The sequence below is a fragment of the Amblyomma americanum genome, chromosome 2, assembly GCF_052857255.1.
Source record: "Amblyomma americanum isolate KBUSLIRL-KWMA chromosome 2, ASM5285725v1, whole genome shotgun sequence".
Lineage (NCBI taxonomy): Eukaryota > Metazoa > Arthropoda > Arachnida > Ixodida > Ixodidae > Amblyomma > Amblyomma americanum.
The window spans coordinates 56,455,657-56,744,014 of record NC_135498.1 but is presented as its reverse complement, the minus strand read 5'-3'; the positions used below and the strand labels follow the sequence as shown (position 1 = coordinate 56,744,014).

Below are 288,358 nucleotides of genomic sequence, written 5' to 3'. Positions count from 1 at the left end.
TAAAAGATCCCCAGGTGGTCGAAATTATTCCGGAGCCCTCCACTACGGCACCTCATTCTTCCTTTCTTCTTTCACTCCCTCCTTTATCCCCTCCCTTCCGGCGCGGTTCAGGTGTCCAACGATATATCAGAAAGATACTGCACCATTTTACTTTAATAATAATAATAATAATTGGTTTTTGGGGAAAGGAAATGGCGCAGTATCTGTCTCATATATCGTTGGACACCTGAACCACGCCGTAAGGGAAGGGATAAAGGAGGGAGTGAAAGAAGAAAGGAAGAAGAGGTGCCGTAGTGGATGGCTCCGGAATAATTTCGACTTTCCCCCAAACCAATTATTATTATTATTATTATTATTATTATTATTATTATTATTATTATTATTATTATTATTATTATTATTATTATTATTATTATTATTATTATTATTATTATTATTATTACTGCGGTAAAGGCCGGCCTGCTGTCGGCCCATGGAGCAGCCCCAGCGGAAAAAGCGGCAAGTGTTCGCAGCTGGCATACTTGCGAGCGGTCCTTGATGCATTGCGGCACCCGTCATGACACATCTGCAACATGCGGTTGAGGACGAAGCACAAGCCCTGCCGAATGCCGGCGTTGCTCAACTTTCCATCTCACCGCATGTCCACCCCGTGTTGCACGCATTCATGGTGAATGGATCCTACAGGCTTTGCTTCCGCTACAGTCTTGTTAGCCGTGGTTGGAATGAAGCTGCTGCTCATAGCTTTCCACTTGCTCAAGCTTTGCGTCCTTTTTCTCGCCTTGTTATTTTTTTTACCTTCTCGCGTTTCATCATCTAAATGCCCACAGTGTCGCATTGATGGATTCTGACCTCCGGCGAATCGTAGCTGAAGTTAGCCGTTACCATTACGGCGCTGATGATCCCGTGGTGCCGATAAACAATGGGTGCTGATTTTTTCTAATGATGTGACCATTTGTAGGAACTTTACCTTTCCATCGTACAAGTAACATGCATGCTGCTGCTGTCGTTGTGTAGGCGATATGCGTTGCGCTGTTTATTATCGATAACAGACGCCTCCTGGCGTCCATTTGAGCTTCGACCGGTTTCGTAGTCGGCTTGTCTGTGCAATCAAATCGGTAGTGCATTTTTATATTTCTTCTGTCAGTGTAATTTACAACACACAGAGAGTGAGTGAGTGAGTGAGTGAGTGTGTGTGTGTGTGTGTGTGTGTGTGTGTGTGTGTGTGTGTGTGTGTGTGTGTGTGCGTGCGTGCGTGCGTGCGTGCGTGCGTGCGTGTGTGTGTGTGTGTGTGCGTGCGTGCGTGCGTGCGTGCGTGCGTGCGTGTGTGTGTGTGTGTGTGTGTGTGTGTGTGTGTGTGTGTGTGTGTGTGTGTGTGTGTGTGTGTGTGTGTGTGTGTGTGTGTGTGTGTGTGTGTGTGTGTGTGTGTGTGTGTGTGTGTGTGTGTGTGTGTGTGTGTGTGTGTGTGTGTGTGTGTGTGCGTGCGTGCGTGCGTGCGTGCGTGCGTGCGTGCGTGCGCGCCACGGCTGTGAGCACTGAAAGCATTCTATCCCAGCTTTCGAAACAACTGCTGGGCAATGCGAACATGTAATTATTTTTTTTTGTTCTTGCCGCTTATCAGAGGTCTCATCCCAAATCCACGAGCTGTATGCATACATCGCGCCACCTGTATGATATGCGCCGCAAATATACGTCTGCGTCCTTTCATGAGCATGTCCTTCCTGAGAGCGCCAGGCGGCCCCCTCGGCAACTGCGCTTCAACGTCGACATGCATATCAGGCTCCACAGCTTCTGCCACTGGTTTCCTGACTGTTACAGAATTCAAGACACGCAAAGTTCTTGACTTTGTTGGACCATCAATCTGCCCTTGCTGTGGCTGGAGTTATCTGGAAAAAAAGATGTAGGGGTCCTTTTGGCGGCACGATGCGTCACGTTACCATGGTATGTGATGACGTAATGACGTCATCACATCTCGGGTAGGGGAAGAGGAAAGGAACTCACCTGACAGGTATTTCTCGATACAGATGCCCAGATGCCCGTATTCGCAGCTTCTATTGTTTGTTTCTTTTCACATTTTTTTTTATCACACAAATTTTTCTGCGACCGAGCAAGCCTTTTTTAGGAGAAGACCGGGAAGAGGTCGCGCCATGTGGTGTGGCGTTCCCGAAGCAGCTTCAACTCGAATTTGGCACCTCGAGGGCACGAATTTCTCCGCTGAAGTATTATCGGCAAAAAAACCCGACCAGCAGTTTACGGCCACACTGTCGGATGCGTCAAAATACTCTGAAGTCATAGCCTAGTGATTGAACACACGTTGCTTAATTTCTGCCTGCTGTTTGTCGTTTCAGCTTTTGTTTGGTGTGAATGCAAAATAAATGTGCCGTGAGCATACCGCAAATTCAGTTGCGTTGCTTCGTCTACTAAAACAAAATGAGTCTTGGAGAAGAAGTAATTCATAACAATAGAAACAATGAAAGTAGAAAAGTTCCACCCACTGATATACAGATCCCTGTTACCGTTGCCGCTAGGTAAAATAAAAAGATTAGAATGAATATGTGCGGCACCGCTGCACATCCTTCGAACGATGCATTCCACGTTGTAAATGAAGAAATAATGATGGCACTACGAACTGTAATCTTCAATTCGTCCAGTTTCTGGTTTCAATTTTTTTTTCATACAGTACCCAGCAGTGTGAAAGAACAATGCAGTATAATCAGAAATATCTTCCCAACTTCGTTCTGCACGAACAAAAACGTTGTAATTTAGAACAATGCCATGTCTGCATACAGGACATTCAATGGTGTGAATGTGCTCTTTGTTACAAGAGCGCTTCCCGACGAAGACTGCGCCACTGCTTAGGAGACGCCGGCAAGCAGTGACCTACATAAAGGCAGACTTGCGTAACAGCTCGCTGTGAATAGAGGGTCAGCCGCGGTGTTTAACATCGGCGTCGGTGGTTCAGTGGTAGAATACTCGCCTGCCACGCGGGTGGCCCGGGTTCGATTCCCGGCCGACGCACACGTTTTTTTTTTAGGCGTTGACTTTCAGCTGTCGTAAATTCGCTGGTCGCGGTCGCAGCATCGCGCGCTAGGTAGATGTAGAACAATAGCGTAGCTCCCTCGGAGCCCCATGGGTTCAAAGCATGGCGGCTTGTGGTGCAGACTCAGCGCCACCTTCGATGTGAATGAACTACTATGCAATTACATCATAGTTTTTTTTAATTGGTTTTGGGGGAAAAGGAAATGGCGCAGTATCTGTCTCATATATCTTTGGACACCTGAACCGCGCCGTAAGGGAAGGGTAAAGGAGGGAGTGAAAGAAGAAAGGAGGAGAGAGGTGCCGTAGTGGAGGGCTCCGGGATAATTTCGACCACCTGGGGATCTTTAACGTGCACTGACATCGCACAGCACACGGGCGCCTTAGCGTTTTTCCTTCATAAATACGCAGCCGCCGCGGTTAACAACATAGTTAAAAACAACATAGTTAACATCATAGTTAAAAACAAAAACCACGACGCCAAAGTATACGTGTCGTTTGGCTGAAGAAAGGAAACGCTCGAACGCCTCGACATTCAGCGCGACACATGAGACGACGAGTGCTGACTGCCAACACAACATTTGGAAAGTGAGCACTCATTCGTTCTGTTTACTTCCTGTGGGCTCGACTCGTGCCTCACACTGAATTTGTGTGCGTTGAAGCCTAGCTGTTTGTAATAATTCCAGAGAGGTACCGTTATGGGAGATTCAAATAATAATATACTAAGAATTTATGCAGTACATGAGGCATGTGCTCATAAAAATGAGTGTACAGGGGATGATCCTAGAGAGACTTTAACGACACCTTTGGTAACTTAACACTAAGCTGCATTAGAAATAAAAAAGCAGTAATACAGACAGGTACTTAGACAATAGTAATAAAACAAAATGTTACATACGATGGAAGCACATAAATTACCAAGACGAAAATCCAAAATGCATAACTAAAATAAACCATCGTCGCCAAGGCGCCCGTGTGCTGTGCGATGTCAGTGCACGTTAAAGATCCCCAGGTGGTCGAAATTATTCCGGAACCCTCCACTACGGCATCGCTTTCTTCCTTTATTCTTTCACTCCCTCCTTTATCCTTTCCCTTACGGCGCGGTTCAGGTGTCCAACGATATATGAGACAGATACTGCGTCATTTCCTTTCCCCCCAAAAAAGATTATTATTATAAGTAACAATCGTTACATATGATATTGCACGAAGCGAAAAAACACAGCGCGGTGCAAACAACTCAAATATCCAATAATGAATGGCGCATACGGAAAGCGCTTAAGTCTTCTATTGTAGTGAAATAAAAATTTTCAAAGTTGAATTGAGCATATACAAGGCCTTCGGTAATTTTAAACTCAGGACCAGGTTATTTCAATGAAATGCAGCCCAAATGAAATTTTCATGACTATTAAAACTTGGGGTAGCAAAAAGACTTTTGTGAGCTGCAAACCTAGTGAGGTTACTATTCTGCAAAAAAAAAAAAAAACTGCTGTCAATAAAGTAAAAAGAAAGTTCGCAAGTCAGGTACAGTATTTCATAATCGCTTCACAGTTTTCATATCGTTCGTGTTTTGAATAAGCAGCATCGTTTTCACTCCTATAGTAAAGTATACGATGGAGAGAACTGTTGCTGAATTCCGGCCCCAAGCGCGTCCAGCTTGGTTCAAGTCATGCATCGTTTTCCGGGCGCCTCGCGAAACGACAAATATACGAACGTCCTGACGACCCTCTCCGCAGGAGCGAAATCTGTCGCGACTAAACAAAAACAGCGCCCGAAAAGAACGCCGCGTGACCCCGCGCCATCCAAGGAGCCGTGCGGGTCACGGAGGCCACTGGGGGTCGACGTGCAGCCCCGCCGCCTTTTATTACAATTTTATCCTTTTCATCCTTTTCTGCTCCCTTCATGCTCGGGTCACGCTTTCTCCGAAATGTTTTTTTTTATTATTTTTCTCTTCCTTGACTCTTACGCTCCTCTTTTTCTGTGAGGATGCTTTCACTGCGCCCATCTTTCTTTCATTTTTCTTTTCTCTTTTCTAATGCATCCCCCCCCCCCCCCACATTCCCTCCCTTCTTCCCCCTGACATGGCGGACGTAGGTTCAGGGCGTCCGCTCGATTGTGGGTCACTCCTCCCGCATCCTCCTTTCTCGATATAGTTAAACCGGCCACGCGCGATCTCTTGTAGTTATTCTCCTCTTGCTTTTTATATTAATTCATTTATTATACTTTTATTCTGTGTTTTATCCCCCGTTAACGCGAACCATGCAAATTGCACACAGCTGAACATCGTCATACAAGACGGGGTGTGGGTTGGCATGAGCGCCCCTTGGTTCCCTGCAAGGAACCATTTTATGGCAGCTATAGGGGAGCGCGAAACTGGGTCGGTTGTGCTTTATTGTCTCGGTGCCCTCGGCTGGCTGTCATGGAGAATCCCAACCAACGCGGCTGCCCCTCGTTGTTCCCATTATTCGCGCCAGTATACGTTATGTGCCTTGCGCGGCCTGACTTAAGGGATTAGGCTTCGTCTCATACGATAAAAGACGCTCAGCAAGGAGCTATTGTTCGGTGCGAAGCGGTGGCGCATCGAATAATGATGATGACTGCTTGTCCCCCAACCCTTGAATAACGTTGGACTACGGTCTACGAGACAGATCACATTGCGGACCTCCGGATTAACCTCAGCACCCATGTTGCGCAACAATCGAAACGCATCTGCCGAGGCCGGAGTCGAACCTGAAACCTTCTATGGGCTCAGCACCCAAACGCCATATTTCCACTTAGCCACCTCAGCGGGTAGAGTACGGTGGGGACGTAAAATGTTTGTGTAAAGGGGTTCTAAGTCTTGGTGTCGCGTATGTATCTCAGAAAGCATGCCGGGAGACGAAGCAGGAAGCGGATGCTTTTCATTTAGAAAACCTAATTTTTATGCACTGTTCTTGCAGGCTATTGCAAACAGAGTAGCCGTGATACTAAATGCAGAGCTAAGTGAAGAGGGCTCTAATAATTGAGGGACAAAGCTGAGCTGGCCCCACCACCCCGTTCGTCCTTTAAATAAACCTTCATGTCCTTCTTACCCAAAGTCATGTCCTTCTTACCCTGCCATCACACCGTCTGCGCTGATTAAGCGTCAGAAGCTGCCAGTCCCCCAAATATGAAAAGAGGTCCGGGCTCCTGGCGGTCGGCGGCAACTAGCACGAACCTTAGCGTAAGAGCCAGAAGTCGGACAGCAGCACTCCGGGCATCACGATACAAATGGCGCTGATACGGCACTCAGCCGCACATTGTTCGATGTCACTGTAGGTGAGCACCTGCGGAAGTCCGTTGCCTGAAATCGGCAGAGCCAATTGCAGAGAAGTTTCTCCGCGGTGACAGCGAGCCGGAGCCTATCAGGAGCGCTTAAACTAGTTTTTTTTAGCCGCTGCCTGCCCGACCCACATAAAGATTCGAATTCATAACTGTCCTCCTTGGAATGCTCTGCTTTAAGTACTTTCATTTTTTTTTTGAGGTTCTGGGCCGACCATAACAGCTGTCGGGGAAAAACGCCACCTCCACCAAGTTGATGCTCTCGTTGATAAAAGCACTTGTTCTTTATTAAAAAGAAAACATGCAAAGAAGGAATGCAGGAACACAAAGTCCATGTTCTGTCAGACCTCATGGTTGCGCCTTTGGCGAACGCATTCACATAGGCCAGCTCATTTATTTTTCCTGACCAGTTGCACTGCAGATCAGACATGCGCTTGCCTTGTTTCCGTAAAGACACCACACGTACTCGTTCAGCGACAAGGAAAACAGACACGAGGACTTCGCAGCCGTGTTTTCTGTTCTTTGTCTGGTGCTTGACAGGGGCGCCGACAATTTTTTTTTCTCGCAAAGACGAGCAAAAACGGATAACGGCTGGCAGCATAGTACAGAAGAGGTATACCTACGGTACGTAGCATACTATAGAATTTACAACACAAAACCTCAGCAAAATGCTGCTGCGAGTCATGTGGACAATTGCTGCACGACCTGGCTGCGTAGCGACGATGTGGAGTGGTATACAAGGGTGGACCGCCATTATATCGACGGCGCTTTTCACAAGAGTACTGCTTGAGCGTCAAATGCAGACCCACGTATACCTCCAGTCTGGCCACTGGTTCTACTGTCGGAAGGAGCCGCCGTGGATGCAAATATTAACACGACAGTGATAAAGCGTCGCACCACGGCTTTACCATGTTAAACCTCTCTGACACCGTCGGTGCTCTTTGGAAAAGGCTAAATTGGGCGTTGATGCTTCATCACATCGGCGAAAGCCTGGCAGAAAACCATCATGGGGGCTCTCTATGGCGAAACTCTTTATCCCAGATCTAATAAATGACAGAGTGTAGAACTTACGCCGTAGTTCTTGGCAGCCCTTTGCGAGAGCTGTGATCCAGTACTCTCCGCAAATGACGGCTAATCCATTCGTCCATGAGCTCGGCCAAATCCGAGGTTTCTTCACTGTAAATGAAAAAAAAATGGTTCCACGCATCGACCAGTAAAATTTGCTTCTAACGACAAAAAAGCTTTGCGAGAATCGAGTCGGCTCCCATCGCTTATGGCTTCGGCCATGCCTAATGACCTTTTTGATGGAGGAAACGAAGTCTTGCTGCGATATTCTCGTCGACGTGGTTTTAAAATAACGGCGTAACTGTTCTGAGCGCCTCCTCAGCATTTCTGTGCTTTGAAAAGGAAAGGCGTATGAAAGCTTCTCCGCGAAACCTGCCGTCGGCTCGCCTCAACATGCTCGAAAACCGGTGGTTCTCGGTCTTAAAACCGATTTCATACTTTTTTTTTCTTTTTAACTGGCGGATGTTTATTGGTGTTTTTCGGCTAGAAACCGAAAATACACTCTAAACAGAAAGAAGTAAAAATAGAGTAAGCTGTACTCTGGCGCACTCCTTTTTATAAAAGGGGGTGCTCTAGAGGACAGCTTACTCCGTTTTTTACTCCAATACAGGCGTATTTGTGTTTAGAGCTTACGCGGCCTTGCTGTGCCTTCACCAGTATACTTCTACTTACGGGGCAGGAACTTGGAGGATAGCGAAAAATAATAATAATAATTGTTTTTTTTGGTGGAAAGGAAATGGCGCAGTATCTGTCTCATATATCGTTAGACACCTGAACCGCGCCGTAAGGGAATGGATAAAGGAGGGAGTGAAAGAAGAGAGGAACAAATAGGTCCGTAGTGGAGGGCTCCGGAATAATTTCGACCACCTGGGGATATTTAACGTGCAATGACATCGCACAGCACACGGGCGCCTTAGCGTTTTTCCTCCATAAAAAGGCAGCCGCCGCGGTCGGGTTCGAACCCGGGAACTCCGGATCAGTAGTCGAGCGCCCTAACCACTGAGCCACCGCGGCGGGGCTGCGAAAAAGGCTTGACTGCAAATTGAGTACAGCGCAGCGAGATATAGAAATGAAAATGATAGGGATAACTTTAAGATGATATATGTAGTTTAACTTCCTGAAGCGACAATTGAGCTGCGAGGGACAGCGTATTGAAGGGCTCTGGATTAATTTTGGCCGCCATGCTGGGAGGGGGGGGGGGGGGTCTTAACGTGCGCAGACATCGCACGTTAAGACATGCGGCCGCAGCGGCCGTGTCTTAACAACGCGAAAACGCCGACTTTCTGAAACTTTACTCATTTGGAGACCAGACCACGAGCCTCCAAGCGATAATCAGTGCGCGCACGCCGTAAACCCGAGGAAAGAAGACTCAGGGCGCCGAAGCCGGCTCTACTACAGTAAAGTGAGATTCTTACCCACCACAAGCTAAGTTGACGAATCTAGAAGGGTTGAAATGCGGGCCATTTGGTTCATAGTAACTTGAAAAAGTCGCCAGTCGTGGCGTGAGCACTCCTTCTCTGGTCCCTTGTCTTTTGTGACTGTTTTTTTTTTCAAGTTGACGAATCTACCCCCACCACACAAGAAACTGACGCGGAAAGAAGCCTTAGTGTGGAGGCAGCTACAGACGAACGCATACCCGCATCTCAGCCTCTTAAACTGTACATCCCACATTAAACCCGAACATCTACATTATATCCGAACACATGCCGGCTATGCGGGGAACGCCCCACATTGTATCACACTACATGGTCTTCCCAAATCATGCAGGCTGTCCAGAAAATTCCAAACCCACAACCTGTGCAGTAGGCGACTGTGCTGCCCAGCTTAAGCCTACAGGACCAAAGACAGCTGCAGCGGACGCAGCAAACAGTGAAGGCCCTAGGGGCCCTGGACTAAGGGCCCCTTCCTGTTCGGAGGGCTTAAAGCTCTTTATTGAATAAAATGTTTATCACTACAACCATCACCGCGGACGTATTAAGGTCTGCGACATTGGGATCAGCATCCGAACGCCAAAGCCACTCAACTGCCGCGGCGGGTGGTGTAACGTTAAGGAAGAGAGCACAGTAGATTAGGCTAACAAACACCAGTTAATGATATCTATAGTTTAAATCAATAAGAAATGAGCGTGAGCAGGGAACGCCATGCAGAGAGCAGATGAGCGGGGGTCACTTACAGCAATGTCGTGGATTTCACGTGAAGGCGAACACAGCAGGTGGCGCCAGAGTCATGCGGGCAGACGAGTAGGAGGTTTCCGCGGATAGGTTCCATGGCTGCAGGGCTGCATATGGAGCAGGACAGGGTTTATTGGAGGGACATCGGAGAGGCTTTCGCCGTATGCAGTTGACGTATAGCTCGGCTTGTGATAATGATGACGAGGACGAACTGGCTCAATTTTGCACATTATTTGAGGACAGATGGAAGAAGGACAGAGAAGAGGAGGAGAGAGTAAGCGCGCCGGCAGCGCCTCCTAAGTGGTTGTTCCAAGAAACACTGGGAGAGCACAGCTTGTCCCGTTTTGCACTACGCTCGCATACCATGGATCACAGGTTTACTGCTGATTGCACAGGAGAACTTAAACAAAAACACAAGCGCTGAAATCTGTATCCAGGAAGGAGGAGCAAGGTGTCTAAAGACAGGTCACTCTAGAGTCGCACAGTTTGTACTAACAGCGCAAGTGAGCTCTACCAAAAATAGGAATGTTCTCTGAGCTTTACCCGCCGCGGTGGCTCAGGGGTTAAGGCGCTCGTCTACTGAGCTGGAGTACTCGGGCTCGAACCTGGCCGCGGCGGCCGCGTTTCGATGGAGGCGAAAGCGCCATTACTTCTCCCCCTATCCTCTCTTCCTGTCCCCTCACCTCTTTCATTTCATTTCTTCATTCTGCCTGCTATCCCTTATTTCCGCTGCCCCAGCTCAGGTGCTTCAGTATCGATGGCAGATGCCGGGGCTAGCAAAATTATTTTCCTTCCTTTGTACTATTATTTTAATAAAAAAAACCACTACCACCACCACCAGATGGGAGGAGAAAGGAAGGGAAAGAAAGACAACCGGCATCAATTCGCTTTTACCACCTGTGAAAAAAATCGCCGCTCATGTATGAGCTCGGTGCGGCGCGAGCAGAAGTGTGCACGCGCACGGCGTATAATGTCAGAGAACAAAGGAGAAGAATCTTTTTTTATTATTATTATTCGAGAAATGTACCATGATGCATACGTTGAGAAAGGGGGAATGGAATGCAGGAGATAGAAAGTTAAAAGGAGGAGTGAATACCAAGTTCGCTGAGGTAGTCGCAGAGGTTACCGGTGAAGTGGTTGTTCATAGTCCACTTCACATAATCACATTCGCGGTTCCACCGCAGGGCCACCTCCCTGAGGAACCGTTTTCTAATAGGAGCCGTCGCTGGGCACGTCCACAAGGAGTGCCGCACATCACAAATGTCCGGTGCAGCGCTACAGTGAGGGCACCTGTCACTTGCTGGCAGATCTTTTGCACGCCATCGATGACGGACAGATGGTGTCAGAGCCGCCCTTCCCCAATCCGGCGCACGGATACCTCCTCCTGCCGAGTAAGACTACGGGGGAGAGGGTGCGAACACGGAGGAATTAGAGCGCGTGTTCGCTGGCGCAGAACTTGAGAATCGGAAACATGGGACAGGAACGGATACGGGGGAAGAGGAGAAGGTGGCGGGTCGTCTGATGTGTGAAAGTGAGTCATAGCGTCCACTTGAATGTTACGTGGATCCTGAGCATGGCCGCGAATCCAGTGTATGCGCACAGGAGATGGGTACTTTGCGCAGAGCAGGTGAATTGATTGTGTAATGCGTCGAACAGCCGGCGAGGGAGTTGGTGTAAAGATGAACCGTATTGATTGTGGGAACGAGCGGAAGCAAAGCAATGGCACTGTAAATGGCTTGTAAATGCCCCCCCCCCCCCCCCCCCCCCCCCCCGCACGGCACTGGAACGTAGTAGAATCGTACATTATCAACGGAGAGCGCGCAACTTTGCGCGTTGTTGAGTGATGCCCTCTCGACTTAGCTCGAAAGCGGCGGCGGCGTCCGATCGGAGCAGGAACGATTGGCACCTTCATTTGGAAGACGCCTTTTCGGCCGACCTAACGGCGACGCGTGCCCCGGCGGCAGGATGACAGAGCGTTCGTAATGTGGAGGCTCGGGTTTGTGCGCGCCTGCCTTGACGCGAAGTAGCAAACCGAGGAGGGAGCATCTATAAATAGAGGACGTTTAGCGCCCGAAGCTAGCCCGCGGCGTAGCCTCGGTTGCTTGGAAGAAAGCGCTACCGCACGGCTCCCGGGGTCAACATCTCTGTCGGCCAGCCCAAGGACCAGCGAGGGAGCGTGAGCCAGTCTTCGGGACGGCCACTTACATTATACTCTGGTCGTCGGACTGTCGCAGTGCCCGGTGAACAATCTGTGTGTTTCTTTTAAGGCGGAAGCCTTTAATGGCTCATACTGCAGTAAAACTGCAGTAAAAAAAAAGAACAGAACCTCGATCAGGGGCTGCCAAAAAACTGCGAACTGTTAGGTAGCAGGTTCCATTCCACGAGTAACGCGGCAACTAATAAAGATAGCAGAAAACGAATGGTAGCATCAAATAGAGGGGGCTAAATGCAACCCCCACTCCGAGTTTGATGACTGTAGAATGATTAGTTAATTAATTATAGCCAATTATAGTGAAAAACGCAACTAAAACAACCAAATGCGTCGATATAGCGCGGACGTCGAATATAGCGACGGGAGAGGGTGACGTCACACCCGAGGTCGTCATGGTAACGGCGCGCGAGCTGGTGGCGCCACCAGCGCGCCATCACCAGAGAAGAAGAAGAAGAAGAAGAAGAAGAAGAAGAAGAAGAAGAAGAAGAAGAAGAAGAAGAAGAAGAAGAAGAAGAAGAAGAAGAAGAAGAAGAAGAAGAAGAAGAAGAAGAAGAAGAAGAAGAAGAAGAAGCTAGAATCGCAGTCTGCAAGGCCAAAGGCTTTCGCCTTGCCGCACTTTAGATTGCCAAAGTGCTCCCGTAATTTTTGTGTGCCTCTTTTCCGCATTGGTGAATTGTTTTAAGATCTCTCTGGAGTTCATATCTCTGCATGTGTTTTCATGAGTATAATTTGTAATTCTTCTGAATCCTCTATATGTCGTATAAACGTTGGCGTACCGAGAACCTTTCAGTACAACACACTGCCTGCCATGCGACCGACGAAAGCTTGGCACAACCCTCCCCCCCCCCTTCCACCCCTCGCTCTCCTTGTCAGTTGGTATATTTGCATTCCGAACGAGCTTGTCACGCTGTCTAGGGCATCTCCTGATATACTGGAGCAGGTATTATACCCCCCACACGCTCTAAGGGTGCCGTGCACAAACCATCAGTGTGTATGGTGACGCCACCTCGACTTAAATAGTTCGTAAAAGTACACATAATCCAAGTGCAAATAAAGGCCTATGAATTGCGCATTAGATATTTATTTTTGTTAGTGATATACTGCGGACACCGAATGCACAAGCAGGATAGGGAATCAACATAAGGAATCAACATAAGGAATACCAGTGAACATGCGGCCACAAAACACAAAGAAATTGATATATACAATAATAAAATCGATACAATATAATAATAGCACGCAATGCAGTATGTAATAAAAGAATAACGCATAATAATACAATCGATAAACGCGATGCAACTGCAGTAAAAAAAGAGAACAGAACCTCCATCACTGGCTGCCAAAAAACTGCGAACTGTTAGGTAGCAGGTTCCATTTTGAAATGGTCCCCGGGAAGAATGAAAACTTGTGCGAATTAGTGCGCGCAAAAATAGTGTTAATACCGCAGCAATATATGAACTTAAGGGAGAGTCTTGGGTGCATTATTTTGTTACTTACGAGTGTTCGATGAGCGGACTATTATAGAAATTTTTGGTTCTAAAACTGAGGTCATGAAACCTTGAGGATGCAGTCCCTAACTGCCTGCATTGAAGGAACACTGATGCGTACTGAAGTTGGCACGTATCGATAGATGACCGCCTTCTTAAAAAAATACGCGACTTTTACTAAAAAAAAAGCAAACGATCATTTATTTGCTAGAACAGTTCATAAAGTGAAATACAGATGCCGCCACCACTCACCATCTAAGCAAACTGCTGCGATGTCAAGAAAGATCCTTGAGTCCTGAGTACAGGCTCTAAACGGTGATCACGGAGTCATTATAGTTCGGTCATGACGTCACCAGTTTGAAAGGAGTGATGAAAAAAAAAACGTTCGATTCCTAAATCGGATTTTCTCATTGATACATCCGCCTTTTCGTGCCCAGCAACCACCAACGATGCCAGAGGTAGCCTATAGAACTGGTTTTCAGTAAGAACAAGAATTGATCACAGTTATGCACAGTATGCATTCAAAATCGACGCTGCGGAAAAACTTCCTTCTGCGCATCTGAAAAGAAACATTGGTAAATTTTAAAGAATGCCCTGTCTGCCTCATATCACCAGTTCGTGCACTATGCTTCGCGCAATTCATTCTTACCCGAAGCTGACAGCCAGCAGCGATAGCCCAGCAACAAGTTTTGCTATTTAAATAAGGGCTTAGCGACTTAATCATTTTCTAGCTCGAAAGGTTGTCGCAGACGAAAGGGCAGCGTCTTTTCTTGTGCCGACGAACCTTCTGGAGAATGCAAACGGAGAAACGAAAGTGTACTAAACTTATCAATCTTTACGAGTGTTGTATGTCTCCGCTGCGGAAGACAGTGAAGCGTTGGTCCTTTTTACATTCGCGGCACTCAGTAAGCTCAAGGGTAACGCTCTTTCCCGTGTCTATGGTGTACCTCATCATGCACTTCACCGCTTTTTTTGAGCAGCACAGGAGACATATCGTCGGTATGTGAACAAATGTACAGTTGCATTCAAGTTTGTATTCCTCAAAAAGTCTTTTCGCGTTTCCTCGTTTAAGGAGCAGCTGCCGGAGCGCCTCTCCCACCCCGAGCCCGTTGTCACAAGTTGGATAACTACACTAGCCACCTACACTCTAAAACCGAATACGCCTATATAAGAGTAAAAAGGGGGTAATCTGTCCCCTATAGTGCTCTCCCTTTTATAAAAGGGGGTGCGCTAGGGAACCGCTTACTCCCTTTTCACTACTCTCTCTTTAGAGTGTGCATCTGCAGCACTTGTACGCCAACTGCGCTTTACTGAGATGAAACATTGCGTTTTTATGGAGGAAAAACGCTAAGGCGCCCGTGTGCTGTGCGATGCCAGTGCACGTTAAAGATCCCCAGGTGGTCGAAATTATTCCGGAGCCCTCCACTACGGCACCTATTCTTCCTTTCTCCTTTCACTCGCTCCTTTATCCCTCCCCTTACGGCGCGGTTCAGGTGTCCAACGATATATGAGACAGATACTGCGCCATTTCCTTTCCCCCAAAACCAATTATTATTATTATTATTATTATTATTATTATTATTATTATTATTATTATTATTATTATTATTATTATTATTATTATTATTATTATTATTATTATTATTATTAAATTTCGGCGAAGCTTTACCTGAGAACACTGGATGCACTTCTATGCGCAGGAAAATTAAGAATCGCCTAAAAGATCAGCCGCTAAACAAAATGCGGTCTGCTTTGAGTAAGAAACAAGCGTTTACAACCAAGAACCACAGGTCGCTCAAATTAGGCTTTGCGAAATATTTAATCCACCTGGCTTAGCAAACCTGCGCCGTATATATATTCAACCTTTCATTTGCAGGGATCGGCCATTTTGCCGCGGGCGGAGCGCGCAAAACAATCACCGACGCTGACTTGAACACCGCTTGTAGGCCGTGCTTGGAAGGAGAAGTTTCGAGGTATAACTTTCGACGCAGAGTTGGAATGAAGTCTGCTGGCTCGAAGCCAGCATTGGTCTGAAAGCGGCTTGCACGGAAATTATGACGTAACCTTTGGAACGAAGACTGCGGAACCGAGAGCTAAAAGCGTTCGAACGCTTCAAAGGACTCAAACGTGAGGCCAGAAGCGAAGAGCTTCGTTGTTATGAGTGATCGCGGCCTCAAAAAGGGTGGCGCAAGCAGACGGCGTCTCGGCGTCTTTACTTCTGCGTCCTTCATTTCGCTGCGTACAGTGAAGCCACTACTTGCATCTCGTCAAGTTACGCAGCCGCGACTGTCACTCCCGAAACCTGTGCGCCAGCTAAGGCAATGTCGAAATGCCGCGCACTGTGACGTCATCCACAAGGGTGTCCCGCCAGCCGCCTTGCCAGACTGGAGCCGGCACGCGAAATGAGAAGCACCGGGGGGAGGCTTCCCGTATCGATTCACTCCGGTAAAGCGGCAGCGGCCGCTATCGTTTCGCTTTCATCGATCGGCTTGGGCGCATTTGGAAACTAATAGGAGCGGTACCTGTTGCCAGCTAGTTAATGCGAGGCAAGGTGGGAACAAAGCGAACGCGAGAATATTGGAATGACGCAATTCCTTGAAATACGAGGTTCAGGTTACATCTGTTTCCTTATTGGGAGCGCCAACTTTCATCGGTTTGCTTAGTCAGCTTGGTGCGTCCTGTAGCAAAAAAAAAAAAAACGCGGAAGAGCTCTCAGTTCTGAATATTGTGTTTAGTGGGATTATGCTCACGTGACGTCAATTAAATTCTGATCTCTGGATGCCAACACGTGTGGAGCGAGCTAAATGAAGCACAGAAAGAACAGAACAGGTGCTGTACACGCCCAACGCTCCAATTGAGACAGACTGATCGAAGAAAAAATTAAAAATATACAATGCAAGCCAGACACACGTATGAAAAAAGACTGTAAACTTCGTTCGCATTCCAGTAAAGGCCTTCTGCAAGGATAGCGCCTGTATCGTGCCTTCTGTGATTAGCCTCTTTCGCCCCTACTTCTTTCAATATCAATACGCAATACAAATAGTGCGCCTATCAGCCGCTCGTATCTGCAGAACAGTGTCTGCACATTTGAGGATTATTATCCGAAAGAATTGACTGGCGTCAGCAATATCACTTTTAATCGGGTTCCACGTATGTTCCAGCTATCAACCGGAACTTGAGTGGAATTTTCTTTGCCTTCGAACTAAACAAAGTACAGTTAACTTCCAGATAAACTTCATTCATATATGTTTAACAACGTTTAAGATAAAATCAAGAGCTTCTTCGTGAAACAATGTTCTATTTGCGCGTACCTGGGACACACACCGCTTAAAACCTGAAGATTATTTATGGAACCGCGTTCCATTTAACGTGCACAGCCGTCGAAAAACGCTAACGACATTTCGAACTGCGTCAGAAAAGTAAACCACTGAGCGATAAAAGAGATTATGGTTCCATTAACCGGTCCATTTGAGGGCAAAAATATTAGGACTCGCCTACTTCGTCCGTTCTGCTTCCTTTATTGGCGTGCAGGTCGATGAGTAAACTCGTTTGGACGAAAGCCAACTTGTTGTCGGAAAGGAAAGCACTAGAGAGAATTTAGGATCCTAACAGGGCATTTTTAAGGAACTCATCTGCTATTTGATGCAGTCGTGAAACCTAGGTTGCCGTAAACCGCTAAAAAGTGTTCGCGCTGCGGAAACGCTTAATTAAAGAAACTGCGTCGACCGTTATGACTCCTCTACTGTGAGCATGCCGACTACCGCAGAGAGGAAGTACGCATGATCATGATGGATATAGTAGAGACCTTCTAATATGAGCTTTCCTACAAACTATGCCTACTCACGTTGGATGGTATGCTGATCCCCTCTTACCAGCTTTTCGACGCCTGCAAAATTGAACTAAATTTACTTTATTTCTGTAACTGTACAATCCATAGCAGATTTAAGGAAAAACTTGCTCACAGGACCTTCACTGGCTTTAAACCTAGTAGTACGGCACACGCGCAGATTGGAGGTTTTATAATTCAGTAAAAAACATTAAGGACTACGATGGACCTTCTATCAGAGCGCCCGTCCTGTTAAGTTCTTTGTGTGTCCTGCTCTTAAAATGTAGAGCCGGATTACTTTTCCAAGAACAGTGCACAACCAACTAGCCCCACAACGTGTTTTGCTAAGGTGTTAGACGTGCGGATTTTGACGTGCAAACCTTCTGGTATCCACGCACACACAGGAACTCTACAGGGAGAAAACTGCGAATCATCACGCGTTTAATTCGTTTTTTTGTGAGAATTTTTCAGTTCGCCCAACGTACTAGAAACGTCCTCGGCTTTGGCAGGCCTGCCATCTGTATTACGGTTTTCTTTATGCACAATAAACATTGTAGAAGAACTGAGGATTGGGCGAGTTGGTTGTGATCCATCGCATTAAGAACCAGCGCTAAAAACACACACACACACGAAGGCGCTGAATGCAATAAACATTGTATTGTGTTGTATTTTACTGCATTGTATTGTATTGTATTCAGTATTTGACAGAGACCACTAGCGTAGCTCCATGTACCGAATTCTGACCGTTTAGAGGCCATTTTCTTCTGCGCTGTCGCCGGCGTGCGGCTCCTTGTCGCAGCTCTGTTCTCGCGCCTCCAGACGAGCCATTGTTTCTGAGGCCAATCACTAAATGGGTGGCCGACGTGCAAGCTCCCGTCGCTTGCCGCATTCGCCGGGCTTTCCTACGCAAGAACGGGGCGCTTTCCGTCACTCCTTCGAAGAAAGAGGGAGAGACGGAGAGAGACAGAGGGAGAGAGAGAGAGAAAAGCGCCGTTATGAGGCGGCGTGAGCGCAGTCGCTAACGCAGCGCCGCGCCTCGGCGGCGCGGGAGGCGAGAGACGAAAGAGGTAAGGAGGCCACGAAGGGGTCATTGATTTCGAGTGTTGCTGCAATTCTCGAAGACATTGGGTCACCTTCACGACGATCGCGCTTTATAGCGCTTCGCCGCCCAACCAACGTGAACACGGCAGTGTGGAAAAGGACCCGCATGTTGTCTGTAGTGCTCAATGCGCGTGGAATCACATATGCGACTCGACGGAGCACGCTAACGACCGCCGCGACGCTTCGCGGAACTCTGAGCTAGCTACGCGAGGCTACGCTACACTACACGACGGTGTTCTTCAGACGGTGGCCGGCGTGCGAACGGTGGTTTCCTTAACTCGCGTGACATGGCGCGTAGCGTGTGTGATCTGCCGCGTGAGCAGCAAACAATGGATGTAGGAGCTTGCGCGCGCGCGCGGCGCGCTAGCGTAAACACAGAGCCGGTGGCGCGGCGGCCGGCTGCGGCTCGGGCTCGACCTTTTATTGTGACACACCCGCACACACCCCTCGAGCGGCCGCGGGGGAGCGTTCGCGCGGTCCGTGACGTCAGCCGTGACGTCAACGCCTGCGCAGGGGCTTGGCCCGGCTGGGCGCATGCGTGGCACGACTGGAGCTGCCGCTAGCGCTCCGCGACCCGAGGCTCTCGTTGGGAAAGGCGCCTAGACACAGGGCCCGAAGCTCGCGCTCGGGGGATACGTGCGAGCAGCCGACTGCCGCCATGGAGACCGACCAGCTAAGGCTCAGCGAGATGGCGTACCTGCACGTTCCGGATAAGGAGCGCTCCAAGAGTCCGTCGCCAGCCGACTCGCTCGCCTCGTCGGCCACCGACATCTCCACGCTTCCCATCCACGACAGGACTCCGCACCACGACGAACACGTGAGTTGGTTCGCCCAGCCCCGTCGTCTGCGCGGGGGTCACGCCAGAGGTCAGCCTCCCGGGGAGAGGGAGCCAATGGGGGCTGGGGGCTCGGCCCGAGCCGGGCCAGACATCGCGGCTGCCGCGGTCCGCGCTGATCGTGCAGCAGCAGTACACGCCGGCCGGCTTCCCCGGCACGAATTTTTTCGCCGGCCTCCATCGATCCTGCCCAGCCGGCCACGTAGCTGCCACGAGTCACTCTGCGGCAGTGAGAGCCACGTCACTCGGCGATCACTAAACACTCGCCGTGCTTCGGGGTGTTCTCGGCGACTGAGTCTCTGCCGCACGGCGATGTTGGCCGGCGGTGAAGCCAGCTTGGCAGGACGGGGAGCTCGTCCGATTTCGACGTTGCGTCCCGGGACGCGGCCGGGGCTTGCGCGAAGACGCCGCGCGCTCGCCCGCGCGGGCTAAATATATAACGGACCTCGGAAAATACCGGACGGCGCAGCGCTCCAGCCGGCGGGGATGACAGGCCCGCCTCCGGTGGCCCAGAGCCCCTGCAGTCGCGGCGTCACCGGTTCCAAACCGCTAGAGGCTGGGGGCAGGTGCTAGAGGCGATGTTCTACGGACGCGATGCCCTCGTCCTAATGTAGTACTGAGAATTGTCGCTACGTTTTCCACTTCTTCGATTCATATTGGGAACAGGCGCAGTGACGGGTACGATTCCTATCGATGTTAAAATTAAGCAAAGGTGCTCCCTTAGCATTCTCTCTACTTTTGTGCCGTTGTCCGAGGCTATGACGTCCCGGGGAAGTCCTCTACGAAAAGTATTTCAGTTATTTGCTCTTATTAAAGCATCCACTGCTGCAGCACGAAAGTGAAACTTAGTTGACAGCCCGCAGCTGTCTTGTTGCCAGGACCATGCCAGCCGACTGACATATTTTTTGTCGGGCCCTGGCAACGGACTTTTCTGTGGTGCGGTAGGTAGTGGTCGCGGTCTGCTGGTTGTAGACTGCCCACGATCGACTCCGCCTAGCGACCGAAGTAATAAAATTTAATGAAGAATTTGCATCTGAAAATAGCGTCTACGTTAGTAGGCCGCGAGAGTAAAGCAATGAATGAAGTAAAATTTTATTTCTAACTTCTGAATGCCTGTTGGGGTTAATTGATTAGCTGGTTTCGTGCAGCGTTGACGGCTGTACATTGAACAGCGAGGCATGAGATTAAAGGAGAGCCTAAAATCATTGAAAATGGTCTCGCCGCCAAAGCTGCCTGGGTCTTCAAGGTGTGCTTACAAAACTGTACGGTTCTATGTGACGTTGCTATAAGCGTTTAGTTTTGACTAGTTACGCACTGATAAAAAAGCCGCTTTTTGTTTAAAAAAGAAAGAAGAAAAAACTAATCTAGGAGCGCTCTGGTGAGCAAATCGAAAGGGGACAGTTTGCCTTGTTTTATTATGAGCTCTCCGGCCTATTATTGAGTTAATGCCTGATACCTTGCCCCTTCAACAACATTCTCCTCTGCTTATTCTCTAACTATGCTTCTAGATTCAGGTTTAATGCCAACGTTATCACTTCAACACAGCGACCGTTTATCGAACTGCTTACGCTAGAAGGTTATCTGTAAAATAACGGAAAGAACTTGGAACAATAAAGGCGCTTTCAAAACTAAATCTATTGGAATGGGTGCACACTTCTACCATGCACCAGAAGCCACCTCGGAGCAGGATGGCTTCAAAAGTGTTCTAGACACAGTGTATCTAAATTGGCAACCCTTCTGGTAACGCAGGCACCCGGCTCCGTTCTTGGCCCGACGTGTTTACATCACGCGAGACAGTTTCAATGGCGGGGTGCGCTTGCGAAAGCGATGGTTTCATGGTCTGCCCCTTTTTTTTCTTCATATATGATTTTGCCGGCCGGGGCTAAACGCAGCATCGCACTGTGCGCTTAAATATTTTACTCCAAATAGCGACAGGAGAGGCAATTTCGATCCAGCTACATCTGCCAGGAGATCGCGAAACTGCACGTTTTAGTGGCGAGTTGAGCAACCTTTCAGGCGTTTTAGTGATTCACGTACGAAGTCTGTTAGGCTAATGCCTAAAACCGTGCCAGGCACGCGATTTAGTCTCAAAACTAAAGCGACGAATAAGGCAATGCTCTAGGGTAACTACGATAGTTATTCAGTAATGGGGCAACATGCACTTATTGCTCTCAGTCGCCTTGACGTTGAACTGGCGGGTCTCAGACTAATGTAAGGGAGTTAGGTTTTCTTCCATCTTTCACATAACTAATTCCCTTTCAGCCATATAACCCCAAACACAGGTCAGACAGATCAAAGCTACTGGCGAAAGTCGTAAATTGATTTAGACTATGCGCTTTCTCGTATTTGAATGTTTAATGCATTCTGGTATAGTGAATCTTAGAAAACACTTTTTTATTTGTGCGTTTGCAGCCGCTGAAAGGTCATTGAGAGCGCGCTCCCAAGAACGGAGGCTTTGGATCTGATGTCAGTTTGAAAGCTAGTTACGTGGCGTTTAGAAAACTACTTGCTGTTCCTTGTGAAACAGTCCAGTTTTTTTCCTCGAGCAATCAAGGCATCTGATGTCTTGAAGCATTGCCTAAATCTCAACTTACAATCGCAGTAGTATAAAACAGTGGACTGCTCGCCACCCTGATCTTCACTGCGAAATGCATAAATGCATTCATGTAACACAGCAAATTCACAGCTACTAGCCAACACTGGACACATGAGCTACGGTGGCTACATGGGCAACGATACAGCGGCGTATTGTGTCTGGTTGTGTCATCCGCTACAAAAAAAATTAGACAGTCTATAGACTGTCCACAGACGTTTGTCTATAAAATATATGGACTTTTTACAGACAAATTCTATAGACTAGTCTATAGACAACACAAATCTCACAGACAATCTATAGGTTTATGACCATACACTTTTGGCGGACTTTTGTCTAGAGAAAGTCTATAGACTATGAATAGACAAAAGTGAATACATTTATGAAGGCAATAGAGTCTATAAGAAGTCTAGAGAAAGTCTTTAGACCTTTTTTATAAGGGTTCGTGGCTTGCTTACAGTGATGCAGGCATCAGGTTAGAAACTTCGCTCTTTTTTACTCAAATGATGGAAACGTCAAGGCTAAAGATGGAATTTCGAAATTTTCATTCTTTAGAGAAGTTTCGATTTTTCAAAGACACGCGCCTACAGTGTTGCTGCGCGCAGCATGGCGCTGATAAAGCCGTCTTACAGAACAGACGAGTCGCACTGAGCGCTTTTCTCCACTCTCTGAGCCACATTCGGTTCATTTCTGCGTCCCATCTCGTCACGGTAAGTTACTTTGCGCGCCTCACTGGAGTTCTTCTGCACGTGACCTTCGACGTCACGCTGCTGTCGATCGCACTAGGTTCGACAGGTTAAGAAACCGAGACCGTACTGCGAGATATACCCCGACATGAAATGACCGTTTTGCTTCGGAACACAATATCACGAGATGTATAATAAGTGACTGTGTAGGCAGCGCATTAAATAAGAGAGTGATATATAAATTTTGACTGCCTTCGCGTCTCGACACGTCAGACGAGGTGGAGAGGGTATAGTGCGTAAAGAAGGCGCGGCCTCACCTGGTTCGCACCTGTGCGCTAGGGCTCGGTTGTGGGGGAGGGGGCGGGAGTAACGGTGAATGAAGCAGGTAGCGCGTGGGTCGGGTCCATCACGCGTTCGCGCATGGTAGAAGACAAACAGATGAAGTGACGCACGCGCTTCGCTCGACTGGACCGCAGACACGCCACGCGGTGCGGTCGAGACCGTTGTGCCTTGTCATCAGCGCCCGTGTCAAGGTTTCTTGCTTCTTTGTGTTATGCAGGGACAGCTCGCTAGGTCCTTCTGCCGAAGACTCTGACCTCGTTGAAAGATATTTTGAACTGTTTCAAAGCGATCGGAGTCCGTTCGCGTAGCCGTCTTTCAGAAGCAATATGCAACCTGTGCCGGTTTCTGCGATGCAATCAGTAAAGATATATCGCGTAATTTTTATTGAGGAAAGTGAAAAAATTTACTACTACTACTACTACGACTACTACTACTACTACTACTACTACTACTACTACTAATAATAATAATAATAATAATAATAATAATAATAATAATAATAATAATAATAATAATAATAATAATAATAATAATAATAGTAAGAAACATCTGCAGCAGCATTCGACTAGAGATTACTGCAGGCCAAACACTCCTTCCAAAGACTTTCAATTACTTCTATTCGGTACCGGACGTGAAAACGTTACGCCACTAGATCTCTTAATCTTGTCTCTTCACCTGAAAGTCGCGTACCGTCTGTTGCGTTTTTCTGCTCCTTGTTACCGAATTTTTGAATAGAAATATGCGCGAAATTGAGAACTTTAAAGAAAAACAATTCACTTTTCAAAAAAAAATTGAGTAAAACCAGAAAGCTTGCGAGAAAGTGAGAGATGCGGATGGTCCCTGAACACGCTCTCGGTGTTATCGCGAGCAGCCGGACCTCGGAGAATGAATGGGTTAGAGTGTTCGCTTTCCCTTTCTCCGCGTCACCCCAGTTTAAAAGCCGTTTAAAATAACAACTTCAAACACCGAGCATACTGTATTCGTCGATAAATTCATGTCTTAGGCGATTTATGCAAAAAGGGTTTTCCACTTAGGCATGTTCATTGTGACGACATGTACCGGAGTATACTGTCGGTTTCCTTTTCAGTTTAGTTGATCTGGCATCTTTCATAAAGACAGAAATATGCCAGCACAGAAAAAAAAAATGTTTTTTGGGTGAAAAAAAAGTATCAATAAATGAACGACCTGAAAGCAAAAAACCACTGCTTTCACCGACTTGTCGGAAGAGTTGGCGACAAGTGAGATTGGCTGGTATCTTTAAACCAGTATAAGACGGCGCAGAGCAATTAAATTTAGATACATTAAGAGCGCGTGACAGCAATAAGTCTAGTGATAGTACACGCTAGCCTCGTTAATAACATTCCGCACAGGAGCAGCGTAGAGTGCACCTGACCTATGCGTGCACTAACTCTTGGTTACTAAACATACTCTAAGCAGAAAGGAGTAAAAAAAGGAGTAAGCTGTCCCCTAGCCCATCCCTTTTATAAAAGAATAGTGAACTAGAGGACAGTTTACTCCCTTTTTACTCCCATATAGGCGTATTGGTCTTTAGTGTGGTATAAGAACAAAAAAGGTAGACCAGTGCACGAGCGCTTGTTGGCTTGTGTTAAAGAAAGTGCCAGGTTCGACGCGTACTTGACCTGCGTGCTAACTTTTTTTTGCATTTCTGGGGGCCCGCCGTAGATCTATATATGAGCGACTCTCAACAGATATGCTCATTTTGACTTCGCCGATGTCACTGGACGTGTGCAGAAGTCCTGTTGCCGGTGATATTTACGAGGTTGGGCTGACATTAAACGCAACCGCAGTCAAACAAGCCGTGACAGAACAAAGTAACGGCACTGCCAAGCTTGACGAACGCCGTCCGAACTTTGCAGGCCTGTCAGCAGTAATGATATTGTCTGAGGAGAGCTTTGCAGTATGAGCTGCGTAGGCCAATCGGAGAGGAATGGCGACTGCTTCGAAAAGCAGTTTTAGCCACGTCGTTCAGAACGCAGTCACCTTTCGAGACAGAAGAAATGTGGGCGTTTCTTACGTTGCCCCTTTATTATTCTTTCTTCTTTATTTTCTTCCTTTTAAGCCTAATAGCCACCCCAGCCAATAAACATGTTTTCAGTCACTGATCTGGAATTCCCGGGTTCGAACCCGACCGCGGCGGCTGCGTTTTTATGGAGGAAAAACGCTAAGGCGCCCGTGTCCTGTGCGATGTCAGTGCACGTTAAAGATCCCCAGGTGGTCGAAATTAATCCGGAGCCCTCCATTACGGCACCTCTATCTTCCTTTCTTCTTTCACTCCCTCCTTAATCCCTTCCCTTACGGTGCGGTTCAGGTGTCCAACGATATGTGAGACAAGATACTGCGCCATTTTCTTCCCCCAAAACCAATTATTATTATTATTATTATTATTATTATTATTATTATTATTATTATTATTATTATTATTATTATTATTATTATTATTATTATTATTATTATTATTATTGAGCTTCTTGATGAGCGCCGTTATGGCCTTATGCAGCGACATTTTAGTGATTAGTTGTTTTCACAAGTTTTAGACTGCATCGCCTTTTAAGTCAACGCGTGCAAATTGGACAGCGCTTTAAAAAGAAATTAAACTAAATTCGTACCCATAAGCGGCACATGATGATCTGACTGCTTCAAAGGACGGACGTTGAAGAGGCGCATGACAGGTGAACGTTGTTTTATGCGTGACAAACTCACAATACGCCGGAATGGGAGGCAGCAATTCTTTCAAAAAATGGCAGCGATCTAAGCTCAGTTCCGGAGCGGCTGCACTCCGCTTGACACACTTGACGCACAAGGGGATGATCAAAACGCCGTCTCTACTGAGTTTTTAGTCATCGGTAATCGGCTTAACAACTACGGCGATGTGCATTCCTCTCACCTCATCATTGGTCCCGTGTTTTTGTATGACTAACGGGAGACACGATTTCACTTAGTGTGTCTGGAAAAACTGTCACATCTTCACAACCGGAAAACTTCTCCAGTGGCAACTCTACAAGCAGGCACGTCTCTATAGGCCGAGAGCTGCGCTAACAGAACTGTGTTAATTACTGCCTAAAAGCAAAGGAATTAGCTTCCACTATTCATTGACGGGTTTAAACATTGCGTTGTCTCGTTTTCATGGGCACATTTCAGCACATTTCAGTACACGTACAGTCGGAGACAAAAGTCTCAAGGACACGCGAGCCGCAAACCAAGTCGATAGCTCTGTTATTAACCGCCGGATCGAGACCACACTACTGGAAGTGAAAATCAAGCTCACGCTCTTTAATCAATGGTTGTGAAATGATGGGATCGCTGATAAACATTGCTCCTATAGGCCTGATTCGCTCTCTAAGCGTCCTCGAAACTTTTGTCCCCGATAGCACATTCAGGATCATTGTGAAAGTGATCGGTTTCCCGTCAGCCGATCAAAACCGATAAATCTTTCCTGGCGTGACAGTAACTTACTATTCAACAAAAGCGGCGCTAAAGGGTAGAGGAACCAATGAGGTTGTTTTTTTTTTTTTGAGGAAATGAAATGGCGCAGGAACTGTCTCACACCTAAGTGGACTCTTCAACCGTGCCGTAAGGGAAAGCGGGAAGGTGGGAATTAAAACAGAAAGAGAGAAAGCAGAGCCGCAGTTGAGGGGTCCGGATTAATTTCAACCCCTTGGGGATATCTAGCGTGCACTGATATCTGTGGCGCCTTTTTCGTTTCGCCTCCATCGAAACACGGCCGCCGAGGTCGGACTCGAACCCTCGTACTCCGGCTCATTAGCCAAAAGCCCTAACCACTGAGCCACCGCGGCGGGTGATAGGGGGAACCAGGGAGCCAGGTAAACTCGCCTGTTTCATTCTGCCTTCTTCAAAAGAAAAATCAAGTTAAAGCACTTTAATAGGAGTACAGTAAGTTTAAAGTGATCGTTTTCACATTAATTGTGACTGCACTGAAGCATGATCCGCTAATATTTTTTTCATGGCTGCCTAAAAAGGGTACAGAAAGAGGAAGCAACAATTTTCGCATGCGGAGCACGCATGCGTTTTAGTCGGTTTTTTTTCAGGCCCTTCCACGTGCCAGCGAGATGCCGTATAGCTTGCAGCGCCCATGTAGTGCGAGTCTTATCGCGTAAGCCGCTGAACCATCCCGGCAGCTGTGGCTGCTATAGCAGAACTTCGTGCCCGACATATTTTGCAGCCGCGTTGTTTTCGTCACTTCTGCGCGTCGTCGTGCGACCGCGACCATTGGAGCAGTGGAGAGAGTGTAAGGGGAGCTCAGCTTCACTTCGGCAAGCACACAGCAGAGGGTGCCGGAATAGGGGCTCCACCTAGTATTGTGAAGGGAGAGGGGCCAATAGGGCCCCAACCCAATCACCTCTCTCTAGCCATTAAATTTTTGATAAATGTCTTTCCCCACCACCACCACCGGGAAATATGCTTTAAGAATTTGATGGCGTTGGCATCAAATAGATTCGAACTCTAAGCGTTTTCTTGTTCAACACGGTTACGCGCACTCCCGTTCGTACTTTTGGCGTAGATGACGAGCACGTTCCGGGTTTAACTTTTCTAAATTCAGTGCTCTGCGACTTACGCTTGCAGCAGCCGCGGTGGCTCAGTGGTTACGGCGCTCGGCTGCTGACCCTGAAAGGCGTCGGTTCGATCCCGGCCGCGGCGGTCGCATGGATTTTGGATGGAGGCGAAATGCTAGAGGCCCGTGTACTGCGCGATGTCAGTACATCTTAAAGAACCCCAGGTGGTCGAAATTTCCGGAGCCCTCCACTACGGCGCCCCTCATTGCCTGAGTCGCTTTGCGACGTTAAACCCCCCAAAACCAAACCAAACTGACGTTTCCAAAAGTGAAAGAGAGAGAGAGAAGGAAAGGGGAGGCAAGTAAGCAGAAGTCGGCAACCACAACAAGAAGATTGTTCGGGTTGTACTGTTTTCTCGTTGTTTGCTTGTTCGTCGCTACCTAGTTTCCAATATCCTTGTGAAGAAAGCTGACATTGCACAACTCAGTTCTATGTGTAGGGCAAAAATTTGGCCCTGAATTTTTCACTGCTTAAGTTTCTTTTCACGTTTTGCTTGCTTTCCCATCAGGCGAGTTCCGTTCTCCGTGCACCGTGCGCGTAGCCGGTGGTTTCCGCGTAAACGATGAGACGTGCCACACGGGTACACCTGCTTCCGGCCTCAACGTCAGCGACGGGATTTTTGTTTACGCGTTGCAGCCGTGTAGGCGACGCCGGCGTCTGGGTCCATTTATCAGTCTCTTCCGGGACAGTCGAATAGGATCGCCCGCAAACACGGAGAAAAGAGGGAAAAAAATCTCATTTGAAATGTTTCGAAAATGTTTCACATAGTTTCAGCGTCCCCGAAAGCTCTATAGCTCTTCAGAGCTCGCAGCCGCGTGGGGGAATTTTAAATGGCATTGTCGTTCACTTGCAATCTGACTTGCCTTTTTTGTTCTTCTTTTATAACTATGTGCTCCTCAGCAGGTTATACCTCTCTTTTTCAGTTCTCTCCCACCCCCCTCCCCGCCCTTAAACGTGTTTTTTTTTTCGACAGGTGCGCAGTTTATGCTCAGAACAATGACGATATTTTCCCCATTATACCACATCCTCCATAACAGGCGCCATTCCATTCATTCAAGCTACCCGCCCGGTTGTATGATAAAGTATGAGAGTGCGGCTTTGAAATGAAATAAAGGTATGGAGGCACACGTGATTATAAACGTAAAAAGCGGGGCATACGCTTGAAAGGCCACTGCAGCCTGTAGAGAACTCGGACTGCTGCAGGAGCGCAAGTCGTTAAGTTTTTATTATTTCCTCCTGAAAGAAGATAAAACTACATCTCAACCTGTGTCCAGAGGCACGATTAGACATGAAATGATTATGTAGGTTATTCGGGAGATCGGCATCCGCTGAGCTGCTCGTCGACGTCTTCATTGCCTGTAGTGTAGCTGTGTCCCAACTTAGTTGTTTTTTTTTTTGCCATCGACGTGCACAACAGCATCTGAGTGCTCCCGCTTATGGGCTCAGAGCTCAATTGGTTGGTACCAAGCTTTTCTTGTAATCGCCGGATAGGCGGGTCGACAGCCTTTGCAGCGCTTTCTTCTCGCGTAAAGTAAAAGATGGCCGGACGATGGCCGGCTGCAGATCGTGTTTGGACGAGATTCTCGCAGAGACTTGGCTTTAAGCCTGATTTTCCGCGCCTCCATAAGAACCTCATTATCAAAGAGTGACCTCGTCGGAGCGCCGCACAATGGCCCAGTAGTTCCCGGTGTTCCGACGTTGGCCTGGCATTGTTCTCAATGAAACCGTCAAATTGACATCTTCTCCACGTTTCCACAATCTCCATTCTTTTCTGTCTCTCTCTCTCCCACACCCTCTTTTTAAATAGTGAATTGTGTGCCACAGGACGACTCGATGCTTCGCCCGCAAGGCTGCGATTCTCTGTACCTTGGCTAATTTCTTTTGTGCCCCAGGTTTAATCAGGAACGCTCCTCCCTGCTTGGGTTGTGTAGCTGGCTGGAATATATATTAGGCGCTCTATTTTTTTAATTAGGCGCTAGTTTCCGCTACAACACGAAACTCTCGTGGAAGGTCCGCTTCGCCACACTGGGCTGTGCTTTTTTTTTCTCCGCAATTCTTTGCCACGGCTACCAGCCACAGGAAGGTCGATAGCGCGCCATTCATGACTTCCTTTCACGAGGGGACGAGGCTGTCCTGACCTAATCTCATTATTTCCGTTCCTTCTTTCCCTCATAATTTTTTTGCACGTTTCTTTTTTCTCATTTTCACATCGAGCATCTCTTCGTTATCCGTTTTCTGTCCTATCTGCTTCGTCTCCCCCCCCCCCCCCCCCCACCTCTTTCTCGGCCTTGAGGACTTGGCGTGCGTCACTGTACACCAGGACAACAGCATCTGTGGCAGCAACAACAACGACAATGAGCAGGAATTATGTAATAACAAGTGTGCAGACCCCTGGGCTTGCGTGAGTTCCGAGGATTCTGTGGTCGCCTCGGCCGTCCCATATTTAACGCTCTCCCGCGAAAAAGCACTGTGCTGCACAGTCTCGTAAGAGCGTTCCAACTGCGAGCTCCCAATTCGGCTCCACCCCTCAGCACAGCTGGGCTCGCCGCGGAGCGGCGGCAAAGCGGCTGCGGCGGAGGCCTGAGGCAAAAAAATGCTTTTGGACGACGACATATTCGAGTCCTGGCGCCGACCCGCACCCAGTTGGCTTTTCGCCTCTCTCGACAGCTGTGCGGAGAAGCTGGGTCGACAGACCGCAGCTGCACACGCCCCCCACCCCCCTCTTCCCTTCCCCTCTTTCCCCTCGCCCTAACTAACCCGTCCTCAGGGAAGAAGAGTTGGGCGCCAGCTCAGGCTACGGCACTCAGCTGTCGTCGCCGCCGCGTTTAGTTCACTGCCATTAACCTGGAAAAATTCCTACGATCAGTACGCGAGCAGCGACGGGTTGCTTGACTCGGCGTCCTCTCTGACTCCTTCATGTACAGGTACGAGGAATATTAACCGGACCACTAAATTCGCACCCAAGAACAAAGTCTGTTGTTACTTTGATCCTTCGGCATCATACTAAAAAAGAAAGCTTTAAGTAATCATATTTTAGCTGCCAGAACACGATTTAGAAGAAAAAAACTGCAAAAAGGCGTTCTTCTGACCGTGTACAGCAGGGTAGCCAAGCGATCCGTTTTACACTGTTTCTGTCTGTAATACGTTTCCCATGCCTCTCAGTCGATGTCCTAGGCTCGATGGCAACGCCGCGGTAACGCGCTAACCACCCAGTCGTCAAATGAGGCCGGTCGCAAAATTTTTTTTAAAGGCCATGCAAATTTGAGCACGATGGATACAAAGGAAACATCAGACAGCCGCGCGACTCGCGATCTCTCGTGGTCGTTTCTGAAAGCTCGGATTCAAATGCACGAGATGGGAGTAGAGAGCTTCGCTTGAAAGCCGCGGGTGACGCTACAGTCTGCGAACTTTCGTGGCAACATCGAATACTGCGTCGTTCCTCAAAGTACAGGCATGAATAATTGGCATGCATAAACCGTCCATGTTTTTTGTCGGAGATCTTCAGATGTCCGAGAATTTTCTTCTCCGATTCCTCTAATATATGACTGTCCGCAGATTGTGACGCCACCTGCGGAGGAGAAACAAAACTGCACTGGACTGCTGAAAAGCCGCAGTGCGTCGCTGATATTCGTGTTAGCGGTGAAAAACCTTTATTTTCAGAAAGGGTGACTGGAGATAACTCCTGACCTTTAGCAACAGGTAGCATCACGACATCCTATACGGCACTTTCCACCGCGGATCGATGAGAAGGCGGCTTACCAACCGCTGAGAGAAATCGGATCTCCAGCGCTGTTATTCCGTCGTCTCCTTGCGACGCGTGTTGACCTTCCGATCAGCAGAAGGTCGTTTTCTCGCCAGCCTTTTTCCAGGAATCAGAGCTCAGCCGGCCACGCAGTACCGCGCTGCACTTTCGCCGGCAAAGTAGGCAAGCGCTGTTGCCTCGCCCCGCGCAGAGATGGCAGCACGAGTCAGTTCCTGACTCGAGCTGTCGCCAAGGCGGGCTTTTTGCAATGCAAGTTTCACGCACGAGGCGCTCGCGTAGTGGCCCTCGGGGCAGGCGATTGGACGATTCGAGTGGTGACGAAAGATGACGTCACGGGAACCTAATTGCGTACCTGGGCCGACATTTATTTTCAGTGTCTGTTAAAAGTCGGCGCAGGGTTGAGATGAGCCGAGTGTTTCGAGCGTTTCGAGCCAGTTTCTTTTCCTGCATTCTCCTCGTCCAGCACGTGGCGTCGCGCCTACGCACAGCCGAGGGCGCGCTCCTAACCGCCTCCAAATCGTGCATTTTTAGCACGCGCACCGTATGGCGTCACGCATGCTCTCAGAGTTCGTCTGGAAGCAGTCTGCATTTCGAGGGCTCCCTTTTCGAGGGACAAAGAGCGTCTTCGGCTTGAGAGAAGCGGGAACGTTCTTCTGGCGCCCCAAAATGAATCTATATGTATACCTACTACTTACGTAACCGTTAGTACTGCGCGTACGCGACACCATTACGTTCCATTCCACCCGTGCTATCTCCGTACCAGCTCGGAATCATTGCGGTGAGCGCTAGTTTAACCCGTGGAAATAAGCAGTAGATAGGTAGCCATAGAAAGTCAGCACAAACTCGAGCTGTCTAACCGGCTCCAGCGGATGCACCATGCAGCGGATGCACCATGTACCTTATGCCGTGTGCATGAATTACTTATGGCCAGTCCTGTGTATTTCGTTGCCTGCTGGACGAACATCGCTGACTCGTTAACAGCCTCCGCTCTATTTCTTCCCTCCTCCTTACCTTGAATGCAGAGGTAAAGGCAACGCACCGAGCCCGGCCGTAACGGGACTTTTATTGAAGCAGTCAATTATATCCTTGCGTTTTTATGGAGGCAAAACGCTAAGGCGCCCGTGTGCTGTGTGATGTCAGTGCACGTTAAATATCTCCAGGTGGTCGAAATTATTCCGGAGCCCTCCACTACGGCACCTCTTCCCTCCCTTCCTTCACTCCCTCCTTTATCCCTTCCCTTACGGCGCGGTTCAGGTGTCCGCCGATATGTGAGACAGATACTGCGCCATGTCCTTTCCCCCAAAACCAATTATTATTATTATTATTATCCTTGCTCCTGCAGCAGAGAGAGAGAGAGGGAAAGGGGGTGCGCGCTAGGGAAATAGTAAATCTGGAATGCGTGAAAGGACATGCAATAAAAATTGCATCACAACAGTTTACTTTTGAAAAACTTCGCACAGATGAAGCAAGTCAAGAGCCACCGTAACAAAGGTTAACATAGGAGGAATGTTTTCATCTTTGTTTATTTATTTATTTGTGGCGTTAATGAATGGGTAATTAATAGCGTAATGATTTTATGGCTGAAATATAATTGATCCCACTGGCGGCATGTGGTTGTTTTTTCTTCCACTTTCTTTCCCTTCCTCATACCCTCCTCCTCCTCCTTTTCCATTTTGTATCACATGTTGAGATCAAGATCCCCAGATGGCCGAAATTTTTCCGGAGCCCTCCACTACGGCACCTCTCTCTCTCTTCCTTCGTTCACTCCCGCCTTCCTCCCTTCCCTCACAGCGCTGTCGAGGTGTGCAACAAGAAGTGAGACAGTTACTGGGCCAATTCCTTTCCTTATAAACCGATTTTCATTTAATAATAATAATAATAATAATAATAATAATAATAATAATAATAATAATAATAATAATAATAATAATAATAATAATAATAATAATAATTGGTTTCTGGGGGCAGGAAATGGCGCAGTGTCTGTCTCACATATCGTTGGACACCTGAACCGCGCCGTAAGGGAAGGGATAAAGGAGGGAGTGAAAGAAGAAAGAAAGAGAGAGGTGTCGTAGTGGAGGGCTCCGGATTAATTTCGACCACCTGGGGATCTTTAAAGTGCACTTACATCGCACAGCACACGGGTGCCTTTCAGTCTCGAATTTCAACCATCGGTCATTTTGATTAATAAAACGAACAAGGGAGTGCTTCGCCGGATAATGCATTGTGCGCTAGCTTTAACGTCCCGAAGCTTCAAGCGGGCAATGAAAGGCACCGTAGTGGAGGGCTTAGGATTAATTTCGATCGCCTGGATATCTTCAACATGCACTCACACCGCGCAGCACACTGGTGTTTTGTCACTTCGTCGTGGCCAGTGTGCGATCCTGCGACCATTGGCTTTAACCGTCAAGCACAGCAGCCATTGAGAGTAATTTCATTTCGCTTACTGTCTACACTAATTATGCGTAACTGGCTGCCTGATTTGGCGCCGTTTTCTTTAATTGGAATACTCTGAACTCATCTTCGTAGGCAACTGAGCTCTACGACTCGAGACCAGTATCAAAGCAGTGTCTACTCGACAGGGTGTTTCATCTAATATTTTACACAATTTTTAAGAAAAAGCTTTTTGAGCGCTTTTTTTCGGCATAGCATTGTCAGCGGTGTATTACATCAGAATACAGCTACGACGAGGTAATTAGCAGGTCGGTTAACTAGTATTGTATAGTTAACTTTTTAGCTATTACTCTTAGGCATCTGTAGCCCAGCGTAAATAATATCCATATTAGTTTTTATAATTTTGAAAACACGGTTAACCTCGGTCCTGTAGCCCAACGAAATTTGGCTATTTCGAAGAGTTACGTGTCCTGGAGAAGTTGCTTTGCCTGCAAGCTTCTCGAAAGCGCATGTATTTTGGCGCGATGTAGCCAAAATTTGTTGGGCCACAGCGCCGATGATAACCGCGCTTTGGAAAATATAAAAACTGATACTGATATTACTTACGGTGGGCTACACGCGTCAGTAATAGTTAAAAAGTTAAGAAGTATTGAATAGTTAAAAACTCCACCCCAGAATAGTTAAAAACTATTCAATATTGTTTAACCAGCCTGCTGGTGAGCACAACTTAGCTGTACTCTGGCGTTCTACGCCGCTGGCAGTGCTATGCCAAAACTGTGGTCTTCTAACACAAAAAGCTATTTTTTAAAAAACTGCCCGCCGCGGTGGCTCAGTGGTTAGGGCGCTCGACTACTGATCCGGAGTTCCCGGGCTCGAACCCGACCGCGGCGGCTGCGTTTTTATGGAGGAAAAACGCTAAGGCGCCAGTGTGCTGTGCGATGTCTGCACGTTAAAGATCCCCAAGTGGTCGGAATTATTCCGGAGCCCTCCACTACGGCACCTCTTCTTTTCTTCTTTCACTCCCTCCTTTATCCCTTCCCTTACGGCGCGGTTCAGGTGTCCAACAATATAGGAGACAGATACTGCGCCATTTCCTTTCCCCCAAAACCAATTATTATTGTTATTAAAAACTGTGTAAAATCTAAGGTGAAACACCCTGTATATGTCATGCTTTATTCACAACACGGTTTTCAGCCTATTTCACAGCACCAGAGCTCATATCTTTAAGCCAGCTGGTGGGACGTAAGTGATCCGGCCACACGCCGGCAAACTCAAATTCACTATATATTCGAATGCAACTAAATCACGAAGAGGCAGATGTCGCTCAAAGGAGGCCCTCCAGCCAATGGGGTCGATAGATTTTCATGACGTCGCGGTTAATCCGATCAAGACATATTAATCCACTGTCATCTGCCAACACCTGCAATGTCACGCTATCAGGTCAAAGTGTAGTAACCACGAAGTCTCGAGAATTATCGCCATTTGCTGGGGGGCCTATTTTGTGGTGCACTTCCCGCTTCTTCCTTGAGTTGTATTCCACTCTAAGCTAACTCAACTGAACAAAGAGGAAGAGACAGCAGGCTTAGAAGAGCATCTGCAGACAAAAAAATAAAGAAGACGCATAACTTTGACACATGCATGGCTGGCCGAGGACAAAGCAATGCTTTGCGTTGTTGGAGCGCCGTTCTTGTTATTCACATTTTTTTTTTGCGTCGGCACTTCGGCTTGCATAGTGCTCTCGTTGTTCATTTGGCGCGTTCATATTAGTTTTGTCCTACTTCGTGTTTCTTCGGAGTCCCCTTTCCCGACCTCCTTGCCTCATTTCCTGTTTGGGGCATACGCGGGTTGTGCCCCTTCATGTGGTAGTTGGTAGTCTGCGTCTTTTCCTCTTTGTTTCGTAACATCTGCAATTCAGAAAAACTGCCACAAGCCGAGCACTGATTTTTTATAATGCAAACATACAATTAGTGGGAGAGTAATGCAGCCACCTAAACCATGCCGCCGCGGTGGCTGAGTGGTTAAGGCGCTCGGCTGCTGGCCCGAAAGACGCGGGTTCGATCCCGGCCGCGGCGGTCGAATTTCGATGGAGGCGAAATTCTAGAGACCCGTGTACTGTGCGATGTCAGTGCGCCTTAAAGAACCCCAGGTGGTCGAAATTTCCGGAGCCCTCCACTCGGCGTCTTTCATAGCCTGAGTCGCTTTGGGACGTTAAGCCCCCTTAAACCAAACCCTTAAACCTTAAACCAAACCACCTAAACCATCGCAGAGAAATAGCGGGCGTGGATCGGAGGCATAGCATAGCCGAGCCTGATGATAGCAGGATTAAAAAACAAGCAACTAGAAAAAGATAACGAAGTAAAAGGGCCTAAGAATCGAATCACGGAGGGTCTGGCACAGGCGAGAAGTTGTCGTATCTGTGGTAATCGGCTCACTCCGCTGGTGCTATCCCCAAAGACGTAGAAAAGCGCTTGACACAAATAGACGTTGACGAAACTAAGGTCTGTTAACTTCATGTGACGCTGCTGGGACCTACGCATATAATTCGCATATATTAGGGTATATTAGGTTTTGGAGAAGAACCTGATAAGTTACGATTATCAAGTCACACATACGATCTAATTATAGTGTTTATATCAGAAATTACATAATAATACGCCTCTCCCCCCTTGCGGCTTCCCGGAATGGAGCGCGCAAAAATAACGCGCACCGCCAGCGAACGGATTTCAGGATCAAGTATCAGAAGGAACAGCGATGCCGCGCGTACGCTGGGAACCACAGCGCTTCGCGGGCTCTCACGCACGAGCGCCCATCGCTGCGGCTGCGCCCGAAGCCAGTGCGAAATGTGCGAAAAGCGTGACGTCACCAGGAGGTGCACGCCACACCCCATGTTTATAGCGCGCTCTTTCTCACAGATGGCGAGCACTTGTGCAGACACGGCCACTCCCTCTTATGCTAGGTCAGCGAGGTTGCCCAAAGCGATTTATGTTAGGCTCGCTTTTGTGTGTGTGTCTATGTGGCTTATCTTCTTCAGCGGCCGCTTTCGGGTGCTTGAATGGCGGCTCGCTCAGTTATTTACACGCCACTCCAGCTTGATTGCTCGCCCTTTTGCCTCAAGCTGCTATGGGATCAGGGCTTGGGTTTGTCACGTAGCCCAATACGACGCTTGCTGATGCCTGCCTCTTGAAGAAGCGTCCTGGCGACAAAAATTCTATTATTTATAGCGTTTCAAACCAGACTAGTTTGTTACTTGCACGTCTTGCACCTTTGCGGTATTCAAGAGACGTCGACAGGACTAAAGGAAGAACAATGCATCAGTGTCTACTGCTCATCACTGTCCTGTTCATCACTGTCCTGCACATCACTGTCCTGCACATCAATGTCCTGTACGCTTCTTCAAGGTCGCAAAGATATATTAAATAGCACTTGAACATAAATGTATATATCTGGCCCGCACCATTTTACTCTAATTTTGTGAAATATTATGCGGTATAAAATATTGGCAGGTAATGATGCCAGAAATTGCAACTCTAGTTGTTTTTTTTTTGTGATACACTGTTGATAGCACTGAGAGTGATGCATGCCCCGTTTTTCTGTTAATCAGCTTCTAGCGCCATCTGTTGGTCACGAGTAGTGAAAACCGCGTAACTCGATAGTGATAATCCTAACCCGTATTTCTGAGAGAACTAGAGAGTGCGGCGAGATTCTGTACGAACACGGTGATTATTACTACCGACTCTTACGTCTCGCTGCGAAATCTGACCTATAAAATGGTTCCTTCGCTCACGCCGACTTGTTTCGACGTCCACAAAAAATCAATAGGACGTGAAGAACATTCAAAATTCCCGCGGTTATTTTGAGTATTCAGCGCCACGCGGCACGTAGTGGCAGCTGTAGGAGCTCAAAGCACTTGTACGGATTTCCTGTGCTTGTTAGCACTGAAATATTAATTTTTTTACAGTTACGTAATTCAACTGCTGACACATAAAACAGAGTGCGAGGGTCTGACGAAGCGAAACTACCAGTACCAATACGCTGAAGCGTGACTTTTCGTCTTTTTCGATTCCCGAATACGAGGGCTAGCGGGCGAGAGGAGACGGTAATTAAAAACGGCGCAGGTTGTTGTCTGGGCGGCATAAGAAACCCCTCGGAGCAATGCAGTTCACGTCAAGGACATGCCGTCACTCCACGCTTCTTGGATAGAACAATGGCAGGGCGTATACGACCGCTCACAAGGTGTTCCGGGCATGTTATTGTGGTTGCAGCTGTGCGACTCTTCGCAGCATCTACTGCTTTCATTCTTACCGCTGGTACCGCGTACGTTCTGTTTCTTGTATAGGCAAACGTCGATGAATTCACATTTGTCCCAGCTGCCGCAATGCAGCAAGTCTACACGGCGTACCAGATAACTTAGACCAAGCTTCAAAAAAAGAAGAAAGAGCATTGTGTGGGTATCGGCATAAAGAAGATTTCGTTCAAGGCGCCCGGAAGAAAGGTGTTTTTATGACCATATAATGCCCTTTGTATATCGTACAATACACATTGATGGAATTTCGGAACTTTGTTTTCTGTTCGTCACAGAATATGAATCCTCGCAAATAGAAAAAATCGCATTTCCGAACCCTTTATTTTTTACCTTTTCAATTTTACCTTTTCAAACAAAGACGAACAGTTCAATTCCAGAGTTACCGAATGCTAGCTATTAGACCATTCACTGCAAATACCCGCCCACCGAAACGACTGAAAATTTCCGCAACGTTATGATTTATGATCCTGAATTTTACCAGTTATTAATTGTATGTGCTCTTGTACGCATGCGCAGTTTCACCGTTTATATCCGGTCAGAAGTGATTCAATTTGATAACTTTATTTATGCGCTAATCCATAATTCTTAATAAATCTTATTTTTGCGAATACAACAGGCAGTAAAGAAGAAATGCAGGAAGCTGCCTTTCAGACATTTTCATTGCCTGCGCATTAGAGGTTGAAATGACTCTGGGAAAAAGGAAAAACTTAAAAATTTAAAAAGTGAAAAGTCTGCTGAACGTCACGTAAAAAAGACAGAGTATGTTAAGGTTAATGACTCAGTTTTTCAAAACGGGAACTTTAACTGTAGGAATGTCAAAGGCACTGTGATATGAAATATATCCTGGCACGAGTGGCGTTTAGTACACGTAAATGTGCGCCCCAATTAGGCTCAGCCGCAGTCTTAACAACGCGCTTTTAAACGTTAAGTACAAAACGTAGATTATGCTCGTGGTTTCTACAGCAACGTACACTGCGATGTAGCGAGAAAACTCTGCTGCATCTGGCAGATGATTACGATCACCGTATTTGGGTCAAATTTTATTTTTATTTTTTGCTTAGCTGTTTCTCCGAGCAAATGTCCAGGCTTGATGTACCGTAAGACGCGGCAACTACCAAAATGCCGATAAAACCGAGAGCAGTGCTCTTTTTAGTAGAAGCCACATGTATCCGTTACACTGCACAAGTGGCGTGGTCGCTCGACCTGTAGGGATGATAATAATAATAATTGGTTTTGGGGGAAAGGAAATGGAGCAGTATCTGTCTCATATATCGTTGGACACCTGAACCGCGCCGTAAGGGAAGGAATAAAGGAGGGAGTGAAAGAAAGGAAGATCCTGTAGGGATGGAGATTATCTTTTCGCTGCTTCGGTATTTAGTTCAACCGCTACGCGACAGGGCTGTGCTGTTCACTGCTTTCCTGTCGAAGATTGGAAATTAAACACATGATCGCGTATGGCTTCGTTCTCCAATAGCCAAGTTCGCTTCTCCATGTTACGCAGGTGCTGACCGTTTGTTTTTACACGGGACTGAGAAAGGGGGCAGGGGGGGGGGATGGAATACTGCTCTTTATGTAAATAGTTTACTGATTCCACCGTCTGTGTGGGACGAGAGCTACGCAGTGAAGTCCTCTTTACAATCCTGTGAAGATCACCGTTGCAATCGTGTAGCTTTTGGTTACTTTGTAATTTTTGAATAACACCATTCGTGAGGCTCACAATCGGTCGTATGTCAAGTCGCTGGCACCTTCACATTTCCGTACATGTCTTCGCCGATGCAGGAGTTTTGCAGCGCATCTCTTACGAAATCGTGGCCTTCAAATTGGCTCACATTGAGCCTTTATCAGTGGCCTTGTGAGTGGTTCTACCTTATATCTGGATAGCATCTTCTTCGCCTAGCGTGAAAGGGGAGAGTCTTCAGTTGTATGGCGTATTTTAACTGCGTTTAACCCACATAAAGTTCCCGATATAGCTGTCACTGCAAAACATCCGCGTCCCCGGGGTGATCGAAGCTCTGATGCGCGTCCCCAGCGGTAGTGAGTACGTGCGCCTTCGTGAGTGACGCATCGGTGTTTTTAGGAGGAGGAGGAGGAGGAGGAGGGCGGAGACCCGACGTACATGCCAACCGAGGAAGGGGCACCGGAGCAACAGTCACACACGTCGGTATATAAACCGCGGCTGGTGCAGAATTTGGCGCTCCTCCTATCAGAGGCCATCGTGCCACTCTTATTTCGGTCCAAGGTCGGGGCCCGAGCTTCTCCGAGTCGCGGTTTATTTAGACCAACAATCGGGCACCGGCGCGCCGTGGCCGGCGACAGGCCGTGGCGCCGCTCGGAATGACCCTCCTTCCCGCCGTCATCGCCCACCTCTTTCGAGGCGCGACGGTGTGCCCTACGGGACGGCACTCACGTCTTCCCCCGGCCAGCACGGGAGTCACGGGCGTCTCTTGGGAACGGCAGGGCACAGTTTACGTGTCCCAATTCGAAAAAAGGAGGAAGGAACAGCTCTTTAGAAAGGCAGGACACTTCGTCGCCTATTAGCCAGCCCCTCAGTGTCGCGTGAAGCACTTTTTTTTTTGTTGAAGTTGCTTCCCTTACGTGAGTCAACTGGGTATACGCAGCAACGACGACTTTTGCCACTGTTGTGCTAAGGTAACGAAAATAGCGTTAAAATTTCTGAGCTTCGATATTTATTTGCTGCTGGTCACTATATGCTGCAGTAGATTAAAAAAAAACAATGGATGATTACCCAGAAAAATATTAAGCATAACATACTCTTATAAGCAAGCAATTATCAAATTAGGTTGATTCCACAATGTGCACAAACGATCAAACTGCGTACACATACTGACACATACATGGAATCGATTGGGCAATTAAAAAAAAATCATTCCATCCCGTGTTGATGTGACAGTACGCCCGCTGATATTACACGATGTTTTGCTTGATATGTTGGCTTCTGTAGTGAGTGGTCTTACAACAGCCTTCCTGCATCTCCAATGACAGCTGACACATCGACCTTGCTCAAAATATGCTGAAATATGGTGTTCATAATAATATATGAATATGATATTCTTCTGAGAGCATAAGCGAGCACTTCTGACTTTCTTACAGCCTGGGTCGTACGAGCAGGGCATTAGGAGGTTGAGTGTAGTATTTTTTGTATAATTCCGTAATTAGTAACGTCTGCATGCACGTCGACTCTGTTTACAAAAACAGACGACGTTCGCAAGGTTAACTGGGCTCATCAGCGGAATGCTTGGAACCACATCCTCGTTGTCCAATTTATTGTGTAGGCAACAACGCCTGGCAAAGCAGTTACAAGATTGAGCGCCACTCGTCAGTGCGCAGTTATGGGACCATTTATCGGTAATAACCACACTGCGTGAACAAGTTGAGTCTGCGACGCTTACACGTGCGCTTTGCATCAAAAGTAGCCAATTAAGGCTAAATAAATCAGCGTTGGTGTCGTGAAATTGTTGAATGAATAGGTGATGAACAAGTTCAGATGTCTGCAAAAGTTCTGGCGTTTCAGATTTTATTCTGGCATAACCAGTTGCAGGAAACAATGTGGTTCGTTAATGTAAACCGGTGAAGGGCTCGGTGCGGACGCGAAGTACGCGTGCTGTCATCGCAACTGTAAAGCAACAGATGCAGCAGTCTCAAATGAAATGCATGTGGTGTCATATGAACATACCGTCTCAAGGATGTCATGGATATTGTTTCTCATAGAGTACACGATATGCACGTCTTAACCCTTTAAGGCGCAGCTGTGCACATTCAAAGCATAGAGCGCATCCTCAGTCTCTGCGCTACCTAGCGCATACTTCTTTGCGTCAGGTGAATTTGATCATGCGTTATCTTAGCAATAGGATGAATTTTTTACACCAACTAGCGAACGTAGGAAGTAATATTTCACCAAAAGCGATCTTTGTAGTAAATCGTCCACAATTTTCTTGCAGATTTTCCTGTGAGCACTAATGTCAATATTTTTTTTCTGAGCTTATTTAGTCATGTGCATCCCTATGGTGCTAATTGCATAAGCCCTAGTGTTTTAAACAGTTTCTGGCACTTTTGACAGTTTTAAAATAGTTCTGTACGGGAGTGTTAAAAAAAATTAACTATTGCTGTCTTCCGTTGGGGAACGAATTGGCTTTCTTGAGACCTGGGCAGAAAAATAGTCGTTTTTGAATCAAAATGAAAAGTATGACCTGGGAGATTTCAGACAAAACGAAATAAGCGAAGACGCGATAAGTAAAAAAAAATCCATCAATCAGGTAATTGGTTGCATCGGTAATTATTATAATTTGCCAGAATTTTACTTGTGAAGAATGTCTGAAAATCTTCAATCTAAGAAGCATTCGTAGTAAAGACCGATGACGCTAAAAATCGTTTTTCATTTGCAGCAGCCATTAAGCACTAAACAAAAGAGGGACGACTTTAAAACTCGACTTGTGGCATGAATGTCTGGCGCGAATGCACCATGCTTTGTGGCACCCGTCACTTGCCGTTACTGGAGTTGCGAACCATCTAAACCGTCGCCATGGTGTGCAAGTTTGCTCAGCCACAGCGCACATGCGTGTTGCGGGTGGCCCCACTTCCCCATCTGCGCACGACGGTCCACGTGACGACCTATAGTTTTTTGAAATTCATAGTTTAACATAACTTGGCAGCGTTAGAAGTGTAGGATATTATTATTAGTTGCTTTTCGGGTAGATAAAAAAAACTTAATGCTCCGCTCCCAATAGCTGCAGGCACAAATCTTCGACAAAACCTTATTGTTCCTAATCCCACACTCTTTTTCGAACTGACATTTTCCTGCTATTCCTGTTGGGGTTTCACACTTTGTATTCGCTGAAGTTCAGAAGAAAACTGAAATGCGAATAGCGAAGTTGAAACCTTTGACATATTTTTAGGCATTTCGTGATGCTGGAAAAACTTTTCTACCAGCAATTTCCTAAACCACTACCTGCGGGTCCCAGAGCTGCATGCAGAACGTGGGCATCTGTTTTTGGTAACACGTGTCGCCACCTACCGACAACTGTCCCAGTCACTTCCTCGCTACGGAGCGTGATGAAAAAACGAGGACCTTTTCTTAGGTCTCCTGGAGTAACAAAAAGCTTCAAAAGCTGCAAGATCCCTTGTAAAAGTATAAAAACCATACGAAAGAAAAGGGGGAAGTTTGGGACCAACGAGAATGTTCGCTGAGAGAGAACAGTAGAGGACTTCATTTCAAGCAGCCGGTGGAGAGTTTTGGCTGCCTGCCGAGAGGGGGCAGGCGTGTCCCAACAACGTGAAAGGCGAGACAGATGGAGAACGGAGCAGAGACCTCGGCGAGCGCGTAACGGTGCATTACCCCGCCCAGACACGTGCCGGCTTTTTGGCTGATGTTTCCGGCGCTAACGCCTTGGACACGAGGTTTGTGCGGGGGAGTCGCGCCGCGGCTGGGAAGACACTTGAGACTCCAGGCGGTCTCTAAGGGAAGAACATTACGGAGCACCTTTGGCGAATACCCTGTCCCACGAATGAGCTTGTAACCGTTTCTCTAGCCCTTATTATTGTATTTAGCACAAAAGCCTGCAGTGTGCTTAAAAAAAAAAAGGACAGTCGTTAAACCGGCACAAAACCACGGAAGTTTCCCCTGGTGGCAACTCTTGGAAGTGGCTTGGATAATAAACCCTCAGCGGACAGTGCTTTGATGGAACCGGTGTAGTCATCACCGCAACAGTGGCATAAAGAGCGCTTAGTATATTTTACGGTGTTTTAAGATGATCTTAACAAATCTTGTGTACTCTACATTAGTCATCCAGCAATGAGAGTATACCGTCTGTGGTAAAATTATTCAAACCGGCCTAGTTTATGTCAACTAGTGTGTGACACAAGAAAAGTTATCGCTTCTAATCCCTCGAGGATGGAGGAAAGTTTATTATCTTGTTTTATTTTGTATCCCACACTTGAAGCACAACGCGCTGGGCCAGTTTCAGCTTTGATGTCAGCGCCACTATATACTGGTATCGGTGTAGCGGGTTTCATGAATACACTCTAAACAGAAAGGAGTAAAAAGAAAGTAAACTGTCTTCTAGCGCACTCTCTTTTATAAAGGGGAGTACGCTAGAGCACAGCTTACTCCCTATTTACTCCCACGTAGGCGTATTCATGTTTACAGTGTAGCGCTGGGCTATACACACTCACACTAGTGCTCACTATCCTGGAGTGGAGGCGTGTGTCGTGAACCTTTTTGGCCGGAGTGATTTCATCAACATAAACCGCCTTGTGAGCATGAATTTGTTTCCTCAAGCATGGCTGGTGCGCCTTTTGAGCCCAGAAAGAGATAGTCGATATGGTTTCAGCTGAAAATTTAAAGTGTGCAATTTGCACAAATGACGATGAGCTGCGTAGTGTGGCGCGTGTGGTTGAATGCCAGTTGCTTGGTTCTTGAAGAGCGGAACTCAAAAGCACCAGTCGCAGCAGACACCGTCTCGGAAACTTGAGTTATAGCTGCGTATGCAGTGAAGCCCCTGCCGACGTGGCCATCTTTCTCACTTTTAACTCCGATAGGTGTCGTTGAATTCGCTGAATTTATAAACTGTTACGCACTGGTTGAAGCAGTTGCGAGCGCAACTGTCCAGCGTGACACGTGTGAGCGAATCCAAGCACCCGCCTCTGTATTAAACACGCATTACGTAAGTGACACGGGGACGAAGCGGTCGCGTCGGGTTCTGCCGTGCTGTTCGCGCATTCCTTTAATGTAAGGGCTATCCTGGTTCCGGCTTTCATTCAAAGCCCTGGCGCGCTAATCGCTCTGTCAAGCTTCTCAAGGTCCAGAAGGGGCGTGCCAAGGTGCGCGCTGGTCATCGTTTCGGACGGTGACGTTGTTTATGTCCCGTTAACGGCATTCGCCACGCATCGGCATCTCTTTCACTGTTGGGCGAATGGCGCTTTGATGCCTCTGCTATAGCTGGCTTATGCGTCAACCGCTCCTTCGAGCACTGCCCGTCGCAGTTGTCACGGGACTCTGCGCTTTCAGCCTATCCCTCTCACGCTTGGAACAGCGATAAAGCACTTAGTGGAATGCGTTACAGCTGGAGGGATTCATTCCTTCGCGAAAAGAAATGGATAGTGAAGCGTTTGCTTCCCACGTTGCATACAGCACAGTTACCGGTTGGTCCCTATAAACACTGCGAAAGAGTCCTACGTACTATTATTATGATACAAGTGGCTCGTCGTAAACATGCTCTACGAAGCTGACTTGCGAGCCGGAATTGGTCGCACTTTATGCGAGGGGTAGCACCAGTATGATTCGATTAAATGTTTTGTAAAATAAATGTAAATGACGCGCAGTCGATCTCGGCCGCGGCGGTCGCATTTCGATTGAAGCGAGATGCAAGAGGTCCGTGTAGTTTGCGATGTCCGTGCATGTTAAGGAACCCCAGATGGCTTAAATTATACGGAGCCCTTAACTAAGTTCTCCCTCATACCCTTGTCGCTTTGGGACATTAAACCCCATAAACCAAACCTAAATGTCTTCACTCTCTCATCTATGTCAAATTGCTATGCACTGCTCTGTTATGATCTTCACAAGTGAGGTGGATGCTTTGGCAAATAAGTGTACTAATTGAATAATTATGTTTCTAAGGGTAGACAGCTGGGCTAGTTGGTTTGCATTATTATGGAACATGGTACCAGCGCAAGAAACAAGGACGAAGGCGTTGTTGTCTTTCTGCTCCCTTCGTTCTTGTTTCTTGCGCTGGTACCATGTTCCAGAATTGTATATTTCCTATGGAAAAAAGCAAGGTTTGTATCACGGGCGGCGCCGAAGGCTTATTTTAGCTTGGAAGTTCCTGGTGAACTCGGCACATCTAAAGATATAAGAAACAACAAAGCGAAACAGCTGACGCACAATCTGCTCGCATAACATAACCAGCGAGATTACAGAGTCTGCGACAGCTTGTTGGGGCGAGGAGGAGGATGTTGCCGATTTCGGAGGCAAGCGATCTGTGATGTCGTGTCTTGCGCTCTGCGCGCTATGGCACGCCGAGGAGTGGCTCACGCGGGACGAGGCGCCGGAAAGGAGTCAGCAAGCAGCACGGCGCATGTAGCGCGCTGTTTTGGCTTCCACTGTTTACAATACACGACGAGGGAACGGGAGGGCGAGCTTCGCAGATGCGAGGAGGATGAGAAAAAGGAGGAGGCGCACGTGCGCGAGCGAAGAAAGCCAACGACCGCGTGCCCTTCGCGCCAATTCGGGCCAGTCGCGCATTGCCGGCCGGGGGCCCCGATATTGTTCACTACGCTTCCGTCACTTCACCCAGTTTCCCAGAATGGGGCGTAACGACGTTTGTATCGCGCGGGTGAAAGGGCGAAAACGGAGCCTGAGCGAATCAGGACAGCGTACGCTCTGGATCAATGTATACTCCCCCGATGGACGCGACGCGGTGTTCCCGGTAATTGGAAATCCTTCTGAAATGAAGCGTCGCTGTTAACGCGACTATTTAGTGTATGTATAATCAATAAAAGATACAAAGCAGTGGGCAGGGTTAAAGGGGCTATATCAAGGATATTATCTCACAGGGTGCCTCTTTTAGCCGGTTGGTTGAAACTCTAACAAACTGGCTATTTGTGCACACAGGGCCTGGCCTAAAGCTGAATTTCTTTTGGTTTGTGAAGCGTACTGCGCGGTTCAGACAAATGCAGGGCACCGATTTAACAGCGGCTGACAATACCTGGGTGGCTAGGGAGATGTAGCATGTTTATCGCAATTTTTTTTTCGAGACGTATAAAGTGCTGAGTATAGATAAAGTATAAAGTCTTAGCAGTCACGTGAAATACGTGTTTGGTTAGGGCCTTTAACTCTGACTTAATGGCCAATTAAACAGCTGAAAGCTTTTGACAAGCGTGTCCCTACGAGAAATAATTTTCGCAACCAGGCATACACACACGCGCGCGCGCGCCAAGACAGGAAAAGATCGTATACAGCCTTTTCTATTCTTGCTCCTTCCCTATCATATATAGTTTTCGCTCAGATACTTTGAAATTCGAGCATGTACTTCAATTGTGGGGAGATACACCTCGGCACCATTGAGAGGTGGCTTCGCCACGCTCTCTCGGTAATACTTTTTCCTCTCGCTCATTGACAAACTACTACCATTCTCTTCCACCCGAGCTCGCGTCTGCGTGCACTCACATACACTCACACTCAGAGCTCATGTCCACATGCATGCACCTACTCCCATTCACCAAGGATCACGTCCACTCGCACTCACATCCGCTCCCTCACAGGCACAACGGGCCAGGTCCGCTCACTCTCGCACCCGCTCACACACACAAAGGGCTCACTTGTACACACGAGCCGAAACTCTCCCGGGCTGAGACGAAAGGAGTGTTCTCATTACGGAACCGGCCGACCCGTACAAGCAGGCAACAACATCGCGAAAAAGAGTAGGCAGTCGCTTCACGAGTGCTGAAATCTTTGCTGAGGCGGCGGCGTGACAGGGTCCTTTCATCTTTATTAAAAAAAGGAGGAAAAGGAATCAGCTACCACACCACCATACATTCATTATAGTTTTGCATTTTTTCGCCGCTGTAACACCGCTATGCTGGCACGTTCGCCTCGTGTTGCGGTGTTTCGGCATAATAAGTGAATCTCCGAGAAGGAACAAGGAACCGGAGACCAAAGATAGGTTATTCGGAAAGATATAAAAGTGAAATTATGTTTGCATCGGCTTGCATTAAGGAACGGGAATATACGGAAGTAGTGTGATATTCGAAAGGGGAAGACACCGATCAAGAGCTTCGACGATGTTATACAGGTTTTTCTGGCTTCGTGCTTTTTTAACCAAATCAGCAGCTGTCCTTGTTAGGAACCGCCTGAATCACAATGTCTCGCCTGTGCCGAGAGCTCCAGTTTCTGTAAAGTCAGCTTCTAATGTACAGCAGGATCCCATTAATTCGACTTCAAGGCAAGAGCCATGACGTCAGAGCCGCCAACGAGCATGAACACGAAGCAGTCTTGCTTGGGGCCATCCGCGCTGCGACTAATTTATTGCGTGCTTGTTGGACTGAACTTATTTGTTTGCGGTATCAAACAAAGCTACCGCGGGTCAACGTGAGTTACGTGCTTTGCGCGCTCCCGGGAGTTTGAGCCGACCGTCAGGCAGCCGAGTGCTACGCCAGCGGGGCAAGGGGGAGGGAGAGTGGCGTGCTGTGACAGCAACACTCCTTCCGGGAAGACCAGAGGGGTGCGTCTTCCTGTAGGCTCGGACTGAACGGACATTACAGCGCAGTACCGAAAGCTAAGAGGGAACTGTGGCATCCGGTTGTCCAAACAGGGGAAACCGAACACCAAGCGTCATTGCATGAAAACTGCGGTGATGCGCTGCAACTCCGCCTCAGAAGCGGCGCTCGTCGGAGTAAGACGTGGCAACTGAAAAACTCTCGACCTCAAAATTTCGACCTCACTGAATGACGACCTCACTCAACCTCAAACTCACGCGTGAGGTTGAGGTCTGATTTGATGACCTCACTCACAAAATTTCGAGCCGTCGCCGACCTCACCTCAACCTCACCTCACGACGTGAGGTTGATGTCACTTTGAGGTTGAGGTCGACCTCATGAGGTTGCCTACCTCTGCTCTATAGTTCCTGGCGCGCTGCCCTTTTCATCATGCAACGCTTATCTGTACGGACCACATATCGGAAGATGATCGTACTTATGAGCAGCATTTGCCAAAAATGTAGTACATAATAGAGCTCTTGTAGCATCTTCGTAACTCCTTAGTCCCGTAAGAGTTAGGTCCACTGCTCTTCACGCCGCTCAACAAACCTGAGTGGCCTGCGAAGAAGAACGAGTCCAGTGGTTGGCCTGCAGAAGCAAGCCTGATGCCTGCTCATTTTTGAGAAAAGCTTATTTTATTATCATTAAATAGTGCTGCCACAGCGTTACTCCGCACTTCCTTTTCTATGCTTCTTTTGCGAGAAAATCAGCGGCAATCACCACCCAAAACGTCGCAATTGTTTGAAGAAGGAAAAGTTGACGCGGTGACGGAACTCGACACCGTCTCAGGCTCGAACTCGACACTAAGGCCCGCACTTTCGTCACCAGCCGAAACTCGTCGCGACGCCGGTTGCCAAACCACGTCAGAGGGTGAGCGCGCTGGACGAACGCGCGGTCACACGAGAACGGCCGTTCGCAAGACCCTAGCATCGGCGACGGTCGCGACGGAGATGAAGACGGCGGCTAGGCTTGGAGTAGGCGGCGCGCCAGAGAGAGAAAGAAAGGAACTGATCCCACGTGCCTCGAGGGCGGATGGAAAAAGAAGGTTGAGATGGGGAATTGATCCGAGTAACGGGCGGTCTCGCGTTGCTACCGGCCTTCTGGACGAACCACTTACGGCTCAGCGCCACTTACGACTAGAAGAGTGGCATATGCGTTGAACCGCTGTTCTGAGGACAGAACTGTGACAGAGTTTTGGCACATGACCGCATTACGGAAGTAGTAAGGAAAGAACACGTGCTAGTCCGTAACTCGCTTTTGTTGACCAGTAACACGAACGCTGTTGTTTATTTTTTTTCTAGTATTTATTATAGGTGGGCACAATGCAGTGGGCGTAGCCAGGCTGATGATGATGATGATGATTATTATTATGATTATAAGTGGGATTTTTTCGCCGCATTGGGCGCGCCGTTCCTTTTGGTGGATTGAACTCCATCTTCTGGCGCTTTTTTGTTGTATAGCAGTTTTTCCTGCGGTAGCTGTGTTCTCTGCATTGCATACGGCGTTTACTTGACAGGTTCCATCTTCTAATAGAACTGTGTCTCAAGAAAAAAAATAATTATGGCTTAATTTTCAGTCTCCTCGAAGCACATATGCTTCTCCAAAGTTCATGTTGTACAGTTAAGAGTAGCCTATTGGCACGCTACTTGCTATTGGCACGCTAGCCGCGAACGCACTGAATTCACAACCAGCAGCCCTTCGTATGTAGTCGACGATGTCTTTACCTGTCGTGCAGAGCTGTAACGTCGGTTTTCTCGTTTAAGATATGCTGTAGAAACAAGCCAACTGACTTTGAGGCCACATAGGGCACTGAGTAAGTTACTTCTTTGAATAGCGGCTTTTGTTGATGGGAGGAAGTAATGGAAGGATTATTTTTGGATACAATTAACTTAGAAGAAAGTAGAAGCAAAGGAACTAACAAGCCGCCGGTGGGATCCGAACCCACGACTTCCGCATGTCGCGTGCGGTGCTCTACCAATTGAGCTATGGCGGCGGCTGTCTCGGCTTCCACTTTCGCAGCTGTTTACGTTAAGAGTAGCCAAACCTGAGAGCTAGTGAGCCCTGCAGTTTATGAGCGCCTGATTTTCGCCACAGGTAACGTGGGTGTCTGAACACCCCCTGTGTCTGGAACCGATAACAGGGTAAGCTATTTCTTTCTTTCAGTCTTCGGAACGAATTCTGACAGGCCCGTTGCGTCGTTTGACGGTCCCGCTTTTCACGAGCCGGCTATTCTATCTAACCAACTGGCTCATACCAAGACTATTTTAGTTGTCTAATCACGCTGTGTGTGACATAGCAGCTGGCAACAACCAAGCTGTTCTGTTGTAGGTCTATCTGGTGATGTCTATGTTTTTCGGGTCTATTTCCTCATCGCCATTTTCACCTCCATCCAGTTACGTCCATCATAGCACGAAGACCTCTACGATTGGTCTCCAATTAGTCGAGTGAAATAAAATAAACTCGCTATAGTGTATTCATTGAGAACAAAAGGAATGGAGGGAACAGGGACAGAAGCTTGTCAGAAAGACAGCTTTACAGGCAGCCCCACAGGCAGCGCCACCCCCTTTCTCCCCAAGCTCGCCTCCCTACTGCTGCAAAGTTCCTAACCTCATTTCCCCACCTCGCTGCCGACTCCTGCGGCAAAGCCTCCTTTCCGTTCTTTGGAATCGACTATCTCGCACCGGCAGACCATCAGTTCCCTGCTCTCCGCATCTCTTGTCTCTTCCAAGTCCATTTCTCCGTTTAGAGATTCCGCTCAGAGGGAAGCAAGTGCTAACAAGTTGCTATTGTCGCGACTTGGTTAAGCAAACGCTAACAGCAGCCAGTGCTGTCACAGTGGTTGCCGCGGTTTCGGGTGGAGCTCCTAGGTGAGCTGCATGGCAGCCGTCAACTGGTCTCGGCCGCTTTCGACAGCCGTCGACGTCAGCCGCTCCGGCCTGACATCTCGACGGCGACCCACGCGGGATGTCCCCGTCTCCGGGTCGGATCGACGCGCCCCGGGGCACGTCAGCCAGCTCGCGTTCGGGAGGGCACACGGCGCGCCGCGACCTTGGGGAATGCCGGCAGTGACGCAGCACTCTGCGTAAGGAACGACCTCGATATGATTGACATCGTGGTGCGTTTCGGCGGACGCGCCGGACCGCGGCGTTGATGCGCGCGGGCGCTTCAGTGGACGGCGACCGAGACGCGTCAGAGGGGCTTCTCGTTCTTTGTCTCCTCATCCGTTGTATTACGTGTTGGTTGTCTCTGAGTGACCGGGAACTTGATTAAGCCGTCAATGCGCTTGATTGCCTCTCAAATGTGCCAGCTCGGGGTGTGGTGTGTTGCCATGTGACCTTCGGAGGACGTGGACAGTCGTGGGCTCTCACATTAATTGGAAATTGGAAGCTCATGGTTGTCGTCATCACCAACCGCGATACAAGTTTATATAGTGCTACATGTAAGGCGCGTACTAATATCTCGTTAACGTCCCGTGTCTTGGAAAAGAAAAGATTCGTGGCGCTGGTAGCGGTGGCGGGACACTACTCATGTGCAATATTCTTGGACAAAAATTTTGAATATTGGAATACTGTAAGATATTGTTCTGGAAATATTGAAGGTAATGATCCGATGTGCAGCACAATCTTTGTTTTAGAGTGTTTCCATTACCCGCATCGAGCAGTTAAGACGGCCATAGAAAACCAGCGGGGAATAATTTTGAGGACCGCAAAAATTTTAATAGCAAAAAAAAAATGCAAGCCGGTCGACTGGAGATCTGCGGATGTATTTATTGCTATAATGAAATCTTCCAATATATGAAAAAAAATTGCGTTCATAAACTAGTTCCCGTTCACTAATGAATGCTTTTGTCCAAAATTGTTGGTTATGTCTATGACAGAAACCAGTTTTATGCTCCAGCACGCGAGACCGCCAGAATGTGACAGGTCGAACCGAATAGGAGGAAAATAGCTGCATCGAATAGGAGAATAACTCTGAAAATGGACTTAAACTTCTTAGGTATTCTCCAAGTTTGCGTTTTCTGTCATTTAGATGTCTCAGGGCTCAATACTATTAGTATAAGATGCTGCAAACTTCCGTATCACCCTTCCCCGGCCGATATAAAGTTGTCATGCAAATAAAGCACATCAATTTCAAAATTAGGACACTTTTTTTTCGTGGAAATAGTTATAGAATTCTTTTTGTCTTTACCGCCTTTTTTCATACGCCTGTACACTAAGCCTGTCAGGCCAGACAGACACATGAGCTTTGGATTTCAGGCACGTCAGTTGGATTCCTCCCGAACCGTATGCTCTGGCAATGCGCCCAGAGTAAAAAAAAAGAGAAAAAACAACGAAACGTAAACTATTCCCACTGGAGCCGAGTGCTATGAATGTGCTCACGAAACGTCACCAACTATGATCTATGACGGCTGCTGGTCGGACATTTCAAGGAGAAGTTATTCCAAGGGGACTTAACTGAGACCATTTTCCGCTGAATACGGCACGAATGCAGGCGTTTATGTCTTGCTTGTGCGACTGGCTCTCGGCTAGCCGCTGCTCGGTGTCTACAGTCTTACAGAGCTCGACGAGCCGTCGCAATGCGGGGTAAATCTGTCCCTGCTTGACTTCCAATGCATGGTCAGCCGGTGTTCTTCAACTTCTTCAATAAACACATCGCAATAAGCACTTTGCAGTTCCAAAGCTGCGCATTGGTTTGTACACCGGGCCAAATCTTCAACTGGCGTGATTTTCACATCCCTGATTGCACCTTGTAAAATGTTTCTCTCGGCTAAACTGCTGGCATGTTCATGCTGTAATTTGATTCTTGAGGTGGCATATGGTGGTCCATTTTTTTTTCATATTATGATTGAGTGGAATACTTCCCTTATTGAATAAAAATTATTAGTAATCTTCATCGTTTAGGGCTACGAGGAGCCAAAAGCAGGGGCATACGTAGCAATGGTTCTGGTGGCGAAATCGTGCTTACTCTGGGTAGACGACTCATACCCAACAATTCTGGACAAAAAAAAATTTTGAATGGGAAACAGTTTATGAACACAATTTTTTTTTCATATAATGTAAGATTTCAGTATAACAATCCGTATATCCGCAGACAACCCCCACGGCAGCCTTTCATTTTTTTTGTTCTTAACGTTATTGCTATCGTCAAAACCCTTCCTCATTAGTTTTCTATGACAGCCTTAACTGCTCGATGCGATCGAAAGAAACGCGTCAGAAGAATGGGCCATTACCTCCAATATTTCCATAACAGTATCTTACACTTTTTCATTAATAATAATTGTTTTTTTGGCGGGGAAAGGAAATGGCGCAGTATCTGTCTCATATATCCGTTGGACACCTGAACCGCGCCGCAAGGGAAGGAATAAAGGAATGGAATGAATATTCAAAATTTTTTGTGCGAGAGGGAGAAGTATTTTACCCAGAGGAGGAAGCGAGATGAACCACAACCATTGCTGCGTGTACCGCTTACTTTGGCTCTTCGTTGCCGCCGACAATGCGAATTCCTAATAATTTTGATCCAGTCAGTCAAGTACTCCACTCAAGCATAACATGCAAAAAAATGGACCATCAAATGCCACCAGTGCCCCCTCCAACGTCTCGTGCTTTGCGACGGCGTGTGTCATGTTCTCGTGACCTTTAGAGCAGAACATACGCTCCTTTTCGAGACGAAATTCGCTGAATGGTCGAAAGAGGTCACGTGACAATGTGACGCCGTCACAACCTGCCTATCGTGACAGATGGCAACCTCGCCACTGGATTGTGAGCGAGCTGCCCACCGTGGTAAGCGGCAATTAAATTAATGATTTTTTAGAGAGATCACGTGATCCTGTGACGTCATCAGAAACTGCCCGCCGGGTTGTGAGCTGCGTAGTTTTTAGACGGTAACCCATGTAGAGAACAGAAAAAACACAGAAAAAAAATATGATATAGGAAAATGTCAGCACCGTCACAGCATATGCGGATACCTGTCATTGTTGTTATCAGTCCAATTATGGCTGTCGATGGACCAAAATTGCCAAGAGTGATGCAAACGCACTCACAGAAGTTGCAACAGAAGCTAAGACAAATGCGAAACCTAATGCTACAGCATTCCACTCTTAAAACGATCTAAGCGTCCCCATAGTTTGTTTTTTTCGAGCAGAAACGACTTTTTGAACGCATCCGCTTAACTTCAAGCACGACGTGAGTCGCGTCTCAAACATAGCACTGCAGGCTGGCGCATTCCTGTGCAGAGACGTGTCACGTGCATCCGTTAAGACTAAGTGTTCCGAGTTCCTAGCATTCCTTAAGTGAAGGCTGCGGAGAGGGCTTGCGAGAAAGGAGGCAGTGTGGCTCAAGCGGTTGTTGAATCGTTAGGCATACAAGTCGTGTCCCGTTAACACGACTCCCGTTAATATGGACGACTGGAATTTTATAGTTTTTCTAGGGACCAAACCTTTTCGATGCATTTTCGCCTTGTTTATATGGAAACTCGCTGTCCGGACAATGGAGAGGGTGAAAAGTGCACACACAGCGCGAAAAATGCACACAACCTATAGGCTGTGTGCAACTATGTATAATGGCCCATGTATTTTTGTCGTGTTGATATGGATACCGATAAGAACAAATCCCCAACTGCCCCAACCAGATATTTCCTTTCATGTAAGGACAGAACATGAGCGAATAGCAGGGCCAAATTTCAAATGCTTGAGTTATGTTTTTGTTTTTTGTTGGTTTCGTGCTTTACAGGTCCAAGGTGCCCAGTTGACGCGCCTTACCATTGGCCGCATAGCATGAATGAATGGAAGACCACATTTTCTGCATGTTGTGTTGCATTCGCAGTCGCTATCAGCAGTCGTCAGCCGACAGAGTACAGATATATACTAGCGTTTCGCATAATGTGAACAGCCGTAGTGGGCTGCATGTCACTACGCCATGAGGCGCCATCTAGCTTCTTATAGTGGCAGCTAGGATAATTCGCTTGGAGCTCCCAAGGCGTTCTTTTATTTCTACTTTATTGCCTACCCGTATGACCAAAAACAGACCTTAATCAAAAAGTTTCTTGTTTCCTTCAATATACGAAGTTTTGCTCCGGAACCAGTGTCCCATTAACTAGGCACGACTGTATAGTATCTTATATTTGTCGGCACGCCTTCTGCATTTCCCCCCAAAAACGCGCACTTGAGGGACGAGTTCGAGAAATTAACTGAAGAGGTTTACGCTAGCGCTATTCTCACGAAAGCGTTTCATTTACAAGAAAGTCATTCACCCGCTCTAGAACATATTAATTTAAGCGTGCTTCGCGAGCACGTGCTCTCGGACCCATGACGATGGCCGCTGCACAGCAGACTCTTAATTCCTACCATGCATACTAGCTGCGCTTGTAAGAAAGCTCTATTGCGCCACTTTCTCGTGATAGGCTTGGAATTTCAAAGATATGAAGCCTTGCAATCACGGGAGCATGAAAAGACGCGTACTGAGCTGATCGTGGTATTCAGCGCACGTAACATTAACCAAACTGCTCAACGACTTTTGTGGCGCTCTCGCGAAAAACTAGGCTGTTACGAAAGCGTGCTAAGGGTGCGTCAACCCTTGCGACGCCTGCTGAAATGTTCATTTCACGAGCCTTGACCTGTAAACAGCAATGCACTCAAGTTCTCTTTCTACTTACTTATACGTATTTCTCCGTAACCCCTTCTGTGCACCTGAACTGCTTCTTAGTTTTTCTTCGTTACATTACCCGCGTTATTTTGTATATGTAATGAATTAGTGCATATTCGTGTACGTGCACCTCGCAGCTAAAACGCATAATAATATTTAAAATACACTGGTGTGGTAATGCTTCTTGTCTGCTATCTGAAAGTACAATGCCAAGTACAGAGTTCCGCTTCTGCTAAAGTGAAGTCAGAAGAAGCTCGGTCAGTGGTGTCAAGAGGATGTTAGCGAATGCGGAACTTCAGAATGGGCGCACAGCAGAGGCACCGTTATTCTTTGGAAACGCAAGTGACACGCCACCCGGTGTCTCCTGGTAATATTGTGCCGTCGAAGAGTCGCGTTGAGGCCGCCGCCGTGGCGCAGTCGTTATGGCGCTCGGCTGCTGGCCCGAAAGTCGCGGGCTCGATCCCGGCAAGCGGCGGTCGAATTTCGATGGAGGCGAAATTATAGAGGCCCGTGTACTGTGCGACGTCAGTGCACATTAAAGAGGCTCTGAAAGGGACTCTAATAAAGTTGCTGTATGCCTGGGATGTTAAAGCACGCCGCTTCACGAATATTGTCCAGGAAGAATTTTTTAATGCGCTTTGTAGAAACGGTTATCTGTGGTCAAAATTTGAATTTCAGCGTCTTCGCGCCTTTCCCTCTCCTCTCGTCACATTTTGCACGATGGAAGATCGGCGCTCCTCCGCCGGCCCCTCCTCCGGGGGCGAAGCTTCCTGACCCGCCGGAGGTACGCGGCTTATTGGCCGCGGCCATGGTAGCTGCCTGACGTCTGAAAGAATCTAACCAATAGCCATCTCTCAAGTTGCATACGTAGATGCGAGCGACGGAGGAGGGTGCGAGCATGAAAAAGTCGTCGGGAAAGGCTCCCCAACTTTCGCGCGTAATTGTGGGTTCTCTGCTGCTTGTAGAAGTGTATTATTTGGCTCAGGAGTTATGACAACACAATGCAGTGATTGAGCAAGTTGATGTCCTCTCCTTGGAAGGTGTTTCAGAGCCTCTTTAAAGAACCCCAGTTGGTCGAAGTTACCGGAGACCTTCACTACGACGTCCCTCATAGCCTGAGTAGCTTTAAGACGTTAAACCCTCATGAACCATAAACTATTTAGTTTAAGGAATGGTATGGCCTTTTCGTTAGAGCTGCTTTATGTGATGGAGTGCAGGACCTTATTACGTACACTCGGCGCGGCGACCGCGCAGAGACTGGCATTCTGCTTTTGCAACCGTGTTCTGCGAACGATGACAAGCATGTATGAAATACGTGTCTTGAGACGACAGCGGACAGAGAGGTTGCCCTGACGGTCGCTTCTGTCAGTTAGCACAAGAGCGCTAGAGAGGAGTGTATTGGCAAAGCGCTGCACCGCTTTCGCAGTATCATTTTTCATGGCATCGCGTACTAAGGTCTAAGCTTTTCAGAACTTTGGCACTGCACACATCGTCTTGATTATGAAGTTAGACAAAAGCCACGATTGGGCGCCTTCAACCACTGCGACAAGTGGTCGCTAGAGGGTCCAGTGTGTAAAAAAGAACGCTATAAAATGTACATTACTCTACAGAAGGGAACGAGTTGGGACACAACTCAGCCTGAGCTTTTCTCCCTAAGGACCCCGACAGATGGAGCTCGAAATCGGACCAGTTCGATCCAATCACAACGTATAGCGAGCTACGACAACACCTCGGATTAGAGCGGCAGACATATCCACCACCTGTAAAAAAACCTGAGCAAAAACGAGGAGATTTACCTTCGTAGTCTACAGACTCAGACATTCCAAAGCCCTTATGTATTACATCCCATAAACTCGAATTCCATCGAATCAAAATGCAAATTTTGCGAGGAGAAGGCAGGCCTGTACCGAGTGGTATGGGCTTGCCAAAAAAAACCAAGTCATTGATATTATAAATCAGCCAACGCGGGAGGGGTGGGAGGCAGCACTGTGTAGCGCGAACGAAGGATCCGTCATCGTCAGCTTATAGAACGAGCAAGGGCAGCTTACGCCAATGGAGTCCTGGACTAGGGACACCACCCTTATAAAAATGGTCTATAGACAGTCTATAGACTTCTTACAGACTTTATTGCTTTCCTATAGACATTTCCTTTTGTCTATTCATAGTGTATAGACTGTCTATAGACAAAATTCTACTAAAAGTGTATGGCCATAAATCTGTAGAGTGTCTATAGACTGTATATAAGATGTCTATTGCCTACAGACTATTCTCTTGGCTTTGTCTATAGAAAGTCTATAGACTCTATAGATAGAAGTGCATGGACAGCCTACAGACTGTCTAAAGAAATTTTTGTAAGGGTACCCTCCTCTTTCCCATCCTCTACCTGTACTGCAATAAATGCTTTCATCGCCATCAGTTAGACTTTGGACCACGAGCCCTATTTTACGCGCCGATTCGCTGAGGCAGCTAGTGCGAACTGCCTGCTTACCTGATGTTGCAGACCTGCAACCTCCACTGACTTTCAAGCATGCAGCGTTAGTGAACTGAACGACATCGCAGTACCATTCTGCTCTTCAAAGGGGAAGATTTCGCAGCTGACCGTTTGTATCGACCGAACACATCACTTCCAGCATGATAACTAACGTTGAAAACCGCGTAGCGCTGCAGCGGACAAGGGACGTTGCCAACCGTTGCCAACTTCTCTTACGTGTACTACTATGTCTGTTGCTGCACTATGGTTTCGCGTACACACAGTCACACCTTCGTTGCGGCTGTTTGTGACCATCCGCATGTCTTCCTGCCTCGCTAGACGCCCTTTGCATAATACTATATGTCGAATGTATACCCGTACCGACGGTTGTGTGACACATAGCCGGATCATCCGTGGCATTTGCGACCTGTCGGGAGCAAACGCAAGAATGTTACGTAAAGATTCTTAGAACACAAGAGATGAGCCTTGAAGAGTGTCAACTCCCGAGACACTTGAACGGGTCCTAGTTTTTCTTGTTCATTCCACACTTGAACACGCATACCGGGCCTTCCGACAGTGCTACAAGTAGAGAGGGGAATTTCCCCCTCTCCACTTTGTTACCTGGCAACGGTGGCCGGTGGTGTACGCAACACTACATCGCCGGAAGCCGCTTTTCTTCACGGTAGAGATTTTAATGCTAACACGTTAAAAAAAAGAAGGCAGAGGACGACACAAGGTTCGCTTCAGCGTCGACAGAACTTTCAGGGAAACTGTTCGAAGACCGGCAGCCTGTCGGTATCCACAACAGCGCCCCAGGCCGTTGATCCTAGCATTGTTCCAGCAGCGGATTGCTCTCAGTGCATGTCTGGATGAGTAATCTGTCCAAGAAGTGCGAATGGTGCACATAAACAGGGCAACCCAGTGGCATATGCGATGCAGCGCAGCACATGCGATAGGAGGAAGCGTATAGTACGAAGCACTCGCGAGTATAAAGACAACAGTGGGGCCCGAAGGCGAGATAACCGGGATAGCGCGCGTCAGATGCAAATCGTGGACGACAGTGCCGACCAGGAGGAAGACCGCACGAATGCGAGTACGAGTACTACGAGGCTACGAACACACTTCGTGGTCGAATTATACTTGAGCTGTGCGTCAGTCTGATGGTTGTGACTGTTGATGACTTGCTTTGTGTTGTGAATGATGGGCTTTCTGAGCGTTTGTGCAGGTCGTCCTTCTCCCATTTGACACCCTCTCCTTATCGTCGCGGCAGAACCAATTGCACGCAGTTTTATATGAACACATGGGAATGTCTTACGTTAGCGGCTGTGAGGTCAAAGCACGCATACCAGGTAGCGTGAAAGCGTAATCTTGTATTCGTAGCTACAGGACTTCCACCTTCCGATCGTTAGAGCAACCAATGAATTATTGGTGCGATAGTTTGCGGGCAAGTGAAGAATATTCGATCTGTGGTGAGGCAAAGCCACGGAGCAAGACTATATAGTCTTCCTCCGTGGGCAAAGCTAAGCGCCAAAAGAATTTATTTGTTACATCAGTGGGGATACCCATGCACTTCTGTGGCTGCTTCAAAAAAGTTAACGTCATTACGTGTTAGGTAAAGAAGCCGGCCATAGATGAATTTTCCGATATGGCCTCCAGTGAGCCAAAAGTGCGAGGTTCGACAAGCAGCTAAGGGTGCGCTGGACGCCGCGCTACACGTCAGCGACCGAAGGAGTGAGTGGCTACGTCACGTTAGGTCCTGACCGATGACCGACAGCACAGGAGATGCTCTGGAATGTCGCTCTGTAGAGAGAAAGAAAACAGCCCGTCAATCATCAGCGGCTAGACTCGGCGGTCAAATGGTCCCTGACGCGTTCCTCGGCAGACGAAAGCAGTATTTCGTCGTCAGCATTTCTACGTAGCTGTTGCCAATACATTTTCAGGGTGTCCCTTGGGGTGAACGCTTGTCTAGACCGGTGAAAGAAAAAAGGAAGTGGCTTCAAGTGGGCTAAGAGCTGACCATATTCTTGGAACAAAGATACGATAACTGGCCCCGAATATCGGGAATAATTAACTTGACAACAACCTTATTTGCATCTTGCAAAACCTGATTACAACTTACGAAACTTTCAAAATTAGCTATCCCGGAATGGAAACGTCATCCACCCCAACTTTCACTCTTTCTAAATACCACTGCGCAGCTAATAACGTTGTCAACTGAACTGAAAACGAGACGGGACAAGCCTCGGCTCCGCAGCGATCCAGTGTCATGCTACGGAATTCACAGCTGCACACTCCGCGTCATGACATATTGTGAGGGATGTTCACCTTCGACCCAGCGTGTGGCGTTTGTCAGCCCGTGCAGTGCCGCACCGGACGTAGTTATTGCAAATAGAACTTCGTGCCAGTGCGTACGGTTTGGACAATCATTTTGTTCAGTGAGATCGTTGGCTGCATAACGCTTTCACTTCAGTGAGATCGTTGGCTGCATAACGCTTTCACAGACTAAACAGCGTAAGGTTGACAGGTGACAGCCAACTACAGTCCCTCGCTCCTTCAAGCCTTCCCCAACATGCGCTTGAACGAGTGCCGCGATGCTCTGTGGGGCGCCCACTGAGGACTTGGACGCCCCTCGCGCGCAAAGTCTTGAAAAACTCCGCGATGGTTGTCATGACAACAGCGCCAACCGTGTTCCTTTCCGGACAGCTATACGGCTCTCAAGCGACGCTGATGACGCCATACGAATGACCGTTATAGACATCGCGTTTCCACGCGAGGAAAGTCGTTCCACTTTCGTCTGTAGCGCTTTTGTATATTCCCGATCCTTCAGTTGTGTTTGTTCGTTTAAACTACAGAGCCAGAATGAATGCTGACGGCAGACGAACGCAGGGTTAGACTCGATTTTCGCAATGAAGCGACGAAAAAGTACTGTTGCATTGTGGAAGTGGATCACCGCAATGCGGTTACTCCGCCGCGGACACTTTTGCTACAAGCACTATATAAAGGGAAGAGATGCGCTTTTACGGAGATAGCCATGCGTGTATCTAAGCTACGCATGGCTTGTGCGCAACAAGGGAGGTTACATGAATAGACAGTGCCCTCAGAGGAAAACAACAACAAAAAACTCGGCTTCCGCGGAGCCAGCTGCTTTGTTAGCTTTCCTCAGAAAGAGGTAGAGGTAGAGAGTAATAAAGAGAGAGAGAGAGAGAGAGAAAAGCAGGAAATGCAGTGAATGCAGCGGTGGCCGCAGCCGTCCAGGACAGCAGGAGCGCTCAGGCGCCCGCTCAGTCCTTTAGGCGGCCTTCGTCCGGGCCATCGCCTTTGACTCCGCTGTCCACGCAACAGGTTTCATAACTGCAGCAGCGGCGGAGGTGATCATGCCAAAGAAGAAGCGATAACCATCCCAAACGCGCCTTGTGCAGAGTACGTGCAGGCGCACACGCTGGCAGTTCCATGACATATCCGTCGACCCCCCGCTGTGCCTGGTGTGGCTCCCCCTGGACGCGCCTGTGACCGTAGCGCGCGCGATTCGGTCGGCGCGCGATTATTAACTCGCATAAACCGCGCGTCCCAAGACGGTGAAGAAGAAGGAGGGCCTACGGACGCACCATGTGCGTGTGCGCGATGACTTACGTAAGCCGAGGAGTGAGGCAGAGGGCGGCCGCAGCGGAGGCGGCGACGAGGACGTTCAAATGTGGCGCCTGTGGACAGACAGCATCACAGGACCCGTCCGACCAGCGAGAAGGAGTGTCCTTTCCCCGGCCGTCTATTAAAGCCCCCGCGCTTGAACGCACGCGCACATTCCGCAAGCCATGAGTGCCACGAAAGGACAGCTCGCAGCAGCCGCCGCAGCCACTCTTACAACGGCAACGGGCAAGAGTAAAAAGGTAAGAGACGCCTTCGCACGTGACCTCCAGGCCCTCTCGGTGGTGATGCCCCAAGACGCCGCCGTGCTCTCGGAGCCTGCGTGAGACCGCTCACACCGCGTGCGAGAGGTGGTCGTCCGACCAGCCACTGATTCACCCGCGCACGTGCGGCTGAGCACGCGACCGACTCCCCTGTTACCATCGCCGCCGCTCTGTTTACACTTCGAACAACTGATATGCAAGGCCATTCTTCATTCAAATCGCGCGCGTTTTCACTAGGGACGTTCGTTGTAGGATCGTTTGGCTTCGTGCGGTGCTGACGTCTGCCTTTGCCCGACCCTGGGGGCTTCCCCCTTGAGGAGTGCATTCTTCTGTGGAACTGAACCGTTTCTGAGATACCTCAAGATTCTTGAAGCTCGCTTAAACTACGCGGCGGGTTTTCCCTACATTAACGCCGCTATTCCCTCCGCGGGGTTGGCACATCGCAGTTTGCATACGACGCCGTCTCGTGACTTCGGCGATAGCGTGCCTCCCGGTGCGTGTTATCGAGTTAGCCGCGATAAATATTCGCTGTGGAGCAGAACATTACAGACCCAAAACGAGCATCTTGAATGCAGCCAACGAGAGACGCAAAGGGGTTAGTCGTCGAAGGTCCCGAATGCAGTCTTTGCTGAACATATCTGCACCGGCCGGATCTGAAAACTCTGAGGTCAACATGATCGAGAGCTGCCAGATTTGTGAGAAGCTTAGATGAACTGGCTTTAAAACTCGGCTAATGTTAACGGCGCATTGATTACTAAAAAAACCCACGAATTTCAGGGAGTACTGAGAAGTCGGAGCGCAACCGAAGAAAGTGTCGTACCCTTCGAAAAAAAAAAAAATCTGCCTTGGTAGGTTGACTGCCCGGAGAGGATAAGAATGGCTAAGTGAAGAGGAAACACACTTTCAAACGAGTAGTGAAACACGCCTCATGCTGAACGATAAGCCGCAGACGTCTACTTCGAGATAACAGAAAGTTGCAGGATGGTGACGGCCAAAGACGATTGTGCTTGCAATATGGGGCTACTGGGGCACGTACATCTGCATGCGGAACGGTTCCGCGACTACCATTGCGCGAGCTTTCGTTTAACCTTGCAATGGAGGAGAGAGCTCTTGATGACGTACTTTTACAAGCAAAAGAAAAAGAGGAACTATATTGTTAACATTATTCTCTGCCATTCCTTTTTTTTATAAAGTATGCATGTATAAATCAGGATTACAAATAGAGTATAAAATCTGGCTACAAGTCACCTGTGAATGTTGCCCAGAGAGCGCCGCGGTGAACGAGGAGCTTTCCGGCGTGTATATATCAACCGTGCACCATCGTGGTGACCTTTTTCCTGGTGCATATACGGAAGTATTTCGATGCCGTACGTCTCACACGGAACATAAAACGTTCCCGCTATCTGACGTAAGGTTGTTATGTTGCTGCAAACGCGGAAAGTGAAGTGTAGGCAACGGTGCGATGAGCCTGCTGAAATATCGCCTGCGTCAGTCAGGCATCGGTCTCGTCGGACAGTGCCATGTTTCCTCCATGACCACGTCTGCTACGTGAAACGTTGACTCCGTTCTGCTTCTTTTCTGTACAGAATCTCGGAGTCCACTCAGGATTCTGTCATTGACCCTGCATTCTGCAGTCATTCGTGTTCGGTTATACGGGTGCAGACGCGGCGCGAAAGCGACAACGCGAGGAAGGGGAAGGGAGTAGAACAGCAGCAAGTGTTATTGAACTCACTTCGCAGTTTGCTCGCTTGGTAGTGGCAGTTACAGCTGCAGCCGCCGGCGAATCAGCGGCAGAATTCTCCTAACTGTCCTGCCGTTATAATGACCCTTCGTTGGCCGTCGCATTGGTTGTTATCGTACGCGGGGCTGTCAGGTTTGCCGAGGTCATGGACGCGAGCCAGTTACAAACTGTTCGCACGTGCGGAAAGCTTTGAGAACTCGTCACGTCATTTGCAGGCGGAAGCTGCAAAGCTTCCGCTTCAAAGCCAGCGAGATATAGCTAAAATAGTCGCTCTATACTAAAGCGGAAATGCCGGCTCGTGCGCAGGTCTATAAAACTCTCGTGGTCGGAAGCACCCGTACCTGTCCCTGCTGGTGCAGGTCCAGTTAGGCAGTAAGAATGACCGTTATTGAGCACATGAAAACATTCATTAAACCATTAGTGAGGCCGTGGTCGCACCTATTCAAGGGTGCACAGTAAGTGACTACGCAGAAATGAGAGGAAAGTGCATGAGCTGGTCGACTGGCTGCAACTGGGCAGTTATCATGTGCTTTTTGCGATTAGAAGAGGGACAGTTGTCGCAAGCAGTGAAACGAAATAGGTGGAAAGCGACAATGGAGGCTGCGCGAAAGAGCAAAAAGGGCGTCCGGGTTTTTTCAGATGCACTGCTGATGTTCTGCACGTGTGCGCTCGATGCGTCGTCTCAACATCACGACGGTGTCTCCAGGACATTCCTGCGATTTTAGCGTAGCTCCACTTTGCGGGACACATTCAACCACAGAAGCAAATTTGTTCGTCGCTGCTATAGGTCTACCGAACGCGCTAATACTATAGTTTGAGAGAGAGATAAAAAATAAACAAACACAGTGATTGCAGTGCAAAGCGCGCCTTCATAATCGCGGCGAATTAGGCAGAAAAAAAAAACGCGAGACAACGCCTAGGATGCAATCGTAGCGGGCTCCAAATGCGCAACGTTTCCACTGGAAGGGGGAGAGGGGGGGGGGAGAGAGCGTGGTCCGTACTCATAAGAGAGGGCTGAAAGAAATAAATGGCCCTTTGAAGCCGAGGTCATTCCATTTGCGGCGATGTGCGCCCTTGGCCACTTGCGCCCCCTCGCGCGAATAAGAGCCGGACCTACGTCTAGGAGGAGAGCGGCTTGGCGGATGATTGAAAGGGTCGCCCGGCGTCGCCACTACATAGTATCACTGCCGCCTCGGCGCGGCGGCGCGGTGCAGTTTCGGCTCGCCTCGCAGACAGTGCACGGCCTGTCCGCAGGGAGAGAGGGCGGTCCCGACAGGAACGGTGTGACGAGAGGGAACGCCCTCCTTTGATTCAGCAGCCCTGTAGTGCATGAATGCGCGGAGGGAAAGCTTTGCACTGCCAGAAACCGATCACCCCTGACAAGCTGCCGCGGAATAAGGCTGGCGGTGAAGGTCCCCGATAGCTTTCTCTTTCCCGTCCCTTTTCACCGAGAACGCTGGCTATTCGATATGATCGCGAGCAAGGCTGACGAGTGCACTTACGTGCAAGGCTTCCGCTTTAGCCAGCACGCGTTCGGAGCGAAGGAGACCTGTCCGGCTTATAGCGGGCCGAGTACGGATTAGGCGGAAGTCTACTACAGCTCGGTTTGATTAAGTACGGTTTAGACCTCCGTTTTTTTTTTATACTTGTGGCGGCTACCGAGATTTGAGCACGGTCCAGAACTGTCAGAGTGCGACGATGAAGGATTGTTGGTAAGCTTCCACCAGTGCAGCAAACCGGAAGGACGCGGAACGAAGTTCATAAAGAGAAGCTCACTGCCAAGTTTTTGTTTTTTTTCTCCAGACTAGTCGGTACGCATGAGCATATATAGGGCGAGCCTTGTTTATTAAGTATATATAACAACAAGTTTGGCCTTCGCGCCAAGTCTTTTCCGGTATCAGCTGCATGCCTGAAAAACCAGGATGTTACTCGGTACATTATACACTTAAGCACTGCTAGTTAGTTGTTACTTGGCCAGCTGCCCACAAGCACATAGCCAGTGCAGACCATTTGCCGGTCATTACTCTCGCGGAGCATTACCGTGCCCTTGCGGTCAGAGGGCATTACTATGGTATAGCGGGGAGTGGTCGTCGTTGCAAACTCCGCTTCGGCTTTGTGTTGGCCAAATAGTGGGCGTTTAAACACACAGCTAACGAATGCGCAAACGCTGTGTGCACTAGCGTGCGCACCGGAGCACCATTACAGACCTCTTTGGTGGAGGCAATTTGCGCGAGGCTGACGGGCACGAGCAGAGGGTCTCCCGTCAAGAAGCATCGTGGGTGTGTGTGTAGCCTCAAGTACTGCAAAAAAAAAAAACATTCAAGGCGTCGGCTAAGTGTGCTTGCAGGGTTGTGCAGTGTTTAAAGTCTTGGACCGAGCTCATTAGCAAGTTGTTAACCCTGGCTGACTCAAAATAAGCGGCAAGAAGATGTCTGAAGTGAGGATGAGTCGTTTGCTCGGTGACTCACCGCGCTGCGCGAGCGAGCGCTTAAAAAGAGAAAAAAAAATGAAAACTAATCATCGAAAAAAAATTACAAAGAAGAAATCTAAGAAGGTTAACTGCACCCACTGTGTGCTCGCTTGCTTTCTGTCAGTGTGGCTGATATAGGATAATGCGATACTTTGACAAAGAAGAACGCATTACCGGCACTTTATAATTGAGGCACGAAACGCAATTTTAAGAAATAGTTGAAGCAGTACGTAATATGACAGCATACGTTCTTACTGGATAAAAAAAAAACGCTTGCAACATGTCGGCCCCATTTTTTTTAAAGAGAAAAACTAGCGATAGCAAAAACTGTACCACTTTGATTTATGAGGGCGCAGTACCTGGACGCGCACACTCCGTTGTATTCGGTTCTTTTGGCTTGGACAATCGGGTATTCTGTAGCCCCTGTGAAACGAGCACTTTCGGGTATTTTTTTTTTTACAAACCCTTAACCATCGTGATAGACCTTAACCCAAGTCCTATGCATTTCTTGCAAAAGGAGACTAATACGTCGAATACTATACCGGCCTACACCTAAACTGAGACGTAACTATGCAACATAGTGGATTGGGATGGCTGAGGAGGCAGAAGCTGTTCACTGCTGCGTTGATTTAGCTGTCAGGTTGCCGGCAGTGAAATCTGCACGAAGAGAGGCGGCCGGTTAACGGGCATAGATCAACGGAAAAAGGGGTTACGGCTGAATGATGCGAGCGCAAGCCCAGATCTTTGTTGACGTAGTTAGTTTAGCCTTATTACGCGTTCAGTACACGCAGTTAAATCGCAAATATTTAAGTCTAGATATTAAAGTGGGACATTCTCAGTCGTAATAGCACTGTTATGAGAATAGTACGGAACAACTTATGATGGCTGCAACGATGTAAAAATATTGCACAATCCATACTAACGCACAGCAACATTCATCAGTTGCTGCCCAGCTACAATAATAATAATGGATTTTTTGGGGAAAGGAAATGGCGCAGTATCTGTCTCATATATCGTTCGTGCTGCCCAGCTCTCGTATTCGGAAGTGCGAAGTGCAGAGGCAGCAGATGAATTGATCATGGGCAGGTACATGACATAAATGTGCAGAAAGGCGTGCGACACAGTCATTTGCAATGACCAGGGAGGCCCCTCCAGGGCCGGACGAGCCCTGCAATAATAAATGTTTTTCTCTCTCTCTCTCTCCGTCACTGGAAAGCGTACTGCATGTTGAAGGGCGAAGGATCTTCTCGAACATCGAGCAGCAAGAGAGATAGCAATGACAATGGCGGTGATGACTTCACAGTGGATGAGCAAACTGATTATGAAGATGAATATAATTTTGTATGGCGCAAGGGCACCTGGGACCAAATAGCGCCATGGCACAGGGTGTGTTCGTCTTCTCAAGGTGGGGTCAAAGACCAATTTTTCAAGCATTGCCCCCTAAAGAAGCCGAACATCAGGTCAAGGGAAAGGGGGTGAGCAAAATGAATAACTATCTACGCTATGGTCTCTCGTAGCCGTTTCATGCCCATATAGCTAGACTCCCGTGCGTACTGAGAGGAACGTGATTTATTGGTTTGTGAAATTATTATTTGTTCAACGTTCGCGACGCGATTCCGGCACCTCGCCACGGGATGCCGCTGTGGGCCGCGATTTGCCGAATTTTCGAGAGGCTTCCAAGCCGAAAATGACGGTGGTATGGCTGCCACCCCCGGTGAGGTGACAGTGATGGCCCTTTATTCGTCACTCTGACTGATCAGAGCCGCCACGTTTGTGTCTTCCTTGTGGCAGCTTTTTTGATCGATGTGGAGCGCCCCAGCCGCCCGGGGTTCTGTCTAGGTCCATTTCGCAGAGTGTGAGCTTCATATTCCTCTCTTCGATCAATATTTGTTTCAATCTCGTTCTCCCCGTACTATACCAGAAACAGGGTGGATCACAGATACCAGGCGCGTAGCCAGTACCCCCTTTTTTTTGCGGGAGCGGCCCAAGGTAATCTTTTCCACCGGACGGATGGAAAGGGGGAGGTGGGCGGCGGATGTTCAACAAGAGCTGTGCCAAGAAGTTGGTGGGGAGGGGGCAAATTTCCCCCTTCCCTTTGATATCTGCTTCAAGGACACCGAAGCAGTAATGAGCTTTTCACACCGCACTTGGTCACTTCAAAGACGTTACCTTCTCCCCACCTCTTTTAGCAATCAATCAATCAATCAATCAATCAATCAATCAATCAATCAATCAATCAATCAATCAATCAATCAATCAATCAATCAATCAATCGGAAGAATGATTTTCAACCATGAGGCGGAAATGGCACTCAGTTCATGCTAGTGAATACAAAGCGTAGTGAGCCCAAAATTGCTCTTATTCTTTTCGGCGGTTTTCTAGCGTCAGCACGCAGAACTGTCGCAAAACGCGGATCGTCGGCGACACCATAGTACTTTTCCTTTACTTAGCCGAAAAGGCGCGCCTCTAGCGAAAATGAATTTGCTGTACCGTCTCGACAAACAAATCTTGCCTCCAGAAGCAGTTTCTCTTCGTTTACTCTTTCCTTATTATTTTTTCCCCCGCGGGGTTCTCCATTGTAGGGTGAAAAGGCCCAAGCCTTTAGCCGCAGAAATGGCTGTCCCAGAATCAGCGCTCTTTTTGTTGCTTTTCTGTTTTCCCGAAGCAGAGAGACCCTCGCGCGACAGCCATCGTCTCTGGCGCGATGTGGAGTCACGTGACTTTACTGCGTCGACGACACCGCGTTTTACGGGGAAAGTGGATGACGTAGGAGGCGCGGGGCGGGCAACGAGGAAGGCTTTCGCTCATCGCGCGACGGGTCGCGGCCTGCTGTACCAACAACGGCAGCGGACACAGTGACACCACCTGCCCGGCCACCACTTATACGGCGATCATCTGTTACGCGATCGTTACACACGGCGTGAAGCCATTGCCAGGAGCAGGCTGTATCGAGGTCCCCGTCTCGCGTGCTGCGACCAATCTTCGAACCGACAGTGCCGCGGGCTGGTGGCGCCGCGCGAGGAGCAGGAACGCCGCAGCTGCCAAGCAGTTCGCCCATAACGGCTGATTAGAGCGAGGGAAATTTTTTCCTCGCTCTTTTTTCAAGACACTTTTTTCTTTCTTTCGGTGCCTGCGTCAATCGCGCGGAATGGACTCAGCCCATCATCGGCGGGTGTGGAAGGCGTGCCTGTTTAACTCCCATTAGAATCTAAAACCGCTCTGCTGCCTCGTGTCGAAACAAGTCACGTGGTATGCGCCGGCCTGGTGTCCTGTGTGCACTACCGCGGGAAGTCGAAGCCGACATCAATGTACCTGCTGTGGGTCTTCTCAGCATTGAGAAAATTGTTTTTGAGGAAAGGGAAAGCGCTGTAAATGTACCACTTCTCGACGGACACCTCAGCCGCGCCGTAAGGGAAGGGAAGAAGGACGTGATGGTTCGGGCTAGTGGGTATGCGTTATGATTTATAGCGAAGCAACAAAACAGGGGACAAACACAAGCGCTAACGCTTGTGTTTGTCCTCTGTTTTGTTGCTGCGCTATGGATCATGAGGAAGGAGGGACTGAGAGAAGAAAGGAAGAAAGAGGCGCCGTAGTGGAGGGCTCCGGAATTATTTCGACCACCTGGGGATCTTTAACGTGCACTGATATCGCACACCAACTAGAATTCGGCGCTTGGCAGCAACCGACCTATCAGTGGGCAGCGCAGCATCCTATATGCTGCTTCGAAACAGGAACCTTATCAGAGTCCAATAGGTGTTTCAATCCACGATGTCATTGGAAATAAGCGTGCGAAAGGATTAAAAGCTTTCTGGAGACTCGCCGGACCTGCCAAACGAGTGTAGATCTAATCAATCGTAAGTGGTTCTCATTGGGACGTGGTAATTCGCTGATGCTACTGATACTGCCCATTATTACGTGGCGAGGAGAAAGAGGACGGGCAAAGAGCCGTGCTCCTAGACACTTGCATCGTAGACGTGCGCGTGGCGGCGTACACGTTCTCTATCGGATACCGGGACATGAACGTGCAGCGCTTGCTGTCGTTAACTGCCGTCGTGGTTGCCGTCGTTCCCGTGGGTCGTAATGGCGCTGTGCCCTGTAGTTTCCCCTTCGTTTAGTCCTCGAGCGAAAGTCTCAGTAGCAAGAATGCGTCCTCGATATTCCAGTGATTTCTCTCTTCTTTTTTTTTTTGCGTGGCTTTCGCAATGTATACAATACGCACAGCGCCGCATACCTCGTCATAGTTTTATATTACCCTTTCTTTCTTTCTTTCTTTCTTTCTCTCTCCCTTCCTATCTTCCTTTCTTTCTTTTTCCTTCCTTCTTTCTTTTTCTTTCTTTTGCCTTTCTTTCCTTCTTTCTTTCGTTCTTTCATTCTTTCTTTCTTTTCGTTCCTTCTTTTTTTTCTTTCTTTTGCCTTTCTTTCCTTCTTTCTTTCTTTCGTTCTTTCTTCCTTTCTTTCTTTTTCTTCCTTCTTTCCTTCCTTCTTTCTTTTCTTCTTTCTTTCGCCTTTCGTTCCTTCTTTCTTTCGTTCTTTCATTCTTTCTTTTTCTTCCTTCTTTCTTTCCTTCTTTCTTTTTTCTTTCTTTTGCCTTTCTTTCCTTCTTTCTTTCTTCCTTTCTTCCTTTCTTTCGTTCTTTCTTCCTTCCTTTCTTTCTTTCCTTCTTTATTTCCTTCTTTCTTTCCTTCCTTCTTTCTTTCTTTCTTTTTTGCGAAGACTACCTGAGTGCACTGGCGAAAGCAGATCAACGCGCCCTAAAAAGCAACATTATCTCTAGACAGCTGGCGGCCGAATGCATTTCTTCTTTCTTTCATTTCCCTTCTCACGCGCTCCAGTCCGCGGAGAAAGGCGGCTGGACACCCGCATCGTTCCATCGCCAAGGGTGGGTGCTCATATTGCTTATCGCGAAGGCGACTGCTCTGTCCGGCCACGCGCGCCTGACGCTAAACAACTTTTCAGGAGGCCACTGTCATGTCCGCCACTGGATCGCGGGCGGCAGGTTCTGGTACAAGCTACATCAGGCAGAGAAATCGCTTGAGAAAGGAAGAGTGTAAGAGTGCGCATTAGGTTCCCGGAAGTGCTGTGCGTGCGGTCCGGAGTAATTTGTAATGCAGAAACAAACAAACAAACAAAAAAACTGCCGCCCCATAGCGGCACTACGCGCTACGAAAAGATCGCGGCGTAGTAAAGAGCTTCGGATTGACTTTGGGCGCCTCTGTAATTGCTTAACGCGCTAAAATACCTCGTCAACGAAGGTTTTTGCAGTTTACCTCCGTCCATGTAAGCGGCCGCAGCAGCCAGGGATTCGAACCTAATTCCTCACGGTGATCCATAACTCGCCCAACAACTGGTTTGATGGATTCCTCACGATGCCGCTCCATCCGAGAGAGCGGAGTTGTTCCGCACGCATTACAAAAGCCCTCCGTGTTCATGAGTGTCCTTTGCCTCCTTCCTCGCGCCGCAAATGACACCGCCTACATTTTTCGGCGTCGGCCGCCTACATTTTTCAGCGGTGGAAAAAAAAAAAAACGCTAGGGCGCCATGCAGGGAGCCAACGTAAGAACAAGCAGCTTTCTCCGCGGTTACGCCTCGGCAAGGAGTTGGGGCAGCGTGTTTTCTTCCTGTAGTACGCCCGCAGCGCAGCGTTGCCGCGTATATTCCACACACGTGTCTAAACGCGCTGCGCCTATGCGGTCAACGCACGCCTTATACGGCGCCGTTTGCATCTTGTTCGCCGGCCACTTGCGCCATGCATTGCGGACACAGGCACGTCCATGCGGTCTGACAGGGGACGGATGTGGACGGATTGCGCGGTCAGGCCGAGTGGTCGGGACTTATGTGACGCCAGCGCCGTCGCGTGGCGGTTCAGAGCCGGTCCGCTAAGCCGCGAGGCAAACAAGTAGCTGTGCGCTATTTGTTGAACGTCTGCAGTATAGGCGACCTCCTAGAATACGTTGCTCAAAATCTGCCCCTGAAATTCCTTCATAAAGGATTGGAGGCATAACGTTCCCTTATAAAAACGGTCTATAGACAGTGTATAGACTTCTTATAGACTCCATTGCCTTCCTATAGATATTTCTTTTTGTTTACTCATAATCTATATACTGTCTGCAGACAAAAGTCTACTGAAAGTGTATGGCCATAAATCTATAGATTGTCTATAGACTGTCTATAGGGTTTGTATTGCCTACAGACTGTTCTCTAGGGTTCGTCTATAGATAGCACTGATGATGAAGAGTTGCGACGAGCTTTTTCTCCACTTTCTGCAGCTAAACTGGCTCCTCTACCCTGTCACTTCGGCATCGCTGAGCGGTGCAGACGGCGGTTAGGCTTCGCGTTGAGCTGTAGGATCTCAGTCTGAACTTGGACTCGAGATTGGGCTCGATGCGGTGCACGACGTTCACGCGTTCTTACGTTCACGTGTCGCCGTTTTTGCGTTCATGTTCGACTGCACCGAACTGCACGTTGCGAGAAAGCGCAGCGCGCATTGGTGGAGAGATTTCAGCCAACTTTTCCTGCCCTGGCAAACTCCCCGGAACCTTCCGATGGGCGAAACGTTGCGGCAACCCTCTATGACCTCGTGAAGGGCAATTCCTAAGCCGATTTGGCACTGCGGGTGGGGGGGAAGGCTCAATCAATATTGCAGCCTGCGGAGAAAAGCGAGCAGAAATCGCAGTCTGTACTCAGAAAAGAACCCGCCGCGGTGGCTCAGTGGTTAGGGCGCTCGACTACTGATGCGGAGTTCCCGGGTTCGAACCCGACCGCGGCGGCTGCGTTTTTATGGAGGAAAAACGCTAAGGCGCCCGTGTGCTGTGCGATATCAGTGCACGTTAGAGATCCCCAGGTGGTCGAAATTATTCCGGAGCCCTCCACTACGGCACCTCTTTCTTCCTTTCTTCTTTCACTTCCTCCTTTATCCCTTCCCTTACGGCGCGGTTCAGGTGTCCAACGACATATGAGACAGATAGATACTGCGCCATTTCCTTTCCCCCAAACCAATTATTATTATTATTATTATTATTATTATTGTTATTATTATTATTATTATTATTATTATTATTATTATTATTATTATTATTATTATTATTATTATTATTATTATTATTATTATTATTATTATTATTATTCAGAAAAGACCACGCAGTTGTCTTGCGGCTTTTTTTATTTCCAGGAAAATACTTCACATTGAACAATATATTTAAGGTGAATTCCACACTTTCGTACGTAGAGAAGATAAAGAAAGTAGACTTTTAATGATGCAGAGGTAATTGATTTATAACTAGGGGCGTGCTGCTTGTCGTTTGACTTTTGGCCACGATCGGCTGTTTCTATAGGTGCCGCTGTTACCTACTCTGCGCACAAGGTTAGGCTTGCATTTCTAGGACGCTTGGCGCAATATTTTCTATACTGATCGGGACTGCACTATGAGGCTGGGGGTACGCCTTCGATTTCAGCGATGACGTAGAAAAGAAACTTCTACCTCCTAATACTCGCTGCGAGGGCATATCTGTGTGCGTGCTACTCCTATGTATAAACTTTCTTCCGTCCCCGCAGCTACTTCAAGGCCTCTGTTAACCAATTCAAACTACACAAGCCAGTTATAATAATAATAATAATAATTGGTTTTTGGGGAAAGGAAATGGCGCAGTATCTGCCTCATATATCATTGGACACCTGAACCGCGCCGTAAGGGAAGGGATAAAGGAGGGAGTGAAAGAAGAAAGGAAGAATACGTGCCGTAATGGAGGGCTCTGGAATAATTTCGACCACCTGGGGAACTTTAACGTGCACTGACATCGCACAGCACACGGACGCCTTAGTGTTTTTCCTCCATAAAAACGCAGCCGCCGCGGTCGGGTTCGAACCCGGGAACTCCGGATTGGAACCTGACCACGGTGTACTCCGCGTTTTTTTCTTGCCGTTTCTGGAATCGACAGACCTGCACATTTCAGGAAGCGAGCTAAGCGATCCGGTGACCTTGACCTGTGACCAGAAAAAGTGGCGTGAGAAAGGCGTGTGGGTGTACGAAGGGGTCGCAAATGACCAGCGCTGATGATGAAGACACGCGACAGGATGGTAGCGCTCGCCTCAAGACGTTGCGGGCGCTTGTCGACCCGTTGAAACGCCGCGCGCGACCGGAGACAGAAAGCAAGTGGCGAGGAAAGGACCGCTGGTCGTTTTTCTGTTTTTCTTCTCTTTTTTATCCCTTCTTGTTTTCCGGCTCGCGTAGTTTATGTACGGACGGGCTGTTCGTGACGTCATTCCGCCGCGCGCGCTGTCGCAAGAGTGTAGACTGTCCCCTCCTTCCTCGGTGACGCCAGCAGCCGTCTGCCGAGGGAAGGAGACAGCGGAGAGGATGGGAACGGCTGTACACATACTCGTTCCCGCTAAATACGCGCAGCGCTGTAAAAGCTACGCAGCACTGTCTCTGCGCACAATTCCCTGCGGAGAATGGACAGTTTCGATCTTTAGGTCAAAGTTCCGGCCGAGGCTCCCTCAGAACCATTGCATCCATCAGGTTAATGTTCTTAATGATCATTTATGGTCCCTTGGTTATCTGTATTTAGGGCTTAGGTCGAAGTTTAGGCGCGTTTCGGCCATTAGGCCAAGCCCGTTGCTAGGTGATATACATGACTAAACGCGATTTCGCCACATGTCACGCACGCGTACGTAAATGGTTGTTTCAAAAAAAGAAAAACATAGGGTATTATCAAACTAATAAAAGTGGGGCCGAGTGGCGCTCAGCAGAAGAAATGTACGGAACAGGTAAGCAGTCATGGAAACGGGTCGACTGATTTGTTCAACACCACAAGGAGCTTCTGACCACTTTCGACTTAATGTACTCGGATTAAATGGAACGATTAATGGGTCGAGGGGGGGGGGGGGGGGGGGGCGTTAGCACCATGAAAACTATGTTTGCCCTTTTCGGTCGAAATGAGAGTAATGACCTTGAAATCGGATGACACTGTATGCGTGCGCATAGCTACACATAAGCACGTCAGCCACACCACCCCCAGCACACATACTAGAGAAGCACTGCTGTGCGATTTAAGCGTTCTAATTACGGACCCTACGTGCACGCGACAGTACTGTGCATGTGTGTTCACCGTCATTCCTGACTGTCCCGAGGCTATCTGTAGCTTTCACGGCACTGCACACTTTTTGATGGACGGGGAGCGCGTGTGGGCGAGAAAGTGGCGGCGTCGGCGGCGGCAATTTGCAGCGGCGCGCGCTGGCTCTCGCGGCGCGGGTATCATTGCCACTTGGCAGCGACGCCTGCGGAGGTTATGCGCGTGCCCATTCAAGGCGGCCCGGTCGCCTTGGACGATGCCGCTGCTTCGCGCTGCGGCAGGGACTCGGCCGCCACGGAACACGATGCATTCGCGATCGCGATGAACACCGAGACCGGTCGATGATGTGTACTACGGGCGGCTGGCGAGCAGCGCCAACCTCCGCAGGGTCACTGTCACAGGGGCATTTAGTCAGCGAAAATAGTATGCGAAGTTGCGAAGTGTGTGTGTGTGTGTGTGTGTGTGTGTGTGTGTGTGTGTGTGTGTGTGTGTGTGTGTGTGTGTGTGTGTGTGTGTGTGTGTGTGTGTGTGTGTGTGTGTGTGTGTGTGTGTGTGTGTGTGTGTGTGTGTGTGTGTGTGTGTGTGTGTGTGTGTGTGTGTGTGTGTGTGGCCTAAATCTGAAACTTCTTCTGATTTGTGCCCTGTGGAGCTTCGACTGAACACAGAGTTATGAAGGTGATGCTAAAAGAAGAAAGCCTCGTTTAATTACGGCAGCATCTATGGAAGGTCGCTCTACATAATAATAATAATAATAATAATAATAATAATAATAATAATAATAATAATAATAATAATAATAATAATAATAATAATAATAATAATAATAATAATAATAATAATAATAATAATAACTGGTTTTGGGGGAACGGAAATGGCGCAGTATATGTCTCATATATCTTTGGACACCTGAACCGCGCCGTAAGGGAAGCGATAAAGGAGGGAGTGAAAGAAGAAAGGAAGAAGAGGTGCCGTAGTGGAGGGCTCCGGAACCTCTTCTTCCTTTCTTTTTTCATTCCCTCCTTTATCCCTTCCCTTACGGCGTGGTTCAGGTGTCCAACGATATATGAGACAGATACTGCGCCATTTCCTTTCCCCCAAAACCAATTATTATTATTATTATTATATGTCGCTCTACATGAATACGAAAAAGTGAACGAAGAAGAGGTGCCGGCATGAAGGGCTTTCGATGGGCCTGACAGATTTAGTTAATCTACATAATCTTTTCGCGCAAAATAAGGAGATTCCATTGCGAAGGCCCTGTTGCGGATCGGTTGACTGAACGTTTTTTAGAAGAACCGCTGCAGTACACGTGCAAAACAACATTAATAACAGCAGGTGGAACTCGAATAATGTTTCAGATGAAGACACCTGAGAAAATAACAAGATGTTTACATATTCACGATAAAATTTAACAAAGAGGTCACGCATATTAAATTCACATGAACCACTACATTCACGACGGTAAATTATTCCTACAGAAGAAAAGTAAACTATTTCTGATAGAAATAAAAAATCCACTAAGTCATACTGCGCACGGGGATTCCCCAAAGTGGAGTGAACTTCAACTAAGGAAGCAAATCGCAGGGTAACGGGATTTTTTTCGTAATAAACAACTCAAGCTGAAATCGAAATTCTACGTCTCAAATAGCGTTGCAAGATGCGCCGCATGGCGCGGTGGAGTGCTCAGGATTAATTTCAGCAACTTGTGCGTCTGTTAACCTAGACGGATATTTTAGTGTACTGACACTTTTCAATTTCACCTCAATCGAAGTGCGATTGTCGGGGCGCCGTTATCGAACACGCAACCTCGCGACTTAACCACTCAGCCAAGGCTAGGGGCCAAGGAACCAACTACGATTATAACCGTTACGCTCCTTTCAGTTAGGATGGCAACTAGCCATTCCCCTGCGCTAGATTCTTAGCGGATGCAGTTTTTTTGTTTTTTCGTGTATGGCTTCCTTCGTATGCTGCTGTGCCGTGCGGCAACTTTGCCGGAGCGCACGGATGGTATGCGGAGCACGACGCTTGCGTTCGCTGACACCGAAGGTCGTGCCGTTCTCCTCAAGGTCGCAGCCTGAAGCTTATGAGGCTTCATCTTTGCATTAGATTGTAAGTTACTTTTTCTTGCTTTTTTGTGTTGGCATCGCAGATTGTGACGAAACCGGCTGCTACAAGTTAAAAGGGCTGTCCTTTTTTTTTTCACACTGTATTTTAAGCGAGGAAAATGAATGATAAAATTATTAGGTCCTTGGCCGCGGTAATTTGTAAATCAATACTCAGTTGACGATGTACAAAGGGAAGATCATAAATTGATATTTTATTGAAAGAAGAAGCTTAGAAGCCGGCTTGACGCGCCAAGGTCTCACCAGCGGTTAAGTGCTGGAAGAAGAGGAAAGAAAAGAGACAGGGGGTGGCTTCATTAAAAGTGATTAAAGTGCACGAGAATTGTAAATCCGAAATACCTTTATATCTGTAAAGTCCTGAAAAAAAAATACTCGGTGCTATTTCACGGTGTTTACAAGGAGGCGTGTACTACTTCCCCCGACACTGCTTTAGAACGCAGTGCGCGGTAACCTGTGATAATCTAAGGAAAAATGAAAAGCTCAAAGGTTCATGCGACGTGTCAAGTGAGAATACAAAACTGCTTGTTACATTTCGTTGAAGTCCACCCTGATTTCTGTACACGGGCGCTTTTATCGTCTAGCTTCCACTGAAACGAAGCCCCCACGGCCGTGTTCGAACCCGCGACCTTGAACTTAGACGACGAACGCCGCAGCCACTGAGTAAACTCAGGCTGGTCCAGCGGCACTGATTCAAATAAGGCCGCGAGCCAAATAGACAGCAGAGAATCCGAAACCAAGCAATAAAGTTGCGGTCACTTGGTAGAAGCGGAAATTGCGTACTGTTTTCGTCGTTACAGAACCGTGTCCCAAACGAAGAAGGGAACCGGATGAAGAATCGTTTCGTGTAATTCGAGAAAAAGATACAAAAAAAGTAAACGCGCGTTCTAAGCCATAGATCCCGAGCAAAAAGCCCTGGCGGGCTCACTGGCCTGAAGCCGAGCTACAGCGTGAACTGAGCCCATGCCTCCGAAGCTGCACGCTGCGGCGTCAGCGAAGTAAAGGAGGGAAGGTGGGGGGGAGGGGGGAGGGGGCGATAACGAAGAAGGCGCCGAAGGCGGCGATGCTGCCTTAGAGTAAGTGCGGCGCTTCTGTAAACACTGAGCCGTCAGCGTCGTCCAGTCGGGCGCCTCGAGCCAATTTTCTCGCCGTTGCCTCATCCGTTCTTTATTTCAGAGAACACGTCGATAAACCGAGAGCGAGGTTTAATTTGGGGCTTCGTCGTAGCCTACAGCGCTGGAAATTTCCGTAGAACCACGATGTGGACATTATTCAAATTAGTTGCAAATCGTCCTTTTCTCTTCTCTCGCTCTGTTTTTCAATCCGCCTTTCAGTTCTCTGATTGAATTTATCCTTCTTCGAATCGCTGCTGCAATTTCTCCGAGCAAGCATTTTACAGGACGCTTATCTCTAAGTTTTTGTTTCTTGAATGCAATCGATATGCCTTAATTTCACTTCTCCCAGCATACCAAACGCGGACTGAAATATAGAGAGGACGGAAAGAAATTAATGTATTTTAAAACACTCACGTGTTTCACCTCACTTGAACGACGTAACGACACCTCCGCGTGGCTATATACTGAGATTAGTTGACCCCTTGCCTAAAAGTGAGTAGAACCTGGCGCTCAGCTTAGAGCTCCTCCAATAGTAAAAAAACCGGTTTTGGCCACTTTCCAGTAACGCTAAGGCGCCCGTGTGCTGTGCGATGTCAGTGCACGTTAAAGATCCCCAGGAGGTCGAAATTATTCCGGAGCCCTCCACTACGGCACCTCTTCTTCCTTCCTTCTTTTACTCCCTCCTTTATTCCTTCCCTCACGGCGCGGTTCAGGTGTCCAACGATATATGAGACAGATACTGCGCCATTTCCTTTCCCCCAGAACCAATTATTATTATTATTATTTTCCAGTGACCTTAAGCTCCGTTGCCCAGGTTACGACTGCCACAGAAAAAAAAAAAACAGTGAGAACATGACGAAAATACAAAACAATCCTTTTTGTCTACTTCTAGAGCGGTCGATGTGCCAGTTCTTTCTTTCTTTAATCTGTTGTGGATATTTACATGGAGGGTCAAGGCTAGCTTTAGTGCGTCAACTCAACTATAGCTCACGCAGGCCTTGGTCTTTTTAAAGCGCACTGCTCCACGGAAAAATTCAAAGTAGCGAACGTAAACAGAGAGCGCAGCGCTGCGCTCCGAGCTCGTTGTAGAGAGATACTAGCGCGGCGGAAAACGACTGCGCGATAGCGAAAACGTTGGGTGCAACCTAAGCATCTCGAGGCTCGCTTTGCGTCGCGTTGGCTTCTGGGCACGAAACAAACGGGCTTGCACGCGACGGCCATCTCGGCATTAAAAACTCAACTCCTTCAGCGCACACGCCACTGGCCCAGCGTCGGCAAACAGATATTTTTAACTGCCCGCTTAGACTACTGCTGTTGCTGCAGTACGGAGTTGCTGCCCTCTTTCTGCGTCGTACGCGAGGGCGGCTTTCGTCACGCGGGGTGTGTCAGCAGCCAGCCAATGGGGAGCCGCAACAGGCGCTACGTAATGAGGCCCGCATCGATCGCCGGCTCTGCAGCCGACATACTCTGTATGTGTGTGTTTCAAGGACACCTGTGCTATGGCCTCGTGCCGATGGCTCCAACGGCCCCGCGGAGTTCGCTGGGACTGGCGGGGGTGAAAGTCGACGGCGTTCGTGGCCGACAGCGACAGACAGTTGCGCAGTTCACCGCTCCGGGATATCGACCAGTGTTTGTCTACGCCAGACTCGGCCGCGGTAACGCGTTGGCCCATGCTTCTTTACTTCATGACAGTGAGAAAGAGAGAGAGATGTTTCATCATCCCGCCGCTTTCATCAGGGCTTCGCCTTTCGGGCCTGAATATTAATCGCTACTTCGTGTTCTCGCATCCGCTCAGGTTGGCATGAACTTGAGTTGATCGATTCAAGGACACACTTTCTTCGTTCTCAATTATTTATTCATTCTGGCCAGTTGAAATCAATAATGCAGCCGAGGTACCCCATATGCCGCACACCACCTCCTTGTAGCAAGTTCGTGAGACCGAGCCTGTAGCTTTTCTTTCGCGAGCAATGTCACTCGACTTCGAAAAGCAGACGGGGGGAGGGGGGGGGGGGGGGGGGCTTGGTATTTTGATGTTACAGGCGGGAAGAGAGCCGTTTACTTGTTACGTCATCACGACTAGTTACACTTGCCAGACAGACAAGAAGAAGAAACAAATTGCTAGTGACCCCGCAACGAAGGGAAAGCAGGTCAGTGCGGGATCAGAGCCTGCAGCTTGCTAGCTCGCGCTAAGAGCAGTCAGTGACGTCAGCTAGGCAGCACTCACCGCGTCAGCGGAGCCACTCAGAACGCGTGCAGAGTCCTTTTTATGAGCCAGGTGCGTCAGCAAAGCAAAACTACTGGACGCCACTTGGGGCAGCGTTCAGCGCAAGCTGCGATGAGTCAACGCTAAAAACGCCGAAAAGCACTCAGCTCCCTCAAGGAATAGTTGGACTTCTCCTACTAGCTTTCCTGCCTTACTCGCCAGCCCACAGGTTGAGGGAGCTCTCAGAGGGATGCGAGATCGCAGGAGGATTCCTTTTATCATTCCTTTACAAAGCTCCAAATCGAATTTCGGGATAGCCTTACTGAAGGACGGAAGCGCCACCTGTCAGCTGTGCCGTTCTCTATTGACGCCGCCTTGCAACTTCGATTTCTATACCGCATCCATGCTTTGGGCGGCACTGAGCAGTTCGTCTGGAGGCCGCGGGTGGCGCGACAGCCAGCTGACCTCTGAGTTCCGGAAGAATCGTGGTGCAAGATAGATTCTTGAACGTTGGTCTGCAGGAAAGTCAGCGAGTTTCAACACGCGTGCTAATCCTTGATATTCTTTTTATATTGATATATTGATATTCTTTTGATATTTTATATTTTACCACGCGGGCACAACGGAACGCGTAGTAGCAAATAACGCTGGGTGAATTTTTTCTCACATTAAAACCCTGAACGCAGCGAATATACGAAGAGCTGATCGCTAAATGCTTGCAAAAGAGCGTATCAGCATGCCCACCAAAAACTTGCGATGGCCTCAGCTGTCGTCATAAGACGCCCTTAAGTTGCGCTTTCTCCCATTGCTTTAATGCACTGTGGCAGAAAGCAAGAGTAGCGCTTTCAACACGTGGATTGGGTGGGCACAGAACATTTCAGCAGGATCTCTCACTACTTTAAAATATGGCATGTTATCGCCATGGTGTTCTCACTAGCCACCTTTTTTTGCTGCTGGCTGTCTCCGGTGCAGAGTTCCGTGCTGGTAGTCGACCCACGTTGCGAGAGCCAGCGTTCGTGACGGCAGCGCCCTCTGAATGGAATTTGACTGTGGGCCGGCTTTCGCGCTGTTAATAAGACGACGTGCTACTGGTGCTATTTTGACGTCCCATTTCGCGTGTCCGTTGCAAGGAGTTGGCCAAACGTTTTCCGCTGGTATGAAACTTGGCGCCCCTGGATTTGCCCTGCGATCCAGGACCACAGAAGTATCGATTGTTTGGAAAGTTTTATTTGGCGTCGGTTCATGGTGGCAAACAGCACGGAAGAGAACGAACCAGAGAACAAAAGTGCATGTGACAGGTGTTGTACTCGGTACTTCTTGTTTTCGTCTTCCACGTTGAATACCGACGTAATTCAAGGCCCTCACACGTTAAACTGTTAAAAAAGAAACGCTGCTACACCGAAAGTATTTATCTCACCAAAAAGCTGCGCGCATCCGCCGAACACCGAGTCCGGGTGCTTTGTGTAGTTACTTCGCCAGCCACACCTGCACCTGACAGAAAGAGATCATCACTTCATTTACAAGCGACGAGCCAAGCGCTCAGATGATGTTGGGAATGAACTACAAGGCTGCGCAGACGGTCTGCAATGCGGTCTAAATAAAGGCAGGTACTCCAGCTAAGTGAGGAGGAAATAAGAGAAGAAGGGAGTTGAGCAATAAAACGAAATGCGCAATAGGAAAGAGCGTTTGGAAAATTCCGTCCGCTCAGACGCACCGGCACCAGCATATGTACTGTGCTAACAAAGATGATGACTCGCGGAGTGCGCTCGTATGAACGCACTTTAAAAGAGTAAATATAAAACACTCGTGACCTTTCCTCACGGACACCGGCGCTGACGGCTCGCACTGTGGATGGCCGGTGAGCACCGAGTGTCCAGGATGTACGCGTGGCGATGTACTCGTGACCGCGGGGCTCCCACCGAGACTAGGCGCCCGAGGAAGCAGCGGGGGACTCCCACACGACGCCGCCCCTACGTCGAGTGCACGAGCGTTCGCCGACGACCGCGGACGATGATGAAATACGGTCCTGCGCTCAGCGAATTCATTCGCGAGCCGGCTAACGTTTCGGCCTGCGCGCGTAGTTACATAGAGCGTGCTCGCGCAGCCTCGGAAAGGCCTAATCACCGCCCTTACCCTCCTGCCTCGCCGGCCCCGCGTCCATTAATAACTGCCAAAGCGGTTGCGTCTCTCGCTCCTGCAGCGGCCGAGTAAATTGCTTTCGACCAAAGAAAACATTGGTCGGTGTGCATGGCGGCCTTGGGCAGGCTGCGCGCACATCAGCACGCCGACGGAGCACGCCGAAGAACAGGGTACCCCGGCCGCCGCGAACCCCGTCGTATCCAGTGCGCGCTGTGCGGAGGATAGCGATCCTGCACGGACCACTTTATCGCGCCCAGATCGCTGCTTCGCAGGCCGGGCCACGTGTAGACGGAGGTGAAATTCTTCGCAAAAAGTTTCTCGCCAAGGGCACTTGTTAACAGAGGAAACACAGTGTATGCTCGGTGCTTTGTATAAGAAGGCGGTGGTGCAAGAACCTGGACCAGGGATGGCGGAGGTCTCGTGGGAAACGAACTTGCTCTCACCGGGAGGCCTTGTCGTCGGAGAAGCACAGGGGGCTGTTTGCGTTGTTTCAAGACAGCGAGATACAATCTTCTGGCCGTTGCGCTGGCACAGAAGAATGCTGGAGCAGGCATATACCAGGACAAACATGTGACGATGCGAGCAGTAACACGAAGCTGAAGCGCTCTAATCGCAGAGCCTAGCCTAACTGGAGCCTCATATCGCTTGTTGAACATCTCTTGTCGAGAATCGTTTGTGGAACATCGCTTGTTAAAAAACGGCTTACACACATTTTAGGTTCTTCTGTATCCGGATAGAAGCAAATGACGCTGCGAGCGCCATTTCTTTGACGTCCGCCTGTTCCACTGTCATCACCGGTAGCTTCTGCAGGAGCCATCCTTGTACAGACGCGACTGCTTTGCATTTAGGGCTGGAACTGCCACGGCGCTGCGCCGACGCCTTTGGAGGTTCGTGTGTTGCTGGCTCGTGCCTGCAACAACAATGCCTTTTGGCGGCAGCGTCAGAGGGCGAACATTAGCGGGTCGTTAGTGGGTGCGCACCGCAAGGTAAATTCTCCAGTGATGACACAAGGCGTGACAGGCAAGACTGGCGCTGATGACGCAGAGAGAGGCGGCACTCAAGACGCATGCCCTGACTTCTGCATACCTCGAAAGGTGTCTCAAGGCGTAACCTCCATGTGATGGTATTTTTTATCTTCTTCAAAATGGTGCCTACATCTGCAAGGCATGTGCACGTTTACTATACTCCTTGTATATGTATACAGGGATTTCGAGTAGCTTTGCGGGGTAGCCGGCACTGCGTCCGATCTTTGTTCAGGCCAGTACAAAGTCTTCAGACAGATCACAGGGCTAACGGGCATTTGCTATTTTTTTCTGCGGGTGATATGCGCTATGGATTAATCGTTAGATGTCGATTTACACACGTGAGGTTACATTTCAGCGATGTGTATTACGACTACCAGCTGATAAATATAATTTCACCTGCTGTAAATATTATACCGCGGAAAACCCTTAATTCCAAAAATGGCTAACAAAACTCAGATGCCTTTTCCGCGCATGGTACTAACATCAAGCTGCAGCTAAGTATGTGACGTTGATAAGCAAGTCTCAAGGCGTCACGCGGCGTCTGGGGGTTTTCTTATCTACGGCATGTGCTTGACTTGCCGCAGTATAGGTTTCGGCAGGAAAAGAAACATCAACAGAGGCGGCGGAAGTGCCGACAACAGTTGCGCACCTGTTCAGCAATTCATCGCACCAACAACGAGGATACAATCTCGTCGGGCGGGGCACGTCCCGCTTTCTTTCTTTGGCGCAAGTTTGGAACGCCATTACGTGCATGTTTGAAATATCTTGGAACACGCACTCTCCGAAAACGTGACCCACGAAATAGTTTATGCTCACAATCTTTCGTAACAGGGAGGTGTGCCGAGGCATACTGACTGCACGTATCTATAGGCCGATGTAGAGCGTAAACCAATCCGCGATCATGTTCCTCGAGTGCACGAAGTCGAGTAAATTGTGGACACCACCGGCCCAGCGCTTTGAACTGTCACCTTGATGACGCTATTGCTGCACCGCATTCATACCTGCAGCCAAATGATGATCCCGTAGAAGCCCGTGCGACCGGTACGCAAACAGGGTCACCAACGCCTTTCCCTGTGTTGTCAGTTAATCATGCCGAACCATTATCGTAAATCGATTTCCGAGTAATAACAGGAAGCACGGAGCAGCGCATCTGTGACTACAGGCAGGAAGGAAGCACGCATCATTTAACAAATGACAGTTATTTAGCTACAGTGAATGGCAGTGGGAAGATGTGAATGTCTAGAAACTAGAAGACAGCTCGTAGGTTCAGTCCTGAGCGGACGTTGCACGTCGACCGGCGCGCTGCTCTCGCAAGGGCTGAAACAGAGCGATCCAGCGACGACTAGAAGATCTGTTGCAAAAAAACCAGGTGCCAGCACCAAGGCAGGAGGGTGTACACCTTACTTCCGGATACACGGCAGTCAGTGGTTCTTTGTCCTGTTACGACTAGCTGGCCATGATACGTTGCGTAAGACGATCTTCAGGCGGAGCGCGCGCACTGACGCACGCTCGCCTACGTGCGGCTGCACGTCCTCCTCTCCTCTAGACGAAGTGTGACGCAAAGAGAGTGTTACATTGCGCGGCTGAGACAGCGCGCGCAAGTCGACGCACCCGATCCCGCGCGTGCCTAGCGGAAACTCGGTCGCGCTCACCGCGGCGAGTGAGAGCTCGGCGCGATCGCTTTTAACCGCGGCTGCTGGAGCAGCAGCCGGTTTCATGTTAAGCGGACGTTCCAGCAAAACAGGAAAGCGGCTTGCAGTGCGCAGCCACAGCCGCCACGCGCTCGCCGCCGAGCTAAGAATAAAACGTGGCGGCGGGGGGCACGGCCGTGACGTGTCCTCCGCCAGCCAATGGGGCGCCTCGGCGCGCCGCACACCCTCCCGGTTGAATGTGCCAGCCGGTCGGCATTCCCGCTCGAGGGGCTACGCACGTCCGGCACGTCTTCGCCTTCTTGGGACGGTGCGTCTTCCGGCTATGCCCTACATCCGCAGACCCGTGAGTCGGCTCTCCTCTTCCACGAGGGACGTCTTACGGCCGGGCGCCTCCTGGTGGCTTCGGTCGGGACGGACTGATTTTGACATTATTTCTTTTTTAAAAAAATGGCGCGAAAAAACTTGACCGAGGCGCGGCGCCACGTGCCCTGCATCCGCTCTGATAGTTGAACCGACAAGCTTCGAGCTCAGTGTTGTCCGGCTGGCTAGTTAGTAACCCGCTCACGGAGGGAGCATCGCCGTGCCTCTGCGCACCGACGACGAGGCCGACTGGTTTTCAGAGGTGACCGCCGAGCACTTTTCCTAAGGGCACTCGGCGCACACGCAACGCGCGCAGACTACTCTGCTGCCTTTCCTCTTTGCCGCCGCCGTTACCTCAGCCGACACGCTCAGTAGTGCGCTGTGCTCGGGCGCTGCTAAAGATGGTGGGGGGTGCGCGCCGATGAAACGGAAGGGAGGCTCGTTTTCGCTGCTAGAGCTGCTGCTGCCGGTCCGCCGCTTTGTTCTTCCCCCTCCTCCCCCGCTTGCGCTACTGCCGCTGCTGCCGACGACGCATCAGGTTATCGGTGTCGGGTTGTTAGGTGTCTTGCCTCCAGCCTGTCGGCAGACGCAGCTCTGTCAGGCTAGCCATTGCCGTTGTAGCGGCGGCGCCGACCACGTCGCGTCCTGCGTCGTCCGCTTTCTGCTACCGGACAAACACCGCTCTTCTTGTGCTGCATCGACCGATTGATCTCTGGCCATGGTCCGGCTTGAAAACGCGACCCTCGACGCAGCACGCCTGATCCCCATTTGGCATCCACCGCGGGTTCGAGCTGTAAGTGGGGGAACTTCAAGTGGCATTCAACCTCTTCAGCCTTACCGTGAGCATTGAAGCTGATAGAGCTCATTCATTCTGCCTTGCGTGGCTTGTCCTCTCGATGAACTCGATTTCGCAATATGTTGCAAGTCGCCGGAACGTGTCCGGTCTCTTGCGGGCCCATATTGGCGGTCAGTGTCGTTAGTCGGAGCAAGATTTTATGCCAAAGACGTGCTCGCGACATTCAAGTTCAACAATCTGCAAGGAACGCAGTGCAAGCGACGTGAAGGTCACTATTAACAATTTATGACAGCAAGCATTAATAACTCATGCAGGCCCACTGCCTGTAGCATGGCTACATGTATGCTCGTACAGAAACGGGTGAGATGCGACATGTGGAAGGCCGATGGCTTCCACATGTGCCGCGCTTGATATATTTTCACGATGTGCTCTTTGGTACGTTCATAGTCCATAATTTAATAGAGCGCCTCTCCAAACTTCCGTCACTTTCTGTTCTTCCAAGTGTCCTGTTATATATTTTTTTCTCTCCGTACGAGGAAAACATTTCAGGGCGCGATATCCAGCGCAGTACTTTACTAAACGTGACCGAATGCGGAGATGAGTGTAAGTGCCGTCCCTCTGCCTCAAAAAGCGCAGACAACACGGACACTGAATTCCTGCACGCCAGTGTGATGTTTTGACTATCTCACTTCGGCTTGCATCACTTCACATGCAACCTTCGCTTGTAAGGGACCGAGCTGGAAAACGAGTCCCTGGTGTGGGGTACCATTGCCAGCCAAGCCGCGAAGCGAGCCAGCACCGTTACCGCCGCAAAAAGAAACCTGCTCTCTCCGGATGCTAACGCACCCTGCGAAGGACCGTTGAGGGAGATAGCGATCGATGTCTGAGAATGCCGCCGTCGCGGAAAGCGGCAGACGCCGTAGCCGGATAACTTTGCATTTTGCTCCCACTTTTATCGCCATACCTTGATAAGCCAATGCAGGAACCATTTGCCATGCTGAGCGTCTTTTTGTCGGGGTGCTTGCACGTGATTTTTCCCCTTTCTCAAGAAATACCTATTTCATCATCATTAGCCCGTCCACAGCTAGACTCGTAGATCGCAAGTTCAATGCATATCGCTGCGGACATGCTCACCCGCGCTGCAGTGCTTGGAGACGCTGAAGTCAAGTTCACTTGGTCTTATTGATCTAACAGAAAGGGTTCAATTACCGGCAATACGTTTTTCGTCAACATTTACTGAGAAAAACTTTGTATATTTAGGCTATAGTCATCTTATGGGCTCGATTGCCTTCGTATAAATTATTTGCGTTTTGTGTATTCATAGTCAACAGACTTTCCATAGACAAGTCTACTAAAAGTGTATGGTAATAAACCTATGTTTGTCTGGTGACAAGTCTATAGGATTGGTCTATAGACAAGCCTATGGTACTGACAAAAGCCTATGGGCGTCTAAGACTGTCTAAAGAAATTTTTGTAAAGGGGAGCACGCGTAAAAGTCGAAAATCAAAGGCATATAGCATCCGCAACTGGCAGAAATGATCGCACTGCGAATGGGCTTGCACACACAGATAGTGCTGTCGGAAATTCGAAAATGGCGGTAAGAGAATCCTACGTAGTCAACATAGCGCTTGCCGGGGACTTGCATTAAAGGCCGCTTGTTGAATGCGGCGGCACGAGTCGTTGAAGACTGCATGACCGCACTCGGGGAGATCATGATCACTTCTGAACGTCGACCAGCACGCTCCGTATACTTGCTGGTCGTCTTCTTTTTGAGCACCTGGCGACGAGGCTACTTGGTTTCATGTGTCCTGCGCTCATCACGCGGGTACTGCATAAAGTATGGGCCAGATGTACATAGTCCATTTCGCGAAAGGCTAGACCTTCCTCCTCGGGTCAGGAAATTGACGCTTGAAGTGCAGTGCAATATAGGAACGCAGGCGTCCGTATGCTTACGTGCTCCAGCCCTATGGCTTGTTCGCTGTGCGCTGCAAATCTTTGAATCGTTTTCTTAATTCGCAGAGTTGTAGCTTTTAGTCAGCATATTGCGCTTGACTCTGCTTAGTGAGGATCATTAAGTAAAGTTTACATGTGCAGTTTATCCGTCAAAAATACATAAGCCACTTCGCGAGTGCTCTGAGCCGTGACTGCAAAAACAGTGCTCCTTTTACTTTGAAGTGTTATCGGGATTGCAGATGCTTCAATTTGCTGACCCGAGGAGGAAGGTCTAATCTTTCGCGAAGTGGACTATGTGATCAGTCTGCCGCAGACTTTATGTAGTGCCCGCGTGGTGAGCACAGGATGCATGAAAAGCTTTTTTCACATTCAAAGCGAACACGCATGAAACACCGCAATGAATTCTTGGGAAACGGCGCTGCGCACAAGCTTTAAGTAAAAGCTCAATCTTTGCCCACAAACCGTCGTTGTTAGCTTTTCAGAGCCTATGAGTTGTTCCATAACGCCATCAGGGAGCACATTTTCTGCACACGACTGCCCATCTCGAGTACAATAGGAGGTACCGAAACGTAAACGGACGCCTACCGCTGTGGTCCGGGTCATTACCAGTAATTCCGGACAGCGCCAGTGCCGCTAAGCCTAGAGTTCTATCACGTTCTGTTCTGCAGCCACCCGGCCATTCATTCTTTCTGACGTCACAGGTGATGTCAACCAGCTATTTTTTAATGGTCGGACCCATGCGCCACGTGGTAGCAGCGGAGGGAGCTAGAATCGCTTGTCCAGAATTCGTGGTAAAGGTGGCGTTACTGAACAGTCTCATGACTAAGTAACGCGTAACATAAATACCGCCGAAAGTGCCGTAGAACGCGAGACAGCCACCCCCGTATATCAGTTGATACAGCGCTGCACACGACGTGAGGAGGTCGCGGGTTCCGATCTCACTCACGGCGTGGTTTTTTTTTTTTTCTGCTGGCTGTGAAACCATCTCGTGCGGAAATTCTTTTCCTCGCTGAATCAATATAACCACAGAAAAGCACCATTCCTTTAATTACCTGGCCTCAATTACTGTAGGGCCAGCTCGTGCAGGTGCGGACAAAAGTAAACGGAGCATGATATCGCCTTTTAACATATTTCCCGGATTCCCTAATCGAAATTACGAGCTGCTTTGTGTGTGAACACTGGTAGTGGACGTTAGTGCACTTCGTCATTGACAACCAATATTTCTTCATCTCCGATAGGGAAGGCGTGATCGCACTTAGAGCGGAATAGAGTGCTCCGTTTACTTATGTCCGAACTGTGACGTCGCAGTCATCCGCACATTGTCTCTTCCTCTCCGTCTGCAGTTTCGCCTCTCTTGATCATTCTACTCCGTCCTCCTCTTCCGTGTCTGTGCTCTTCGACACGTCCGCGGGTTGGAAGGCGCGCTGTCCAGGGGCCGTCCCGCCCTGAGTGCGGGGTTTTCTAGAACCGGTCGTCCGACTTCCGCGGCGCAGACCTGGGCCGAGTCGGCGGACCGTGAGGCTGTCCCTTGAGAGCTCTGCAAATTCGCGCGCCGGCAGAACAGGTTTCTCGCTGTCTCGTCCGCCTGCCCCCGCGTCTGGAGGAGGGGGGTCCGCGCGAGGATACAGTGTTGCGGAACGCACAGCCTCTCCATGATAGCGACGGTGCGGGTGAAGAACTCACTAGGGGGTTCCCATCAGCCGGCACTCAAGAGCTGAGCTCATGTCTAAGACGAGCGATGTGCCGAGGGAGGTCGCACTTGTCTAACCACCGGGTCTCCAACAGAAGCGGCCAGGATGCTGTAGTCTTGACCTTGCTAGCGCAGTATCGCTGCAATTGGCAGCTCGAGCACTTTTTGATCCGCTTTAGGGTACTGTGTGAATAGCTCCCACCCCTGAGCTTGGACGGAGATACATTACCTCGCTTTCAGCGCCGGCACAGAGCACACAGCCGAAGGAGTGTAAATAAGAGCTGAGTAACAACTTTAAAGTGCGCAGTCCGTATCTACGGAACCCCATTTCCGTTTCATTAATGTCTAGGCTAATTTGAAATGCGCTTACAGTTCTTTAAGGCACTGGAACGCAGTCGGGAGCTGGGGGATGATTTATGTAACTTCGAGTAAACTTCCCAGATATATAAATCCTACGAGTTCTCAGCGCCCGGGAGTTCTTGCGGCAGTAGTGGTGCACTGTTGGTCGTAATAAGAATGACGAATTGTAGAATAAATCTACGGGGACAGGGCAGGTTTCTTTAGTGAGGTGCATATCCCATTAATTGCGTGAAAACTGTGAAAATTTTGGGAAACGGAATAAAATAACGAGTAGAGACGCAGAAAGAAAATACGCCATGACATGAAGCACACAACCAAAAGAGGCGCCACAACCTCCCGCTCATGTCCACATCGTTCCGCAAAAAGCTAACGTTGCCCCATATTTCTAGTCGTGAGGTAACAAGCCGCGCCACCTGAGCGATGAGCATGACCGGTAGGAGATAAAGCGTCCTCAAGCCATGGTTTCTGATTACGCCGAGCTCCTTGTTCGCCAGCCGGAGACGGGCTTCGTGAAGTAACACTTTGTCGCTGTGCAACATTGCTGATGTAACTAAATGAAAGCTCAGCCGACGCTTTCAGCAGAATGATGCCAGAAAAGAAAGGGCGATAATACGTCTTCAGGCACTGAGGCCTCTCTCAACACCAGCTTGCCGTGGTCGGCAATTGCACTGAGTTGGGGCAAGCGGGGAGAGAAATAGACGGAACGAATCACCGCTGTCGGGGGCAAAAGAGTAACAGCGGTCGTGGGCAGGAAACAGACGTACGCGTGTGCAAGCACTGCATCCACTAAACATGACGCAACTCGCTGCTCAGGTCACGGCTCCAGACAAACGGCTCTGCGCGAGAGATCCGGCTCACTGCATCCCAGACTGTGCAGCTGGCACTATGCAAAACGCCCGGAGCCACTTCAGACAGCGGTCGCCGGTAAAAGGTAGCAGATGGGCCCGCGTCTGGCGCAGCTCCGCGTAGTGTGCGAGAGAGGCAATAAAAAAAAAGGCAAATAAAATACGGCATCCGTAGGGCTGGCATCTGTTACAGCCCTTCCTATCTCCTTGGGTTGTGGGATGTGCGTATAGCCACGTATGTCGAATAGCATTCATTATGCACGCACGTATTCAGCGAGCTTTCGTGTGTTCTCGATATAGCAGGGCTTCACTGCCAGACAGCCTTACTTAGTGCTACAGTTTAACGAAGTTGAAGGGGCTGGGCGATGAGTTCGTTATAACCAGTGTTGACCGAGCTTCCAAGGCGAATCATCACTCCTTCGTTATATACATTATTTCGTTATAACGAGGTTCGACTGTATTTCGGTGGTCTGCCATGGCTTAGTGGTTTGCTGTGGCATATAACCGTTACCAATGAGTGAAGGGATAGTTTGTGTGGGACAGATTGGTGCTAAAGTGTCAGCATGAGTACGACGGCTGTCATATATCCCACCATCCAGCTAGGTCGGTCCGCTTCGTAGGATTCTTTTCATTAGTGGGGCAACGGTCCCCCGTCGAAGTATTTCGTTAACTCTGGACCAATGGCTCCTCAAGCAATCTTTTCCACCAGGGTGTGATGTGCCCTCCGTGTCGCGAGGTCATTCCCGTGCTTGGTCCGCAGCTGGGATAGTGCTTCAACGGCCGCGAAGCGTCGCCGCACGCCAAAGTGTACGGGACCCAGTGACCCGGGTTGTAGTGTCTGGGCCCCTGCGAAGTTTTTGTTTGTTTTTTGTTTGCCATGTGCCCGCTTAAGCGTCCACACGGTGTCGCTAGACGACCCGTGGCGCTGCTACCGCGAAGAGAGCGCCATTTGGGGCTCGCTCGATCGATGTCCTTGGGACAGTTCCCGCTGCGACATCGACCCGCGTCGTTCGTGACGCGCCCCCGTACGGTAGGGGGCTTGTCTGGCACAGCCCACCGCGCGTGCCTGGAGGACGAGCCGGACACGGCACCGAAGCCGTGTCCGCTCGGTCGATCGCAACAAAGCGCTCGGCAGTGCCCCCGTGCAGTGCGGCGACTGCTTGTGGCGCCGATTCGGATGTCGCGCGAAGCAAGGAGCGTGTTTACGCGAAAACGAGTGAAGCGAGTAAAATGTTTGTGTGCATGCTTCGATAAACGCGCTGTGGTTGAAAGTGTCCTCCATCACGTGCGCTGTTCTTAAGTCAGCTGGCCAAACGGGGAAATCACGCATAGGTAGAATAAAAATGTCATTTAGCGTTTTTTTGCAGGATGTAAGCGTGTTGGTCAGAGATGGACAGCGTTTGAGAGAGGGAAGCAGGGAAAGATGAGCGAAAACATAAGTGCGTAGTGTTGTGTTGTTGAGAGTGGCGTGAAATGTGCACGCGGAACATTCTAATTACTGCAACATTGATTTGTATGGCGCAGCCGTTCGTCGTACACACTAAACACGAATGCGCTTATATGAGAATAAAAGGGAGTAAGGTGTCCTCTAGCGCGCACCCTCTTATAAAAGGGTGTACATGGAGGAGAGTTTACTCCCACTTAACTCCTATCGGTTCGTAGTGGAATCGCCAGGCCTGAACAGTCGAGTCTTGACCACCATAGATAGGAGCATAGCCGGCATAGTGGCCAGAACAGGCGAAGGGAGCAGCGAGTTTCAAGCTGGTACAGAATGTTCTTACTTAAGAGAGGAAGGTTGTGATGTAGGCTGCAAGCCTTAATGTGTTTCACGCTCCTATTTCTGTTGCACACGCTGTAAATCAGCACTATTCTTCCTTCTGATTAACTGACCGGATGATGGAATAGGTGATATCTGCAAGGACCATTACGTAAATTATCGAGGGCCACTGCTCGCCACCGCCTTTATAGGGCTTGTGCACTTCACGAAGGACGTCTAAAAATTTCCCGAGAATAGCAGGTATCTCCACCGTGAATGATGTCTCCGTCTCGAATGAATTGTACTCTTAAACAGGAGTTGATTTTTTATGGAGTGTTCATTAGTTTTTTTACTAGCTTCAGAAGCTATGAGTTACTCCTAATGGATCACTCTAATTTGTGAGGGCGTCAGGGGAGTGTAAACTAGCGCCTTCCTGATTTTTTTTTTATATTACACATTAAGAAACTGCTCTCCTGTCCTCCCAACCTTGTGACGTGTTGCCATTGAGAAGGAAGTAGTTTCCGAAACGCGGGTACTAAATCGCTGGTATAAATTCACATGTGTTGTCTGTGGCTGATTTAACACAACCTTTCAGTAACTGTGTCTTTTTTGATCACGGCAGATATTGGAAAAAATTTGTAGAAAGTTAGCTTTAGCGTAACGTTATCGCAGTTTTAAATGCAGTCGCAGATTTTTCCATTACCCTGAGAGGTAAAACGACATAAACTTTACGTAACGCAGGATGACAGGCGAAAGGACAGACATCCAGGTGCTTAAGTCGGTTGCACTTGTACCTTTTCCGTCATTTCTTCCACCCCTTCATCCCTTCCACCAAAGCCCAGAATGAGGCATTCTTGTATTTATTTATTCAATACTGCCGGCCGCCTTTTGGTAGTCAAGGCAGGAGTGGGCTCAAGACGTGTACACTGCTTGGTCCACAACTGATTGAAACATCATCAGCAACAAAAAGAGAAAGAAAGCATATACGTACGTACAGTAAAGTTTCTGCTGAAAAACTCAGCTTATAACAGACAATCGGGTTACATTTACGCCCAAGTACAGAAAGCAATAAAAGCAGACATTTGAAGAATCGAACAAGCTTTTCTCAACCGACTAGATGGAACTGATAGCGGATCAAAATGTTTCTGGTGGTGCTGAGGTTAAAACATCGTAAGGTAACTTGTTCCATCCGCACCTTACCTCTTTTCGTGACATCAATCCCTAGCATTTCAAGCGCTGCTTTCTTTTTCGCTTTCACTCGCAGAGTGTTAGCCAGTGGTTCGTTTCCTCCGGGCTGAACTCGGGTCCTTCTCTTCCTGCGCAGGGCCTAACACGGCACCTGGTGTTTGCCATCGCGGCGGCGGCGCTCGGCTCGGCCTTCCAGCATGGCTACAACACGGGCGTGGTCAACGCGCCCCAGAAGCTGGTCGAGGACTTCATCGAGGACACGTACAAGCACCGCTTCGAAGAGGAGCCCGGCGAGGGGACGGTCAAGTTCGTCTTCAGCATCTTCGTGGCCATCTTTTGCGTGGGCGGCATGATGGGCGGCCTGCTCACCGCCTTCGTGGCCGAGCGCTTCGGGCGCAAGGGAGGACTGCTGCTCAACAACATCAGCGTCTTCCTGGCGGCCATCCTCATGGGAGCTTCTAAGGTGCGCGCAGTAGCCATTCTGATCCTTATCTGCCTTGCCATATGAGAGTCTGCATTGCCGACAGTGAGTCAGCGGCGTTACGCGGACGCAGTCTTCACACGGTAGTTTTCCACGCGGCTATTCGAACGACACGGTGTGGAAGAACGTGAATTTCCATCCGGGTAGTCACATTCAGCCTATCAAGTGGCTGCTATAACACGGCAGGCACTGTGCTCGAAAAGGTGGCAGTCATCTATGCGTCGTGGACTTCCGAAGTGCCGCAGACATGTCAGAATGCTCGTTTAATAGTCATCCATAAGGAATATAGAGAAAAGGAGAGGGAAGAATTGTACACTTGCGGTTCTGGCTGCTGCGTAGAACACATTTTGTCGACGGTAGCAACGCGTCCAACTTTTTACGGACTAAACAAATTTTGTTGTTTTTCTGACTGGGCGCTCCTAAGAATGAACCGATGGGTTGTTCCTAGCGAAAAGACTTTGAGATTAACGAGGAGGCTCGAAATGAGATAAGAATACGATAGAGCCCCTAAAAGATAAAAAAATGTGATCACCGTGCAAGGAATAACACCGCAGGCTCTCCGCACTCAACTGGAGACGTTCACTGCGTAAAGCGACCCAGGACGTTGTTTTTGAGTTCGTCGCAAATGTGAAGTCTATAAACTGGCGCAGCTTGCATTATGTTTATATTTGCGCAGTTTTCAAGAGAAAGATGACATTGCAAAACGCTGGCGCTTTGCCGCTGAGAGTACTGTGAGCAGAAAGAGCCCCCATGAGAGCGTCTTTAAACGAAAGGTCAGGGTCATGCTGGTTACTTAAACTGCGGTCGTTTCATTGAGAAAAATATATCTTTGGCAATGAGCGCATGATATTGGCAGATGAGCTCAAAAACAGTTTGCCTGAGAGTGTGACGAAAGTGAGCTAGAAGCGGCTACTTGAAATTTAAGCCCACCTCAACAGAGCGATGGATACGATGGTGAAATTTGGCTCCAGCAGGCTTTTCTCAGGCTTTCGAGCAAAAAAAATCATAATTTATAAAGTGCATATGCTGAAGTGGTAACTGAAGCGCTAGAATCAGGGCTTGGATCAGTGACCCTTGGTTTTGAGAAACAGGTCAGACTTCCCCGCATCTCGCGAGAAAAAAGTACCACAGGAGAAAAAAAAAATGCCCCGCTGCTTGCGTCTAACAACATTCTGAAAAAAAGGCGGGAAACAGCGCTTTGAACATGGGACGCCAAAGAATGTGGCCAACGACTGTTAAGTTGTTTTTCTCGTTATTTTGCGTCCAGTGTTCAAAGCGCTGCTTCCAGACTTCTGTCAGGCCATGAAGCAACAAGCCCGAATTAGCTGTCTCCTAGCAGTGTTCTCACTCTCCTTCTTTTCCTGAAAATTTCTCGCCGCAGTCTGCCCGCTCGTACGAGATGCTGATCCTGGGTCGGTTCTTCGTGGGCCTCAACTCTGGTCTGAACGCGGGCCTGGCGCCTATGTACCTGACCGAGATCTCGCCTCTGCACCTGCGCGGCGCCGTGGGGACCATCTACCAGCTTGTGGTGACCGTGTCCATCCTGGCGAGCCAGGTGCTCGGACTGCCGTCGGCGCTGGGCACAGCTGACCGGTGGCCGGCGCTCTTCGCAATGACCATCGTGCCCAGCCTGTTCATGTTGGCCACGCTGCCCATGTGCCCGGAGTCGCCCAAGTACATCCTCATCAACCAGGGCCGAGACGTGGCCGCCCAGCAGGCGCTCACTTGGCTGCGCGGAACCATCGAGGTGCACGACGAGATGGACGAGATGCGCGCCGAGTTCGAGGCCATCAAGATGGTGTCCAGGGTGAGTCCCCACTATGGACAGAAACACACCAGCGCGGAGATTTGTCCGCAAAAAGAATGGTTCTTGATTATACTCGGCGCCAGCAGGAATCTGACATAAACTGTAGCTGTTTCTTTAGTACCACAGAACTGAAGGGCCTTTAGCTTCTTACATTACAACATGCGAATTTGCACCGTGTTCACTGAAATACATCACGGCAGTACACTCCATGCACTCTACCTCGCTAAGCCATGGGGAACTTAGACCAAGAATGCGTGCAGCGATATTTGCTTTTTGATACAGTGGCGATTACTGCCTGCATCCAAACTGCAAATTGTTCACATATCAGAAGTTAAAAGCAAACTATATACCTTAAGTAGCGCAGAAATGTATTTCGCAGCCTTTGCTGACTATGCTGCAGCTGCGTTTGCCATGAATGCCGCCTGCGTGTCTCATAGCCTTTGTAAGGAGCAGCGGCGGGTTTGTCTATGTAAACATGCATCCCAGTCGGGTATCAGAAAGGGACAGGTATTTAGTTGCTGTTTTTGCAAGTTTGTTGGGGCTGCATACTACATGCAGTAATTTCCTTCTGAAGCTGCAGCATAGCTGGACTGAGCTGAAATGGCAGCGCTGTTCTGAGCATTTTTTCCCGCTACATTGCCACATTAGGATGCTGGAAACAACTACGCATTCTTTCTTTCTGCGTAGGTGACCCTGTACGAGATGATGCACAACATCACGCTACGCATCCCGCTGCTTATCTCCATAATGGTCATGCTGTCCCAGCAGCTGTCTGGAATCAACGCAGCCATCTTCTTCTCCACCGACATCTTCCTCTCAGCCGGCCTCACTGCCGAAGTAGCCATGCAGGCCACCCTAGGCATGGGCGCTGTCAACGTGCTGATGACCATCGTGTCGCTGGTGCTGGTCGAGAGAGCGGGCCGCCGCACTTTGCATCTGGTCGGCCTGGGCGGCATGGCCGTCATCACCGTCATTTTGACGCTCTGCCTGGCGCTGCGCGAAAGCGTGCCTGGGCTCTCTTACGTCAGCATCGTGGCCGTCATCGGCTTCGTGGTCATGTTCGCTACGGGTCCCGGCTCCATCCCCTGGTTCTTGGTCGGCGAACTCTTCGGACAGGGTGCACGGCCGCTCGCCACAAGCATTGCAGTGGCAGTCAACTGGAGCGCGAACTTTCTCGTAGGCCTCGCCTTCTTGCCTCTTACGGTGAGCACGAACGTTTTCTCACTTTGGATCCGTCCAGTGAAATGATTAAAGTCAAACATTGTGATTGTTTGAAGCATCGTTATCAGACAGGTGGATCACATGCACAGCTTGGCTTCCCAGATATGATAGCACATGCATGTACTAGTACGTTCTAGTTCGTGGTCTTCGTTTGCCTAACACGTTACTGTTTGCATCCGGGCTGGCTTCCTTATCACTGCATACCTAAGACTGCTTTCCTTCCTTCATTACCACCGACTTTGCTTTCCTCGGTCGCCTTCGGCAAGACGTATTCGGTTGTTCTTCGGTGTTCACTAAGTTTGGATTAGTGCAAGGGAGCTCCACATCAATCATATAGAAGGAAAGCTGAATCACAGAAGGAAAGAACTCTGGCTTTGGCTTTAGCGAGAACCCTTCGGTGTTTATGACTCTCATGCTTCGTTTTTCCTTGCAAGTACTCGCAAACCAGCAGTATAAACCAGAGTGTACTTAATCTCTGCCACATTTCGGTATATTAAAATAAATTTAGTAAGCTTTGCTTCTGCTCCCATCTTAAGTTTTCTAGTTAATACCAGAGAGCCAAAATCTACATTAGATGTCCAATATTCACTTGTGAGCGGATTTCAGAATTGGGCCTACTGTTTCCAGCACTTCCTGTCGAAGCGATCACCTCTGCTTTGCCTTCCCTTTTTGCACGTCCACATGCTAGGGTGTCCACAAGTGATTTGCCGCGGACTGGTGCCATTTAGCGGCCGCAAAGGCCATAGTTGCATGCTGTGCACAGCAAGGAGGTTCCCCCTTTACTGCTATAGGTGTCTTCACAAATTTAGCATGTTTGCTCTAAAGGTCCATATTTTCTCAGCGAGCTGTCCTGCTCCTGACGCAATGGCCTTAAACGTTCGATGTAGGCGGCACATAGCGACAGGCTAAACGCAGAGCAATACAAGGCAGAACCAGGCGTACAGGTTGAGAGAGGCTCGGTCCTGTCTTGTGTGTCTTATCCTGTAATGGTTCGCGCCGCGTTTAGCCTACCAGCATGAACCAAGTAGTCCACAGAAGTGTTGCTTGTGTACATGGTCGCGCTGCAAAGTAACTGACGGCGTGCTTTCTTTCTTTCCTCCCCTCTCTCTCTCCCCCAGAGTGTATTGGGCCACTACACTTTCCTCATATTCACGGCGTTGCTGGTGTTCTTCTGGATCTTCACCTACTACATGGTGCCCGAGACGAAGGGCAAGAGCGTCGAGGAGATCGCAGCCCTGTTCCGCCAGCGGGCGTACCACTGAGCCGCGGGTGGCCGGCCCTCCCCCTTGCGCAATAGCGGCCGACGACAAACAGGCGCGGCCCGGAGCACAATAAGAGGACCGCCGCAGTCGGCCCCCCACCCGCGCCCGACTGCGGCCCGGACCCTCCACCCACCCACCCGTCACAGGGCCCGCGGCACCGCCGAGCTCACCAGCCCCGAAACCTTCCCCCAGGCCGCCGGCAAAATAAGGGCGCCGCCGCCATCCGTGCTTCTGGAACTTCTCAGCGAATAGTTTTACCTCGTAGCGGTCTTTCTCGTCAACTCTTTTAGACCGGTGTGCGTGCGTGTGTGTGTGTGTTTACGGCTTGGCTGCAGACGAGCGTCGTGCGTTTCTGCCTGTCGATCGTGTCGTCGTTTGTTGTTGGCTCGTGTGCCTGGTTGTTGAGAACGTGCGGCCTCCGCAATCCGTGGCGGTCCCCGAGCGGCGCTGGGCGTCGCCGAGAACCTGGTGCAGCTTATTCTAGGCCGCGTGGCATGTCGTCAGGAAGTTTTTAGTTGCCTCCTCGCCCCCCCCCCCCCCTATTTCCCCCCTCCCGAGCGCCAAACCCTTATCGAGTCATTTTATCTCGCCACGTCCACGCCGAGCTTATTGAGCGATCAAAGACATCTACGAGTGGGATCTCGGAGCGGAATCTCAGGCCCTCTCGGGTCGACTCGAATCTCGGAATCTTGAGGTTTTTCAAGTCGAATCTCATCAGAGCGCTCCCACTCGGCTCGCGCGCGCGTGGGCGGGTGATGTATAGGCGACTTCCATCGATGTTGGTCAGATAACAGAGTGGTCCGACGCGCACTTGTGATAATACTGGACGACCTGCGACCGATGCTACTTACTCACTGTACGCAGCAGTCTGTGCGAGAGAGAACCGCCTTGTCCGCCGCTGCGGCCCTCACAGTAGCGGCGGCAGCAACCCGTCTGCGGTCTTCCTCCTGTACAAACGTTGCCCAATAGAGCGGTACACAGTAATAGGAACCCTCCCCGTGTAGGCTCAGAGTGTAGACTGTCGTGTCTTCTCAGTGCGAGCAAAGCGTGGCATCCCAGGCAGCGCCCCGCCCCCCGCGCGCATCGAGGGGCCCAGCTGCGGCGGCGGTGGCGGCGTGTCGTACGCCGCCGCCGCCGGCCGCTGCTGGCCGAAGGCGCTGCAGGGCGACTGCAGTACCCGCTGGACGGTGCAGTTAGCCCGCCCGGTGATCGAGCGGCAGCTATATTTTCTCTCGACACTGTTTTTAGGCGGCGCTACCTTGTACATAGAGGACGGCATTTATTTTTGTGCATATAGGGCAGCTGACAATACGAGAGCGAGGAGCTTAGCAAAGGTGTAGTCCTCCGCGGAGGCTGCAGCAGTGCGTGTTCACATGAGTGACCACTAGTTGTACATAAGTTGCGGTAATAAAACAGATTGTGCACCGTCTTATTCTCAGTTTGCTTGTCTTCCTGGTGACGTTGCGGGCAATGTACCGCGACACCATGCTGATGGGCCGTGACCTCCGGGTCTATACTGCACCGTTATTTCTGAATGTACGTTCATAGAAGCCCTCCAGTTAAGCGCATGGCGCACATCAGGGAGCATAGAGGTGAGTCTGGACTGTATAAGGATCGCATTGGTCCGTTACCTGCGGTGCTTTTGCAAGTTCCTAAGGCAAATTGAAAAGTTGAGGGAGCACTCAGTGATGATGACTTCATGCTCTAGACGCCCTAATGCATCAAACAAATACTAGCCATTGTGCTGAGATGGACTGAACTGTCACCACCGAGATTAACTCGGTTGGTGTGACTAAACCCAGCTTATGACAGCTGTCTTTCTTTGAAAAAAGCTCAGACGAACGGCAATAACTGTGAATAGAAAATGTACTGAAGCACCGCCTATTGCTACAATATCGCATAATCGTATAGTGTCAGCTTGCTGAAGTATTCGTGTCAAATGCGGCTAGTGTGTGCCCGTCTGCAGACGAAACTTAGCACAGGTGCGTCACGTGGTATTCAAAGTGCCTGCCATTTCGAACGCGACGAATTCACTACGTCCTAGCCTGCGACCGCAAGAAGGAACTAAAATGACATCAACCAACATACTGCCTTTTCTGGCCTTTCTGTGCCGCAAAGGTAAGATAATTTTTCTGCAAGGTTGGGAACGCGGGACTCCAGACAGCAGCGTGGAGGACGTTGCAGGTATTCTCACTTGCCGACTCACAGCCGCTTGGTGCTTGATCTGACAGAATGGAAGTGAAATCCTGTCTGGGTAGAGCCGTTCGTTGCTGCTACGACTGCCACCTCTTCGAGCCAAATAAATATGCTCTTTTAAGCATGCACATACATCAAGTCAACTACCCCCTCAGCAAAACCTCTGATCCTTCCTGAGTAGCTGGTAGACTATAGTTTATGATCCGGGTTGGTAACAACACATATACTTCGGGGAACGACCAACGTTCTCATATACTTTCCATCTAATAACAATGGTTAACGCCTGAGACCTGCCCTATTGATTTGATTCGATTTTAATCACGAACGCTACACCTGCGCTAGGACACCTTTTGTACGGCTCTGGATTTGTTCCTACCGCCAGCCATACTTTAATGTACGCCAGAATCTCGGTACACGAGTACCCGAAATTCGCCTCCATCAAAACGCGGCCGCGGACCCTTGACTATGGCACTCGCTCGGCCATCTTTTCTTTCTGTTGCGGTGGCAAGAACTCTGCGCAGCATTGCACCAGGCACTGATAAAGGCATCTCCATGTGTCGCGAACCCTGAATTGTCTACCCATCTTCGATTGAACCCTCCATGCTTGCAAAAAAATAACTTACCCCGCGCCTTTAGTTTTCGATTATCAAATAAATTTACGGATCAGACTAAGAGAACGCACAGGATAACGCTGAGGCGAATACCAGCAGCCTTCAGCGCCCTTGATTCCAAACGTCTGCTGCCCTTCTAGGTAGCGGTGAGGGGCAAATCAGGCTACCTTTACTTCAGTATCTTCACGAAATCTGTGCTTCTTCTAAGCTGGCTAAGTCAAGTTAGGGGATTATTTCAGACTCAACATCATTCCATTTTTTGCACACGATCTTGCTGAGAATAAATATTATTCTGAGAGGCTTCTCGAGGGGACCGCTGGGATGAAAAAAACCTCTACAAACTGAACATGTGGCATTGCCATTTGTGTGGAAAGAAAACATCATTGGAACACCATTGTCTTAAGGACCATTGTCTTAAGTTTTCAAATAAGTTTAAAATAATTGACGTGAGGCTTGAATAATTCCCGCCGTAATTTTTTTTTTCGACGACGGTTACGAAAACGGGGCCCATTGCGAACGACCGGTATACGTGCAGGATGGACGGCACAGAGCGGCGACACTATCCCTACGAATAGTGGCGTACACAATGATCACAGATGGCCCCAAGTCTTCTGGCCGACGCGGAGAGCTCAAGCAGGTTCAGCAAACGCTACAGCAAAGATACGCTATTCTTATTCGAAACGGTTTGGTAAAATCACTATTCACACCCCTACGTTATGTAATCACTGCAACAAGTTGCAGCAACTTATTGCAGGCTGCTGTACACAGTTAGCCGTTGTGGTGGCAAAGCACCCATCCTCGTCGTGCAGTGACCAGTGGCTTTGTTTCATGTGAACACCCACGCAGCCGTTCTTTCGGAACAACGCCAGATAGCAAAGGCGTTCAGTGAAGGTTGAGGATTATATAATTTCTCTGCAATGATGTCACAACGCCAATTTCAGACCGCGCAATATTCCCGACTGCGGGAGGGGTATTTTCACGAGCCTGGCGAAGAATACCGTCGCCTCTGTCATCGAATATTTGGACTGCAGCCTTAATGAGGTTAATTTCATCATATATACACTCAAACATAACCTTTTCCCGTTCCTCAGTTATATGAACATGCTCACTTAATTCCATTCACTCCCTGTCCAGCAACTATTCTTCTAGCAAGACAGGGAACGATGCATTTTCCTGTTCCTCAGTTACATGAAAATGCTCATTTAATTTCATTCATTCCCTGTCCAGCAACTATTAATCTAGTAGGACAGCGAACGATGTATAAAATGCAAGTGAGACGAGAAGGAAAGACGACACGAGGCGTGTCGAAAACGGAACGTCTGGCCGCGTAATTAAGCAAGTTTGCACGGGTACTCATTGGTATTCCATAGCTGGCAGGAGGCCACCCAATGCCTGCCTGATAGATCGTCCACTAACGAAGATAGCCAAGCAGGAAATCTGCCACACCATCTAAGCCGCGTTTCCTTCGCTTTACAGCATACTTCGAATGAATATATCGAGTCGGTAGACGTTCAATGCAAATGAGCACAAGTGAGAATGGACTGTTCTCGCAGCTAGAAACGCGAAATACAGAAGCACTGCAAAAGTTCCGTCGCGTAGGTAACCAATTACACATGCAAATGTCGAGCACACCTACCTCAGCATGGGTGCAGAGCTTTAGGCACCGACCGCCAGGCATCAGCGAACTGCCGTGTAAGCCGCAACGCAAGCGGTCGCCGGCAGATTTATTAATAACATACACATTCGAGACCAACTAAATAGGCTGCGCAGACTCGGGTTACTCTCCAGGGCGTGTATTTCACACACGAGTCATGCTTCACAAGCGTTCGCAGTTGTCCACCTTTTGACGTCGCATCTGCGACTCTCCGCAAAACGCGCGCCTGGAGCTCACAGAGCTGGGATGAGGAAGAACACATGGGTGCATGACACTATGAAACTGCTAGACAAATTATATGTTGGGAATGAGCCTTTTTGAGCGGGAGCGCGGCAGCTGGTGGGGAACGTTGAAAAGCAGAAACCGCCGAGCGGCCAGTGACACCTGGGAAGCGCGCCAGATAACAGCTACGCTCGAGGAATGTTCGCATTCACTCTGTGCAGATGGCGGCACAGGCTGCAGCAATAAGCGCAGCTGACGAAATCGTTCGCGCGGATAAGCTCGAGTAGTCCAGTATCCAGCATGTGGATGGTAAATTCCCGCGTGTGCCCGGCCCGGGAGGGAGATATTCAATACAGTTGCACATTTTTATTTATTTATTTACATATACCTTACAGGCCTCCGGAGAGACATTTTGTAAGAGGGAGGCCAAATACAGAAGTTTGTGCAAAATGGGTTAGAAATAAAAAAAAGTATAGTAAAGTACAGCAAAACCCAAAAAACAGGTGAGTACAGATACGATATCGCAATTCACAAAAAGCGATAAACGAAAAAACAACTTTGCGTCATGTAACAAAAATAGGGAAATGCAGAAAAAGTTATACAAAAGCAAAAGAGTATTTCAGGTATACATGAGGAAAGCTGCGCATCAACAGAACCAAAGAGGCGATAGTCTCAAGCAGCTGAAGACGAATTTATATGCACCGTGAGCATATAAATGACGTGCTAAGCGTTATCAATGAAGTGCTTGAGTAGATGTTTGCGAAAGATGTCATGATTACCCTGCAGGGCAATGCAGTCCGGAAGATCGTTCCAGAGACGGATGGCACGCGGGAGTGATGAGAAGTTGAAAGCATGTGTGTTGCCATAAATGCGAACATAGCTGTAGTTATTATGTAATCTATGTGATAAGTTGGAGGGACGTTGTAGATGTGCTCGTGGTGAATCAGAGGCATGGACGTTTTTTGCGAAAGATAGATAAGGGCCATGTAGCGACGAATTTGAAACGGATGGAGCGATTGGGATTCACCATTAGGCACGGACTTCTTCGAGACGCAGAGCTATTACATGACATCACCATCACATCTTTCTACTCGGTGGGGCAGCATACACTCTTTGTCTATAGTCGGATACAACTTAATGGTGTCTTCGGCTGAGCCGCACTGCCTGCGTGCCGGTGCTTAGGAAGTGACGTCAAATACTACACGAGTGGCACGTACACTTGCACCCCAGCCGAACGTGCGAAGCATTCGCAGAGTGCCGTTGCTCTTTCTGCCCTCTGTTCACCGTGGCCTCTGAGACTCTCACAGATCTCAGAGGCCACTTTTACGAGCGGCCGACGCCGACTGCAGTCAGCAATTTGTAGAGTTAGCAACAACCTCTTCAGTAACAGCGCGCAGGACCGGCGTTCATAGCGATGTGGGCAATGCGGGAACCACGACCATGCTCATGAAATACTGCGACTGTGCTTGTGCAGGTTTGTCAGACACACCACGGCGTTATGCTCGCTGGTTTTGACGCATACGCTTTAGAACAGCTATAGTGACTTCCGGAAATATCTGCCGACGATTCTCAATCCAATCTCAGCTCCCCACATTGTCACTGTATTGATATATCTTTTAACCTATGCTCACGCTGACAAAAAGTATGATGTCATAAAGTGCATGCGTGCCAGATGAACCGCATTTGCCGTTCGCCGCACTAAAAATATTGACGAACCTTTAATTTTTTCAAACGGTCAAGGCACAGCGCTCGCCGGCCAGTGGCTGCATGATTGCAGCGCGAATAAATGCATCGCAGCCGCTACAACATTCAACATTTCTTTAAAATATGCCCACTTGTGATGCTTCGTGTTTTTTCCACTTCGTCGATGCTTCCTATCGGCCACTGTGTAGTGATATTGTCTGCGCCAACAGCATCGTCCGCCCGCGACGTCTGCTAGCGCGAGCTGCACGACGGGATTGCACCGCGCTCCACCGTCGGTCTCCACGGTGGCGCGCACTCGTGTCGTGCTCGTCCCAGCCGAACGTAAGGCACAGCACGAGTGGCATCCAGCCGAACGTGGGGCACTGCACGAGTGCGTGGAAAACTCCACGAGTGCCGTCAGCCGAAGACACCATAAGTCTGCAGTGAAGCTCCGCCCACATTCAGGACCGGCGCACAGAATTCCTCCACGAAAAAAATATAGGCCGTTGTTAAAACTTCTCTTGTCACCTAAACAAGAAGCTAACCATGAGAAAAAAGTTATAAGCTCTAGAATTTTGATACCTGGCTTGTTTAATAAAGTCAAATATTAAAAAGCTGATTTCGTTCCCTTTCTGGCTAGCGGATTAATACAGTACGCCGCGGACGGTGGCCCAGTGTTAACAACTGCTGTTTTTATAAGTTGTGTCCTACTATAGTCGATGAGGGAGAACACTATTTGAATTCAGGGTGTGTCATGCCATCTTTTGTAGAGCACCGAGACTACGCTCTGCTTTTTTTATGAAATTCATCATTCAGCCTTCAGCTAAAACGTCTTGACGCAGCTCTCGACGAAGTGTTGTTCTGCTGCCGATAAATGCAGTCGTCAACTGCATATTGACAATGAAAGTTTTTAGAGCGTCAATAAGTGACCATTTTAACCACGATGCTCATTTCGGTGCATTCTTTATATTTTTTTACGCAGGGCGCCCCCCCCCCCCCTCGTTATTTTTTTTTTTGCAATGAACTAAACATTCTGCTGAGCGGTGTCCGCTGGCTCCATAAGCAGTGGGCTCAAAATAGCGAACGCCGTAGCAGACGACGCAGTTGTCTTCACCCTGCTCGGCGGCGGCGTACTGGTGAACTGAATTCGCCTGGCGAGTTTGTTTTAGCCTTCTATCTGTATTCTATGACAACCTTGGCGAACACACTGGTCTCAAGTTCGCAACATAATAATTAGCCTTTCTTGCAAAGGCTACTCGCACGTGCACTACAATGCAGAAAAGAACACATCATAACCACGTGCGCAAGCTCAGTTGCTTCCGTTGCTGCTCTTGCGGACAAATCCTAAGAATACTAAATTCGAATGCTTGTTTAAAGAGTAAAATGGCGAATTTTTAGGAATCTGGGCCATCTAAGCGAGCATTTTTACCCCCCCCCCCCCCCCCCCCCCCCCCGAACGGTTTAACCGTTTAACGTCTCGTTTTTTTGTCTATCGTTTCCCCGTGTCTTGTACGTTCGCATCGAATAATCATCAGCGCAGAAACAACGGTGCATTAACTGTGCACAATGTAATAACAGATCAGAGCGCAAGAAAGGGGAGGTATAGCATGACAGCAAGTGTTTTTTTTTATGATGGAGAGTGAGTTACATTCCTGTAGTGGACATAACTGATTCTGTGATTCTAAGCCACAAGCCTTGCTTGGAACATGATCATATTTCGGCATTTCATCAATGTGAATGGTTTTTCATCGTCATCATCATCATCCTAACTCCGCCCACTGCAGTGCAAAGGCCTGTCCCATGTCTCTCCAATTAAACCTGTCCTTTGCCAGCTGCGCCTACCCTTTGCCTGCAAACTTCCTAATCTCATCCGCCCACCTAACCTTCTGCCGCTCCCTACTACGCTTACTTTCCCTTGGAATCCACTTCGTTACCCTTAAGGGCCAGCGGTTATCTTGCCATGACATGTTGTCGTGCAGAGCCACGCCTTGGTCATGCTATCTTGTTTTTTTAACCTGTGGGTGTGCATGCATAATTCAAGCAGTCAATGAGATGCACGTTTGGTGCAGCGGAACAGTGTCTGCTCTCTCTTACCACACATGACAGGAAGTCGTACCTCATACAGTCTCTGAAAACTGTGCCACGTATTCCTTGGTATTCGCTCTGTCCACCTGTGTCTTCACACTGATCGAAGAAAGTGAAATGGTACGAAATATTTCTTGATGGAGCGTCAATCAACAAACAGCTCGGAAAACGTTGGTTGTTTCGGTGTCTTGGTCTGTGTGCACAAGCCTGCATGCTGCGTCCTCCAGAAAGTTTCTCGCCTCGGGTTGTCAAACGCAAAAACAACCTAATTATAATTAGTTTACATCCCGAGGCAATCTATTTAAAAGTGTGCTAGCGTGTTTCCTCTGGGCGAGTGGTTTGTTTCACCCTCCCCTCCACCCCGACCGGTCCATTCCCACCGAGTGGTGCGCAGGTGAGCAGCAGCTAGGTCTGCGCTCAGGCTTCAGTGACGCGGAAGATCAATTAATAGTGAGATGCTGCTTGGGAAGATCAAATTATATCGCAACCCAACCGAAGCAGCCCAAGTTCCACTTGTGGCAGCACCTGCCATAGAAGGGCAGTGGCGCTTCGCTTGACCGCTGCACAAGTGCTAGGAAAACTATAAAAAGGATCTAAGAGTGCAGAGAATGACAAATTCATGCTACCACTCCCTGCCCCTCTACCACCACCACTCGACGATGTGGCCTTTTTGCTGCTGTGCTCTGATTGGTTGTAGGCGTGACGTGATCAGACGTATGGATATGTGACGTCATTAGAGTGCGACGTCGGCAGTCTGTCGTTCTTTGATCTCCGATGCTACCACTCGACGATGTGAACTTGTTGTTGCTGTACAGTTCGGATTGGGTGTGGGCGTGACGTCATCAGACGTATGGATGACGTCGCACTCTTATGACGTCGCATGGCCTCACTGATGAGCACAATTAATTAATCTGATTAATTACTCAATTAATGGTAAACATTAGTTGCCGTAATTATTTAGTGTGATAATTATGATCTGTAATTAGGTGTACTGACTGTGCTAATCAATTAAGATAATTACATGTTACTGACAAATCAATACTGATATACCATTTTTACATCGTGTCACACAAATTGGGTCATGACTGCTGATGCCATCAGCTGATGACGTCAGCTAAGGCGACACCTGCTGCGGACACCTCCTGTGCCGGCCTAACGTAATATTGCTTTCGCATTAAAAAAGAAAAATAGTCATACGATTATACACACCATGATAGTTCTTCTCTGAACAACCGTGTTCTGAGTGCGTGCGCAAGTACTCCTTCTCGATAGGGATCACGCACATATGAGAAGCAAGCAACCATTCAATCGATGGAGGTCGTAACCGTAAAGGACACTGAAACAGCCCAGTTTTGCGACGGCGTAACATCTAAATCACGTGGTGCTTTTCGCGCCTAACTGTATGTATCAAAATTAACCAAAGGCCACGCGTTCCCATGTTCACGTTTCATTCCGGCCCGATAGTACCTGAGATAGGGAAACAAGCTGCTCTTTGCTAAGTGAGCTATGTTGTTCAGGCTGCAAAAACACAGAAGACGGTGAAAAAAACGAAAACAGTCGACTCACACGGCGGCCAAAACTGTGAAGAGAAATAAGAATAGTGGATCGGGGGGTGGTAGCTATTCAACCCCACCATCATCAAATTATTAGGAGCAGGTACGGAGGAGCTCTGCTGTGGTTGCACCAGCTTTTTTTTCTTATTATCTCTGGATTTACCCGCCCCGCCAGCGAAATATGCACCAAGAACGATGACGTCGTCAAAAAGCGCGGCTGCTGCAAATGGCAACATGCAAGTAGTCAACGCCTGGTTGCGGCCAATATCCCTTGTAGGTATGTGCCATTTTGTGAGGTACACAACAACAAAGCAAACCGGCATGCGGTTACTATGTTTCATTATTTGACCTCTTGAAAACGTCAAATATTTGAACCAGAGTATAATCGGCAGTGAAAACAACGTCGCAACCAAGGAGTACCCGCGACTGCACCTTGAAAAGGCTGACATCTTATATGATGAATTTACGCAAAGCACTTAATTATCGCCGCGAGACTCTAGTACACCCGCTGAAGCGCGTGAAACGTCCAGAGCACAAAGGAAGACAGGCAGTTTTGCGTATGCTTTCTACTTTCCAAAATTTGCTGTTTTGACGGCCATAATTCCAAGTTTCGTGGCCGGCCGTGGAAAACGCGCACTTTTGAAAAAATAAAATGAACGCCAAAGCAGCGCTGCTACAGACGGGACTTGCTGAGGTTAAAAAAAGACGCGGTGTGTAGTCTAGAGGAGCGTCTTCGTATCGCTTCATCGTGAGCATCTCGCACCAGATAAGATATGGACGGTCATCTAAAGAAAAAAAAAACGTCGTGCCGCTGGATAAGCTGCGAGCATGGTCCGCATGCATCGAAGAAGCGGCGCCGGTGCATCGTCATGGCTGCCGCCTTCGCACGTGTGGCACCTCTTGTCGAAGATCGCATGGGGTTTAATTGAAGCCGGGAGGAGGGGGGGGGGGGTCGTGCAAGAAAAAGATATGAAAACGCTCCGTCACTGATTGCGATAACTCGAACGACGCACACAGCGCCTTCGAGAACATTCTGCCAGCGTCATCAGCGCATGCGCAGGCTGTCAGCCAGGCTCAGACGACGCCATTCTGCCTTCCTCGCTGTCAGACGAGCGATGAGGCCACTTAGCTGTGCGGTGCTCCTTGTAGTGCGCTCCTTCTTGCCGTGTCTTTGTCCGCATTGACAGCCGGTTGCTCTCGTCTTCGCCATTCCCCGGAGACGCCCCGAAACCCTTTCGCTCGCTAACTACTGAGGAGCGCGGGTGGAATTTTCTTCGAGCCAGGCATCCAGCAACGAAGGTGAGTGCGGCGCTAAGCCTCGTGGCGAGGGTGTCATGTGCTCGTGAAACGAGCTCTCGGCTATTCTCATTTTGCAGTGCGGTGCTTCTTGCCGTGGCTTCGTCCGTGTTGCCAGCTGGTTGCTCTCGTCTTCGCCATTCCCCGGAGACGCCCCGAAACCCTTTCGCTCGCTAACTACTGAGGAGCGCGGGTGGAATTTTCTTCGAGCCAGGCATCCAGCAACGAAGGTGAGTGCGGCGCTAAGCCTCGTGGCGAGGGTGTCATGTGCTCGTGAAACGAGCTCTCGGCTATTCTCATTTTGCAGTGCGGTGCTTCTTGCCGTGGCTTCGTCCGTGTTGCCAGCTGGTTGCTCTCGTCTTCGCCATTCCCCGGAGACGCCCCGAAACCCTTTCGCTCGCTAACTACTGAGGAGCGCGGGTGGAATTTTCTTCGAGCCAGGCATCCAGCAACGAAGGTGAGTGCGGCGCTAAGCCTCGCGGCGAGGGAGTCATGTGCTCGTGAAACGAGCTCTCGGCTATTATCATTTTGCAGTGCGGTGCTTCTCGCCGTGGCTTCGTCCGTGTTGCCAGCTGGTTGCTCTCGTCTTCGCCATTCCCCGGAGACGCCCCGAAACCCTTTCGCTCGCTAACCACTGAGGAGCGCGGGTGGAATTTTCTTCGAGCCAGGCATCCAGCAACGAAGGTGAGTGCGGCGCTAAGCCTCGCGGCGAGGGAGTCATGTGCTCGTGAAACGAGCTCTTGGCTATTATCATTTTGCAGTGCGGTGCTTCTCGCCGTGGCTGTGTGTGCGTTGCCAGCTGGCTGCTGTCATCTTCGCCATTCCCCGGAGGCGCTGCAAAACCCTTGAGCTCGTGAACTACCGAGGAGCGCCGATGGAACTTTCTTCGAGCCAGGCCTCCGGCAACGAAGGTGAGAGCGGGGCTAAGCCTCGCGGCGAGGGCGGGCTGTGTTCGTGAAACGAGTTCTTGGCTATTCGCTATCAGAATACTCGCATTTTTGCAACCATTGGCACTGGCGCGTCCCCTAGCCTGAGGCGATTTGGGACGCACTAAACCCCCAGAAAAACAAAAAAGCAGCACTGGCTAACAGTGTAGCAAAATTAACACGAGGCTTGTATATATAGGTTTCACGAAGCGCCGCCATCGGGTCTTCTTTCCGTGACGGAAGCGCAGCGGGCTAAGATTCGCGGCGCGCACACGTTCCGGCTTAGCTGACACTAGGCAGGGTAGCTCAGTGCCCGCTGTCGCTTACGTGACGGAATGAGCACCCGTTCCGAGTGCCTTTGCGGCCCAGCCACCATGTCGTGTTACGGGAGAAATTGGTCTAATCGTTCAAAAGGGTACGGCCTTACGGCCATCACGCGCGCGCGCGTGAAGGAAGAAATTGGTCTAATCTTGTTTTATCCGCCGTTCAAGAGGGTACAGCCTTAAAGCCAACGCGCGCGCGTTAAGGAATAAATTGGTCTGATCTACATGTGTGATCCGTCGTTTACAAGGGTACGGCCTTAAATCCATCGCGCGCTTTAAGGAAGAAATTGGTCTAATCTCCTTGTGTGATCCGCCATTCAAAAGGGTACGGCCTTAAAGCCATCGCGCGCAAGCTATTGCTCTTGAATTCTTGAGCGACATGTGGTTTGTGGCCGTACACGGCGCTCGGAATTCTCGCCACCCTCGTCCAGCAACTCCGAAGAACGGACGCTGCCTGCGGTCTGTGGCACATCGTGTTTCCGCTGCAGCCAAGGTCAGTGGCCAGCTTTCATTATCGCATTCTGGCTCCGGTCTGGGCATCCGCCACTGCGGCTCGATTTCTCCGAGAAGCGGCCGCACCCTACGCTACATGGTGAGTATAGCAGGTTTATGCTGGCATTGTTTTCGCTGCAAGCCGTTTTTTTCTTTCAGGTTTGCGCGCGTGTTCCAGCAAACGAACCTCATGCGTACCAGCAGGGACACAGGACCATTCTACAGCTCGCTTCTGGCCTGTTGACTCGTAAGCGTCGTGCCATTCCTCCCATGCTCCCTGATTGTGACTGCTGCTTTCGCCTTCCGTGACGCCAGAGCCGCAATTCAGTTGTTTTTAAGTCGAAAGCTTTACTAGGCTATGTCGACAAGGTCGTGTCCGCAGCAGTTGTGAGGAACTTACGAGAGGTAGCGCCAAGCGAATGGTTGTAATCGAAAGAGGATGTGAGGATGCTGCGCAAACAGTAATGTCGATAGAGTGATTAGTTAAAGCCAAAAATGTCCAAAAAGTGGGCGGAGCCAGGACAACGTGTGGCGCCAAATTTGAAAAACCAGAAGGATGGCCGGAGCCAACGCGCGGGGCCATATTTGAAAACGAAGCGTGGCGCCAAGTTTGAAAACTCAAAATGGCCAATTGATGGAACTTAAGACAGTTGTGGCAATTTGGAAAATGGGTGAATTTAATCAGTGCTTAATCGAGTAAATGTGAGAAGGGACAAGTGAAGCAAAGAGGGGCAGAGAAACGAGGCGACAATGCTTTCGCATACCTCCAATGCGGGTTGCCGCCGTGACCTCAAACGTTTTTTCGCAGATTCACGAACTTTGGCTCTGCCTTTCTCCACATGTGAGTTGGATCTGTTCGGACACTCTTCAAGAGTATGCTTCTGAATTTTTTATGCTTGCACCCTTGTTACAGCTGTTTTTATTTTCGCAGATTCACGGACTTTGGCTCTGCCTTTCTCCACACAGTACTGTACTTTACCGTACTCCACGCGGCACTTGGACCTGTTCGGACGCTGTAAGAGTATGCTTCTGATTTTTTTTATGCTTGCACCCTTGTTACAGCTTTTTTTATTTTCGCAGATTCACGGACTTTGGCTCTGCCTCTACACTTGTAACTTGGACCTGTTCGGACGCTGTAAGAGTATGCTTCTGAATTTTTTATGCGTGCACCCTTGTTACAGCTGTTTATATTTTCGCAGATTCACGGACTTTGGCTGTGCCTCTATCCACACGTCACTTGGATCTGTTCTGACGCTCTAAGAGTAAGCATCCGAATTCTGTATGTTTACACCCTTGTTACAGCTCTGTTTTTATCACCGCAGATTCACGGACTTTGGCTCTGCCTTCCTCCACACCTTACCTATACTTTAACGTATTCCACGCGGCACTTGGACCTGTTCGGACACTCGCACAGTAAGCGTTCCAGTTCTGTCCGTAGCTCTGTATGTTTAGATGATGAGTATGCCAGGTCGATGCTTGTGTTTCTTAGTTACAAGCAGCCTGTCCGGATTTTTGCGCATTCTGCAGTCCATAACTCTCCAGTAGCTCATTTTCCTATTCCTTCCATGCCGTCTGCCTCTTCCGCTTGCACTGCCCCTGCTAGTGCCCGTCGGGTCTTTCACGAAGCGTGCACGACTTCCCAGCTTTCCTCGCAGGTTCTCCTTCAGATTGTACAAGAACGAGCGCACACTGGCTATCCCGTGCTGTCAGCATGGGGGACACTTAGGCGCCATGCCATCGTCGTGCATCAGCCTGCCGTTCTGCTGCTGCTGCTGTCGCCAACACTGAACTGTCCGCAAGCCGGGCGCAGTTAGAGTAAGCGGCCGCATTTTATATGCGCTTGCATCTGCTACAGTTCCATTTTTGTCTCGCAGATATGCGGACTCCGGCTTTGCCGTATCCTCCACAGGCCACTTCGTGCTGTGTGGGGCACACACCGCTCAAGGAAAAAAGCACAAGAGAACGGGCAGATAATCGGCTGCTGTGGACCCGGGAGACCAGACTTGGAAAGCTGTCTCCGCCCGGTCTAGCGGAACCGGTGGCCTGCCGTCTCCTTCCAGCTGTCTCGAACGGTGGCTGCTGTGCTGGGTACTGCCAACTGCTGCAGGATCTTCGATCGTGCCTGCCCAGAGGTGGGCAAATGCCCTAATTTTTACTTTTCCTCGATCACCTTCCCTTTTGAATTCATGTCCCTCCCTCACCCTCGCCCCCATTTTGAAGTTATCCGGGTCCTAACTCATCCTCACTTTTGCTGGCCCTCCCTCACCCTTGCCCTCACATCGTCGGCCCACCCTCACCCTCACTAAGCCATTTTAAACTCGAGTTATATTTTCTAGTCGGCAACTTCTGGTGATAATACTGAGTAATAAACATACAAGACAAGCCCTCAAGACACTATGGTAGGAGAGGCTAGACGCTTATATTGTTTATGTGCGCGTACGTGTGTGCGAGTTCTTTGAGCTAATACGAGAGGCAAAACCTAGACAGTTATGAAACCTAAAATATCACTGCCTTTACTTCTGGAACGCACTGCATGCATGCATGTGCCCTGCAATTGTAACATTTCATTGTTATCTATATGGACTGCTAAAATGAGTGTGCGTTATGTGTCTGTGAAAAAACTTAATTCTGTAGCGTTTACCACGACCATTACAATGTGCTTAGCGCAGAACACTCAGAACAAGGAAAGTTTATAGGTCATTTACCATTACCCGACAAAATTACCATACCACTGCGTCTTTTGAATTTCACTCTTGGTGATGTGCTCAGCCTTTACTACGCATTACTCAAACGCAGAATATCAAATCCCCTACTACGTCTGCATAAAATTTGGTTCATAAAATCAGCCGCGAGATTACATAGTTACACGTCTCACCAGCGGCAGAAATAAATCGAGATGTTCCTGTTCTTTGGAAAGCAGCACAACATTTTTCTTTTTTAGCCCATCGCACAATGCAAGGCCGATCGAGCGAGCGATAATTCAGATTAATGTGGTTAGGCTGCTGCTTTATATCCATGGTATGACTACAGGGGTTGGCTTTTCCCACCACATTGCTGCACCGCTTTACTATACCGCAATTACAGCGAAAATAAAGTAGAAAGAAGATACGACTGTACTGAACTACTCAGTACGAAAAAAAACATTCCACCACCAACGCCGCCAACAGGCTTCGATTTGGCAGGGAAATTTAGCATTTTTTTTGCACTGACCTGAAATCGGACCTCATTCCGGTATAGCAGGCTTAGAACTTTCGAATTCAACGGCCTTACTAGGTAGAATTTCTACGTGTTTTACTCTACACTCTGATTATCCGACAGACTCGGGGCTCATGATGCAAATGTTGACTGTGGTACCACAGTCCCCGTTGGATCGGCGGCTACTCGCACGGCCTGGCCGGTGCCCCCTTGTTAGCGCACTATACAGGGTATTGCGCCCTAAGACTTCACTATTTTTTTTTAAAGATAGGCTGTTTGAGTTAGAATAGCGCTTTTTTCGGCATAGCATTGATCAGCGGTTTAGTACATAGCTTCGACAGAGGTGTGCGATACCAGCGTTTCGTGTTCGCCTCGTGTACCCCCATAATGCACAAACTAAGTCTTCCCCGGGAATCTTCATCTTAAGAAGCAGCGATTTAAAACGGGAATTTATAACAGGCTGCACAGACAAAAACTTCAGCCCGGAGTACGGTCCGGGCCACCACCGTCGCCCTCAGGTAGTGCATCTTGCCCTACTTCACCTCACCGAGTAAAATCCTCATGAGGTGAGAGTGAGGACGCCCTCGTGAGGATGCCCATCTTTGTGCCTGCCTTCCCGTTTGCAGGGCCTGCTGCTGGTTCAGGTGTATCCTCCGCCATACCCGGGTGACCGGACCTGGGAAGCAGTCTCCTTCATCGCGCAACCAGTCTTCAGAAGTGCCTTAACCTCTGCTGCAGTGGTTCCGCACCCGGCATTCTGACTACCATTGCGAGGTCAGACCTGCGGCAGTGCTTGGCCCCACCATGCCTACATCGGACAGCAGCTACTACCGAGTGAGCCACACATTGGTCGTTTGCCACGCTGTCCACTCCGATCCCTCAACTGCACCTTGCTCCCACTGCTGGACTGACCGCCACAGACCGGTGAACTCTCCTCATGCTGGCTCATTTGTAGTTCGTTACGTTTTTCCCTCTTCCTAGTAGTGTTCCTACATCCGCCATTTTCATTGCAAAGTTTTTTTTTTCTTTCGCTATGTGGCTCGGTCTGGTATGGTTTACTCGATCCTCCGGTGTCATGCCTCAGGAAATCACGAATCTGCCCATGGGGGGCTTTTCCCCCTCACAATCTGTCGCCGTACTGCTCGGTCACTATTTCTCTTTCCAAAGTGGCTTGTTTGCTTTGCTGTACTGTGACATATGGTCCTTCTGCTAAATGTGGCAGATTCTTTGCTCTTTAGTCGTGGTAGAAGACCATCGTTCGTATATATTCTCTTCCAATTGCTTGTCAACGTTGACTGCAACTTCTGGCTGCAACAGTTCTGTCGTTGCGAATGTAGTCCGCTAGCTCCTGCCGAGCTGGACAAGACTTGTTTTCAAGTGATGTAGCAACGTGTTCCTTAAGTCAAGGAATGCCATTTGTAGATCACAGTTGCTCTCAAGCGCCTTCTTTGGTTGCATGTACCCCTTCTCTTGTCACAATGTGAACTAGAAATGTCTTACTTCAGCAGTTGAGTTCAGTTTTCTCTGTTGAGATGCACACTAATCTGCTGACATCTATCTCTGTAGCACGTTCTCGACCTTCTCGTCACGATCGCAGTGAGCTTCATGATCGGCCTTTTCAACATTGAAAACCAGCCCACCATCCAGGCCATAAAATGCTGACTGTAGTTCCTTTTGAAAATTTCACTGCTGACAGTGAGTCCAAAGGGAAGGCGCAGCCAGCGGTAACGTTCCATTGCTGCGCCAACATGTTAAGGCGATTGGACTCATCTAAAACAGTCAGTAGCCACCACGCAGGCATAGTTTTCAGAAGATCCTTGCTTTTGCGACTTCGGGAAAGATGTCTTCGAGGATTGTCAGTGAGTGCCGTTCACGCTCCAATGCATCGTTGAGCGCGCGAGAATCAATGCAGCGCCTCACTTCTCCGTTCTTCTTCGTTGCCACAACCATGAGGCTAACACCCGGCGTTGGTTCAGTGACACTTCAGTGTGCAGTTTCACGCTTACAGGCGCATGGCAGCCAACCAGTCGCTGTTTTCAAACATAAGGCCGGCTTAGTTGCAAGGTGGACAAATCCGGGTAGACCACCTCATGTTGGGCCAGAGACCTCTGGGTACGTACTTCGAAATGTGGCCTATCGCGTCACAAGCACTCGATTCATTGATGTTGGCATCGAGGTTGTAGTCAAATTCACCTGCCAACAATTCAGCAACGAACATCAGCAACATGCCTGTGTCCATTGGCAACTGCTTTATTCATTCTTGCCTTACGAAGTGGGACAAATCAGAAGCCATTCCACATGGGCGGGTTCGTCGTTTGCTCGCCCTGCCCTGATGTAACAAACTTCGTAATCACATTATCGGCAGCACCACTGTGAACTTGGAACTTCAATTTTCTTCCATTGGCGTGCAACATTACGAACGAGTTTGCTTTGCAGTCTCTCACTACGAGTACCTCAACAATGTTTTCATGCTCGATGCTTGATGCTTGTGACGGGGTTACTGCCTTTGCCCATTGTTGCAAAATAGTTCTTCTTGCACTTGTTTCATGTTCGATTTCAGGCAGTACAGGCGTTTTTTGCATGCTCATGGTTACCTCTACAGTACCAAAACTGTGTTGCTGGCTGTATGGTATTGTGCTTTGCTTCCTCTGCATCACTGAACAGCTGACAGCGGCGATTGCTTTTCATTGCGTGAACGTCTTTGGTCGCTGATGAACAAAGTTTTCAACGCTTTCATTTGTTGCTTTCTATATTCGGGCACCAGGCCTACTCTTACGATCTTTTTGAGCATCAGCAACATGCTTTTGTTCCATGGCCACTGTTGCATTCAGTTTTGCCTTGCCGAGTGGGACAATGCAGCCATTCCACATGCAGAGGCTTGTCGATCGTCTCTCTGTCCTGACCCCAGACTTTTTCGGAAACATTCACAGCTGCACCACTGTAAACTTGGAATTTTACTCTTTTAGCTCTGCTTGATGCTTCTGACCGCTTTGCACATTGTTCCAAAATAGTTCCACTCATACCATGTTCGATTCCAGGCAATACATGTGTTTCTTGCACACTCATGATTGCCTTCGCAGTACCTGCATCTCTGCAATGATTACTTCAAGGTCTTGCATTCTGCTTTCTCTGCGCCACTGAATGGGTGACGGTGGCGATTGCCTTTCGTTTACTGCTTTGTAGGTCCATGGACCAGGCATTGCACTCAACTCACTCCAGCATCAACATTCCTGGGTCCATTAGCCATTGTTGCAATTATTCTTGCGTTCCGAAGAGGGACAAACAATGGATCCCTTCCACATGCGCAGGGTCGTCGTTCTCTGCTCAGTCCATCCTCTCGTCGCAAACTTCTTCGGGAACGCATTCACCGCAGCTATGCTGTCCTTGAAATTTTATTTTCCACTGATATGCAAGGTTGCGAACAAGTGTGCTTTGTCGTCTCGCATCACGAGCACATTGAGTTTTTCATGCCCGATTTGTGACGCCTCTGGTGCCTTTGCACACTGTTCCAAGATAGTCCTGCTTCTTGCTCTTATTGCTGCGTTTTGTGCCAGGGCGTGCGTTTTTTGCACGCTCGCGATTGCATTCTCAGTACCCACAGCTCTGGACTGCTTGCTTCACGGTCTTGTGCTTTGCCTTCCTGCGTCAGTGAACGAATGACAGCGGCGATTTCCTTTCATCGTGTGAACATCTTCGGCTGCTGTTGAACATTCTTTGAACGTTTTAATTTGCTGCTTTGGAGATTCATGCACCAGGCGCACTCTGACGAACTTCTCAAGGATCAATAACCTGCTTTTGTCCATTGGCCACTTTTGCATTCATTCTTGCCTTTGCCATGTGGGGCATAAATGCAGCCATTTCTCATGCAAAGGCTTGTCTCGATCAGATGTGACGTCACAAACATCATTCGAATCATATTCACGGCACCAAGACAACTGTGAATGACTTTTCTTCAGTATAGATGAAAAGACTGCAATCAAGTTTCCTTTTCTCGACTCCTGGGACGCGGTATCGCTTTTTTGTGCATTGTTTCCACATGGTTCCACTTGCTGCTCTCCTTGATTGTTTCATTCCAGGCAATACAGCCGTTTGCCGCACGCTCATGATTTCCTCCACAGTACCTACAGCTTCATAATGCTTACTTCACGGTATTGTTGTGCCTCCTCTGCATCGCTAAATGGATGAAGGCGGCGATTGCCCTTCAGGGTGTGAATGATTTCTGCCGCTGTTGAGCATTGTTTCAACACTTTCATTTGCTGCTTTGCCGATTCATGCGCCAGGCACACTCTGACGAGCTTTTCAAGGATCAGTAACCTGCTTTTGTTCATTGGCCACTTTCACATTCATTCTTGCCTTTGCCATGTGGGGCATAAATGCAGCCATTTCTCATGCAAAGGCTTGTCTCGATCAGATGTGACGTCACAAACATCATTCGAATCATATTCACGGCACCAAGACAACTGTGAACGACTTTTCTTCAGTATAGATGAAAAGACTGCGAACAAGTTTCCTTTGCTCGACTCCTGGGACGCGGTATCGCTTTTTTGTGAATTGTTTCCCCATGGTTTCACTTGTTGCTCTCCTTGATTGTTTCATTCCAGGCAATACAGCCGTTTGCCGCACGCTCATGATTTCCTCCACAGTACCTACAGCTTCATAATGCTTACTTCACGGTATTGTTTTGCCTCCTCTGCATCGCTAAATGGATGAAGGCGGCGATTGCCCTTCAGGGTGTGAACGTTTTCTGCCGCTGTTGAGCATTGTTTCAACACTTTCATTTGCTGCTTTGCCGATTCATGCGCCAGGCACACTCTGACGAGCTTTTCAAGGATCAGTAACCTGCTTTTGTTCATTGGCCACTTTCACATTCATCCTTGCCTTGCAAAGTGGGGCATAAATGCAGCCATTTGACATGCACAGGCTTGTCTCGATCAGAAGTGACGTCACAAACATCATTCGAATCATATTCACGGCACCAAGACAACTGTGAATGACTTTTCTTCAGTATAGATGAAAAGACTGCAATCAAGTTTCCTTTTCTCGACTCCTGGGACGCGGTATCGCTTTTTTGTGCATTGTTTCCACATGGTTCCACTTGCTGCTCTCCTTGATTGTTTCATTCCAGGCAATACAGCCGTTTGCCGCACGCTCATGATTTCCTCCACAGTACCTACAGCTTCATAATGCTTACTTCACGGTATTGTTGTGCCTCCTCTGCATCGCTAAATGGATGAAGGCGGCGATTGCCCTTCAGGGTGTGTACGTTTTCTGCCGCTGTTGAGCATTGTTTCAACACTTTCATTTGCTGCTTTGCCGATTCATGCGCCAGGCACACTCTGACGAGCTTTTCAAGGATCAGTAACCTGCTTTTGTTCATTGGCCACTTTCACATTCATTCTTGTCTTGCAAAGTGGGGCATAAATGGAGCCATTTGACATGCACAGGCTTGTCTCGATCAGATGTGACGTCACAAACATTCGAATCATATTCACGGCACCAAGACAACTGTGAATGACTTTTCTTCAGTATAGATGAAAAGACTGCGAGCAAGTTTCCTTTGCTCGACTCCTGGGATGCGGTATCGCTTTTTTGTGAATTGTTTCCCCATGGTTTCACTTGTTGCTCTCCTTGATTGTTTCATTCCAGGCAATACTGCCGTTTGTCGCGCGCTCATGATTTCCTCCACAGTACCTACAGCTTCATACTGCTTACTTCACGGTATTGTTTTGCCTTCTCTTGTAGTCAACTTCGGAATCTCATTATCGGCAGCACCAATGTCAACATGGAATTTCAATTTTCTTCAGTTGACATGCACCATTGCGAACGAGTTTGCTTTGCAGTCATTTGCAGTCTCATACCACGAGTACCTCAAGAATGTTTTTATGCTCGATGCTTGCGATGGGGTCGCTGCGTTTGCACACTTGTGCAGAACAGTTCTTCTGGCTCTTATTCCATATTTGTTCCGGGGCGGGACGGGCGTTTCTTGCACGCTCGTGATTGCATTCTCAGTACGCACAGCTCTGCACTGCTTGCTTTTATGGTCTTGTGCTTTGCCTTCGTTGCTTCAGTGAACGAGTGACAGCAGCGATTTTTTCATCGTGTGAACATCTTCGGCTGGTGATGAACATTCTTTGAACGCTTTGATTTGCTGCTTTGAAGACTCATGCACCAGACACTCTGACGAACTACCTGATTTTGTCCATTCGCCACTGTTGCATTCATTCTTGCCTTTGCCAAGTGGGGCATAAATGCAGCCATTTCACATGCATGGGCTCGTCGTTGTCTCGATCAGATCTGACGCCACAAACTTATTTCGAATCATATTCACGGCACCGACATCAACTTTGAATTTCACTTTTCTTCGTTAGTATGCAAGGTTGTGAGCTTGCTTTGCTCGACGCTTGGGACGTGAAATCGCTGCTTCTGTGCACTGTTGAAAAATAGTCGCATTTCTTGCATTTATTTCATTCCAGGTAATTCAAGCGTTCCTTTCACGCTCATGATTGCCTCAATAATATCTACAGCTCCGTACGGCGGCGATTTCTTTCCAGTGTGTGAACATCTTCATCCTCTTTTGAACATTCTTTGAAAGCTTTCATTTGCTGCTTTGCAGTGTCATGAACCAGGCATATTCCCAGACCTCGGAGTCACAGACTTGTTTCGGGCTATAAGGAATGCCGTAGTGGAGGGCTACGGATAATTTCGACCACCTGGATTCTTCAATGTGCACTGACATCGGACAGTACACGGGCCTCTAGCATTTCGCTTTCAAAGATATGCGCCCGACCGCGGCGGTCGCATTTCGATGGAGGCGAAAGTCTAAAAGATTGTGCACTGTGCGATGTCAGTGCACGTTAAAGAACCGCAGGTGGCCGAAATGAACCGGAGCCCTCCACTACAGCGTACCTCGTAGCCTGAGTCGCTATGGGACGTACTCCGTAAACTAAATCATATCAGTACCTTTTCGAGCAACATGCTTGTGTCCATTGGCCACTGTTGCATTCACTGTTGTCTAGCCAAGTGTAACAACGCAGTCATTCCACATGTGCAACATATTCACGGCGGCACTGCTTTAAACTTCGAATTTTACTTTTTTTCGCTGACATGCAAAGTTGTGAAAGCGTTTGCTTTGTTTGACGCTTCGGACGGCTTTGCACACTGTTGCAAAATAGTTCCATTCATACCATGTTTGATTCCAGGCAATACAGGAATATCCCGCACCCTCATGACTGCATTCGCAGAGCCTGCGTCTTGTTTCATCGTCTTGCGCTTTGCCTTCTCTGCGCTACTGAACGGGCGATGGCGGCGATTGCCTTTCAATTGCTACTTCGTGGATTCATGCACGAGGCGTATACTCACGACTTGCTCCAGCATCAACAACTTGCCTGCGTCCATGATCACTTTCAATTGCCGCAGTCATTCTTGCGTTCCCAAAAGGGACAACAATGGATCCCTTCCACATTCGTACGGTCGTTGTTGTCGTCTGCTTGATCTGTCCTTCCGTCGCAAACTTCACCAGGATCGCAATCATGGCCGCTCTGCTTTCAGGCTGCAATTTGAGTTTTCTTCCATTTACAAGCAAGGTTGTGAACGAGTTTGCTTTGCTTTACACTTGGAACAGTATCGCTGGTTTTGCAGGCTGTTTCAAAATAGTCCCACTCATACCATGTTTGATTCCAGGCAATACGGGCGTTCTTTGACGCTCATGACTACCTCAGCAGTACCTGCAGCTATGCCATACTTGTCCCATAATCTTGATATTTGCCTCTGCTCCACTGCACGGCGACGGCGGCGATTCGCTTTCATTTGCCGCTTTGTGGAGTCACACACCAGGCCTGCTCTCACGATTTCCTCCAGCATCAACACTGTGCCTGTGTCCATTATCCATTATAAATGGTTGCAATCATTCATGTGTTCCCAAGAGGGGCAACAATGAATCCCTTCCACATTCGTACGTCGTTGTTGTCGTCTGCTTGATCAGTCCTTCCGTCGCCAACTTCATCAGGATCACAATCATGGCAGCACTGCTGTCAGGCTGCAGTTTGACATTTCTTCCGTTGACAATCAAGGTTGTTAACGAGTTGGCTTTGCTTGACGCTTCGGACCGTATCGCTGGTTTTGCAGGCTCTTTCAAAATAGTCCCACTCATACCATGTTTGATTCAAGGCAATAGGGCGTTCCTTTGACACTCATGACTGCCTCTGCAGTACTTGTTTCATAATCTGGTTCTTTGCCTCTGCTCCACTGAACGGGTGACGGCGGCGATTCGCTTTCATTTGCCGCTTTGTGGAGTCACACACCAGGCCTGCTCTCACGATTTCCTCCAGCATGAACGACGTGCCTGTGTCCATTATCCATTATCAATGGTTCCAATCATTCTTGCGTTCCCAAGAGGGGCAACAATGAATCCCTTCCACATTCGTACGTCGTTGTTGTTGTCTGCTTGATCAGTCCTTCCGTCGCCAACTTCATCAGGATCACAATCATGGCAGCACTGCTGTCAGGCTGCAGTTTGACATTTCTTCCGTTGACAATCAAGGTTGTTAACGAGTTGGCTTTGCTTGACGCTTCGGACCGTATCGCTGGTTTTGCAGGCTCTTTCAAAATAGTCCCACTCATACCATGTTTGATACAAGGCAATAGGGCGCCTTTGACACTCATGACTGCCTCTGCAGTACTTGTTTCATAATCTGGTTCTTTGCCTCTGCTCCACTGAACGGGTGACGGCGGCGATTCGCTTTCATTTGCCGCTTTGTGGAGTCACACACCAGGCCTGCTCTCACGATTTCCTCCAGCATGAACGACGTGCCTGTGTCCATTATCCATTATCAATGGTTCCAATCATTCTTGCGTTCCCAAGAGGGGCAACAATGAATCCCTTCCACATTCGTACGTCGTTGTTGTTGTCTGCTTGATCAGTCCTTCCGTCGCCAACTTCATCAGGATCACAATCATGGCAGCACTGCTGTCAGGCTGCAGTTTGACATTTCTTCCGTTGACAATCAAGGTTGTTAACGAGTTGGCTTTGCTTGACGCTTCGGACCGTATCGCTGGTTTTGCAGGCTCTTTCAAAATAGTCCCACTCATACCATGTTTGATACAAGGCAATAGGGCGCCTTTGACACTCATGACTGCCTCTGCAGTACTTGTTTCATAATCTGGTTCTTTGCCTCTGCTCCACTGAACGGGTGACGGCGGCGATTCGCTTTCATTTGCCGCTTTGTGGAGTCACGCACCAGGTCTTCTCTCACGATTTCCTCCAGCATCACCATGCTGCGTCCATTATCCAGGGTTTCAATCTTGCGTTCCAAAGAGGGGCAACAATGGATCCCTTCCACATTCGCATGGTCGTTGTTTTCATCTGCTTGATCTGTCCTTCCGTCGCCAACTTCATCAGGATCACAATCATGGCAGCACTGCTGTCAGGCTGCAGTTTGACATTTCTTTCGTTGACAAGCAAGGTTGTGAACGAATTTGCTTTGATTGACACTTGGGACCGTATCGCTGGTTTCGCAGGCTGTTTCAATATAGTCGCACTCATGCCATGTTTGATTCCAGGCAATACGGGCGTTCCTTTGACACTCATGATTGTCTCTGCAGTACTTGAAGCCGTGCAGTACTTGTTTCATAATCTTGTTCTTTGCCTTTGCTCCACTGAACGGGTGACGGCGGCTTTTCGCTTTCATTTGCCGCTTTGTGGAGTCACGCACCAGGTCTGCTCTCACGATTTCCTCCATTATCAACAACATTCCTGCGTCCATTATCGATGGCTCCAGTCATCCTTGCGTTCCAAACAGGGGCAACAATGGATCCCTTCCACATTCGCACGGTCGTTGTTTTCATCTGCTTGATCTGTCCTTCCGTCGCCAACTTCATCAGGATCACAATCATGGCAGCACTGCTGTCAGGCTGCAGTCTGAATTTTCTTCCATTGACAATAAAGGTGTTGAACGGGTTGGCTTTGCTTGAGGCTTGGGACCATATCGCTGGATTTGCAGGCTCTTTCAAATTAGTCCCAATCATACCATGTTTGATTCCAGGCAATATGGGCGTTCCTTTGACACTAATGATTGCCTCTGCAGTACTTCAAGCCGTTCAGTACTTTTTTCATAATCTTGTTCTTTGCCTTTGCTCCACTGAACGGGTGACGGCGGCTTTTCGCTTTCATTTGCCGCTTTGTGGAGTCACGCACCAGGTCTGCTCTCACGATTTCCTCCAGCATCAACAACATCCCTGCGTCCATTATCAATGGTTCCAGCGATCCTTGCGTTCCAAACAGGGGCAACAATGGATCCCTTCCACATTCGCACGGTCGTTGTTTTCATCTGCTTGATCTGTCCTTCCGTCGCCAACTTCATCAGGATCACAATCATAGCAGCACTGCTGTCAGGCTGCAGTTTGACATTTCTTTCGTTGACAAGCAAGGTTGTGAACGAATTTGCTTTGATTGACACTTGGGACCGTATCGCTGGTTTTGCAGGCTGTTTCAATATAGTCGCACTCACGCCATGTTTGATTCCAGGCAATACGGGCGATCCTTTGATGCTCTGACTGCTTCTGCAGTACTTGTTTCATAATCTTGTTCTTTGACTTTGCTCCACTGAACGCGTGACGGCGGCGATTCGCTTTCATTTGCCGCTTTGAGGAGTCACGCACCAGGCCTGTTCTCACGATATCCTCCAGCATCAACAGCATGCCTGTGTCTATTATCCATGGTTGCAACCATCCTTGCGTTCCAAAGAGGGGCAACAATGGATCCCTTCCCCATTCGGACGGTTTTTGTTTTCATCCGCTTGATCCGTCCTTCCATCGCCAACTTCATCAGGATCACAATCATGGCAGCACTGCTGTCAGGCTGCAGTTTGACATTTCTTCTGTTGACAATAAAGGTTGTGAACGAATTTGCTTTGCTTGACGCTTGGGACCGTATCGCTGGTATTGCAGGCTTTCAAATTAGTCCCACTCATACCATGTTTGAATCCAGGCAATACGGGCGTTCCTTTGACACTCATGATTGCCTCTGCAGTACTTGAAGCCGTGCAGTACTTGTTTCATAATCTTGTTCTTTGCCTCTGCTCCACTGAACGGGTGACGGCGGCGATTCGCTTTCATTTGCCGCTTTGTGGAGTCACGCACCAGGCCTGCTCTCACGATTTCCTCCAGCATCAACAACATGCCTGCATCCATTATCAATGGTTCCAGTCATCCTTGCGTTCCAAACAGGGGCAACAATGGATCCCTTCCACATTCGCACGGCCGTCATTTTCATCTGCTTGATCTGTCCTTCCGTCGCCAACTTCATCAGGATCACAATCATGGCAGCACTGCTGTCAGGCTGCAGTTTGACATTTCTTCTGTTGACAATAAAGGTTGTGAACGAGTTGGCTTTGCTTGATGCTTGGGACCCTATCGCTGGTTCTGCAGGCTGTTTCAAAATAGTCCCACTCATACCATGTTTGATTCCAGGCAATACGGGCATTCCTGTGACGCTCATGACTGCCTCTGCAGTACTTGTTCCATATTCTTGTTCTTTGCCTCTGCTCCACTGAACGGGTGACGGCGGCGATTCGCTTTCATTTGCCGCTTTGAAGAGTAACGCACCAGGCCTGTTCTCGCGATTTCCTCCAGCATCAACATGCCTGTGTCAATGGTTCCAGTCATCCTTGCGTTCCAAACAGGGGCAACAATGGATCCCTTCCACATTCGCACGGTCGTCATTTTCATCTGCTTGATCTGTCCTTCCGTCGCCAACTTCATCAGGATCACAATCATTGCAGCACTGCTGTCAGGCTGCAGTTTGACATTTCTTCTGTTGACAATAAAGGTTGTGAACGAGTTGGCTTTGCTTGATGCTTGGGACCGTATCGCTGGTTCTGCAGGCTGTTTCAAAATAGTCCCACTCATACCATGTTTGATTCCAGGCAATACGGGCATTCCTGTGACGCTCATGACTGCCTCTGCAGTACTTGTACCATAATCTTGTTCTTTGCCTCTGCTCCACTGAACGGGTGACGGCGGCGATTCGCTTTCATTTGCCGCTTTGAAGAGTAACGCACCAGGCCTGTTCTCGCGATTTCCTCCAGCATCAACAACATGCCTGTGTCTATTATCTATTATCAATGGTTCCAGCCATCCTTGCGTTCCAAACAGGGGCAACAATGGATCCCTTCCACATTCGCACGGTCGTCATTTTCATCTGCTTGATCTGTCCTTCCGTCGCCAACTTCATCAGGATCACAATCATGGCAGCACTGCTGTCAGGCTGCAGTTTGACATTTCTTCTGTTGACAATAAAGGTTGTGAACGAGTTGGCTTTGCTTGATGCTTGGGACCGTATCGCTGGTTTTGCAGGCTGTTTCAAAATAGTCCCACTCATACCATGTTTGATTCCAGGCAATACGGGCATTCCTGTGACGCTCATGACTGCCTCTGCAGTACTTGTTTAATAATCTTGCTCTTTGCCTCTGCTCCACTGAACGGGTGATGGCGGCGATTCGCTTTCAGTTGCCGCTTTGTGGACTCACGCACCATGTCTGCTCTCACGATTTCCTCCAGCATCAAAACATGCCTGCGTCCATTATCCAGGGTTTCAATCATTCTTGCATTCCAAAGAGGGGCAACAATGGATCCCTTCCACATTCGCACGGTTTTTGTTTTCATCTGCTTGATCCATCCTTCCATCGCCAACTTCATCAGGATCACAATCATGGCAGCACTGCTGTCAGGCTGCAGTTTGACATTTCTTCCGCTGACAAGCAAGGTTGTGAACGAATTTGCTTTGATTGACTCTTGGGACCGTATCGCTGGTTTTGCAGGCTGTTTCAAAATAGTCCCACTCATACCATGTTTGATTCCAGGCAATACGGGAGTTCCTTTGACGCTCATGACTGCCTCTGCAGTACTTGTTTCATAATCTTGTTCTTTGCCTCTGCACCACTGTACTGTCGACGTCGGCGATTCGCTTTCATTTGCCGCTTTGTAGTCATGCTTTGGGCGTCCTCTCACGGCATTCTCTATAATCAATGACATGCTTGTGTTCATTGGCCACTGTTGCCTGCACCCTTTCTAAGCGGAACAACGAAGCCATTCCGCTCGGGCAGGGTCGTCGTAGTCTGCTCGATCTGTGCTAACATAAGAATCTTCTCCGGGATCAATTTCACGGTAGCACCACTGTCAACTTGGAATTTCATTTTTTTCGATTGACATGGAAGTCTGTGAAAGTTATGGGCAGGCTTGCACCACGAGTACCTCATTATAGTTGTCTTCAAGTTCAACGCTTGCGACGGTTTCGCTGCTTTTGAACACTGTGAAAAAATAGCCCCACTTGCACATTTTACATGGTGGGGGTTATAGAGGAGTTTCTCGAACGCTCATGACTTCCACTGCAGTACCTACAGTTCTGTAGTGCTTGCTTCATTGTCTTGTGCTTTTTTTTTCGGCGTCTGTGAGCGGGTGATGGTTTAAATTGCCTTCCATCGCGTGAACGTCTTTTGGCACTGGTGAACATTATATGAATTCTTTCCTCTGCTGATGGGCAGATGCAAGTGCCAGGCACTCTCTCACAACAGTTTTGAGCATCGGTTCTTCGAGCTTCCAACTGTTAGCGCTCGCTCGTTAGTCTTTGATATAATCTGGTCCCGTACCATCTTTTACTTTTCGGTGCGATGTTGCAGCCTAATTTTGAGCTTTTGATCAGTCAAGACTACATGGAACCTTTTGTCTTGGTGTTGTATTCTTGCGCGAAAAATGCAGGGCGAGTACATGTAGACTTACCTCGGCATAAAGTGTGCGTCAGACAGCTTCAATACGTTATCGTAGTCCAATCCGTTTTGTGGATTTGCAATCGTTGACTCTCCGAAGTTGAACGTAATAGAGACATGTTGAAGGTTTTGTTTTCCGACCATTAGAAGAGAAATTTGCATTTCTGAAGATGAGCCAGCAGCAGCCATGACCTCCATGCAAAGGCGGAATGCTTGTTTAACGGTGTTCCATTGTTCGACCGTGTTTCTGTATAGTGTTTAAACTTCGCTGGCATCGATAACCTTTCCATGTCTGCTCCGTTGGTCGTTTTCTAGTTGAGGTAGGAATTCGCTTTGACTTCTGACTCCACGCTTCAGATGAGTCTTGTTTGTACTGGTAGCTCTCTCATTAACAGATCTAGAGTACACGAACTGACTCTCCTGCTACCAGCTCAGGCACCATGCCTGAAGAAAGTGCCCGTGGGCGGATTGGACTGGCGGGAAACGGAGAGAAACCGATACCACCGTTGGGATGGTGGCGCCTAGAAGAGCACATTCAGTCAACTGCACTGCCAGCACCAGCGTCCACATCTACCACATCGGTCTTACAGGAATCGTGGACTCTGAAAATGTTCTCTCTACCGTGGTCGCCTACTTCTAAGTGAACTTCAGAACCTAAGCTGTGCCAATAAATGCATACACCCAATATATCCCTTGCTTCGAGTTTTCCTGTCGCCACTTCTGTGCTCGCTGGCATTGGCCAGTTTGAGCCCGACGTGGCTGACAAAACAGGTTGTGGTTCGGCAGAGCAGCCGAATTAGTAAAATGCTTCCACACTAGTGGATTTTCGATGGAGTGATATTAACAACCATCAGCGTAGAGTGCGCCCTACTTTCTACACAAGGTACCTGAAGCGTCAAAGGGGCGGTCGCGAGTGATGATTACGAGAATGACAAGGTCTTATCTAGTGGACTTAGAACCGGTACAAAATTCGCAGAAATCTGCTAGCACATTGCCGCTTTCCGGAGAGAACAGTTAACTGCACAGCCAGCAGTGTGCGTGGTGGGAACGAAGCGCACGTGGATGTTGCGAAAAGCTTTGAAAACCGCTACTTCCCTAGCCTAGGTTTCCGTACTTGCACCAACACACAGTACACGCATATACAAAGCCTTCGCTCTTTCATGTAACCGTTGTGTAGCTTAAAACCTGTGTAAAAAAATTATACGGGAACTAAAGGTACACCTAAGGGGTATCACGCGGTCATTCGCATACTTTACATTCATAAATTCCTTGCAGTCTTCGTACCCCCTCCTGGCGCAGTGGTGCGGCGGTTAAGACATGCACCACTGCTCTGCGATGGCAGCTGCTCCTAGCGGCGGACCTTGTGCGGCAGGCCACGGTGGGCAGTTTGGTTACTATCCGGTGGGGAGGTTGTGATCACGCTGCAAGGTCACGTGACCTAGGTGGCCTATCTACCTTCTATGTTGCTCTCTGGGCACCACCTGTCGAAGTCATGCTCGTGATTTTTCCCTCAACGCGGACGCTGGATTTTCTGCGTTAGAAGGCTTTTAACGCTATCGCGTTAGAATTGCAAACTTCTAACAAACCCTTGGAAGCCGAACGCGACAGCATTAGAAGTCACTTAACCCTATTTCACAACTCCATAAGCACAGTTACGTTACGGACGCATCCGTCTCGGAGCTTCTCTTTTGAGAACGGCTCCTCTACCCCCGCAGCCATGTCATGTACACGACTGGACGAGCCATGCACAGAGCAGTGGGAACTTTCCACGTGCTCAGACTGCTGCACAGCTGGCACCCCGTTACCCCCTCGACTCTGTGTCTATTGTCATACCTGGCTGTCATTGGTTGACTGCGGTGTGACGTCAAGACGTTCGCGCAACTGTCGTCTGGTACCTTGCTGTGTCTGCCGTAGCCTCCCGCCTCCATGGGTACTGGGCAGCTCCGCCTGGCAACAGTTGCGCGACTCTCGCGCACCGCAGTACACCCAGCTCCCTCTACTGCGCCGTTCATCATGCGCCAGCTTTTGATTGCTGCACCAGACCCACCGGCATTGGGTCCACTTCGCAGGCTGACCCATCTTCTTAACCTGCCCCTCCGCGTCCCTCGACGCCCCCCGAAACCTCGGCAGCAGCGCCACAACCAGAGTTGCTCAATATACACAGGTTGCACGATTCGGGTAAGATCAGGTTTTACCCAAAAATGAAGGGCCCCATGTGTACCATACCCGTTGGACGCTCAAGTGCCCACCACCTGCCTACAATTAAGAGCTTTGAAGGAGTTTGTTACCGCTGGTTAAGAGGAAAGCATGCTAGCACACTTCTAAAATAAACCGCCTTGCAATGTGCGGCCCATGGCTGCCATGGATTTCGTGTCCTGTTAGCTGAAGAAACGCCCAATTTGAAGTGAAGGCACCTCAGTTTGTGCGCCCGATGTGAATTTCACTTTTCGTACGTAGGTTTAAAGGGCAACTGCATAGGTTTTAGAAATTGACGAGCTTAAGGCAGTCGAATGTGTTAAACTTGCAGGCAGTGCATACGAAGTCCTTTTGGGCTAGCATTTGAAATCGTGACGTAATCGCCAATTAAAATCACCACGATACTCCGCAGCACACAGCGCCAAAAGGGGTACGATGACGTCATCCAAGGTACCGGTACATTTACGATGCTTAAACGCATGCCCGCCATGCCTGTAGAAGAAATTAAGATCGTCGTGCGGCCCCGCGATGGGCTCGATATTTTCAAGGCAGGAGCTGCATGCGTGGCTAATGCCATCATGGCGGCAGCGGGAATTGAGACGGCAGACCGAGCTGAGGATATGGCGTGTCCCAATACCCAGCAGAACATTATGGTGCTCAGCACTCCGAGCGAGGAACGAGCGGAGAAGTATGCTCGAATTCAAGCTATCAACGTCCGAGGCAAAATATACGAGGTGCGCGCGTACGGAACGACCGCCCACGACACAGTCAAGGGCGTGATCAGGGGCATAGCACTCGAGGACAGCGAAGCCGAAATAATGCAGCAGATTGTTACCAAGTACAACCCCCTCGCCGCGGGGGCGAAGCGTATCGGAAACACGACGACAGTAATCGTAGTGTTCAACGGTATCAAGGTTCCCAAGTATGTGCGTTACGGATCCACGCTCTACCCGTGCAGTCTCTACAGGAAGCAAATAGAAGTTTGCAAGGTATGCGGCAAGGTCGGCCACAGGCGCGACGTGTGCCCCACACCGGACGTTCGCGTTTGCCTTGCCTGCGGTGTTTCTAATCCAAGAGAGGGCCACAAGTGTGTCCCCAAGTGCAAGCTCTGCGGCGAAGAACACCCCACCGGGGACCGCCTCTGCAGAGCCAAATACAAGGTTCCATACGTCGTACGGCGACGGCGATGGGAACGCCGTAACGCCGAAGAAGAGCAAAAGCAAGCACTCGAATCAAGCTCGTTTCCACGCCTCGGACGCTCCCGCTCGCGCAGTGCGTCCCGTAGTGGATCCCGCAGCGCGTCGCGCCATGCCTCACGCCACGCTTCCCGTCATGCCTCGCGCAGCGCATCCCGCGGCCGTGACTCATCTGACGGGAACAGCTTCGGCGTTCAGCGATCGCGCTCCCGTGACAGAGTCAGCTGGGCCGACGCCGCAAAGGGCGGAGTTAAAAGCAGCAGCGCTAGCTCCAGCAGCGCCACTAGTGGCCGAACCACGCCGAGCAGCTGGCAGGCGTGGATTACCAGCCCCTACTACAAGGAACTCGAACAACTCCGCGCAACCAACGCGACGCTGGTAGAAACCACGCGCCGGCTCGCCCAAGAACTAGCCGAGGCCAAGAAAGAACTCCAAGCACAGCGAGCCCAGCCAGCCACTGTCCCAGCTCAGTCATCCGAGACACGTACACCCGCCGTTATCACCGAGCAGAAAACCGACACGCCATCACACCAAGGCACACAATCAATGGATACAACCCAAGACGAGCCCCAGCCGGAGCAGACCACTGACCCAACCCCCAAGAAACGAGCACGCACCTCATCACGACAGTACAAGGACCTGACCCAATTGGAAACTCAGCTCGAAGCAAAAATCGAAGCGTTCGCCAACACCTACGCCAGCACGGCTGCCGTCACCGACCAACGCCTGGCGCGGCTGGAGGAGCTGATCACCACGTCCTTCTGCACCATACAAGAGCGTTTCGCCTTCATTGAACAGACCCTTAAGCCCATAGTACGCAGCCCCACCTTTGTGGCGCAATTCTCCAACCACCCATACCTTCAAGAAGAGACGCAAGCCCCAACTCCGACACAATCATGTCCCAGCCCCAAGCCACAATAGGATCGCTACCGGGCCTTACGGTCTGGCAGTGGAACTGCAACAGTTACAACAGCAAGAGAGCAGTGCTGCAACAACACATCACCACAGTAACCAAGAAACCCGACATCATCCTGCTGCAAGAAACGGCGACGGCGACCCCCACCCTCCCTGGGTATCGCGCTCATGTTAGCCCGGCGGAGGGACGGGGCGTCTGCACGTTCGTCCGCAAAGGGCTCACGTTCATCGAGCACGAACTCAAACACGGCCGCAGCAGGGTGGAATATACCTTCACCGAAATCATCCCAAACAAACAACGGAAAGGCAGCCTGTTCATCGCCAACATCTACAGTAAACCCAAGCACCAAACACAGAAATTCAAGACCCTACTACACACAGCCAGCACCCAAGCCAAAGACAACACGTTGCTGATCGGAGGGGACTTCAACGCCGCCCATCGAGCGTGGGGTTACGTGAAGGATACGGCCAAGGGACGGGACCTATTACAAGATATCCTGGACCACAACTGTGCCCTGATCACGGACCCCGCTCATCCCACCCGCATCGGCAACTCCGTAGCACGAGACACCACACCAGACCTTACGTTCATCAAGAACGACCACACGGGCAAAGTAACGTGGCACAACACCGGCGTTGACCTGGGCAGCGACCACTACATCCTCGAAATTACGATACCGAACCAATTCCGGGGCAACACCATTATGCACAAGTGGACGGACTGGGACGGCTTCCGTAAGGGACGTCCCACCACAGCACAAGACATCACAGACATCGAAACCTGGACGGAAGAGCTTTGCGATGCTGTGCACTCGGCCACCAAAACCATCGAAACGGACGAGGACGTCATCGCCATGGATAGCCGCCTGGCCCATCTGTTCGAGGCCAAACGTTCGATACAGGCGCGCTGGAAGCGGCAACGGTGGAATCGCAAATTGAGAAAGAAGGTAGCCGACTTAAACAGGGCCATTGAACACCACTGCAAGGTCCTGTGCCGTCAGCAATGGAACGAAATCTGCAACCGAGCTGACAGGCAACTGCATCGCGGTTGCACCTGGAATCTATTTCGGCACCTCCTAAACGAAACCAAGACCAAGTCACACCAGCGCGACCGCCTCGCCCGCCTCCTGCACACCACCACACAACAACAAGGAAAAGACGCCGTTATCAAGAGCCTGGAAGCCAAGTATCTGCCGGACACGCCAACGGAAATCCACCCGCCGTACGGGGGGCTGCCCAACGCGTGGCTCGACCGAGACATTACCGTGTCAGAGGTACGAGTAGCGCTGCACGAGCTCAACACCCGCTCAGCAGCCGGCCCCGATCTCGTTACCAACAAGATGCTACGAAACCTCGACAATGCATCGATCGAGGCACTAACCCGTTACTTCAACGAATGCTGGCGTTCGGGCAAGCTCCCCGGACAGTGGAAAACGGCAAGAACAATCCTGATCCCGAAACCGGGCAAACCACCGGACATCGGCAACCTGCGTCCCATCTCGCTTACATCCTGCGTGGGCAAGGTGCTGGAGCACGTGGTGGCCAACCGGTGGCAGGAATACCTGGAGAAGGAAGGCCTCTATCCGGACACGATGATCGGCTTCCGACACAGACTCAGCACACAAGACGCCATGCTACAACTAAAACAAGAAATCATCGACAACAAGACACAAGACAGCAAAGTAATTCTGGGGCTCGATCTACAAAGCGCATTCGACAAAGTCAAACACTCAGCCATATTAGCACAAGTATCACGCCTCAACATGGGGGTAACGAGCTACAATTACATCCAAGACTTCTTGACCAACCGCACGGTGGAACTGCACGCCGGAGACCTCAGACTCCCCGAACGCAAGCTCGGTAGCACGGGTACCCCGCAGGGTTCGGTCATCTCGCCGTTGCTCTTCAACCTCGTTATGATCGGGGTAGCGAGGGCAGTAGCGGGGGCCGGCGTCCGGCATACGATCTACGCCGACGACATTACCCTGTGGGCGGCCGGCGGCACCGACGCCAGCATCGAGCAACAGCTACAAGCCGCGGTTACCGCCATCGAGCAGCACCTTGACGGCACCGGCCTAGTGTGCTCGCCCGCCAAATCCGAGCTGTTCGTCCTCACACCATTACGACCGGGACGGAAACGCGCTCCCCCTCGGGAGTGCGATCACATCAAGATCATCAAGAATATACTTTTTACAGCATTTCTTAATTGTGTACCTTAAATGAATATGTGCTGTTTTTTTATGTTTTCGTTTATAATGTTATATGCAATGTCTCTTTGGTGTTATGATCTGTTTTTCTTTGGTTAAACCTGCCCACTGCTCAGTTGTAGAGTGTAAAGGGGGCGGACGCTTCGTCAGGCAACTTTTGATTGCCTTTTTGTTCGCCTCCTCGGCAACCAAGTGTTGTTGAAATAAATCTGAATCTGAATCTGAATCATGACCGCATCGGGGCAACGCATCCCCGAAGTTCCCAAGATCAGAGTCCTGGGCCTGCTGCTAAACAAGAGCGGCCGCAACGACGAAACCATCAACAAACTTACCACCAAGGCAATGGACGCCATCCGGCTCATACACCGAGTCTCGACACGACGGGCGGGCATGCGTGAAGACAGTCTCGTGCGCCTCGTCCAGTCGTTCGTGATCAGTCACATCGCCTACGTTGCGGCCTACCTCAACTGGCAGGTCACTGACAGGAACAAGATCAACACGCTGATCAGACGGGCTTACAAGACGGCGCTGGGCTTAACGGAGACCACGAGTACGGCTCGGCTCCTGCAGCTCGGCGTCCATAACACCCTAGAAGAAATAGCCGAGGCGCAGCTCACCGCGCAAATGGAGCGCCTCTCTACCACCAAGACGGGGCGCAGTATACTGACATCCCTGGGTTACAACCCCCGAACCCCCAGCCGGCAACCATGCGAGATCAGCGAGGAGGCGCGGGCTCACATCCATGTGGACCCCATCCCGAAGAACGTGCACCCCGAATACAACCAAGAACGGCGGCAGGCACGGGCCCAGGCCCTCATCGAGAAACACGCCCAAGACCCGCACGCCCGGTACGTGGACGCAGCGGAATACAAACGAGAAGGCTTCGCGGCAGTGGTCGTTGCGGCGGCTACCGGCACCACGACAACGGCAGCCAGCGTGCGGTGCACGGACGCCACAGTCGCCGAGGAGGTTGCCATCGCTCTGGCGATCTCCGAGGCCGAGTGTCACACCGTGCTCAGTGACTCGAGGAACGCCGTGCGCAACTTTGCCAAGGGGCGAGTGAGCGCGCCGGCGGCCGCCATCATGGGAAGCTCCAGCCCCAAGACCGCCGCAGCACCATCCGTATCAAGTGGTTCCCGGCGCACGCGGGCGAGTGTGCATCCTCGCCGAACCACAACGAGACGGCCCATTCGGCGGCGCGAGCGCTTACCCTCCGCGCCCCCGAGAGTGACCGTTCCGTGTGGTGGTTCGAAACCAAGGACCGCGTAACCAGTTATGGCGAAGTTACCATGTGTTACCGCCTAGCTCGACGGACAATGCCGCCTCCCCACCCGGCACTCAGTCGGGAGGAGGCCGTCATCCTAAGACAGATACAGACCGGGTCACTCCTCGCCCTGGCAGTGCTACACGTACTTCACCCAGAACTCTATCCGAGCGATGTGTGCAATGTTTGTGCAGCTGGTCCGGCGGACCAATGGCACATCATGTGGGACTGTGCCAGGTTCCCGACCGAGGCAACCTCCAGGATATACCCGCCCGAACTTCAAAGTGCAGTGCAGTCTGCAGACAAGGACATTCAACTATGGGCCGTCCAGCAGGCCCGGGGTGCGCTCGAAAAGCACAAGCCTCACGACCCACCACAAACGGGCCGAACGGGGGTAGTGCATAGGAGGGCATAACCCCGGGTCGACGCTTGGCCAACGTCACGACGCGTCAAACCGTCGGTTGCCGGCATTTTCAATAAAGTTTTTCCTACCTACCTACCACATTACATCGCCCCCTCAAATTACATATTTCTTAGTTTTCAAGTTGAGAAATACTACAGTCGAGCCCACTTATAACGAACCCGATGGTCGCGTGGATTGCGTTCGTTGTATTCGAGGTTCGTAGTAAGTGGACTTCCAATCTTACAGCCAAAAATACTAAGTCGGACAGTGGGAGCTTCTTTATGCACGTCTTATTATTGAAACTAGGCCCATTACTGCGCTTCCCAAGCATTTCCAGCGCAATCATATACTCGTCGCCGGTACTGGTACTGGTACGCGATATAACTGGTGGAACGCTCACGGCTGGTCGGTCGGTCTCCTCTTCATCGTCCTCATGAGATTCCCGGCCGTACGAGAGTTCTCGCACTTCGCGTACTATTATTTTCGTCACTCTACGGCTTTCCGATCTCGGCGTCATCATTTGCACCAACGAAGTCATCCCAGGGGACATCAGGTCGGGTCAGCTGCGCACCGACGACACGTTGTCGCAAATCCATATGCGTCCTATAACGTGGTATTAAGCACTGTCCTCCATCATCCCTCGATCCCTAAACGCTGCCTTACAGAAGCGGTTCATGATGCACTCCGCAGTCAGTTCCATTAATGGACCTTATCATACCACGGCGGGAAGCAGAGGAATTTGAACTGGCACGTCAAGGAACCAGGTCGGTCAGCTGTTATCAGTATGCGCTGGTGACGCGCTGCCGACAATTGGGACACCTTGAGCATGTGAAAATTGCGTTCATGTCAAATGGCTGGTCTTGCTCTTCACGTTTAGTGACAGAAGTGCGCAGTCACCGCAGTGAGGGAAGTCAGCACGTGACACACCGAACGGTTGTCGAGCAAGAAAGGGCCTTGATTGTCCCTTCTAAGCTTATGGTATAGTGGAGCACTGGTGGAATAAAAAAAAATTATCGCATCAGTCAACCCTTTGTGTCATGCAGGTAGCGTACGAGAACGTAGCTACGAGAACGTAACTGTCCGCTTCGCCCATGAGTGTAGACGACTTTTGTTAGGGACAGATGCACGCCGCCATGCTTGTTTTCCCCGAGCGCCGCCTACCGCCGATGCCATTTTGGGCTGAAAATCTGGATCCTGGCAGTGGCGTGCATCGCTGTATTCCTACCAAGCAAATGCTCTTTTTTTTTTCAGAGGCGTTCGCACCGGGTTCATCCACGTGTGTGCCACTATCGCCCGCAGGAACCTACAGCAACCAACCGATAACGGGCGACTGTGCATCGACGGAGCGAACGTTCATTATCGGCGAATGCAATATTCGCAGTTCACATGTGCGGTTTCGTCACACGTTGCCTGTAGGGTAAATGTGGCATTTTGTTGCATGGGTACAAAAACAAAGTCAAAATTTGCCGAAACAAAGAATCGATGAATGCGATCGAAGGTTTATAGTGGCTTAACGTCTCAAAGCGACTCAGGCTATGAGGGACGCCTTAGTGGAGGGCTGCGGATAATTTCGACCACCTGGGGTTCATTAACGTGCACTCGCATCACGCAGTACATGGGCCTCTAGAAGTTCGCCTCCATCGAAATTCGACCACCGCGGCCGGGATCGAACCCGCGTCTCTCAAGTCAGCAGCCGAGCGCCATAACCACTGAGCCACTGCGGCGGCGGATGCGATAGGAGAGTTGAGGTTTAGAGGACCATTGTTTCTCACGAACGTTTTATGCCTTCTCTAAACAGCTGCCTACTCGGCTGTAAGAGCTGAAACACCAGCGGCCGTGGAGACCACCGCCGTGGCCATTGCCATCAGGCATTACGAGCTCCAAGGCCAAAGCGCTCATGTGATCACAGACTCGCAACACGCGAGTCGAAACTTCCTGAGAGGCCGAGTTCCCAAGCACGTCGGTCGGCTCATGGGCACTACAGCCCTCACCAAGCACCTCCAAATCACCTGGACCCCAGGCCACGAGGGACTGGAGGGAAATGAGAGGGCACATGCCCCAGCTCGAGGCATCATCAACCGAGCGGGGCCACAAACCGTGCCCGCTTTTATCCCTCTGCGTTCTAGGTATAACGAACGCCTCGAGTTTCAGCGTCTTCAAAGGAGACACTTCCCTCCACCTATAGGAAATTAGCCACCCAAGATGCCGTCTCTTGGCGGCAGATACAGACGAACACATTTCCAAACCTCCATAGACTGCATCTCATACACCCAACATTATACCCCGACACCTGTCCCTGGTGCCAGGCCCGCCCTACACTCTTGCACATTTCGTGGAGATGTGGGGCCAAACCAAACACTCTACAGACGGAAAACACGTCTTTCGAGCGGTGGGAGGCGCTGCTGACCAGCGATAACCTAGAGGACCAACGGACCTTCATACAACCGGTCCGCAGGGCAGCTCAAGCCAGTGGAGCCCTGGAATGAGGTCCCCACCCATAAGCTCGCACAGCTCCCCTTCACTTTCATAAAGTTTCTTCTCATCCTCCTCTTCTGCCTACTCGGCCATGGCGAGTGTGACAGTTTTCACTGCAGCGCTTACAACGAATTAACCCGTTTGCAAACTGAGCATTCGAGAGACAAATGAGATCTACGCGAATAATAATAATAATTGGTTTTTGAGGAAAGGAAATGGCGCAGTATCTGTCTCATATATCATTGCACACCTGAACCGCGCCGTAAGGCAAGGGATAAAGGAGGGAGTGAAAGATGAAAGGAAGAGAGAGGTGCCGTAGTGGAGGGCTCCGGAATAATTTCGACCACCTGGGAATCTTTAACGTGCACTGACATCGCACAGCCCACGGGCGCCTTAGCGTTTTGCCTCCAAGAAAACGCAGCTGCCGCGGTCGGGTCTACGTGAACGAAACGATATCCGCATCTGATAGTTGCGATGTCCGCGTTTGCGGCAATACGCGCGATGAGCCTTAAATTCGGTCCCTTCTGCCACTCGCATAAGGTTGTTCACACTACGAGCAATCAAGCAAATTCACTTTTTTGAAAGCAGTTTCTCTTCTAGGCAGCACTGCTCTCGCCAGCACTCACCGGATTACAAATTCAATTACTCGGACCGATAAGCTGGTGCATGAAATGAGCACTATTACTGTTTCATTACATCTAATTGAGCGTCTGTGCAGAGTCCCAATCCTTGTTGGGCAGGGGCACTGCTCAGGTTGTTACATTTGTTGTGTCTGGCACGGTTTATGCACTTTCGTAGTGGGCTAATTAAGACGTATCAGATTCGTTTTCAGTCTACACAGATTTATTGCAAAGCGTGAGAGAATTTTTTGCACTGCGCGTGTGTTCTTTCTTGTTTTGTTACCGTCGTTGTATTTTCGCGCTCTTTGCAGCTGGGTAACATTCGTGACGGTGCTTCCGTTATTGTGTGCTCTGCAAATGCGCTCATTTTTACATTCAATGCATGCTTACTTTTTTTCTTTTCATGTGGCGGCGCCTACACGCACCCGATGTTCGTCAACAAGTGGGCTGACGACACAAAGTTACCGCCAAATTAGTCAAGCTCCTACATTGTGTGCTATTCGATAAAAATAACTGCCCCCGAAACATCCAGAAGCCCAGACTCAAAAAATTATGTACAGAGTAGATGGTAAGCTGCGTGCTGTGCTTCGTTCGTGCCCGAGATTAAGCACTGAGAGTGTTTTTAACGCGAGACCGTTAAAGAGCTCGTGCCGCAGTAAATCCGCCGTTGGCGTCGTCGTTGACCTTGAGCAAAAAATTCACGAAAAACCCAGGGAAGCAACCTAGGAGGCTGGTGGGCAACCTATGTAACGCAACCTTCTGGCGTCATCACAACCTGCCCACTGGATTGTGAGCTAATTGAGCACTGTGGCAGGCGACAGTTATATTATTGATTGGCCGCGAAAGGTTGCCGCGAAGAGCAACCTAGATCGCACAAACCCCACCGATGGCAACACCTGCCATCGCAGGGCACTGGCGGAATGCATAACCTCTGCACCACTGCGCCAGGAGTGGTATGAGCGCTGCCAGAGATGTATAAATGTTAAGTAGGGAATCACCAGTTCTGCATATTTGGGCATTAACCCACTAAAGCTATCGCGTAATACCCTGTTCCCTGCATATTTTTTTATCTCCGCGTTCGGTTCATGGAGTACGATGAACAGTTGCGTAAACTTGTCGACAATCTCTTCTGTTCACAAATGACGTTCGCTGCATGCTGACATTACTCAGGGTGGGCGCGAAAGCAGTCGAACAAAAACAAATCACAGCTGCACTGGCGGCAATTTTTTTTTGTCCTTTTTTTAATTTCTGATAACTATTGCCAAACCAGTGATATAAGTTACGGTCGGAGGAGATTGGCGCTGCTTAAGACTTGGCAGCCTTTGTTCCAGGGACGCAAACGCACACTGAGCGGCAGGGATATTCCATGCCGTAACCAAAAATGCCCTTAACTAGGCTCAAAATCCCCCATTTAACGCCTCTTTTCGCTGAAGCGGCTTGAAAAAACTTCGCGAATATGAAAAATAGTGAGAGTTTCGCTTCTTAAAACTTCATTTACCTCTTAAAAAATTCCCCTTCCGACAAATTTCGACAATCTTCTTGAAAAGGGGGACAACTCTCCGAATGGAACATCACCGCTGGCCGGTGGCTGTGCTAGCCTGCGATTGCTAACGTGCCGGATTAACAGCTCGGCGGGGGGAGGGGGGGGGGGGGTATATGGCAACAGTAGGAAGTCGGAGCAGTGCACGATGTTTGAGAGTAGTGTTCCCCCTCATGCCTGAACGGCGCCTGTGTGATCGAGATGAGGCTTGAGAACCCACGCCTTAGCACTTACCGTCCAGAACTGCTGCTTCGTCCCCCGCGGAAGCCGACACATGCTCAGTGTGTTGCTACTGCTACTTGCTACTGCTGCAAGCGCAAGCGATTTTAATTTCATTTCGGCCGCCATGCTGCTTCTGTTCACGCTCCAACCTGCCATACCTTGCTTTGTTTTATTGTTTCGTTAGGTTTCTAGACTGAGGCACGCTGCATGGCAGTTGAAAACGGAGAACCTGGTAAGCTGCACATGTGCTTGCTGCGGGAACGTACGACGACGGTCCGAAACTACGGCGCCCGGCAACGGAGTGTAGCAAAGTGGCAGCTGCAAGCGAAGGCGCTGCGTAAGCATTGGTCCCACACGGTGGCGAAGCAGCAAGGCTTAGCTGTATGTCTGGACGCGGGTGTTCACGAGAATCTTATATAAAACCCGGCATAGCCACCGTTAGAAGTCTCTGACTGCCTCCGGGGCACACCTCTCGAGCGCTACCCAAGCGGCAAAACTGCGGTCGGCCAAAGATTGGCCAAAGCGATCTGGCCGACTAAAACTCCTCGGGCCGATTTCGGCCGCCTAGCCTAGCCCGAGCACGTGGATTTGAAATGGCGTCGAACCGGTCATTCATCGGCAAACAACCTCAGGACGAAGTGTGTAACCAACACTTCCCCGACTATGCTAACCACCCGCCGCTGTTTGCACATGCATGACCCAATAAAATTACAGGCCGTGTCCGCAGTCCTGTAGCGGAAAATATTTTAATGGTACGGCTTTTTCCTCGAGCGGAACAGGTGCCGCATTAAAAGTTGTTTATGCGATTAGAAATGTACATATAGCGAATTCATATATAACATGAGCCATCACATTTAAGAAACGCGAGCGTTGACGCCGTTTTACCACGGCGCATTGTGAACAAAAACGCTTCAGTTTCTTGTCCAGCCATGCCACAGGGGTTACGCTGTAGTAAAAAGTACACAAAAGAAAAAGCTGCACGTCGCTACAGTCGCGTCCGCCTATGCAGACCAATGCTGCATTAACAGATATTAGTTAATATCAGTTTATACGGCAATCTTTCGTATTCAGCGCACAAGTATCTGAGAACTCAGCTAGCATATCAGTGCAACTTGTTGATAAAATTCAAGAGCATGGCGTCTCCAGAGCTACCAATAAAACTTCCTCGAAGTGGTTAATCAAATTGTTCATGTAAACGAACAATGCATTTTAAGTGTAAAGTAGTACACGGCAATCCTAGTAATTGTTACCGAATCTCTGTACAGCTTTTAGTTAAGCCCTGTTGGCATTTGGGGTAGGCTGAAAGTCCCACCTACCCTCCGACGCCGTCGTAGTCGGTACTCAATCCACAGCCCATGCTTTGGCCGAGCACTCTGACCGACTTGAACCCAGCCTGGTACGCAATCGATCGGTGCTCGTCATTCGGCGATCACGATCGTGCGATCAGGTTGGCTGCCGACCAGGAAAGCACGTATGGCTATAGCTCTGCAATCGGCCATTGCCGCTTTGGGGTACACAGAGAAAACGCGCACTGTAATTTCGCGAGCAACTTGAGAGGCAACACTGGAGGAAGTGGTAAATGGCTTCGAACCTGGTGAATAGCCTCGCACGGTAAATAGCCTGTGGCAATACGTGGTGGCCGCTCTCAGAAACACAGTAGTAACAGAGGCGAGGCCCTGCCTGCCACTGGCTCTACGGTACGCCGAACAGTTGGAGGCGGGTGGCCGTGATAACGGCCAGGTATCGCAGTTATCGGCAACGTGTTCTGTTGTGTAACGATAAGTATCGCTGCTTATTATCTTTCCATTTCAGTTTTGTGCGTGCGGCTTCTATCCACTGAACACCATTGGTAGAGATACCGCGAAAGAATGCTTAGCAATACCATCCCGTTATCTGCAGCCTACTCAGCAGAAAGCCTCCACTGGCGGTGGTGCCGGCAGGAGGCGGGATATTAAAGGACGCTTTGCACCTTGTTGCGAAAAGCGGCCTTGTAGTGTATCGCCAGAGGTAGGTTTCGAGGTTATCTCCGATGGACTCCTGCGGTCCGCCTCTTACGATACTGCGTTCGCAATACAGAGTGCACGTGATGCCCAGCACCCGCACATTCAACCTCCGTGATTTTTTGAGCCCGAATGATGGCACCGTTCATTTATAGGTGCAACTCCTCATGTTTACTCAGTAAAGGCGACGGCTGCTGTTCCACAGAAATGTAACGACGCGAACGGTGCCTTAAATTGCAGCTCTCAGTGCCGCTTTTGATGATGTCAGGCACGAATTACCTCCTCGAAAACGGGGAGTGGTCTGTGCTTCGGATGCAGCTCTTCAAAGCCTGCACACATCACGGCACACAGCGCGACTAACGTGACAAGGACGCTGACCAGAAAACATAGGAAGCGCAGCTTATCAACACTTAACCATATCGTATCAACAAACCTTGCATCTTCTTTGTACACAACATGTCGAGTATAGTGATTTCTGGAGCGCCCGATCTCGTACAAGAAGTAGGTAGTGTATGATAAATACAGTGAAATCCGGTAGAGGCAAGCGCGGTCACGTCCATCTAGGTTAAGTGGTTTCTGGAAGTCAGGGATGGGATCGATGATGCGATGGGGACTGTATTGATGGTCTGGGTCATACCACAGGGTGCGTTGCGAGCGCCTGGCTGCAGAAGCCACAAGTTTTGTTCCATAACTCCGGTAGAAGATAGTTAACCACCTGGGATGAACCACTGCTCGCTGCTCTTGCTGCTCCGTCAGCGTGGTCATTGCCTGCGATGCTGCAGTGATCAGACATTCAATGCAGCACAATGACGTGGCCTAGACCACAGTCTTCGGGGCGTGCAGAATGTTAATATTGATGATAAACATGAGTAGAAGAAAACAACCTTGTGCCATGGCGCTCTTTGGCCACAGATGCCCTTGCGCCATAAAAATTTATCATCATCATCATCGCTGAACTGCTCCTGAGTGTATGCTGATTTCATCGGTTCAGGTTCAGCTTAAGAATCAGTGATAATAACTCGTGCTGCAGCTGGTTGCTTCACAATGTATGCAACAACTACTCTCACAGCAGCCACTTGTGTAGCAGCAGCTTATGTTATGTGGCTGAGTGTTGCACAGGTTGTGGTGCGCATGAACAGCATCCAGACGCCGAATGCTGATGATGCGCGCGTGATGGAACCATCGGAGTAGATTAAGTAGTGCGCACTGTGTCACTTAGGGATGTGGCTTAAAAGCGTCTAGGCGGTGTTGGCTTTGTTCTCAGTGCCGGGGTTTGTAGCATTGATTTATGAAGGATGTATCATCGTGTTGTTAAAGAATACGTGACAGCAATCGATCGGAGCGGATCAGACACTTAGGATACGCAAATGCACCAAGGCGACGATCAGGCTTACGGGCTACAAACCTGCACTCAGACACGTAGCAGCTCCTGCATGCGCAATACTGTTAGGGAGAAGACTCGGCTCTCTGCCATAATGGTCATGGTAGAGTATTTTTGGGAAGGCTGAGGCAGGTTCTCAAGGCCTTAGCTTGCAATCCTTTCAACAGCTTGATGTTAGCTTGTGAGTCTGCATCGTGCTGCAGAAGGCCTTCGCAAAGTACTTCATACAGCTGTACTAAGGATTCAATGCAGCATCTATTTGTGGTGGCGGGAAGCATGCGGAAGATGGAGAGAAAGGCGCAGGAGGGGTGCCAGAAAAGGTTCGTGGCGGCTAGTGTCCTTCGGTCAGTATAATGTGCGAAAAGGTGTGATAGAAAGTGCAGGCTTGTTATTGGGGGGTAGATATACTTTATTTTTGTTACTCATCTTCGAGTCATGTCTGCGGCCCATTTGGCGCGGCCTGGTCCCTTAGACGCAGATGGTAGGTCGCTTTCATGCCGGCTATGTTCTAAGATTCCGTTTAGATGAATGCAGACGGGAAGGCCCCAGTGTGTATTGCAGAGCCGGTGGTGGGTTGGTCTAGCAAATGCAAAATGCAACTCATCTGCGAGAAGAAAAGGAAAGCCGCCGTAACTGTCGCAGTCTTGGTGCACACCTGAACCGCACCGGGATGGAAAGGGTGCAGGAGGGAGTGAAAGGAGGCAGAGAAAAACAGGTGCCACGGTGGAGGAATCCGGATTAACTTCGACCACCTGGTGGTTTTTAACTTGCACTGTAGGGCAGTACAGGGCATATTTGCATTTTACCTCTATCTAAATAATCACGAACATGTAGGGTATTGAAAATAACATTGAATGGGAAAAGAGGTGAACTGAGTCTTTTTGTATCAACATTTCCGTCAATCCAAAGACTAAAATCAAGGAAGGTGAAGCCCAAGTTTCAAATTTATTCGTTAACAAGATTTCGGGAAAGTGGTCTAGTGCACTTGTGTACAGTGCACTTGTAATAAAGAAAAACAACTGGAGCTGTATATTCTTCAACAATTGTGTTTTTGTAAACCAAAAGGGCTCTGATTTTCGCCATTTGAGTTGACGCCCATTGTTTAAACTTTTAATTGTTTTTGAACAATGTCTAGGCATCGAGACGTCTTTGCCTTTGGCGGATACGGGACGCCGGCTAGAACCTAAATCCTGCGGAAAAACTTTTCCGCAGGAAAGTGCCACAGGCCGCAAGGGTTAGCGGCGCTAGCTAGGTATGTCCTGAATTCCTAATAACTGGAGGCGAAAGCTTATAGCAGGCAAATGCCGGGTGCTTAAAAGGCATGACGCGGGCTCTTGGGGGCGGATTTTGCTCGTTATGGAATGGTTGGAAAGTAGTGATCGACAGGGGGCAGAAAATTTGGAAAGATCGATGTTAAACAATCTTTCTAACACACAGTGGTGCGAGAAGGAGACATTTTTCAGTGTTTGCAAAGTTGTGAATGTTTACTTCGTGCTCCTTAATGAATTAAGGTGTACTCAACGCGTTCGTGTTTGCTTTTCTCCATCTCACTGTCTTCGTTGCTTGAAAGTTGCAGCTTTAAAAGTTTCCATAGTTTTGCTTACTTTCACTACCACAAACATTCTAGAATCGCAGCGCTAGCAGACAAGGACACAGGAAGGACACATACACACACACCCTGTGTCCTTGTCTGCTAGCGCTGCGATTCCATGATGTTCGACCACTACCAACTCGCCCAGCAACATACCCTGCGCAAACATTCAAAGGATGTATAATCGATTTTAATTGCTGATAGTGCATTATCTCGTTGCTCAAACATTTTGAGTGCTGACCCGCTTGCGCACCACATTGTGTAAGGTGACGTGTAGCAATGGCTATTCCTGAAGGCCTCGATGCTAATTGACGCCAGCAGGGGCAACATAATCATGGTTTACGTTGGGGAATGACATTTAATGCTCTTAAGAAGCCACGCGGTGCTGTGGCAATGAGGGGAGGGATGTCTTGCAGGGTTGCTGTCAAGTAATGAAAAAGTGAATTTACTTCACTGTACGCTGAACGAGTTCTCTGATAAGCTTCTTAATTTTCAATATTGCATTATCCATAGTTAATTCCTCCACAGCCTTTATTATGCCGAATTTCGCGCCCTAAGACCAACTCAGAGCAGTGGCTGCACCCGCCGGATCGTTGAGAGAGATTTTTGTGAACCAATGAAAGTTATATAAATTGCGAGGGCTTCTGAAATCGCTCAAGGTTTACCGCCTCCACAGAGACAGAGTCGAAGCTGAGAGAATAACCGGTGACATCCAAGCTATCCGCATCATCAGAAACTGTGTAATTTAATCTATTTATTTATTTATTTTTGCAAAATAATGGAAGGAATATTTGGGCATAATAAGCATATTAATACCATGGTCCAAATCGCATGCATTTCGCAATGCGAGCAAGTTTTCCTGTTGCGCATGTTATGTAAGTTTTCTTGATCGTGATCCTGTGTACATGCGTAGTTTGGTTTGAAATATATGTGAAAAAAAAGAAATTAAAAGTGTTACAAAAGAATGTTTTCCTCCCTTCGCGCTGCACTCTCATTGCGTTAGGTGAAAAGCACGAGATTTTGCGCAGGAAGGACTTAGGCAGGTATTGCAGCCTTTCGACTTCATTCAGAGCATGTTGTGCAACACGAAAAGGGCGCGATGTACAAAAGGGTACACAAGGGTCTTAGAGTGGAGCGTCGCCGGAGACTTCCCCTCCATGTGCAGGATTTAAATCTCCTCGCGCTGCCATGTTCATTGTATTTGACCACAGCCAACAAACAAATTTATTTCGGCGTTTCTCAGGCGCCTTGCGTGAAACACGTACCAGCGTTGAATTAAAACTCTCCATGCCAAAAAATTTCCGATGAGGGTGAAGGCCGCAGAGCACCAAGCTGTATGGCGACCTTCTCTGAGTAAATACCAAAGTAAACATATAACATCACTTTAGCAATACAAAAGCTGAAAAAATAGCGGAAACATATTTAAATCTGCATGCAATACCGTAGTGAAACACAGCACGCCTACAAGGACAGTGAAAAGAAGGAATCAACACGAGCGTTGTGTCAGTACTGTTTTCACCCTCGTTGCAGCGCGTTGTTTTCAACCACGGTGCGCCATTAAACCAACAAGTTCAGTCTTTGATCTTAATATGAATACGAAGACAATTTTTTTCACTTTCATGCATTACCTTGTGAAGAATCAGATAAGTAAAGAGGATGCGTTTGAAGACACTTGCGTACTCGCGACTTCGGCCGCGTCGTCATCTTGTCTGGGCTCCTTCCTCTCCGAGAGGCGAGCGTGCCGGACGTGATCTCTCGCCGCTACGAGCGCTGTCAGCGGAGTGGCGATGGCAGCGCCGGACGACGAAGACGCTGCCAGCGTCTAGGGACCTGCCTCCGTCAGACATCGCGCAAGACAGCGTCGGCGGAAAGCGGCTGTCCGCATAGCAGCAGGCGATGCCCTATCAGCAGCAACAGGTGAGCGAGGGTTTTCTCCTCGGCCGAGCTGACTCCTCTACGCTGGCTGCTAGGCGCACCCGACGGGACTGAGCGAGAGGCTATCCAGAGGAAGCGAATTGCGTCCGAGATAACCTAGAGCAGAGTGGGAGCGCCGAGACGCCACAGCTCGAAAGGCTCGTATATTCGCAAATTAGGCTTTGGTATCATGCTCCGACAGCCTGACCCCATGTGGCTTCCACAGCTCCCATTTTTGTGGCCGCTTTACGGGTGCTAACAAATTGTGGCCAATTTAGAGCCAAGCGATCAAGTAGGGAGATCGTGAGTAAATTAAGTTTCCTGACCATACGTGAGATGTAAGATGGTGAAATGGAATTGAATAAGGTCAAGCAAAATGGAATCGTGCAAAACGTCGAGGAGTATGAAACTAGCACATGCGACTTGTGGTCAGTAACGTCGCTGCATGGTTAGCGTAGCCGGGAATAATGTCCTGTGCACAGGTATCAGGAGTATCTTCTTTGTCCCCACTTTGTTCATCTTCTTGTTCACAGTGCGCTGCAGTTCAACCATTTTTATCCCAAGACTTCATTGCTTTGCGCCCACCGCAGAAGTGAGCGTCTACTTTCACTGCTTTCGAGTGACGTCCAGGAGCACAAACTTAGAATCCTTTACATACGATTCATGTTGCGGGTCCAGCTTATTTTTGTGCTTTTCAATCTAAAACTCCCACTAGCTCAGAACTTAAAAGATTGGAACGGTACAAATATCTAGTGTATTCGACCTTGTGTTGCCACTCTAATTTTGTGCGCATCCTTGCGTTAAGTTCGTTAAGGTTATTTTCATCACTACATGCACAGCAATAGTGCATGGTTTGGCCCTTGTCGCAGACTTGTATAACCCCAGCTGTAAGCCCACCGACTTCATCATCTGACCTATCTCTGAGTCTCGTTTTTACATTAGTGCAATATCTCGTGCACTGTTTCGGATGGAGTTCTATGGCCAAGAAATGGTTTAACTGTAATCTAGTCTTTGCAAGTGCTCTGCGCTCTTCTTAGCATTAGCTTGTGGCTCCATATTGCAGGCGACGAATTGTGCACTGGCTCGTGCTATGTGTGGCATCTTCAGTTCGGCCTCAGAAAGCAAGCCAACATATCACCCGCGAAGAAATTGCTTCTTGCCATTTATCATGCAGCATGCGTCAGCGCAAATTGCGACCGAAGGTTGGTTCCGATCGAAGCACTTCGATGCATGGATATCTGCACATGGATTGCTATTCGCAATATTACTGAGCTCACTACACTATGCAAACAATTTTCTATGAAAAAAATATCAGCCCAAGTCGAAGATGCTTCTTATTAGGCATCTTGTATTTTTGCAGACTTTGTTGTATATATTCATTTTCGCAGCACTCTTCTCATGGACGCAGTGTCCACTAGCCGATTAATTTGGTACTATTTAATATCTACAATGATTGATAGAGACACCATGCACTTTAAATAACCCCTCAATGTTACCGAAACTGTTAAGCGCATTCTGAAATTTTTCGTGCATTTAGGTTCATTGTGCGCGTCTGAAGTGCAGTCAAGCAAGTGTAGGAACAAGTCGGCTGGTTATAGCGGAGCTAGGGAGGTTCTTTGCTTTGTTTCACAGTGCATTTGCGAATAACTCTGACTTACAAATATGCCTTGAATCATTCATCACAGCTGGATTCTTAACCTCTTATCCAAGTTTGTTCCTCATTTCTCACTTAACTAGCAACTGGCTTTGGTGATTTTCCTCAGGCCACTTAGTTTTTGGTCAAGTTCGAGCCATAAATTCACGCGTCCCCGAAAATCACGCGATAATGGCCCTGTCAAGCTGAAAGTAAATTCTCTGTCCACGTCAGCGACGCAGCAAAACATTTCTGTTATTTGTTACTTAAAGCACAGCAAAAGTGCACTGCCCTGAAGAAAGTGTGTTTTAATCAGACTGTAACCACATGCTTGAACGTCCTCGAGCAAAACGGTATTATTCTTTCGCCTTTTACTAAAGATTCTCGTAGAAAGGGGCACCCCGATGAGCCTATATGTCAATTTTTTTTTAATCTTACGGATGCCAAGAACGCATGTGCTTTGAACTTGACGCTATGCATTTCAAGAAGACAAGAACGCGCAAGTATACAGCAAACGAGAGTACGAAAAAAAAAAGAGATGATTAAACAAGAAATAACAGTTGTTGAAAAGAATATATATAAAACGCTTATTATAGCAGACGAAACATAGTGTATGAGAAGTCAAGGCCGGTAGTTAGGTCAGCCATAACTCGAGCGATGCGTAGTAAGAAAAATAATACCATATAATGAGTCCGATAACAAGCGCCCCCGGCTTTGGAATGAACGCGGCTCTCCGGGGGCCAGCTTTGACCCTTTCTGACCTGAGAAGAGGGGATAAGATTCGGCAGCTGCTTGCATTTTCGGCACAGTGAAGCGCGCGATGGCCGCATGATGGCGCAACACCGTGAGGGACGTTCACCATCTATTATGGATCCGACCGGGAGCAATTCCGTCGAAAGCGGCGCCCATCTGCGCAACAAGCTCTCCTCAGAGACCCGGCGCCCCAGCAACGCTGTGCGCGAATCACTGCCCCCCCCCCCCCGTTCTTTTTTTTTTTTACATGCTAGGAGGCATTACTGGTGACAGGGGCTGGTGCAGCATCGCTGTTTTTTGGAGGTCTTCTCCGCTTGCGGTAGCGCGGTTTTAGCGCACAGGCTGTCCCGCTCCTAGCTGATGGTTCGAAAGACTGCATCAGTTCAGCAGAGCACACCAAATTAAGGTGGCGTTGTGTAAATGCCGTTAAGACAGTGTCCGAGCGGGTCCGTTCGGTACCATCTCTGCCCATTTCCCGAACTGTACAATTTGCTGAGCCACGAACAGAAGCATCGTCCCCCTGTGACTCTTGAGAGTAAAAGTCTTCCTTGCTGTATCGAAAGGTTCGGGCCCCTTTTTGTGGAAGTTCGAGAACAAGTTTTTATTTTCCTGAGCGTTAAAGAATACACACATATCTCAGTGAGAAAGCATTGTTTCTTAACTACTCCGAGTTTTAGAATAGCCAGATGCGTCCTTAATCTTCTCTCCGGGAATCATTAACAACAATCTTTTTTAGCGCTAATCAAACGACGCACGACGCGTTTATGTGGTTGTTTTGGAAACAGTGAAAAGGAGAGCCCGTTGCTGTACGTGCGAAAGTTTTTTTTTATCCTAACAGGTGGCACATAAAAAATTACCTGCCGACATTCTGTGCACTGTCGGTGCTTTGGTAGCGAGGCAAAATGTCAAACATTGCGATTAACTTTTTAAACTTACGACCGACATTGTACCGCCAATTGGCTGCGTTATAAGAAAATGTGAAACAAGAGACATAAGAATCTTCTATATCATTTATTACGGCCAGGCATAGAGATGCTGCTTCCAAACGGCAAAAATAAAAAAATAAACTGCAAGACTTCCGTCTCGGATGAAAATTACGATGGAAAGCTACCTCTTTTCCTGCTATACCTATTCTGTGATTCTGGGCCCAGTTGTAAGTTTTTTATGGTAATCAACGCACAGGAAGGCAGGTGAGAACGCAGGAAAAACAATGTTCGGAATCGTAAGCCACGTACCTTTATAACCCTGGCATCAGCGTTTCAGCATTTTGTAAGTATAGTAGTCGGCATTGTAAGTATAAAAATTGTTCAAGAACTCGTCTTGTTTGCCTTACTGGTGTCGGATGACATGTGTATTCGCACAACTCAATGCTGAAAACTGGGAAAGTCAAGAGAGCTTCTTTCGCATAAAAAAAAAATTTCCCCCACAGTTTGAAAGAAAAGATCCTTAAGCTATGTCCTTAGAAGTTAAAGCCTCGTTGTAATGAACTTCGAGGGAGCCTGGAGATTTCAGAGCATCAACTTTCATAGTTTTTTTTTTACCCTAGAGGCCCCCTTACATTCTGCAAGCATTTATACAACATTTCTTTCGAGTTTATCCAGCAGGACAATCAGATTTTACTTCAAACATCGTTCTCCGGAACCATAACTTTAATGATGTCATTTTAATGATGCAAAACAAATCCGGAACTCTATGCCAGCCTTATAGCAGGGCTGGTCGCCTGGTCAACGACACCCAGTCACCATCACACCCAGCTGCATAGCCTGCCTACCGTCAGTTAAAGGCGCTCCTTAACAAACCAGCTTGATCGCCAGAACAAATGCCTGTTGCTTAGAAGTCAGTGGTTACAGCGAAATGGCAGATACGTGAGGAAAAGACTGAAGAAGAAGAAATGCTTAGAAGAAATCCTGGCCGGAGTGAGGAAGGTCCTTCCCCTTCACGGAAGTGCAACCGGAAGGTGGGGCCGTTTGTCGGTTATTAATGATGCCCCCGGCGAAACGCTTCGCGTAGTACGCGCGAAGGATATGGCACGCAGCGGAGATTCTGTGGCTCAGTAACGTGCGCTTAACTGGAAGCTCGTTTCTGAGACCAGAGGAATCCTGCCGACGAGCACGCGGCGCCCTCGCGTTTGGCAGCTCCCTGGAAAGGAGATATTCTGCCTCTTCGGCTCGTCTCTTTCTTCAACCACTACAGCTCGGCCGTGTATCTGCCGTAAACAAGGAGAGCGCGTAAGGAGGCAGATTGCGGCTGGCACCGCTTCCCGGGAGGTCGCGATAAAGGGGTCGTTGTGTACTCGGGTTACGCAGCCACGCGAGGGCCCTGCTTCCAAGAAACGATGAAGAAAACATGTAGCGGAAAATGCTCGGAAACAAACACCTGAGCTACACGCGACAGAAACTCACCCAGGGCCATAGAAAGCCGCATGACGACAGAGTTGTATACGGCAAGATGTAGTGTAAGGGCGATTGTGAAGAATACATGCGACTGACTCATAATGTATAGAGCGCTGCCTGAAACATGCCTGCGGCCAAGACGCTGGTCAGCAGTGGTTATTCATTTTACCCAATAACCGAGGGAACAGAAGTACAGTGAGGTGCATGACATGAGTTGCAATTAATGCCGTATCAACTGCACTATAACAGAATTTATTAGAAGTCTGATTGCTTTGCAAAACACATATGACATTAAACAATAGAGAAAACTGAGTACATGAAAAGCAAGCGGTTACAGATTATTGCAGTAAAATCCGCAAGCTGGTAGGAAGATGGTTGACAACACGACGAAAAAAAAAAGAAAATAAATCAGTTGTGATGAATGGCTTTGCATCCGCAATCCTTTTCTTGTCGTAGTTAAATGTCTAAGATGAGCGGTCCTAGAACTAAAGCCATAAATTAATTTCTCCGCGCAGAACGTGCAGAACGACAGATATGCTGCCTTTCATACCCAACAATCCTGTAAAAGAGCATTTTGAACTTGAAAGAGTTTATGAATGCATTTTATTTTCATATATTATAAGATTTCACTAAAACAATCGATATATACGCAGACCTTTCTTCGACAGGCTTGCATTTTTTTTGCTATTAAAGTTTCTGCTGTCATCAAAAACGTGCACAATTGGTTTTCTATTGCAGTCTTAACTGGTCCATAAGAGTGGTGAAAAAAGATTAAAAGAAAAATTTTGCGACACATCGCAAGAATGGATCATTACTTTCAATATTTCCATAATAGTACCTTACAATTTTTCAGTATCCAAAATTTTTGTGTAAGATTATTTGAAAGTCCCTAAACTGAACCGTTGATCCTAGAGGAGTGCTAACGCGCTGTTTTTGAAACCTTGCAATCTGGATGTTTGAAGTACAAGCAGCAGCAGGAAAAAAAATGTTTCAAGACATTTCTTAGTTTAATTTTCCTAGTTGTCTAGGGTAGGCGACTGACCCAGTAAGTAGAATGCCGTTTGAAAACTAACCGCCCCCCCCCCCCCCCCCATTAAAAAAAAAAAACTACCCACACGAAACAGTGTGAAGCTGTGCCACCTTACCATGGCGTCTTTTTGTGGACGTGTTTTTGCAGCGGCTAATTACGCGTCAACTAGGACGGAAAGAGAATTTATAGTGAAGTACAGGGCTTGGCAAAGCGTGGGAATCATGAGAGCGATCTGATGTTTTTGTCGCGCTCGCGATCAATAAGGTTCCATTGCCATCCTCTCTACCGTTTTTTTTTTAATCGATGCACATACGACGAGTGCAAGTTTATGGCGTTCAGCGAGGCATGTCCATCTCTGATACTGCACTGACTCTGCTCACTCCCTTAATTGGTGGAGTTTCAGTGACACGTCAGATATTTATATGGCCCATTCTGTATTTGCGTTCTTTGGAGACAGGCTGACGCTACTCTACAGTCAGGGTGAGCAAGATGTAATGGAAGCTGTCCCATGCATAGAAAGGTTGTTTTTCCGATTTGTGTGTTCACGGCTTCCATGCGGATGGAGAGAAAGAGAGAGAAATATGCTTACTGGGCGGTTTCTTCACACTTGTCTGACGTCACTGATGTATAGCAGCAGGTCAGGGCAAAGGATAATAATAATAACTGTTTTTTTTGGGGGGGGGGGGAGGGGGAGGGAAGGAAATGGCGCAGTATCTGTCTCATATATCGTTGGACACCTGAACCGCGCCGTAAGGGAAGGGATAAAGGAGGGAGTGAAAGAAGAAAGGAAGAAGAGGGCTCCGGAATAATTTCGACAACCTGGCGATCTTAAACGAGCACTCACATCGCACAGCACACGGGCGCCTTAGCGTCAGGACATAGGAAAGGATACAGAAACGAAGAAGATGGTAACGGCTGGGATTGGAGACGAAATAGATGTCTTTCGTAGCATCTCATGGATGAACACTGGGAACGAGAGCAGAATGTCATCGCCGTGTCGCATACATCGTATCCCCCTGGACCGATCTCCATCTCGTAGTCTCTTGTCTTTGGAATGTCCTGGTGCATACAAATAAAATTCGGTCTTTTGCAAAGGGCGTACGTTGCATGGGAGTGGTAGACATTGCAGCATGGTGACTCCGGGACGTTTACAGTTTGCTCGGAATAGTGTGGGGATGGAGTATCGTAGCTGACAATGATGCATATTAGGGTCCTTTTTTCTATTATTTGCAAGGTGCAGACCTTGGATAATGAGCATGTTAGTGCTTGCCTGAATAGCGCGGCGTGCTTTCGAGGCACACAGCCAGATGTTGGCAGAGTTACGTCATAGATCTGCGCGAGAAGTCAGCGCCAACTGCGTTCGTTTGGGCAGGCAGTGAAGGTTACAGCTTATACCCTGGGCCACTGCGGAGCAACACAGATCCTGAACCACAGCGAGACGTCAGTTTCCTCAATGATCGCATCAATTACTGTTCGACAGATCGAGCTATGCGAGTTTCATGCCCAAATTACTGCGTCAACAGCTGCTCAGTGAGGCAAGCGAAAGTGAAAACTCAGCTTTTCGAAAACCCGCCGCAGTGGCTCAGTGGTTAGGGCGCTCGACTACTGATGCGGAGTTCCCGGGTTCGAACCCGACCGCGGCGGCTGCGTTTTTATGGAGGAAAAACGCTAAGGCGCCCGTGTGCTGTGCGATGTCAGTGCACGTTAAGGATCCCCAGGTGGTCGAAATTATTCCGGAGCCCTCCACTACGACTCCTATTCTTCCTTTCTTTCACTCCCTCCTTTATCCCTTCCCTTACGGCGCGGTTCAGGTGTCCAAAGATATATGAGACAGATACTGCGCCATTTCCTTTCCCCAAAAACCAATTATTAGTATTATTATTATTATTTTCGAAAACGGCTACGGTGCCTTACTTCTCAGTTCTCACAGTAATTCTCGCTGATAGCGTCACCTATAGGTGACGTTGAGAACGAATTCGGAAGGAAATGAACCGAAATCACCGATGAAACCAGCAGAGCCGTTCGTCACCGCGGGGTCACGAGAACCGCGGCCGATCGGCACAAGACCGAGACGTCCTCGCGCAGCCAGTCGCCTCGTGTCCAGCGTATACGCGCGCTCCAGCGGCCATCAGCGCGATGCCGTCCTTCATAAACAAGCCCGGCCCGGCGTTCGCGCTTCGCCGACCCCCGGCGCCTCTCTGCGTGGTGGCACTGGCGTGCTTGTATTTTTAGGGCCGCTTTGTGCGCGCTGCACGACTGGACACGCCGGTCGCAACGGTCAGAGGGAGCTGATGTCCAGTAAGAGGCGCTGCTGGCGGCGCAGGGAGGCTGGGCACGGCACCCACAGAGGATATGGGATAAAGCGTGGTGAAGATGTTGTGCTAAATACATGCGACGCCATGATGATGTTGCTGTCATGGTTGTCTGCAGAAGCATCACCAGCATGATTTGCTTGTTAATAGAATTCATTAAAGCTGCGAACTGGGCGAGTTGGTATTCATTCATATTTGAACAGCGCAATAAAACAACGGGACACAACGAAGAAAGGACACCACAAGCGCTGACTCGCAACTAGATTTTTAATTCATGTCCAAGCATCTTAAATACTAAGAACGCCAAACACAAACAAGAGGGAAAAAACCAAAAGAAAAACGACACAAAGCTGCTAATCATGCCCACAAAGGTGACAATCAGCACGAGCGCGAGACTACACGTCTTGGCTCGAAACATAGAATGTTTCACAGAAAAGAGATGAAAAACTTCAGCTATCTGCATGCTTCAAGAAGCGCAGAAATTCGTTTGAACATGCTATCTTCTAAGCACTTCTATCTTAAAAAAACTACAAACGGATGACGCCTCTAAAATTCCATTTCATAGTAACTAACTGCCATGTAGGTCTAAGCTACGATCCCGCTGTCTTGGAAGATGGACTTTGCAAGGCTGGTAGAGCCCGTTTGCCCTCAAGACAGCATCTTAGCTCCATGCTCTGAAACTGGGGCCTGAAACTAAAGCCCCCGCGGCCTGTAACTATCAAGAGGTTTCTTGCAGTAGCTGTCATCGCCTTTATAAAAAAAAAATTCAGTGGGTGTACATGGGAGTGCGGTCTCCGCTTTGGCTCCAGAGCCGGTGTATTAACGACGTAATGCTTCTCCCCGCTCCTAAAAAGTGCATTGTTTGCTGTGCCTAAATAATTTTCACTGGGCAGTCCACTAACAGGAGCAAACTTTCCTGGCTTATTTATTTATTTATTTAGTACATACTGTTGGCCTCACTTTGAGGCCGTAACAGGATCGGGTTTACATACATATGAAAAAGTGCGAAAGAAAAAAAAGAAAAAGAGAAACAGCAGAGAAGGAACTTTTTCATTTTACACAAAGGTACACGTAAACGCACATGGTGATACTGTTGTTAATAATTTTCAAGATGGTTTGTAAGCTTCGATACAAATGCTTCAGGGGACATCTGGTTCACAATTTCTGGAGTCAACATATTCCACTCATGAATCACATGTGGGAAAAATGAAAATTTGAATGCATCACTACGGTATCTGTATTCGGATAGGTGTTTTTCATGTTTTGTTCTTGTGACACGTGGTGTTAGGCTCAAACAGATATCTAGTCTTATCAAGTTTTGGGCGATCATTCAAAAGGAGGAACAGAAACTTAACCCGCAGCAGTCTGGCTCGTGTGTGGATTGTAGAGAGGCCGGCTTTTTGCAGAGGCAGTGTGGGGGATTCATGACGACTGTATTTGTTGAAAATAAATCGGACTGCTTTTCTCTGGACACTTTCTAATCTATCAATATGTTGTTTAGTGTAGGGCAGCCAGGTAATAATACTGTATTCTAGCACAGAAAGAACAAGTGAAATGTATGCCAAAAGTTTTGTTTCCGGTGAAGCAAGTCGAAGGGAACGTCTTATCATGTAAAGAGCAGAATGCGCCTTTGTGGTAATGTGTGTCACGTGCTCGTTCCATCGTAAGTCCGAGGCAATAATAACGCCAAGATACTTGAACTGCTCTACCTTTGTGAGTGTCTTCTGTTCGATTTCATAATTGTAATTTAATGGCTGTTTCTTTCTAGTGACTGTCATGTAGACAGTTTTTTCCAGGTTGAGGGCCATCTGCCAGTTGTCACACCATTTCGATACAGAGTGCAGTGAGTTGTTTAGGTCAATTTGGTCGGCAGGGCTATTGATTTCTTTGTAGATGACGCAGTCATCCGCGAACATGCGTACTGTTGCATCGATATTCTTGCTCAAATCATTAATAAAAAGAAGGAAAAGAAGTGATGCAAGCACTGACCCCTGTGGCACGCCAGAGAATACTGCCGCCAAGTCCGACTCGATGTTTTCAAAGAATACAAACTGGTGACGACCATTTAAATAGGCTTTTAACCAATTAGTTACTGTACCATTACCAAGGAAGTGAACTAGCTTATAGTGAAGCTTAGGATGAGATACCCGGTCGAAGGCTTTTGACAAGTCAAGGAAAATCATATCTGTTTGCCCCCCTTTATCGATTGTCATAGCTAAGTCATGGACCGTTTCTAGTAATTGTGTCGTCGTAGGCAAACCTTTTCGGAAGCCATGTTGATTGGGAATAATTAATTTGTGGTCTTCAACAAACGTTGTAATGTGCTTCAAAATTAAATGTTCTAGGATTTTAAAGACCGTAGATGTAAGAGAAATAGTACGGTAGTTGGAAACATTGGCTGGGTCTCCTGATTTATGTATCGGAATTACCTTAGCTGTTTTCCGATAACTAGAATAAGAGAAAAATAGCGCAACCAAAATCAGCTTTAGCTCGTATGTACTATGAAGCGACTCGGGTTATTAAACAAAAAAACGTCTGCTGACGTTGGCGATACCCGCTAGAAGGCCAGTGCCGACCCTCTTCCGAAGATTTGAAGAACTGCACGAAAGAGACACGCACGGAAAAGAGGCAAAGACGCACACAAACGCCGTCCATGTCTCGTTCGCGCAGTTGTTTCTTCGAATCTATAATAGACCACCTAGCACAAAAAGTTCTACTGAAGGCTCTTCCGAAAGAAAATAAGTGGTAATGTTTCCCGCTAATGTACAGCGACAAAAATCCTTCAGGTGTGCCGCCTTATATTGCAACCTGCAGCAACTGCTGCCTTAAAGTAAAATTATAAACGATGTCGCAGATTGCTGTATCAACATCGCGGAGAGACTAGGGTTTTGTTTAACAGCGAGCGCCCACAAGGATTTCACTTTTTAACATTAGCGGCCGCCTTCCGTTCGTCAGACGAGGAGGCTGTGGATTAGCTGAAATGAAGTAACCTGAATGGGCTGCGAATAACCTGAATGACTTGGGTAAGCTTACTCTATGGGAGTAAAGGCTGCTGTTAGATGGCCGGGTTAATGTCTGTGGCAATACATTTCCTAAAAGGCTTAAACCCGTAGCCTATTTAGTCCTTAATTGCTTAAACTGCACTAATTCACGCGTTATAACCTGATTTTTGCCATTTGGACTTAACAGAACACGTTCGGTACCATTCTGCTTGATGACGCAGGGCCTGACGCCGACGCTGGTGCTAGCCGTGCTGTCGTCTGCAGTGGGATCCGCCTTCCAGCATGGCTACCACCTTGGCGTCGTCAACTCACCGCAAAAGGTGCGAGATGCGGACGCGCAGTCGCTGCACATGCCTGATCCACCGGCACTGCTGGTGTAGTGATTGCTGATGACGGGTGCCAACAGCCACAAGTTGTGCGAAGTCACGCACGCACGCATGTACACTCCAAACCCAAATACGCCTATATGGGTGTAAAAAGGGAGTAACCTGTCCTCTAGCGCACTCCGTATTATAAAAAGGAGTGCACTAGAAGACAGCTTACTGTCTTCATACTTCTTGGTGTTTAGAGTGTACTCACAGAGCTACCACGAGAGGGACGTATTGCACAGCACTAGAACGCACGTGCAGGCTAATGCCGTATGCTCAATGCTGCATTGTTCAAGTAAAAGAGTGCAGGATTTGGTAACCAAGGTACTTTCTTTCCCGTTCTAAGTGGCTAGCGTTTTATAATGGGCACGAACGCAGCTCGCGATCACGAACGAAGGTCTGCAGGATCTCTCGTGACATACCAGGCTTGTATAGTATTGCTGACAATTGCGTTTATTTGGTATCCGAGTGTTCGTCCGTTGTATCTGCTCTGCCGCCTGCTCTTTTCAGCCAGCAGATGGGCGGTCCATCTTTTACCTTGTCACGAACTAGACCGCGAAATTCCCGCCGTGTTGGTCTGCCTTTAGCAACAGCATTAATACTGAGGCAGTCCCATGAACCTCGAGATTATATTTGCTCCCAGGACAACGGAAGTGCCAGTCAAAGAAATGGTACTCTTGCTGCTTAATAACCACACTTCACTTTCACTGTCAATACCAGCCAATACGCGTGGACGAAGGACGTCGCATAGCCTGATCTTAAGGATTCAGCTAAAATTGAAAACAGCTGAGCAAGCTATGGAAAGGAAGTTGGTAGGTACGCCATTAAGAGACAGGAAGAGACCATAGTGGGTCAGCGAGCAAACGCGAGTTAATGATAATTTAGCTGAAATCAAGAATAAGGAACGGCCACGAGCAGGGCAATTAATGCGCAGGCAAAACAATCGGTTGGCTCCTAGGGTAACGGAGTGGATTCCAAGAGATTACAAGAGTGTCAGCGGGCGGCAGAGACTTAGGTGGGCGGATGGGATTAGGAAAGTTTGCAAGGGAGGTCGCCGCAGCTGCCACTGGACATGTTTAAGTAGAGGGATATGGGGAGACCTTTGTCCTGCAATGGACGTCGTAGACTGATGATGATAATGATGAAGTTGCCTTTTAGCGAGCAATGAAGGAAAACGAAAATTCTCGAGGGACCACGGGGACTTGAGCTCCCTGCCAGCACTGCTCTTGAAAGAGAGAGAGATAAATGCTTAATACAAGAAAGGCACGCGTCTCTGGCCGGCTACTCCCCAATGAGAAAGAGGACAAGAAAGGGCCAGAAAAACAGAGTGAATATGACGGATGATGGTGTAATAATACGATGAACCATGTGAGGTCTCCAAGAAGGCATTATGCTCACCTCCACGTTCACACAAGCTAGCAGACATTCCATACAAAGCCTTAACTTGGGCCTCAAGGACCTGATTCTTGTTGCCAGACATTTCAGTATTTATAGCAAAGCCGAGGCCATGACGAGATCATCATTTCTGCTGCTGCTACGTCCCTCCTTCTCTTTAGTTTGCTACACCTTTCAGTTCGTCAAATGCTGTTTGTGGCATCGTGAAAATCGCGAGCGAGAGCCTTTATAAGAACATAGCAGAAAAGAAAAAAATAACAATCACTTCCAGATTTGTGGGCTCTGTCCTAGATGAAAGGTTGACACCTGTAGGTGCAGCTTTACGGTGTGCAGCATAGCGGTGTATACTCTGATATCTGAAACCAGTGTGCGAGAATCATTAAAGCTTTATCATTGCCACTGGGAGGCTCCCTTGTTCCAAGCCTTTTGAATATTCTGCCACTACAATTCTGAATGTAATCGATGTTTATTTCCACATTCTTTAAAAATGGTGTAGACCTTCTGTCAGAATTCCTCTTTGTCATTTCCTCTATTATTTTTTCACAAATGTCAACAGGCAAGGTCTCTCAGATATCGGTAGGCACGGTATCAGTAGGTCTCTTTCTTCGGGACTCAGGATCAAACCTTGGCAATTTCTCTGTTATGTGTGTGGGTCATTTCAATGTAGGACAACAATAACAGCAAGATCCGCACTTGGACTGCAGACTTCCAGCTGTGGTGGCGGACTGCATATAATAAGCAATATGCTGTCTCTTTCTTAAGCCAGTTGTGCCAAAAGCGGTGCCGGCAGGGCAGTACTACCCGATTTATCTTGTAACCTTCTCTAGCGAATGGCCCCTGCTGCAGTAGTGAACACCAAATCGTGTCCAATAACTCAACGTGGGTATGATCCACTTCAACAGAAGACAACAGCAGCAGCAGCTGCATATCTGGCTGTCAGCCTCTGCACCCCATGGGTGGTGGAGTGCATCTAGTAATGACCCTCGTCTCGTCGCCCTCTGCAGGTGCTGGAGTCGTTCATCAACGACACGCTGGCGGAGCGCTTCGGCGAGCCCGCCACGCACGGCGCGGTGACGCTCGTGTTCAGCGTGTTCGTGGCCGTGTTCTGCGTGGGGGGCATGTTCGGCGGCCTGCTCACCGCCTGCGTGGCCGACCGGTTCGGCCGCAAGGGCGGACTCATGCTCAACAGCGGACTCGTGTTCGCCGCCGCAGCGCTCCTCACGTTGGCCAAGGGCGCCGGCTCTTGCGAGCTGCTCGTCATCGGCCGCCTCGTCGCCGGAGTGAACGCCGGTCAGCAACTCTTGTTCCTCCTTGTCCTCTCTTCACACTCGCGCACGATTAGTTGCAACTCAAGTGTAGGGTTGAGGCGAGCTAGTTGGTACCTGCTGGATGCTAACAGAGATAGCTGAGCAGGGATGCAAGAAACCAGAGCCAGATGTGACACAGGTGTTAACACCCCATCCGCACCAACGCGCTGGGTAGCAAGCACGAGGGTGGAGTGACAGGTGGTGTGGTGGCAGGTTGTAGCAGAGCGAAACGCCACCTGCCACGGCGAAGAGGTGGCGTGTGAAGAGGTGCGCTCAAATTTCGCATTACCGACTATTGTAATCATCTGTCATATTTTTTAGTTTTAGCTTCTACATATGCACACGTGTTTGCGCCATCATACCCGTCGACGATATGCACGTCTCTTGCGCACGTACACATGTAACGTATATTTAAAACCGCTGCATTTTATTTTTTCTTTCTAATTTTCTTTGCTACTTTTCTTTCTCCTCCTCCCATTTCTTGCATCTTCTCTTTCTAGTCTTGGGCAGTCACTGTGCATTCCTGCCCATGCATCATTTATTCTGAGCTAATAATAATAATAATAATTGGTTTTTGGGGAAACGAAATGGTGCAGTAACTGTCTCATATATCGTTGAACACCTGAACCGCGCCGTAAGGGAAGGAATAAAGGAGGGAGTTAAAGAAAAAAGGAAGAGAGAGGTGCCGTAGTGGAGCGCTCCGGATTAATTTCGACCGCCTGGGGATCTTAACGTGCACTGACATCGCACATCACACGGGCGCCTTAGCGTTTTTCCTCCATAAAAACGCAGCCGCCGCGGTCGGGTTCGAACCCGGGTACTCCGGATCAGTAGCCGAGTGCTCTAACCACTGAGCCACCGCGGCGGGTATATTCTAAGCTGCAGATCTTGTGTTCGGGTGCGCCGTTTCTACGATAGCTGGTAGCTTTTAAATTTGCAACTTTGGGATCGTCAGCGACGCCTGCGGTTGTCGACTTCGCAACCGCTCCGCTGTTTGACGAGCTCACTCCAGGGGATGGTACAAAAGGTTTCGCACTGGCAAAGATAAAATGCTGGGGCGTGGGAGGGGCATGCATCCTGTATGTCTGACTGCCAAGTAGCGATTAAAAAACAAGCGCCAGAAAGTTGGAAAATATCCCGGGAAGTTAGGGCATGTCCGGCGCTGGAGGACGGCTGGGGGGATATTAATGGCAGCGTTTCTGTCGCGCAGTAGGCTTTATCTGGCTGGTAATGAGGATAATTATGGTAGCTGTCGCAATAATCATGTTGAGTGGAAGTTCCCGGACTTCCTGTTTTTATATTGGTAAGTGACTGGTCGTTGAGAAGAGTATATTCCAGTGTCGTGTGCTAGTCTCACAGTGTACGGGCAGAGAACTCGAGACTTGTTTACGGAATAGTGCACGTGCCGTCCGCTGGGGAGCGAAGTAAACGAAGAGCTTGTCGGGTTCATGGCAGGATGCACATTGTCGTCTCTGTGCAGCTTGGGTGCTCGTGTTTACGCACATCATTTTCTCCCGAACGCAACACACGTCGATCTCCGCAGCGTGTTCTATGAATGAGGTTACAAAGTTTGCGCGGCGAGTTAGCAACGCAACCATTATTTTTTTTCTGTTGGGTAAATATCTCAAAAACTTGTATGTTTCGAGCCATTCTCTCAGTGCTGTGTGGGGCTTAGAAACTTGTTTTGCATTGATAATTTCAATTGCGCGAGTGCCATGACCGCATGCTCGCGCTCAGCGACCTATACACCCTTTACTCTTGTGTAACTGTATGGTTGCGGAATAGCCAGACAAGCGGAGCTAGCTGCTTCAGTCCAGAGTACTCAGAATCGTTCCGTTGGCGTTATTCAGCAGCGCGTTGGGTAATGCACGGCGCACAGCCGTAGTCTGAACAAGACACGTATTCTTTAGGCCTGCTTCCCCTTTGATGAAGGGGACTGAGCCAGCAGCAATGTGTGATGCGAGCCACGGGACAACACAGGCAGCGGGCGGCTACATAAGACGTGCTTAGACTGCGCATATCCAGCGCGTATATCTGCCGTCGCCGCAATCACCACTTGAAGACACTCTTCCGAGTTGCACTATCTTGCCCGTGAAGTGGCACTCGATCGCATCTGCCGTCGCTTTTCCATCGCCGCTGTTTTCGGGGAACGCACATGGAGACCACACAGCAAAGTTCAACATGTGGCGCTGTTCGGTCCATACCAAAGTCCGGTGTCATGACGTGCTTAACTAGAGCTTCTGGTATGTACGGAGGATTTCAGGTGGTGAAGTGGGCACGTAACCCACAAGATAGTTAAGTTTTGACCAAGGAGGAATAGAGAGAGAGAGAAAAAAAACTCTATTATTCGTCCTACATCCGGGTCACTAGCACTGATTCAAGCAGGTGGGTTGAGGCGGCATCCCGACACGGTGGGATAATTACCCACCACGTAGGCAATGTTGGGCGCCAAACACGGCCATATAAGAAGCAGGGAGTTGTGAGAGAGCCTGGTTGAAAGTGGTTTGGATGTGTTGGCAGTCCTAGAAGGTATGGGTGTTATAAGGGTATCAGTCCCAGCATATGCACCTGGGGTTGCCGGGACTCTCGTGGAACTAAGGCATGTAGCGGTCAGTGCGGAGAGTTATCAGGAGCGCTTCGCCAGTACGTGCTGTCCTGATGCGAGAGGGATAGGTACGATGCGTGGAAAGTGAACTGGTTGTGTCCCCGCCCTTTGAGAAAAGAGGATGCGTTGCTGCGACCTCTGTGGGCATGACATCATCCATCTAAAGCTGTTCCTCACCTTAGTGGTTCCATCCAACAACAGACTGCGTGTGACCACTTCAGCCCGGGTGCCACCTAAAAGGGCTTGTGGCACGTACGCCGCCGGGTGACGTGCGGAAAGGCGCGAACCTTTATGTGTTTCACGGTATATGCGGTGACGTGCTGTATTCTCGTCACCGCTAAGTGTAGCAATATCTGTCGAGTGGGCATTTTGCTTTCCTTTTTATTTGCCGCTGGCTCACACGCGCCGCTTCTTGCCGCAGATAGATATCGCAAGTCAGTAGGTCTTGCCCCTATCATCGTCTCAAACTCCTCGTGAGAAATGGTCATCTCGAGAAGCTCAAAGCCGTTGCTTGCACGGAAGACCCCGCTTGACCCGCTTAACAGATAGCTGGAATTCTCGGCGCTCTCTCGAAGAGTACCCAGCACTCCAATGCGCAGAAAAGTGTTCAAGAGCATTCCAAGGGGCCGGCCTCCGCAAACGCACGGCAAGATTGCGAGGGCGTGCACCAGTGGCCGAGCGGTCAGTTGAGTCGGCGGGGGTCCGCAGTACGCTGAGGACCCGTGCGGGTTGCAAGTTTGTTGCTTCAAACACAACACGAGGGTATTAAGTTTTCTGTGTGTGTTACGCAATCATCTCGACGGTTTATTGGCGGTGGCGCCCCCCTGCTGAGCTTAAAGGGGCTGTGAAGGGGGTTTTAATAAAGTTGCGGCATGCCTGGGATATCGAAGCACGCCGCTTCTCGAATAGTGTCCAGCAAGGATTTTTTAAATGCGCTTTGTAGAAGCTGAGTTATCTGTAGTTAAAATTTGAATTTCAGTGCTTTCGCGCCTTTCCCTCTCCTCTCCTCACTTTTTGCACGCTGGAAGGTAGGCGCTCCTTCGCCGACCCCCTTCTGGGAGCGGAGCTTCCCGACCCGCCGGAGCTAAGCGGCTTATTGGCCGCGGCCACGGTAGCTGCCTGACGTCTGAAATAATAAAACCAATGGCCACCTCTCACCTTGTCTACGCAGATGCGGGGGTCGGAAGAGGGCGCGAACATGCAAAAGTCGCCAGGAAGGGCTCGCCAACTTTGACGCGTGATGGTGGGTCGTCTGCTGCGTGTAGAAGAGTAATATTTGGCTCTGGTTTTCATGGAAACACAGTGCAGTGATTAAGTGAGTTAATGTGCTCTCCTCGGAAGGCGTTTCAGAGCCCCTTTAAGTACGGAAATTTAATATTTCGCCGCGGGGACCGAGTTGTGATGCAGGCGCGATTGAAAAAAAAAAATCAGGGAAAAAGAAACGAACGCTCGCGGCCGATACGTTTTCATCTCAGTTGGGTACACTACGTTTCTGTGGAAGCTGTATAGCTCTCTTTTGTAGCCGTTTGGCTGCGCTTGAGTGGATGCCAATGAGTAATAATGCTCCCTTAATACACACTTAGCAACGTGCCCACCGTGGCTGGTGGCAGCTCAATTAATCACAAGAGGTTGCTCGGGAAGAGAGCAAGCTGGGTCTCAGCCCAACCCAAACAACCCAAGTCTCACCGATGGCAGCACCTGTCATAAAAGGGCAGTCGTGCTGCACCACCACTGCTCCAGCAGTGGTATCAGGACTCCCAGGGATCTGTGAATGCAAAGGAGAGAACTATCAATTCCTCATATATGAGCATTAACCTATTATCGCTATCCGAACAACTTCAATCCGTGAACACTGGCTATAAATACCGGCACTGAACTGAAAACCGAAGTGCTACCGCACCTAACTCGCATTCAGCCTAACTACGCAAATCGACATCAATTTTTTATTGTTTTTACAGCAAAACAAAAATGGAGGGCAAAATCCTGGACATCCTGATGCGATATTTAGGTGTTGTGAGTTTTTGCTAAAAGTTTTGTTTACAGTTTTGTATTGAAAACCACTTCAGCTGACCTCGATGAACGTATGCAGAAGGGATAGTATGCAGAAGGGCTGTGGCGTGAACCAGTCGTTGTGGCGTGAACACTCCTTCTCTTGTCCCTTGTCTTTTGTGACTGGTCTTTTTTTTTCAAGTTTCAATGAACGTCTGGAGAGAAGTCGTCTGCGCCTGTGTGAGAGGTTCGTGCATGTAAGATGGTTAGCCTGGTAAATTGTTGTAAATTGTAACAATAGTTCGCCTGCGCCTGCTGTCCGATGTATCGAAACACGTTCTCTGTGTGAAACGGCCAGTGTTAAAAACAGAGAGTAGCATCAAAGTACTGCAACGATGAGCATGGACATCCCAATGCCACAAGTCTGACAAGGTATCTGATGTCGTGCAAGACGTGCCCGTTAGACATCAAAGAGATTTACGTCAATGACACTAACGCAAACCGTCCGCATTGTTTATCAGTGCGGTCACCAAGTCAAACGAGTCAGTCGCAACTTTGCCGAAACGAAAAACAGCAGACTTCGCAAAAAAAAAATGAATGTTCAGTTTTTTTTATTACCGTATGACTCCAAAGTTGCAATGCCAGATAAACGCTGCCTTAGGTCGAGCGATGTAATCACCCAATGCTCCACTTTATTTGACTGAGAATTAGCATTTTTAAATCACCTTTTAAGGTGCTTCTCCCATCGCATCCTCGGGATACTCGGACCCTTGTGAGAGGACCATTGCTCGGCTTGGAGTACGCGCGCTTGGATCATAACGAGGAGGAGACCCTGGGAAATGCGTCGTGTCTGCCACTTTAAACAGACGGATGGACCACTACTCATGGCAAGGCAGTCATGAATTTCTTTCTGGCCCCGCCTAACTCAATTATCTACTCTTCACTCGAAACAGGCAAGAATCGCCAAACTGCGGTGTATGTTGCTGGTGAGATCTGCAAAGCGATTGAACCAATGAGAAGCGAGAAATTAGTGGCGCTAGTCACGGTCAACACCAGCAATATGCAAGCAGCCTGCGCTATGGTTGCGAGCAAGTTTATTCATATCAAATGCATCGGATGTGCCGCTGACGGATTAAGCTTACCTTTGAATGATCTCGTGAAGCTGAGGTCATTGGAGGATGTCCATCAGACAACGAGACAAGTGTGCCCACAGAGTTTCTGCGACGTATCAGGAAAAGCAACGAGCACAGTATGGAAAAGGAAGCAAGACTCTAAGGCTGCCCAGCAATACAAAGAGGGGTGGCGTGACTCTGTCATTTCAAAGTCTTCCGGAAAGCAAGGAAGCCCTTCAATATATCATGATGATAAGTGACCTGAAAGTGAGGAAGCCCTTGAAAGAAGCTGTTTCGGACGATTTCAATGGTTTCTGGAAGCCCATGCAAAGCTGCCTGCGGCTCGTAACATCAATTCCATCAGCCATAACCATCATAGAGTTGGACAAGGCTCGACTTTCAGGCGTTCCAGAAGCTTCCAGTTCAATTAGAAGAGAAGCTACTGCAAACGTGGCGACCTCAGCGCTAGTAAACGAGGAGCATATTCGAGCCAAATAACTTGTCGGCATGCGCGAAACGTGTTGCTAATTTGCTGGGTGCAAGGTACAGAGCCAAACACCTTGATGATGCGTAATTGCAGACAGCCTTGAGTTGAAGTCTGAGCAAGCAGGGCACCTTACATAGGACATTGGCAAACTGCTTTCTAAACAAGCAGTGTAGAGGACGGCCGCTGGGATTCGGTCTAGGACAGGTATCTAGAACTCCGCTAAGCACGTGGCGCCATTTATCTGGTGACTAGGCCTTCGCACCTATCAGTGGCTCATACCTCTGGCATGTCTGTTGCTGCAGGTACCACAACCATCCGCCAGCTGCGAACGAAACAGGTCACATTCCGGAAACGCCCACACACAGCTTCTAAGCAGACGCGAAGGTGAAGCGTTCGAGAGATTCTGTATGTACAGTCGAACCTAAAAAGGGAAATAACTTCTGTCATCGCTGCTGCATGTGGAAACAAATACAGCGACATGCAGTGACTACGAGTCCAACTCGCAGTGACTTCTTGGTCAATTTCCGCATTCACTTTGATCGGTGCCGTAGAACAAGAAGTTCGTTACACAGTTATGACACCCATATCTACATATTCGACTGAACTAACAGCATTAAACAATGATGTTTTGCTATTGAGTAAATAAATAAATGCTGTTATTGCAATTTTTTTCTTCCATAATTTCCATTTCTTCTTGAAAACAACATTAGAAAGAAACAGACTTTTCAATCCACTCATAATTTGCGAAATTTGCATCTTTACTCCTGAGCTCCTGCTTGTCTCTGCAGGCACCAGCTTCTCTACACTATGATGAAAAAAAAAGAATGAATGAATGAATGAATGAATGAATGAATGAATGAATGAATGAATGAATGAATGAATTAGGATATTTCAGAAAAGGAAGGCTTGACGGTGTTGGTTGCAGAAATGAAGTAGGGTTATAGGATTACGGATGACCTTGCTCTCTTCTCGAAGGACTCTCTGAGAGAGTTTTGAGTCTGTGCAGCTTCGCGTACGAGTGCAAACTCCAGCTCACGGCCTAGACCCCGCGGGACCAGGGGCGACCCAAGAAACGCAAGAGCGAGATGTCCACTCACTCGATATGAAGCTGAGAACCGCGCGTCTGCAGACGTACTTTGTCGCTGAGCATGATTACGCAAAGAGACTACGGCGAAGAGCTATATCGTCTAGCTGCTTTCTCGCCTCTCATGTCATCAAAAGCAGGCGTCCCGAGCGAACGATATATCTCCTGCCTCACTTTGAGGAACCTTGGAGTAGCGTCCCGTAAGATAAGATTGCGCACGTGGCAAACAGCACGCTTCTGGCACGTGCCAGCGTGCATGTCTCTCAGAAGCAGTCGAGATGTTTGAGCGGGAAGAGGATCCGAGATTGCGACTTCTGTGCCTACAAGTGATGGATGGGCGTCTAGCTTTTTCTGGAGAGAAACGCTATATTCCCCTTGCTCGCCTTTCTCAGCAAAAAATATAACGTTGCTGAGTCCGGGGTCAGGGTTTAGATCATGGCTGCAAGCGAAATGCAAAACCATCTGTGTATCGAGGTTTCCGTTCAGGTTGAAGAACAAAATTCCTTCACCATGGCGTGCATGGCAGCCATTAGTGCTGCTTTGACGCAAAAAAAGTATATCCAAGTAAAGAGCAAGGTAATTAATACCCTAGCGTGCACAGCCAGAACTAACAGCCCTGGAGATCAGTGGCGAAGTGATTGAAGGTAAAAAGTTGTGTGGGTTTTAACTTCCCAAAGCTGTACGTGAACCGTGACCGACACCGAAGTGGAAGGCCTCAGATTAATTTCGACAACGTTCGGTACTATAACGTGCACTTAAAATGCGTAACGCAAGAAAACTGGCGCATTTCGCTTCCATCGAAATTCAATGGCGTGACTGTCTAAGCTCTCCGTAGGTATTCATCCGTACGGCCAGGTCCTGTGTGCTGTACAGTAGATACAGTCAACAAGATCGAAGCTGAGAAACGACAACGCAGATGTGGCAGATCAGGATTCTATCTCGTGTTTGGAGACAGACGGAAGAGTTTGGTTTGGTTTGGTTTAGCACTTAAACTCCCAAAGCGACTCTGGCTATGAGGGACGCTGTAGAGGAGGGCTCCAGATAATTTTGGCCACCTTCGGTTACTTAAAGTGCACTGACATCGCACATTACACTGGCCTATAGGGTTTCACCTCCATCGAAATGCGACCGCCGTGGTCGGCATCGAACCCGCATCTCTCGGGACAGCAGCTGAGCACGATAACCACTGTGCCACCGCGACGTTACTCAATGGAGAGGTTTGCGAACCTTGACCCAGGTTATTTAGTCGCGATGTTCTGTTAGATTACAGCAACAAGGCAACAAACTTAACTGCTTGAATGTCATAAGGCGCCAAGTTGCACAACAGGTTCTTCGATAGGGGTTAGTGCCCCTATCACAGGAATATATTCACTGCAATCATCATCATGATGAGCAAGGCTACGCGCTCTGCAAAACAAAGGTGTCTCCAGCTTATCTCCTGTTAGCTTTAGTTCCGTACCATATGGCCATCATATCATTTTCCTAATCTCACCAAGTGATAGTCACGTCACATGGACCGCTGAGCTGAGTGCCGTAACTTCACCCGCAGGGCTGACTGCCGGTCTGGCGCCGCTCTACCTGACCGAGATATCGCCGGTGCGGTACCGAGGAGCGGCCGGCACCATCTACCAGCTGGTCCTCACCCTGTCCATCCTGCTGGCTCAGCTGCTGGGCATCCCCGAGATATTGGGGAACGAAGACCTGTGGCCCTACCTGTTCGGTCAGTTGTGTTTTTTTTATTTATTTTTACACCGGGCTCATTAGTGCATCATATAGGCATCGAAAGGGTATACCTCATACCACTGCAACTTGAATGCGCTTAGTATAATAATAATAATTGGTTTTTGGGGAAAGGAAATGGCGCAGTATCTGACTCGTATATCGTTGGACACCTGAACCGCGCCGTAAAGGAATGGATAAAGGAAGGGGCGAAAGAAGGAAGGAAGGAAGGAAGAGGTGCCGTAGTGGAAGGCTCCGGTATAATTTCGATTACCTGGGGATCTTTAATGTGCACTGACATCGCACAGCACACGGGTGCCTTAGCGTTTTTCCTCCATAAAAACGCAGCCGCCGCGGTTTCGAACCCGGGAACTCCGAATCAGTAGTCCAGCGCCCTAACCACTGAGCCACCGCGGCCGGTGCTTACTATAGACAGAATTGACATTTGTGGTACATTAGTGCATGCCAGGCAGAGGGCTTAAAACTATGCCTCGAGCTTTAAACAAAACAATGATTACGAGTCAGTCATAACTTAAGCAGCAACCCGAGCCGTAACAATGTGTGCATTGATTTTTTTGCGTTAGGGCAATGGAAGCTGTTCGTGCAGATGTGCTAAGTAGTTGCGAAACGAGGCTTAACATGCGGTCCCTCACCTCCCCAAAAATAAGCGAAAATAAAAGACTTATCGCGTGTCTAGCATGTCATGTCACGTGCAAGACGATCAGACTTGCCGCTTTCAGAAGACCCCGTTTTTCACGTGAGTCAATAGGAGATTTCCCGGAAGCTTTCGAGTAAATATCTTCGAGGTAAAATAATAAGAGAAAGAACTTTTCTGACAAGCGGTACAGGAGTGATTAAAGAGTGCGAAAAGTGCTATCAGTTTGAGAAAAACAGCTGAGAAGTCTTACGCAAGCACAAATTCCACTCACGTCACTCGAGTTTCACGCATATCACTTCGCAGCTGGCAGGTCCGACACAGAGAGCTGGTCAGACGATATCAAGCACAACAAGGATCATGTTGCGTATTTGTTTGGTTTGTTTATCGTTCTCAGTCATACCACTCAAGTTTCCGACTGTCGGAGCTATATACAACGTAATCCCGCGTGTTATAATCGAAAGACTGCTTCGGGCTTTACAAAAATAGCTAGCGGATATCCCTAACCAAATGCAAAGCTATGACGCAGTCGTATTCTTTTGCAAAACCCGGCTCTCTGGTATCAGCAGCACACTGGGCATTGTGTGCTTCAGTTTAATGATACAATATTTATTTGGACAACACGGCGTATCTTAAGCGATCTAAGTGAGGGGGGGGGGGGGGCGGTACAAAAACCAACAAGGAACAAATAGTACATAAAAAAAACGCACAGAATAGTACAGCGTCCTTAACACACACTGTAATGAGAACGGAAGATGTTTTCACTCCGCTATTGTGAGCGGAAACAAGAACTTAATGAGTAAGGGTTATGGTTCAGAGTGTGCCGCTTTATAGGCTACGATACATATGGTGCAGGACCAACCAGTAATTCATGGTTAAGAAAGGAAGAAAGAAACTTAATTAATGCGGAGTTTTCTTCTGTATACTTGCGGTTCGATTCCGTTAGCTTCTTTTCATCACTTCAGATATAGAATGAGGCGATGAGTATTTAGAATAAATAAACCTTACTGATTTCCTCTAAATTTGTTCACATGACTGATAATGATTTTAGTATATAGGTCCCGCGCAAAACACACAGCGTCCTGTTCTGCCCTCATTAGTAATAAGGAAGCTAGTAGCCCAATGCTATTAGGGTTTTTCGGAGTTGATGTAAGAGGAAGCAGAGTGTGCAACGCGAATGAACTGATATTTTCGATGAAAATGTTCCAAGATAAATTGTTAGGGAGTCTCATGACTAAATGCTTGGTTGTTGGGTTTTTCCATGGTATTTCGCCTAACTGGCATCTGCAATTATTTATGAAAGTATCACTTTTTGGAGCTGTTTCGCTCTGGTTTTCGTGTGCGTGTCGACGACAACAGCGTGCGCCCATTGCGCTTAGTTAACCTTTGCTACAGAGGTCTGTCCACGATTGCGATATCAGGATGTAGTGAAAGCTTGGGAGATGTGTAGGAGGGTTATGATAATCAACCATGCAGATGGCTTTACAAGTTGAAAGTAGTGCACACGTAATGAGAGGGAGGGGGGTGGGGGGTGGCGTGTATGGGTCAGGCTATGGGTCTATGGGTTTGCGAGGCGTTCCGTGTAACCACGCAACCCTTCTGGATAGACGTAGGCTTGACGCGTGTTTCATGTGGCAGCACAGTCATCTGATTGATTGCTGTAGTCTCTGGAAACTTTGCTTGTTGTGAAGTCCCTCCTTGAGATCGTGGATCACATTATCGTAGTTCGTCCTTGGTACGTGTGCGGAAGGCGGGCGTTGGCCGCTGCCATGCACCGTCTTGACACCAGGTCATTATCCGTGCACCTATTGGTGAGGAATTCGCCGGGGGATTGAAAATGCCTGCCGGCAGTTCAGTCATTGTCTTCCATTTAAGCAGCAAGGTATCGACTCACTCTAGTGATCCGAAAATCCCGTGATGGGCTTCTATCCGCGCATATGTTCTGTCGGTCCTCATCCTAATCCATCATACTACTTTTTCTGCTCTCCCCTTCCTCACTGCAGAGCATTGGGCGATGGGGTCATCCCTCAAACCAAGGTCTTTGCCTTTTTTGCGAATAAATCTCTTTCTCCGCCATGAGCGGAAGAAGTTTTGATGTTGTGTTTAGTCGCAGGTAACTCGAATGATAGGGATACTAATTTTGGGGCTATAGTCCTTCTTTCATTAGTTCTTTGGAAATTATGCGATATTTAACGCGTAGGCAACCTAAGCCAGTGGTGGGAAGGCCACGCTGCCTGCTTGCCGACCAAAATAGGCCTGCCAACGCGCTTTCACATGCGCAAAAGTTTAAATGCCTTGTGTTCCAGACGTGCGTTCTACGTTCTGCAAGAAACTTAGCAGCGAGGTTTGAAGGTATATGCAAACGTTAGCGTAAAATAAGACAAAATCACAAGAACGGTGGACAAGACAACGCGCTTCCTTTTTTTGTGATTGTGTCTTATTTTGCGCTAACGTTTGTACATAGAACTAGCACCGACTAGCCCAGCAACTAGTGTTATTTGAAGGTATATCCACCACTATATATTTCCCTCAGTAAACAATAGTTTTTGTTACACCATGCATAAATACTGCAGAAATGACAATCAGGAACCGAAATTGCAGTTCTACGTAAAAAGGCACGGAAGAAAAGTTCTTTTTTTTCTGGAATTCTTAGTGATGGGTTAAAAAGTTTCCAATGAAGTTAGCTGGATATGGCCTGGCGCTGGTGCTAATTGGTGAGTAGTGCGAATCGATAGGAAGGGATCTAAAAGCCGCATTTAATATGCGAATGACCGTCTTATAGGTGTTGCATTAAAGGTTTCTTCACCACAGTTTGCATTTCTTCATTTTCTATTCCTTGAACTCTTGCTATGACGCTAAGGAGGGGTTTGCGCTGACTGAATCAGGCAGTGCATATACAGCGAAGCTTATTCATGTGTTGTAACAGCGTCGGGACGTTTAAGTCGACGCTGAAAAGTATGAAACCCCGGTGCATCGACCTATTCGAGCACGCATTTTCCTGCAAATTTATTACGATTGGGACACAGTGATGACTAGAGTTTTCCTCATCTCTAAACTGCTCTGACTTCTGTTTTCTTTGCTGCTCGCTCTCAGCGCTCACAGTGGTGCCGTCGATCATGATGGTCGTGTCGCTGCCTTTCTGCCCGGAGTCGCCCAAGTACCTGCTGCTTGTACGTGGCAAGCCCAAGCAAGCTGAGGAGGGTAAGAAGGCCATGGTCACGGCGGACATATTTATTTTACGCTTGTTTAACAGTGACTCAGTTATTCGTGCGTTTGTTTATGCAATATTGCGGGCATGCAGGCTGGTCCAACCTGCCAGGACGAGGTAAAACAAGTTGAAATGCAATAATCATTAAATAATTACTTACTGCACATACACTTGCTAAAAAATGCTATGGTATATGCTCGGACCACACCACGGCAGAAAAAGTAATGAGTGGTAAAAGAAGTATCAAGTGCATTTAAAAGCCCGTTCAGGTTTTGATCTAATGAAATTATAGGCTCACAACAACATCTGCCCTTAGGCGAAGAGAGGCACGGACGGCGAATCCGCGTTTCGTCGAAGGCAAAAGGAAAAAGAAAAGTTTTACACCTTCATTAAGCACTGCGAGTCAAGAACATGCAGCAAAGAAAGAAAGAAAATTAAAATATTGTGCCTGCTTTCAGCTAACCCCTTCATGCTCGCAGTGGTTCACTTTATTTCCTCGGAGGCAAACGCCGAAATAGTATCATTAGTATTCTCATTTTAGTGCAAAAGAATGAAGAGAAAAAACTGATTTGATACTGTCTTTTTATTCATTTCGCTCTTTTCTGTAGAAAATAAATATTTTATAGCTAGACCTAATTTTATTGCACGAGGCATTTACGCATGTAGCGCTAATGAGAAGGTTAAATATTCATGTCCTAATGACAAGACGTATCAAACGAAGACCGCAGGACTGCCATTCGAAGTTAACTAAAATCCGGCAAAGGTAGACATCAAGTGATTGTGAAATGTACAATAAGTCGAGAATATAACAGCCCGGACTTCACCATTTAGTTAGATGCCTGTGAAAAGGTACACCTTCGTGCTTACAGGCAGCTGGAGAGTCCGAAAAAAAAACCCGGTTACCTCTATAGGAGCCGTGTTTCTAAATTCATTTTGGGCTGCACCGAAGTTAACAAACGTTCAGGCAGATTAAAAATTTGCACAACCGACCCCAGTGCAGTCCAAAAAAGGGAAATTGTGATGACAGCACATAACGGCCGACCCTGTGCATGCCCTTACGACGCGCAAGAAAATCAGTTGGAGAAGTCTTCTCAAAGAGTGCAGGAGAGTCCGGCTTCCAACACCTGATAAGAGATAAGCAGGAGTTGTGGAAGTATCATCCGAGACTCTTATTTTTCCTCTTTGGCAGCGTGATAAGCGACGGCCGGGGAACCCCCTTTGTGTGTCTGCCCTAAAGTCTGCCCTTCGTCCTCCGCTGTCTCGTGCTTCGCATTTTGCGAAAGTGCTCAAAGGGCGTATTGCCCTTTAAGATGCCTTAAAGGATACTTTTCGAGGCATTACTACGCATGTTCCTACGTTTGAAGCGGTCGCCTTCTCTCGTGGCTTGCTTTGCGCCAATGAGAATAAAATGTCATCTGGACCATTTTTGTTTATCCTATTTGCAAAGAGGCAGCTGACGCACAATTGGTAGAGGATTCCATGCGATACTGTTACTGCGCTGCGTCCGCCTGCCGTGATTATGAGACGCATGCAGGACTGGAAGGAAAAGAAACAATACAAAAATGAACTGCAGCGCAGATGGAAAGCGACTAAGGGCTTACTAATGTCAGAAAGTTCGCTTGGCTTTCTTCATTTAGTTGCGCACAGAAGACGTCTGTTCTAGCAGATAACTGGAAACAGGGTAATTCATTGCACGCAGCGAAGAATCCTTCAGCAAAACGGAAAAGGGGCGAAGATTCTTTGCACCCACGAGGATTCCTTATGTTGTGCACGTGCCCATTCGTTGTCTACCGAAACATTCACTTCAAGAACAGAATGCCTGCAACTAATGAAAACGTAAAGCTCGAAATCATGTTGCGCAGGAAACAAACATCAGGCTAAAACCACTAACAGGACTCTGGGTAATATTTTTTTTTTCACACGAAAGCGGCAATAACGAAGATATGCGTCTTCATCGTGTGATTATATGAAAGCGCACAGCACATGTGCTCGACTTGCTGAAGCGCTCAAGCACGCTGCATTTATTGGGGCAATTAATCATAGTTTACTAGGCTTCTTAAAATTTTGTTGCGATTAGCATTTGCGTGACAGCATAACATTAACGGTTCAACGCATGCCTATAGGCTTTTGAATTTTATCTCCCATAGTTTTTATTGCCCCAGAACTTAGTGTGTGAAGAATAATTCAATATTTATAGTGTCACGCGTTTGTAAATGTGTGCGGAGGAGGTGCCTAACATTCGTGAGCATATTTAAATTCTTCTTTCAGATGCATTACTTTTGTACAACCGAACAACACCGTTTTTCCAGCAATGAAGAAGAAGATCGAGGGAAATTCCTCTGGTCATGCAGTGGCCAACGAGCTCTGTAGCTGAGTATGGGCCGGGATTATCGGAAACCACATCAGCAATGCTTTTTAAGATGCATAAATAAGCAGTCTGATTATATAGTTCGTTTAGTAAAAAGGAAGAGGAAAAGACAAGTAAAGTAGTTAGGACCTGACTTGGACTCCAAAACAATGATGGCTCGCAGAATAAAAAAACTCATGGCAAACATAGTTTTCGTTTTCCCAGTGTATGTATAGGAATTACGCAAGGTGTAGTATTCGTAGTTTTGCTCGACTCCGCATGTTCCAAGCAAGCTCCGCAGCTTTGCTTTGTGCCCTGTGGTTGGTCCCGGGCGGATGCTGTTCAGTTGTCGCTGTTTTAATTACCGTCGTCATCAGAAGCGAGAGTTGCCGCATTAATGAAGCCCTCTCCCTCCACCCTCTCTCCACAGCACTTATCCGGCTCCGCGGCACACGTGACGTCGACAAAGAGATGGCAGTCATGAAGAATGAAGCTGAAGCTGCCGAATTTGTGCCCAAGGTAGGGGAACTCTGTGGTTCCTAGTTCATGTCAGTGGCACCCCAGAATTACTGCGCTTACTAGACGAGATGAAAACTCGGAAATGTTACCGGAATTGATATTGTGTTTGTTTTATGTTTGAGGCAATCGCTGCATCTCTTCTTCATAATGAGTAGTGGCTGCTTATATCTTACAATGAAACAAGTCAACTGAGGCTGACCTGAGGTTTTCATGAAGGGATCCAAGCGGACATACTGAGAAAAAGTGCACTGAAAGCTAACACGCGATATTCCCAACAAGCCGCACACAAAACCTAAATTTGCTATCTCAAGTGCATCAGCCTTTCACTGTGTTTCATGAGCGGTTCTGTCTACCTGTACTGTGAAGAGGGGTTGAACACTGAATGAATTGTTGCGCTCACTGCTCAGAGTTCAAGAATGTACACAGGCAATACGCAAAGTGATAAGAAAGACCGCAGCTCGAGACTATGAACGACTGTGGCACGTGCCACTGCACATACATTGTACGACCTGTAAAAACCACACTGTAACCACAAAAATTTGATACTCATGATAATATAAAGAAAATCCGTGCTACTAGATTTCTAAATTTTCTATATTCACATACAGGAAATCGCAAGACTCATGTAATGTGAAAATTTTCACACTTCATTTTTACAACCCTTCGCCTTCGTAACAGTATCAAATTTATAAATTGCACATATTAGAGAACTTAAAGCGAACAAAAGTAAATTATGGAATTACAGAGTGTGAAAACAGCCTCGTCGGCTGAAAGAAAATAGCAACAGTGAACGCGAACTAAGTCCGCATAATCTCCTACCTAAGTATTGAAAGCCGTCCCGTTTTAATGTCCTAACAGGTATCGTATGAAGTATCTTTATATCTGTTGACGAAGAAGGAGCGCCGACCAAAGAAAACAAAAAACAAAAACAGACGTTTCGGCTCCCGTACGAAAGCCGAAACTTCTGTTTTTGTTTTTTGTTTTCTTTGGTCGGCGCTCCTTCTTCTTCGTCAACATATTTGTCCCCGACCAGACGAGTTTTCGTCGAACTCTCGACTTTATCTTTATATCTCTTCGCGTTACAATGCTGCAGAGTTGCAGAACTAAAACTTGAAGAAGTTGATTTTTTTTTTCCGCGGCAACGGGAAATTATAGACGTTTTGCTCTAACCACTGATTACAAATTATCTCTTGTTTTGTAAACACAACAAGTTTCTTCCCAATTGGCTAAATAGTTGTGTCAAATAAATCGTTTGTATGTTGACATGTATTTCAATAACAACTGCACCTTTAAAACTAGCGATATTCTGGACTTTTTTTTACAGATGCCTAAGAACCTACGTGTGTGGGTTTTGTCATGGTTTTGCCATTACACTGGCTCAACCAAGATCCCAAGCCCGGCGTCACTTCCCCGATATGGGAAATCCACAAAGCGAGTCGGCTGGTCAATCATCCCCTTCAAAATTGTATTCTTAACCCGCAGTGCCCTTACCTGACCCCCTAGCTGACCTTGTTTCGGGGCGCATTTGGCAAAACAGGGTTGTTCCTCGCCGTTAGAAATCTAATACCAGTTGTATGTGGAGGTTTTTCGGGAAATTGTCTTACGAAGCGATGCGCCATAAGTTTGAGATTTTAAATGGGTCTCACTTTTGCGAATTTTGGACTGACTTCGCCTCTGCTTTTAGGCCGCCGCGGTGGCCCAGTGGTTATGGTGCTCGGCTGCTGACCCAGACGCGGGTTCGATCCCGGCCGCGGCAGTCGAATTTCGATGAAGGCGAAATTCTAGAGGGCCGTGTACTGTTCGATGTCGGTGCACGTTAAAGAACGACAGGCGGTCGAAATTTCCGGAGCCCTTCACTACGGCGTCCCTCATAGCCTGAGTCGCCTTGGGACGTTAAACCCCTATAAACCATAAACAATTTCCTCTGCTTTTGAAACAACGTAGACGATTCGGGAGGACTCTGACAATAAAGAGTGCTTGTTATGTTACACACGCTCATTGAGAATGAAAGTTCCCGAAAGCGAGGATCTGGACCCGTTTCTGCCTCCACGCATACCTCATTAGACATTTGCAGGAGAATGCATGGCTAGTTTCCCCCGATGACAATTAAAGTGTAATGTGATCCATAGAAAGAACGACGTCTTCGCATCACATTTATTTCTCACCAGTGCCCATTCTGTTGACTCGCAGGTGACCTTGCCCGAGATGGTGCGAAACGCAGCGCTCCGTGCTCCACTCATCGTCTCTCTCATGGTGATGCTTGCCCAACAACTGTCGGGAATCAATGCCGTAAGAGCCTCCCAGCCCATTAAAACGGCATGTCATGAAACGTTTAGAGCTCGTTAACTCTGATTCAAGAATCTATCTAAACGAAATTTGCCTTCGCTGCACGCCAAGTGGAGAAAAACTCAAGCTAGTAAAGGTTTAAAAGAAACGTGTGAACAGTCCCGCGCAAAATGCGTGTAGCATTAGAACTGGAAAGCATGTCGATCTTAGTCCACTATACTGCAGTGAAAGACGGTGTTGTCCTCTGCCAATCTTATCGCGCCAGTCTAGAATCCTGGCTTTCGTACGATTAGCACGATGATTTTAGCTCATTTTCTTGTAGTTTTGTTGAGGAAATATCGAATGCTCAGAGTAATAGGCAGGCTGCACACACTGTGCAGACTACCAATAGCACATACTGCTCAACCTGCAGAGATAGCAAGACTACACAGGCTGCACAGCTTGCACAGACAGCCAGACTACAGAGACTGCACAGGCTGCACAGCCTCCATAGCCAGCCAGACTACGGAGACTATAGAGGCTGCACAGCCTGCAGAGACAGCCAGGCTACAGAGACTACAGAGGCTACGCAGCCTGCAGAGACAGCCAGACTACAGAGACTGCACAGGCTACACAGCCTGCAGAGACAGCCAGACTACAGAGACTGCGCAGGCTACACAGCCTGCAGAGACAGCCAGACCACAGAGACTGCACAGGCTGCACAGCCTGCAGAGATAGCCAGATTACAGAGACTGCACAGGCTATACAGGCTTTACAGACGGCTCAAAGTTCAGAACCGCACAAACTTCATAGACTGCACAGGCTTCACAGATGCACAGGCTGCACAGGGTTCTTTAGGCTTTTCACACGGCATAAGCTGCACTGACTGTACGTGCTGCTCGAACAAAACGCACGCACAGGCTGAACTGACTGTACTGGGTGTAGAAAGTGGTGCTTGAACCGCATGACCGCACAGGCCGCATAGACTGCATACGCACAGTAACGTGACGTGCAATGTCGCCTATACAGCTTTTTGCTACCGGCAAATGTTTTAAGAGAACTAGCGGCGTTGATGGAGCCCGCCAAGGTTTTGTACGATGATTATAGCGACCAGAGCTCTAATGAGAATGTCAACGACTATTAACAAACGTGCTGTAAATCTGCAAGAGATGCGGCCGCCATAGGTGCTTTCCCTCAGGTGCTGAGCAAATGGAAGAAGAAAATGTGAAGATGGTCATGAAGAGAAGCGGAAGACATACTGTAACCCAGATAGGAGTGCATCTGAAGGGCGCCGCTATGACTTTTACATCAGCATGACATAAACAACATACTATGACAATGTAGTTTACGTAGCCACAGTACACAGAAGGCGAACGCGGAGCGCGATGTCGTAACCGCCTATCAGGGATTAACGCCGATGACGAAAACAGCGACTCTTGCATAGTGTACAAGTAGTGAACGAATTGCCAAGGTCTTTAAAGTCACTTAATTAATAGGAGTTCAGGTGCGTGTTTGTCCACTATGGTGGCCTGTGCAGCATCCTGATTTTGCGCATAATTCATAATTCTCGGTTCATATCGTCTGTTCTCGACTGAGAGCCCACGACAGAATTTCTCGCTTCTTCGAGCATGACACCTAAGCTTGACTGTTTTCTCCAGTGTCATAGAGCCTTGACAGCATGCTCTGGACACTTAGCCACATTCCGCAACTCGTGTTGCTTCCGATGCTTTTAATGCGGCACTAGTCGGCCTTACTGTGAATGTGGTCAAGTTTCAGACTTAACACAGAATATAAGTTTAACGCTGATGGCATCTGTGCTTGGTTCTCAGAGCATGCTGCTCTCAATACTAACTTCGGAGATCCTGAATGTTTAAACACTAGCCCATCTAGCTCTTAATTTTCAAGTAATCAATACTTCAAATTGGAAAAAATAAATGATCCCCTATATGCTCCTTGGTTTCGATGACGGCTTTCGTCATGCATGCAATAACGAAAACCTCTTTTCAATTCCCTTGACTGCTCAATAACTTAACGACAGCCCCGAATCTGGCAGTCTTAATGTCATAGGTAGCTTAAGAGGATTCTCGCACAGCTTCCGCCCTCACCATTAGATCACGTCCCTACGTGGCAGCGGTAACACAAGACGTACTACGTCCGCCGCTATGGACGAGAGTGGCTCTGGTGAACACTCAAGGTTCGGCTACACTAAACACAAAATACCCCGAAAGCAATATATTGGACAGCCGTCGCCGTAGCTCAGTTGGTAAGAGCACAGGACGCGAAATTCGGGGGTCGCTGGTTCGGATCCCACCGGCAATTGCGGCTGTTTTTCTCCGGCTCTCTTATCATTTATCTTTAAGCCACAAAATTATAACACTTACTTTCCAAGTAATCAAAATCCCAACTTGAAAACAAAAAAAACATCCCCTATGCTATTTAGTTTCGGTGACTGTTGGTTTCCGTCATGTCTGCATCCATGGACACGATTTTTGCCAGACCCATACATTCATTGATTTATTGATTGATTGGATTGAATGAATGAATTAATTAATGAATGAATTATAAGAGACGAGCACGATCCCCTCGTTCTTTCGCAGGCCATCTTCTTTTCGACGGACATCTTCCAGACAGCAGGCCTGTCCCTGGAGGGAGCCATGCGAGCTACTCTGGGGCTGGGTCTCGTAAACGTGCTCATGACGCTCGTCTCCATGGTCGTTGTGGAGCGCGCCGGCCGCCGCACGCTGTTACTAGCTGGCTTGGCCGGCATGGCGGTGTGCACCGTGGTGCTCACAGTGACGCTCGCATACAAGGTGAGCCTGGTGGCCCTTCATTGCTTTCCTTTTTCAAGAGATGCACACTGCTGCACTGTCGAGGTACATTCGCCTAAGCAGAGGGCTCTATAGTGCAGCGGACCGCAAGGAGGCGTAAAAGCGGCGATTGCGGAGACCACAATCAGTAACACTTGGGAATAACAAGAGTGCAGGGAATTCCATGTATACCTCGCCCACCCATCGAGTGAAGCCACCTTGAGCAGCGCTCGGAATTCCTGTTTACCAGTGGTCAGAGAGAAACTGAAAAGGGAAGCCACTTTAAGGGACATTGTGGTCAACTCAATGCAATTTCGGCTCTGTAAAAATTGATAACAAAGCTCTTTGTGCCTACAAGTGTGGAAGTTCGTTCAGTAGCGAAATCTGGGGGACACTTAAGCTGATGGAAATGACTGAACAGCGTTAACAGACGGGACGGGAGAGAAGAACACAGGCACAATTAAGCTCCACCTTAGGGGGATGACACGATCGCACTAATAGGTCCCTTTTTGCTTACCACTGCACAGACACGGACACTGTTCTTTATTTTGTTTCATTTATTTTATTTTTATTTCGTTTATTTTTAATTTGTTTTTTATTTGCCATTTCCCGTTGTCCTCACTGTCCCTTTAATGCCCTCTCAGTGTCTCTTTACACCCGAGCTTGCGTGATTGTCCGAAAGCATGAGAAGCTGTTTAACGGTCTCCGAGAGAAAGGCTTCATTTTTTGCGTTCGCCGCTAGTGCTGGGAACATCTGCATCTTCATTAAAGCACCTGCGGCGTTGCTAAGGTGAAGTGTAAATCGCCATTTCTGAAACTAATGTGTGCACGCCTATATTTTATGGCTGTACGCACTGAAAGTGGCCTTTAAACATTTCTGAAGCGTTGCAAGAAAACATTTATACCCGGTTCTCGTAAGGTTGCGGAAAGGCCGGTGAAAACAATAAACGTTCACGTGATGTGGTGCGCGTTCCATGCAGACTGACCATAATCCTCCTTTAACAAGAAGTTTTACGCGCTTGGCAGAGCAAGCGAGGCATGGCTTCGACATGCAATTTATCGCCAACTCTCACGATATCGCCAACTCTCACGATAAGCTGTCTGCGATAGCGCAGACAGATTATCAGGCAGCGGCAAGGACAATAGTTCAGGACTTCGCGCGACCATGCTTCGTTCGGTTGACATTTTAGGCTGGCGTTTTAGTCTTTCAACGGAGCGAGTGCTCTGCTGTGTCTTCTTTTCATGCTGGTTAAAAGAAATTAACATTTCGAAAATCCCCACGTCTCTCTTTTTCTATATTACAGGACGGAGCAACCTGGGTGTCATACATCAGTATCGCTGGTCTCGCCACTTTTGTCATCACATTCGCCGTGGGACCAGGTGCGTTGTTTACTGTGCATGAGCACGCCGATGGAAAGACGGATTCTGGCGAAGATTTTTATTTTGTGCTTTTTGTGCTTGATGGCTTACGCGGGAACTTGAAAAACCACTTTCTCCTACGCTTTTTGCGAAAACCATACATGGTTGGGCGAAAGATTGGAAATAACCAGCAACGCATACATGAAGTAAGGGTCGAAGCGAAAGAAAAGGAAGCAAAGGTTGCTCCAAGCGGCACTAAAAATAAGCGACAATTTCACGAAAAAAAGGCCCTATGAGAACAAACAGACTTTCCAAGGTTATAACTTCAGCGTTAAAAATCAAACCGAAGCGCGAGACAAAAGAGAAACTAAGCAACTTGTATTGATCCCAGCGAAATAGCTTTGGTCTAAGATGTCACCTTGCGTTTTATTTTTCGCCACACAAATGGGTAAATCGATCCTCGCGTTACATGACTAGACCTGTTGACAATGGTTTTTGCGCTTGGTACCAGCCACGAAAAGCTGTGTCGAGTTTGCGGCAAAAAGAAGCGACCACTAATGCGTGTCTATGTGTGCAGGCTCCATCCCGTGGTTCCTGGTAACGGAACTGTTCGGCCAGGGAGCACGTCCCATCGCTACCAGCCTTGCGGTGGCCGTCAACTGGGCGGCCAATTTCCTCGTGGGATTAGCCTTCCTGCCTCTTATGGTGAGAGCTGACCACCTCCAACTCGCGATCCCAGTGGTTTTTCGATAAATGCACCACTGCATTTCCCTTCAGCTGTGCCACTCTCATGTCATGAATACAATAACACCAATCCCTACCATCTACTTCCAGCGTTCACCGTGCGGGCTCCCACCCCTGTCTGTTCTTAAATCCATCTGAGGCAAATTTTGACCTCAGCTTTAATATGCAGGAGAGTGCATTCCTCGGGAATCGAAAAAAATATGCAAAGCGCATTTGCCGACACTGAACGTAAAGAGTCGCATATAGTCCATATCAACTTATAAATAGCGAAGCGATCAGCAACAATAATTAAAAAAAAGATTAGCAAAAAGGAGAAAACAAAAGAAGAAATCACGCAAGCGTGGTCCTTGCGTCCTGCCTTTCAACAGGTAAAGAGTAAAGGGCACGGTTTCATCTGAGCCCTACGTAGCTTTATAAAACTGGGTAAATTAAAGTTTTTCTTGTGCGTTTTGTGCAGGAGACGATCGAGCACTTCACGTTCCTCATCTTCACCGTAGTGCTGGTGTTGTTCTGGGTGTTCATCTACAAGAAGTTGCCAGAGACCAAGAACAAAAGCATCGAAGCCATCACTAAGGTGTTCCGTGCGAGGGTCTACAAGGAGGACGACCTGGCCCTCAACAAGCTCAACGGGCGGGCATGACACTCGGCCTCGGAGAATGCTGCAGACCGATGCGCGTCCTGGTCCACTCCAGAGAGGACGTTTTCACAGGACGTGTCCGCCGCGTCCTTGACGCGTGGTGCAAGTTCGCCTGACTTGGCTCACGTGAAGCTCCCGGCAGAGTCGGAGGAAAAGGAGTTTGTTGTAGAGTTTCACTCGGTGTCCGTCATGCATAGGCACGCCGGAAGTCCGTCCGCGTGATCTCACCCGTCCTGTGCCTCTACGCAGCAGCGCTACAGCCACCGTTGACTCTTCCCTTCGCCTTAGCAATCACAGCGGGGGTCGGACGCTTCCTTTCTTGCATCGCTCGGCGCACACACGGACACTGAGCGAAGGCACAACCGGCATTTGCTCCTGTTGCGTGTTTTGTCCATGACAAAGACTCTACACGCCCTTGCTGCGCACCATATCAGACTACCATGTGCTTATATGACAAGACATCGGTGTTAGTGGCATGTCCTCGCCATCACAAAAGCAGCGTCTTCAGTGAAACGGGAAAGAGATCAACCGCCTAGGAGTGACTAAAGCTGTCCTTTCATAGCTTGCCGAGAAGTCCCGCTACTAGACACCTTTAGCATACCGTGTACCATGTTACCGTTAACGTTACCAAAGTACCAGGATCCCTCCCACGCCCAGCACCCTGCGGCAGGCTAGCGCGCAGCCGCAGGGTAGCTGGCGCCATCTGGCGCCTTGAAGGCGATCTGCGCATGCGCACTATCGCCGCGCAGGCTCCTCCTACTCCGGTGTGGCAACACTGTACACAGTATGCTAAAGATGTCTTTGTTGATTTGGTACGAGTTCAGTACATCGAGATTCATGAGCCTGACGTCACGCATAGAAAGCCCTACAATGATGTAAAATATCCGTCCACATGACGGCGCGCTCTAGAACGTAAAGCCTTAGTCTAGATGTGGAGGAACCAGCGACGCATTTCGAACGCAACACGTGTCGTTCGTCTGGCGTAGAGAACCAATGCTCGAGTTTCCTCTTTAACTCCTTTCTCGAATTCGCTGCTTTTGGGGCGTGGATTAAGTGAGAAGGTTTCATTTTTTTCCTTCTTTAGCTTTTTCGCGATTTAGCTGCAAGTTACTGAAACATTCTCTCAATTTTCGGTTTGTCAAGTGTTTTCATCTGTAGAACGTGGTCACAAGGCGTAGGTATTTCCTCTGGGCGATCCTGATGTCAGTCTTCAAGAAGAAAAATCGTTTAATCAGTACCAGTCCTTCAGGATTTTGTGAAATCACATTGTGCCGCATGACTTAGAGCTTTTGATGAATTTCATTGGCTAGTTTCGGCAGTTCGCACGAGGCCATCTGGAATAGTATTAAACGAACACCAGAATGATGCGACGACACAACACATGTGCTTGCAAAGCTGTCAAAACTACCGATTAAAAGTCAGGAAAATACAGGTATCCCTGGTCGAGCACTTCAAAAAAAAAATCCTTTATTTGGACAAAATGCCTGAAGTTAGCACAGAATATAGCCTATGCTTCGTGGATCATGAAAGTGTTGCTTCAATAAGCAACACTTCCAATCAAATAACGTAAAGCTTTCATCGCAACGTTTTTTTAGACTCAACAAACGGCTGTGCGGTTGATCCTTTTAGCCTTCTTTCATAAAACGTCAAATAGGCTGCGAATACCCCATATGTTTTACCATTTCTTCTTTTCTGGCGTTGTTTTACCAAGGCATTCGCTGCTAAAACGGGTAAATCTTATATCTTCGTTGTTGCCGCACCTCAATGCACGATGTCTGTCCATGCTCTGATCGCCGTCTAACGATGTAATCTTTTGTGCCAAGCTGCTTCTGCAAAAGTAGTGAGTATTTCATTCGTATGTAGGAGCTTTTTTTTTTCGGGCACACAATTAGATGCTCCTAAGGTCGGTTAGTACAGCGTTTCCTTCGTTCACTTCCACATAGCTGGAGGATTTTATTTTTGTTATCAAATGCAGAGTTATACGACCGATTCAAAGAGTGAGTTCATCCCTCACAGAGCAAGTACAAGACGTGGCAATGGTACGAAAACGACCACCTTTACTGTGCTACGCGTATGGCGGCCCTTCGTGAAGTTTGTTTATAAGGCGACACATACGTTCTGTACCTTGCTGCGATAACTCATTTGATGTATCCCTTACAGGGGACTGCGCGCAGAATTGTTAATGCCAATTTTTCCTTAATTCTTCAGGCTTTCTTTATTTCCTTCAGTTCAACAGCACCGATATTAAAGGCAATAAGGTGAGCGCGAGACCGAGTGCGTCTGTATATATAATCAGCCTGAACACACTCTGCAGCGGAAAAAGACGAATTACGAAGAATGCACAAGGAAAATAGGACAACTAACAGTCTTTATCAAAGAGTATGAGCGAGCAGTTCAATGACTGATGTGACGCCTGACAACTAGAGCACGTAGAAAAGCTGCCGAATAATTGTTCTCGCAAGTCTTCCCGGCCGAGAAAAAAAACGCACTTTGTTCAACCCTTGACACGCCGAAAACCGCTGCCATGTTCTTGCGGAATAACCACGCAAATCGATGCAGTCCGGAGAGCACGTAGATTGGGGCTGCATATTTATGGCGCACGCGGTCTGCGCCTTCCTGAGCGATCTACGTGCAAGTAAGTTTCCGCCGTCCATTTCCTTGTTTTCTATTTTTCTTTCGTAGAAGAATGATGCTAACTGCATCAAACTTATGCAAGCAGTGCAAAGTACAAAAAAGTGCCTCGGCTGGCTTCGGTGACTCAGGCCGCCGGCAAATTCGCTATTTTTGTACAATAACTGAGCAGAAGAATAAATGCGGGTGTCGTATAGCGATGTGTCCTGTTTGTATCTCCACAAACGGGAGCCTTTCAACACTGCGTTGGCGGAGGCGTAATGCATTCGCTTGGTAGTGGCAAACGCCTTTGTTACGATCAAGGTGAAAGCGAGACAATAAACACTGAAAACAATGTATGGTCTGCGAGCCTGGAAGCAGGGATATTCCTACGCTCCGAAATTAGGGATTTCAGGTTGGCGCCCACTTTTTCTGAAAACAGAGGCGTAGAGTGAGGACATCTGGTTGAGGCCTCACGGTCGTTAGGATCTTGCGCTCAGATAACAGCTACTTCTGCGTGCTGGCATCTCTCGGTTCCGGTGGCCCTACACGCCCACAGAAGGCACCGAACGTCCAAAAAATGTAGTGCATGTCCACAAGGAGGTGGTGAAAGTTCACAAAAGGAAGTGCACGTTCACAAATCCTGGTGCACGTTCACAGAAGGTGGCGCTTGTAGCGTGGTACTGCGCTGTGGCGGCATATCTAGAGATTCTATCTAGTGGTCCCACGCTCTTCGGTGGACCCAACGGTGATCTACGGTTTGCAGCTCATACGGCATTCCTGGCATTGCAAAGCTCTGGAATACCGGGCAATGCGACCTACACTTTGGAACGCCAAGGATGCCAAACAGGGCTCCCCTGCACCACTTGCCACGAGCTTCCGTAATAAATGAACTGGCCAGTTACTTTTGTCAAATACATTTACAGTATTTCTCTGCGCCGCTACGTCATTAAATAAGTGGCCACTTAAATAAGGGGGAAATTATAAAGCTACCCAGCAAGGGAAAGCCTCGAGCGCTTAGCGAATTCGGTCCACGTTTCGGGCCTAGGAGCAATAACCTTACTTTCCTGCTGGTTGCACTGTCCACTAACAACATGCTTTTGAATACTGAGACACGTGCTACTTTGCACCAAGCCTTTTGGGCCTTTCCCACCTGGGATTAAACGTCTACCAACAGACAACATTCATAGGTGTTCCAGCAAATGGCAGCCCAGTAACATGGCATTGTCTGACGTTCTGACCTTTAAGGCGCTCAATTCGGCACAAAAGAACGTTAAGTAGCCTGAACTAAACTGGCGGCTGTTCCGAGTGGGCGAGCTCCTCCGAAAAGTGAAGCCGCACGTTGCGGTCGCCGAGACTTCAGGGGTGAGTCAGCGGGCGGCTGTTGGCAGTAACTTGTTGGGGGAAGCCCGTCGCGCGACGAGTTATTTACGCACGACACCTTTCGGAAAGCTCCGCCAGGAACGCGACGACGGCTCACACCGGACGGTCGTTTCACCGTCGCGACTATGAGCAGCGTGCTTCTTGAGGCGTCACAGACGGCAACGTGCTGTGCTTCGCCCGCGGACGACGCTCCCGGCTGCCTCAGCAGCAGCGCCTGCGTGTGCGCTTTCTCATCGTGCAACTAACAACGCAGTCTGAAAAACTTCATTCGACCCTGCGCAACAAACTGAGCACGTACTCGGAAAAGAGAACCCCAGCCTTGAGAGGGCAGCGTCAACTTAGCACCGTTCGACAGTTGCGCCGTCAGCTGTCCAGGAGGAGCAGTGCGCGCGGCCAGCGCCCCTCGACGTCAGACGCCTCGCGGCTGCGATCGAAGCCAGTGACGTCACGTGCGGTGCTGGGGCTCCGGAGCCGAAGCGATGGCTGCCGAGGGCTGACCACGCCACCGAGCTCCGCCGGCCGGAATTCGGTGCTGCTGCCTCACCCACCCTCCGGTAAGCTCCGGGAAGGACGTGCGCCTGCCTGGCTTCTCCGCCCCCCTTTCCTGCTGGTGCACACGGCCGAACTTGCAGGGAGCGATCTTGGCGCGGTCGGCTTGTTTTTTGCGCACGCACACGGAAACAACGAATCATCGCTGCCGCTAGCGTATCGAGCCAGACGTATTTTCCGGGCATACACGCTGGTTCGTTTTCTCTTGCAACATGGACTGGGATTTCGAACTGGGAATTCGTTCGAGCTCTTTGCATTCTTGTAACCGCGTGCGATGTAGAGTTTGCAATACTGCAAACATCGCGTGAGCCCCTAGATGTTTATACTCAGCTCTTATGCCAAAGAGTGAGACATAAGCTAATAGCAGAGATCCAGTACACCTCATTGCTCTGTGGCCTACCACTAGACCGCTAGTCCAGCTGGACCGCAACATTAACAAGACGTTCAATTGAAGCAATGCTGGAGCTTTATGTACAATTTTCGCGACGCTGATCTCGGTGGGTTTGGTGCAGTAGCGTTTCCACCGCGAATCCTCCTGATCGGGCCCTTGCAAAAGCATCCGGTGCATCCAGGAAGCGACCTTGCCCCATGCGCTTCCTATTGGTTGCTTACTCGTAGCAAAACCTCCGAAGTGCTTACATGAGAAGCTTTTCAAGGAAGTTTCAGATTTTGATAAGACTTAATCGCTAGAACCGCCTGTCTTGTCCCGTTTATGTGTCGCGCTAAAAAAGAATTTCCCTTGGAAGAAATATGAACCAACTAGCCCCCAAGAAAACGCTGCTGAAGCAAAACCATGCGATAAATAGCTCGTTGGAACAGGGCATCGGAGTGCCATTATTTTCGCGTGCAGAAGTGATCGCGATTGCTTTAAGCGCTCAAGCAGTATGCTGCGGAGCAAAGGAAGTGAAACTTAATCCTTATGCATTGTCAGGGGCAAGGTTCTTCTGCTTGCACTGCTTTTTACGTCTAGCCTAGTGCGTTAGGTGCATACTTTAAATTTTCTCTTTTTTTTCCTGCGCAAAGCACCGCTCGAGCGTTGTAGACAAGTGTGCTCAACTCTGGACACCGCTAATTTAGCATTTTAAGCTTTTTTTCTGTCGAAGTTTGACTCTACTCGGAAGACAAAGACGGAAGAAACCACGGCGAGCGCAGACTAGAAACACCTGTTTACCAGGAGAACCAATCGGGCTTCTTGTTCCATATGTTTCTTTCCTTAATTCGTATGTCATAACGATTCCATAATTTCCTACGCTTCTCCCTCCAGACCGGAGGCAGAGGTGTGGTCAGCGTGCGTTTTGCATCACAACTGCATTGCCGGGAAGCATTTTAAAGGAAGCAGCAGCGGCGCCACAGTTTGTTCAAAACCCCGAGTGGACTATTGCAGATAGCAAGTAAAACATTTAGTTATAAATGTAAATAGGTTCCAGCCTCACTAAATACCTGAGGCTGTTTTACGCGAATATCGTGTAACCGCAGAAAGAACTCGTTCCTATTGTATTTCTTTTCCGCCACAGATCAGCTCCTTCCCCCGATTTAAAAACGACCAGAAACTCTTGTATATTCGCATTATCTAGTGTTATGTTCATTGCTCGAAGCACAAGCCGTCCCTTGGAACATTGCATGCAATAAACCAGTTGCCAAAATGGACGTTGTAATGGTTATCCCACTGAACGACATAGCTCCTACCTTTGTGGAAGCATTCTAACCTAAGCACGTTAGAGAGATCATACGCACGTACCTCGTCGTCAATAAATAATGAAGCGGCTTGCTCGAAGCCACGCAGAGAAGCCCCACTCCACCTCATCTGGTTCAGCTCTGCGTTACCAGCTCTTTCGAGCCACGTAAATCTGACTCTTGTTAAAACGCTTCGCCCGAGTGCGTACGGTTTGTATGCGCATCATCGCTTTGTAAGTATATAGTCTCTTCATCGGCGTCGCGTGGCTATTTATAACTTGCTTATGCCTTTTTAGTGCGACCGCAAGATATTCACTCGAGCGCATCTGGTTACTTTGTCGCACACAATAAGGCAATATGAAGTTCTCACGTTCTTACGATCGTTCAACACCAATATTTAGCCTTACTACAAACATTTTAATACCTTAAGCGGAGAAGGGAGGGCAGGTAAAAAAAGTCAGGAGGAGTTAAGTAGGCCAGCCGTCCAGCGACTTCACTTTTGCATAGCACTCTACAGAGCTGAGGTGTTCTATGTGCAGGTTATACTTCGCTCTCGTCTCGAGCGCTCTGCAGGAGCAAACAAAGTAATCTTTCACCGTCGCTCGAAGTGGCGAGATATTGGACTTGAAAGCGTTCGCTTTTTATAAAGGGCCTGTCACACTAGGCCAACAGTCGGCCGACTCGGTCTGACATAACCATGTCGTCGTGATGTCTGGCTCTATGTCACACTGCGCCGACGAAAACAGTCGGCCGACTGTCGGCGTCGGCGCCATGTCTCCCACAAGGCGGCAGTTGGCCGATGGTCCGCCAACTCCCATGTCACACTAGCGAGACAGCGTGCGAGACCTCCCGCCGACTTGACCCTTTCTCGTTCTCACTCTTTTGTCATTTCCTGCTATGCGAAATTCATGGGCCGGGACGCGTTATTTTTAACTCTTTTAAATAAATCCCACCATAGTAAAACACTCTTTAACAATCGTGATTATGAACCTAGGCTGAGGGCAGCCCAGTACTGAGCGGCACTTATTTCTGGGTCAGAAAGGCATGGCTCGAAAAAAAAATAAAAATCCAGTCGCTCGCGGGTAAATAGGACGGGAGAGATTATTTAACGCTAAAATAATAAAAAGAAAAAAAGAGATTTTCGTTGACGCGGATTTGAACTTGGTACCTCTGGAATGCGAAGCTACTGCCATACCCACGACGCCATGGAGAACAGAGTAATTTTCGTCCTTCAGAGGCGCTGATAAGAAGCACTCCGCAGTGTTGCACTCGCGACAGAAGTAAAGCCGGCGACCCATGTGCGAAAACTCGGCCGGCGCGATGCACCGGTCGCTGCTTGCGCATTGCAGCCCCACTGCAAGCAGGGACACACAGAGCAGCAAGCATCGTTGCGCCGCTCGACTCAAGCACTCGAGCTCAAAGTGTACGCTTTGCCACCCGCAGCGGTCTGATTACTGCGTGTTGAAGTTCGCACCAGAAAAGACAAAATAGCCATGTTATCGGAAAGACCGCCTGCTATACACGAGCAGCGACAAAGCATGCTTGCGCTAGTAGCGAGCTTTCGGCAACGGCACCGCCCGCGGTCCCGCCAGGCGACGAACTGTGCTGCTGCCTGGCGCAGCGGACGCCGCTTCGCAAGTAGCCTGCGCTATATATCTTAATATCGGTTGGCTGTTAACAGTATAATCGCACCATGAACTAAAATTATGGTCAGTTTCCGCGACACCTTCGGCTGCGGAGCTAGCGGACCGCTGCGGGCGACAGGCGAGACGGACCACAACGGCGGGCCAGCGGCAGCTTGCGGGGCGATTCTGGCGAGAAATTTTGCTCTTATCAAAGTTGTTGCTTACCAGCAACTCGGTGTTGATCAACGATCCTCAGAAATGGTACATTCGTCACATTTTTCAGTCTCAGCGTTTATTGCTTACGTCAAAAACAATCTTAAGCTGATTTTTATAACGGCGGCGGACGGGATCCATGCTGGCCTGCCGGCGAGCAGGCTCGGTTTACTTCATGTTCGCACAAAAAAAAAAGAAAAAACGAAACAGCCATGCTATCAGAAAGGCCGCATGCTATATTCGAGCAACGACACCATGCCTGCGCAACAGCCGCGCTTTCGGCAACGACGACGCCTGCGGGAGCGCCAGGGCGACGAACAGCGCTGCTTCCCGGCTGCCGTACTCGTCGCTAAGCCTAGCTGGTTTCGCATCGATGCCGCAGCTCAGGGAGCTTTGGAACTAGCCAGCGCTGTAATAAAGGAACTCCTCTAGTCACACCAACCTGTCCGATAATAAAATAAAGTTATGCTCGATTTCCGCGACGGCTTCAGCAGCGGATCTAGCAGACGTCAGGCGAGCCGCACGAAGCAGCAGCAGCAGCAGCAGCAGCAGGCGGCTATAGGATGAAATTTGCTTGTATCGTAGTTATCACTTCAACCAGCACCTTTGCATTGGCCAACGATCCTCAGTAATGATACCTTTTTGGACAGTCATCTATCCCAGAGCTTGTTATGAACATAAACAAACAGTACTATAGCGAAATCGTGTTCGTGTCTCGTGAATGTTTTTGCTCAGCGACCGATCTCGCGACGACACGGTCGGCAGACCGGTTTTGTCGGCGTCGCGGGCGTCAAAGCATGTCACACTACGAAGACATCTGGTCGTCGGACGAGTTGGTGTCGTTGTCGGCCTAGTGTGACAGCTTGGTCTGCCACAGACAAGGTCGGCCGACAGGGTTGGCCGATCTTTGGTGTCTTTGTCGGGTCGGCGTCGGCGGCGTGTCGGGCTAGTGTGACAGGGCCCTAACTGACGCATAACGAAACGAAACTAACGAGTGCACACCCCGGGGGACTTGTGGCCACAGCTTCGTATCAGCGCTGTTCTCTGTGATGCCCAGAGGCCCCGTTTGCGTGTTACCCGCCGCATTAGCTAAATGGCTACCGCACCCAACTGCTGAGTGCCAGTTCCCGGGGGTCGAATACCGGCCGCGGTGACCGCACTCCCATGAAGGCTGATGCACGAACACCTGTTTGGCGAGATTTCAGCGAACGTTAAAGAACCCCAGGTGGTCTAATTGGTTCCGTAGTCCTCCAATGTAAACAACCCGATCACCAAAGCGCAGATTTATAACGGAAGATTTATGCATAAAGAAAGGTCAGATGACACATTTTTCCCCTGCACACGCCGACGTAGCTCAAGAATTTTGGTGTTCGGCTGATGATCCCTAGGTCGCTGAATCGAATCCCCGCTGCGCTGGCCGCATCTCGATGGAGGCGACATCCAAAAAATGCCAGTGTTACGTGCGATCTTAGTGCAGTTTTAAACAACCGCATATGGACTAAAGTAACCAGGCGCCCTCCATTACGACGCTCCTCATAGCCCAAGTGCAACATCGCGAATTTGAATCCCACGCAGCCTTCCGCAATCCTTTCGCCTTTGCACAGCGGTTTCGAGCAGTCTCCACAAATGTGACCGAGTTTGAGATTGTAGCTCAATGGAGCTACAGCTGTCGTTCCCTCTTCGTAAACCACGTTCAGTCTGGAGAGTTCCATCCATTACGCTGAGGTTCTGCGCACTTCCGTGCACGTCGGCAGTCTTGGCCCTGACATATCGACGCGACACAGTTATACGCAAGCCAGGAAGGTCGGCTATCGGCCCCGCGCAGCGATGTGCGGAAAGCTCGTTTCCTTTTCCTGCGGACGGCATAGCCGGCACATCGCTCGCGAAACGGAGTTGCCGAGTAGGAGGAGGAAAGGAAAGCACTCAAAAGAAAGACACGTCGATATTGCCGACGCCAACGACCCACAGCGCCGCAATATAGAGGCGTCGTGATTGCGCTATGAGGGAAATTGGAGGATTGCGGAGGCATTGAAAAAAAAAGGAAAAAAAATACGATTACGTTCTCATCTTCGTTTCCACGAAAAGGGAAGAGACTGCCCCGCGCTATGCTGACACTGTAGCTGCGAAAGGCGCGGAAAGGTCAGACGTGAAATGGCGCACTTAACGCTTCTCCAAAAAACACTCTAGCGCTGGTGTCACTTTTCACATCGTCATCGTATTTGTCATCACTGCCATCGTACATCTCTCATATATCTGTTATCCAGCATAACTCTGTGCAAATTATGCGTTTAAGGCAAAGAGACACTCCGTCAGATATGGCGCAACAAGTTGCTCATTTCTATAGTCTCATATATTCTTGACAAATGAATTTCACCTGTGCTCAGATTTTTTTTTATTTTCGAATTGGAGCGAGCCACGTTCAAACACCAGTATATAGCATTACTGCACTGTAGAAGGTGCATCCGGAATTGGCGAAAGAAAAATGATGAAGGCTGCTTAGCGTGAACAGTGCAAACACGGGCGGGACAGAAGACGCAGGCGCTAGCAGTAGGTATGCCCAGCTGAGATCCTTAATTCCTCGTACCAGTCTCCACGCCAGATGTCTTGCTGTGATGCACTCATTGTTAAAACTGTTTGCGTGTGCATCACCGTTTCTGTGTCGGTCTGTCTCTCCAATGTTTAAGTCCTTTTAACTGTTGTACAATCTCAAGATACCTATGCAAGCTTGCTTGACAGACATTCTTAACTCTGAAGTCTTCTAGCATCGACGAATGGTTCGCGAGCCATGACAAGCCCCCTCGTCGAAACTAGACTGATGCTTCCCCTCAACTCTCTTTCATTTCGTTTCGTACACGTCAATTATAACAGTACAGTGTACGACACCCAGGACGTCGGCCAATTACAGGCAGCATGCATGCCAGCGAGGCATTCTTCCCGAGAGCGCAGTTTATTGACTCCGTCCAAAAACTCCTCACGATGGCCAGACAAGAAAAACAGCAGAAAAAAAAACAGGCTGGTGCAGTGCCAGCAGCAGCCGGAGGATGTCTTGCTGCTCATCATTTCAGGCCACCATGGTCTCCCGCCGACGAAACATGCGCACCATGGCCGGGTCAGCAAAGATCCTTCCAGCCGGGAAACGTCGTTTGGGTGGGAACTGGGACACCTAGTCGAGCAGAAGGCGCGAAGTACAGCATACGAGAAACGCATTCGTAGTCAACCCCTGCGTAAACTTATTAACAAAATACTCTATAAGACAGGCTCGATTCCGAGCATTATAATGTTCCAGTTTTGCTGCAAATGATATGAGGTACACGGTCTACAAGACCTTGTGCGTCCGTTCTCTAAGCAATAGGTGCATGTTAATGAATCCCGCGTGGTCCGTGTTCGCCCGGAGTCCTCCACTATGGCGACTCTTTCTCTTTGCGTTCTTTAAATTTCTTTTCAAGCCTTCTGTCGCAGTGCTGTGCAGGTGTCCACCGTCGGTGAGACGGCTCCTGCGCTTTGCCTTTCCCCGCAAAACGTTTCCACTTGCATTTTGCAATAATTTATTAAAAATATTAACATCTGCTCCTTGGGAAGACGACTGACGCGAAATGAATTACTTTGATGACTCAGACATGGCTTCAGTTTGGAACCACTCCTCATTAGTGTACTGTTATCCTAGAGTACAGTGGTAGGGACGCAGTCCCCTGATTCAAAAACGGATCGAATTAAGTTCACTTTTCTTGAGTGCAAGAAAGGTATGCCGGCCAATTATCCCGCTCAAGTTACACTAATTGCAGCCAGAAACGCAGTTACAAAATCTTCTTATAAACAGAGGCAAATATTTGGGGTAGCTAAAAACAGCAGTACATGAACATCCTAGAAGAACATCATGTTCGTTAGCTCTAAAAGCCAGGCGCTGACGGCTGTCGGTGACAATTTCCTTGCAATAGGTTCAGTGTTAAACTGAGCACAAACACTAGAGCGTCGGGCAGAGCTGCCACTACAGCTTTATGAAACGCAAATGGTGTAATATTTTTAATTGAATGTCAGAACTATGATACAACCAGAGCTTCGTTACTGGCCACCTGTGCTTAGCGCCACAAGATCGGTAACTGCGCGAAAGATCAAAACGCATTAGCCAACATTAGCCAACTCCTCCAGCTTAATGATTTTTAGCAACATTTTACCGGAATATGTGCAGGGATATGTACTATAAGAGCGTAAATATTTCCGCACATAAATTGAGATCTCATCAAAATACATGGATGGAGAAGTATATACATACTTTTAAGCGTTTATAGCTAAAATTAGCTAGTGCATCTCGACTAGTTTCTATTGACCAATCCGAATGCCTACATTGCCAACTCGAAGTAATGTCAGCCCAATCAAGCGTGACATCATCGGACTCTTGAAAAAACTTGGTGACACGATATACGCTGCGGTTGGCCGAGTCTCACTTGAGGTTGTGTTTTTCCCCAGCTAGAATTTTTTGTCAGCGTTTAATCACCGAGTGTTTTGATACCCCTGTATTAAGGCATGCACTGCAGCGCATGTCAAACAGAATAAAGCGCCGTTGAATCATTGCTTTTCGCTCACCACATATACCATTCTAGTGCCAACATTTTTTATCAAAATACCGCTTATGTACACCCTTCGCTTTACTGATTGCATAACTACAGCGGGCATGTGGAGTTACGCTTGCGTGCATGGCAGGCAGACAAATTTCTGAATACTTCAGTGCTCTAGTGTTTATTTTTGATCAGCCCTCTTCTGAATACAAAGAAAATATAAATCATTTAGCACGCCCACTTTCTTGCATACAGCGGTATGTGTTTTTTTTCCTCACGTTAATCGCATCGTGCTGTTAGTTTTTTATCTGTTCGTGTTGACAAAAGCTACTCTCCTACGTGTAGTAGCTAGCACCATTAAAGTGTATTCTTATATTTTCCTCCCGTTACGGAGGTAAATAAACGCCTTGCATTGAACGTTGTAATGCTAGAAATTCTTTTTTTGTCATTCATCTAAGGATCGTGGCATAGTTTTCCGTCATGAAGGCTTACAAAAGGGTGTTCTCTGCAAACGTTGGAAGTTCGAACTCGCAGTTCACCAAGCCGTCTCGTTCTTCACGGCAACAAAACGGCCGGCGAATACATTGTTTCGGCAAACAACTCGCATTCGACGAAATTTCGCGAAGCGCGCACGTTTACGAACAAAGCATGTTGAACTTGCAGGCGGAGTCCGTGTAACTTTTTGTCGAGCCCTCGTTTAAACGCGGTGCGCGTACGGAGCAAAGCTAAGAGATAAAAAAAAAAAGCGTGTCCATGATCGGACGGTTTGCTTTGTAGTTCCATGAAGGAACGTGGCGAGTCGTAAAAGCAAATAACTTTCGCGTGCTACGCATACATAAGAAAAAAAAAGCGACAAGTGGTAAACGAGTAAAAATGGACACCACGCGCGAAAAAAAAAAGGCAACAGCAGAGAACAGCCGAGGTGCTCTGTTAAGTGAAACTTGCGATCTCAGGTATTTGTTTGAAAAAATAAGCAGGATGCGGGGTTTTTCATGTTACTTCAAGAATGAAAAAAAAATGTTCATCGGTACGGAAATGCTGAAAGGAGATTTCGACAGGCTAGATAGCAAGGAGGAAAATGACCCTTCATGGGAAAATATTAAGACGCGTTGATGTGTGGGTGGATTGCGAATAGGCCTCTGTTCGCGGAATGGACGTGTTACCCCCCTTCCACTTGAGCCTGACAGATATTAAATTTCGACAACACACCATTAAACAAAGCAAACATGACATCGAGTGAAATTCACCGCTGCGTTCCATTACAGCCTGAGGCCAACAGAGCTACAGAGCTGCGGTGGCCCCTGAGCTCTTGCTACGTAAGATTCATCTTACATTTGCATGCTATGTCGGCCGTTGCTGTGGTCCAGCTTAGGAAGCGGTGCGGCAGCACAGGCCACATGTGTGAAATTATCATAAAAGTTCACCGCACACTCGGTGCTTATTGAAGACTGCAAATGTAAAATGCCCGCTGATGAAGAGCATTGCCCAAAAGAGGATGGACCCTGACACTGCAACTTCACCATTGCTGGAACTTCAGGTATCTCAACGCAACGGTAAAAAAAAAAACAACGTCAAAACTGCACTTTCTTTCCAGGTCAAGATTTCGCCGCCATGGCAATGTAATCTACCCACTGAGCAACACAGAAACAACAACTAAAAAGAACAGCTCTCAGCGGCCTCAGCGAGGAATGCACAGGAATTCGCTAGATGAGACGAAAGTAGGGTCCCTCGAATCTCATCGCTAGTGTCCATAGTGGAGTCTTTTGCCCCGCCTTGAATTTGAGCCTCGTTGTGCCGCCGCCGCATTGCCATTTAGGGCTTAGTGCAGTGCTTTCGGCTGTTCGAGCCCCGAGGCTTTCCAGGGCTGCTGCCGGACATGGAAGTCTCAATTATAGCACACAGGTCTACCCTTTCCTGCGCTAAGCCCACGTTCGCGCACACTTGAGCTCTGCTTCTTCTGAGAGAATGCTGCAACTATCAACGATCTCTTTCAGAAGATTTCAGCACTGAAAATACTAATACTGGGATGCTTCTTTGTTAGCTCGCGAAAGTAGTAAATAATATTTGACGATAAAGGGAGCTAGCCAGCACGTCCTTCGACATAGTCATGCAAACAGGTTTTGTCACCCGTAATATCTTAGTCCGGGCGTCAAGCGTCATGTGAATCTTCAAGAAATTAAGTGCTCGCATGGTCACTCGAATGCTTACATGATAAATCTTGTTACTTCAGGTGACAATTTTCAATTATTGTGACACGCCTTGCAAAATTTAGTACGTGCCTGCAGAAAATGAACATGGGAGGATTCAGGTTCCAAGATTAACCAGCCTTCTTGAGGCTTGCATCGACAACTTACGCAGAAAAAGTGTTTTGTTTGAATGAAAATTAGTGACCCGGCACGGCGTCTCCAGATCGAACAATGCACGCCTCCTACGGTAGTGCATCGAGGCAAATGAGACGAAGGCTGCAAGCAGCACCCACCTGCCCTCGTCGCCGCTTGCAGAGCACCGGCAGCAGCGCCCCCACGAGACACGAGACGCCGCACACTACGGCAAGCACGAGAATGAGCACGCCGTGTCGCAGGAAGATGCCGTAGCAGGCGGCCGCCAGGCCGGAATCTGAGTACAAAGACGTCAGGTCGGTCGGCTTGTCCTCCCGGGCCTCGGCCGTCGGCGAGGGCTTGGCGCTCTGCTTTGCATTTGTACCGGGCTTCGCCGAATCTTTCGAGGCGGCCACGGCCGCAGCGGGGCCGGTGCCGTGTCGCATCTGCTGCGCAGCTGACTCAGCCGGCAGCCGTGCAGCCACTTTGGGCGATGATGAACTCTCAGCTTCTGCACGCGAGCCACCCCAGCTTTGCGTTACCCGGACAATTAAGCTCCGTGCAGTAACGAGAGGGAAGACTGTGCAGCTTAGTGCAGTAACGCAGCGTGCGAGTTCACACCTGTCCACCATCGCAGCGGAAATGTGTGCTTGAATGGAGGCGGTTCTTAGGCTTCAGTGCTACGTCCCCCTAACATCGGTGGCTTCACGACGGTGAACATTTCGACACAGTTCACTCTAAACACGAACACGCCTATACGGGAGTAAAAAGGGGCACTAAGCTGTCCTCTGCCGCACACACTTTTATAAACGGGAGCGTGCTAGAGAACAGCTTAGTCCCTTTTTACGCTTTTCTGTTCAAAATGATTCGATTTTATTTGATTTATGGGGGTTTAACGTCCCAAAGCGATCGACTCAGGCTATGAGGGACGCCGTAGTGAAGGGGTGCGGAAATTTCGGCCAAATGGGGTTCTTTAACGTGTCTGTTTAAAATGTGGTGCATCGATATACCTTGTCAGACAAGTCGTATGGGAAGCTTTCGTCGGCGGGATCTACCATCCAGGCCCTTGTTGAAACTATCGACCTAACGTTGTATGGCTTGGCGATGTATTTTCGGCCCGCCGCATGCCTGAGAAAGTCGATGCGTGCTCAAGACATACAGCCTTCGCGATACAGGTGCAGGGCATTCGAGACACGCTACCCTTCCTGCTTGGATTGCGCCTCACTGTTGCAGGTAGATGACGTCCTGAATTTCTTGATGGACTCATGGTTCCTGCTCAGCCTACGCACGTATGCATTTGAATGGTGTCACCGCTGAACTAATTTCAAACAAAAAAAGTATCACGGGAAATCCGCCCACTGTTATTCGCGATTGTCCTGTTCAGGTACAAGTACACTTTCTTTTCCTGAACCTCTCACACAAATTATTTAAAAACAGAGAATGCGCGTAACCACTCAAGACTGATGCACCAGACACTGATGCATCAAGCACTGATGCATCAGACATCAAAAATTTACTTCTCTTAATAGGGGGTAAGAGGCATCCCTTTCAGATAACTCGGCCTGTTGCTCGCGCAGCAACGTTTTCAGGATTTTTTTTCCACGAGCATTTGTGGACTGGAATGTCCTTCCCCACGAAGTCGCCGCCATCACATGCCCGTATACATTTCTTGAAGCCGTGTCAGCTCATTTCAAAGCCAATCACCTGTACTTCTTTTTTTTATTTTCCAAATATCTGTAGCCCAACCCCTTACGTAATACCTCCAGAAGGAGGTCTTTAAGGAAAATAAAGAGAAGTGAAGAGGCGCGAGCAAACTTTGTTAATGACGAAGTAAAAAGTCATCCCTATTTGACAAAAAATTGGCTTCAGACAGTCCTGAGCCAATCTCAACCTCACAGTTCGTATAAGTGCTACAGAAACCTGAGCTCTGTTGGGGCCCCACGTCCTGGCGTAATGCGTGCTGCGTTGATAAACATCAGGAGAAAATGCCGGCTCCAGAATTCAACTGCACTCAGCATAGTAGGTTATGAACTGTGCCGTTTGGCAGGTTAGGAAACAAGCAGCAATTTCTACTAAAATAGTTTTCACTGTTACATTTATATCACTATTTGTATTTATATTCAAATAGTTTTCAGGTGAGAAAAGGTCGCACGCATCTCAAACGCTCCTTCAAACAGCATGTAGCGTTGCTTCACATTGTTATGGATTCACGCTTCGTATCGAGTTACTTCATATTATTTGACAGAAAGCGTTGAAAAAGAAAGCCCTGTTTGCGATGCGGCACTCCCATAAAACGCTCGAGTTTCAACCGTGTTAATTATTCCCCTGAGCCCGAGTGCCAGGTGTAGCTACCGCTTTTTTATTACACTGTTTCAGCACGGAATGAACTTAAATGACTGTGCAGTGGCAATCTTGTGGACATTCTTAACTGTTCAGCAATATCGTTCCTCCTATAATTGAACAACTTCCGAAAAAGAGAATGAATATTTTAACTTATAAGTGATAGTTGGGCATAGCGCCACCTGGAAACGGGCTTTACCAGAGTGGAGCTTGTAGGGGTGAAGACATCCACCTCCTCAATGAATTGATGTGACACATTGTGCCGTGTTGAGGAGGGGGGGGGGGGGGGGAGGGACGGTCGAGCCATCACAGTCACTCATAGCTCCAGTGTCTAGTAGCGTTTTAACAACTAAGCAACCTGTCGAAATAGTGAAACTAAATAAGCTATACTTGGTTAAACCAACGCCTGGAAACAGGCATCATCACTGAGCATTCATGAGGTGACATCTCCACAGTGCGTTGATCACTCGGTGCATCGCCCCCTCCTCCCTCCACCACACATTGTCTTTTTGTAGAGAAACCGGGACATCATCGTCGGTCACCAACAAGTGCACAAGTGGCGCATACATGACGTTAACGTGCTCGACCATGACATGTAATACTAGTGCATACCAGCTGACTTAGGCGGCGTAGAGGGAGTCCTGATGATCTTGCGTTCTGTGGACTTGTCCGCGCTGACCGCTACCGCTTGCAGCACTGGCCCGGAGCCGTTCGCCCTAGAAACCTCGAGGATGGCAACCTTGTGGTGGGGATGGCCGTGCTCAGAAACAGTCGCGTTGAGCCTCTTCCTAGGTGCGATGGCCACCTCTCTGAGGACCGGCTGGGCACGCTGCACGAAAAGCGCAAAGGACCCGTCCTTATCGGGTAAAAAACCTGCATTTTAAAGGTTTCTCCGCCTAAAAGCAAGGTGCTGTAAAAATCGCTTCGAACCTTAGTTGTACTCTCGCGTTACCATTACTAGATGTATTTGCAGTCCCAAACAGTTGAAACTAGTGAAAGTGCTGAAAGGGAAATGGCTGACATTGAAGATTATTTTAAACTTTGAAAAGCCGTGAACCCAATTCGGGAAGAACGCCTCACCTAATCGCGGTGATCACCCATCAAATCTTCTTTAAGCTTGGTACTGCCTAGAAAACCATCTAGCCTTGAAAAGTACCTTCATGACGCAGTCAAGCATAATCTCATCGTTAGCCCGAACTTCTTTCAAACTGCTCCTCGTTACAAATAGGAGCTATGGCACCGAAAGACTATTTTCACAGTGAGAGTACATGCGTAGGCTGTACAGTTCTGTAAAGAGCAAGGAAATGTACGAGTGCGGCCTATAACGAAAACGGAGAAAAGCTTATCAAACCCGAAGAAACATGCGGGTTGCTAAACATTTCGTTGGCGTAACCTATAGCTTTTAGAGTTCTGCGAAATGACAGCACCTATGGTTCCGCAACAAGTCGAGTGCGTGTACATGTAAATATCTTTGATCCAAAAATAATCCGAAATAAACATTCCGGCTCGCTCTTAACGCCGCCTGGAGCACGCACACTCCGCATGCGTATCGATTTCTGCGCACTCCTACTCTTTTTTCGTGTGTGTGGTCGTTTTTCGGGCCCCCCTTTGAAAGAAGCTAGTGTTCTCCTGAATAGGGGTTCTCGTCTTATTCGCCCGCCTAGAACCTCTGTGTTTCTCGCGCGTGGTAAAAAGAAAGGTGGCTCTTATTGTAATGAGGCATGCGGTTTGCTGCCTGCGATTTGTGCGAAACCGGGCAACCTGTCTTATGTCCAAAACTTGACCGGAAACTAAGATCGAACTCAATCACTCCCTCCTCGTAATACTGCATTAAATTTGTTGCGTGTCCCCATTTTATTTACGGCTTTGTTACTCTTCCCGCTCCTTTACTGTAACGCAGAGTCGGTGTTACAGTGAAAAATGAATGAATGAATGAATTAGAGCAAATAGTTCATGGTAAAGCTCCATCGTGTATCACGTGGCTTTTAGAACTCAAATTTTGCACAGGAAGCTTGGCATATAGGTGACTGTGACGCAGAGTCTGTTACGTCTCTCTACTCACTGCCGGCACGATGCGGGGAATGGGAAACAAGGCGGGCAGCTCAGGTCCGTCCAGTGGTTCCAGCTTGATGTCGATGGCAACGTCGGGGAGCGGTGGTGGAGGCCGAGCTGGTCCTTCGATGTGGCTCTTGTTGCCTGCAGCCTCCGGAGCAGAAGGTTTAACCTCGGGGGGTTTAACCTCGGCGGGTTTCATCTCGACAGGTTTCACCTCGGCAGGTTTCACCTCGGTCGGTTTCATCTCGGCGGGTTTCATCTCGGCGGGTTTCATCTCGGCGGGTTTCATCTCGGCGGGTTTCATCTCGGCGGCTATTACCGGGACAGCGGCCGGAGGCACCATGGGCTGAGGCATGAGCTCGTTGACAACGCGCTCCATCATGTCCACCATGTTCATCAGCATGGGGGGTGCCTCTGCGCATGCAAACCGCGCGCATGGCAACGCCGTTCTCTGTAGCAGTCTGCAGCGATTGTTTGTTTCGGCTTAACAAGAACAATAGGCTTTTTTTTTCTTGGCGTGATGGTCTTTGACGGTCCAATATAAGAAACATCCCCTGTTGACGACCGCAGTGCGAAATTATTCACTTCTGACCTCTTTCTTGTGTACATAGCAAAAATATTTTGGTACAAGTTGATATAGCCACGATACCGTTTTACGTAGCATGTATCTGACCGTGCTACTATTGTTCGAATTGAAATCGCTACAAATAATAACCCTTGGAAGTCCTCATCCTGAGTGACTAGGGCTTAGAACTAACTAAAACATGTCATCAGAGTTAATCAAAACAATATCCGCATTGTGCGTTTGGTTTAGTAAGGTGTGGGTGCGGGCTAGTTGGTAACGCCTTGTAAGACGAAAAGCGCGAAAAAAACACACGGATGCCTTCCTTCGTCCGTCTTTCTTTCGCGCTTTTCGTCTTACAATGCGTTTAGTTCTGCGGTTGTGGTTAGTTCGGAAAAGGGATGCTTAATGCAGTAAGTTTATAATGGCAAACGTTTCACGCCCCTTAGCAATTAAGCCCACTTGCTCCTTGCAACAGCAATAGCTAAAACAACTCTCGACAGAAATGAAACCAGCAGTTAAGCTTGAGAAAACAATCTCGCTGGCGTCAACAGGAATTTCCACCGAGCAGGATTCTCGAGAACCGTTAGCCCTCGGTCGATGAGAGCTGGCGCGCCGACGGAGGCGTAGCGAAGCGATAGGCTCTTTCCTTTAGCGAAATCCCGCGAGGCGGGTTTGTTTCACTCCTAGCGGAGCGCTGTATAAATCTCATTATTAGAATTTTTGTCTTTGTGCTTCTTAAACGGCTGACCTTGTGAGGTCCGCTTTTCTTCGAAAACATATATGAGCCCACGGCTGCTCTTTCGGCAGCTTATCTGATTTTCCCTTACTCTTTTTCGGTTTGGGTGACTGCCTCGATAAAAAAAAATCAATGTGCGTTACTTTAGGACGGCATCACAATTCCCCCCCCCCCCCCCCCCCCCCCCCCGCTAAACCAAAAAGCAGTTAGTTGCCAAGCTCACTTCAGAAACACTCCACTGAGCTCCAAGCCGTAATTTTTTTTTAAAAAAAAGCGCTTGTTGCTGATTCTTCGAATTAGTTTCAAACCTTCTTCGCAACTAAAATGCAGTCTTTGCCGGTCTGTGGGTCGTGGTAACAAGAAGCCCCTTCGAAGATTTGGATTATACATCAAACGACGTGGATCTAAGAGCCATTTTCATGCCTAACGCTCTGCAGTTTTATACCACCTCTTTTTGGCTCACGTGGACTTTATAACACTGGCGTGATAAAAGAATAGAAAGCCTACACGCACCAGTGTCTTCTTGCGAACTTGCCGAGAGTTCACAAGAAACGCTTAGTTGAGTTAGTTGGGTTGAGTCGAGGTGTTGAATACTACAGGTGGGATTAGCCTTGCTTGTTCTCCCGGCAATTGCTCCACCGTAGCAACAATTATATGTTAATAACGACCTAAAACCTGTCGGATCTACCCCGCTATGCGCACAGTCACTTATAATAGCACATATTCCACTCCCGCAGTCATCATCTATGCACACATTCACTCACAGCAGAACAGTCCAGTACAGAAGTCACCATGCATCTATGCACGTATTCAGTCAGAGTAGAAGGTAGTCCATTGCAGTGCCACAATCCACGCACACATTCACTCGCAAAATAGCATAAAGTCCACTCCAGAAGACACCATCTACGCGCACATTCAATCACAGTAGACCATAGTTCGTTCTTGGTGTTACCATTTAGGAACAAGATCAGTGTCCTGCAGAAATGCTAAAAGAAGGCGTGCAGTCTCTCTTCTGCATGTCTGGTTTCCACTCAGGTAGACAATGTCTTAAACTGTACTGTGAAGGGCACCTGTTTTCTTGAAGGAAGCGAACATCACATACCTTTCCGTGCTGTACTCTGGGAAGTACATAAAATAATGTTCGATATCCCCGCACGCACCACATAAAGAACATAGCGGAGACGATGCCATGCCCGTCTTATGCATCCATTTACTCCATTACACATTCCACATTACACATTACCATTACACATTCCGTCCATTACACATTCATGTCCATCCATGTGTAATGGATGGAAGAAACGCTTAATACATTGTAGTGCTGCTGCGCCAATATAACCTGTGAGCATATATGAATGGTTCCGCTCTCGGCGTCATTAAACGCACACAGGAGGACAAACCTGGACACATTTCACCCCATGCACCAGTGACTCAGTAGTTATGGTACTCGACAGCTGACCCGAAAGACGCGGGTTCGATCCCGGCCGCGGCAGTCTCATCTATGGAGGCGAAATGCTGGAGGCCCGAATACAGTGCGATGTCAGCGCTCGTTAAAGTACCTCAAGCGGGCGAAATTATCCGGAGCCCACCACTACGGCGTCCCTCATAGACTGTGTCACCCCCCCCCCCTTTCTATGTTTCTTTGTTCACTCTGCATAAATTAAACTTTGCGCACATGATCGACGCAAACTCCTTTTTTTAACTCTACTGTGTTCTCTGCCTAGCTCCTGAGAAAACCTGCCCGATGAACGCGCTTCAAGAAAGCTGTTCAGCAACGTAAACAATGTGTCCTTGATATTATAGACAGCTAAAATCGAACTAGAGTCTTCGAATCCGCTGTGTTATTACGCCACAACCGCGCCGTGTCTGCGAAGCAAGGAGCGTTGGACTCATGCTTCGTATCATGCAAGTTGGTGAGGCGTTGTCAGGGTGTCGAAACAAAAAGTAATAAGTTAAAATTAGGCACTAACTGAGCGAGGGAATGCTTTATTAACGAGCGCCATCTCGTGGCGCGCACAAGACGCCTGTTCATCCCGAACTCGCTTTGTGCGACTTGCTCGGAGAAAGGTGGCGCCCTGTTGCGCATCTGGCACATGGCCCGCTCTCAACAGCTGCTTAGCGTTGCGGACTCCATCGCTGGCAGCGTGCCAGCAGAAGAGTGCCGCCGCGTCAAGCGGTGTCGAAAGTGAAGTGCAGTTTTGTTCATGATGGGGCGTCAGATACAAAAATGATTTTGAATACGCCTGTGGACTCACACGACATAAAATACAATCTTTCACTTAAGTGTTACGGCCAATTTCTGTAAGTAAAAGATTGCCGTAGATTTCTTCTTTATCCGTGAATGGAGACAGGAATTTAACGTTTTTTGTTTAACGGCGATTACTTTTTCTTAATTGTAGCTCGCTTCACGTCTCTTGCAACCTCAGCACCAGCGCTACCGCCACGGTACTGGCATGGCGATTTGTGATAAAATATCTAGTATGTCCGAATTCTTTGTCCTCCCACGGCCCTTCGAAATATCTTAAAGGGAGAAACTTATTAAACATTTTTCAGCGCAGTGCTGGCTTTCCATTCAATAACTATCACCACTCCTCGTGTCAGTTCATGCCAATCTGCCAGATTGTAGAAGATCATCGCCTTTGAGATCTCAACGCTTCGGTTGACAAATATCACGCAACTATGCTACAAAACTGGAGTTTCTAAGTATTCATGAAGTCATTTTACATTTTTCTGATGTCTTCTGATTCCCGTCCTTGAGGCTGCGTTCTCTTTCTATTCAGTCTGGACTTCAGTGTAAAGCTGGAGGTGTTATTCACGCTTAGCTTTCTCTTTCGTCTGTTCGGATTCGCATGTGTCCCATTGACCACATAACTGGTACCGTCGCTACGTCGGCCTTGCGCTTGGTTGTTTTACTGGAGACGTCGCGCCCATCACTTGGGCTTGCTTCGCATCACGTGCTCGTCCTCGCCTTCGCTTTCCCTGGGCCAAAACTCTGTCACATGCCTGAATTTACCTGCATTACTCACTCACGAGCGTGGATTTGGCGACTCTTCGTGTAACTTCGTTACGCACCACATTTTGCTGCAGATTAGCCGCAGAGTCCTTTCTCAGAACCGTTGTACGAAATAAAAGAATAATAGCGCATTAGCATCCACCTAAGAGCAGCCAAATGAAAGCTGCACAGCTTTTACAAAACTTCGCATTAAGAAAAAAAATGAGTCGATGTTTACCATTTCGTTAAAGCGAATTTCAGAGACAGCTGATGCGACACACCAGTAACAGTCATCGGTATATTAGCTTTAGGTACCTAACACGCACGGTCCCGTCACACCCACTCACTTATCCATCTATCCGTATCCATACATATACCCGGATATGGTTGGGAAGACGGACACAGTGACGTCATTCGTGACGTCATTGTGTTCAGCCCAACCGGTGACTGGCATCGTTGCTAATCAGCTTGATGCGATATCATGCCGTCATATGTGACGTCAGACCACTCTGGCCAATCAACGCCACGCACTGCCCTCTGTGCATTATGACAACATCGTCGTCGACAGCGCAGTAAAGGGAAACATGCATTTAATAACTGTCGTCGTAAAGTTCGCCCTGCTCCCCGGATCAGAAACCTAATCTACGCTTCACTCCACCACAGCCCGTGCAGCCTTACGCTTGCCGCAATGGAAGACATTTTTTAAAACTTACTGGAACAAACAAAATGCCAAATGCACCAAACAGAACATGCTCGAGCCATCACGACACGCCTCGCATTTATAAAGCGTCTGAGGTCTATGGATGCTTGTGTAATAGACATAGAATACGGGATCCCATTCCGTTATGTAAGGGGCAGCCGCCAAGCACCCCTCGCACAGCTGCAGCGGGCAGACACGATATTACTAGGAACAAGACGTGTGGGCTCTAGGCAGAACAGACGCTAGAGGGATTTGAAAGGATTTCGCAAGTGGGCACTCGTCGTCCCGCAACGTCTCTTCCATCATTGTGATGACGTCGCACTCGCCCTGTGACCTTCAGAGTTCCCGACAGCGCTAGTATCACAGCTCAAGGACCCTTCCACCATCGCGTAAGTTCACAGCCAGAGCAAGATACAAAGCCAACTGCTTACTGCCCCATGCTAGACTACCTCTTTCGATTCCGGTCGGATCCCTCTTTCCCGAACTGTCCGCCCCTTTAAGTGAACATGAAACACTCTCTCTCTCAGTGTGCCTAACTCAAGGAAGAAACATTGCGAGTAAAACAATCTGGTCCTTCGAAAAGCCGCGTCTTTAGGCTTGACACATGTGTCGCGGTCCTGCGTAGCGTGCTAAAGGAAGATGCAGGAGCACAGCACGAAGAAAGCCTTGCCATAACGGCAGTCCATGCACTCACGGATGAAGGGTGGCGGCACCGGGACGATCTCGACTCGGCGGATTTGGCCGACGGCCGGGGCCGCCAGCAGGAACAGCGACGGGAGCAGCAGCATCAGGGCAGCCATCGCGTACGAATCTTCAAGCGCGAGCACGGCACCAGGTTCGGCTTTCTCGAGACGGTGAGCGCGCTGGGCACGCGGCTTCGTAGCACGGGCCGCACCATCAGATCTTTACTTCTTCATAGCGCATCAGCAAGGTCCATTGCCAATCCCCCGCCGTGGATATGTGCCGTTAAGCATGAGGACATTATCATCATCATCGTCAATTGTTGATGTCATCTGGCGCATCGCAGGAAACATTCGCGAAGCCTCTTGGAATCGGTGTTAGATTGACGCTAGCCTTACAAACAGGACAACAATGGATACACCACATCGATTATTGCGCTTAGTAGGCCTACCAACGGCGTATTCGAAACGCTTGCTTCTCTTCTTCCACGTCGAAACTGAACGATGATAAATGTCTTTCCTACAGTTGTGTTAAAGGGTGACGCGGAAGTAATGATAACGTTTAACTGCAATGTTCAACTCTCAGAACGTAAATGCCGCCGTTGGTTTTGTGTGGACGTCGACATAGTAGTTTATATTTGTTCGCTATGTCTTTTTTCGGTAGGACGCGCCATTCCAACTTTTATGCGCCGATGCGGTCAACAGGCCTGGCTTGAGCCACTGTTTAGCCTCTTCGAAATGGGTGACAACCACATGCCCGTGGATTTGGAAAATGTTGTGAAGCTGAGCCTCGATAGTCGTTCTTCGGCAGCCTGATTTTCCAGATGTGATTTGTGTACAGTTACACAATGGTGACCAGTATTGTCCAGAACGCTCGATTGGTGCGCTGCTGAGGAAACGAAGAGAAAATGTACAGCGGTAGCTGGGTGCTGCGTTTGTCCTATAGTCTTTTGCTCCCTGTTTTTAGCGTTAGTTTTTTTCAACACGTAGCCGGGGGCTATGCGATTTGTGCACAGTTGCAAAGTGGCGGCCATTATTGCTTATGAAGCGTTGTTCATTTTTATTTGTAATGATCAGATCCAGTGCGGAGAAACAGGTGGGTGTGAAGAAGGTTGACTGATTAATTAAGCATCGGAAGCTGTAGCTTTCTAAGGTGATTACTTTTTGTAGCTGTGCGTAGTGAGCGCTGCCTAATGAATATCGAAGTAATCTGCCATGTGAAGGTCGGCAGCTTTCAGGAGAGAAAAAATAAAGTTGAGTACTGCGTACCTGCTCCCCTCAGATAAAAACCGCCCTGATAAACGCTCGCACCTCACGTACAGCTCATAAGTAACCTTTGAGGATAATACTCCTTTGCTTTTACAGGTGCTCTGACATGATTGTATGAAGCCCATGTCGAGTGCTCCTAGAAAGCTAATTTTTATTTCAACATACTGCTGGCCTCACATTTGAGGCCGTCGCAGGAGTGGGACATCACATACACAAAATAACACAGGTCAAGTAAGTGCCAACACAAAGGCGATCGTAGTCCAACAAGGCAATATGCATTATACAAAAGATAAAACAAAATAGCAAAACAGGAGCAAGTAGCATATTTGAGGACTTCGGCACGCTAAAAAAAAATGCAGACAAGTTTTTAAGGAGCAAGAAATGAAACAATAGCTGCTGAAGAATGATACTGTCATGAGAAACGAGCAACATGGTTAAAAAATATAATAAGCGAGAGTCAGATAAGAAAGTCGGGATGTCATCGTCAGCAAGGAAAAAAGAGTGCAAGAGTTAGCGCACCAGCATCGTAGTTGTTATTGCAAAATAAAGCGTGATATGTTGGCGATGAAATCTTTGAGTGATGCGCAGTTGACAGCATCGCAAGGCAGACTATTCCACTCACGGATTGCTTGTGGGAAGAAAGAGTACCTGAATATATCGTTGTGAAATCTGTACTCGGTTAAGTGCTGTTGGTGTTTTGTTCTGGTAGTGCGCGTGTTTGACTTTATTAAGTACTTACTCGTATCGATTTTCATACCGCCATTAAGCAGAAGGAAAAGAAACTTGAGGCGCAGTAGTCTGGCTCGGTTATGTATAGTGGGAAGGTCGGCTTGTCTTAAGAGCTGTGTAGGGGAGTCATGACGGCGATATTTGTTAAAAATAAATCTGACCGCTTTTCGTTGTACGCCCTCTAATCTTTCTATGTATTGTTTGCGGAAGGGGAGCCAACATATTATTCCATAGTCCATTATGGAGCGAACAAGTGAAGCGTATGCTAAGAGCTTAGTGTCGACTGATGCGGATTTAAGCGATCGTTTAATCGAGTAGAGAGCTGCCAGTGCTTTATTAGTAATATAGGCTACCTGCTTGTTCCATTTAAGATCCGAGGAAATTATTACTCCTAAATATTTATATTCTTCTACTTTCCTTAACATCTGTCCTTGTAGATAATAAGGGAGATTTATTGCCGCTCTCTTATTTGTTACTGTCATGCAAACCGTTTTTTCTACATTAATCGTCATCTGCCATGTTTCACACCATTGTGCTATGCTTTCAAGGGCACTATTTAGAATTGCTTGGTCTGCATGGCAGGTTATTTCTTTGTAAATGATGCAGTCGTCTGCAAACATTCTTACTGTTATGTTAGTACTATTATGCAGGTCGTTGATAAAAAGAAGAAAGATATCAGTCTAGACACTTATACTCATGTACGCATGCGTATATATGCCTAATTACATCTTGCGGCATTCGTCATGCCTCCTTTGGCACTACAGCATTCATTACTGTTTTTCCGTCACGGCACCTGTACAAATCAATTTTTTTTGTCAAGACTTTTTCCAACTTACAAAGATTCGCTGTCAGACGAACTCACGGCTTCTCTGAGAAGCCCGCTACTTGCTTTATTTTGGCAATACAGAGGCAAACTGTGCATTCGCCTTAATACTCCTTGACTGTCTACCATGCCTTTTTGAAGCTTACTAATTTGGGTCAATTAGTATAGCATTCTTGAAGAGAAACAGCGCAATAGGCTCATTAGCACCTCTGTCGTCCTTTTCATTATCCCATTTTTCCCGCTGTTTCCCGTCAAGGTCGTCTTTCAATTCCTGCTCGTAAATTCGTACACTAGTCAAGTGTACTTCGCAGAACCTCAAAATGAGTTGACAGTTCTCAGAAAATTCCTTAATTACAGCTTAAGTATTGGTGTTTTTATGAAGCGGTGGCCGCCGAAATAACGGTATCCTAAACTTGCAATATATTAATTACCTGCACCCGTTTCAAATGAAACAATTTTTGGAACTTAGAGCGCATATCTGCAGAGGCATTCTGCGAACGGGTCCTTGTTGTTGTTGTTGTTGTTACCCTCATACAATGGCACTTGCCCACATAGGGGGATTGGCCAAGAATTGGGGGGCACGGAGAGTTTTTCAGGTAAATATTTCCTGGACGAAAATAAAATGAATGCTAAGGAAGGAAGAAGTAAACAAAAAGGAATAACGAAATGAAGCGGGAAATGTATAACGCACGCAGGAGATCGAGACTGATGTTTATAGCCAAGTGGTTAAATGGTAATGCTAATTGTAAGAATAAAAATAATATTGAAAAATTTTAAAAAAATTACCAAGGTAGCCGATTTGATTCCATTAAAAAATCTTTGACGGCGGTAAAAACAGACTTGTGGCTGTACGCAAGTATGGTGGCTCCAAACGACAATATGACTGGGCTGCTCAAACAAAGGCCAAGCTGTTGTAGTGCTTTCACTAAAAGCCCTCTTCTCATCATGGTGTATCGGCGACAAAACAACAAAATATGGTCTGTGGTTTCGTGCTCACCACAGAATACACAAACGGAATTAAGCGCCAACCAAGCCCTGTGCAAATAAAAATTTAAGTGTGGGATCCGGCAGCGGAGCCTCGATAGCGATACCTCATGCCTGCTCCGCGAATACCTCAGGGGCAGGTAATCATCCGATCTTAAAAGAGATCCAGTGCCTTAGTGATTCACTCAGTTTTTCTTGTTTCTTTTCATCAGATTCTCTCTCTGCCTTCCTTTCCTTGTTCGCTTTCTTTTTTTTTTTGTTCTGTCAACACTTCGTTGACTTCGCCCCCCTCTGCTGTCAAACATGCTCCCAGCATCCAAACAAGCCGAAATGCATCGACAGCACAAGTACCAGGATTCCATGGGCGCAGTATATTACTCGTTATCTTCCCGTGGTCGCGATAAGCAGCCCAAGCAATTCTTCAATACCCGAAGGTCGACCGCGCCCCTTCGAGGAAGAAAACGCTCACTTTCTTTATTCTTCCTCTGTCTAACACGCTTGTGCTCTCCTTTCTACAGCTAGCACAAGCGCCCTATGCGTTTCCTGGAGGCGACCGGTCTGGCTGCGGCGACCTCATCCGGGGACCGGTTGTGCATAACGCAACTCTCGCTCCGCTCTCATGGCGAAGGGAACGTAGCACTCTCTTTCGCTAGACATCGAAAAAGAAGTAAAAGGTTTCGAATCAAACGGAAGCAGCGGAAATTTACGGCGCCGGGATTTAGACTTCAACGCCTGAGCGTTGAGGGAGGTCCCTGTCCTGCAGTACTGACAACCATACCCAGCATACAGGCGCACGCATGTTCGTTTTTACACACTTTTTTTTTCATAGTCTCTCTCTCACAGAGGAGCTGCCAACTGGCTGTTGCCGGCTTAACGGGAATGCTCCGTTTGTTGCCTTCTCTCGCGAACCGGCAGATGGCATTAGGCGTTACATAGCGGCAAAACAGAGTGGACTCCGTGGCTGTGGCCGGCTGTCGGATTTGTTTTTCTTCATTTCGCGCCGCGAGTTTTGCGTCGCTTCGTTAAAAGGCGCTTACTTCACGTCTGCCACTATTGTTCCGTTCCCGAGAACGTGCTGGCCGCGTTCAGTACGGTTTGTGCTGTGTAGCAGGGTGTTATAGCAGAGAGTACGTCCAGCATCGAGGTCCCGTGTTTTCGCCACATGGACAGCTGAGGACAAGCCAAGGGCCAATGGATAACAAAGCTAGACTCGGTACGTGCCGCTGCGGCTGACTCATCTTATAAGTACGAGTTGTTTTCAGCGTTATTGCGTTGAGCTAGCTCGAGCATTGCGTCAGGCAAGCAGTGAAGGTAAGCTTATATGGTAGGCGCACAATGCCTGCTCCTGTAACTTTGTAATGTAACAGTTCGCTTATAAGTGGATAATGCTGTGGCATATGTTCAGGGAGCGCGCATACCTCTACAGGGCGTCAGTGGTGTGCAGAAAAGATCGCTGACAGGATGTTACATCGTATGCAGCGAATTTTTGGGTTGCTTTGAAAAGATGTCACCCTCACCATCTAATCTCATCCTGCCAGCATGCAAAGATATAAACGGCAGTACTTTGACTTGCAAACCCACCGACGTCTTCGGAGTGCTCTGTGAAGCGTGGCGGGAAGAGACGTGCGATTTCTCACGTCCCTCGCTTTCCCCCCCCCCCCACCCCCCCTCCTCTGAATGAGGCTCCATGAACTGTGTGCAAAACTCCCCCATTTCTTATTCAAGATTTTGCGAGTGCGATATAAGAACTGCAGTGCATATCAGCAGAATAGTTAACGGGCCATTAATCAGCGCTGCTTTCATTCGAAGCCGTCAGTGTTTTCATTGTAAGGTGAAGTGTTCGTCTTTGCCCGATATTTCTACAGCAGGAACTATCGGTTTACATCAGTCAAATATCGGTAAACTATGAGGCAGAAAAGAGGAGCTACTTTACACACATTTGCTTTTCATTTAAAGAACTTCAAGGAAAATTTATTGTGATAAAGCTGTGCAGTGGCTTAGAGGTCGTTAACCCTTCCAGGCGACATTTATTATTTCGATTCAAAATCAATATTTTTTCGGCTAAAGACCATATCCGAGCACAAAGTCAAGGCCAATTCGTTAGCTTTAGAACAGTACACACCAACGGTTAGTTTTTAAACGCGCGTACAAATTTTGTTACAAACTGTCAGAATAGTTGTAAACTGTAATAATAAAAGTACCGGGAGTTCTTAAATTAACCCTTGAGGGATCATAGAATAATTTTATTTTTCGAAGATCCGAAAGAGGTTAGAACTTTAGACAAAGAAAACTGACATTAAGTATCATTGGGAAATCCCTCTGCAAGAAAATGATGGAGGAAGCGCTAGAAATCATATTTTCTGCTTTCGCTAGTTGGCATAAATAAGTACCCTATTTGCACCATGAAGTATGCTAAGTTCGCCTGAAACAAAGAAAGCAGTGTTATGCACAGCACACTCTGAGAAAAATCTGCCAGCTCGCAATGTACATATTGTGTACAAAGCGCCTTAAAGAGTTACGTTTTTGTAAGAACGTTCTTTGAAGAACCCTTAACAACGTATAGTAACACGTCTTTAAATACATATCTCTTTTCACCCCTCTAGTTTCAAATATTATGGGCAACTGATTTTTTTCGAACAGGAAGTGACATCCGCGAATATTTATTTCTTTGTTGACTCCTCATCTGCGCAGAGCTGTCTTGATGTGGCAGGCAATTAGGTCATAATAGAAATTTTCAGGATAACTGCAGCAGAACGTGCAGCTGCTCTCTACCACAGGCGTCTATTGCGTTTTGCAGATGTGTATTCTGTCTAGTTGATTTACGAGTCAATGTTTGGTCACAAAAGGCGGTATACGTCCCACTTCCCCCTTTCCCCTTCGCGTCATTTGCTCAGTGAGACAGCTGTCAGTGCTTGCTTTTGCTGCGACATTGACCGCGTCGTTAGCGAAGCACAAGTTCCTGCAGCCGGCGTATCTTTTACTTTAAAAATGGCCGGGTTCATATGTAAGCTACTTATTTTCACAGCGTGAATCAGCAGTATGCGACAAATCACTAGATAGTATATTTTACGCTAGCACACGCAAAGACATGTCAGATGTTTGTGTATTAGTATAACAACAGAAGTCGCGGAAGTGCTCATTAAACCGACTGTGCGCTCAGCATTTTGAGAATGTTTGTAATGAGTTAATGCCCGCAGAGCATACCGATGTGTGCCCGGAGTCCAATTGCAGGATCCCGCGGTGCAACAGCCGCGTTGACCCATCCGCGAACCAACACAGCAGTAAGGGTGTGCGAATATTACTTTTATGAAACCAGATCGAATATGAACATTTTAGCTTGGCTACTGAATGGATTGCGAATCAAATCGTGGAAAAACAGAACAAAATAAAAATAAAAAATATAAAGAATATTCCCTACTTCAGCAAACAGACGTACGAAATAAATGATCGTGCTAAAAAGCTAATCGCTAAAGACGGCACTACTTTATGGAGTTACAGTTAAGACTCAAAAGACGCAACACTAACCTTCACTAGGTGGTACGCAATGCGAAGTGACTGTATTGACCACATGACCGTCATGTCATACGTATATAAAAATTACGTTTCGCGAATAAACTAGTTCCACGTCTCAGCAGATAAGAAGTGCAAGAGCTACGTATAAGGCATAGCTTCCGAGATCGGGTATCAAGACACGGTTTTGCTAATCCCGCCTGAGCCCTGCCACGTCGCCCAATCTTCGAGGCCATGCATAAGCATTATGAGCGCCTCCACACAAACGGACCGCGTCGGAGTGGTGAACCCTTCATCCCGCACAGACTCTGATCGCGGCAGCCTGGTGTGTGGCATCATAGTGGGTCCTGTTTTGTAGCGATAGCTACATTAAGGAAGCATTTCGAGCCTTCAGCGTGGCGGCGCCGTCACGCATCACGTGGTTGGTCACGTGGTACAGAGCAGCTGCCGGCGGCACGCCGTGGCTGATCACGTGAACAAGTTCCACTTAGCGAGCTGTAGCTATCGCGTCATTTCAGGTTTAACCAGAGCTAAACTACCGCCAATTTTTTTTAACAGTCGTCGAAGAAAATTACGGCGTGCTTTAGTCAAACTTCGTGCCAATTATTCTAAACTTCTAAAACTTGACAATATATTCGATTCGTTCCGGCTAATTTTCAGCATGCAGTATTTGATTCATTAGGCGAATCGGTTGAACAATATTCGATTTGCTGTTCAAAAATTTTGTATATTAGCATACACGGTAAACATCATATCAGTGTAATAGTTTTCATACCAAATGCTGTCTATTTCAACTTAGAGCGTACTGCATCTTGCCGTTCATTTGCTGCACTTATGCGGTTAATGAACAATATACCCAATAAATATTAATTAGCATGTTCTGTGGGCATTTCACGCCAACTCACTGCAAGAAAACATTAAAATGAGCTGAATCTCGATGCTGTTACAGCAACTAAGATCGCTGTACAAGAACTGGCGTCGAGTCACTCTGAGCAAATTCTATACAAAAGTGACACTCTTTAGGCCTCTGTGACTGAGGAATCTTTTAGGTGGTATGAAAAACTGACGGCACATGACGAATCAAGGCGGCAGACTAGATACCCAATGGCGAATAACCTTGTTAGGGACGGTATGGAGTTAGATGAGGTTAGAGTACGCAAGAATGGCTGCGTGGTCGTTAGAGGGGTTAACTGGAGATCCCTGAGAGAAGCCCCTGTCTTGCTGCATTTGAGGATTATACCAAAAGCAGTGATGCTCTATTCGGGGACTCTTTTTCTTGTTCAGGGAAATTTATGAGTGAAATTGGGTGAAAAGGGAATCTTTATGGGTTTTCAGGGTACTAAATGAATTTCTCTCCTCTTTTTTTCAAATTGCTGCAATTTGCAAAGACCTACAAGGAAACAGGGCCAGAAATAAGTAGTTTTTCCGTCTACTTCACGGAATTTTTAGTTACAGCATGTAACATCGCTGAGTGACTGAAAGTAATGAGCAGCTATTTTTATAAAAATTGTTACGCTCCATTGCTAAAGTCGTAACTGCGGCATTTTATATTGTAAGCATTTGTTCATTTTAACTCGCAATTGTTCGCATGAATTTTCTTCACTATTTCTGAAGTATTAAAATGCCTTTCCGGCAGTTCTTCCTTCCTGCATTGCAAAGACGGTGACACATTGTTGTCTGTATGGTGTCTGTCGTCTCGCAGCTTTGTCCTCGCATCTGCTCATTTGAATATCCGCACAGATACAAGTACGTAAAAGCCACATGAATGGGAGGAATTCCCACCCCATTCACTATAGTTCCTCCGAATTTAAGCGAGCAGATGGGGTGCGCGCATTGCCATGCTGCCGACTTTTTTTTTTTTTTTCAGGTCAGTCCGTTGAATTGGCGACAGAGTTTAAAGAGCGCTTCTCCGTAACGAGCGCCACTTATAGTTAACTTGAGTTCAATGTAATCATCGAAAATCAATCCTCTCGCATACAGGACTATCGCGCCTATTACTTTGGGGGCTGATTACGCCGTCTTGCTCTCTTCCTTGACGGCTGGTTTGAGTAATGAAGCTCCATACTTGGCCGTTTTGTTCCTGACTCGCAATAATGAAACCAGCTTACGTACAATACAGAACGAAAATCTCACGTTCGTTTCGAAATTTTTGGAGGAATTCCGTAGTGATGGTTTTACGCCGAGATTACTGCTGTCTGGTTACGGTCAGGAAGCGCAGAAACAAACAGAAAAAATTGTCTGATAAGACAACCTTTTATTTACCTCCTGGACTGAGTTGTGCCAGCTTTCAAGTATTCTCGCTTTTTTCTAATTTCATTACCGTTATCACCATAATCATCAATCCAACTACGTCCTCATCAGGAGAAAAGCTTCTTCGATCAACCTCCAATTAATCCGCTCCTACGCCAGCTGTTTGCACCCCATACCAGCAAATTTCACGTTCTCATCTGCCTACTTTACTCCTCCCTGCTGCCTACAGCTGTCTTGGCCTTATCTTGGAATCCACTTCGTTTGCATGGGGGCCTTCAGTTATCCATCTATAAAGTAACGCGACTGTGCCCTTGATCAGTTCAGCACACCCCTTATTGGCTGGCTTTAATTACGGCTGTCCGATGCCGATAGACTTCGAGGCTGCATGATCTGAAATAGTTGTCTGACTGTCTCTTTTAAAATGTCTCACCTGCATTCAGAGGTTTTTCGCACTCATGCACGCATAGATACGCTCGCTGAATGAATTTTCTGGTGAATTTTCGCCGGTTGAAATTTATTTCTTCCTTTGACGAGAAATTCTACATATGGCTGCACATTGTAGAAGTGAGACGACAAGGACGGCAATTTCTATTTGTGTACGAGCGGACAGACGATGTCACCTGGGGATGTCAAATGACACACAGTGATTGCAGAACCTACAGGTGGTTCCGCACACCACCAAACGCTCATTCCTGTGCTTTCTCGAAGTTCCGTGCAAAAAAAAAAAAAACATGTACCTCATCACAATCGGTGCAATCTATGAACTGTGGTGGCACAACAATTTCGGTGATTAAAGACCGCCGCTCGGTTGCGGTTACCATGGCAATAATAATAATAATTGGTTTTGGAGGGAAAGGAAATGGCGCAGTATCTGTCTCATATATCATTGGACACCTGAACCGCGCCGTAAGGGAAGGGTAAAGGAGGGAGTGAAAGAAGAAAGGAAGAGAGAGGTGCCGTAGTGGAGGGCTCCGGAATAATTTCGACCACCTGGGGTTCTTTAACGTGCACTGACATCGCACAGCACACGGGCGCCTTAGCGTTTTTCCTCCATAAAAACGCAGCCGCCGCGGTCGGGTTCGAACCCGGGAGCTCCGGATCAGTAGTCGAGCGCCCTAACCACTGAGCCACCCAAGACACAACACTCAACCTTCGGATAAGAGGACCTTCGACTGCTTGTTTTCTGATCGATAAACAACAACAACCACTACGGCGGCAACGCACCCCAGCGGAGCCGGCTCGTCCCCGCAGTGAGCACGCACAAGCGCTAGGCTAACGAGGTCATTACGAGCGTCACTGGGCACGGCGTGGCAGCCATTGTCTGCGACCGCGTTGCGTCGCCGCCGTCCAGGCAGCCAAGCGTAGCGTTAGCGCCGGCGCCTCGCGGGTCGCACCCTCGGAAGGCCACAGACGAGCGCGCGGCTTCTGTGTCGCGGCGGCAATGTTTCCAACCTGGAGTTTGCCCTCGGCAGCGCTGAAAGGCCTTTTCGAAAACGGCTCGTGACGTAACGCTCGCCGCACGGACACCAACTTAGCCCGCTGCATGTTGCCCTCCTTGTGCCTCCACGGACTGTTTCCTATGCCTTTGGGGGTGGAGGCGCGCTTTCCCAGCCTCACTGGTGCACAGTGTGGAACATGACACCAACTTTTCAGGCTATTGAGCGAGCAGAACAACCCGCAACATGGTAAGGCAATTTGGCCAGTTTTGCGGCTGGTCCCTGCGGGTATTCTTCTTCTTGGCTTTGATGTCTTGCCCCATATACACGAGCGTATACTGCTAGTTAAACAGATTGTAGAGACTTCCAACAGTACCTGTTGCTCTAGACCGAAAGAAAGGCCAAAGCTCCTGCGTAGATCGCTGTCATGCTAACATGATTATACAAAGACTTCTACGCTATCCACGAACCGGAGACGCCTTCGACAGTTAGGTTAGCAAGGTGGCCAATGTTTCCCTTAGCAATACGTGATCAGCCTTTTGTGCAATGAATGTTTGTTGTGAGAGCTGCAGTGTTCTTATCTATTCGCCTCTGCTTCCCGTCACAGTCGCTGCGACCCAGCAGCATGATCGCATCCCCGTGACAGGTCTTCCCCGCTTAGTTCCAGAGCTGCCGAGTGGAATAGACACGCTGTGACTTTGATGGACACTGTCGTTGCGTGCCAGCTGGTGCAGTAACGCGCCGCATCTCCCTTCTTTCCCGTCCCCGTTTCCCGCCATGTGTCTCGTGCAGCGGCGACCCTCCGTCGGTGCCATCGTCGGCGGCGGCAGCCGACCCAGCCGCGGTGCCCGCGATGCCGCGCCTCGGCCACTACAGCGAGAAGTACGAGCTGAACGGCGGCGGGTCCGAGCAGCCGCAGGCCTCGTACGGCTCCTTCCGAAGGGACGAGCAGGGGGCCCTGCTCAGCCACGACCACCTGGTGAGTGCTCGCCGGGAACTTCATCTGAGCAGGCTGCTCACGTGACAGCCAACAGCGTGGGCAGAGTGCCTGGTCATTGTGGTGCGGGCTGCGTACCCAGCAGGTAAGTTGTGTGCAGGTTAGCTGCGAGCACAATCGCTGACCAGTGGAGGGCTTAACGTTTGCTTGTAGTGCTTCCATGTTTCTGGTTTTTTGTCAAGCAGGAAGAGGAAGTCACATAGGCTTTGCTTACGTCAAGTCCGGCCTTCCAGGGTTTGTGTTACTTCCCTTCACCAGGCATGTACTTCGCATGTCGGAAAACTTAGGCACAGCCAGGGTCTCGCATTCATATTGGGGGATATTTGGGCCATAGATACAGCGAAAAGAGAATATAGATGAGCCCAAAAGAAGGGCTCCCGGCTCCACAAAAGTTCTGCGGGTAACAGCGAAGACAGCCAAATGGGCAAGACTTTCCTTGAATTTGACGTTTATGCAGAAATTTTCATGTTTCGGAACAAAAAACAGAATTGAGTGACGCGGCCATCGTCTTTACTGTGCGATATTACTGTTATTTCTTTGGAGGACAAATCACAATCACAGTTTACTCCAAGTGATTGGACTAAAACGAAAGCATCCAGAATACAAACGGTGAAGTGGTTATAGCAGAATGACGAGGTCTTTCACAAATGATATCAAAAGCAGGAGCAGTGACACCCACACTTCTGAATTCGGTGCGTTCCCACGCTATTCGGCAGTGAGTACTAGTATATGGTGTGCATATTACAGTCCCTAGCATGGCTACAACTTTCGCATCTTGGATACATGTGAGACATCTTAAGCTGTTTAGTTGAGCTATATATGGTCTTCTTTTGGTCGTAGACATGCGTACAGTGTATATGTCTTTATATTCGAGCAAATGGGGAGCAATGGGCAATACTTACTTTTCCCCGCTGAACGTGAGTATAGCTGACTATCTTGAGCATTCGTGGCGGTTACATTGTCTCCCTTCATAGAGGAGAGCACAGTTCCCAAGTACACTTTAATGTCCGATTCTAAAGCATATCCGTTCGTAGCATAGTTTAGCTTTTGTATCCTATTTTAACGCGCATTTCGTTTCGAGGCTCGATTTTCGTAAAGAAGAGTTCGCGTTTGAATCAGTTAAATACCGTACTCCAAGTCGCAAACCCTGTCATTTCTACTCAGTAAGAACTATGGGCTGTAAGGGAACCACAGCTGTATGGACTACTGTGATTTACGCATGTTACGATGGAGCGTCGCGATAGCACAAGCTGACGGGGACGATGGTCAATCCACTTCAGTCGCTACAAAGTCATACTTCCGTAACTACAACGTATTTGACGTAAGAGAGAAGACACGCAACACACAACAGTTATGGAAGTAGAAAATCTATTCGCCTAACATATTGTACTGTGGAAGTCGTACAATGAGAAGTTTTTCAGGGTCCAAGTGCATTGTTTAGCCAGTAGAGGAGTGCACTGAGAAAGAAAACAAGATACGTTGCACTAACATCAATTCCATCGGACGATGACCGGATCAATGGGTGTCAGCCCAAAGTTATTGCCAAAGAATGTATCCAAAACGATAAGCCCACTTGGAGGCGGTGAGAAAGGAAAAAAAAACAACAACCGGGCTATCAGCTGAGCTTGATAAGAGCTACGACCGCAGTCGATCTTTCCTCGGCAAGGAACGTAGCCGGGTGCAATACTGGCAAATTTATTGGCTGAATGGATCGAATATCGAGCTAAGTCTGTCAGCGTGGAGTTTTACATTATTTTTACGGACACCGACCAGCGCACAACCCACGCAAGGGGGGTTTGCGCCGAATAAGTGAGTAGGGGCCTTCTTTAAAACCATTACAAACTTTATACTGCTGTTGAGACGGCGGGTTGAGGAGTTGAAATGTGCGATGTTAAAAACAGAAAGGGTACGTATAAGATTGATAACGCAGTAAGTGCAGCCATGCTTTAATTCAGCGTCTTGTTAATGATAAGTGCTGTTGAAGATGACAAAGCCAACTCGAGCTTCTTCTAGTGAATACCTCATGCACGTGTGCATGTTCAACTTGGCACTTTCCAAGACCGAGAGTGAAAGATGGCGAGGTCCTTCTTTTTTTTGGCTGGTAGCCCATACTCTAGCACCCTTCTTTGTTGGCTTAATTCCAGAAATTAAAAAAAAACAGAGAAGGTGAATGATCTGTACTCAGTCTGGCGTAGGCGCAGGGAAATGCGATACATTGAGAACATGGCGAAGGCTTTCCATATACGCAAAATGCAGTTATGAGCTACGTCGCGAAAACTACGGTGGATGCCCATACAAATCGCGAACATCTCCGGATAAAGTGACAGTCGAACTAAAGCCTAATAACGGGAGTCCAGAGCGCAGTCTTTCGAACAACTACACCGGCCACGAAGCACGCGTCCGGAGAATGTCCCCGCAAGCGATGTGTGGCTGCGAAGTTTCGATCCCGAATAGATCTCGCCTGGAAGGTTTTTAGCAAGGGCGCGCTGTATGGACAAAAGTAAGCGAACGCTTATCTTGTTTCAAGGCGGCTTAAATTGCCCTGCAGTTAACAGTTCCCGTTTTGATAGCAGAGTTATGCCAATATCGATCTTTTAGCATAGCGGAAACTTACTAGCGCGGAAGTACACCAGCCAACCTATTGCGCATGCGCATTGCCTGGCACCCCCCCCCCCCCCTCTTTCTCTCCTTTTGATTCCTCAAGATCCTATTATTGGCTTTGCTACGGCATAATTTCAAGAGCAAGCACTTCCGTGCTCACAGAAATTTTGGTTCGCGTTAAAGGAAACCCGGAGTAAGGTTCTCACCCTAACCTGGAACAGCCCATTATGAAGTACCTTATAACCAATAATATCGTTTTGGCACGTTAAAATTCGTTAATTGGTCAGTAAACATCCCTGAACCACACAGCAATCAAGCCAAAAGTGTATAGCGACTGTGCAGAGCGACTGCTCCGGTGAAGCGGTGGCCCCGGGTTCTAACCCCGGAGCAGGACGAATTTTTCCTCAACTATGAATTTTCTAAGAAAGCTGTATAGCTTTCCTTTTTAACTGTACTGCTGCTCTTGGGTGGATGCCAGTGAGTAATTACTCCCTTATTACGAGTGTATACAACGCCGCCACGGAGTGGGCGAACTAAGAACCAGGGCTCGCGCCTAGCTCCTCCGATCCCGGCTGCGCACTGGACACCTGCCTCGGATCGAGTCCGCTTTCTTTAACGGCTCGCCTCTGGCGGCGACAGCGAGCCCCGAGCTTCGGCGGTCGCGAGCTGCGGCAGCGTCGTCAGCGAGATCGCGAAACCCCGGCAGCTGCTGCGCTCGCCTCCGCCGCCGGCGACGGCGGCAGAAGCGACGGAGCGACGTCGCGGCAAGCAAGCGCGCCGAGCGCCAGCGTAGCGTGTGTCGCCGGCGTAAGCGCCCAGCGCTGTCGTCGCTCGCTCGAGGAATCTCGCGCTGGATCGACGCCGGTGGCATGAGGAGCCACTCGGCCGGACAAACGGCTACACGCATGCATGGTAGGCACGCCCATTTTCTCTCTTTCCCTCTTCTCTCCCTCTACTACTTCCTCACCTCCGCACCACCGATCACTGCGGGACCGGCTCCTGCAGAATCGACGCTAAAACTCGCGGTGGATGTATTTAGTGAGGCTCCTGCAGAATCGACGGTAACACTCGCGGTGGATGCCTTTAGTGAGTTGCACCGTGCGCTCTTGGAACGAACCTTCATAGCTAAACAAACCCCTAGCGCTTGAAGAGATTGACAGACACGAAGTTGTCTGCTTCTTATCTGTCCGTGTCTTCAAACGCTACAAGTTTGGTCATGACGAACCAACTCGCCTGAACGCCACCCTGATCCACTGCACAGCTTGCCGGATTAGCATGCAACCACGCGAAATATAGCTGGGAGGAAGAACAGCTCCAGTGCTGTCAGCCTCTACTTGTAGTCCATCTATAAAAACGATAAACTCGAGCTAGTTGGTGTGAATATGATGATCAACGTCCATAGGCATGTTTACAACACACGGCGGACTTGAATGCAAGAACTGTGGTAGTGATTCGTGTCATTTTGTTCGCGTGCGCGCGTGTGTTTCCGAAGTTTCCAATGGATTTGGAGCATCAAATTATGCTCCGTGTTGCGTACCATGCGTCCTCCACTTCACGATGCACTAAGTGACGTAATTGACGCCGATTAGTATCGAGAAGGTGTAGATATGGATCGTTATTCCCATTCTCTTCCAACTTGGAAAGGGATTCTATCCTTGCACTCCTTCTCATCGTGCAGTCGCACCTCACCGCGAGCGTGAAGCGGCGACGGGAACAAACTGCTCTTCTCTGAGTCACAGATTTATGGTGCGTGCGACTGTCTCATGGCTCGTGAGCAGCTATAATTACGTGCCTGCCAACAGTGCGTTCAACCCAAATTAAAGCTAAGGCGGTGGCACACTCATTATTGTTAGAGCTTGAGCCTTAAGCGCTGCTATTTGTTGGGCGCAAAAAAAAAAAAATTGACAAGACGCGCCGGCGTACAAAACTGTGATGACGTACACGCGCTTCGTATGCCATTAAAATGCCCTTTAAAACTCGCGCGCTGTGTGATTATGCGTTGACAGCAGAGACGCGCCTCTTACGCACAGCTCCAGTTGTTCCGGTGATCTTTTTAAGCGGAATTTACTATTACGTACGGCGCCAGAATAAAACCCTGCTGCGTATACAGAAAGGCCACATTTATGAACTTGGCGGGCTGGTGGGAGAGTGTTCACAAGTAAAACCGTCGCTCTAAAAGAGTGGTATGCTAGAGAGGGAGAGAAAAAAAGTATTAGGTGCTGCTGTTTGTCTCCACCTTTTCTGCCTTTCCTTTTTTCAAGCTGTAGTTCCACGTTTAAACGCAAAAAGAACCGGTGCTGATGCTATCTACACCGTTATTTGAGCGAACGTTTCTTTTAGCGAATCGCGTAAAAACCAACACGTTTGTTCAGTGCGTATCAGGGGACGCTGTGCACTTTCATCAGGCTCTTAGCTAATTATGACAAGCACTTTGCATCAACCAGACCAGTGTGTGCGACCAAAAGAGAAGAAAATAATTTATGGCTAAGCGTAATTCCTAAGTGTTGCGTACTTCGCAGGGCTTCCGGTATTGAAGTGTGCTCTCTAATGTATGGAGTGCTGATTTTAAACGACGTAGCATGCTGCCAGAAAGCAAATCATGTAACCCAAGATACAAGAGGCTGCTTCTCCGAGCAGCCGCGTAGTGACATGGCCGTGCTGCGAGCACAGTGACAGCTCAGTACGGCGTATTCCAGCCGCTGACACCGTCAGCTTAAGTGACTGAGGGGATGGACACGTCGTACTTGACCTTTAAGGGCTCAAGAGCTTCGAGGCGCGCTTGAACTTGAACTCACACCTAATGTTCAGTCGAATACAACGAATCCTGTCCGGGTGTGTTCGCAGAATTTCATTCATGTTACACCACCTCACTGAATTGACACGTTGCTTACATACTACATAGGACGGGACCGGTGGGATGCAGCGTAGCCAGCGTAGCTTTCGTTGTGAACGGGTGTTATAAACTACCATCACCACAACATCTCAAGCCCAAACTTAAGCCAAAAACTTCCTACTCGGACGCATGAAGTCAGGTCATTTGCATGCTTAGTCATACGGGAAGGCAAGCGTGCAAGACAGCTGAACATGTAGTGAAAGAGCAAACTGGCATTTGTCGCATTCCGTTCGCACTTCCGTCTTGTCTTCTATCCCCTCTTCCCTTTTCTTTCTCAGCGTTGCAGAAAAGGTGCTGTCGTGAGGGGCGCACAAGTAATAAATATACAACACGCCGCGTCGGTGTGTCTGCAAAAACTTGTCCGTGCTAGACCACTCCTTACATCGGCGGCTTGAGCGCAGGTGCGAAGCAGACGTAACAATCTTTTCAGACGCCGTAAAGAGAGACTGGCCTGTCAGGAACCGAGAAGGCTTAACAGTGGTCGCGGCGCACTCGGCGGCTCTTTTTTTCTCGTTGAAACCGACTTCAAGTTAAGCCTGTTTTTCGCGAGAAGGAAATTGTTTACCGTGCATATAACGGTGTTTTGCCTCGACGCTAATGCAACTTACTCGGCTTCTTTCACATTCCGTTCTTCGAGATTCCGGCGCTCTCAACACATTGTGAGCCATAATGTGCGCTCCCTACATGTAATCCCTTCTTATTTGTTTACCTATCTTTAGACAGTGAATACGCGCTCCAAAATTTGAAATTCGTTGGAGCACGTCGATAACTCCGATGTGTTTCTCACGCTGTTATTTCGTAAGCATTCATAACAGCCTTGTTATGGTAACCTAAGGGAGGCGCAAGCAATGCATTTTATTCTTACAGCAGAATAAACAAAACCTAGCTTTTTATTACCCAACTTTCTAGTACCACCGGAGCCCATGCCTGTTAACACAGCAATTAAGGGTTCAAGTTAACGAAGTGTCCATTAGAGTGGAAAACAGGAGTGATATCAGTCGAAATATTTGTGCATTATCCGGAGCCCAACCCTCAAGCAGCAAAACTAGAAAACTAAAAGGACAGTGCGACCTGAGATCATCAGGGGGAAAGGCCAACGAACATCCGCATACTGGTTGAATGTGACAGCCGGGTAAAATGATTCAGGAAACGTAGCAATGAATGGCTCTGTGCTTGCCTTTTGAGGCTTTGAATCAAAAAACAGCAAGCTTTCGCGTCTGTTAAAAGCCGTCTCCCAATTAAATCAAAGGAGTGCAAATGGGGCAGTACCTAAAATATGGATGGGTGGTCTTCTTGATTTGTTGACGGACCTAAAAAGGAATTCCAGGTACAGACAGGGGAAGCAGTAATTTTAGTTGGTGGTGAAACTTAGGCAAGAAATATATCAGAGAGAAACATTAATACTCAACTACTTCCCTTCTCCAAAAATCAACAAAACAAAAAAAAATAATGCCAACAGAAATTTCCTATACATTTTTTCGTTTCAAGGATCTGTCGGTTCTTTCACAAGAGAGGGATCAAATTTTCCTGGACATGTACACTCAACATCTGTCAGACAAGCACGACTGCACGTCAAAGGAATATAAAATGTTTGGTCTCAAGCGTTTAAACAAATCACATTCATTTTTAAATACCACCGTCATTCATCCGTAAACCTCTATTTTTGTCGTTATACCCACTCACTATTTATGCGGCAAGTCGGATCACTACGCAATGTTTTCCTTGCTAATAGTGGTGTGAAAGTCGCTTCCTGGATCCTGGCAGGCAGGGTCACGCGCGAACAAGGCCATTATCGCGCGATCATTTCCTTGTCGGCGCTTTGTGCATCAAGCACACTCTTGTGCAAGGTTTATTACATCGGTGCAGCTAGTTACAAGGAATAACCGCTCGCTCTTTATGCCTGAATGCACGTCTTTCACCAAGGCTGCTATTTTGATGGCTGAGCTTCGACAGAGCAGTAAATAGTCGTTTACTGAGTGCAATCACAGCGATCGCAGCCAGAGAAGGCAACACATCGTCCATTTATTAAAGCTGTAATGACAAAAGAGAAATAAAAAGTCAATTCGTTATAAGCTAATACGTCGCACTCTTCCTATATGCACCAAGTTACGGTCCGCCTCCTCAGACGTCATGTGTTCAAGAATGCCGGCATCTCTCGCCTTTGACCTTTCATTCAAAAACTTGTGCTCTGACTTGCGACAGGTGGATACCAACTAAGCATTCTGCGCCAGCCTAACAGAAGCGAGAGCCGAAGCCCAGGCCGTCTTCTTCGCTCGTAGTTCTTCTTGCGTACTTGTTCTTTCAGAGCGAAGCGAGCGGAAGTTGCATTGTTACCACGCCATTGCCGCCTCAGGTGGAGACTTCTGCGTCTCTTGCAGCGGCGGGGAAGACGGCAGGGCCAACGCATTGTGCCAGGACGGCGAGGCTGACAATGCGCCTCCTACTGTGTACAAATGCCATAATACGCGGCGTCTCTCGAAAGAAGAATACCGCTTTGGTCCCGTGGAGAACCGTTACGGGAAAAACAGCTGCGTGTTTTTAATCGAAATGCAGAGAGCGAGAGCGCTGACTAAGTGCGTTACTTGTAGCAAGCACAATATCTGTCACAACGTGTGGCATTACGCGTAAGGTGTGTTCGGGCGAATTTTCAAACCAGCTTAAGTACTTCCTTTTTCTGTGTCAAAGCTGCGTGCCGAGCATTGGATACGCTATGGCTGACTGCTGCGTATTAACTTCTGTTTCCTGGCTTTGTTGAGGACAGATATCGGAAAACCGTCCACGCCTCCGGGAAGAGAACCCACAACCTCGTACTCAGAAGCACAACGCTCCACCCACTGAGCTATCTGCATGCATGCCGAATTATATAACTGAGACGACGTCATAAGTCATGCTCGGCTTCCTTACTGCGCACAGTGGCTTCGGCCGTCAGTATAAAAGAAGCTTCAAACCGTATTCACGCACACGTCATATGGATGTCCTCTGAGATTTTTCGCGCTCGTTCGTGACAAAGAAGTGACAACTATGGCTGTACATCATCATCATCATCATCATCAGTCCGGTTGCTTCCACTGCAGGGCAAAGAACTCTCTACTGATAGCCAATCAACCCTGCCCTGCGCCAGTTGCGCGCGCCTATTCACGAAAATTTCCAAACGTCACCTTCCACTCCCTGCTACGACTGCCTTTTATTGGAGCCCTTTTCGTTATCCTAAGGCACCACCGGTTATTTGTTATCCACACTGCGTGACCTGCTCTAGCCTATTTTCTCTTCTTGGTTTCAGCCACGATCCCGTTAATCTGTGAACTGGAAGTCCACGCGAAGCAACACAAGGGGGCTAGGCTTACCAGGATCCGCATTACGACAAGGATCGCATTCCCCGGAGCTCCCATTTTCCTCTCCTCTGGGCTGCATCTTCAGTGGCTAGAGAGTGAAAGGTTTCTGTTCGTGCATTTGGGCCGACGTCCTTGGTCCTGGAAAATTTTCATGCGCAACTATTCTTGCAGTGGGCTCGCCAGCACCACAGCGATGGACCATGCTAGTCTTTTACGCTTCTACCTGGTGCAGTTCCTCGGTCTATGAAAGTTGCAGCTAATGGAACCTTCCAGCTCCCGTGTCCCGTGCCCAGCATCCGTCGTCAGAACAAGTCCAGGCGCAATACCCCTGCTTTCCGAGCATCATGTAGTGAAGTCGTTATGGGCTTCAAATCACCCGTTCATCGACAGCGCATCCCGGTCCACGCAATTTGTACAAAACCCCCGTCGAAATCTGCAAGAATCGTTCCTCTCCCTCAGCCGCTTGAACGCAGGAACCGCCCCTGGAAATTCTGCGCATGCGTGCCATCGGGTTAAAAAGGCAGCTTAGAGAAGCGCGCTCTTTAGTTGGCTCGGCAGCACGCCAGCGGCGGCCTGTGCTAACGTTCCACGCCTCGTCATGGAGCAGGTAATGAACGCTTACTTCCTTTTGCTAAGCCAAATAGCCAATGCCCACTCTTGGTGCTGCCAAGCCCAAGCCGTTTCTATTCCATTATGTATGACTGCACGCATGTGGTGCTAAAGCTTCTTATTCTTGCTGGTGATATCGAATCTAATCTGGGCCCTGCTGAAACCAACTCAGAGGTTTTTATGTCTAACGTTTTTAAAAAACTGTGATCTGGGCATGCAGTACTACTAGAGCGGCTAACGTCTGTATGAATGAAACCGGTTCATCATGAAAACGGCATTTAGCTAAATTAAGGCGCGGTTCGACAAAACAAAGACAGCTTGTGCTGCTCTCGACGACATGCAGACTGAAATTAAAAAAAATAGATCACCATCATCATCATCAGCCTGACTACACCCGCTGCAGGGCAAAGGCCTCTCCATTGTCTCTCCAATTAACCCGGTCCTTTGCCAGCTGCGCCCACCCTATGCCTGCGAACTTCTTAATCTCATCCGCCCACCTAACCTTCTGTCGCCCCTGCTACGCTTGCCTTCTCTTGGAATCCACTCCGTTAACCTTAAGGACCAGCGGTTGCCTTGCCTTCGCATCACATGCCCTGCCCAAGCCCATTTCTTCCTCTTTATTTAGACTAGGATATCATTAACCCGCGTTTGTTCCCTCGCCCACTCTGCCCGCTTCCGGTGTCTTAACGTTACACCTATCATTTTTCTTTCCATGGCTCTCTGCGTTGTCCTTAACTTAAGCTGAACCTTTTTCGTTAGCCTCCATGTTTCTGCCCCGTAGGTGAGTAACGGCAAGATACAGCGTTCTACAATTTTCTCTTGGGGGATATTGGTAAACTGCTATTCATGATCTGAGAGAACCTGCCATATGCGCTCCACCCCCTTCTTATCCTTCTAGTTATTTTCCTCTCATGATCCGGATCAGCTGTCACTACCTGCCCTAGGTAGACCTTTACCACTTCCAGCACCTCGCTTCCAATTGTGAACTGCTGTTCACTTGTTAGGCTGTTGAACATTACTTTGGTTTTCTGCATGTTAATTTTTAGACCCACCATTTTGCTCTTCCTGTCTAAATCATTGATCATGCTTTGCAATTCATCTTGTGAGTGACTCAGCAAGGCAATGTCATCAGCGAATCGCAGATTATTTAGGTATTCTCCATTAACTCTAATCCCCAACTGTTCCCAATTCAGGCCTCGGACTACCTCCTGTAAACAGGCGGTGAGTAGCATTGGCGAGATCGTATCTCCTTGCCTGGCGCCCTTCCTTATTGGAATTTTACTGCTGACTTTATGCATGACTATGGTAGCTGTGCAGTTGCTATAGATCGATATCTTCCAGTATTTTCACATAAGGCTTCTCTACACCCTGATTCCGCAATGCCTGCATCACAGCTGAGGTTTCCGCTAAGTCGAATGTTTTCTCGTAATCAATCAAGGCGATATATAGCGGTTGGTTATATTCTGCACATTTTTCTATCACCTGATCGATAGTGTGAATATGATTATTGTTGAATATCCTTTACGAAAGCCTGCCTGATCATTTCATTGATTGAAGTCTTAGGTTTCCCTGACTCTATTAGCGATTACCTTAGTAAATACCTTGTAGGCAACGGACAGTAAGCTGATCGCTCTGTAATTGTTCAAGTCCTTGGCGTCTCCTTTCTTATGAATTAAGATAATGTTTGCGTTCTTCCAAGCTTCTGGTATGGCCGAGGTCATAAGGCATTGCGTATAAAGGGTGGCTAGTTTTTCTAGCACAATTTCCCTCCGTCCTTCAACAGATCTGCTGTTACCTGATCTTCACCAGCTGCTTTTCCCGTTTGCATTGCTCCTAAGGCTTTCTTTACTTCCTCTTTCCTTACTGGCGGGACGACGCATTGCTGTGCGCTACTGTCTCTCTCATTAACGCTCTGATTACATTCACTACTGTATAGGTTTGTGTAGAGCTATTCGACTACTTTAACTATCCTATCCATATTGCTAATGACATTGCCCTCCTTGTCTCTTAAGCTGAATGTGGTGCAGGCCTACGCGCCTACATCCAACCATGATGACCAGACCGTTGAAAGTTTCTATGAAGACGTGGAATCGGCAATGGATAAAGTAAAATTACAGTACACTGTACTGATGGGCGACTCAAATGCGAAGGTAGGCAAGAAGCAGGCTGGCGACCAGGGAGTAGGCGACTATGGGATAGGTTCTAGGAATAGCAGGGAAGAGTTATTAGTAAAATTCGCAGATAGAAATAATTTACGGATCATGAATACCTTCTTCTAGAAACGAGAGAAAAGGAAGTAGACCTGGAATAGCCCCAATGGGGAGACTAAAAATGAAATCGACTTCATACTATGCACTCAGCCTGGCATCATTCAGGATGTGGCCGTCCTCGGAAAGGTGCGTTGTAGCGACCACAGAATGGTAAGGTCTAGAATTAGCTTACACTTGAGGAGGGAACGCAAGAAGGTAGTGACGAAGAATTCAAATAACGAGTTGGCGATAAGAGGGAAAATAGAGGAATTCAGGTTATCGCTGCAGAACAGATAATCAGCCTTAACTGAGAAAGACGATCTTAATGTTCACACAATGAACGATAATATGACAGCTATCATTACGGAGTGCGCATTGCAAGTAGACGGTAGGACGGTTCGACAGGATACCGGCAAAAGAAAGGGAGACGAAAGATCTGATTAAGAAATGCCAAAGCATGAGGGCGTCTAACCCTATAGACAGGATAGAACGAGCAGAGATATCGAAGTTAATAAATAAGCGCAAGGTAACCGACATAAGGAAGTTCAATATGGAGAGGATCGAGCATGCTCTAAAGAACGGAGGTAGCCTGAAAGTGGTGAAGAGGAAACTAGGCAGAGGTAAAAAAAATAGATTAAAATTGCCAAAAACACAGCACAAATAAATGTACTGCCTGCCCGGATAAACGATGCAGAAAACAGATTGAGAAGAAATAACCTTGTCTTCTGCGGCATCGAGGATAAAGAGAAAGAAACGCTGCTTGATTCTAGAAAAATCATCATTGCACATTGTAATCGGCTTTTAGACATCCGGATAGAACCGTGTCATATTGAGCATGCACATTGTATTGGGCCTTCACAATTTCCCAAATGCAGGTGTATAATTGTGAGGTTTGTTTACTTTAAATAAAAGAACAAATACTGTATTTGGCTCGGAAACCCAAAGGTACAGGCTATGCTCAAGACCTCGCTCCATGTATAGGCGCCTTGCCCAGAAACGCCTCAGCTAGTTCGGAAAGGCCCAGGAACTGCTATACAAGTTGCGACATGTAAATGTTATCACAAGTGACAAACCCTACTATTTCGACCACGCTTCTAAGCAGGCCTTGGGAAATGCTCATAGTCATCATTAAAACCAAATTACAAACCGCGTTCACCGAATTGTCACGTCACACATCACCATTTCCGCTCGCTAACATTCGAAATATTGTCCCCAAGTGCGATCCGTTGTGCAGTCGTATAGGCTCATCTTCATGCGATATCTCGCTACTAGCTGAAACATGGCTTAACGTGTCAATTCATGATACCGAGGTTCTCCCGTTCCTCTCAGAATTACAGAAGGACAAATGCGAATACTGGCGCGATGGAGGTGTACTAATCGCCACAAACGAAGATCTCCGTTGTTCTCGTGTCAGCCTCTCTTCATAACTGGAAAAGATATGGCTTCGCTGCATTGATACACATCCGCACATCCTCAATGGCATTTTCTATCGGCCGCCTAGCGCTGACAGTTCTTTCACGCATTTACTTCATGATGTCTTAAATGTGTTAACAAACATGCGTCCACACAGCCTTTGCCTTCTGTTTGATGAGTGGCATTTCCCACTATAGATTGTTCCGATCCTGCCTCTTCATTATCTGAAAGCAGCTCGGCTAGAGAATTCCTAAACACTTGTATAACATTTGCCTAACGCAACTTGTCACTGGTCACAGACGCATTACTGATCACTCGAACATTTTAAATCTTGTATTAACTCATATTGAAAACTTCACTCCTATAACCCTGTTGCGTGGTTTCAGCAATCATTTGGCAGTACATACTATGTTTCACTGCAACGTCCTAAACAAACAAGCAAAATCGAAGAACACTTACGCTACGTGGTAAATAGGACTATGCCAGCATGAACTGAGAAATAACAGAATACTTCGAGACTTTCGCCGCTTTCTTTTCCAATAAATTTTCTCGAGTCGTATTTGTTGCCTTTCAAAGCAAAGATGCATCTGGTTATACGTGTTTGTATACCACCATTAGGCAAACAGAATGACACCACCACCACCCGCCACGGTGGCTCAGTAGGTTTGGTGTCCAGCTATTAAGGTCGCGGATTCGATGCCGGTCGCGGCAGCCGTGCTTCGGTAGAGGCGGAACGCAAGAGGTGCCCGTGTGCTGTGCTATATCAGCGCTCGTTTAAGAACCCCAAGTGGTATAAATTAATACGGAGCCCTCCACTACGGCGCCCCTCACAGCTCATGTATCGCTTCGGGACGTTAAACCCCACAACGCACAATAACATCAACATGGTTTAATGTATCCCTCAGACGTTTATGTAATATGAAGAAACTCCCGTTTCGATCAGCCAAACGATCTAACTCTTCCTCCACATGAAAGAAGTATTACGCAGTTTCGAAAGAATACGAAAGGTTAACCGATCAAGCTAAAGGCGTTTTTTTTTTCTACCGCTTTACCACCTATGCTGCAACTTAACCCAAAAGCGATTCGGAAAACCTATAATCATAATCAGTGGAATGAGATTTGATTTTTTCATAGCTCTCAGCTTTAGATTCATGTGACTGATGTTGAAGATTTAGTAACACAGCCTTTACTGTTGTGCTTGCTAATGACTCACTTGAGTTTTTTCGATCCACCTTTGTGCCCCGCTCATGAAAAAAAATCTAATTTAATTTCATCGGCACGGTCGGAGTACATAACTTATTATACACCGTGCTGCACAGTATCAGTTCCAAATTGCTGGCAAAAACTTAACATCTGTGCAGCCTGTTTTAGACCGTTAGCTCTTATCTATAAGCTCGTTCCTCACTTTCGCGCCATTATCGGGGCTCGCAGCGCCACCTGCCTCGATTGATAGGTGGAAGAGTAGAGAGATGGGAAAACCCTCTCCTTTTTATCGGTGAAAGATGGTTCAAGTGGGAGAGAGAGAATAAGGAGAGAGGGTAGAAGGTGTTCTTCTCGGCTGCGGGAAGTGGCTGGTTCGAAACCCACCGCCAGGCAAGGTTGGCTAGAAGCGTCCAACGGCCATTTGCCAGGCTTTTTTTCTTTGCTGTCACACCGCAGCTAACGCTCAAACATTCGCGTTACACACTCGTAACCATCCTTTGACTTTTTATCACTAATCTTCGACGATTCACTCGACACCGACTCAATTCCACATGACTGGAGGGTGGACAATGTCATCATAGTCTTCACGAAAACGCCGAGTAACTAACACCCTATTTCCAAAACAAGCCCCTCTCGTGAAATAATGAAGTATATTTTACACTCGCATATTGCTAACTTCCTAACATCTGTCTTTTTCTTTTTCACCCAAGTAAGCATAATTCCCGCAAAAAAAAATCATTCTTGTGACCCTCAACGTGCACTTTTCCTGCGTGATAGCGCTAAAAGCTTAATAATAATAAAAAAAATCTTGCCCGCTCTAGCCTCCCACCGTAGGATCACACGTCTTAACCTTTTTCATAACTTTCTTTTGCATTATTTGCCTTCTGACAGCCGTACATAAAAAGAGCTTTCCGCATCGCCAGCTCCGGTCCCCTATAATGTAGTAAATCACCCACAAGCTCCTACTGCTAGTTTTAAATTTCGGCAGTCATTTTTCCAGCGAACAGCACGAAACTGAAATCTTCCGCCCAACAGAGTTTCCGCCTTCATCGGCCCACTACTTAAGCGGACCATCGAAAAGCAATTGATTGCAATTTTTATTATCTCTGTTTGCCACGAAACGCCCTCCCCCTCTTGAACTGTCACAGCATTATATGTTTCCTTAAAGATTAAGACCTTTGAGGAAACCAACAAACAAGCAAATAAAAAAAGCGGCTGTGATCAGATGCTCCGCCAAAAGCATCGGAGAGAGAGGAAACGAGGGGTTCGTCACACATAAGATGCTACACTGCACACGTGTAATCTGCTCCATCCGTGTGCTCAGTAAGAAGTTCACCATGTCCTTTTGACGTCACTGCGACTTGTTTTTATTTTTGTTGGAATCGTTGCTTTTATGCTTCTCCCGTTCATCTATCGAGACGACGCACTCAGCGCAAGCACGAAAAGTGGCTAGCAATTGAGGCTGTGAAAGGAGAGGGCGTGTATGGTAGACCAGAGATTGCAACGCACCTCGAATACCATTTTGCAGTGACAGTAAGTTAGAAGGCAGGTAGATATTCATCGGGCTCCTTGAAACGTATAGAAAGGTATATTACATGGTGTCATATGTAATATATATGAATTACAGTTATATAACCTGTCATGCTTCACAGCGTACGATACTTCGCAGGGTAATGTGCATCGTTTCGCTAAGTGCGAATGCACGCACGCATTCAAAAAGAAAAGCAAAAGGCTCAACGTTCGCTATTTGCTGCATAGAACTAAGAGTTCCATCTCACAGGAATTACACACATGCCGATTTGTTGATCGTCCTCACCGCGTCATACAATATGTTAAGAAGGTAATATCGAGGGGACATATTTATGCCGCGAGTATGAATCAGAGCATACACAAACGTGCTTGTGTTTGTTTCAGCGAAGCTTCCGCGAACTTCGCCGCTCGTTGCATATGTGGCTTCATTCTGTAGGGGGAAAGGGGCAGTTTAAAGAGTGGAAAGGAGAAAGTGTGGCCAGCTGCGCCCTCGCCAAAGGCTTGCCGCTGGCTGTCTAGACGCGGACGGGTGCCGCGGTGTTCGTTATGCGTATTCGAAAAGCTGTGCCGCATACAACTTAAGCTTTCCGGACTGTGCGCAGAGCTATGAGTGACTGTGAGTGATGTCAAAATCACAGGTGTAAAGCTTCGTCTTCACTGCAATAACCTCAGTCGCAAATAGGATTCACTGTGTTGACGTCACGTTTTAGTTCCATATATAAAATGACGCGTGAGACATATGGGTCGTTGGTCGCTGTCTTTGCGGTCATCGACCGAACAAGGCTTTTGGACTCCAATGAAAAGTGCTAACAACGTAAAACGAACATGTCTTTGTATCGACAGAACGTCCAAAATAGTTAATGATGCTCAGCTGCTGGAAAGAAGCGCAAAAAGTGACAAGCGCTTGTTGCAAGTCCACCGTACTGTTGCTCTTTCGTGACATGTATTTTTTTGTAACCTTTACTTATTCTTTAAAGCGTGAGCGACCCTCATACGAAAAGCATATTTCACGCATTTCTCGCGGATATAGCGAGTTTTCTATTCATTCGTGCAGTTGCCGCGCCGGTCATATTTGTAGGTGATCCTCTCCTATGGACACGACCGTAATAAAACAGCGGACTGTATAAAGCCTTAGCTCTCGCACGGGATAGCGCACAGTGCTTACGGGACTTGTATGTGATCTCCATCAAAATTTAGGCGGAGCGATGAAGTTAGAAAGTAAGCTGGGGTAGGATGCTCATGCACCGCTGTCACTTGCAGGGATAATTAGAGGGTACAGGAGATGCCTGTTTCCTGTGGGGGACATGGTGGTGGTATGCGGTGTGTGAGGTGTAACGTCCCGAAGCCGCACATCGGCTATGAGGGACGCCGTAGTGGAAGGCTCCGGATCAATTTATCCAACCTGGTGTCCTTTAACATGAGCAGATACCGAACAGCACGCGCGAGTGTTTGAATTTCGCCTCCATCAATATTCTTAATCGAAGGAGGGATACAATCTCCCTAGCTTCAACTCAGGAGCCAAGAACGAAACGCATCGAGCCACAGCGGCGGGTCTGCACTGAACGTCATTTGGATGATGACGATGATGATGATGATGATGGCTGTGGTAGTGATGGCGACGACGCGACGATTTCAGCCGGTTGTAATCGCAGTGCACAACGAAGTCAACTTGGAGCGTATTTCAAACACTGAAGATGGTGTGAAGGGGCAGTATTAAAGGCATGGCGGGACATTTCAGTGCACTTACTTAAAATAGGTTAAAATCATCGCGAGCTCCGGCGAAGCGCGGCGGAATTGATCCTTTACCGAAAGGAGACGTCGAGAGAAAACGTCCGGACATTTCGGGCTGAAGCAAGCACAGCTATCGCAATGGTGCAACAACCTCCGCATGCGCATTTCGCTCTGCAGGGTGAAGAACCCGTGTCGGTGCTTTCGAACGCCCTACTTGCATCCGTCCCTCGCGGGATTCAGAGCGAGTTGCAAACAAGCCGAGCTTTACGAAATGTTCCAGGAAAGCTGATACGAACGCAGGAAGCGCCGAAGCGATCGTTTCTGCCCTTGTGCTCCGTCGGTAATTGGTTGTATATAACGAGGTCACTGCGCATAGCCGCAACGACGGCCTGTTTCCTCTGGTCTCGTGGCGGAGAAAAGGAGGCTCAAGAAGTTGGCAGCGACAGCGTCGCAGCGCTTCGCTCTCTGCAAGTTGGTTGGCGAGTCCATTTTTTCCTGCTCTTCCATCCGTAGCTTCGGGGGACCAGTGCAGCGCATTTAATTCGAATGTCCAGCGCATGCAGATTAGGCAATTTGCTCATAGGTTAAAGTGGGTACGCTCGGTCAAATGCCACTGACACTGTATAGCATACATTAGGTTCCTTGTCCTGGCCTTCTAAGCAGCTGGGCTCTTCGAACTTTTTGCACTGATGCACTTAGCAGGACGTTGACCCTGCTTGATAATCTTAAGGGCACACTATGGACAGCACTGTCCAATTATAGTGATCAGTAGAAACTGATGCTCAAGCTTTTGCTGGGTACACTAACGTTTGTCTGGCAGCAAAAAACAACAAACATATATTGATGAGAAAATTTAATTTATAAAATTTTCATCCACTCGATTCAAGCTCGTGACGCCCACACCGAGTAAGATTGGTTACCACCGTTTTGAAGTGAATGCAATGCATACATAGCATAGCGTCTGGGATCCGCGCGAAAAATTCAATGTCGACGCACGCGGTTTGTTTTCGAAATCGTCCGGCGATGACGGCACCTGTATTACGTTTTTTTTTACTCTTTTCTATCTTATAAAAGTTCCTTTTTTTGGTGAGAATGGTTTCTTTGTCGTTAGAACGCCGTAACCTATCGATACAAACCAACTTCCATTGGCCTTCAGTGTCCTTTTAAGAACATGTTCGGTTCATCATCCGAAATGTTTGACCTCCAAATTTTAAGACCGTCCGCTTTTACAAAGTTCATTTTTCTTATCTTATTATATTGCTTTCCCACCGGATCTTGGGATACTTCCCTGGTTGCCTCTCCTGATCCTGAGTACCCTGTCAACTCTTTTAAACACGCCGGAAAAAAATCTGCGCTGTTTAATAAAGAGTTACCTTTCTATTTTACAAGACCGTCAATATATTAAACTGCGTTCGCCTCCTAAGGTTACTGTGCATCGACACAGAGCGCATTGGCCAGGAAATCACGCGTTAGGCTTTTAGTGTTTTAAACTTTAGCTTTCCGCACATTGCTGTTGGCGTCAAATGTCTTCGTGAATAACAACGGCCGCCGCTTTAACATTTTCGCTGTTACCAACATACTCTGATTACAAGTGCAACGCCCACGCGTGGTCAAATCTTGCTTTCACGGCGTAGTTACGGCGAGAATTCATCTCTTCCTTCTAGCTTGGTGAGAATTACATGAAAAGGGCATCTCTATGTGTCTAAGTTCACTTGCGCCACTCGGTCTCCTGCCTGTGCTATGACGCGTCTGAGATTGCGCTATACATGGAGGAGTCGACTCACCACAGCGTGTTTGTACTTTAATATTTGTCTATAACCGTACTGTTGAGCCGGGACCATTCTCTTTCCGTCCTGGTTTGACAGTCCCTTACCGTAGTTTCTCGTATTTTGTTGTTCCCTATCTCCGTCGAGTTCGGTGCACAGCTGGTTCAGTGGCTGGCAGTGGCTACTCTAGCAACACCATAACCCTTACAAAAATGGTCCATAGACAGTCTATAGCTTCTTATAGATTTTATTGCCTTCCTATAGATATTTTTGTCTATTCATAGCGTATAGACTTTACAGTACCTCTTGCTGGGCTTGTTGGTGTAAGTAACATTGTGTAACAAAAGATAAAAAACAGCGCTAATTTTGACACAAACCACACAGAAAGACCAGCGCCCGTCCTGTCTGGTCTTTCTGTGTGGTTTGTGTCAAAATTAGCGCTGTTTTTTATCTTCTGTTACACTGTATAGACTTTCTATAGACGAAAGTCTACTAAAAGTGTATGGCCATAAATCTATAGATTATCTGTAGACTGTCATAGGAATTGTATTGCCTATAGACTGTTCTCTAGAGGTTCTCTGTAGAGAGTCTATAGACTTTATAGGCAGAAGTCTATGGACAGTACATAGACTCTCTTAAAAATTTTGTAAGGGAACCTTTGGTCACTGCTCGAAATTTAGAGAAAGCAAACTAGAAACTAATCAAAGCGGTAGTCTAGCCTTCGTTTTCTCTCTCTTTATCTCTTCCGTAAAAAATTTGCTGCCTGCCCGCACGCTTTTTTTTTTTTCAGCGTCAAAACAAACGAAGCGCGATAGCGCAGGTGGAGCACAGCGCATCCAGAGCACTTTGTGCCTCCAGCAAATAAACGCGCCATTCATCTCATCTCGCTGCGGCGTTTAATTGCAAGCGCAAACTGCGGAGCTCCGCCATGCAGGCCTCGGCTCGTCTTCGTCGACGCGCGGGGCCGCAGCCGGCGCGCGTTCCCCGTATACCGTCGACGTCTTGCGCGCGCTCGGACGTGTAAACAAGGCGCGTTTGGCCGTGTCGCTTCGCCGCAACGAGCCTGCGCCGGGCCGCGTCGATGCGCGCAGCTGCGGTGACAAAGGCCCCCGCGGCAGCCGTGCACACCCAACAGCTTCGCCTGAATGCAAGCCCGGCCACGGCGCTAGCGCGGCACGCTAGCAGCCGCCGTCTTTCGCTAGACAAGAGCGTCGCCGCGCTGCAAATGAAGGGGCAGGAAAAAGGGAAAAGAAAATAAAAATTATAACACGCGCCTCCGTATAAAGCAAAGGCACGGAGACTTGGCTACGGAACTCTAAATCCCAGCCAGTCTTTACGAGTCGCGCGGGTTTTCGCAGTATTTGATCGTCCACCAGTAGGCGATCGATGGCGATGAAAGGGGCATGCATTCCTCCGAGGCGGAGCCATGCGACCGCACTGATGCACTGAGCATACTGGACGTAAAGGACGTATGATTGATAACGTTTTTCAATCAAACCTCCGATGTAGTCGAATACAAGCGCACCGGTTATACATTTTGCGCACTACCTGGGAATGCAATAGAAGAAACTCTCTCTCTCTATCTCTCTCTCTCTCCGAGCGTGCGTGCTCACGCGTGCGTGTGTTTGTTTCTCGAGTATTTATCATCATTTCCCTTTACCTCCTAATACTCTCCCTATGCACACTAGCGCTAACGCTCATCTTAAATCCACGCGTCCCTTATACAACCGTTTAACGAAGTACTTTCTCTGGGGCCGCCGCGGTGGCTGAGTGGTTATGGTGCTCGGCTGCTGGCCCGAAAGACGCGGGTTCGATCCCGGCCGCGGCGGCCGCATGCATTTTGGGTGGAGGCGAAATGCTAGAGGCCCGTGTACTGTGCGATGTCAGTGCACGTTAAAAAACCCCAGGTGGTCGAAATTACCGGAGCCCTTCACTACGGCGCCTCTCATAGCCTGAGTCGCTTCAGGACGTTTAACCCCCATAAACTAAACTAAACTAAACTTTCCTTGGGGGCTGCATTCAATAGACGGGGCGCGATCACAATGGTTGCTTAATTTTCCATTTGCAAATATTGTTACTGAGGCTAGATGCCTCAGCATGAATGGCGGAGCGGGCGGAACTGCAATACAGCTGCTGACCGTCCCCAATGACAAATTTAGGCCGGTAAAATGGCATTGACGCTCATTAGCTTTCGATGAAGAGTGCTCCGGAAGCACCTTTTGCAGGTAGGAACAAATTGAAACGTGAGCGGACGTGGACTCAAGCTGAGTTCTGCTTTGGACGCCCAGTTATAGTCACCGTTCCGGACAACGACTAAAGTATTCATTGCTTCATTATCAACGATCGCAAGAAGTTGTTGGTACTGTAGACACCATAGTTCAAATATGGTGAAAAATACCGATTTAAAAAATTCACATTAAAAAGTTTTGAGCTATATTAATGCCTCCACTATTGACTTTTGACCAATGCCATGCGACAGCAGACTTTTAAGCAAATTTTGGCGATGCTTCATCGCCATCCACAGAGCTTTCTGAGACGATTCTTGACCGTGAACGAAATGTTTATTTATTACACCCTCGATTTGGAGCAACGGTAAAAGGCAGTGAGCATGGGATGTCGCAAAGGCCATTTTGTTGGCCGGAAAATGGATGGCCACTCCTATTTGGGCCACCAAGGAATCGTTTCAACGTTTAATTTCAGAAGTGCTTAACAACATAAGAACCGTACTGTACAATTTCGCTGTACTGTTCGAAGAAAAAGCTGGAAAATTGCAGAGCTAAGCTTACCGACTTAGCTCATCAATCAGTGAAAGTTGCTATAGGTTTGATTTAAACATTTAGCCCTGCATTTGGTCGCGGAATCTAAATCGGCAGCTGAAAAAGAAAGCGTAGTAAAGTTCATGCGAATCGGCGAAATCGATACAGCCACCCGTCGCCTCTCACCCTCTCTCTCTTACCTCTTGCACTTCCGTATCGCTCTCATCCCTCCTTCCTCTTTGCATGATATCATCATATTGCATCATATTGAAGTTCATTGCATTAAAGCGCATGGATAAGAATAAATAGTACCCACGTCTTCATAGGCGTACACTGCGCACACCACTACGTACAATGTACAGGGTCGCTAAGTATGAAATGGAACACGCCAGCGCAGCGCCACCGCTCTTCGCGAAGCGCTGCCGCCGCGAGCCGACGAGAATAGGCGCAAAGGCGCATACGCCTGGTGCCGCCGACTCTCGCCGGCGTTCGGCGTCTGCCCTTCGATATACCTTCGCGAAGCGCGGCTGCCACGCGCTCGCATGTTCCCGTTCATATTGAGCGACCCTGTACCCTGCAACCGCGCATGTAGGAGCTTACGTTATCCAAGTCATCCACGTGACCTTGGGAGAATAAGATGAGGAAGAGGAAGTAGTGGATGCAGAGGATAACATTGAAGAATGCACACGCGTCTATGGGAGCTCTTACAAGAGAAACGAAGCTAAAATAAATTGGAAAGCAGCCAAACTCATAAATTAATACTCTACTGCTTTCCTTCCAGTAGGTAATGAAGGCATAGCGTGGTTAGCCTGCGAGATTTTTTGTTTTTTTTTTCCTTTTGCTGCAAGCAAGTATTGCTATAGCTGTTACTCCTCTGGTGTGCTAATTAAGTAGAATGTAGGCAGAAAAATGAATGAATACATTTTTATTTAGGGAAAGGCGGCTCGCTGGCGTTGCTTGGGAGAGGGAGAGTTAAACAGGGAAGAGTTATTTAAATCCGGTGGTGGATGTGTGCTCGAACTTCCGCAGAGCGAGCAGCGCTGCTGCTTGCCGCACGCGGCGTTTTTCCGGCGTTGTCGGAAGGAATAAATAAACTGAATTGCATGGCAGATCTCTTCGTCTCTTTGTGTGCCACAGCTTCGTTCTCATGGCCAACGTCACTCATCCGAGAGAATCTTGACGTAGAGCCCCGCAAAATAGACAAATGGCGGTGCTTTGGGCGTCCAAAGTTCGGTGCGTGTGAACTGGCAACCGTGCATGCCCTGGGGAGATCGGGGCGTCTGGAAGTGAAGAAGATTTATGCAAAACGCGTGCACCTGAAGGGCGCACAGCTGCTCTGAGCGCCGCGGTTGCCCACTTCGACAGAGGCGGGGGAGAGCAGCTGGTCTGCCGCAGGCGTCGCCGCTTGTTCCGCGTTCTCTGAGCGGACGGGTTCCTTAGCAGCGGGCCTGAAAGGGTTCCCGATATAGGATACACACGCCTCTAATTGCGTACGCTGCGAGAGCCGTTTCTGCCTCTTTCGACGTCGGTTGCAGAGGTACAGCCGTTTCTACAGCTGTGCATGTTTGAGGCACGCATCGGCTCGATCATCGCTGTATATATATATATAAAGGAAGCAAACAGTCACCGAAACCAAGGGGCATAGGGGAATGTTTTCAATCTTTTTTTTTGTAGTGCCAATCAATCGGTTTAAAGAAAATTACTTCTAAAGCAGCAGAAAAAACAACCATGCCGCCGGTGGGATCCGAACCCACGACCTCCGAATATCGCGTCCGGTGCTCTTACCAACTAAGCTACGGCGACGGCTGTCCAATCTCCTGCTTTCGTGGGTATTTATGTTTACTGCGTGTAAGCGAACCTTGAGAGTGTTCACCAGCGCCACCCTCGACCATAGCGGTGGACGTAGCACGTCCTGTAATACCGCGAGTGTGACGTAGAACGTCATCTAACGGCGAGGACTGAAACTGTGCGAGAGCCCTCTTATACTACCTATGGCAACAAGACTGCCAGAACCGAGACCCCTGTTAACCGATTGATTGGCACTACAAAAAAAAAAGATTAAAAACATTCCCCTATGCCCCTTGGTTTCGGTGACTGTTTGCTTCCTTAATATGTTTATTAAACGAGCCCCTCATTTCCTTTACCTTGTCTGCTAATAGCTTAACGGGGGTCTCGGTTCTGGCAGTCTTGTTGCCATAGGTAGCATAAGAGGGCTCTCGCACAGTTTCCGCCTTCGCCATTAGATGACGTTCTGCGTCACACTCGCGGTATTACAGGACGTGCTACGTCCACCGCTATGGTCGAGGGTGGCGCTGGTGAGCACTCTCAAGGTTCGCTTACACCCAGTAAACATAAATACCCACGAAAGCAGCAGATTGGACAGCCTTCGCCGTAGCTCAGTTGGTAAGAGCACCGGAGGCGATATTCGGAGGTCGTGGGTTCGGATCCCACCGGCGGTATGATTGTTTATTTCTGCTGCCTTATAAGTAATTTTCTTTAAACCGATTGATTGGCACTACAAATTGAAAAAAAGATTAGAAACATTCCCCTATGCCCCTTGGTTTCGGTGACTGTTTGCTTCCTTAATATGTTTATTAAACGAGCCCCTCATTTCCTTTACCTTGTCTGCTAATAGCTTAACGGGGGTCTCGGTTCTGGCAGTCTTCTTGCCATAGGTAGTATAAGAGGGCTCTCGCACAGTTTCCGTCCTCGCCGTTCGATGACGTTCTACGTCACACTCGCGGTATTACAGGACGTGCTACGTCCACCGTTATGGTCGAGGGTGGCGCTGGTGAACACTCTCAAGGTTCGCTTTACGCAGTAAACATAAATACCCACGAAAGCAGCAGATTGGACAGCCGTCGCCGTAGCTCAGTTGGTAAGAGCACCGGACGCGATATTCGGAGGTCGTGGGTTCGGATGCCACCGGCGGCATGGTTGTTTTTTCTGCTGCTTTAGAAGTAATTTTCTTTAAACCGATTGATTGGCACTACAAAAAAAAGATTAAAAACATTCCCCTATGCCCCTTGGTTTCGGTGACTGTTTGCTTCCTTAATATGTTTATCAAACGAGCCCCTCATTTCCTTTACTTTGTCTGCTATATATATATATATATATATATATATATATATATATATATATATATATATATATATATATATATATATATATAGCGCTTTATGCTAACAACTCGAGCAATGATATTACCCGTCTCGCATGCGGGAGGTGCGGGGTTCGATCCCCACCCAGTGCCGCCGGGTACCCACCGGTGATGCAATGGGTACAAGCTTTTCCCCTGGTCTGTTGCTCGGCTTATTTGGGGTGAAATGCTTGAAAAAATGGGTATTTAACCCCACCTTGAGAAGTCGAAAATACCTTGTGTCATGACGCTCTTTGGCCATATGTTCCCTTGCGCCATAAAAATCCATAATCATCATCACAGTTGTGCCCAGTTACTATGGACGAGCCGAATTATAGACCATTTTTTTCCACAGACCAAGGTTTCTCAATCTATTTGCGCCTGCAGTGTGTTTGTAAACTCGCTGTTCGGAAAATGGTCAGGGCCAAAATTCGCAGAGTCTATTAGAACCACTGTATTTTTGTCACGCTAATATGGACAGCAATTCGGGGGAAAATCTCGACTGTCCTTCACTGTGTGATGCATGCAGGACACCAGCGAAAGGATGTGCGAAACTTTAAATGCTTGAGTGGGGGCCTTTTGTGGTCTCGTGCTTAACAGTTAAAAAGTGCGTGGTCAGCGTGCCTTACCATTTACTATATTTCATTAATGAGAAGAAAAGTTGCTGTGCAGCTTGTGCTACATAGACAGTCGCATTCCGCACCCGTCAATCGACTGAGTACACATGTCTATTTGAGCTCCATGGGATGTGAACAGTCCTAGTAAGTGATACGTCAACACACAACGAGGCGGCATAATGCCTCCCATGGACAACTAAGCGCTCCAACTGCACCGCATAATGCACCTGGAGCTCCAAGATTTTTTTGTAATTTCCACTTCGCTGCCCACCACAATGCGGCGAAGCAAACATTCAAATTGCTTTATGTGAATAAAATTTTTGTTTTCTTCGCGATTTGTAATTACGGACGACTCGCTTTATGGACAGATTTACCCGGAAACCGAAGTGTGCATATTAACTAGGCACGACTGTAGAAGCACAGAAGGCTTTAGTCTAATTTTCAAAGAAGTACTCTTGTACGCTCGAACCATCTGAACTTAAACGGGCAACACGCTGAATCGATTTCTTGGAATTCCGCTGACTTCATTTGATGGCTGACTTTCCTGTTGAGTCGGTTGTGTGAACGGATAACAAGCCCTTCATTTTTAAGAGGACGGAGCAGGCACGTTTATAACTACACTTTTTTTTTTCAAAACGGAAGGCTTGGCTTCAAAAGTATTGTTCTCACAGTGGTTGCTTTAGAAGCGTAGTAAATACTTCTACGTAGCGCCAGAACAGAGTATTTTTCTATCGAACGACGCGCTCCTTTACATCTACCTTGATGCTGGAAACAGCGATATATGAACGCTGCAGCGATCGTGCTCCGGCACAACTGAGAAACCGAGAACAAGTGTGGCACATCTGCGGGAAAGTTCATCTTTCCACCGTTCTTTTAACCCGCCGCGGTGGCTCAGTGGTTAGGGCGCTCGACTACTGATCCGGAGCTCCCGGGTTCGAACCCGACCGCGGCGGCTGCGTTTTTATGGAGGAAAAACGCTAAGGCGCCCGTGTGCTGTGCGATGTCAGTGGACGTTAAAGATCCCCAGGTGGCCGAAATTATTCCGGAGCCCTCCACTACGGCACCTCTCTCTTCCTTTCTTCTTTCACTCCCTCCTTTATCCCTTCCCTTACGGCGCGGTTCAGGTGTCCAACGATATACGAGACAGATACTGCGTCATTTCCTTTCCCCAATAACCAATTATTATTATTATTATTATTATTATTATTATTATTATTATTATTATTATTATTATTATTATTATTATTATTATTATTATTATTATTATTATTATTATTATTATTATTATTATTATTATTATTAATATTATTATTATTATTATCACCGTTCTTTTCGTCGACGCGAACGAATCCCTATTTTTAACACATCTTCTGCATCACCAGATGCTCTGAAGAGCGGGAAAACGTTAACAAACTATAACAAAGTAATGTTCACAAGTTTAGTCAATGGCGCTTTTAATGTTTCGAGCTCGAATACGCTCGTATTACGACATCTGGTCGCTGTGCCTGGTGATGGAACTCCACTTACAGTGACAGGTGAGGCTGGCCGGTTTCTGAAAGAGCATATTTGTATACAATTACTAGCCTTTCATTCTTCATTGTATAAAGGCTTTTGGCTGAGAAACCGCGTGAGTTCGTGGCTTAACCAGTAAAACAAATACTGATACGCAGTACTGGCGAGCAGCATTACACACAGCTTGGACCTGAGCGGTGTTTCCGCGTTTGTGAGCGAAATGAAAACATCGTGTTTTCTTCCTCAGTTCGCCGTTCTATTCCTGCAGAATCAAAACCGGCATAACTTTTTAATAATGTAACTCATATTGATTTTGAAAAGTTCAAACAGGAGAAACTCTCCTTATCTGCAACACTCTACTGAGACCTCAGTAGCACTGTGCAAATGTTTTCGTCGCATCATACATAGAATCAGGAAAAAGACCATAGGTACAGCTATTCCCATTAATTGTCAGCATTGCGATAGTATTAGCAGCTGTTGATGCCTTTAGCGGAAGTGTGTCACTTCTGGCCTGATGACGTGACTTCCTTCCATCCAATGGGAATGCTCCCGCTTGGAGACGTCACTTCTCTTCAGCCACTAACAATACTACAATGTGGTGACGTCACTTACCTCCACCCAATAGGCGAATTTTATCACCGACGACACATTTTGGCTCCATGAGGCTTCTTATACGCTACCGCTTTGGAAAGGAGAAGTTTTGTTCGGTTTATGGGATTTAGAGCCCCAAAGTGATTCAGGCTATGAGGGACACCATAGTGGAGGGCTCCGATAATTTCGATACCTGGGGTTCTTTAACGTGCACTGGCATTGCACGTCACACGGGCCTCTAGCGTTTCTCCTCCATCAATCGATATGCGACCTCCGAGGCCAGGATCGCACCCGCGTCTTTCGGGTCAGCAGCCGAGCACCATAACCGCTGAGCCACCGCGGCGGCTAGAAAAAAAAAAGAAAGAGCCTAAAAGAAAACCCTGAGTCATCTTGAAACATAACGCACATAACTTTTCAACAACGAGCGAATTATTCGCTCTATTTGCTGAGTAGCACGCATGCGCTTCCTTCATATTTTCGGGCAGACAAGCTTACGGAGGTAGAGATATTCTTCGTCACGTTGAGCCTTCGCCTTCCTGTTCCTGTCCGTTATCTGTTTGGCTTTGCCAAGACCGGCTTTTATGCACAGAGCACTGTGGCCATATGATGAGTGTAGAACCTTCTCACTGTCCCTGGCTAGTCTACTTCCGTGCAGCGTTCGCAGTCCAGCATGTTCTTTTCTTTGTTATGGGAAAAGAAACGGCACATCCTGACAGGCTGCTTTGACGGCCAAGTGCGCTTCTGTGCGGGGAACGAACGATACCTTTGTCTCGGCAGTGAGCACAGACATGACGAGAAGGAACACGGGCTGTCTGCAGGAAACGAGCGCACACCCGGCAACTCCAGATGCTTCGTCCACAGATAGCCACTGACGCGAGCTCCGGCGAGCTTCTCAGGCTAAGTAACACGGCGGAACCAACTTCCGTTGGAGAGCAGCAACCCTCAGTTTCCGAAGGGTTATTGGACCTCGGCGTTTCTCACAAAATACCGGCATCGCAGCGGAGTCTGGACGGTATGTTCTGATGTGACGCACCTCGTACTTCCTTCGTGAAGAATGTCCTTGTAATATTCCAATAAGAGGGCTCATCAGCTGACTAGTTCGCGCATGAGATGTAATTTTAATAAAAAAAAAACTTCCGGGAAGTCAGGCTCACTGCGGACTCCAATTATATTCCGCTCTTGCGTAATATCACCTGCTGACCACTGGCCTAGGCTTTACGTCAAGAATTATCGACAAGCGCATTTTTGAAAGGTTGCTTTTTTTAACGCAATTTTTTTCATATGTAGTAAGATCCCTCTATAACAATTAATACATCGGCAGATCTCTCCATGGTTGGCTTGCATTTTTTTTGTTATTGACGTTCTTGCTGTAGTCAAAAACGTTCACCATTGGTTTTCAATGGCATTAAATGGAAAAATGCTTAAAGAAATATTTTGCTACGATTCATAAGAATGGATCATCACCTTCAATGTTTCTCTACGAGTACCTTAAAATATTGCACAGCTGCTTCACAATTACAATTCATGACCAAGAGTCTTGGAATAAATTCCCATTTCAGCACTGCCGCTCAAAATGCATAACTAAGGCGCTAGCTTTAACTTTTTCGAATTGTTTGTGCAGATAACCTAGTAGCAAGGTATTTAGAACAATCCAGACATTGCCAGGATATTCCTGCACTGGGTGGCCAACGTGACCTGCTGGGTAACCTCGGAATATGCGTTTTGACGAGTTCCCTAAACAAGGAATCGTACTGCTGCGTAGAGTTTCTCAAGCTGTTTTCGCAACATTTACATTCTGTTTATGTCATCGTTGGCTGATGAAGACGTCGTATCATTTTATCTTATGCTCCTGTATCGCCTACTGGAGATATATATGAAGAGTCTGCCGTAATGTAGCAGCCAGTCTAGACCCGAGCGTTGTCTAGATCAGATCACGTCCCATTGCTTCGAAAAGGCATTGCTTCCATATATACAGAGACCAGCTCTGAGCGCTTACTCAGGTTGTTTGCTTAATTTGTGTTTAAAATGCCGTTTCTCTATATCAGTGGAAACATAACTGCACCGCTCGTTACTTAGTTCTTTCATGACTATATAATCCATGATGTCTTGTCAGTCGCAGGCAGTACGAATAAGGAATTTTGGTGGAGGTCGAACACCATGCCGATTTTTCTATTTTAAAGAATGCACAGTGCTATATGTTTGGTGCAAATAAAAGTTAAGAACAACACCATGAAATAATACTGGGCTTTCGCAGTGTACAGCACGTAACAGCTGAGCACAGAACAGTAGCGAGTTTTCGTAGTTGCTATTACACTGGAACTAAAGGGCGAGCTATTCAAAGGTCGAGAACGACTGGACTTCACTGCAAATGGCATTCTGAGCTGGTGACGTATATCGTATTCTTTCCTGTCACATCAGCTCTTCTTTCTTATGTAATTCTGTGCCTTTGTCTACCGACCTAAACAAAAGTGCGCCATTTATGGTAAAACAGTGTGCTTTTAGTGGTTGAAAACAACATTCATGCATAAGCAGCGGCTATAACCCGCCACTGTGTGCATAACGCAGAAACAGCAGCTAAAGAGTTCCTTGTTTAGTACGCCTGATGATAAGCAAATTTTTGTCGGTAATGTGCTTTCTCGCGGAAAGGTCCAGGAAACGCATGCGTGATTGACAGCGTTTACAAAGCTTACATATTTTACCAAGGCTCAACAACAGCGTTTATACATGTACTAATTACAGGCGCTATTGCAGGATTCGCGAGATAGATTGGCGTCACGTCTAGGTTTCAGTGCCTGTGCATACTGACCTGTATGACAAGATCATCAAAAGCAGACTGACTACAAATTTAATACAAGTGTAAATGTTGATGGCTTGCATTTACAGAAACTATACGTTTATCTCAATTGCGCCTCGTTACAGGAGTGGCTAAGAGTATGTTGTGCGTCACGATGTCATTAAATATCTGGCCCCAAGACTGAAATTGCGCAGTGTTAGTTCGCACAAATCGATTGCTTGCGTAATTATTTGCGGTTTGAGTGTAGCATGAAAACTTCGGCGATACTTCGATGGCGCCAGAGGACCGTTTTAGCTGCTCTTACCATTCCCCTTAACATGCCCACGTGGTAAGGGTGTCATGCCATCATTCAGAGGTTGCCTAAGCAGCCGCACTGAAGTGCTTTATTAGCAATTTAGAGAAAGCAAGCACTTTTGATCAGTAATAAAAAAAAAGATCTCCTATCTGCCACGAAGTTGATTTGGGAGAAATTGACCTAAATGACGATCAAAGCTTATTAGCCTGGATAGAATGCTTAAAAACAAGACGCTCAGCTCAAAACACAAGCAAGCAACTCAGCTTAAGTAGACGACCTGTTGTTTTGTTTGCATCTTTATTTTTCCTCTACCGGCATTCCTGCTACTTACATGTATCAATGTTGCCTTCGACTTCTTATACAATACAATTACATGTCTATCTGTGCACACTCCTGTTATCGCAGCTAGTCCGACGTTATATATAAATGTTCCTTTCGCAAGTGAAAGCGAAAAGTTTGTTCATTCAGTTTTGCATAGATTTATTTTTTTACGCATCCTGAAGGTGTTCTTATAACCATATGATCGATGACATGATTGCGGGAAAACCTCGCGAGTACACTAAACCTCACTGTTGAACATTGTCTACGTTCTAGGAAAGTGTCTTATCACACTTTTTGCAATAATCACGAGCGACCGACGCTGAGGCCTGCCAAAGACATAAGCATGCGCATAGACATCTCAGCGAGCTTCCTTAAAGCTCGCAGACCGGTGTTCCGATTTTTTTACATGTAAGACCACTTCGATCCCAATTGGTCGACACCATCGTTTCAATGGCTGATATTGTTGACCAGTTTACGGGCACCACCACATCACGCATTGGGTTTGCTTACAAACTGCTTTGCATCTTCAGTGTCAAGTTATTTTGTCTCAAGGTCGCATCAGAGTCATTACTTAGTTCTAATGACATAAAATGATTATATCTAGCATATGTAATCTTCGACAAGTTCGAACCCGACCGCGGCGGCTGCGTTTTTATGGAGGAAACACGCTAAGGCGCCCGTGTGCTGTGCGATGTCAGTGCACGTTAAAGATCCCTAGGTGGTCGAAATTATTCCGGAGCCCTCCACTATACGGCACCTCCTTCTTCCTTTCTTCTTTCACTCCCTCGTTTATCCCTTCCCTTACGGCGCGGTTCAGGTGTCCAACGATATATGAGATAGATACTGCGCCATTTCCTTTCCCCCAAAACCAATTATTATTATTATTATTATTATTATTATTATTATTATTATTATTATTATTATTATTATTATTATTATTATTATTATTATTATTATTATTATTATTATTATTATTATTATTATTATTATTATTATTATTATCTTAGACAAGGAATAAGGCCGAATCCGGCCGCCTTTGAAAACTTGAGCACAACGCAGCGAGCATATTAACCACAAAAATATAGTGTAAATTATCATGCAACACTCTGCATAAATATGGCCGAGCTTGTATGTACAACGCCATCCCAAGCTTTGGACGTTACTCGCTCGCTGGAAAGCTTCGCATTAGCGGCATAATTAACATGATACAAAGCTGGGCTAGTTGGAGGCTGTTCATGGTTAACTTTGTAGCAGTATGATGTTTCTTCGATGGTGTGCAAAAGGCACTGTGCTATAGCATTACGCAAGCGGTGAAAAGTGTGCGTGTCGCGTATGCGCCACACGGGGCCGACAAGTGTGCCGGTGCGTGGTGGCGGCTGACGCGCGGTCCCCCTGGCTGGCTGCAGTGGCGTTTCAGCTTGGCGTGTTTGAAAAGCAGAGGCTGAGCGGAGGCCGACCTCGTGCGCAGAACACCGCCGACGACGAGCTGGAGTCGCAGGCCAGCGACCATGGGCTCGTGATGGGGCCCGTCCCGAACCAGGCGCCGCTATTCTTCCGAGACGGCAAGCGCCGCATAGGTGAGCGCGTCTCTAGTTGCGCTAACCCCTTTGTGCTTACATTTTCATGTTTTCACATGTATGCGGCATCATTTAAATGTGTCTCAATGCATCATTTCGCACTGCTTCAAACTGCCTACATTTTAATGATGCAGGAAGTCATGCCTTTTAAATGCGCTTATTCTGTTTACCCTCGCAAGTGCATTCGCATTTATTGTACACATGAGCCCGGTGCTAAAACCGGGGCATGGGCACTCGTCAAGTAGCTTTGAATAGCTTTTTGTTCTTGCCCTTGTGTTTGTTTCTGGACAGAAAAAAAAAATGCCGAGGGAATTCGAGCTCAAAAATGAAATTAAATGCGCGCAAGCCCGCTCGGGCCAGAAGGCTGCTTGTCGTACATTACAGTCTCTGTGTGACAAGTTTATTACGTTCACTTCGTACAGCAAACACAGCACGTCTTCAATCGCTCTTTGGTTGTTTTAGCTTATGTTCGTATTTACCGGGGCTTCCTGTGCTTTATTATTCCGAATAATTTTGTTTCTTGCCTTTCCCATGAAAGCGCCAACGTATGGTAAGAAACAGAGGTTAGAAACCCGAACCTTTTCTCACATATGATTAATTCGTGCTTTGTCAATGTCGGTCCTGTTTTTGTGGCTACCGGGTTCAAGGATCGCGCATGCCTATCGACAGGTGTGCGCATTCTCCCACCACATATGATTCTTTTTTTTTTCTGTTCGTTCCGAACCATTCTTTTCGCCATCGTGCCATCTCCTCTTCTCCACTGTTTTCTCTTATTTTTTTTTTCGCCACGCATGCACAACGCGAACACGCAATGCCACTAAGCATATATCGCCCTGACGACAATCGACAACGGCCATACATCATCCCACTCCTTCGCACTAATGCCTGAGTACCGGATATTTCGGCCCTCCTTCAAGCACGTTAGCGCGGCAATTGCGTCCGCAATTAGAGCAGAATAAACTAATCCAAGCCAGCTGACACGCCACCGTTAATCATCTCTCCCACGCGTCGCGTGACAGTTACGGCAAGTACGCGTTGTTGGTGGAAGGGAGGTGTCGACGGTGTTCCCCACTTTCCGTGCACGCAGACTACGTGCTGGTGTACGAGGACAGCGAAGGAGCGCGGCTGGGAAAGCACGATGAGTGGCGGTCCACATTCATGGCCAACCTGCGGCAGGCCGGACTGGACATGGAGGAGGTAGGTGCCAACGTTTAGGCATATCTGCACAGGTCGATACGCGCCACAAAGTGAAGCCGCCGTCGAGCCGGGATACTCAATGTCGAGGAGCCGCTTTCTTTACGTAGCAGTGCTTACAGTATTGCCTGCTGTAATATAATTGGTTTTTGGGGGGAAAGGAAATGGCGCAGTATCTGTCTCATATATCGTTGGACACCTGAACCGCGCCGTAAGGGAAGGGTAAATGAGGGAGGGAGTGAAAGAGGAAAGGAAGAAGAAGGTGCCGTAGTGGAGGGCTCCGGAATAATTTCGACCACCTGGCGATCTTTAACGTGCACTGACATCGCACAGCACACGGGCGCCTTAGCGTTTTTCCTCCATAAAAACGCAGCCGCCGCGGTCGGGTTCGAACCCGGGAACTCCGGATCAGTAGTCGAGCGCCCTAACCACTGAGCCACCGCGGCGGGGCCCTGCTGTAACGCAGATTGTGGTTTTGAACTTCTATGCGCCTACACTTTTGTGTTATTGAATTTTTCCTCACTACTATTCCTCTGCTGTTGTCTTGGGTAAGTTTTCTGTTTTATTCTAACATTTTTGCGCGATTTGCTATGCATTCATCTATTACTGTAGTGTTTCCTTTCTGTAGAGCTTACTGGTACGTGTATCGACGAAATTACGAGAAAAAAATACATGGGACCAAACACGACACTTTCCAAGAAGTAGTTAAATATCTTGCGGCTTAAATGCACGCAATTGCATCGCCGACTCGCTGCATCATAAGAATCGACAAGTTGACAACCTCGTCTTCCCTCATAATGGAACCGGTTCTACAATATAGGGTGCTTGCCTACAGTTGGTGACAGCCCAGTTTTTGTCCCGGCAGTGGTCAGTAATAGCATGAAACTATTTGGAGGCGAAATTCTAGAGGGCCGTGTACTGTGCGATGTCAGTTCACGTTAAAGAACCCCAGGTAGTCGAAATTATCCGTAGCCCTCCACTACGGTGTACCTCATAGCCTGGGTCGCTTTTGGGACGTTAAACCCCGTAAACTAGCTATGCTCGCAATGTGGTGGACGCTGATTGGTTGGCCGCTTGACACTCGCAGGAGCTGGTGGAGGGCGAAAGCAAGTCTACCCACTTCATCAAGCTGTCGGTGCCGTGGCCCGTGCTGCTGCGGTATGCCGAGGAGCTATGCCTCCGCGCCCCGCTTCAGGTATACGAGCCACTGTTCCTCGCCGCCGGCTTCTATAGTTCACGCTCGACTCTGCGCGCATGCAGACAAACAGCGTCTGCAACAACAGCAACGGCGCCAGCAGCTGCTTCGTTCATCAAAGGTGCCGCTGATCTATCGGGGCATGCATAAAGTACTCAACGTAATCTACACGCGAGGCATGCAGAGCACAGCGCCGACTCCAAAAGACCAGCTTCGCTGATCCGATTATGAGCGCGTAGACGAAGTAGCTTGATAAAGCAGGCAGCTTGCATCTTTGTCTTTAAGCTTCTGCATCCTGCACTTTCGTTATAGAAGACGTTTAAAGCCTATCAAACGGCACGAGACAGCTTTTATCAAAGTTCTTTATTTACTTTCAGTCTCAAAACCTCGAGTTAAAGTCCGGGCACGTCCCTGGAGGTTAGCAGATGAAGGCGTCACCTATGTTCTGTGCAGTGAACTACTGGTGCTGCCACAGTTTGAACAGCTGTGAGAAATTCAAGACTATGTCGCAGATGGCGTGACAATCGCTATCCTTCAAGTTTGGGTGCAATAAGACGGCCTGATTTTGATTTATCGATTGCGCATGTGGGTAGGTTTCAAGGCAGCGCCTTTCCTTATAGACCTTTTACATTTGCCTTTCTGGGCGCAGTCATATTTCCACCGGGCTGGGCCAGCAGCGTTTTGATTGGTGGATTTCATACAGGCATCTACAGCGCATGCGCAGCACTGTACAAAACGCACGCGTGCTCATTCAAGATTTAAACAGTGAAAGTGTTTATGCTGGCCACTGCAAAAGATTGACAAAAGCGATAGTCTGAGCATTGCAGTCTTGACAACCTCGCAACCAATTAGCCAAACCCAGAGGAAAAGGAAAACCGGGTAACACAAGTGAAAAAAGCAAATATACTTCGCCTCTGCAATCATGAGAGCGAAATTTCAGCAAATAGTTTTTGTTTGTCGTTTTTTTAATGACTACATTTATTTATTCAGTGTGCATTCAGCTCCAACGCTGTACTTCAATTCAGCCGCGACCAATGATACAAATGACTATTAGCGCAGAAGTAATGCTGGGAGAAATACTTTTCTGTTCATTTCCCTTTGACAGACTGCACATTTCTTTGTGCTCATGATTAAATGTGGTGCATGTTAAACGTGTATCGAAGCATGCTCTTATACGATCGCTGCAGGCGCACCCCAACCCCAGCGTTAACTGGTCGGCGGGAGTGCTGGCGGCTTTGCGCATCCCAAACATCATGGAGGCCGAGGTGCCCAACAAGCCGCTGGACTACTACACATGCACCTTCAAGCGGTCCAAACTCGACAGGTACGCCAGCAAGTCTTTTCTGTAGTTTAAGACGTGCAGGTTTCCGCTTAAACCATATAAGAGTGCTCCTGTTAGGCGCCTCTGATCATTACCGCTGCTTCAATGCCGGAGAGACGCGAACGACAATACAAAAAAAATGACCTGCATTTTTAATTTCTTTTGAGTTAATGTCAGTGCTTTATTTTTGTCCGTTTGTAGTAGTGCGTTACAGGCGAATGGTAGTAGGGTCGTAGGGAGAAGCCATTTAACGAAATACTACCTATGGTCCATTTTGAGACAGTTTAACACATTGGACTGGTATGGCCTGTGTACATAATCGAAAGAATACACAATCAGTTCAGAATAGAGACTCTTAAACTGCACTATCGCTTATAAGCATATTAAGCTGCTCGATGTCCTCTTCGCAGCAGAAAATCATTGGACATTTATTGTCTTCGGGACATTCGCCACCCCGTCAAGCTTTGCAATCTGCTTGCACCAACGCGAAAAGTGTTGTAGTATCAAATGTAGTCACCATTGCTTGTGTTTTAAAATTTTTTCTGTTATTCTTGGAGGAATACGGACAGCGCGAAGGAGGGCAAAGGACGAAGAAAAGCACTAGCGTAAGCCAACTAGCCTATCTTGCATCCCTACTAATTTGTTTTCTGCTTCGCTCTTTCTCCTGCTAGAGCTGTTCTCCCTCTAAACATCAAACATGGAACCTCTCCACCCACAACACTGCACAGCGAGTTTCTAGTTCTATATGTCCTCATGCGAAAGTTAACAAAGTTCCTGCTTTGCACATTCGGATGCATTCCACGTGGCAGTTGAGGGACATAACACGTTCACCGCTTTGGTTGGGTGCGACGCAGGTGAACGATGTTAAAGCTTGCCTGCACTTCACGAGTATAAATACCTCCGGGAGTGGAAGGGAAAATAGCCGCTAGTGTATAGCTGAATTGGTACAGAGTACCACATGGAACATGCCGAGGTTGCACCGCGCGTTCGGATCCAACCAGTCGAGTGTCTTTTTTTTTTTCTACTCTCTATCAAATTATTGCTTATTGAAAGTATTATTTACTTACTTTGCTTCATTAACAAAAAATACTGACAACATTCCTCAATTATTTTGTTCGTTTCAAGGACTGGTTTATGGTTTATGGGGGGGGGGGGGGGGGGGTTAACGTCCCAAAGCGACTCAGGCTATGAGAGACGCCGTAGTGAAGGGCTCCGGAAATTTCGACCACCTGGGGTTCTTTAACGTGCACTGACATCGCACAGCACACGGACCTCTAGAATTTCGCCTCCATCGAAATTCTGCCGCCGCGGCCGGGATCGAACCCGCGTCTTTCTGGCCAGCAGCCGAGCACCATAACCACTCAGCCACCGTCGTTTCAAGGACTGTCGGCTATATACACTGCGGAACAGATAATGCATGTCTGCGGTTTTCATGTGCTAGCTAAAATCACTGCTCTTCACTGAAGACCTTCATTAAAGGTTACTGCGTTCTAATAATAAAGACTAGTTTCACTGAAAACGGAGCTTTTATGAGCTAGGAAAAATTTAGAAATGAAATACAGGTATCGCTACTGCAGTGCGTTTTCAGAAACAAAACATTTTTTTTTTTTTGGTGCGCAGATCTCTGATGCTTCGCTACACTGCCATTCCCTCCCGTACGGTACGGGATCACGGATTTCTTTTTGACTTGGATGTCACGCGACTAAGAACAAGAACTGGATAGTGTTATCCCCAGAGTCCCTTTCAGAAGTGGAAAGCGCGAGAAGCAAAGACAGTTTTAGAGGAAACGGCACTACAGGGTATTCGGTGTGCGTTCATATAAGTTCACTTACAAGTCAGCTCGAGTCCTTTTTTTCTTTCGTGCTGTGTGTTTCGTAAGATATCCTGCGTACCAGCTTTCCCAACTGCTTCAATTTCTTTTCACCACAATTGAATTATGCTCGACTGAAGCTTTGGAACGACTTATAGTTAAGCTACTGGTATATGCCTAGGAAAAGGCTTCTGGCGCACGCTGGAATACACACACGCAGTATGCAGAGCACGCAGGACGAGCACCACTACCAAATGAATGGAGCCAGGAACGCATTCCGAGTACAGAGTACAGCTGGTAGTAGAGCTCGTCCTGTGTGCTCTGGAGTGCGTGTGTATTACTCATTGCACCAGAAGCCTCACCCTGGATAGAAGACCAATAAAGGCCTGGGATGGACGTGGCTGGTGTGCGCATGTGTCGCAGGTTCCTGGGCAGCGACAATCAGGACGAGTACTTTACGGTGACGCAACGCGTGTGCGTCGCCTACGAGATCCTGCAGACGGCGCGCTACGGGGCTCGCCGCAAGGCGCAGATCGGCATCGACAGACTCATCGAGGAGGGCGTCTACACGGCCGCGTTTCCCTTGCACGAGGTAAGAAGGCGTGCGCCTACCACGGCTTCGGGCTTTACAACAATAGGCTGCTTAAAACAGCATGGCCCATGGTGGTGTTGAAATACTCAGTGATTGTTAGAAACAGCGGCCCAAAAGGCATGAAAACAGCAGGACAGATGGAGGGGACAAGTGTTGTACCCCGTCTCTGTTCCGCTGTCTTCTAGGTGCGGTTGTTCCCGTGTATCATTACCAACTTCATCAGTTTTCACTCCTGATATTCCATTTATCAAACAGCGCCATCGTGTACGTTCACCGTGAGACGCTTGCAACCACGAGCTAAATTAGCGAATCTGCCCCCACAACACAAGAAGGTGGCGCGGGAAGAAGCAGTAGCTTGAAGGTAGCTACAGACGAACACGTACTTGCATCTCAGCCTCTTGCACCACATGCAACCCACAATACACCATGGCCGCTATGCGGGGAACACCCCACAGTATATCACACTACATGGGCTTGCCAAAGCATGCAGACCGCCCCGAAAATCCGGAACCCACAGCCTGAGCAGTGGGAGGCAGAGCTGCACAGCCAAAGCCTAAAGGACCAAAGATAGCTGGTTCAGAGGGCGCAGCAAAGAGTTAAGTCCGTAGGATTCAGCCCTGGACTAAGGTCCCCTTCCAGTTCGGGGTACAAATCTATACATATTCAATAGAATGTTTGTATCCATTTCCACCACCACCATCGTTCACCTTCAGGACTCTTGAAAGTTTTCTGCTGTAGTTATTGAATGTATTTTTGTTCGTCTCATTCCACTCAATATCTATCGGGTTCAATGGCCTATTCAACCTGTATAGCGGGAGAGTGTCAACATGTGTCGGCAAGCACGTAATGGCATGCGTACGAGGCTATTGAGCAATCGGCCTGCGAACACTGACACACACTGGCGCGTCGTCGCGCAGGGCGATTACCGGAAGCCCTCGGGAAACGTGCCTCCAAACTTGTGGAACCGGCGCCAGGTGCTGTACGAGTTCTGGGCGCGCTGGTCGTGCTGGTACAAGTACCAGCCCCTGGACCACATCCGGGAGTACTTCGGCGAGAAGATCGGCATCTACTTCGCCTGGCTCGGTGAGCTCCGCGATGCATCAATGCTCCTTCCCATGACCGACACTGCACCCAAGCTTGCATCACGTTTAGATTTTCCTGCCGTATTTACACACGCATAACCCTACGCACCCTAACTTAGAGCGATAGTTCCTCGGATGGAAATCAACCCTTCCTGTCGGTGTTTATTTTTTCTTTGGGCTTCGAAAGAATAGAAAAAAGCTGGCACTCCGATCACCTTCTCGCGAAAAAGACAAGGACATAATGAAAAGACACATGCAAGCTTTGATCAGACAACAATTTTATTTGAATCACAAGGGCGTTATGTATTGTACTTTTCGATCGTGTCTCACTGCACCTCGGCCTGTCACCTTTGTCGTATTTCTTCTCTGTATGTCTTTCCTGATATTTTTTTTATTTTTTTATTCGAAGAGCCTACCTTTGTACCTTCGGGTAAATTTTGTTCAAGTGCCAATGCTTGCGTGTGTCCCTCCACTCCCCCCATGCCTCGGAGTGCTATTTTCCTTGTAGAAATGCACAGGAGCCAACTTGCTCAAATAGTCGTACTCAGCTGGCAATCAGTTATAAGGCGCTTTGAACAGGTTGGCACCGTGATACTAATGTTCAAAGCGGTCCATCTTTCTTCCCTTTAAATGCAGGAAATCGAGCTTAGGCATGTCTTCTTTCAGACACAGGCGGGAAATTGCAAGAGTGAATTAAACGAACTGTGGCCAGGTCGATTTATATTGCGCGCTCACACTCATGGCTCTGTCATTTAACGCTGCAATTCAGTAACGTAAAAACTTACTTCAAGGCACTCCAAGTATGCTTTCAGGTTTCGTGTTAGGAGTTGCATCGAGGTGCATGAAAGAAACGCCTTTGCCAGCTATTCTTTCGAGTATAACACATGCTACTCTTTTTCCTCACTATTTTCGTTCTGTTTCTTGTTTCTGAACAAGATGAGATGGCCCTAACTGATTGCGTTTCATTAGGGACGTGGCTTGTGAGGGAACGGTTAGCTCAGCGTGCTGTAAGCGGCGGGTTAATCCAAATTAATCAACCGGGACATCTTCTCGCGTGACTGTCGGATCACGTTCGCCCGCCTGCTGAGCACCCAACGTGTGTTTCAACGGCTCGCAGGATTCTACACCGGCTGGCTGCTACCGGCTGCCGCTGTCGGTTTTCTCGTGTTTCTCTACGGCATCTTCACCATTGGCAACGATGGCCCCACGTAAGCGTCTTTCGCCACTAAGCAGGCTATGATTGCAACTTGCTTGAAGTTGCCGCTCAAGAGATAACGGTCTTGCAGATTTATTTTGCGGCCTATAAGCCTGAAAACTTAATATTATGCTATGTACCTTCTATCCCCCCCCCCCCCCTCCCGTTTCCGCACAGCGGTGTTTCTTCCGATAGGTTCTCAAACATTTTTGTGCAAAGCTGTAAAGCTCTTTCCGGTCGCGTCTTGTCAGTCTTCAGTGCTGAACATGTGTCTGCTGTAATAGAACGGGAATATAATGTGTCTGCTGTTTAGAACCCCAGCTTTGGGGGAACACTCATTAGTTTGGGGCTGCCCTAAAAAACTGTGAAATAAATGGCGCCAGCCTGCACCGCATAAACACAACAAGATAGCCTTGGGAAAACAGTAGTGTGACTCCTCATTGCGTGCACTGGCAAAAAATTTTTCATCTAACTGTAAGAACGCGCACATAACTACCCCCCCCCCCCCCCCCAGTCTCCACTGCCCCTCTCAGAAAAAAAAGTACATGCCACTGCCTTCGGAACAGATAGGTTATTTTATTATTTGACCTTATGTTTTCCTTTGTCCTTTCCCATTTCTATTCATTTCCCCTTCCTCACTTTCTACTCTGCAAAACTCTGCCGCTGCATGCAAAACACTTCTTCACAAAGCCTTGCTGCTATGCAGAAAAGCTCCTCGGTTACGGGGGAACGCGTGGTTCGAATCGTGGGTTCATTGATTATTGAATCTTCAGGCTGTATTGAATACTCAATATTGTGCCTTGCATCTTTCATCTTGTATCGTGTCTCTCAAGCGTTTATCCCTAAACTTGGATCTAGAACAATGAGGCACGACTTCCTACACGCCAGCACCGCGCAGGTAGAAACGTTGCATCATGGATGCGGTTCCCTTGAAATACACAATCATAAATATAAATATTCCTATAATCTTTGAGAGAAGTGCATGTTTCTGTCCGATCACTTCAGTTCCGCTGTGTGGCGCTGCCCTTTACTAAAATCTCAGGAACGAAATCTGCAACAGCGACCAAAAGTACCGCATGTGCCCTCGCTGCGACGAGAAGTACGGCTGCGACTACTGGTACATCAGCGACAACTGCATCTTCACCAAGATCACCTACCTCTTCGACCACCCGGGCACCGTGTTCTACGCAATATTCGTCTCCTTCTGGGGTATGTGGCAGGGCGCTCCTGTCCGTGCCGTACATCTCTCTAAAACATCGCTAAGATGGAGCAGATACCGATGTATTCTTTCTTTGTTTTAGTTGGTTCTGTCAAGGACATAGAGACAAGATACAGCAGACATTTTTCAGTAGATGTTTCCATCGTTTGTTGCCCGAGCGATAAAAACGCTCTCCTTTTTTCAAACGGCACTAGCTACCACTATATTCTCAAGGAACTGAATTCAAACATCACTGTGTACTTCACACTCTCTGATCCGTGTATGAGATGTGTATTAAACTTCTCTCTCACCCCTCCCCCTTTCTTTCACAGCTGTAACGTTCTTGGAGTACTGGAAACGCAAATCAGCCAGCCTGGCCCATCACTGGGATTGCATGGACTTTGAGGAGGAAGAAGTAAGGAGATGACAGCCTTCACTTTGCCCTCTTATTTGGCGAAGCTCGTAGCCGCCTCGATAAATTAGTTACGCGCAGGACGCGTCTTCGCAAACGACTCGTGTGCACAGCTAGTGTCGGCTATTATAGGCTACCAGCTTAAATCAATTAGGTGGTACTCTAGTGCAATGGGCCGCTCAATGTTTTCACCACTTGTGCCATCGCTTGAGGAAGGCCCATTGAGAGTTCTTCAGGCTGCGGCAGCTCTTTGGTTTCGCTGTTTTTCTGCCGAAAAAGAGGTGGAATCGTTGCTGCGGCGACCACATTTTGATGAAGGGGAACGAAAGAACCTCCCTGACAGTTTAACGTTAGATGTCCCCCACACATCCTCATGATGTCCAAACTTCACCCGAAGTTCGCTGTCCTGGTGCATCCTGACTGCATCGTAACGAAAACGCCCTCTTCAGGGTTGAGGTTGATGGACGATGGGTGTTCATGAGTTGGACGACGAGCATTTGTCAAGCAGCCTTCCGACAGCCAGTAGAAAATAACGCTGTCGAGTTTCATTACGGGATCAGTTCCATCCTCGTAATCGACTCTGATAGGGTACACGAATTTTAGGTTTAAACGAAACGAAGCATAAAATTGAGCATCCAGACTTCGCATATCTTTAAATTTTGCCGAAGGTGTAGAATATATTAGCTGCGTGATTAGCTTTTATGAGCCGCACGTTTTTAAAAAGTCATGCTTGAGTTTTAACTTATATGCATTGTAAATTAGCCCTTGATTGTTTTGGTGCCTGTTAGCATTGAAAATACTGGAAAACAGCGATTCTCTTTCACTTATGAAGGAAGACAACGGAAACACAGATAATTTCTTGCGGAATATGATTAAGCCAGCATAAAGATACGTGGGGAAAATGGCAGAGAGCGGTTGCGCCGTTTGAATGAATTTTTTCCATATACCGCATCTGAAGCATCATTTTAACATTCTGAGTATGCGCGCCAGAAAAACCATTTGGTGTGTATACACCCTTCGGTGATCCTAAGGATGTGCTGACGCTAGACAAACGAACTGTATTAGAACTGGATGTGGCTGAGGGCGTACCCGCAGTTAGGAGATACAATATCATAAAACAAGGGGCGGATTTAAGGGAGAAGGCTCGCCTTCGATTTTGTCGGCTTTCAGTTTCTCAATATAATCATGAACCCTCAAGCTAAAAATGGGAAAGTTAATCAGTTATTTTTATTCGTTGCTCAATATCACGTAAACATGCAATGGCCGCCTTAGCGTAAAATCAAACTGCAGAGACCGCTGTGAAGTATATTTCGCTGGTTTAAAAATAAATATCTGTATTGAATAATTTGACATACCCGGCATGTAGAAAAGTTCTAGAAGATTTTTTTCAAGCAGATCATAACTACATATCAGAGGTGTGTATTAAATAACAACGTAGAAGCATTATCCTTACGCGCTTGCTAAAAAAGACATCCCCTTTTCTTTCGTACTTCTGCGGTAGTTGTCTTATTCGTTAATTTTCTATGACATCATTTACATGCATGAAATTTTGTCTTCGGCCATGACAGGAATCACGTGCTGAGGAACGCAAATTAAAATAGCGACCCCGAAGCAAATTTCTAGGGACCATACCAAACGCAATGATTTCCCTAAGCGCCTTGCATCAGCCGACCAGCATTTGACCAACAGTTTTACGTCCCTTTGAAACAAAATTTTATAAACATGTGGGGAAATGTAAAATTACATACATGCGAACGCCATGGTTTTATTTGCTATTTTGTTGGAAAACAAAAAAAAAATTCCTGACAATTAAAGAAAGGACAGCTGTACCTTCAGTTCTCACTTCACTCATGCTCCCGCTAGAGTAGTGTCGCCACCTATCGCTCTTTAAGCGCACCATGCTTTTGAGCAGCTGTTTCGGAGATAGATGGCGCCACCATTCTGCAACGTGATCATCAGAAACGATTTATATCGAATATCGCATATATCAAGGTGTTTATTTTCCATTTTTCTTCTAGTGAAGTGTGCTTTGAAATGAAGCCACTTAGTCTTTTCGCACGTGCTTTAATTATGATCATCTTCGTGTGTTCTAAGACTATTTAATTTCATCGGACAGCGACCAGTTCCTAGAAGGTGCTCTGGTACACACGAATGAAATGTTTCTACGTAACTACTGCAAAACATGTCGCTAATTACAATAAATTTTGCGTGGTTATTTGTACTTTAATTTGCATTTTTCTGTGGCAACAAAACGTTTCGCGCTATTTAATCACATCAATGAATGCTGTCTGTGTTAGCGGCACAGACATAGTATATATACTCCATATTTTGGCGAAATGAGCAATTTCCGCCCGTTGTGAAAGCGCTGGTAGCAAAATCAAAGAAAATAAGTATAACACTGATCACTCGACGTAAGCATGAACTACCTGTTGCCTAAGGTGCCTGCGGGCGCAGAAAGATCGGAGGAAAATATGTTGCATGTACAGATGCATTTCTTCTGAAATATGCGCCTCGATCCTCTATTATCTGTCTGCACAGTGAAAGTTCTTCAGCGAAGAACTAGAGGTTTTAGCCAGTGTGTTTCAATTGTCGTCCTGTACTCTGTGTAGACGAGAAGATTTGCGTATATATATTTGCGTATATATATATGCGTATATATATATATATATATATATAGATTTGCGTATATATATATATATATATATATATATATATATATATATATATATATATATATATATATATATATATATATATGGTGCTAGAAAATATCAGCTTTTGATCAAGGCCTATAACTTGCAGGCACGTAAACAAAAAATACAATAAATGTTTTTGTTGCGAAGGACAGGTAAGGGATTTTGTATACATTCCATTATCAGAGGCATTTCCGTAAGTGCCTATACGCTAAAATGATTACATAACATCTCCTCCGTACAGGCTGGACGCATTGCACGTGATTGCTTCCCGAGCCTGCGTAACCATATTTTGGTCAATAATGGCGGCATTCGGAACGATGGATAGCGTTCAGCGTGCCGGTGCCTTAATTCCAGGAACGACCCCGGCCCGAGTTCGCGGCCAGGGCGTCCCACGTGGAACGCAACCCAATCACGGGTGCCAAGGAGCCCGCCTTCCCAGCCCGCGTCCGCAAGCAAAGGATCGCAGCTGGTGTCGCCATCTTGCTCCTTATGGTGGGTGCGGCAGCGCGCGCTTTCAAAGGCGCAGCTCTGCAAACTGCAGCGCAGATGATGTCATAACCGAGTCTATAATTTCTCTTGCCGTTCGCATAATTGTTTTTGGTGAGAGCTGACAGAGTTCCACCAGCACCTTATACGCCTTTTGGCACTGAGCCACTCAAGCTATCTCAGGACCAATGAGGATCGTAATGGCAATAAGTGAAACTCTGGAGAAGTGTGTGTGTTCATGCGTGTATGTGCATTGTCGTAAAAACCTGTACGAGACATCATATAGTGAAATTAGAAACGTAAAGAAGTGCTCGCCGTTGGTGGAAAGATTGTGAGCAGACTAGTGGTTTTTTAATTATTTGTTTAGGTGTACTATCAGCCCCTATAGATCTTTCATAGGAGTGGTTTCATACAACCTAATAAGAGGACGGAAAGAAACGAAATTGTGCAATGCAGTGCAAACAAAACACAGTAGAAAAATACCTCAGTAGGAGTGTTTTCGTACAACGTAATATGAGAACGGAATGAAAAATGAACAGTGGAAAAAACAGCGCGGACAAAACATGGTGCAAAGCACCTCGATGGAGGTGAATTCGTGCAAACTAATATAGAACGCAAAGGAAGCAACGCAATGCAAAATAGCGTTGATATTAAGTAGATCAACGCTTATTAAATACATCCCATATAAATGATGGGAACACACCAAGTCAATGAACATTTAAAGTAATCCTTTGAAAATTTTGCTCTTTGACAGTCACAAAACGCTTATTTTTCGTTATGCGTGACCGAGTTTAAAAGATGTACTTGCGTTTGTCTATGAGTGCTTTTGTTATTCATAATATCATAAAGCATATTCAAACTTTTTTTTATCTTCTTTCGCACCTCTAAGGCGGATAAGACAGCGTTCTTATACAATTAGAAAGTTGGTTCCTGTTTTCGATGCTTAAAAAAAATTAAGCGCAGCACATGTTTTTGCATATGCTCCAGTCTTGATGTGAGGGACTTGGGGTCCGAGACTTCACAAGCGTATTCCTGCATTGATCGTACTATGATTTTGCAAGCTATCAATTTTGCCTCTGATTAGGCATGTTGGAGCGATCACCTTAAGTATCTAATGTTTTATTTCCTTTCCCTACTATATTAGCTATAGGCGTGGTCCAACCAAGATTCGAATTAATTGCAAAACCTAAGTGGCTGTGTTCTGTGAACTTCGATTAAGTAGTGTTCCGTAATATGTACGCATATTGTAGGGGTTGGTATTTATGGGGATTTGTCATACATACTGTTTTCTTCAAGGTCAAGGACATTTACCACTAAGTACACCATTCGTTTATTCTTGTTAAATTTTCGTTAAAATCTGGTCGGCAGTGATTGCACTCTCTTCGCGTGCAAGGTTCAATGCGGCAGGTCGGCTGAACTCACGCTTCCAATGGCAGCACGCCAGCGCTACACATACGAAGGAATTCATTCATTCATTCACGCTTTTTATTCATAAACCAGGGTGTACAGGAGGCCAGGGAAAAAGCCGTTCTACGACGGCTTGGGGGGGCCCCTGGCCCCCAACAATACAGTGGCAGCAGAACACACAAAGAGACAGTGAAAATAATGATTACAGCCCAGTGATAAAAAAGAAGACCGACAAATGCGACAAATTTCGCATGCTTAATTATTACAGACGAGCACCTTCGTTTCCTACCTCGATATCACCAGCTTTCAAAGTGCACATTTTTGGAACGGCGCTGGTAATTTAACTGAACGGCTCTGGTCGAATAGAAGAAAATCAAACGCTTCAGAATTGTCACTGCGCTGACCTGTTCCATACAGTGGCGGTACATAAAAGCGAAACTTCCAGCCTTGAGAAATCTCTTCTGGGAATTTACAGTGGGGTTTCTGCAATTTCTACGCAGATCGCGCTGGTGCTGGTGTTCATGGTATCAGTAATCGTGTATCGAGTTCTGGTGTCGATCCCCCTGTTCCGGAGTCAGTCGTTCAAGGGGCTCGCATCGGTCATCGCAAGCAGCTCGGGCGCATTCGTCAACCTCATTTTCATCATGATCCTCGGAAAGGTCTACGAGCGCCTCGCATATCGACTCACCCAATGGGGTTAGTATATAGCACTATTTTGTTCACATCACAGTAATACTCATTACACATGTGTGCTCTGTCCACAGAGATGCACCGCACGCAGACAGACTTCGACAACAACCTCACCCTCAAAGTGTTCCTCTTCCAGTTTGTCAATTTCTACTCGTCCATTTTCTACATCGCCTTCTTCAAGGGCAGGTGAGGCTGGGCAACGATGACGCATGGTTCGACTTGGTAGTGACACGCACACTGATGCAGGTTCGTTGGTTACCCGGGAAAGTATGGGCACCTTCTTGGCTTACGGAATGAAGAGGCAAGTATTGTAAGTTGTCAAAACGGCGTAAGCTCCTTCGAAGCTTTGCAACTGATAGACAAAAAAAGAACAGCAGGAAGTTAAGCACGAAATTTTAGGCGAGATGCGAGATAAAATAAAGTGCCTGAAGGGACAGGTGCAAGCCGGCTATAGTGTCAGTGCATTGGAAATTTTAAAATCTTACTGAGAAACGAACCTCATTACTAGCCGGATGGTCAAACCAGTATAAGTCGTATGCACGAGTAAAATGTATGAGCTTTCGTATATTTTAAGGGAGCTGCACAGTTCCACTGTAGTCATAGTTCATGTTTAGGTTGCTCCTGATCGCTGCCTCTCGAGCACTTATGATGCATAAAGGAAGAAGGTACAGTGCAAGCGGAATTATAAAAATTAGCCTTTATTGCATGTGTCAGGTGTTACACCTGGAATCGTTCTTGAAAAATGGCAAACACATCTGCGCTATCGCGCTTAAACAAATGTTGACAAGCTCGCCTCGCAGAAAATCAGTCACCGGAACTTGTCTGCCCGTCCAAAACCATGCTTTAACAGCGCTAGGAGCTCAAGGTTTTGACCGCATTTGCAAAAGCAAGGCCTATAGCGGATATTTGCACTGTAGAGTAGCCGGCCTAATGGCAGTTTTTGTGGCGGTGTCCATTCGTATCAAGAACTTTCGCGGTGCGGCGAATTCGACTGCACTCAAGCTGAGGAACTAAGCGAGGATGTGGCGTGCATTCCAGTGCAGTGGAAGCGACTGCCTGTCGGAGCTGGCCCAACAGCTGGCCGTCATAATGGTGGGCAAGCAAATGATCAACAACGCCCAAGAGATCCTCGTTCCGTAAGTCTGTTCTCGCAGGTCTCTTGGCACGCTTAGCCAAAGGATGTGTCATTTGGCAACTGCTCATGTCACGTCCGACTCTCATGCTCTTTCTCCAGGGACAATAGAGAATTGATGATGCTGCTTTTGTCGATTCTTGGTAATGGACAGCTGCAAGACATAGCCTATAATTTGTGTACACGCTTACTCATAGTCAGCCTTTTTTATTAATCCGCTCTTTCCTGCCTCATGTCATGAGCTTAAAAAGTTATCGCAATTTCCCCTTCATTTCCGGGAATTATTTTTTTCATGCTCGCCCACCAGGGTGATCTTAAGAATGACAGATAATCATAGATCACTTTTTATCGTCGTTATGCGCACTATACATTTTGTTATAATTTACCCCGCAGACTTTTGCTGGGAAGGTCTCTTTTCTCTCAGTAGTGCAAAACACGTTACTTCGTGAATGTCCACGCTTGCCGTTTCCCAGGCTGTTCCTTGAAGATTTGTCACTTGTTTCACAATTCGCAATAATTCCACTTTCGATTCAGGCTTTCTCCTAAGTTCTAAAAAAATTCACGCCTGCTGTTTCAATGCGGGCTTGACAGCAGCTGAACCACGCTCTCGAAATCACAGCGCAAAGCTGACGCGGAGAAATCTTAAAATACCATGACGGCATTAATCTTCTGTCGTCACGCTAATAAAATTCCGTCAAAATTGCATCAATAGTTTTGGTTCTTCTCATGGAATATTTTTTATTTCTGTACTGGAGATTCAGAACTGTGCTAACTGAAGTGATCCCACTCATGGTGGCAGTTAATTCCACTTTCTGCATCTCTTCCAAGTGCGCATCGGTGCTGATGATTGCAAAGTCGTCGTTGCCGTTGTGGACTGACAAGCGAGAGAGAAAGTGAACTATTCATAAAAAATATGGAGAGGTAGGCTGTATCAAACTACGTACTTTAGAACATTTTTGCTAGTAAAGTCATAAAAAATTTAATAAATAGAAACAAATTCCCCAGTGAAGAGTTCAGACTCAAGACTCGTACGCTCTACCCAGCGTCAAGTTCAACACTATGGTCCTTCGTCAGAAGCGATTCAGCAGAGTATCACTACGGTCATGGGCTAAGGCCGGCTTTTCGGCTGCCCGACTTTGTGAGAAATTGAAAATACAATATTCACGCTAGCTAAGTTTTGCACAAGGTCTAGAATATTTTCACTGCATTCATCTATGTGCGCCAGACAAACAATAAGAACACGTAAGGCACTAAGCATGCGGTATAGTATGTTCAAAGACCGTGAGTTCATCATCTATTCAGTAACGCGCACAATCTATTTGGGCTCACAGAAAAGTGAAGGCATGGTGGCATCGTCACAAGACCAAGATGGTGTACCGTGAGTCGCTAACGCGCTGGGAGCAGGACTACCAGCTCATCCAGAACGAGGGTCTGTTCCAGGAGTACCTGGAAATGGGTGAGCAGGCCTTCATCTCATCACTATATGAGGCACAGTGGGCTCGCATAGACTCGTATAACGATAAATGCTGTAGCACGGAAAGAAATCTGAACATTGAGCTAAGTGCCTCTTCTGCCTAACTTTTTTCGCCGCAGTAAGTGCATATTAGCAACGTGCATTCTTGACCGACTCAAGATAACACGCTAGTCATGACCAAGTCACCTTCTGTGCAACTTCGCGTGCTTGTAGCAAGTTGCACGCTAAAATGAACTTAGCCTTTAGAACACACCACTCAGAACAAGTTCGATGTGCGGGCATGGGATGCGCACCTTCGTGGGGGCACTGTCCGCAAATATTAGGTGTCATTTGAGCCCTGGCCTCCAGGTTTCCGCCTGCTCTTTCGTTGCCCACTTCCAACTCCATGTCTGCATGACGAGTGCCGTGAAGGCAAGAACACAAGAACCTTTTAAGCATGCTCAGTGTATGCGCTTTCAAATAAGCAGCAGCCTCATAACAGGAGGCAGAAGAATGTAATGATGAGTATGATACAGTTGAGCCTTGTTATTACGAAGTTGAAAGGGCCCGGCGATTACTTATAGCCGTAGGTTCTTTATAGTCCGTGTTCACAGGGCTTCCAGGGAGAATTGTCATTTCTTCGTTATATGCATTATTTCATTATAAACAGTTTCGTTATAACGAGGTTCCACTCTTCGAGGGTTTGTTATAACGAGGTTCGAAGGTCTATATACTGCCGAAAACATAACAGTATAGACCCTGCTGTGTATACCAGGCTTGGTCCACGAGTGCAGAGGTGCAGAGAGCACGGATAACCCGTAACAGGCTCGATGCCAAGAACGCCGTGGCCTGTGTAGCATTGCTGGTGCCTGTGTAATATATGGCGTCCTTCTTGCCGTAACTGAATGATTCCCTCGCGTCTGCGCAGTGCTGCAGTTCGGCTTCATCACCATCTTCGTGGCGGCGTTCCCGCTGGCTCCGCTGTTCGCTCTACTCAACAACTGGGTCGAGATCCGACTCGACGCGCAGAAGTTCGTCTGCGAGACGCGGCGCTGCGTGCCCGAGCGCGCCCAGAACATTGGCATATGGTTCTCCATCCTGGAGTTCCTCGCAAAGGCGGCTGTCATCAGCAACGTATGTTCTCTGTCTCTAGTCTGTTTCCATTTTACTTTATTTTTCACAAAAGAGCAGAGTATACGTTCAAGAGGCTTCGCAAAAGGGAAATAATGCGTTTCCTGATAAGGTCTCCACTTTGGGCCTGCTTATCCGAGACCTGAAGCAAAATCGAGGAGTGACGAGGAGTGCGAACATGATGGCCACGCAGACACACACAGAATGCTGAACGGAAACACTGGGACAGGACAGCATCAACATAAGAATCTTTACTTGAAAGCCATTCAGTAAGGATAGCATAAAAGAACAATGTGACAATACAGGCAATCATTAAAGCGGCTATGCAACAGTAAATCACGTAGCCTTTGCGAGTGTTTTTCGTGTTATCAAATATGTGCCAAAATTTTCGCAGGCATAACTGTTCCTAGGCCACATTTACACAACATTAACAGAATTTATGGAGCGCCAGCTACATAACTCCTTTCAGTCTGTGATGCACGTTAACTTACAAATGTGATGGCTGCATGGCGTAGCTCACCGCTGTATAGCTTTCTTTTGCAACCGCTCTGGCTGCGCTTAGGCACGTGCTAACGATTACCGATTCCTCCCGTAGTTTAAACTTTTCCAAAGAAGAAAAGTAACCGCAGTTTCAAGTGTACACGTGCGAGGGGTGCAGACTCGCCCGCTATCTTTACCTTGCCTTGAGCTTTTATACATCTAGCATTCATCTGCTGCAGACATGTGATCGTTACACTGCTGCATCTCAATCGGATACATACTGGAGTAAACGGGTGTAGGAAAAAAAGGAGCAGGGGCAACGGGAACTAATGGAAACAAAATGAACAAGCTTAGTGGCGCCGTAGTCTGATTCACCACGAAACATTGCTTTTTCCATTTTTACTTCCTTAGAAAGAAAATTCAAGTGTGCTCTGGAAAACTATGTTTTCATGATAAAATACGCTCACGGCAAGTTCCCCGAATTTTGGTTACTAACTATAGTGCTCAAAATACATAAACTTGAGCAGCAGCATAACAAAAGTAAATATGAAACTATAGCGTGCATGTTTTTTTTTTAATTGGGCGGGCTCTATTCGTTAAAACGTTTCATCAAAAGTAGTTCACAAAAAAAGGATTAGGTTCCTTCCAAATTTATTAATTTATTACTAGGTTTTCATCCCTTGCCATTTAGTATCAGTTAACCGGCCTAGGAGAGTGCGGCGTAATTTTTTTCAACTGTTGTACTTGCTCCACCCGCCATATATACGACGCCCTTGATCACTGATTTTGCTCTGGACTGATTTTTAACTTGTACTCACAAATTCTGTTGAATTCTTGCAAGCGTATTTCGTTAACTTGTGATGCAAATGTTGAATCATTCAACGTCCGCAATATACTGAAATATGTATTTTTTTCTTAAAAAGGCATTTTCGAAAACAATATTAGGTATGTCTGGGCAGTTTCACAACCAGCTCGCATCACTGTTACGTTATTTAAAGCACGACTCAAAATAAAGCCTACAGTTCAGACAGCAGATTGTTCGTGTTCAATTTATAGACTTGTTCGATGCCAAGGAGTGTCACAAAGCGTGAACACGGAACACCATCGACTCGGCGCAGGCATTCTTGATCGCGTTCACCTCGGACTTCCTGACGAGGACGATGTACCGGTACGAGTTCGACTGGGACCTCAAGGGCTACATCAACTTCACGCTGGCGCACGCACCCAACGGCTCGCTATCGCTGCCCTGCAGGTGAGTGCCGCGCTGTGCGTATATGCAGTCTGGTCACTTGGCGTAGCTCCATCCCGGTCAGCTATTAGAAAGTTTCAGCGTAGCCGGACAGCCGTACGACATATACGGCAACACATTGTCGTTGGTTACCAGGCTTGCCTAGCCACTTTTGCCGTACGGTTAGTACGGTAGTACCATAAATACCGTACGATGGTGCTAAAACTCTCCATTCAATGGCGACCGATTTCCTCTTCAATTCCATCGCACATGGTAGCTGCAATGCAAAAACCATGCACACTGATGCCCAATTGTGTTGCGAAGCTCAGGAGGGGCATGCTTTTCTGGTTCGTACGTATTCTTACCGTTTCATTCCTGCAATATGTAAGGCAGAGTCAAAATATCCAGTTTGTTTTGCGCCTCTCTAGCGATTCTGCGTTGATTTACTGCAGTTTTCGAATGGTAAAACAATGAAAAGCGTTTGAAATATTCGTCTTTGCAAGAGTATTTGTAAGAGACGTTTTTATATTGCGCAAAAAGATCAGATAAGTCGAATAGATTGAAAGCGTCCAGGATCAGCGTTCTCTGAGGGGCTTGACATTTGCAGTCGTAAAAAAAAAGTGCTAAAGAAATTCCAAAGCAGCCTGGTAAATCCATTGCACCGAAAACTGCTGTGTCATTATTGGCCCTCGCCTCGCGTTAGGAATTTTTGATATTTTTTTCTCACGGGGACCATACGCTCGTTGATTCTTTGTAGGTACCGCGACCTAAGAGACGAGAAAGGCAACTGGACTTTTTTCCACTGGAAGCTGCTCGCTGTACGGCTAGCCTTCGTCATTATATTTGAGGTGAGCATAAGCTGATTATTGCTCGCGAGACGAATGCATGTGATTGCCACCTTTTCCAACACTACATGCATGTTTATGCAGCCTGCAGAACTTTGACCAGCCAGTACAGAAGCAGTCCCAGTCAATACCTTATGCCGTTAGCGACAGTTCATGAGTGGGCGTGAAATGCCAACAGACTTGTTGCTTGACACACGAAGACATACTTTACACCCAGAAACGAAAAATAAACAAGAGATGCCAGGGAAGCCTCAGCCCACTTGTCATCGTTTCGACATGACAACTGGTCTTCGTCTCGATGCAGACGAAGACAAGTCATCTTGCCAAAACGCTAGCAAGCGGACTGGTGGCGAACAGAAGTCCTCTTGAACACAAGTCTTCTTATTCAAACGTTCACCAGCAGACTGAGGCTTTCCTCTCGCCTTTTGCTGTGTATCTGCAGTTTACACCCGGCAGGCATTCTGCATCTAAACAGAAAAGAGTAAGAAGAGAGTAAACTGTCCTCTAAGCACACTCTCTTTTATAAAAGAAAGTGCTCCAGATGACAGCTTACTTTCTTCTTACATCGATATAGGAGTATTCGTCTTTGAAGTGTATGTAAAGTCATCACTCCCGAAGACGGTGCTTCCCCCACATTTTTGCTAGTTGAAGTTAGTGAATAGGCATAATTGGAACTCCGTTTTATAAATCCCAACCTCACGAATATCTTTATCAACGAGGTTCTGGTTCCTCGCCGGTCTCAAGACGTTAAACCTTGTTCCTGAAGTGACAACCTCAGAACTGGCGTCCATCACTCAGTCAGTCACCATGACTGATAGTTTCCTCGGGTGAACAAAGTTTTCGATTAACCGGATAAATCGCTCGTCCAGGCTACAATGTGAAGTGGGCTTTCTACTGCAGTCCAATTGCTCACTCACTGAGCGATGAATGTCACCGTGCAGCACGTGGTGTTCTGCGTGTGCCGGCTCATCGACCTGGTGGTGCCGGACATCCCGAACCAGCTGGAGCTGAAGATCAAGCGCGAGCGGTACCTGGCCAAGCAGGCGCTCGCCGACTCGGAGACCATCATGAAGGTGGGTTGGGCGCCCACTTAGCAGCTTCGCCGGCGCGCACCTTGTATACCGCTTAACTGAACGGTTGAAGGCGCAAGTCCGCAAACATGTCATGCTCACAATCGGATGCAAAGATTCGAAGTAAAGAGTGTATAGCTTAGTGGAGGTGAATATATATCCGCCTTTGCTTCTCTTTCCTGAGTTATAAAAGTACAGGAAATAAGGAACCCGACGCTTGAAGGAAGCACTGTAGTGCGCATGCGTAGTGTGCCTGGTAGGCAGCTCAGGAGCTGTTTTACGCTTATTTCACCGCCTGGAACGCAAACAGGAACGCAGGGTCGGATGTAGAATGCTGTGGAACTGCGTCTATGCACCGCCTTTTTAAGAAGTTCCTAAAATGCAAGGCTTCCCTGGCACTGCGGACGACAAAGCCCTCAAGCACTGTGTTGGGCACTTTGCAAAGGAATCGCCAGTCTCGCAAACAATCTCCACGTACAGAGCCTCTGTCAGAACTGCTGCGCATGCGCAGAGTTACTGAGTCCACACCCTGGTCCTGAGTGCTGATGCAATTCTTTGCAGCCGTACTGGATCTCAGGCACACAGCAAAACCGAAAGTGGCCGCTGTGCACAGCTTCTCGAAAATCGATTGAGATTTGCTGAAACCCTCTTAATGATGAGAATACTGACTGATGAGTGTTATTTCATAACAGCTGCGGCGCACACATTTACTCGCCGCTTTTATTTATGCATTTATTCAATTTAATTTTCAACTTTTTTTCCACTCTCCGCTGTTCAAAGGTGTGTTTGTTTAATGCATATAAAACTTAAAATGAGGTGGCCAGCTTCACAAAGATGCGCACGGTAGAGGTAGCTTTGCACACACTGTGTTGCATTTCTTCTAATCGTACTCGTGAACAAGGATCAATCATTCAACAGCTTCTGTTGGCTCATGAATCGTCATTGATTTAGGTAACTCAAACAAAAAGCTGTAAGGCTCTACGAAGCCTGCTAGTTCAGCCGCACTGTGCTTTACATTTATAAAGTATTTTTTCAGAAACCTGATGTGAGCGCAAGCAGTTGTCTGTTTGTCGAAAGGGGGCGTCGCTCCCTCTGTAGAAATGTTGGGGAGGGGGTTCCGGAGTGCATGACGGAGTTCCAGTTCCGGTTCCCAAGTGGCTAACGCAAGGGCGGATTGCAGGTGGCGCAGAGGAAAGACGACGACGACGACGAAGAAGCCGAGCCCCCGGCCGTCTGAGCAGATTGATTCGTCCCCTGGCTTCAGTAACCCCGTGTTCCGGGATGGGACCGGGCCGGCGCTGGCCACGACTACAGGACTCGCCCCGAGCGCGCATCCTCCTCGTTGGTCGTGTTGGCCGCGCCTCACAGCGACCCCAACACTCCACACGTGCTGTTGAGTAACGGACCCACGCGTCGCCCTTCATCGCTCCAGCTACCCCAGCGAGTTCAAGCACCCTTCATACAGTGCAGCAGGGTGGCGCTGTAGGCGCTGTCATCGCATTCCTTCACCTCTCGAAGCAGCCACTTTACGCGATCCTGTTTAGGGCCTGGCGTGAGGTTTGTTTAAGAGCCGACGTCAAGAAAGCGTCATTTGACTTGTATACGTGATAGGGATCCACGGGCTTTGTATGCAGTTGTGAGGATTGCAATCGATCAGACAGCGTCAAAGATCGTTGAAGAGAGATCACCGACATTCGAAGCATCTTCAGTTTTTTCAAACAAAAATATCAATTTGACTCTCTCGCTACGCCGTGTTTCTAAACAGCAGCACATGACGCGCGCAGGCCTAACGCCAACAACCTGTTAGGTTCTTGCTGTCCATGCAGCGCATGCAGTCAAGACGCATCTGGATTAAGTCTACCAATCAATGTTCTTGGGCTCGATGACGTCGAGGCACGCTTGCGTGCAGCTCCTACTTTGGACGACGAATGGTGTACACTCTAAACAGAAAGGAGTAAAAAGGGTGTAAGCTGACCTCTAGCACACTCCCTTGCGCTAGAGGGCAGCTTACTCTCTTTTTACTCCCATATGGGCGTATTCGTGTTTAAGAGTGCAGGGTGCCAGTTCATGAGGTGCGAACAGGTTTCAGCCATTCCAGCAGGTCTAAACATGACCGAAAAATAATATTCATCATTCCTTACGCGGACGTTCGTTCGATATGTTCACGGGAGAGGGAGAAACAGAGAGAAAGTTGGCTTTGCGGATTTGCTGTTTAATAACCCATCCCCGGCTGGCTTTTCATAAGTATATGGTGCATGTGCTCAGTGTTGGTGGTAACGTCTCGTGAAAGATCGACTCATGTCAAAAGTTGAAGCGTTGAGGACTCTGCGTTCGGAACGCTCTCGCTCATCCGTATACATATACTCATCCAAAACTCCTCGAGTTTCGTCCTGGATTTTTTTTTTCTTGTGGTGTTTCAGGCGCGGGCCAGAACTCGCCGTTAACTGCGTCACAACAACATTCTCATTCCTTGGCTCTAGTGTGACTGCAAAGCATTCCTTTTTCTTCAAAGTGTCAGCAGTGAATCAAATGAAAATCCCAGCTTCTTTCTTCTATATGCACAGGAGAGGCGTTCCGGACGCGTCTGTGACATGGTATATTAAACAGGTTGCCCCTAGCTATTGAAATGAGCTTCTTATCTTCTGTCAAAGTATTGCGTTCTGGATCCTAACACGGGCACTCCAGTGTCCTGCATGGAAGGACTCCTCCTTGACTGTAAAAATCTGGTTCTACATAAGGTTTCCTCTGCGCCTGCAATGTGGAATTGCCTTCACGCTTGTTATTAGAACTGATGTTTTGGCCGTTGTGTTTTGTTCGCTGGGCCTCCTTATACCTCAGCTTATCAATGTCGACTGAGCCAGCATAAGCTGTTCTCATGTCTCAGTAAGCAATCTCTAGTGTTGGTCGTAAATAATCGACAATCCCTCCCACCCATCGCTGCTGAAACGCGGTTCTTTAAAGTATCTGTGATGGCCGGATAACTTCTGGCATATTTCGTGTATGGACAGTCGTCTGTACAGCCGGTTGTTAAAGTTTATTTTCATTGCATTTTTTATTTTGTGTCGCAAAATAAACAGCAGCAAACACTTTGCCTCGTCTATTCTCGCCTCAGCTGAAGTGCCAATGGCCGTCTATAGGAGTTAATGCGCCATAAATTTACTGTCCGCACAGTGATACTTTCCGTTGGCATTATATCATTGAAAGCCGCTATTGAAAACAGCGGAAATAAATTAAAGCTGCTCACGTCGTGCGCTTTGATTTTCTTGCATTTTAGCGAGTCAAAGCTTTGCATTTATTATTTGTAAAATGTGATGCTCCGGATATTAGTAAGTTCGCTCCTCATGCCGGGGTCGATAATCGCGGGGTGACTCTTCTGCCTCCACTCAGGCATTCAGAGACGTTGACCTCTGACCCAAACGTCGCTGAAGTGACGCGCTGTCTACAAATCACTTTATTTTCCTAGCATTCAATGTCATTCCAAGTCAGTCGCATCCCACTGTAAGCCACCGCAACCACTTTGTCAGCATATCTTGCTCGACTGTACACCACTGCCTGTCACCTTGAATCCTTAAATGCTCCTTTTCCGTAACGGCGTTTTTTTTTTCTTTTATCCAACGACAGACCACGTCAGAGCGGCGACAGCGCCACCTGTTCCTCATTGTTCAAGCTATTTTAATCGCCTGGTATATCGCAAATACTGTATATCAGAGGGAGCAGCTGCTGCAAGATTACGCTCCCTGGCGACCAAACACGAAGATAATCACCAGTTTGCACACACTGGCATTTTACTTAACGTAAGCCTCGTCCTGAAATTGTCAACGGCGTCTAATGTGCATGCGCTGATGCGACCATCGAGGGCATCGCTTTCCCCGCACACTCAACGACTCTCCCACACTCCCTGAGCGCAGACCGTTCGCCAAGATACGCCCTTCGAGATACTCAGTGTTGGCTTCGTGCCTCTATATACTATAGCACGGTTTGTTGCATACGCCCCATTCAATTCGCTGCTCGTGAGCACGTTATACATCAGCATGACGTGAACGCGATGTGACGATCGCCGCACGACGAGTGGCTTACGCAGTTGCCTGTGCGTACAGTTCACTTCGGCTTCTCATCGCCATAGTACAAGAGACGTGCACTTTTGATGACGGAACAACCCGAAGTGACGTCATATTGTCGGGGATCGTGCAGGTTCAACGCCGGCACGTTGTTTTCTCGTTGTTACTCTCTGTTCTGTGTTACCCATATTTAATGCAGCTCACCAATTTACCCTTCAGGTTATTGTTGCACAATTTTTAACGGGCTGTTGTCGAGAGAATTGTGGTTTCGCTGTAAATAATTTTGTAATAAAGTTAATCAGCTCCTTGTTGTGTCAATTACACGTGTCCATTTTTCTCCTTTGCGCACCGAACAGCAAGACCGTGCTGGAAGTTTTCTTTCAGGCTCACATTCTCATGCTGCGGTACGTATGTGGAAAAAAAAATTTGCTGTGACCGTGCAAAGCACTCGCAATAAAACATGATTTGGCGCGAGAGCCGTTCTATCATGCGGTAACTTTGTCGTCGTGGTTATATGAGGTGGTTGTCTCTTAGGCTTTGCTTAAGCCGAATTCTTAAAGCCGTTTGCGCTGTTTTGTAGTTTTTGCTGTACGTAAGCATGTCTCCTGGAATTCAACACTGGCTTTCCATCAGACATTTCGTCACACATTTCATATACACCCCTTTTCTATGGACTGTCTAATAAAATTTTGCATGGGAAAATATACTAGGCTGTACTGTGGCTACATCCAGCAGAAGGCATGGCAGAGATGGTGAAGTTTCTTTTTTTATCTCAACTTTGCTGCTTAATGCGAGAACCGAGTCTATCTGCTTGGTAGAAAGTTGACCTATGAAATAAGTGTGTGTTCATGCCTTGAACCAGCCTCTGCCTTCTATACAGGGTTGATCTTTAGTACAACCATGGACAAAAGTAAGAGATCCCCCCCCCCCCCCCCCCCCCCGTATGCCGAAGCTTGCCACTCTGCATAGGAGCGCCAGTTGACGAATCCCCCTTGCTGTCGAGACCGGCGCACAGGCAGCGCCCTCATGCAGAACGGCAAGCTTCGGAACTAGAGCGGGGGAGTGTCCCTTGCAAAAGCTTTTGCCCACAACTGTACTGACTAAGAACCTGTATGAGCGACACGGCACATTTTGGTCTTAAATTTTCTTCATATTTATTCGTTTTAAGTAGCTTCAATCCCCTATGCATTGCCCGAGCTCCCTTATCTTTTTCTGGATAGATTCTGTAATCAGCAAATAAATGGTGAATATTTCGCTCCTCTGTAGGCTCCACAGCTCTTGACCCGGTATTTCTTAGCAGTCGTCTTGTTAGTGATGGTTGCAACTTGCAAATGTTACTGTTGGCGAGGCCCCAGCTAGCGTGGTCATCCCGGTTTCTAAAAGCATTTCCGTTTCTAAATCTCAATTTTTTTGGCCAACTTTTACATTTTCAATGATTACCTGTTCTTTACGGACTTCAGCACTGATTATTCTTCGGTGCTGGAGTGCTGCAGATATTCTAAAGATATGAATGGTTTGGTTGCGTCTTTTCTTTTCTTTAACGCGCTTTGGAACCTGTTATCAACTGTTTGATGCTGTTGAAAACAAAAAATGCTCTAGTTTAATGGATTACGAAGGACATTTGCCTTCTTGTCGTTTCGCAAGACTGCGACGTCTAAGGCGACTTGGTCGTGATGTTAGATCTGCGCTGCTTAATATTACGAAGCAGAAACTTTGCCTCAAACCTATAGAGCAACAAAGGAGTTTCATTTACTAAAATAAAAGCGTCGTAAATTTTGGAAGGCTATTTTACTTTGTAGCGACTTGACAGAAACATATACTCGCCAAAGGTTGTTCGTTTTCTTTTTTTGGACAACCTTTTGGATACTGATCCGGAGTTCCCGGGTTCGAACCTGACCGCGGCGGCTGCGTTTTTATGGAGGCAAAACGCTAATGCGCCCGTGTGCTGTGCGATGTCAGTGCACGTTAAAGATCCCCAGGGGGTCGAAAGCATTCCGGAGCCCTCCACTGCGGCACCTATTCCTTTCTTCTTTCACTCACTCCCTTATCCCTTCCCATACGGCGCGGTTCAGGTGTCCAGCGATATATGAGACAGATACTGCACCATTTCCTTTCCCCAAAACCAATTATTATTAACCTTTGGAGAGTGCATGGTTATTACCCCCGCCAGACGGGATTCCGTCGAACCCTGGATTTCGCTATTTTATTTTGGTCGTGCACCAATCTCGCACAGCACACGGGCGCATTAGCGTTTTGCCTCCATAAAAACGCAGCCGCCGCGGTCGGGTTCGTGACCGGAGTTCCCGGGTTCGAACCCGACCGTGGCGGCTGCGTTTTTATGCAGGCAAAGCGCTAAGGCGCTCGTGTGCTGTGCGATGTCGGTGCACGTTAAAGATCCCCAGGTGGTCGAAGTTATTCCGGAGCCCTCTTCTTCTTCTTCTCCTCAAGTAATATAGCGATACGGCACCTCTTTCTTCCTTTCTTCTTTCACTTCCTCCTTTATCCCTTCCCTTACGGCGCGGTTCAGGTGTCCGCTGATATATGAGACAGATACTGCGCCATTTCCTTTCCCCAAAAATTTATTATTATTATTATTATTATTATTATTATTATTATTATTATTATTATTATTATTATTATTATTATTATTATTATTATTATTATTATTATTATGGTCGCCCACGTCTAAAGCTGTTACAGTCAGTGGTGAATCAGCCATCATTATCACGTAAGAGTTTTTTGCGGTCGATAACTGTTTTACGGTCTCTACCATCGATAACGGCACTAATAACGTGTTGTTTAAATGATGGCATTAGAGTGCTTCACGAAGGTGTTTTTAATTTTGTTTTGAGCCTAAATCGTAAAAATTGCTGTTATCCTCACGATATTTATGATTTCTGTCTTGTGCGACGTTCATTCATGAGCAGCAGATTTTTTTTACAGACATTTTCCAGTAACCTTTCCTAAGCTTATTCGTTTCTTTAGCCTATAAGGTTCCAAAAGTTCTATCATAATCCCGCAGTATGCAAGATCTCTCCACTAGAAACCCATTCCTTCGAAATCTCAGTACGGCAAATTCATAGAATATATTATCTATATATTGACCATGGTATTACGTGTAGAGAACCTATATAACGGCATTTTACTACTGCAGTGGTTAACCAGTGGTCTGAGCATCCGCATCACATGCGGGAGGTGCGGGGTTTGATCCCTAGGGCCGCCGGGTACCCACCGGTGATACAATGGGTACAAGCTTTCCCCTGGTCTGGTGCTTGGCTTATTTAGGGTGAAATGTTTGAGAAATGGGTCTTTGACCCCACCTTGAGTAGAAGAAAAATACCTTGTGCAATGGAACTATTTGGCCACAGATGCCCTTGAGCCATGAAAATCCATCATCACTAACGGCCTTTTTTCTGCTTCTCAAAATGATTTTCGCCCCGATCTTTATCTTGTCTTTGTTTGTCGGGTCGATCAGGCGGTTCAGTGGGCGGAAATTTTTGAAAATTTCATTTTTTTAGGGAGTATGCCAAGAGTGTGCATAAAAGGTTTCCATGCTTCAAGACGATAAAGCAATTTCTGTCAGATCTTCATGTGTCCATACCGTGAACGCACTGGTTTCAGAGTTGCAATTATACTCGTCTTGGCCCATTCCCTAAAAAGATGCCGCTATTTGAATAAATCGGCACATTTCAGAATTTTTAAAGTGTTTGCGCTTGTAAAACAAGCAAATGGAACGACTCACTGGAGCCACACCAAAGCCGAAAAACAGAGGTGCCCACCTTAAAAACGGCTTTCTGTGGTCGTTTTGTTTATGCCTGGTTTGAGCTGGTTTTGCGCAAATTATTTTTATATTTTGCACATTTTTGTTGTGTTAGATTTGTCGTCTCGTTTCTGAATATTTAATAGCGTCAATGCGACGTTCATAAACGTTTACAAAGGGGATAAGTAGTTTAATACGATATTGTTCATTTGTTGACCCGCTGTCCGGTTTCCTACCAAGTGACAGTATTACTATAGCTGAATAGCGTGAAGTCCCAATGCAGAAACCGACAGTGAGCTTGAATCTGTTCAGATTTCAGATGCCGATTTCTCAGATCCCGATTTTACATTGTTGGACTTTGCTAAAAGTTCCAAACTGTATTCGCGTTTTATAGCCTATATAGGAGTATAACTGTAGTAAGCTGTCCTCTATAGCACACTCCCTGTTATGTACAGGCTATACTGCCCAGTTTCCGGAGTAGATATCGATCGCTAAATCTACAGAATGCTTACCCTTGGCAACGAAGGCATATTCCCACAGCAATACCTAGTAACCTGATGCCGTTAGCAATTGGAGGAGGCTTTTAAACAAACCATGGCACCGGTGGTCTTGTGATTAGCAAATAGAAGAGTTCGAAATGTCGGTTAAAATTTTTGTAACTGCTAGAAATTCGTAAGTTTTCAAGAGGGAATTGGTTTTCCATTTGCAACCGTAAGTATTCCGCATTTTTAGCGTTGGAAATGTGCCCCAAGGCTTGCGCAGAATACCCTGCCACTAAAATAGAGTGCGCTAAAAGCTGGGTTACTCCTTTTTTACTGCAATATAACCTAATTCGTATTTAAACGATAGCACCTATTGGTAACTATTAACAGCCACAAGTCACAAAACACGCCTGTTGTCTCCGGAGTCCCAGAAGACACCGTTATCGCGGCCCCTGCTTTTCTTGGTGTTTAATATAGCGACTTAAAAGTCATTTATATCTCAGTAGAATTGCGTTTCTTTGCGGACGACTACTAACTGTTCAAAAACATCACTTGCCAGGCTGAACAAAACAACGTCAATAACTGCCTTTCTGAAATATCTCTGTAGTGCGCTAACCGGTAAATGGTTCTCAACT

General features: G+C 48.0%; 5 protein-coding genes, 2 long non-coding RNA genes and 1 other non-coding gene across 28 annotated transcripts; 5 read left to right on the top strand and 3 right to left on the bottom strand.

Moving 5' to 3' along the window:
• Window positions 1-2,944: 2,944 nt before the first annotated feature.
• On the top strand, window positions 2,945-3,015 carry TRNAG-GCC (transfer RNA glycine (anticodon GCC)). The gene has a single exon. It is a non-coding gene; the product is annotated as a tRNA-Gly (tRNA).
• Window positions 3,016-7,397: 4,382 nt separating this feature from the next.
• Window positions 7,398-103,946, bottom strand: LOC144119697 (uncharacterized). Its single transcript, XR_013312403.1, has 3 exons — window positions 103,680-103,946; window positions 9,569-9,673; window positions 7,398-7,506 (listed from the first exon to the last, which is right to left on the bottom strand). It is a non-coding gene; the product is annotated as an uncharacterized LOC144119697 (long non-coding RNA).
• Window positions 18,741-100,668, top strand: LOC144121298 (solute carrier family 2, facilitated glucose transporter member 1-like). 4 transcript variants are annotated; one of them, XM_077654438.1, is made up of 5 exons: window positions 18,741-19,009; window positions 94,602-94,928; window positions 96,328-96,753; window positions 97,441-97,956; window positions 99,093-100,668. In XM_077654438.1, the coding sequence occupies exons 1-5, from the start codon at window positions 18,851-18,853 to the stop codon at window positions 99,234-99,236; spliced, it is 1,572 nt and encodes a 523-aa protein (XP_077510564.1). In that variant the 5' UTR covers window positions 18,741-18,850; the 3' UTR covers window positions 99,237-100,668. The 4 variants fall into 4 exon arrangements, with proteins under 4 accessions (XP_077510564.1, XP_077510562.1, XP_077510565.1 ...); XM_077654436.1 differs by lacking the exon at window positions 18,741-19,009 and adding an exon at window positions 61,811-61,963; XM_077654439.1 differs by lacking the exon at window positions 18,741-19,009 and adding an exon at window positions 85,673-85,860.
• A 5,489-nt stretch (window positions 103,947-109,435) lies between the features above and the next one.
• On the top strand, window positions 109,436-113,292 carry LOC144119695 (uncharacterized). The gene is made up of 7 exons (XM_077652258.1): window positions 109,436-109,513; window positions 110,390-110,539; window positions 110,617-110,766; window positions 110,844-110,993; window positions 111,071-111,220; window positions 111,298-112,524; window positions 113,209-113,292. The coding sequence occupies exons 1-6, from the start codon at window positions 109,436-109,438 to the stop codon at window positions 111,391-111,393; spliced, it is 774 nt and encodes a 257-aa protein (XP_077508384.1). The 3' UTR covers window positions 111,394-112,524; window positions 113,209-113,292.
• Window positions 113,293-122,562: 9,270 nt separating this feature from the next.
• Window positions 122,563-129,915, bottom strand: LOC144121297 (uncharacterized). Its single transcript, XR_013312593.1, has 3 exons — window positions 127,906-129,915; window positions 126,481-127,450; window positions 122,563-126,019 (listed from the first exon to the last, which is right to left on the bottom strand). It is a non-coding gene; the product is annotated as an uncharacterized LOC144121297 (long non-coding RNA).
• A 19,095-nt stretch (window positions 129,916-149,010) lies between these two features.
• Window positions 149,011-189,717, top strand: LOC144121296 (solute carrier family 2, facilitated glucose transporter member 1-like). Its single transcript, XM_077654435.1, has 11 exons — window positions 149,011-149,159; window positions 160,501-160,599; window positions 163,047-163,332; window positions 172,176-172,346; window positions 176,094-176,201; window positions 178,986-179,074; window positions 181,265-181,363; window positions 183,937-184,149; window positions 185,451-185,526; window positions 186,083-186,210; window positions 186,707-189,717. The coding sequence occupies exons 1-11, from the start codon at window positions 149,139-149,141 to the stop codon at window positions 186,887-186,889; spliced, it is 1,473 nt and encodes a 490-aa protein (XP_077510561.1). The 5' UTR covers window positions 149,011-149,138; the 3' UTR covers window positions 186,890-189,717.
• A 1,587-nt stretch (window positions 189,718-191,304) lies between these two features.
• LOC144121293 (anoctamin-7-like) lies at window positions 191,305-283,802 on the top strand. 18 transcript variants are annotated; one of them, XR_013312588.1, is made up of 23 exons: window positions 191,305-191,433; window positions 223,673-223,859; window positions 256,698-256,806; window positions 257,894-258,003; window positions 259,088-259,195; window positions 260,383-260,519; window positions 262,750-262,918; window positions 263,836-264,001; window positions 265,118-265,208; window positions 266,238-266,404; window positions 266,726-266,808; window positions 269,856-269,993; window positions 271,895-272,090; window positions 272,159-272,270; window positions 272,331-272,385; window positions 273,123-273,220; window positions 274,548-274,672; window positions 275,598-275,803; window positions 277,399-277,532; window positions 278,266-278,356; window positions 279,295-279,426; window positions 280,604-281,356; window positions 281,430-283,802. XR_013312588.1 is itself a non-coding variant. In XM_077654423.1 (23 exons), the coding sequence occupies exons 2-23, from the start codon at window positions 223,734-223,736 to the stop codon at window positions 280,658-280,660; spliced, it is 2,658 nt and encodes an 885-aa protein (XP_077510549.1). In that variant the 5' UTR covers window positions 191,305-191,433; window positions 223,673-223,733; the 3' UTR covers window positions 280,661-283,802. The 18 variants fall into 18 exon arrangements, 13 of the variants coding, with proteins under 13 accessions (XP_077510549.1, XP_077510552.1, XP_077510559.1 ...); XM_077654423.1 differs by adding an exon at window positions 261,074-261,121 and having other exon boundaries at window positions 280,604-283,802; XR_013312589.1 differs by lacking the exon at window positions 191,305-191,433 and adding an exon at window positions 216,630-216,897.
• LOC144121294 (uncharacterized) lies at window positions 197,869-212,090 on the bottom strand. The gene is made up of 5 exons (XM_077654434.1): window positions 211,894-212,090; window positions 206,214-206,620; window positions 204,764-204,980; window positions 201,973-202,322; window positions 197,869-198,103 (listed from the first exon to the last, which is right to left on the bottom strand). The coding sequence occupies exons 1-5, from the start codon at window positions 211,997-211,999 to the stop codon at window positions 198,002-198,004; spliced, it is 1,182 nt and encodes a 393-aa protein (XP_077510560.1). The 5' UTR covers window positions 212,000-212,090; the 3' UTR covers window positions 197,869-198,001.
• Window positions 283,803-288,358: the final 4,556 nt, after the last annotated feature.

Coding starts and splice junctions, on each gene's coding strand:
- LOC144121296 (XM_077654435.1), top strand. CDS start 149,139: ATGCCCTATCAGCAGCAACAG. Junction 160,600..163,046: donor TCGTCAACTCACCGCAAAAG/GTGCGAGATGCG, acceptor CGCCCTCTGCAG/GTGCTGGAGTCGTTCATCAA. Junction 185,527..186,082: donor CACATTCGCCGTGGGACCAG/GTGCGTTGTTTA, acceptor CTATGTGTGCAG/GCTCCATCCCGTGGTTCCTG.
- LOC144119695 (XM_077652258.1), top strand. CDS start 109,436: ATGACGTCGTCAAAAAGCGCGGCTGCTGCAAATGGCAACATGCAAGTA. Junction 110,767..110,843: donor CCAGGCATCCAGCAACGAAG/GTGAGTGCGGCG, acceptor CTCATTTTGCAG/TGCGGTGCTTCTTGCCGTGG. Junction 111,221..111,297: donor CCAGGCATCCAGCAACGAAG/GTGAGTGCGGCG, acceptor ATCATTTTGCAG/TGCGGTGCTTCTCGCCGTGG.
- LOC144121293 (XM_077654421.1), top strand. CDS start 252,666: ATGCTTCGTCCACAGATAGCCACTGACGCGAGCTCCGGCGAGCTTCTC. Junction 266,405..266,725: donor AATATTCGTCTCCTTCTGGG/GTATGTGGCAGG, acceptor TTTCTTTCACAG/CTGTAACGTTCTTGGAGTAC. Junction 277,533..278,265: donor TCGCTATCGCTGCCCTGCAG/GTGAGTGCCGCG, acceptor GATTCTTTGTAG/GTACCGCGACCTAAGAGACG.
- LOC144121298 (XM_077654438.1), top strand. CDS start 18,851: ATGGAGACCGACCAGCTAAGGCTCAGCGAGATGGCGTACCTGCACGTT. Junction 19,010..94,601: donor CTCCGCACCACGACGAACAC/GTGAGTTGGTTC, acceptor CTTCCTGCGCAG/GGCCTAACACGGCACCTGGT. Junction 94,929..96,327: donor TCCTCATGGGAGCTTCTAAG/GTGCGCGCAGTA, acceptor TTCTCGCCGCAG/TCTGCCCGCTCGTACGAGAT.
- LOC144121294 (XM_077654434.1), bottom strand. CDS start 211,999: ATGGCTGCCCTGATGCTGCTGCTCCCGTCGCTGTTCCTGCTGGCGGCC. Junction 206,621..211,893: donor GGTGCCGCCACCCTTCATCC/GTGAGTGCATGG, acceptor TTGCATGCGCAG/AGGCACCCCCCATGCTGATG. Junction 202,323..204,763: donor TACGCCGCCTAAGTCAGCTG/GTATGCACTAGT, acceptor GCTCGCGTGCAG/AAGCTGAGAGTTCATCATCG.